Source organism: Megascapheus bottae, chromosome 21 (genome assembly GCF_031878675.1).
Source record: "Megascapheus bottae isolate mThoBot1 chromosome 21, mThoBot2.hap1, whole genome shotgun sequence".
Classification (NCBI taxonomy): domain Eukaryota; kingdom Metazoa; phylum Chordata; class Mammalia; order Rodentia; family Geomyidae; genus Megascapheus; species Megascapheus bottae.
Genome location: NC_143529.1, coordinates 29404821 through 29693178, shown reverse-complemented (window position 1 = coordinate 29693178; position 288358 = coordinate 29404821). Strand labels below are relative to the sequence as shown.

General features: G+C 38.7%; 1 protein-coding gene across 3 annotated transcripts; it reads left to right on the top strand.

The window, feature by feature from the left end:
- The first annotated feature begins 58642 nt into the window (after window positions 1–58642).
- On the top strand, window positions 58643–258289 carry Dock10 (dedicator of cytokinesis 10). 3 transcript variants are annotated; one of them, XM_090354915.1, is made up of 57 exons: window positions 58643–59231; window positions 109066–109185; window positions 122304–122393; window positions 138265–138347; window positions 152766–152838; window positions 153098–153220; window positions 153451–153585; window positions 160910–161093; window positions 163358–163443; window positions 163714–163797; window positions 163924–164079; window positions 172984–173205; window positions 173405–173527; window positions 174149–174231; window positions 179336–179458; window positions 181931–182010; window positions 184435–184622; window positions 185747–185812; window positions 187673–187765; window positions 188983–189106; window positions 189301–189422; window positions 190957–191043; window positions 192908–193000; window positions 196289–196407; window positions 197872–197941; window positions 201142–201255; window positions 202601–202672; window positions 203927–204073; window positions 209736–209819; window positions 211741–211837; window positions 214339–214383; window positions 215905–216080; window positions 216208–216324; window positions 217366–217477; window positions 218434–218555; window positions 218643–218757; window positions 218845–218911; window positions 219409–219456; window positions 220224–220325; window positions 222349–222473; window positions 223836–223948; window positions 227758–227895; window positions 228522–228704; window positions 229204–229314; window positions 230270–230485; window positions 233863–233920; window positions 234546–234644; window positions 236641–236747; window positions 238111–238233; window positions 238369–238482; window positions 246481–246627; window positions 249093–249303; window positions 250899–251089; window positions 253238–253338; window positions 253541–253679; window positions 254929–255004; window positions 257574–258289. In XM_090354915.1, the coding sequence occupies exons 1-57, from the start codon at window positions 59070–59072 to the stop codon at window positions 257633–257635; spliced, it is 6621 nt and encodes a 2206-aa protein (XP_090211041.1). In that variant the 5' UTR covers window positions 58643–59069; the 3' UTR covers window positions 257636–258289. The 3 variants fall into 3 exon arrangements, with proteins under 3 accessions (XP_090211041.1, XP_090211040.1, XP_090211042.1); XM_090354914.1 differs by lacking the exon at window positions 254929–255004; XM_090354916.1 differs by lacking the exons at window positions 58643–59231; window positions 254929–255004 and adding an exon at window positions 91209–91377.
- The last annotated feature ends 30069 nt before the right edge of the window (window positions 258290–288358 follow it).

Here is a 288358-nt window from a genome sequence, read left to right as displayed (position 1 = left end):
GCAACAAAACTGTTTTTCTAGTCACTGCCTTTTCCTTCTTTTCTCTTCCATTTTAAATTTTTAGTTATAATTATTTCCTTATTAACTTATCAGAAAATAAATTTGCCAAAAGGAACAAGATATAAAACTCTCTGAATTTTGAGATCTTGCCCTAGACTTTGGTCTAATTGGAATTCTTTTTTAAAACATAACCTAAAGCCAGGAGCCAGTGTCTCACACCTAAAATCCTAGCTACTCAGGAGGCTGAGATCGCAGGATTGTGGTTCAAAGCCAGTCCAGGCAGGAAAGTCTGTGGCTCAAAGTGACAGAGTACGAGACATGAGCAAAAGGAGATCATGGACAACATCCAAGCCCAGAGGTGAAGCCTCAGGACTGTCCAAAACACAAAAACAAAAACAAAAAAACAACATAATCTGATCCTGTACACCTCTTACAGTACACAATAACAATATTAGTAACAATAAAATGTATCACTATGCACATGCCCTAGGAAAGGATTTCCTTCTTGGGTGTAGATTGGCTCAATGATTGCTCTGACCAAACAACAAAAATAACGATAAAGGTTGCCTTCATGATTATGCAGGGCTATGGTGTGGATAAGTGTATTCCAATGGTCCCCACGTAAAAGGTATTCCAGGGTAGTGCTATTTGAAAAGGCTATGCATGTTCAGGCAAACTTCTGCAAGAGAAATGACAATAACTTGTCCACAGAGTCTCTAAGTCAGTTAATCAATTGGTGACAGTTGACTTCTTTTGCAGTGTTGATTCTCCTAATTCATAAACACCTCACATATTTCCAAACAGTGGATATTCAATAAAAGTTATATATTTCCCCCTTGATCACATAAAATTTTGATTAGATTTGCTCACAAGTACTTGAGGCTTTTTGTGTTTTTTAAATGATATATTTTAACAATTGTCTGTATGCCTCTGCTATTTGTTTTGTTTCATTTTGTTATTTTTATTAGTCATAGGGCTTGAACTCAGAGCCTGGGTACTGTCTCTGAGCTTTTTTGCTCAAAGCTAGTACATTATCACTTTGAGCCACATGGTCACTTCTGGTTTTCTGGTGGTGAATTGGTGATATGAGTCTCTCATGGTCCTCAGATCTCAGCCTCCTGGGTACCTAGGATTACAGGCATGAGCCACGAGAGCCCAGATTCTGTCAATTTTTATATAGGTTGTATGTATACCTGACAAAGTTACTAATCCCTCTTGTTAATTTTACTATTTTGCAAATTAATAATTAGCACATTATTTCAAGTATGTCCCCTGTCCGACTGCATACTTTGTCAATGATGGCAACCTGTATTTTGATGTTTCTATTTTTATGTCCTCTTATTGTGTTATTCCTATGCTTAGAAGGGTATTTTATTGCATTATGTTTGGTTGCTTGCTTTATTTTGTTACAGAAGATGGGCATCCAGCATGACATCAGTGAAACCAGTTTTGATTATGGTATTTATATATTTATTTAGAGATCCTATCTAATATAGTTTCCAAAATGTTATCGTTCTTAGTTACCTTTCTCTCCTTGTGTTATTACTTTCAAATAGTTGTACCAAGGGGTTTCAATGTAACCCTCAATGTAACCTGTCTATTCCTGAATAGAATATATGGTGGCCAGTGTGACCCTCTCCATCACTGTCCCCACACACCCCTTTACCCCTTCCTCCCCACCCCTGCATGACTCCTGGTCCACTTCCATGTGCCATGTGTGTATATTGAGTATGTCTCTACAGACATGTATTTCCTATTGCCTTCTCAGACTTTCTTCTACCCTGATGGGAAGGAGAAGTTAGTGCTACAGGTCTGTGCTGGTCCCCTTTTCTTTCATCCTATCAAAACCGGATGATGCTTTCAAAACCAAACTTGAAGGTGACCTTTCTAGACTCGTATTATGACTGAACAGACTTGTGACTTCTTTCCGAGTGTTTATGGATTGTTATCACATTCTTGTAATCTCTGATGTATCCCTTTCGGCTTAGACCTTCTGTCTCCCAGAAACTATGATAGTTATAGCACATACTGTATATTTAATGAATCTTTGCTGGATAAATGGATAAAGCTCATGGTACAGAATTTTAATGAGGAAAATGATGGATCTGCCCATAGCTAAAGTTTTTCTGTCTATATTAACTTCATTTTTTCCATTGAGTTTTGTCTCTTGTAGTTTTCCACATGAATTGTTTGGCGATACCTTTGTTCTGATCAAGCAGATTAGAACTTTCTTCCTAATTCCTTTGATCCATGCCTGTCCCATTTGGTTATCTGTGGTCCATACATGATACTTCTACCAGAAGACTGAGTCTTGATCCAGGTTGTTCTGACTTGCCTTGGTTCAGTAGCATGGAGTCCCAGGCCTAGATCTAAGAGACATAGCAGTTTCCATTTCCACTTTCTTGAAAACAAACTACAAACTTGCTGGTTGAAAATTAAACTCCTGAGAGGTGGAAAAGCCAGGAAGGATGAAAGGCTACCAGAACATGTATCATGGTAGGTAACACTACCTCCGACATTGTAACAGAACTCCCACCTAATATAGCCACTTAAGGGACCCCTGCTAACCACGTGAAATCCAAGAACTGCTAAGCTGATTCTAAGCCACCTCAAGAGCATGGTGAAAGATAAATCATTACTGTCTAGGTTTTCACAGGGAAAAACCTCTGTAATTTCTCTAATACTTAGAAGTTTAACAAAGCCATTAGAGAAAGAAAGAAGAGCTCCCCTTTAAGTGTGAGAGCTACAGAATGACTGAGTCCAAAAGGCAGCTCATAACTATGACCCAGATACCAGGAAACCTAAGTGGTTGCAATGACATTTCCCATCACAACAGTCTCTCAAACCTCAGTGCAGAAGAGAAAAAACTGGGTCTCAAGCCTGGCCTCTACAACTGTCCCTAAAACACACCTCTTTCCACTTTGATTTCTCAAAGTCCCCATACCTGGGCTGTGACTGTTACTGACCCACAGAATAGCTTTCCAATGTCAAAGCTAAGAAATGGAGTTGAGTGGATAATAAGGGAAATCTAGAAATTGCTCCCATAGTGACAGACCCTGAATCAATTCATTAAGACACACGAAAATGAGATTTGGAGCCTTATATATGCATGTTTTCATCTGGGCTCTATCATTTATGAGATGTATGATCCTAGGAAATATTCAGCCAGTATAAATTACAGTTTCCTTGTCTCAGACTTAATTTGAAGAGTTTAAAAGCACTCAATACACTTCTTAAAAAATCCCTGGTAAAATCTCATACATAATAGGTACTCATAGTTACATACATGAAAGTCAAAAAAATGAGCATAGAATCACAATTCACAAAGAGTACTATCTGAGCAGATAGGAGGAATATGTAACAAATTCGTATGATGAAACAACACCTAAGGAGCATAGGCTCTCACCTGAATCTTGAAATATAGAAAAGATCAGCACGTCCCCAAATGAAGGAAATTGGAAGTATGATGATCTCTCCCCAGTTCCCGCCATGATTCTAGTAGCTCTGCAGATCTCTGCAACATTCACACTGACTCGTTTGTATATGCGGGCCTTCATAGTATATTGTGATAAACACTACTCTAATATACTTGTGACATCATGCAGTCAACTAACTAGGAAATCAAATAAATAGTTGTTAGATCCTAGATTTTCTTTGATACTCACAGGGCTCGAAGTTAGGGGTCCTCACACTTAAGACTTCCTTGCTTATTGCTGGTACACTCCTACTTGAGTCTTGTCTCCAGCCTGGCTTTGTGCTGGTTCTGTTGGAGATGGAGTCTTCTGGACTTTTCTGCCTGGGATGGCTTCAAATTGTGACCCTCCAGGTCACTGCTTCCAGAGTTTCTCTGACTACAAGCATAAAGCCACCCATGCCCCACTTGGCTTAAATCATTTCTATGCCATTTCTTTTTTAAAAAGTGTTATCATATAGGTTATATGCAGAGGGTTTACAGTTACATAAGCCAGGTAATGAGTACATTTCTTTTTTTCATATAATTTTTATTGTAATTAATAGAAGGGTTACATTACATTCGCCAGATGGAAGGTGCATTACTTCGCATACACTGATACTCTTTCTCATGTCTTGGTCCCCATTTCCCTCCCCCCACCCCCACCCTCATCTTGTTTCCCCCCCCCTTTCCTGTCCAATTTCAAATAACCAAATACGCATATATCCAATTTGCTGTTCCTTGGTTATCTCGTATTGTTACAGTATATTTCTTTTTTAAAGTGTCACACTCCTCCCTCATTTTCTCCCAGCTTTTCCCTCACAAACCCCCTCCCCCACCAGCCCAACCCAGTGCGTTTAGTGAGTATCACTGCTGAATTAATTCACCCAGTTGTCTCACCATTTCTGGGCTCCCCCTACCCCTCCCCAAATCAGATAAACTTAGATATAAGACAAAAGGCAATTTGTATGCCATTTCCATCTTGGACAATCTCTGGCATATCTTGATTCTTTCATTCACAAGGATGGCTCCAGAATGTTTGAACCAGCAGAGTCACTATCTAAACATCATATATACCACCTTTTCCCAAAATGTGAATCCAACAACAACAACAACAAGTATCATTTCAAGGACCGGATTATATCCTATTAAACAGATCCACATGTGAATTACTTGGTCATTCCGTGAACTTGATCAAACTGATCCACATTGGTTGGATAAATGTGGATGCAAATACAACTTCAACAATGAGTCCTGTGCTTGGAAGCATGGCTCAAGGGGTAGAAAGTCTGGCAAGCACAAGTCCCTTAGTGCAAACTTCAGTACTCATAACAGCAACAATACAATAAGGCTGTGTACTTTTTAGTAAAAAAGATAAATCTTTGTGAGCAAAGGTTAGCTGGCAATGTCAGAAACATCTCTTGTTAATATTGAGCTTGGAGCTTCATGCATTTGATGATATTAATTGTCCTCTTTTAAAAACTACAAAAGGTACTTTGATTTTATTATAAATTTTAAACTATTTGCATAATGACTCCTATTGCTTTTAATACTTCTATAAAAATAGCTATTGGCTTCTTTTGTTGTCCCTCTACCAAATTAAAAAACAAGGAGAATGGGGACAATATTTGTGATTAGCTCAGAACACAGCACATTTTAAACCCTACACAAGAGAAACAGAAGATAAAAGCTATGAGAAACCCAATCTAGTTGTATTAATAAATTCTAATGATCATGTACGGAAGAACAAAGGCCCATTGGTTTTCATTTGAATAGACGTCATCAAGACCAGTCAACCTGCCAATTTGCTCTGGGTTTCTCCAGTGCATGCACTTTTCTGTGACTTTCCCTGCTCTGACTATTTCCTTTCAAAACACTGAACTCTGGACCATGCTGAGATAATTTCTATTTCACGTCTTCTTACCACAGCCAGAGCAGAAACAGGCAGAGAGTGTGTCCAGGAAATGGGTTAGCTCAAAGACAAACGTGCAACAAAACCACAGGCCAGAAAAAGGCCTGTCACAATGAACACTATTGTTTTTTAAAGAAAAAAATCCAGAAATATAAGCTCATTTACGTGAAATAGACAACGCTATATAATGTGTTCTCCATCTTTTCTATGCCTACATACTCAGAATGCGAAATTAATGCTTTCTAAAACTGTACACATGTTATAACTATTATAAAATTTATAGCACCAATCTAAAACTTAAGAAACATTTTGTTTCTTTCTGAGACTGCTAAGAAAGGAGCATGCTCTCTCTTGGAAAACAATTTCTTGATATTTGATAAATGTATGTTTGATGTGACAGTCTCTAAATTCTGTTAAGAAAACTATTAAAGATATTGTGATTTCTAATTAGTTAGTAATGTACAGTATTATAGACAAATTACTTATGCAAATATATTATACAAAGAACTTATATATAATATACATAAATTACAATTCCAAAATTAGAACGGGAAAGACTCTTATCCTTGTATCAACAACAACCAAGAAATAATAAAGCATAGTCTAACTAATAAATGTGAAACCAATGGCTTAAGTAAACTAATTAGGAAATAATCCCCTTGAAAACCCAACTGATGAGCTGAGAGAGGAAGTAAGATAATTCCAGATTAGACATGAGAAAAGTGATTTAGTCTAGATTGAGTAATAATGTTTAAAACCTTTAAAGTAAAAGGAACGCACTGTAAATGTCTACAGAAAGAAACTAAGACTTGGGACAATTGGCTTTTTTCTTGCCAATATGTCAATGTCATTATTAAAAAAAGAGAGAAAGAGGTAGTTTACATTGAAGAGATAAGGGATATATCCAAATCAATGCATCGTTATTGGTGAAACTCTACCATAAGGAAAGGGAATCTGGGAACAATTGGAGAAGTTTGAATGTGACCTGGTGACAAAAGATATCAAGGGGTTGTTAAATTCATATGCTAAATGATATTGCAATAATATTCTTGTTTTCAGAAGATAAATTCTGAACTCTTTAGAACTGGAAGTTCATGGTTTATATAATCTTTTTAAATTATGGGTATAAATTGCAATCGTTGGTACTCTTTTGACACATTTTAGACATGTTTAAACTATTTATAACAAAATGCAATAGAATACACGATAAAAAGAACAGATCATTTTATGCAGCATAAAATTCTAAGGCAAATACTTCTTACATTACTTGAAAAGGGGGTTCTATTCTTGGTAAGATATACATTATTAACAAATAAAAGAAAATGTAGTAATCTTGAACAAACCAATTATCATAGAAGGGATTTGAAAATGATTATAGATCTCCCATTAAAATACACCCAAACCAGATGGCTCCAGAGCTGGATTTCATCCAACTTCTACAGAACAAATATTCCTAATGTTATTTAAATTGTTGTAGCCATGGAACAAGGTAGAAATTTCCCCAGCCCTGTTTAGTAAGCCAGAAAATGATTCCTAGCAAAATGTAATAAGTTAATTCGAAAGAAGAAAAAAAGAACAACTTTGTTCTTTTATAAAGTGGCAAAATACTCACTGAAATACTATAAGATGAATTTATATTTTGCACTTTATTCTCATTGCAAACTATATATATAAAAAATAACTTTCTTAGGTACATAGCTATACAACTTTGAGAATGATAGATGTTAGGAATGATCAAGAGGTTGAAGAAAAAGAGGAGAATATTAGAATGTCCAGGTAAGTGACCTATAAGGGTTTACCTCTGCCAGGTGAGAAGCTAAAATGTCTCATTTGGTATTCACTAACCATTTTCTTCATCCTCTTATTAAGCCTATATCTTCTTCTGCACCTTTTACAGACAGAGAAAAAAAGTGGTAGATCATTAATTACCATGAGGTCAAACTATAGATTAATGTCCAAGTAGAATCCAGAAACTCACAGACTGGTTTCCAGTCAAAAATGTTCCTTTCTTTCAGTAATGGACCCCTCATTAAACCATGCCTCCAAGGATTCTGGTGGGCAAGTATGAAAGAATGTGGTACTACTTGGGTATAGGGTTAAAATTTCATACTCCTATCGTATTAAACTTTAAGAGTCATTCTCCACCAGTGGAGTGCTCTATCTTCTAAACACAATCATGAATATATAACACATTTGATATATAACACAGGTGCATGTGGCTTTGTCAGGTGGCTCCAGCTCTGGCAAGAACTAATGGATCTCTATTAATATGGTATCTTTTAAATTGTAGTATTTCCATTGTGAAGTGTTTGTACAATGTACCTTATGAAAATAAGTCCTAAACAAATGAAGGATCTCAAATTCAATTGATTCTTCTCCTAGCATTACAAAATAATCAAGAAGTCATAAGTGATCTGAGAAATCAAGTGAAATAAATGAGTGTGCTTTATAATTTACGTAACAGCAGACAGATTTGAAACTGCTAAGCCTTGACACATGCTGACACCAAAGTTAACTCCAAGATTCATTACATTGGTTATCATTTAGGAAATTGCCTCAGTGCAATGGCATTAGTGCAAGGAGCATTAACATGATGTTTCCACAATTGCTGAAGACCAAGGCTGAAACTTACAGTACAACTGAGATTTTGGAAATATATACACTTCACACTCTTATACTTACTTCCTGAAACTTTTTCTTTCTAACCTATAGGACCAAAGCTATCATCCCAGATAAAGTCTTATGGGACTACAAAAAGGAGGCTATTGATAATTTCTCTGGTTCCTCTTAACTTTGAACTCCACTGGGATAGAAAATGAGTGTTTTCTACAGCTTAAGAAAGGCACTGATACTTTCAGATACAGAAGAAGCATGTCTAAGTTTGAAGAAAGGAAGACTAGAGGTAAGGAATGTGGAAAGAAGTGAGGGAAGGAAGGAAGGAGGGAGGGTGTGTGGGAGGGAGAAGAAGAGAAACAAAGCTACAAACTGCACTTTATTAAAATGATCTCTCTATCTTACAGGAGTGTCATAATACAAAATATTAACACAGGTCCATATAAATCTTCATTCCTCAAATCATACCCACCATCTCTCAATCCATCACAACCACCAATAATAGTTTTAAGAGTCATTCTATATGAAGTTAAGCGTTTTTGGAGACAAGGATCATCTGCTTACTTCTGTTCTCCCTAGCACGGAGTACAAGAACCTGTCCACAATTAACATTTGCAAAACATCTGCTGAACTGGGTTAGTTCTCTGAGGTTGAGCAGCTTAGTACAAAGTTCTCTAAAGGACTGGAGCAAACTTCATGTCACCCTACACAGCCTTCGGATCGGAACAAATTTGTCAGGTGCTCCACAGTATGATAAGTCTCCAAAGATTCCCAGTTTCAGGAAAGCAGGAGCCAGGATGGACTTGCTTCTCCAATGGCATCCCTCAAAATGAAAGGATGATGATGTAGAATGCAGAACCAACCAAATATGGTGCTTTTGTGTAAAACAGGGGCAGGATAAAGTCCACAGGGAAACAAATCTGAGCCAAGAAACCAAGCATGCCATGACATTTTCAAAGATTCGCATTTACCAAGCACCAAGTCTCTTCAGTAAAGCTGTGAGCTAGAAGACCAGCAGAGTCAGAGACCACTAAATCAGCAGATCTGAAGCCTTGTTTCTGCAGCAGACACTAGGGGAGGGAGGGGTCTTTACTGTGGATTTCTATAGGATTGCTCCAGAAGGGGGCTTACCTAAAATATACCTGATTGTTAAATACTGAGGAGCTTCCGAGAGGAATATCAAAATAGAAATCTCTAATGAAGAAACATCCATTGTCATACCTATGCACAGACCTTCTTTGTGTTATGTCTGCTGCCACACCTATGTCCACTTTCCTTCTCAGAGTAATCTAGGGCATTAACATCATACAGATTATGTGCAGAGCAAATTGACATTAGTTTACCAGATTTTCTCACATCAGTGTCCTTGGTGCCCTCCTGAAGATAGAGTTAAATTAGCACTAACAGAAGAAATGCAAGTGATTTGCTGTCTCTGGGTATGGTTAAAGACTGGTTTGCAATGCTTACTCAGTGTTTGAATCATCCCATTGCCTTACTCAGGTCACAGTATGATGAGTTCTATTACCACAACATTTCTCTTTGCTCTGTCTGCCTGCTCTTTAGGCTCTTGGAAGACAGACATCAATCAGTATTAACTGAGTGCCAACTGGATGCCAGTGAGACTTCTGCAACCAGAGGCAATGTTTAGATATCCTTTATTAAACATCTCAAATTAGTTCAATGTGTCATTCAGGAGGCTGAGGTAGGAGGATTAGGAAATCAAGGTCAGCGCAAAAAAAAAAAAAACATAGTCTCAAAAAAATCCAAACAATAAAAAACAAAATATGATACCTCTATGAACACAGATCTAAAGAGATATTGAGAAGGAGGAGAGAGATAGAAATAGAGACATAGAGATATAGATGTGAGAGAGAGAGAGAGAGAGAGAGAGAGAGAGAGAGAGAGAGAGAGAGAGAGAGAGAGAGAGAGAGAGAGAGAGAGAGGGAGGGAGAGGAAGTGAGGAAGTGGAGGAGGCAGAGGGAGAAGAAAAGGGAGAGGAAGAAGGGGAGAGAAGGAGGAGGGGGAGGGGAGGGGCAAGGAGATAGAGGAAGGAGAGACACCCACATAGGTTTTGTTCAGAGGAACTGTTCCTGCAGAGACCTTCTCATGCTCCACATTGTAACACACATTGTTGAATAACAATGAGAAAGTACACAATGCAGACTCCAGTATAAGGTTATGTAAGTTTTCCTGAAAACAGATGCTGTTCCAAAGCTTCCCCCAGTCGTTCCTTGCTTCTCCCCATCTTGACTTCTACAGTATGCTAGAAAGCTTTGCTGCCACAGCAGCGTGGAATCCAGTATTTCTCTGGTTAATTGAATCTAAGGTAGCAGGTAACAAAGAGCTGGCCAAGCACATTTATGAAACGCTTTAAAATTTGTAAACCCCCAATGTGACCTTGTGGTAAAACCGTGTTATTGGTTTTAGAAAAATGTCAGAGTCATTAGGGAGCCCGGAATACTTAGAAGAGTGGGCAAAGAAAAACAGCCCAAGGCCCATCCTCCACTCTTGACCCATCCTACCCAGGAACCCGACAACTCAGTTCTGGACTAGTCACAAGAATACTGTTTTTCACACCCTGCTGTGTTATCTTAGTTCATAGTGTATCTGAACCCACTGGCTCATTTATTGCATTAATTGCACTGGGTAATTGCCTCCCATCTACACCTCCACCCTGTCCCACTCCCCCCCACCAAAAAAATATTATCAGTCCCACAAAGACTTAAGGTGGAGCTGGTACATTACCATCCCAATCTTCATTTTCCCTGACGGAAATGGTAACAACCAGTCCTACATGAGGGGCCACGTGGGGCTAAGCTTATAGGGCTGGTAAATAGCCCAAAGACTACTTCTGGTTGCAGGTGTGAGTAAAGGTGGCTGCTTCTTCCTAGGGTCTGAACAAGGATTCGGAGGCCAGTTTGCCAGGGTTCCAGCAGCCAGACTCTTAATAATCCTGTAACCCATTCTTAGCACTGGAAGAGGCCACCAAACAGGGTCCCTAAGCATTTCACATGCCCAGAGCGCAGGGACTGAACCTGCAAATTTGGCCAGAGTTGGAACCTGTTAGGCACACTCCTAAAAAGGATGCTGACCCTGGGCCGGCCGGGGTGGGTGTCCTGCCTGGGCCTTCCCGCGCCCTCCCCTGCAGCCTGTGGCTGGATGCCCCTGCCCTCGGTGGGTGGCAGACAGCTTGGGCGCGGGTGGGTGGCCGGGCTGGAGCCGCCCCGCGCCTGTCCAGTTGCGCGGCCGCGGCGGGCGGGAGTGGGGAGGGGGGCGCTGAGTTGGCCCCGCGCGCGCGCGTCTGGAGCCGCGGAGAGTTTGGAAAGTCGTCGTCGCGGAGCTGGAGCGGAGAGCAGGGGGTGGGAAGAGTGGGGGTGCGAGAGAGCAAAACCCGCCTCTTGTGAGTTGAGCGAGGAAGAGGGGGGGAGAAGGCTCCGAGTTCCGCTTCCTGAGCCGGCTGGAGCGGGCAGGACCGGCGGGACGCGCGCTTCGGGGCCGAGGCCGGGCCCGCGTCCGCGGCGGGGAGCAGCGCGCCCGGCGATGGCCAGCGAGCGGACCCGCAGGTTCACCCGGAGCCTGCTGCGACCTGGGCAGGCGGCCGAGCTCCGGCACAGCGCCGCGTCTGCCGCCGCCGTGGCCGCGAGCAGCCGGCAGCAGCAGCGGGTGAGTGCGGGGCGGCCCGGAGAGGTGCCGGGGGGGGGGGGGGGGGGGGGGACCCTGGAGGGGGGAGAGGACGCGATCCGGGACTCCCCAAAGCTCGGGCTCCCCTGCCCTGCGGCGGGCAGGTCCTTACCTCCGCGCTCCCTCTCCTACCGCCTCCGCGGGCGCCCCTTGGTGCCACCCGCGCCTGGCAGGGCAGCGCCACCAACGCGCGAGGACCCGGGGCGCCCTGGGGACAGGGTGAACGGCTGCGTGGGCAGCAGAAGTGCGGCGTGGGAGGGGACGCGTCTAGGTGTGAAGGAGGGGAGGGAACGAGAGAGTGGGAGTTTTTATTCACTCCAGGGCAAAGTCTGGGGGTGGCAGGGACCCTGGGAGCAGGAGGGATGGAAGATGGGAGAATCTAGGGGCTGAAATCCTTAGGTCCTACAGGTTTGCGCGCCCCTCTCACCCCTGTGAATTGGTGGGTGCTGTGGAGAGGTTGTGCTCTGTGCTCCCCACTAGGGAACATCCCTCCCCAATAGCTGTAGCTAGATAATAAATGCACTTCTCCTAGCCCTTCTGCGGCAAAGTGCAGGAGGGGCTGGGGGGGGGAGCGGGTTGCACAAACCAATTTATGGGTTGCAGAAAAGGCTGGAGGAAACAGGATGGAGGAGACATGGGTCATTTAATAAATACCCAGTGGTTGGTTTCTGGTATTTTTTTTCCCAAGATATTTCACGGGATTCTCCCAACAACAACAACAAAAAAATAGCGCTATGGTTACTTCCTTGTTGAAGTGCCTTCTAAATGCTGGGTGATTTCCGCGGGAAGTCCCTGGGGGAGCAGCCACCCTCAGATGCCCACATCATATCCCTACATCTCCAGATGTTCATAAATTCCAGTAGGTGTCACTCCTCAGGATGGGAGGAAATAAGAGGGCAGGGGGGAGGAAGAAGGGCGGGCATCAACTCTTGGTATGGAATGGAAGCTGCTTTCCAGCAAAGCCAGGGCTTAGCCACGGGAGATTTTTGGCCTGACTTTGGCTGGGCCAGAATCCCTGTTGTACGTTTCACTTTCCCCATTGCCAGTAAATATCATTAGGAATTAAACAGCTCCTTTTTTGAAAGTGTCAAAGAAAGTGGTAGCTCTTGCCAGTCACCAAGGAGGAGGAAGCCAAACTCTGGACAGAGCCAATTCCCACAGCCAGGACCATTTTCTTAAGCCAGAGGTCGGGAAGTTGAACAGAACGGAAGCAAATTGCCTGGCAGAGGAGAGATGAGGCTCAGATGCCCCCCCCCATCGATAGGGAGGGGCGATCCGGATGAGAAAGGAGCAGGGGACCAGGGTGCCTCCTCTTTCATTTTCCACCAGCTACAATTTGCAGTCACTGAGCAGATTCGACTGTGAGCCAACACCTTGGTGCTTGCAGCCCTGCCAGTGGTTCTCATTATCAATATGCACATTTTCAGGGCAGGCAGGACAAACTGTCAAAAGGGAGACTGGGAAAATACCCCTGGGAGAGATATTGAGAGAATCTTTCAAACATGCATAGAATCTACTTTGGGGTTTTGAAGGGTGACTTCATCTTTTTCCCCCTCTGTCACTCTGTTTATAATTGGTTGGTGGTGAATTCACTTTAGGACATCGTGGTAATGAACAGATTCAGCAGTGGTAGCCCTCGGAGGGAATACTCAGCACAGATACTTTTTGAGTTGTGCTTAGTGTTGGTGAATTCTAGAGCTTTTGTTATAGTGGATTTTTTGAAATGTATATTCCAGATACCTTCCTACACACACACACACACACACACACACACACACACACACACACACACTACTTTATCCGAAATTATGTCACATGGAATCCTACTGCGATCTTGTCACCATGAATGAGCTCATTGTCTTAAAGGGCGTTGGGGGAAGGGAGACAAATGGCAAAGGTGCCCTCGCCTCCTCCTTCCCCTCACTTCAGCACCTTGGCTAACACTCTGAAGCTTGCTTCTGCCAAGACCTTTCATGGGATCTCACACATCCAGGCAGACTGTGTTGGCAGCAATTTTATTGTCAACAACACATGAGCCCTCCTCTCCTCCCAATCATTTCTCCAAGAGAATCAGGAAGATAGTATAAGCAGTCTGAGTCACCACTCAACATAGTTAAGTTCCAAAGAGAAGAGCACTCTCTTGGAATATAAGACCTTCCCATTTCACTACATGGAAGAGACTAATCATAGTTTACAGGGATATAATTCCTCTGTTGTTTTTTTAAGTCTTCAATGCCTGGTTGTCAAGGGAAATAAAGAATAGATAATGTAGGAGGGTGTACAGTTATGGGTAGTTTACTTCTATTCAGGCTGGTAGAACAGCACGTGTGTGCTGGAGTAAGCTCTTAGGTATTGATATTGATGGATATCAGAAAGTTCTGCTGAGAAAAACTTATCTCATTGGTATATTTATATAGTGAAAGCTCAGATTCAGGAAGCTAATCCTCTGAAAGTTACAGTTTGTTGTATGGTTTGAGCTTTGTTTCAGCCAATAGAGTGAAATGAGGGTGTCAGATTAACCAAGTAGATTTGCACTATGAGAACAGGATGTGTGTGTGTGTGTGTGTGTGTGTGTGTGTGCGCGCGCGCGCGCGCAGAGAACAATATTTTTGGAGTATGGATAGTAGAGAAAGCAACTAGATGGGTCCTAAATTTGAAGGCTGATAAAAAAATAGGGTAGGAAAGTAGAGGGAGGGAATGGAATTGTATGAAAGGAAATATTGTACTCATTACCTGACTAATGTAATTGTAATCTCTCTGTATATAACCTTTATAATAACAATAAAGTAAAATTGTTTTGGACTAGAGTGGATGCCAAAACATATATTTCAGTTTAATTCATGCCATTGAAATAGGTTCATATTCATGAAAAATCTTGGTAAGATAAACTGTATGGTACATTTCTCCCAAGAACAATTATGAAGAAAAGATTTGTTAAGATAAATATATATTTCATTGGGTTATTGTCAGTTTTGGTTTAAAAATAAATAGTTAATAACTCAGGCAAGAAATAAGTCATAGGATTTTCCCCAAATCATGTTTCTGGATGTCTTAACAGAACAAGTTTCTCTAGTGTAGGATCTCAGCTCTAAGTTAATTAGAAACATTTCTCCCACTGAACATTTTTGAGTACTTTAATACTTTGGTTGAATATGTTACCTTCAAAGTGGTAAATTACATCTCTTTCTCTTTTTTTGCCAGTGCTGGGGCTTGAACTCAGGGCCTGAGCACTGTTCTTGGGCTTTCTGAAGACTAGAGCTGTACCACTTGAGCCACAGCACAATTTCCAGGCTTTTTTTTCTATGGATTTGGTACTGAGGAATCAAATCTGGGTCTCCGAGCATGCTAGGGAAGCACTCTACCACTAGGCCAAATTCCCAGCCCCCATCTCTTTCTTGATAAGTCAATTTTCTTCCAGAAGGATGAAGGATATATAGATATATATGTATATATATATTAATGTAATGTATATATATATATATACTTACTTTTGAGTCATCACCTTTAGCCAGATTTCTACATTACATTAAAATTTAAGCTCAAGAGATGTGCAATTTTCTGCCTGTGAGCCTGTTAACATTTCCACAGAGGAGCATGCATGAAGTCACACCATAAGATCTATTATTTTCAGAGAAATGGAGCTATGTTTATGGCATGTTTTAGGTGGCTTGCAGTAATGGTAAAAAGGGAAGTATGTATTCAATATAATACAATTGTACATTCCTGCTTGGATGTTTCTTAAGTCTTCTGACCCCTTGTAATGCTACTTTTGATGTTTAAGGGAATTCTGAAGACAGTAGAACCTTTGACCTACCAAAGAATTTCCATTGAGAAGAAATGAATATGTAAACATGTTTGCATGAGCAGTTCCTAGAAGGAGAAATGTCCTCTCTTCTGAACTTTTGACATGAAATAGTTGAGAGTGGGAGGAGTTTTTAAAAATTGAGTGGGGAGACTGGAATTTTTCAAAAAGACTTTCTACAAATTAATGAAAAGATGTATAAAGTGATAGGAAATGAAAGGGGGGGAAAAAGCTTGTTTAAGTCACAGTGTCCAGATTTGAAAGCAATCTGAAAAGTAAAGGCCTGCTTTTTTTGGCATTTGCATCACAATCTTTCTTTTGTCTATTTCTTCTTTCTTTTCTTCCTTTCTTCTTAGTCTTCTCTTCCCTCCTTACCTCCCTCTCTCCCTCCTTCCCTTTCCCTCTCCTTCCTTCCAGTCTCTTACCCTTCCCTTGACTCCCTTGACTATGGTAAGGTATTTATCCCTTAGCAGAAATCCATATATATATATATATATATATATATATATATATATATATATATCACACACATATATACATATATATGTATATATCCAGTCCTGGGCCTTGAACTCAGGGCCAGGGCACTGTCCTTGGATACTTTTTGTTCAAGGTTACCACTCTGCCATTTGAGCCACATTACCACTTCCAGCTTTTTCTGTATATGTGGTGCCAAGGAATTGAACCCAGGACTTCATGCATGCTAGGTGAGCACTGTACCACCAGGCCATACTCCCAGACCCCACATTTGTATTTTCAAATGAGAAAATTCCTTTGACTTCTTTGGGGAATTAGTCAACAAAAACTTAGTGTACAAGGTGAAATTTGAGTATTATTGAATGTATCAGCTCATGGTTTTTCATGTTCTCATAGGCACTGGGGGAAGAAACTTAAAAAACAAATGGTTTACAGTTACAGTAGCATCGGTGAAGTTCTAGGAAGCTTCTAGAAAGGTGCAAAAATGAAACAATGAGTCAGCCTAAAGGGGATTAAGCTGTTTATTCCTTCTGATTCATATTTCTCCAAAGACTGAGTGTAGAAAAATAAAATTCATAAATGAATTATGGTCAGGAACTTGTTGAAAACTTATGAAATGTACAATGTTAAAAGCTTTATTTAATTTTCAGAGCACTCCTGTAAGGAAATTATTACTGCAGGTTACAAAAGAGGCCAATGAGACTCATGGGGATAAGTACCTGGCTCAGTAACCAGTAACCACAGTGGTGGTGCTTATTTGCTTCTTGAATAGTAACTTCGCAGAGTAACCGTTCCAGGAAATCTCTAGCTGATGTACAGTTCCATAACTGCTTCTGGTAACATCTCTAAATTAGAGAGCTCACGATGCTGACCTTGGGTGCTTTGACTTTCTAACCTAAGATTCAACTCTACCTGATGAACAGGAAACTGTTCTTCCCACAAGAACTTCAGACTAGCCATTTGAATTCACTCCAGTGTTCCAGTGAGGTTTGTAACAGCGGTAGACTTGATTCCAGGTACCCTCATAATAACAGACTATTCAGAGAACTAGACACTCAGCTGCGAAATCCTTAACAATGCCAACTCACTCTGTCTTCTCCATCTTGCCTGATGACCAAAGCATGGTGTCAAAGGGGCTGGGTTTCCTTTTCAAGTTGACTTCAAGAGCTACTTCCTTCTTTCTTTTTTTTTCCCCTCACCCCACCATGTGTCTAAAATTTCTCAATGTTATGGGTGTGCTGAAACTTTCATTTCCATCAGTTTAGGTTGCATTTATATTTTTATTCAAAGAGATGATTCTCTAAGTGTCTTACAGAGATACATGTAAGAAACCAACCACAAATATGGTTAAGAAGGAGGGTAGAGAAAAAAATCAATTATACCAAAAGTAAGGAGTATTAGGAGAGTTTGAGAATCTGAGTCAGATATAGAACAATTCAATGGAATCAGTACATATAATGCATAACCTCTAACTTATAGACTGACTGAAGCTGCCTCCTTTCACCAAGTACAAAGGAAAATGCCATGAGATTTAAGAGGTCCATTAGATAAAAGGAAGTAAATTTTCCTGCACATACTCAACTTTAACATCTGCTGAGACTGGAGACAATTTATTAACTATTATTTTTCATGAAATACTACCTGGTCCAGTAATAGAACACTATCACTTAATTACAGAATGGGCAGCAATGGTATTTTTTTGTGGGCTAACTAGAAATGCAGAATCCCAGGACTTACACCAGACATACTGACTGTGACTTTAACAAGATCCTCTGGTGATTAACTACAGGAAAATTTGAGAACTGTGGCAAGAAACATCTTCAGCCATAGGTTTACAGTACAGAATCAAAGGTTTCTTGAAAGTAGGGATGAAGTTATTAATTACTAAATGTCTTTACAGAAAGACCTTGCCTATTGGTGTTATAGTTAATCTTTGTCCTGTGAACTTAATTCCGCTCTAGGTAAAGAAAAAAAGAATAAATCATGATGATATGGAGCAGGAACATTCTTAGCCTGGGTTACAGGGTGAGAGTTCACACTCAAAAATTTTTGAGATAGAGTGACCCAGTGTTATTTTTCATCACAGAGAACTTTAACAACTCTAGTACTGTGAAAAGAAATGAATGTGTCTTTCCAAAATTCATGTGTATATTATATTTCGGTTCAGAATTTTGTTTTTCTTTTTATGGTTGAAGTATTAGTCCTTCGTGTCATTATCTTTGGAGGCTAATTGATGCTAAATTAGGTCATGGCAATGGGACTTCCATGAAGGGAAGAGTGGCTTTAAAAAATCGAGGGAAATGTTGGGCATTGGTGGCCTCAAGCCTGCAATCCAAGCTACTCATTGGCTGAGATTCAAAGCCAGCCAGAGCAGGAAAATCTATGAGATTCTTATCTCCAATTAACCAACAAACAGCCAGAAGTGGGATTGTGGCTCAAGTGTAGAGCACTAGCTTTGAGGAAAAATAGCTCAGTGAAAGTGTCCAGACTCTAAGTTAAGCCCCAGGAAACACACAAACACACACACACACACACACACAAACACACAAACACACACACACACACACACACACACACACAGAAGGAAGATACTGCTTTCTCTGTCCTCTCTCCCTTTCTCTCTGTCTCTCTCTCTCATTGTCTTTCTCACTGCTATGTGAGGACATTGTGAGTAGACATATATTTACAAATCAGAAAATGTTATCAGGAACTTAACAGTGATGTCCCCCAAGACCTCTTATTTTCTGCCAGTCTCTGCTGTTTCAGCTACCTGTTGATTTCAGCAGCCTGACTAGGCTAATACAAAGTACAGTAAGGGTGATGGTTCCTTGTTACTTATTAAGGTCCACATTGAAACCCTTAGAGATTTGAGAATAATTGCCTATATAGAAAATCTCATGGTAAGAGTCAGGAAATCATAAAGATATTTATTCCTCCCATAATCATTTTGGGACTCTGTTAAAATTGTTTTCTGTTATTCAGCTCTGAATTCTTTAAGGATGAGATTCCATGAAGTTTGAAATGTTGATTTCTTTATATGCTGTTCTGTGGTCCAGCCTCCTTGAGTCTTGTCTTTCACCATCATCTAAGATACACATCTTTTTACTTAACATTTTAGAGTTTCAAAATCAATTTCTGAGGATTGGATCATATGGAATTCTGTGGTCAGTCCTGGAATTTTGGAATTCCAAACCCAGCTCTGAGATTCATTGTGAAGCCACTTTGCTCTTGTGAACCACTGATTCTCCATGAGTAAATGTAGATGATCACATGATCCTGTCCTTGCATCTGCCATTTTTCTGCCCTAGAGTTCTCACAGCTTCTCTCTATGTCCTCCTAGATGAACGAATGAACTATTCTTCCAGCTCAGTCTTGTACATCAACCCTTTCTACTCCATTGCTCTGCTTGCTTTTCTTCATGCTTCTCAGCACTGCCTAACATGATCCTTTGAACCTTATTTCTCTAAGCTGTTTACTACGTGACATGTTTAAGGGGGTGAAGTCGCTTCATTGTAAATGGAGTACGTAATAAGTCAAGACAGTGGATTGAGTGTTGCCTGATGAGAGATTAGAATGGAGGCAGGACTTGCTTTCTGTATTTCATAATGATTCTCCTAGATTCAACCTCTGCCTCTTCTATTAGCAAAGCTTGATAAGCTCAAACATGTAATCATACAGGAGAAACACCAGGCATTTTACCTGTAAAATGTAATTTCATTTTTACCACAATACTCTGTGATATGGATAGAGAAAGATGCCTAGAGATCAGGATCAAGCAAGATGCCCCAGATCAAGCAAGGCATACATGATGAATTGGAGACCCTTGCAAGCAGTCTAATATTATGGTCCTGGGGTCTCCTGACTCATCTCTAACTAGTAGACAGGAAGGACCTCCTTAAACACGAAGTTCACATCCATCCAAGAGATCAGAAGAAAGAAGGAGACCTCAGAGAGCCAGCCATAGGAAGAAGAAATTAAAAAAAACAAAACAAAACAAAAAACCAGAAGAGGTTTATAACAGAAGGCACAGTAGGATGAAATCTTTTCCTTTGCTGAACATTTTTTTTTCATCTGCAGCATCCTAGCAATATTTGAGATTGGCAGTGACACCCATTCTAGACAATATTTTGGTTCTCTGTCATTTTCCAAGGATGGGAATTAGGATAGAATATATTTAAGCTGTGCAAAGCCTCCTGTGATTGTGAAAGGGACATCATTTAATTCTTGTACAGCCATATATATTTTGGCAAAATAAGCATGGCCTATAATATTATATCTGTTACACTATCTCTTGTAGTCTTGGATCAATACTAAATGTTTACAAATAAGAGATTTTTCCCCATTGAAGTAATATTAGTTTGCTTCTTATCATTCATAATAATGTTAGTGGAGTGGAAGTAGATACTGATGTTTTCTGGACTCTTGACATGTTGACTTACATTTAGTGAGGCAAAAATAAGAAGTTTCAGCTACTCTGACTGAGTTAATAACAATAAAGACATTTGCCTTTGAGAATATTTATATTAATTAGATTGACTTGGATATGTCTGCCTCTGAAATTAGAATTATCAAACCCATGCCATGAAAAGTTCCTTTATTTTGCACTTTCAAAATGGAAAAATAGTCTGTGGTTGCACTTTCAAAATGGGAAAATATTCAGCGCTTCTGATTAAATTTCAACATATCTCTTCTAACACAAGATATAGGAAGCTAAGCAGCTCTTTAAGTTAAATGCCAAAATAGCAGAGTTTAACAAAAGGATGGGAAGAAAGTCAATTTGTAAAGATGACACCATTTATGATGAGCACAATGAGCTTTTCTTCATACAATGATTTGAATAATTATCAACTTAAATGACTAATTAAGACTGTCAAAATGACCAATGATTTTTGGCCTTTCTAGCCATACATCCTATTACAAAATAATAATACTGCTATGAACATTTAACTTTACAAATAAGCAAACAAAAAACTTAACGAAACTTACTATTCAACAAAATATGATAATTACATTATTCTTGAATACCCACTGTTTATTTGATAAGCTCTTCAAAGTATCTTTGTTCTAGAGCTTCAGAATGAGGGAAAAAATGAGAATTGAAGGAAGCTGAGAAATTGTCACAAAATAGACATAATGTTCAAGCTCAGAGACTTTTTGAAGAAGAAAATGTAAAAATGGAGAACTAATACTTAAAGTTATTTACTGCCTGTAATTTTTAACATTCCCTTTAAGACATGGGCATTTATTCAAAAGATTTTATTTTTGAGTGAGAAAAATGTATTAAAGTATGTTCAAAACTTATCTATATGGAGAGCTATACATTTAGCCTCTATCTGAAACTTCTAATAATAAAATTTATTACATACCAGCACACAGAGATAAGATTCGTTGTAGATCTTTCTGAATGTTGACAGGGAAAGTTTATTCATTAACTTAAAGTGTTTTTGAAGTCAAAATCCACTGTGTGGCTACTATCCAAGCTATAGGGGAAAAAAAATCCATCATTTTATGACTTGGAAGTAGAGATTTCCAGGCAGCTTCACCTTTTTCAAGTTAGCTGTTTCTAAAACAAGAAGATTGGACACAAAGACTCTGAACAATGCCTTTAAATCCTAATAAATCTAGGACTTACTACTATTTTCAGGATATTAAAACATTTCTTTTCATTGCAACCCTTACTGGTTAAAACACTTGATTTTAGCAACTAGAAGAATTCATTCAAATGATCTAAAATCACATTTGTATTTCAGTTTTTAAAGTGATTATGTAAAAGGCAATTGTTTGAAGATGTAAGAGTGCTGCATAGTTGGGCATGGTGGCTCACAGCTGTAATCCTAGCTGCTCACAAGGCTGAGATCTGAGGATCAAGGTTCAAAGCCAGCCTGGGAACAAAAGACTTTGAAACTCTTTTTCCAATTAATCACTAGAAAATGGGAAGTGGGGCTGTGGCTCCAGGGGTAGGGTGGTAACTTTGAGCTAAGCACCCAGGCCCAGAATTCAAGCCCCAAGACCCACCAAAAAGAAAAAAAAAAAGAGTGCTGCATGACCCCTTGGCTGTTTTGATGTGCCATGGAGAGAAAGGGTATGATGGGGACTAAACAATGGAGTGACCATGACAGCAGGCTTGTGCTCCTCAGATTCTGCCAAACTTTATAAAGCCTCAGAAGCAACCTCCCCAGTTCCTGTTTCTTATTGTAAATAAATAAATAAATAAATAAATAAATAAATAAATAAGGCTCTCTGAGAGCAGGCTTTCTAATTCTCAGGCTGTGTTAGTTTTGTTTTGTTTTGTTTTGTTTTTACTGCACTCTCCTGCTTTAAGATTCAAGCCTAATACCTGTTAGATTAGAGTGGGTTTATGGCCCAAAAGATAGAGCACCTGCTTGGCAAACTCAAGCTGACTTTAAACTCATTACTGAAAGAAGCCAACAACAAAAAAAAAGACTTCCCCTAACCAACATATGGGTTAGCATAGTGTAATTGTGAACCATACTTTCAGCTCTAGTTCTCTTGGCCACTGTAAAAGCAGCAAGAACCTTTATTTTCTGAGTTTAGTCTCTGAGGCTGGTCTTGGGCTGTTGGCCAACTTCTTCCAGTTCCCACTAATCACAATGGAGTTATAAGATCCATTTCTGGACCACTCTACATTTGGAATAACCTTGATTTGTTTTTGCTAAAATGGCATAGAAATGAGAAGTTCATATACCAGAGAAAATGTTACTTCATTTCACTGGTAGCCAGTCTGATCACTGGCAGAAACATTTGAATAGCCTCTGTCTGTCAACTATTTAAATTAGTTGTGTCTGTGGTTCGTTTCCTGGACACAGAGGATGAGGTGTTGATTTTCTTTGATCCTTCTAATACTCAGAAACATGTTCAAAGCTAGGATTGCAGTTATTGCTCTCATATTTTTTAGAGCAGTAAAATCTTGGTCCATGGCATGCTTACTCAATGCTTGTTAAATGGAAGAAAGAATGTCATGCTTGGAGCTGGTCCAATTACATACTAAACTATGGAACAGGAAACCTTAGTGCCTGGTTTTTAGAAAACAAATTCATGGGTATGATCGAGAAGAAGTACTTTGAAGTCCAGGTACTAACATGCAGTACCTACTCCACAGGAGCAAACTGAAGTAATGTTGAGGGATTCAAGGTTCTCACAATTCCAGATTCTCATAATAGATCAGTCAAAGATGATATAATATTGATCAGCATGCATTTGTGCAGTTACATAACACTGGACCAGGCAGGTGTTACAGTCTTTCCATTACCAGCACCTTCTATGGTGGGACACCTCACTGGTTAGCTAGGGATGTAGTAGTCTTTTCTTACAGAGGCCTTGAGCAGTCATAAGGCAAAGGATGAAGAAAACTGAGCAAGATGCAGAAAGTGACCAATTAAAATATAGAGAACATGGGCTACATAAAGTTATGATAGCCTCCTGGTCTCATGGAGAATGTTTCATACCATAAAACACAAACTCATACACACACACACACACACACACACACACACACACACACACAGTAAAAGAGAAAATTATCACCAGAGCTGTATGATATGCATTGTTTTTATCCATGATTGCAATAACTTTTTGGTTTATTCTGTGATCAGTTGCTTTCTTTCATCTGTGTTCTACCTTTTTAGCAATTGTCCTTTTGGGAGGGAAGGGGGCCTCTAAACATTGCTTCTAAACATGTGTGATTTATATTAGTAAATAAAAATTCTGAAAATGATAAGGATTAAAAATTAATCACAGCCCCCTTCCCCCAAATACTCGCTCTTAATAAAACATTGATATGGTTGTTTGAAGCATTTGTCTCTTCCCCAAAATGCCCTTTACCACACATTAAGCTAATATCGAATGCTTACATTTCTTTCTTTCTTTTTGTTTTTTTGCCAGTCCTGGGCATGAGCTCAGGGCCTGAGCCCTGTCCCTGGATTTTCTCAAGGCTAGCTCTCTACCACTTGAGCCACAGCACCACTTCTGGCTTTTTTCTATGTATGTGATACCGAGGAATCGAACCCAGGTCTCAGTGCGTGCTAGTCAAGCACTCTACCACTAGGCCAAACTCCTGGCGAATGCTTAAATTTTTATGAGTATCACATGATTTAAGGTCAATTCTTCTGAAAATTCTTTCTATATCAACACAATGTAAAATTTATGATGTGATTGAGGGAAAGGATATCGTGATACTTTTGTTGCTATGCTACAGTCGTGAACCTTTAGCTGCAAAGGAAAACTTTATCTAGATAAGACCAAGGAAGGTTTATGTAAATGTGGTGAGGGTCACAAGATAAACATGGACTATTTCCATTCCAGCATGGAGCTATCCCAATCCCAGGGGCTGAACTATCTCTAACCCTGGGCTGAGCTCTCTCACACTTTCCTTCTGCCTCTCCTTCCATTAAGAATTCACGGTTGGATGAAGCTACCTCAGGTAGGATACTGGATAATCTTTCAGCGTCCAGATGGTTAATTCTAATTTTATTCGCAACATCTCTTCTTCCATAGAAATGAGCATATTCATAGGTTCAGGGAAATAGGTATATGCATATCTGTGAGCCCAGCAGAAATACATACCCAGAAATTATTAAAAAGAATAAATCCTTCCCAAATATTGTTTTCTGATCCTAGCACAAGGCAGAAAAAAAAACTGTGTAGGAGCCCAGAGTTCAGTTCTTACACCTCTCTCTATTTGTGTGACTAATGAAACTTAGAGTTTTCTCCTTATGAAATGAGGAGGCACAGAACATTCAGTGATATTCATGTCACAGTTGTCACCTAACCAGGACTTGCTGCTCTAGTTGCCCCCGTGTTCTTGTGTCTAAGACTGAGCTTGTTGGCACATAGGCTCATGTCACTCATCTTTATGGGGACCCAAAACTGTCACGAAAAGTGAATGGAGGGGATCCTGGTTTGTGTGTTCAGGTAATCATGAACTCTGCCTAGGATGTTTGTAAGACTTCTCCCTGATGAGGCCTCATCTTACTTGAGAACAGCATTTGTCCATGGTAAATTTCAGAACATTTTTGTGTCTTCTTCAGCATCATTTCCTTAAGGAGGCTGGTGGACAGGACAAAATTTTGTGTATCCAGACTGGACAAGCTGCCTACCGCTTACATACATGGATCCAATGCCCTAGAATGTTAGAGACATTTCATTCAAAATAGCATCTTTGTTTAGTGATAGAACTCAGGAGTACAATCTTGATCACAGAAGGGTGAATTGTTATAATTCCATGTATGGAACACTTTGAGAGGAAAGGGACTCTTATACCATTGTGTTTCATATAGCATCTAGTCTCAGACCCTCTTTTCTCTGACATCCTCTCAGAAACTTGTTTGGGTGCTTTCATCCTATCCCAGAGCTACTTCCAATTCTAAGACCACCCTGAACTCTGAGGTCTCGCAGCTTCTTATAAAGCAACATGATTCATATCTATCTCATTTTCTTGCCCATAAAATCTGGTTTTCTTTTTCCTCAACTGGCTTTATATCTCACTTGGTACATTAGGTTCAAGCTGAAGCCATATTCTCTTCTTCCCATTCCCTGTTACCATGTGTGGGGTCATGTGTCGAGGATTAGCAATGCAACCTAAAATACTTCCTAGTTCTCTGACTTTGGTGGTTAAGTAAGGGGCTCAAGTGCTCTGTCTTTTGCAATGTCTTTGCAATGTCTTTGTGTTTCCCCTTCAGCCTTCTGACGGATTGCCTTCCTTTGCCTGATCTCACTTCACATGACAATTTATCTTCCACACCTTATCTTGTGGTCACACTGGTCTATCATGAGAAAGCCCTGTCTGAATGCTGTTATCTTCTTGGTTACTTCTCTCAAAGGAAGAAATTCTACCTAGATCCGACGCCATTTTTCAGACACTTCGTAGTAGGTTCTTTATCCTTCTGCATTTCATAGCGACTCTGGCTTCTGGTCTTTTCCCAATTGTGCCATGAACTATCCTGACACCAGCCACCTAGAGTGGCCCTCCCTTCTGTCTTTATGTTCAGCAGCTCCTTGCTTCAAGGCTCAATTCATCTTTTTCATCTTGTGTTACTTCTTCTGAATCCATAGACACATTTACTTTTATCTTGTGGTATGCCTAGAATATTTTTAAATACATTGATTACTTTTATTGTAAGTATTTAGTTATATCTCACTTCATCAGAGAATTACAGTTTTCTCCTGGCGTAATAAGATTTTTGGCTAGGTAGATGGCCAGATCTGTATGTGTCTGTATGGCTTTAATAAAATATTCGACCCATCGCATTTTATTTTCTAAAAGTAGAAGCTTTGTAAATATTGTAACATGGGAATCGGGATGGAATAGGTTTAGATACTTGTTTAAAAGGCTTCATTTTAATTAGTGCCTTTCTGTGAAATGATGTGCCTAAGGAAAAATGAACTTTAGGTCTGTGATTGCTTTAGTTTTTGGAGTGTACAACCTATCATTTCTAATTGTAATTTTTAGCACTAGAACATTTCTTTTCAAATTTTTTTCTAAGTGTGGTGACTCATCTTAAATTGATATCAGTTATTTTATGAATTCTCCCATTTGGAGGAAACTATAAGAACATATTAAAATTTCCCATTTTTTTCACCAAAAATCATTGATATAAGAGTTTCTCATGCCAACTTGCTTCCTGGATCCAAAACCCTAGAAGGCTTCTTTCACTTTGGTGCATCGTACTCAGAATTTCTTTTCATTGTCATCAAAAGCTTTTGAATTACAAAATATTTCCTTCTCACACAGATAGTTTAACCTTGGGAGATTTGACTTCATGTATCAACTGGGTCACACATAAATGACTCGATGGTGATTAGTAGAAGTTGTATTGTAGGAGGAAATTTATGAAATTATTCAAGTTGTATTTGGAAATTTTGTTAATATCTTCTCAAAACTATGTTAGTAATTAGAAGCAGCATCCTTCTATCATGACGTTATGGGCTTCATTACTCACTTCATAAGTGTCCCATAAAAAATTCTCACAATGAGAGTTGTACAGTAAACACATGCAAGTGCCTCTAGTTAAGAAAATCTTAAACATTTCAATGTTTAGCCAAACCTAAAGACAAAATGGCTGTTTCAGCCGCATAATTTTTTAGCCCCAAGCATTTCTTGGGTAACTGTTGCTTGGTTTAGATCCAGACTCAATTATACAGAACATCCCACAAACATCTAGTCTGAAAGACAGATTGTAATTTCAAAGCCTCCGAAATTATCCAAATAGGGACAGTTCTGGTGGTAGCATTTAGTTGTTATATACATATACATATATGTGTATATATATATTAGAAAGCTTCTTATTCTTATTTTTTGATGATTATTTTACATTAAATTTTATATTGGTTATGTGTGACATGGCCTTGCTTGTGTTTATTAATGCAAGTTTGCTAAAAATAAGCATGGGGTCTTATAGCTAATTGTGGGGTTCCACTGTATGGGTGATGAAACAAAACTTTCAAGGAAGAGGTGAAAGTGTAAATAGGATGGGCAGCTCAATGGCGATCAAGTAAGAGGAAAGGATGCAGATTAGTTATGTTACTGAACATGATGCCATTGTGAATGGTAAAGCAGTGATTTGAGTTTTGCGGCTCACTGTGTATGTGAGAGACAGACAGTAAGAGGGAAAGAGTAGCAGAGAGAGAGAGAGAGAGAGAGAGAGAGAGAGAGAGAGAGAGAGAGAGAGAGAGAGAGAGAGAGAGATTCTTGAGATTTTAAATCAGTTCCAATTTCTTACAAAGAGTAACTGCTCTAATGTACGCCAGAAATTTAGAGTTCTGAAAGTGGAAATTGTTCTAAGTCATGGCAAGTATTGCTTCATTTATCTCAATTTGAGAGGCTTGTATATAGTTTTAGACAATTGCATCATCTTATGATTGCCATAGAGTTGACAAATTGTCCCTTAGATTCTTAAAATAGCTTCTTCTACTCAGAAGAGAAATCCCTAGGAAATATCATGTGTTCTCCAAGATAATATAATCAGATACAACTATTTTTGAGAATGAACACAATAAACAAAATAAAGGGTAAAGTTGCTTATCGACATTAATAAGTTGCCAGCTAAGTTGTTTAGCAGAAAGCAGACTTACTTCATAGTTGCCTTATTGTTCCTCTACTCGTGGCCAATGTGCTCACTACATTTTATATGTGTCTTTGCTGAAGCAACTGGAGTCACCGACTCTGCTATAAAGGTTATATTGACAACAGAGGAGCCTTAATATGTGTGTCCTCCTCAAAAAAATGTCGAGGACACCTAGTAAAAATTGTTATGATTCCCTTTTTAAAATATTATACATTTTAATGTCTATATTAAGGCTCCTTGCTTACGAATCATTAATGTGAGTGCTTGAGAAGGGTAAAGAAAAATGGCATTAAAGTGTTAGAGGCTCCCAAGTTTTGAAAAAGTCATGGAAGTAAGTGTTCCATAGTAACAGGGGTATGTTGAGTCGATGTATCTGACTTTCTGGATTCCTGAGGAATTAAAGCTCAAGAACAACATATGGATGGTAAGTATGCTTGTCATTAATACTCACGTGCCAAAGAATTCACTCATTGGTTCAGCTTTCCAGTTGGTCACATAGCTGGACGGAAAGCATGGGATTTGCCTAGTTTGCACTCCAATTTGGGCTGCTACCTTAATGATCAGAAAATCACTGGACCATGCTCTGCAGAATAAAGACTGAAGATTAGAAAGGTTCAGTCTTTCTCTGCATCCTTGTAACCAACCTGTTTATCAAAGTCACAAAGAAAGGCAGAATTTCCAATGAGGAAGGAATGGACAGCATTTCCTAATAGAGGACAGGTGTCACAGCGTTTGACATGAACTAATGGACACTGAATGGCAACGACTCACTAGAACCCAGGAACAAACAGATGCTGAGAATATTTTTTTAATGGGTACAAAGAAGAGAATTAAGTAGAAGCATGAGACTTTGGAGTGGGATTGGCTTGAGGATTTGTCATTTAGCCAGGAAAATAAATTAAACCACACTCTTCTGAGCTTTGAAGTTACCCTCCCCTCAATTTACAGTTGTCTTCTTTTATTTAACCATGACAGTCTGTTTCAGATCTTGGAAACCCAGAGCCTGCATTCATTGGAGAGTGCGGCATTTATCCATATCTGCTCAAGGAACAGTCATATCATGTGGTCAGGGTTACAGCGTTTACTCTTTCAAAGTCCCACATGTAATTGCAGGGGTCCTGAAGATGTAAGAGGCTGTGTGCAGAGAGCCAGATGAGTGAATACTAGAGAACTGGTCGCCATGGTGGCCCAAGCCAGGAGGCTGTTTCTGCTCTTACTTAGTTGCTCAAGTGTTCTGAGTAATTCCCCAAAGAACGTACAGGCGTTCAAAAAAAATGGCTGCTCATGGGGAACAGAGCTGCACAGACATTATTGGACCTTGGAAAGATCTAGCATTTCTTCAATTCAAACTACAACTCACTGACCTCTTATGATATCTACTCGTGCTTCACCCTAAAGAGAGGATGAAGTTAACGCTGAGATGCCCAATGCTCCCTCATTCTCATTCAGTCCTGCAAGGAATGGCTGCTTATTCCACACTCACCCCACTGCTGGAAAACAGAGCTGACACTATTAGCTAATTCAGTCCTGGGGTTGGTACAACCTGCAGAGTAGACTAGAGACTAAATGCTTTGTGGCCAAGTGCGGGTAGCTCATGGCTGCAGTCCTAGCTACTCAAAAGCCAGAGCTCCAAAGATAGTGCTTAAAGTCATCCAGGAGAGGAACATCTATAAGCTTTTACTTTAAAAAAAAATCTCCAGTTCAAGACAATGTGGGGATTCGAGGGGCCACCTTGTCTTGACTGACTCCATGTAAGTCCGGCAGAGGAAGCAGTATCGAGGACAGGAGGTGGGTGGTGGCCAGCCAGACACCAGCCTTTGCTCTCTGTTGGCAGGAATAACACAGAGCAGATGTAATTACAAACAGAATTATAGCCCCAAACAGGATTACTCAGATAACCATGTGAACACAAGGTTTGTGGGATTGAATTTTCTAGGGGGTTTCATCAATGATTAACCTGACATCATTAATGGAGATCTAAAATGAAAGAGCTTAAATATATTTAAGCAGAAGCAACCCAGCATTTCCTTTTCCCCTAGTTTTGTATTTTTGATCGATGCATATATTTCCAGATATTAGCTTTTAGGCTAGAGAGTTATCCACTAGCAAAACAGTCATTAACAGACTGTTAACAGAAATCAAAAGAAAAGGAACCTGCTGGAGAAGTAGTCGTAGTGAATAATTAAATTACCCTTGATGGTTTACTCAAGTGGCAGACCAGGTCAATTGATTGATGAGTGTATGTTAGTCTTTCTCTTAGTCTCTGTCTTTCTCCTGGATGTCACCTTTACTTCCTTTTTATGAAACATATTATTCTTTATGTTGACTATAAATGTAAGCAATCTGAAGTAGGGGGTTTGTTCAATACTTCATTCAATCCTAATGGATATTTTTTTACTTACTGGTGGTGAATTTAGAAGACCCATTGCTACAATGACCAACTGTCTTCAATTCTTGCCATTTCCACAAGATAAAATTCTTGCTATATTCCCATTATTTTGCTTGGTTAAACCGTGAGGCAATCTTATTTGAGCATGAGCTTGAGAAACTTAAAAATTAAAGCAAAAGGATTTGCTCTTTGGGAAGGAATGTGCATTTAGGAAAGTATCACCCCATAAGTTTTGGTTTTGGGTGAGACAAGGATTTGAGCTCAGGCTTGTGAGGCTAGTTTTCTACCACTTGAGCCTTACCCACATTCTTCTTGATTGTTGCTTATTTTCATGTAGTCTTTGTCCTCACCTAGTGTGCACCTGAGCCACAGTGACCTATTTTAGGCTTCCTGTCATTACCAAGATCACAGGTGCTGTCACTGTGTTCCATCTTCCCTCCATGGAAATGGAGACTTTTCTGTCTATGGTCTGCAGTCTAGATCTTCCCCATCTTAGCCTCCCATGTAGCTTCACGAAACAGGAGATATCAGAAATTCCCAATGGCAAATGTGGGTTTGTGAAAATCCCCATCTGACTTGGGAAATTTTGAATCAGGAATGGGTATTTTCTGTCCAATGAATGTTTATTTAAAAAATAACATTGATATTCAGACTGACTTCTTGAAAATTGTGAGCCTTTAAATTGTGTCTCTTATCTTAAGTAGCAATGTACTAAAGTATACAGAAAAGAGAAATAAAATATGTGCTGTCCGTAAATGCTTGAAAAGTTCTGGATTTCTTGAAATAGTTATCAAACTTTCAAAACTTAGTGTCGTGTTCTAAGTCTGTCTCTGTCACACATATACACACATTTTCAGTAAGAGAAAGGAAGAGAAAAACATAAGGGAGTGAAGAAGGGGATGAGGGAAGGAGGGAAAGAAGGAAGGAAACAAAGGAAGGGAGAAAAAGAAAGAAAGCTCTTTCAAATTTTTTATAAGGAGTCATCATTTAACGTGTTCTTTAATGGGTACAGTGCATCTTGAATGTAGTTGGATTTTCACAAAGAAATACTCATACAAGTCTCTGTGATTTGAAGTAACTCAAAAGTATTGATGGAGCTGAAGTTTGATTTAACTCTGCTATATCTAATAAGGGAAAAAGAGATATAAGATTCCTAAGTATCATGATCTGAAAGTAAGGTGTAGGTAGATTGTAAACAATGAACTGTGTTCCGACAAGCTCAATTCTTTTTCCTCACACCTAGTTAGGAGAGCAGTTACACCTACTCTTGGCCAAAAAAAAAAAACAAATAAAAAAAGCACCCTTTTATGCAGATGAACTTCTTACCATATTACCAGTGCTCATGCTGGTTAGCCACTAGTCTTAATCATACTTTTGAGCATCACAGGGAATAATTTCCTGGTAAGCTGAAAGGCCTTGCCAATGCTAAGGAGCAGCACTTGCTTCCTGTTTCTTTATGCCTATCTGATGCAAACTTCTTTTGGCATCATAATTTTTTTCAAAAGCCAAGTGCTGTGCTGAGAACACAGATGTAATTAACCAAGAGGATGAAAGGATCTGGGAATGGTGTTTCGCTTCCGTCAAACATAAACTTAAAGCAGTGGAATTTTGTGTGAAATTATTCATGAAATACAATGAATTTAAGAGCATCATATGGATGATCTGTGTATTTTCCTGGCTAATTGTCCTGCATATTTTTTAATGCTTTCCAAGCCTCCCTACTTAATGAAGAAATAATTCAAAATAATTCTGTCCTTTTGTGCAAGTGAAGCGATTACGTCTGATTAGTGCCTGTTACAGTTTGGCCCATAAGAGTAATTGAGAAATCAGAGTTCAGAGTGCTTGACCACAGAGTCTCAGTGTATCCCATCGTAAGTCTCCATATCTAGGCATCAAGTTTACCATAATGCAATTACAGGGTAAAGTTTCCCCTTTGATATGAGGTTACTATTCAGAATGAATTCTTCATTTTGAGACATTCTAAGAAATCTAGACACATGTTCTACGTGATAGTGAATTGCTGCTGACAGTCATAGCATCTTCAAATTCCACCGGCGGGTTGTAGTTCCTACTGTATGGGTTGGGAAGGCTTTGCTATGCCCAGACAGGGCACACAGCTTCATTCAAGGCATGCCTTCAGTGACCCTACCCTACTGAGCTTTTCTCTGTGTTCTGATCATGGGCAACATGTCCCCCCAAGTTTTAAGTCTTCCTTTTGTTTTTGCTCATATGTCCCCAGCTCTGGACTTGCCTTTTTCACTTCTTTTTCTTTTGAAGTTTAGAGTCTTCTTTTTACTTTTTAAAGTGCAAGATTGAGGGTCTTCCATTACCATTTTAAAGGTTCTATGCACAATGGATCCTCCAATATAAATGCTTTATTCTAGGGAAAAAACCCCACATCATCCTGCAGTCCTTACTGTCAGACTCCGGTTAGTTTTGGGATGACGGTGGTATTGACTTCCATCTTCAGCACCCTTTAGGATTGAAGCTACTTTGATTTTTGTTTGTTCCAAACCTCTTTTTCTCTCTGGCTTATAAAAGGCAGTTACTTTTGAAGTTGGGACATCTACTGTAAATGCCTTTGTATGGTGAATATAAACTTTGGTTTCTCTGCCTCTCTCCTTTTCTCTCTCAGTCTCTGTCTCTCTGTTTCTGTTTCTCTCTCTCTGCAAACCCCCCCCCTCTCTCTCAGAGCAAGGAAGGAAAACATGACTCTTATCTTCTGACTTCTGTGTTAGGCAAATGCTACAATTTCACCTCCTTTTATAATTATCATTGTAATGGTCTTCATTTCAGGGAAATCGTTAAACCAATCGTCCTACAAGTCTTGTCTGCTTTGAAAGAACTTCAGTTCTGTCCATCTGCTGCAGTAGATACTATATCAATATTTTCCATCACTACTCATGGTTTGTCAGAAAACACATGCCCTGTGGTGAGTCAGAATGTGTCACACTAGGCTTGCTTCTAACACTTGAAGTATCTCGCTCTGTTTTCTACTGCAGTAATTAGCTCATTAATCTTTCTTATACTTCGTTTCATTTTGAATAATTGGGTGACCAAATCAGGACTTCCTTGCGGTGTCTTATTGCATGGAAGTAGTACATACAGGCTACATGCTTGTTTGTAAGAAAAGTGTTGCAGAATCTTGTGCTAGCAAAGTCCGATTTCTGGTCTCCTCTGTAACCTAGCTCTGTGGATGGCAAGGGTAAGAAAGTGGCACTAGGCACAAATATCACATCTTATCTGAAAAAATAAACTAAAAAAGAAAAAATAAAAGTGTTGGAGGTGGGCCGCAAGTGATAGAATGCTTGCTTAGCAGTACCATGTCCTTCAAACCTTAGTACATACCCCCCCAAAGAAACCCAATAAATATTTCTCATTCTGGAGTAGTTGATGTCTATCTCTTAATGAACTTCTGGTTTTACTAGATGACAGTGGTTCATGCCTATAATTCTAGTAAGTAGGGAAATTGAAATTTGAGGCTCCCAGTTCAAAGCAGCCAAGGCACAAAACACCATGGAAATCTTATGTCCAAATTACTGGATACCACAAAAACAGAAGTAGGGTTCAAGTAGTAGAATACCAGCTTTGAGCTAAATAGCTCAAGGAAAGCACCCAGGAGCTGCATTCAAGCCACCGTACTGATGCATACATCACACACACACACACACACACACACACACACACACAAACACCCCTTCAAGCACTCTTTTGTTTTCCACTCCCTGCTTCTTTAGAGACCCTGAGAGCTGCTGGCCAGCTCACAGCTGACTACAGATGCCTGAACAAATCTTCATCCAGTACAAGAACTGTCCAGCTCTCCTCTCAGCTCTTATTGATAAGAAAGGTGGTCTCACTCCTAAGTCATTGAGTGGGTTGAATAATTTATTACTCAGAAGCAGCTTACTGATACCCCCGCTGAAGGAATCTATGCCTCAGCTAAGCAGAAAGAGTGCAATTTCCATGATACACATAGTACTGGTAGAAATGGAAATGTGCAGCAGGTCTTTTGAATAGTCAGTTTCGATCCTTTCAAACAAAGACCAACTCCTTCTGGAGCTGTGTGTCTTTGCTCTGTGTTTCTGTGTGTCATCTCGGCAGACATCTGCTGACCCCACCCAGAGCTACCCAAGTGAAATAAGATTTACAGGGGACCCCAAGGAAGAGAAAATAAACCTTTTACATACTTTATAATTGCCCATAATGAAAATATTGATAAACTCTTGCATTTTGGAATCTGAAAGAAAATTCTCTATGTAGTTTTACTAAATTAGAAATTCAGCTGTGTGCATGTGAGCAATCAAACAGCTCTCATACTTGTTTTATTCCTATAAGATCTTTTTAATATTTTGACCTGGATCTGTTTTTTTACTCTTATGAGTAGAACAGTATAGCTTAGTGAAGACTTGGAAACTTTTTCTCTGAAAGACTGAAATGCAATCATTCTTGACCTTTACTTGTAAGTTGACCTCGTCGTTCCATCATATCTCTCTAGAGGGCGCTAAATCCTCACCTCATGATTGTCCTTTCAACAGTTGGCTGCTGGCCCCAAAGTATCATGCAAGGCTAGTTATTTAGATAAGATTGCAATAGTTTCATCGCTCAGCAAGAGTGCCTTGGTTCAAACTTAATCGGTGCAGAGCACACTACAAATATTTTGTATAAGCTATATAGCTAATGAGAAGTAATGAGAAGACACAGTGGTACATCACCTGGTCAGTTAGCTCAGTGCTAGTTCAGCTCTGTGCCACCACACGGCAACCTGTGGATATTATAAGCTGAGCACAAGGCAGTTGATGAAGCATGTACTCGATTGGTAAGTCACTCTTTTTCCTCTAGTTGGAAATGAGCTTTCTCATTTATAGGACTGTTTTCCTGGTGATCTCACTACATCTGTGACTCACCCACCATCTTTGGTATAAAGGAGAGAACATGATGCTATTGTGTTCCCAGCCACTGGTTCAAAAGAAATTTGGGTCGTTACCCAGGGAAAATTTGCTCCCTCCACAGAAGATATCGAATATTTTGAGGGGAGAGGAACTTAAAGGCTAATAAATATGCCTTGAGATATATTTATTCATTCATTCGTTTATTGCCAGTTCTGGGGCTTGAACTCAGGGCCTGAGTGAGCACTGTCCTTGGCCTTTCTCAAGGCGAGAGCTCAACCACTTGAGCCACAGCACCACTTCAGGCTATTTCTATGTATGTGATACTGAGGAATCAAACCCAGGTCTTCATGAATGCTAAACAAGCACTTACCACTAGGCTATGCTCCAGGCCCGATCCTTTTAAAACCATGAGTTTCCGTATAATGTTGCAGTAAATTGTTGATTTCATACCGGCTCAGGGCAAATTGTGCCAATAACACATAACAAAGAATCCTCACTTGAGGCTTGCTTATTGAATACATGGCAGGTGAATAGTGCCAGGGGATACAGCTTTAGTTTTGAGAATGTAGTAAATAAGAATTGACCACCATGAGCTTTCAACAACAGCTTTAACTTTACTCCTTTGGATTATTTTGAGCTACGTATAGAAAGGCCTTTCCCCACTTAAAAAAAAGTTAGATATTTGCAGTGTCTCTCAAAAAAAAAAACAGGGTAGGTATCACTGGCTGTCATCACAATTAGGCACAGTTCGTTTCACATGTCAGTGTTGAGTTTTTGAAAAATGATTGTCCTTGTTAATAAATGCTTATATTTTCAAAGATAACCATACTTCTTGTGAGCTTCCAAACAGTTCCTCAAGGCCATTGTTTCTGCACAGTAGGACTCAGCTTGCATCCTTCCTTCTCTGTTCACAACACCTGAATACATTATACTAAGTCATGGCATACTGCCTTCATTCTAAATACAATTCCACTGTTAACATCACTTAGCATTAGGTTTGTTTTTACCACATGCTGGTTTATAGTCAAATCTAAAAATCTTTCTGTCAATGAGCAGTTGAATCATATCCTTCCTTCATTACCTGAAACTTAAATCAGGATGTTCTCTGAAGCCTTCATTGAAGGATAAATTTTTACTTTGTTTTCAGGGTAGACTATGACCTGCTTGTGTCAACTCACTAATTCTACATCTGGTTTCATGTCTACAACAGGTCTTTGTTCCATGGCTGAATCCCAGGTTTTGTTCATGCATGTGTACAACAGTCATGCTCACTGTTAGATGGGGCTTTCAAAGGGACCGCCTGAAGTTCTTCTCAAACACCTCATAAAATGCAGATGCTCTGTCTCAGGCCAAAGAGAAAGGAAACAGAATTCTTCTCATCAGATTCGGTCTCAGTGATCTCTACTGGGGTTTGGTAACTCTATCTCCATTCTCAAGAGCTGCCAAACCATCCTGTTTGAGGTCCATTTTAGAAATTTGCAAGAGAAACAACAACCCAAAACCATAGAAACAATATAGCATCTCATAGAATCACCTCACATTCCTTTCATGGATTCTGTGAAGCATTTGTCCCTTGGTGGTGAGTGTTTTTTTGGCTTGTCCGCACACATCCTGACAGCCCCTGACTGCAGGCAAGTGAGTTTTCTCACTGCACTAGCTCTCTGGGGTTTGGAGTTTTCATCCTCAGTCTGCTCATGTCCTGTTCAAATGGGGGGTTTATTTGTCCTTCCTCAGCACAGATCGCTGCAGAGAAGAAGATATAAGGGCAATGGCAGTGGTAGTTACAAAATCAAAATTATTTGCACTCCTACAGATTGCAGGTTTGTTTTCGTGTGTTCCAATGGCAGCTGTGCCATGATGGAAAATTTTGTTTTGTGTAAAATAGGTCTTTTTTTAAATGAGGGGTCTCATTTCCCAATTCATTCCCAAATTGTCTGTTATATACCTAATGACATCTTTTCTAAAATTAGTTTCAGGAAGGGTTTGATTGATTCCTAACTCTTTTTTTTTGCCAGTCCTGGGCTTGAGCTCAGGGTCTGAGCACTGTCCTTGGACTTTCTCAAGTCTAGAGCTCTACCACTTGAGCCTCAGTACCACTTCCAGCTTTTTTCTATGTATGTGGTACCGAGGAGTTGAACCTGGATCTTCGTGCATGCTAGGCAAGCACTCTACCACTAAGCCAAACTCCCGGCCCATGATTTCTAACTCTTTGTACATTTAATATTCATTCCCCATTGTTATTACTGCCCAGCACGAGTAAAGCTGATCATACAAGGAGAGACACAAAGCCAGTCCTTTGGGGGCCAAGTCTGGAACTCTCTTGTCCCTGCTTTAGGAAGCCAGGCCACTTGTGAACCAAATTGCTGATGGCAGACACTAATCGGTCTGTTAATGTAAAACAATTGATTTTGGAATCAGGAAACTGCTAGAAAAGTCTCCAAAACTCTACATCAGCACATGCTCAGCAGTCTTGGTTCTGTTGTAAGAAAGCAGAGCCCTCCCGATGGGCGAGACAAGCTTGCATGTGTCTTTGGTGCTGGAATATCAAAGTGCTTAGCTCAACCATGACTCTTCCCTCTGTTAAGGCTAGCTGTGTGGCTCCAGGAAACTTCCCTGAGATTCAGGCTGATTGACTGTAAAATAAGAATATGTTCTGTCTCTAGGACTCCTGGGACACAGGTGCACAGATGACTTGCAATGGCAATTGACTTTCTGGTATACCAGAAACCACGTGTGCCCTGCCCTGCTTCTAGGTTCTAAGGGAGTATCCCTGTGCCTCTCTGTCTGCTAAGTCCACTAAATTTCTTGGGTTGTAGCTGCTTTAGTCCAGCCTGCCTCCATCTTCATGTGGCCTTCACTGATTCTCCTCCTCCTCCTCTCTGCATGTCTTCTGCTTCGTGATTGGATGTGGGATTATCCTAGATAATCCAAGATGACACACCTCCCCAATTAGGATCCTCAACTTAACTCTTCCAAATTATGTCACATTCTAGTAAGATAAAAACCCCTGGAAGGGCATGGGATCAGTTCTGTGGCTATCAAGAACCCAGAAACATCCTGGGAACCCAGAGACCTTTTCCCTGTGGGAGCTTTGGGTTACCTGAGAGCATCTATGCGTACGTCCATATAAAACCCACTGCCTGTCTAGATTAGCAATTCCTTATGCATGGTGACACTCTTGTTCCACCAATGTGTGGCTGTCATGGAGACTAGTACTAAACAAACATCAGTGAACATCATTAGTACTAAGTTTTTACAAGAGTGTGGCTAGTACTAAGTAAAACAAAATGTTTTACTCAACATTCCCATCAGCTAAAGAAAGCTTAATAGCTGACCAATTCCAGCTACCAAGGCATCAATATTAGTCAGTAAAAGACTGTAAAAATTATAAGCAATTTCCTTCCACTTAATCTTATGGAGAACATTTTCTTTCCATTATTGCAACTCTCAGTCTGTGTCTGCTTTTGCTCAATGTGCAACTCAAGAACTGAGAACTTGAGAGTGGGTAGGTAGCTTAGTCCTTCTTAAAGCCAAGCTCGGGGACACAAGTGTGTTTTCTCTCATATGCGGAAGGTAGATTTAAAACACGACTCTTAAGAGAGGAGCACACACACACACACACACACACACACACACACACACACACACACATACACACAAATCACGATGCCTCTTTCCCTCTGGTCATATAAAATAATGTTTCTCAAAATGAACTCCTGGAACTAGAAATGAGAGGGTTTTTTAGTATTCCTTTCTGTTCATCTTACTTATCTATTTTGGTGGATGTACAGAAATGGGGACACAAAGGGTAAATAAATGCAGCAGTGGTACTCACTAAACACTGTGTTGTTCGTGAACTACACAACTTGTGGGTGGGGACAGGAGGTGACAACTGGGAGAGAGCGAATAAGGAAGGAAGTGGCATTTCCCAGAAATAAATATAATCATTACCTGACTTACAAAGTGGTTACCCCTCTGTAGTTCACTGTATAAAAACGTATTTTTTTTGCTCTTTATCCCATGTCTTTGTTTGTCACATAAGAATGAACGGCTGGGGGCCTGGAGTTTGGCCTAGTGGTAGAGTGCTTGCCTAGCGTGCATGAAGACCTGGGTTCAATTCCTAGGTACCACATATATAGTAAAAAAGCCAGAAGTGGTGCTGAGGCTCAAGTGGTAGAGCTCTAGCCTTGAGAAAGTCCAAGGACAGTGCTCAGGCCCTGAGCTCAAATCCAGGACTGGCAAAAAAAAAAAAAAGAATGAATGCCTGGACTTGACATAAAGAACTCTTAAGGTTTGGGCTTGGGGATCTAAAAACTGCAGTTTCATTATCATATTCTTTTTTATTGCCGGTCCTGAGGCTTGAACTCTGGGCCTGGATGCTATCCCTCAGCTTCCTTTGCTCAAGGATAGTTAGTGCTCTACCACCTGAACCACAGCTCCACTTTCTGATTCGATGGAGACAAGAGTTTCTTAGACTTTACTGCCCAAGAGGGCTTCAAACCATGATCCTCAGTTCTCTGCCTCTTTAGTATCCAGGATTACAGTTATAACAACATTTTTTTAACACTAGTGAAAAAAAATGAGACAATGAAAAGGAAAGGGAGACTGAGAAGGAGACAGGTAGAGTGGGATTGGTAAGGTACATTACATGCATATAGGGAAATGTCACAGTGAAATTCCTCTTGTACCAAAATATGTGCTCATAGAAAATCTTAATTTAAAACAAAAAAAAAAATGAGCTTGTGCTTTTGAAGCCTCTTCTCACCCTGGACACCAGGGGGCGGTGCTTGTGTGAAAAGAATCAGCATCAGGTCAGGAAGTGGCACCAAGATCCTAAGTCACATGTCTTCCAGTGCTACAGGAGTCCTTTACATATATCGGTCTTCCTCACTTTTCTTCTCCATGGTCCCTCTTGACCTACACCAAAGAGTCCATAAAGAAAAGATACTTAAAGTCCTTGGCTGAATTAACTGTGCTTTCATAGCTACTATAGTTGTAGTGTTTGTGTTTCCTTCAAAATTTATGTGTCAAAACCCAAACCCAAGATGATGAAGTTGAGGGGAGAGGCAGTCTCCTTATTCATGGAATTAAGGTCTCGAAAGGATAGGTTCAAGGAAGCTCATTTGTTCATTTCTACCATGGGCACACACACCAGAGAGCAGAGACCTCACCAAACAGTCTGTTGGTGTCACAATCTTTTGCTTCTACTCCATGGAAATGTGTTTGTTAAAAAGTATTTCTACTGAGGATGGTTTACTCCATTTTTCTTTTTCTTTTTTTTTTTGCCAGTGTCCTTGGGCTTTTTCAAGGCTAGAGCTCTACCACTTGAGCCACAGCACCACTTTCAGCTTTTTTTTTTTTTAATGTATGTGGTACCAAGGAATTAAACCGGGTCTTTGTGCATGATAGGAAAGCACTTTTACAACTAGGCCAAACTCCTGGCCCCATTTTTGGTATTTTTCTATAGCAGCCTTTATGGAATAAAACAGAATATTTTTCCATAGTACTTTTAGTAAAATTCTCCTCTTGGAGCGCTGTTAAACCTTGCTATATACGCTATAAGAAAGATTAGTCTTCCTATTCATTATCTAACAAGTTCCCTAGCATGTCTTATTTATTCCATTACACGTGGTATTAACATAGAGATACTGTCTCAGGGCACTGGTCGCGCATGCCTGTAATCTTTTTAGCTATTCAGGAGGTGGGATTTGAGGATCATGGTTCAAAGCTAGCCTGGTAGGAAAATTCATGACACTAAACCAAAGAAGGAAATTAGCTTGTCAGTGAATGCCGGATTTGCCAAATTAACACAATATTTTTTATTAATGGGTTGACTTTCTAGTAAGAGATTTCTCTGAAGGAAAAACTCAGAAACCCTGGCTGGCCCATGAAGCCACCTTTGCAGTCCTTTGTGTCATCAAGACACAGTGTGTTGGAATTCTCCTGGTCTTCTGACAGGACTGAAATGATTGCTTTTCCATGAGCTGTAGCCAGGAAGTACTGAAAACACTATAGTTTCTTTTTCACTTACTAAAGCCCTTGCATTTCAGTTTTCTTCATGTGGAAAGCCCAATTTCACAAAGGATTATATAAGAAACAGAGTGCGCATTTCTACACACTAGGAGTTCCCCCAAAAGGTCTGGTTTTCTTCTTTTGTTTTTATAAACCAGCCACAAACAGAAAGTCCAATAGTGAAACTGAAGTTGGTTTTCTATGATTTTCAAGATGTATATATGCATGAGGGACATGAGTGATCTCAAAACTGTGTGTGGGTACACATGCACGTACTTCGTGTGTGTGTGTGTGTGTGTGTGTGTGTGTAGGTATTTTCCCAAGAGAGACTCATCTTTAAGTTGAACACAAGCTCCAAGGGGATCAAAGTCTCTGCATCTGTGATAGGCCACAGCATAGACCAGCATTCACAGAGTATTACTGAAGGAAAGAAAGAAGAGTGCCTAGGTCTGGATGTGGTGGCTCACACTTGTAATCCAAGCTACTCAGGAGGCTGAAATCAGAGGATCACAGCTTGAAGCCAGACTGGGAAGGAAAGTCCTTGAGACTACAAACAAATGCTAGAAAACTGAAATTAGCATTGTGGCTCAAGTAGTAGCAAATTATCCTTGATCACAATCACAAAAGCAAGGGGACAGTGCCTAGGCCTTGAGTTCAAACATCCACAACAGCAATAAATAAATAAATAGCACCTGGGATGGAAGGAGGGAGAAATGTGATAGAGTAATACCTCACAAGAACTCTGGTCACTGGAATAACAGTTCTGAAGGCATTTTAAGGAAGTAAATCACATGAATTTTTGTGTAAGAATGAGATGTCAAGACTAACATGCTTCTAAAGGAGTTGTTAAAAATGCATTAAGAACATCAGTTACCCATTTACCATAGGCAAATTGCCTTTCCAGGAGCTGATGGGTGAGGTTTGGATTGAAGGCATTGAATGTTTTAAATGCCTGCAGTGGACCCCTGCATTAAGAGTGAAGGGGTAAAGGGGATAGAAATAAGGACCATTCGATGAATCTGGACATTTGTTTGCCAATAAGAGAAGGCCAAAGAATATTAGAGCCATGGAAATATAAAGGTTGAATGTGATTGTACTGTTGCTTGTTTATTCTGTTTATGGGAGAAGTTTTATGCTGCTAAGGTGGAGGAGCCAGTCAAGGGGAGAATGCAGATACATAGGAGGCTAGGAGAGATGAGAGCCCCAAGTGGAGCTGAAAGGGGCACTGTCTTTCACATCTGCCTGAAAGGAGAATGTGGGAAGAATGTATATAAATATTTTAAAATACAAAAAGCACCAAGTGTTGAACCAAGAAAACTCAGATGCTTCATGTGCTGCTTGTGCAATCATTTCTATGCACCTTCCAGTGTTGACTCACACATGAGCCTGGACAGAGGCAAAATTTTAGGGAAGTCGATGAAAATCAGATTGTCATTGGCCTAATTCTAATTGGGAATAGATAATACCATATTTCAACTTATCTTCTATCTGCTGTCACCCCCGCCCCCCGCCCATGGCGCTGTAAGGTTAATGTCATGAAAGTAATCAGAACTGTCACAGGGATGGGAGTATCAGGAATAGAAATAGAGGAAATACTTCTGCTAGTAATGGGGAGATCCACAGGTGCAAAACATTGCAACTTTTGGAAACTCTGTTAGTGAAAACAGAGTGACAGAATGTGTTCATGCCTCTGTGCTCACTTACCCACGTCTGCCTCACCCTTCCCTTGCATTCTTCACTCAGTTTTGTTCTGTCAGTATTCCCTCTGGGATTCTATCTGCAGGTCTAACATCCTCAGTGGCTTTGGGTCATACCATGTGAGCCAGTGGCTCTCTCTCTCTGGATTCTATTCCTAGACCTCCTTCTTATTACTTCACATCTTATTCCTCAAATTCCTCAGCCCCAGTATCAGTTTGCATATATCCCCAGCTGCCCCAGTATCACAGTTTGCATACATTCCCAGCTGTGATTGCTCTCTCAGTGCTTCCCTCTATTCCTGATTAGCTGTTATGCACAGTCTGGGTTAACTGACAGCTGTACATGGATGGTGATGAAGAGGAATGCAGGTAGAAAATTGCCTTCCCTCATCTAAAATGGCCCAACTATTAGAAGTAGTTAGCAGGGCAAAACTGGTTAAAGAAACAACTCCAATAAGCATATTGATCTCAGCTGGACCACAATATCTGCACAGGAATATGATGCTAGGAATTTGAGGATGAGGGTACTTGTGGAAGCTAGAGATAAAGATGGGACAATGAGAAATGTAGAGCAAGTAAATTCTGAGGAAACCATGAGAACACTGACGCTGGTGTCACTTGTCTCTTTCTTTTCCTGGTACTAATCTGAAGCTGTAGAGCAAGTGGAGATTCTGGTCCAGTTCCAGATGCCCTCCCAGCTTCTTCCCACCCTGCAGCTTGACCCTGATCTGCTTCTTCCTGCTCTCCTCCCGACTGGGCTGGAAATTTGCCTGGATACTTCCCTTGACATCTGGTGTTGGCATCCATCCCCATCCACCCCAAAATACAAATTTCCTTGCAAGCTGCAAACCTCCAGTTCATGAGACAAGTTTGCAGTCTGCTTAGGGCTTCTCATTACTCTGGTACGTGACTGGATCTTGACTATGTGGCACCCTTTCTAGACAGTGTTCTGCCAAACACCTGGCTAAAGGATTTTTGTATGAATTGATTTTGCACAGCAGTTTTAAGACTTAGCTGTTATTGCCAAAGTGACTATTCATCCTGTTTTGCTCTATGAAGTCCCTATAACTTATTGTAATATTTAACAGTGTCCTCTCTTATTTCCAGGGCATTATGATTTATATAATCAATTATAATATTACCCAGACTAACACTATGCTTAGTTTCTTCATTTTATAGATGATACACCAAAAATCTTCCCTGTCCATTATCATTGTGCAATATATTGCTAAGTCACTGATTGAACACAGGCAGCTAAGCCCCACCCTTCCCACATTTCAAGGTTACTCACCCTGTACACATTTTGACAGATACCTGTCACCTAGCCTTCATTTCTGCTCCCATTGAAGATGTTTTGATTTTGATGCTTTGACCTGATGTTTCATATTACACCAGACACCATTCCTCTTTCAGCTCCTTTCCCGACTCTGGTGGGCACCAGAACCTACAATACCTGATCAGAGACACTGTTCCAAGATGAGCTGCAGTCCCACCTGGCTGTATCAGGGAGGAGAGATTAAGTGCTAGCTTTGATATTGACCTAAGGACGTTATTTGTAGAGACAAGACAGTTAAGCCGCTCCATTCTAAAGACCCAATGAGGTCTTTATTGAATAAAAGATGGTGAGGTCAAGTAAATTGCTGAGCCATTCATTTTGGACAGCTTACCAGTTGATTAAAATTGCACTACAAAAATTGATTACAATGAAACAAATAGTAACTCTTGAGTCAAAAACGAGGCAAAGGAAAATATGCCATTAGAACTTCACCTAAACACACTGGTAGTTTGCAAAAACTGAAGTGTCTTTTTCATACGAAAGAGGAACAAAGTTCAGCATCATAAGTGCGAGGATGACATATTCAGAATTCTTCACGATGAAAAAAATAATAAGATTTTTTTTCCAGCAACACCAAAAAGTAGAAAATGCAAGAATGCCCATTTCTTTTGAACCAAAAGAAAGCATGATTCATTTCCTTAGCTGTCCTTACTGAGATTCACACAATTAGCCATAATCATCAAGTCATCGGGGCTCACTCATTTCCTCTCCTAACTAAAATTAGCATGCCAACACTCTTATCCAGTCATGTATCATCCATTCCACAACATGCTCCAGTATGTAAGTCAGCCTTCAACTGCAAATAGGTAGAAATAAAAAGGTGTGGCTATCTATTGATAGCCTCATCTTTAGCAAGATTCCAAAATACCTGTTGACATATCACCTCTCAGTCCCACCCACGTCCTGTAATTCCTTGAGATTCGCCCAGTTAATGAGGCTTTTTAACCCACTAGCTGTAGCTGTTGCTGTGTCTTTGACTCACTGAATGATTCTCCTTGGCTCTTTACCATGAATAAATAGAAAGCAGCTATCTCAGATACTTTCTCTTTGCATCATTCTCTCAGTGCTAGAAAACTAGAAAGTTTCGTAAAGTTATCCTAATTGGTCGAGATTTAGAATGAATTAGGAGAGACCTTTCATTTACTTAACCTAGAAAATTGTTGCTTCTTCACAAATGTTTGTTGAATCAGAACCTTATTCAAGCTGTATTAAAATACTTTACATTCCCTTTGAGCAGTGTCCTGGGATTGTTTCTTGATCATATATGTATTTCTAAAGACATGCAGTAGATGTGGGGAGATGTTTTATGCATCCAAGTTTAAGTGATTTTTTTCAGGTAGAAGCAATACTGGCTTAGTGGCTGAATGGCCACTCAGCAGCTACAGCAAATCTGCATGTGAAGGGAGGTGTTACTTCCTAGTGCTTGACCCTGTGCTGTTGGAGGATGACAAAGTGAGCTTGGAGGTGGAAGGAAGGAAGTAGTTATTTTCCATTTCCTTTCCTTATAAAATATGAGGCTTCTTCCTACTCATTTCTACAACCTGAATAGAAAACAGGATAACAGTTGTTTGACCAAAGGCTAAATATGAACATGCGGCATCTATTTTGCATTCTTCTGCTCTAAAATGTTGGGAGTACAGTATCTTCTCTGATTTTCCATGAATTAGTGCCAGCCGGAAGTGGAAAGTGCAGTTAGCTCTTTTGGTAGGTGACTGGCCTCAGAGTTTGTAGAGTTTCTCTTTGATTCTTCTATCTTCATCTCTACTCCAAAGTCTAGATATGCCTCACTCATGCTCTCTGAATAAATTATTAGATTCTTAGTCAGACACCAGTGGCTCACACCCATAATCCTAGCAACTCAGAAGCCTGACATCTGAGGATTACAGTTCAAAGCCAGCCCATCAATTCCAGCTTTTCCCAGGTAATTTGTTGGAAATAAGAGTCTCATGGACTTTCTTTCCCTGGCTAGCTTTGAACCACAATCCCTAGATCTTAGTCTCTTGTGTAGCTAAGATTACAGGCATGAGCCAGGAAATAGATTGAATAGGTATAAAATCTTTCAAAGAAAATACATGGATTCTTAGTTGCTCCAGAGCTTTTAGCATAACACCTGGTATTGTGTATATATGGTTATTTGTTTATTTGAAATATGGAAGGGAAGGGGGAAAAAGAAGTTGATGGGGAAGAGGGAAAGGGGGGAAAATGAGAAGGGATATCAATATTTGAGAAGTAATATACCCACTACAGTGTAATTTTAACCCTTTTGTACATTACCCTGAAAATAAAATACAATGAAAAAGAAAGAAAGAAAGAAAAAAGAGAGAAAGAAAGAAAGAAAGTCCACATCATACAATTGAGGTTTTAAAGAAGTGAGCATTGCTGGGCGTGGTGGCTCACACCTATAATCTTAGCTACTCAGGAGGCTGAGATCTGAGGATCTCAGTTCAAAGCCAGCCCAGGCACTAAATAATGTGATACTCTTATCTCCATTTAATCATTAGAAAATGAGAACTGGGACTGTGGCTCAGGGGTAGGGTGGTACCCTTGAGCTAAAGAGCTCAGGGACAGTGCCTAGGCCCAGAGTTCAAGCCCCATGACCTACCAAAAAAATAAAAAAAAAGAGGTGAACATTGTCTTATGGAATTATCCCCTTAAATCTCACCCTGTTTCTTCTCCTGTAGGATTTAAACATTGGTCTGTTTCCCTTTTCAAATCCATGATTTGGGCCTCTGGGCCAGCCCTCCAACAATATGCTGGCTTCCTTCTTTGAATCTGGCAGCTGTCTATAAAGCTGAGATTGGCTAAGGATGACAGCCTGTTTTTTGTGAGCTTGATTTGAAAAGAACATTTGTAAATGACTTTAAAGACTGCCATTTTCATGTTTGGGAAGCAATTCGTGATTTTTCACAAACTACTCTTAAGTTGAGATGTTTAAGATGTGGGTGGTTAATTCCTGCCAACATTCAAAATCAGGAGAAATGAACAAGAGAAATAAAATTGTACAAGAACTGAAAGTACAGTTAATAGCTTACTTATTCAATGTCAGCTGAGAATATTTTTCCCATAGCTTTTAAAAAATAGAATAATATACTCAATTTTAATCAGAAACCTTTTCAAAATAATAGCAGTTGACAATAGAAATTTCATTTAGCATGGTTCACAGGATTTTCTCACCCTCAACTATAGCCAGTGGGTCATTTGGTGTTCCCTTTTGCATTTAGGTTATTGTTGTGCCTATTCTTATTGTGTAGAACTGTAATATTGTGTAATTCATATTGTCTATTCCCAAGGCTCTAGCATCCAACAAAGGTAAGTGCCAAATACTGTGGGTATTGATTTTTTCTATCGTTTTATTGATGTTGGATTGCCTGTCATTTGTTCCCTCTCTTGTTATACTCAGTCAGCTATACACCGGAGCCAATGGCCTGTTAAGAAGCCGTCAGTCTCTGCCCATTTCACCCTGGACTTTGCCTCTCATTCTAATACCAAGAGTCTGTTTTTGGTTTTTGAGCTGCTATTTAACACATGACTCTACTGGCTTTGCGTCTTGGTGCGCAGGACTATTAACTTCTCGTTTTTGGCACTTACTTAGAATAACAATGATGATAATAAAAATCATTGCATTAATAACAGTAGTAAAAGAATGACAAATAGCACCTATCACTGATGCCAGTATTTTATACTGTCTGTATCAACTCCAGAAAAGAGTTCTTCTTGCTCTCCTTGGATATGTACAGAAAACAAGGCCTAGAGAATTGAAGCAATGTGCCATGACAACACAGCTATGATTTACACTCACATCATGCATATGCAACTCCATGCATATGTATATTGCTCTGAATCATGACCTAGGAGCCTTTACTCCAGCCCTCAGCAGCACAGACTAACTAGTTAGTAAATCTCAGTGGTCTGGCTTGAGAGCTGGGGCTTCCTCAACCCCCTTGAAATTTTCAGCATACCTGCCTTCCACAGGGAGAGTCTTTCAGCACTCACTGGCTGATCTGTTTCCATGGGAACAGGATGTCAGAATTATATTGCATCTGATCACACGTTATTCCAAGTTTTGTTCTGTACACTCTTCAGAAGCCTGTATCAGGTGATGATGTAAACAATGGGCTTCTGAGAACCTCTTCTTCAAGCCACTTCCAGACACTTCATAGAATGAGTCATGTTCTGATTCTTTGTGGCTCTGCAAAAGTTGTTTCTGGCCTTTTCCTGAACTTGGCTGTGATCAGAATTCTTGTGGTTGGTGAAATGGGAGAGCTTGGGATAAGTGAGGTATTGTTATATTATTTCAAATGGTTGTTCATGGAAAATGACTGCAAGGCAGTTATGAGACTTGTGTCATGTTGCCTTGAGAAACTAGCTTCAAAGCAGAGGAGAGGTATGCCAAACCCTCCTTCCTGCCTTCGGAACATGGTGTGTCTCTAAGCAAGGAACCAACCCGAAATGTCTGAAAGTTCTTAGACCTTCTCTTCTCCAGGCATGACTAAATATACAGAATATTTACCTTGCAACTGGTACTGGGTTTAGCAGATAATATGGATATTAAGCCCTTATAAATACACATTTGTTTCCTAGATGAAGACACTGAGTAATGTGTGTGTGTGTGTGTGTGTGTGTGTGTGTACTTGCGTGCTCGCGAGTGTGTGTGTGTGTGTGTGTGTGAATACTAGGGCTTGTACTCAGAGCCTGCATTATGTTCCAAGGTCTGGTCTTAGCACTTGAGCCTCAGTTTCACTTCCAACTTTTGGTGGTTAATTGGAGATAAGAATCTCATGGACTTTCCTGCAAGGGTGATTTTTTTTTTGCTCAAGGTCATAAAGGTAATTATTGGCAACTTGCTTCCTAATTTTTTTGCTAACCCATTAAGAATAAGAGTGATGTATTACACACTGAGAAGAGCTTATTCAAACATAGGCACCTGAGAAATATAAGATATGATATTAATGGAAAAATTGAATTATCCACACTCAGCAGGAAGCTCACTTAGAGAGCAATGAAGGATAGTTTTCTGATGTAACTAAATGTACTGACAAGAGTAATCTACATTTTAGCTGCACCAGTACCAAAGGGAAAAGAATGAAGAACAGCTTAGTGAGTGTACCTGTATTTTGAATATGAAAGATTAGTGTGCTTATTTCCAAGATTATTAATTGTACAACTCAATAAATGTCAGCATGTGGGAAAGAAACCTAGGAGAAAAGGCTCCTATAATTAAGTGAAAATGAAGACACAGACATGGAAGAAAAGAGAAAATTACAAATTATATCTATGGAAAAAGAGGTCATGGATTCTTATTGAAATGAGACTTACACCCCCAAGTTCTCTTGTACAAGTAGCTGAAGAAGCATAAAAGCAAGTTGACTAAGAATAACTAGGTTTAAAGAGGATCACTTCAATGACTTGTGTTGTCCTCATTTCCATGGGAAATCTATAGCAAATTCCCTCCTGGACATTTCATACACAGATTTTGTTGTTGTTTATTTTTTCGTATATTTTTACTGTATTTAATAGAAGGGTTACATTATATTCACCAGATAGAAGGTGCATTACTTCATAAACATTGATACCCTTTCTCTTGTTTTGGACCCCATTTGCCTCCCCCCACCCCCGCCCCTTATCTTGTTTTCCTCCCTTCCCTATCCGACTTCAAATAACCAAATACACATATATACAATGTATCAGATAGCCAGGTGAAATACTGTAACAATATGAGATAACCAAGGTCAGCAAAAGAGATGAGAGATAACATAGTACATTGAGGACAACAGTCACTCATTATATATGGCTTTTGTTTCTATATCCCAGAGATCCTTTCATTTAGCATTGTTTCATATGGCCTTATGTATCTAGGTTTTATTCTATTGTAAATCTCTGCTAGGATAGCCCAAGGATTCTACTGATTATAACAAATGAGGGAAACCACTGAGAGCTATGTTCCTTTGAGTCTGGCTTACTTAACTTAATATGATTTTTTCTAAGTCTTTCCATTTCCTTACAAATGGGGAGCTGTCATTCTTTCTGACAACAGTATAGAATAACATTGTGTATAAATACCACATCTTTTTGATCCACTCATCAACTGAGGGGCATCTGGGTTGGTTCCATATCTTTGCTATGGTAAATAGTGCTGCAATGAACATCATTGTGTTAGTGGATTTAGTATGTCCTTATTTCTGGACAATTGCCAAGTAGTGGAATTGCTGGGTCATAGGGGAGCTCTATGTTTAGTCTTTTGAGGAACTGCCATACTGCTTTCCATAGTGGTTGAACGAGTTTGCACTCCCACCAACAGTGAAGTAGTGATCCCTCCTGGCCACATCCCCTCCAGCATCTGTTGTTATTAGATTTCTTGATCCTGGCCATTCTAACTGGAGTGAGGTGGAATCTTAGAGTTGTTTTGATTGGCATTTCTTTTATGACCAGAGATGTCGAGCATTTCTTCATATGTTCATAGGCCATTTTTGTTTCTTCTTCAGAGAAGACTCTAAGTCTTTGACCCATCTTTTAATGGGATGGTTGTTACTTTGGAGATTAGTTTTGGAGTATTCAATTTTTTGAGCTGTTGATATATTTTAGATATGAGGCCTTTGTGTGTTGTATGATTAGTGAAGATCTCCCACTCTGTAGGCTTTCTAGTTAATTTTTCACACACAGTTTTTATCTCAAGACACCATCAGGAAATGGTCAGGGAAAATTGAAATGACTCTCACTAATCCCTGCCCTGGAAGCTAGCCAAATCCCCTGACCTGATTTTACTTGACTTGAAGCAAAATCCTCCTTTGATTCTAATCTATGGAGTCTAAAAGAGCCCTTTTGCACCTCTTTACCTTGAGCACAGTTGCTGGGCCTCTGGGCAACTGATAGAGCAGCAGCATGTGATTAAGTGGGCAATGATAATGATGAGATGATGATGACTATGATGTTATGATGGTGACTCCTTTTTCTCTCTCATTCACCTTTCTTTTTCTTTCCTTTCCCCCTTCCTTCTCTCCCCCCCTTCCTCTCTTTGTGTGTGTGTGTGTGTGTGTGTGTGTGTGTGTGTGTGTGTGTGTGTATGCTTGTAATACGGCTGGAAATCAGGATCTTGTATTCTTGCTCAGCTCTTTTGTGGTGCCTGACACTACCACTTGGGCTATGCTTCTAGCCCAGCATTTTGTTAGTTAATAGAAGATAATGTCTCATGAACTTTTCTGCCCAGACTGGCTTCAGATTTCAATCCTCCAAGTTTAACCTTTTTTAGCTAGGAATAAAGGTATGAAGCACCTTTATCTGTTACTGTCTTGAGCTCCATGTAAAGGTTCTGCTACCACTTAAATAAATAATAAGATAGGGTTTCTGACCTGTCTCTTTGTCTTCAGTTTTTTCTTTCAGTTTTTTTACATATAGGTGTTGATAACTAATTAGTATGGTTGAGACATTCTTGATAGAGTACTTGCAATTTTTTTTGGTGGGGGGACAGTCCTACGGCTTGAACTCAGGGCCTAGGGGCTGTACCTGAGCTTCTCTTGCTTAAGGCTAGCACAATACCACTTGAACCACAACTCCACTTCTACTTGGAGATAATTAGTCTCACAGACTTTCTGGCCCAGGCTGACTTCGACCTTGGGATCATCCTGAATAGCTAGGATTACAAATGTGAGCCACTAGCAGCTAGCTGATAGAGAGCATTTTGAACAGTAAACCACACATTTAAAAATTAAACTCTTATCCAGTTGATTGCATTTGAAGTGATTTAAGTCACTGTCCAAATGCAATTGAAATCGTTACTTCAATGCAATCTTGAAGACTGCTAGTTTTCCTCTGGAACTGTGAGCAAAGGGAATGTTGCAAGCTTCCCTGAGGGACAGATAAAATCTCAAAGGCTGATTTCCAAGATTACTGCCCTATACCTTGCTGTACATCAGAGATTTGTTTTCCTAGTACAGAATTTGTCTTTGAAAGAGAGATGTTTTGACACATACGTCATATTTAAATTAAAATTTATTATAATCACAGATTCTAGATCCAAAAGGGTAGAATTCCACCTTGGCCTCTGCCTCTTGCATTAGCAGTGTTTCTGAAGGCCATGAATTAATTTCCCTGTGCCTCACTTTTCACAACAGTAAAATGGGGGCAGTGAGATCACTATCTGACAGGAGAGAGCAAATCACTTTGTATAAATATTAAGGTTGTGTGGAGCATGGAGTGTGGATTCTATAAGTGCTTGCTATTTTTGTATTATCATCACTGTTATTGTTATGTGTTAGGAACCAGCTACAAGTTGGTCTCAGGGTATATAGTGGCAAGGGCAGCGTAATATAAGAGGTAAATCAATCAGAATGCTACAGCTTGTGGATTCAGAAAGAAGATGATGGAATGCAGAGGCTCAATCTGAGAGGCAGGGCTGACAGGAATCCTTCCTTGGGGTAGTATCACTTTTAACCTGAGTCCAGAGACTAAGATAGCCGAGTCTGAACATCTACTGCTCCATTAATAGAGAAAAATCATTCCATTTGTCTACTCAGGGATTAATATGGCCCATTCAGGTATGCTTTCCACCAATGTACTACAAGTGTAAAAGACTTGAACCCTTTGTGAGTGTGTGTGTGTGTGCATGTGTGTGCGTGTGTGTGCATGTGTGTGCATGTATGTGTGTGCGTGTGTGCATGTGTGTGCATGTGTGTGTGTGTTTGTGTGCATGTGTGTGTGTGCATGTGTGTGTGTGTGTGTGTGTGTGTGTGTGTGTGTGTGTGTGTGTGCATGCTGGTTCAGGAGCTTGTACTCAGGGTGTGGGCACTGTCCCTGAGCTTTTGCTCAAGGCTAGTGCTCTACCACTTGAGCCACACACAGCTCCATGTCTGGCTTTTTCTATGATTAATTGGAGGTAAGAATTTCACAGACCTTCCTGCCCAGGTTGACTTCAAATTGCAATCTTCAGACCTCAGCCTCCTGAGTAGTTACGGTGAGAGGCATGGGCTACAGGCACCTGGCTTGGACTCGTGCCCTTTTAACACTGCTTTCCACTGGGGCTCAAGAGAAGGGAAGCCACTGGTTCAAGAACATACACTAAAAACATGAAAGAGCCTTTATTGAGAAATGAATCCATCTGCACTCCAGAGCTCATGGTGAGTTTTATGGTGCAATCCTCTGGCTGCCTATCCTTCTAGACCACTACAGAGAGAAACTTGTCCTTGGCTTGGAGCCCAAGTTCCCAGTATATATTAATTATATGCTCTACCCATTTCCTTACATAAATTAGTCAAAATATAAGGAGGGATCTCCTCAGTCAGGGTCACTGCCTCTAGAAACACAGAGAATGAGCATCAAGGGTCTGTCCTTTATTTGAGCACACAGACAATGGATAGAAAAGCTCTTGAGTGACCAGGGAGAGGATTGCAGTCTTGATTTTAGGATGCATAAGCTGGTTTGGCCAGCAGACTGCACACATGCCTTACCACACTAGCCAAAGCCAAGAGAATGAAGTGGTACCTATGAGGTACAGGTACCTTTGTGCTAGATATTCTGGAAGCTGTCCTCTTGAGCAGGCAGAGCTTGGGTCCTCTGATGTCTCTGCAAAGATGGACAGGAGGGCCACCCTCTACTTGCTTTCTCATTTCCAGCTCCTACTTCCTCCAACTGGAAGCCCCTCCCTCTGCAGAGAGTAACAGGCTCCTTACATGCTGGCCTCCTCCAGCATGTAAGTGTATGTCCATTTCATGGCAATCTTTTGTGCCTGAGTATTGAAAAGTGCCATCACACTCACTGTCTTTCCTTCAGAATAATCCCTGAGTTCTCATCAGCTGGAGAAGGCCTCCTCCAGGATGCATTCCCTCAGTTTTGTCATCAGTATACACCTTTTCTCTGCTGAGCTGTGGTCCTGTAAACAATGATGCCATGTTCACCACCTTAAACAGAAGTCAAGTCGTCAGACTCAGTGGAGGGCAAGGCTTTGTACAACTGGCTAGGAGCAGGCAGGCTCTGAGGAAGTCAGGTTCTTAAGTGACTAGTACTGTGGTTCCTTTGGGAGCAGGGAGGAAAGAGGGTGATTCAACTCGGGGTGGGGCATGAGAACTCTACTGGTTTGTAACAGAGTTTATATATACCTGTTATAAGAAAATAGCACAACCTCAATGATTTAAAGAACAGAGATTAGTTTTCTCATTGTTCTAGAGGATAGAAGTTCAAGGTTTTGTTTTGTATACAGTTGCCTTATTGTTGTCTCCCATGGCCTCTGTCTCTTCAAGTGCCGAGAGACAGAGACAGATAGACAGTCACAGAGAGACAAAGACAGAAAAAAACAAAGTCTTTTTTTTCTTATATGGGCCTGAATCATAGCAGAATAGATCCCAGTATTCTAACCACATTTAACCCCAAATTACTACTTCGAAGACCATATTTCCATATTTCCAAATATGACCATGTGGGGGTCAGGGAGTAAGCCTGTAAATTTTGGCGCCATACTATTCTTCCTATAATAGTCTTCTCTCCAAACTTCATTTTTTTGCATAAATTTCTCCTGGAAAGTAAAGTCTAATCCTGAGACTACTAGTCTTGAATAGATACTAGTAACTCATAAAATATAAAACTAAAGAAAGCAATATGCTATCCCAAGGCACAAAGACATTGTTTCTCAATTAAGGTATTTTATGTAGGGTCACCTTTGTACCTAGAAGACAAGTTTTCATCATTAATGTTAGCTTTTGCTATCAAAATAGAAGAAATTGCCACTCCACAAACTGGTCAGCATTATGCATCACGAGATGTCAGAAGGACCACATTTTTGGGGAGAAGATCCCAGGCTTTATCTCATCCTATTCAACCACAGTTTAGCTCAAGACAGCCAACATAGATTTAGATATATTGCAAGAGAGATTAGATGTATGGACTTAAATATACAGCTAGCTCTTACATAATTTAACAAAGCTGGAAATGCCAAACACTCTCAATAGGCATTATATATTTAAATGAAACGTGTTTCCTTGCCTATTGTAAGAAATTTTTGGATACATTTTCCTAACATTAGAAGTATCTACATCTAGAATTAAGCAATCCTCAGGCCAGGAAATTTTAGGCAATATCTCTAACATAGTCTCTAACAATGACATTCATTTGTCAGGATTTGTTTAAACAAGATGGGCAACCCATAGCCAGTGAGTAGTCCTGAAACAGTAGAGTCTTCCTCTCTTCAGGGGTATTTTGGAGATATATTTATTTTAATTACTTTATCATTCCCATCTTCTCTTTGCCCTCCCTTTACTCTCAGAAATTGCTTACTTTTAATTTTCTCCCTGATGTGCGTAACTGATCATTAGCATCTCCTTATAATCATCATTTCATTTGCTCTAAATTCAAGGATATTCAAATATTTCATATTTATAACATGTCCTCCTGTACTTTGAAGCATGAAAAGTTTTCACTGCACATGAATTTGAAATTTTGTAAGTGCTGAATGAATTTATAATATATATCTACACATAAATGAAATGATATATAATACAATGTATATTTAATAATCCAGAAAAGTTTCTGAACTTTAGAAAAGTTAGAATTTTAAATTGATAGTGGCAATACTTCCTCATCTAAACACACAAGTTGAAAATCTTGCCTCTGACATTGATATTTAATTAATGGTTTTTCTGAATCATGAAATAAGAACTACCTATGTGGAGAAGGCAAGTAAAAGCAAAAGAGAACATCTAAAAGTTAGTTATTGGTAGAACTGTAAATTCGACATTTGGAAGCTGAATTTATTGAAGCATGAATGAAAACATCAGACCCTTGATGAGGAGATTATGCCTCATTTTAAAATGATTTCCTGTCCTTCAATGTTTATCATGGTCTCTGGGTAGATTTCTACATTCTTAGCCAGACCATCCCCAACTTAATTCACTACGTAAACCTTGGGACTCAGAACCTAACTCCCCTTGAACCTTAGCTGCATATTTAAACTGTTTCAAGGGAAGACTTTGAAGAACCCGTCTTACTCTCTCTTATCCTGCCTTTCCTCCTTTGTGATTTCTTGTAAGTAACTGTGGTGAGTGCAAGGTAAAAAGAGAGAGTAATCTACAGACACTCCCTTAAAATGCAAGAGAGAGAGAGAGAGAGAGAGAGAGAGAGAGAGAGAGAGAGAGAGAGAGAGAGAGAGAGAGAGAGAGAGGAGATACTGAGAATCCCTTGATACCCCTCAACGATAATGGTGAATTCCTGAGAGGCAAGGAAAGGATCGATGAAAACAGTTCTCTAATAGCTAGAAAGCATCTCATTTGCTTCCCTAAAGACCTTGACATCTGCCCAAACATCTGACTCCTAAAGCAATCCCAGAGGCTTAGCCTGATTTAGAGTGAGATTAAGAAGGGAGTTGGGATGCACGGTGAACCTCCCCTGCCAGGCCCTTCCTATGTTGCCAAGGTGGGGGCATCTTCCCTCTCTAGTTTCTGGCTGCAGCTTGTCTGAGCATTTCCTGTCACCCCTTGTTGAGAGCCAGCCCTGTGGTCACCAGTGGATGATCAGAGCCTACAGCAGCAACTGGGGTCTGGGAGTGGGTAGAGGGGTGTTCTGACAGCCGGGAGAACAACTGTATTTGAAAAGGCACGTGGACTGGTGCTCTGTACTTTGTTCCTAGAGCAAATGATTAGGTATCGCTATTCAATACGCACAAGCCAGACAGACTAAATTGTAGCTTCTCTTCAGTAAATGCGCCAGTTGTGTGGAGTGAAAATGGTTTAGATTAGCATCCGGGCACACGGACAGAGGTCAAGGGAAGTGAAGGACTTGCCAGCACCATTAGCATTTTTTTTTCTGTTTCCAGCAGCAGTAAAAAAAATATGTTTGCTCAAGTAGATTGAGAAGAAAAACGACTGGTAGAGGTACTGTGTGTGTGTGTGTGTGTGTGTGTGTGTGTGTGTGTGTGTGTGTGTATGTGTGTGTGTGCGCACATGGGCCAGTACTGAGACTTGAACTCAAAGCCTTGTGTTCTTGCTTGGTGTTCTCTCTCTCTCTCTCTCTCTCTCTCTCTCTCTCTCTCTCTCTCTCTCTCTCTCTCTCTCTCTCTCTCTTTCCCCCCCCTCTCTGTCTCTGTCTCTGTCTCTCTCTCTCTCTCTCTCTCTCTCTCTGTCTCTGTCTGTCTGTCTGTCTCTGTCTCTCTCTGTCTCTCTCTCGCTCTCTCTCTTTCTCTCTCAGCCTCCAACTTGAATCAAATCTCTACTTCTACTTCTGGCATTTTGGTGATTAAGTAGAGTCTCAAGATGAGACAACATTGTGACAAATTCTTGACCAGTCAGTGTCTAATTGAGCATTATACTAGATGTTTCCTTCAGGGGACTTTACTAGGGCCTGGAGAGAGTCCCACCTCCACCTTACAACAAAAGCAACCTTTCCCAAGCACCTTCCATATTAGATTGTTGGGTTCTTTCCCCCCTTCCTTCCACTCTCTGTTACACTGACAGATTTAGCTTGGCAGCAGGATCCCAACATTGAAAACCCTCCTGGGGATTATACTTCCCTCATTTGTAAGCACAGTCCATTTTCCACAAGATATTTTTAGTATAAGTATCCTCCACTGTCCTATCCTCTTTCAATATACCATTAGATCTTGAGGCCATTCCAGACAGGTCACATGATTGCTGAGCATCTTCTCCAGTTCCCTCTTAAGTGACCGGTCCTGTAGAAGTCAAGGAAGACCAGACTTTTAACTACTGAAGACCTCCAAGTCCTTTCCACTGCCTTGAATCCTGACAGAGAGCATGTTAAAATGGTTTACAGCTGCTGGCTCTAAGAGGTCAGCTAGGCGGAGTACACTGAGTGACCTCAGCAACAGAGATATTTTCAGCCCTGCCAGTTGCCTATGTAAATATAAAAATGTATTAGGCTGCAGAACTGCATGTGTGGGAACAGAACAACTAACTGTTAGTGAAAGGAAATGGCACGGGGTGGGGGTGGATACTGGGTCTCTCACATGGGCTTGGGTGAATGTGTGCATACTTTGGGAGAAATCATCTGAATTCGGCAAACTCTACATTTCTTCTGAGCCAATTTCATTTCTGGAACTTAAGAGGTATGAAAAGTAAAATCTCAGACAGTTTAGAAAGATATCCAGCAAATTTTCCTTCAGGAATTGTTTTCATTTAAAAAGAGAGGAGTGGGGGGGGAGGGGGCAAGGGAGACAGGGAGGGAGAGAGACAGGGAGGGAGGGGTGAAAGAGAAGGAAAGGGCGAAGAAACAGGGAGAAAGAAAGGAAGGAAGGAAGGAAGGAAGGAAGGAAGGAAGGAAGGAAGGAAGGAAGGAAAGAAAGAAAGGAAGAAAGAAGGGAAGGAAGGGAGAGAGAAAGAAGAGAAAAGCATGTTCACATAAAGTCAAGTTTTCAGTTGTTTAATTTGAAGAAGAGTTACTTATTATTTGTGTGTCACAGTGGCAAGAGAGTATTTATCTGAGTCTCTGAAGCAGGAATACAAGAAAAGTCATTGTAATGAACCCAAAACAACAACAACAACAACAAAAACTATGCTCTCAAAATGAAGGGGGCCAAATGCTGTGATATTGTTGACAGTGTTTAGTTTCCATGGATCAAATCTTTCCCATCTCTGCATCCAGGCTGTTTGGCTGTGATCAGATGATCAGAGCGCAAGAAAGTGATTGGAGGGTGAGCTGGCTGCAGCTGCAGTGTAGGCTGTTCTCAGAGACAAGGAACCACTGTTTTTCAAACATAGCATATAGAAGTGACTCTGTAGGCTCCAGGATGCAGCGATGGGCTGCAGTGCCAGCATTGTTCTGCTTCAAGCTCTTCACTCTGTGGTCCAGAGGAGCTGTCCGCACATTTGTAGACGACGCCAGCAGGAACCATCCCACGAAACTGTGCCTCTGGAGAGTGAGGATGAAATGAGTAGACCCAGAACACTGATCATAATGGTACAGTATCCCTGGGAAAGCAGCTTCCTCTGGTTGGACTGCTATTACAGAAATGTTGCAGTTTAGTGGGGAAGTTGGCACTCAGCTTTCAGTCAAGATAAGTCGGGCTGTAGATATGACTACTTTGCTGTACTGTTTGGGGGAAAAATTTTTTTTCTGAACCCTTGCTGATATTTGTTTTCTCTTAGATCTGTCATGGAACTGTGCAGTTAATGTGTCTAGGAAGAATCTTCTGCCTAGCTTCTTCTGTATTGTTACTTTTGCTGCAGGGAAGAAAACTAGAAAAAATTGGAGTTTCATGAAGTAGATTTTATTTCCAAATTTTAGTTTGAAAGAAGAGGCCTGAATGTTTGCTTTTAAGTTGCATGTATCCAATCAAGTTTTGTAGATGATGGCTGTTGGATCTTTAACTTCAAGATTTGTAAGGTTTTTCCTGACTCGTGCCTTTCCAAAGTGTTTAGCTTCTTCCCCATATCAGGCTACATAGTGAGAGTTGTGCGGGATGTACTGATGTTTTAATTGGAAAGCTGTTTCCTGCCACTTGTCAAATTAGATTGTGTGTAGGTGCGTGTGTGTGTGTGCATGTGCATGTGCATGTGTATGCTCATGCGTGTGCATGTTTGCTCTGATCATAACAGTGGTGCTTTCTATTTGTGAATCTGATTTGTCAGTAAGACAAAATAAAGCACAGAAACTGACCTCACTTTCAGGTTAAGGACAGAGCTGCTTAGACACTGAAATCCCTTGTTAGGATATATGCAGACTGTAAACCTTGCCAACATGAGAAGAGTTGAAGTCCAGGTGGTTTTGGCACAACTGACCTTTTTCACTCAGATTTCAATGTTCACATTAGAAGACTGTTATACATAACAAATAAAAAATACTTGTTATAGTAACTGTTCTTACATGAAAGTCATTTGGCTTGGTCTATGACTCGAGTGACAAGATATCAAATAATGTACCTTCTAAGCCAACTTGTTCAGCAAATCAATATTCCATTTTTTTTTTGCCGGTCCTGGGCTTGAGCTCAGGGCCTGAGCACTGTCCTTGGACTTTCTCAAGGCTAGAGCTCTACCACTTGAGCCTCAGTACCACTTCCGGCTTTTTTCTACATGTGGTACCAAGGAATCGAACCCGGGTCTTCATGCATGCTAGGCAAGCACTTTAACCACTAGGCCAAACTCCCGGTCTCAATATTCCATTTTTTTAAAAAGCAATATCACTCTTGAATTTGGGGCAATGATCATCTCTAAATGACACTACTAAGTAGAATGAATTCCACACTCATTACCACTGTAAGTTGATACAAAATAAATTTAAAAGGGTTTAAGATATGTTGAAGGTTAAAATTACCTGTTTTCAAACTCATTAACATCAATAGCACATTCACATGCACACATACACATCTATATACACATGAATAGATGTGTGTGTATTATTATCTGGTTTATGAATAATAGTGCTATTACTTAGGTTATAAAATTGTACAGCTAGAATTTTATGTAGGCAATTTAAAAATAATTAAAGAACTTAAAAACTTACTGGTTAATACTGCTATTTTCCATAGACTATTTTGCTTTATACGGTTCCTTTATTGATGGTGGGTAGGATAATGAAGAACTTACTCTAGATCGTGATGACATTCCATATATTTCAAAGAAGCTGAAATAATTTGGAATGTTTCACGTAAATGATAAATACTTACGGACAGAGCTACGGCACCCTGATTTGGATGTTATGCTATATATATGTTGGAAACATTATGTGGCACACCATAGATGAGTATATTTTTTCTTTTTTTATTGTTGGGATAATGTATAGAGGGGTTATGGTTACATTCGTCAGGTAGTGGTACATTACTTTTCACACATTGATACCTCCTCTCGTGTTTTTGTCCCCATTTCCCTCACCCACCATCTTCCAATCATCTTATTTTGCCCTCTTCCTTTTGAATATAGTTTTCAAATATTAATTCAAAAGTTTACAAATGCTAAAAACATGCGATTGTGACCAAAACAATTTCAGAATGGTGGAATAGTTCTTTGACGTCACATCACTGCTAAGTCCCAACATGAGTCACACTTAGCTTAACAGTCTCCAAAGCTAGAGGGCTTCTCACTCTCTTCACACTTCTAAGGAAGCAATCATGAAACTGATCAACTGAGATGTGATAAGGGAAATGTGCTCCCGCAGAGTCATTTTGCACCTTGGCATTTTCCTCTGGTAAACTCCACAACTCATACATTCAACTGTTATTTCTCCCTTGCTCAAAGCACTACCCTAGATACTCAGAAGGCACTAAAGAAGAAAATCCTCAGCCTGTCAAGACTGGCCAGGTGTTAAACGGTGTGAGCACACTTTCTTAGAGGTTATGGAAATGGGCAGTGATATAGTATAGAAACTTCAGTCAATGGAAGTTGGCTGATGTTTCTCATTTCCCAACATGGTGCTTAAAAAGTTTTAATGAGTCTCAAAATTACCTAGAAGTTCTTCTTTTGGAAGATCCTTGAAATTCAGGTCCAAAAGACTACTCCTAAGGGCCAGACTGACTCTTGAATGTGTTCAGCAAGCAGACCTGGCTGAGTTTGAGGGAAGGGAATCTTGGATGGCACCTGGAGAAACACAACATAGCTTTGCAAGATGATATTTCAAGCACTGTATCTCTTTTCTTCTTCAACCTGGTTTCTTTGTGTTTGCTAATCACATCCTTTGTCTGTGACTTTCTTGCTGTCATTTGTCACCAAATTTTATATATTCACTTGGCATAGGGAAGGATTAATATCACAGACTCAAACTAGAGCACCTAGGTTGTAATCCTGACTTCATTATTAATTTGCTGTGTAACCTCAAGCATGCTGCTTATTTTCTGTCTCCTTTCACCATCTGCAAAGTGAAGAGACAATTTGTGTGGAGGTGTTGAAATATGTGCCAAAGACTTGGATCCGCACCTGGATATATTAGAAGTACAATGTGACCAGGGCAGTCCAGGGCATCCTGACATTTGAAGAAAGCTGGAGGAGGTTAGGGAACGAGCCATGTCATTTGCAGGAAAGGAATGCATATCTGAAATAGAAGACAGAGCCAGGTGGAAGGCCTGGAGTTGAGCAGCAGTCTAGACTGTCTGAGGGACAGGCAGGAAGTCTGTGGACAAAGTAAGCAAGGAGATTTTAACAGGAGGAGAGATCAGGAGGCACTGGCACAGATCGCATCAGACCTCACCTACTGTCACAAAATCATGGTGCTTTCTGAGTGGGGAAGGAGCTGTTGACACAGGAGGAACAATGGCTGGTTAGAGCCAGGGAGGTAGAGATTTTAAGTCAGATTTCAGTCCTGTCCTTGCCACTCAAGAGCTGTAATCTTTTGACAAATGACTCTGCTTTTGTGTATTGGTTTCTTTACTCAAAGAACACAAAGAAAAAAGTACCTACCAGGGGTGTTACTATAGTAACTTTGGTAACTTCAGACTGGAAAGGGCTTAACACTAGCTCCTGGAGAAGAGTAGATGCTCTGATAAGTGGGCATACATGAATTTAGAGCGTGTCATTATCTGTGGCTACAGAAAGCCCAAGTATCATGAAAGCGACTCATGTTAGGATGCTGTTGTAATGACCCCAGCAAAAAACATTTCATTTTACTCCTTCATTGTAAGGAATGATTAGATTCTGAATATATTTCAAAAATAGGACCCATAGGCTGTGAGTTAAATATGAAATATAAAGGTGGGAGAGTAAGTTTGACTGTGCCCTCCAGAAATATCAAGTTGTCCTTGAGATGGGAAGAGCACAGAAGCAGAAGCTTTGTATCAATGCTTCATTTAATAGATCTGTTCAGGAAATAGGAGCCAAGAGTCTCAAGGAAATGTACAAAGAGCAAAGTCAGCACCAATGTAAAAAACCAACACATGATTGATAAGTGAATAAATGATCACTCCCTTTGAATTCCTAACGATATAGTGTGTACAGAGCCATTCAACAGTTACTCTTGTGTTGCCTTCTAATGTGTCTTCAGTTATTTCAATGAACTTCGTTTGCTTTTTCATCTAACTGTTCATTTAGTTTTCTTCTTTTTTTGATAGCTAAGAAAGACATGAGAACTATGTCTGTTTTTTTTGCTGTAGTGGTTCCCAGCACAAGGTCTTTTACATGAGAGTCTGTTGAGTATTTGAAAATTTTATATAGATAACATGAATATGAAAAAAAACAAAAACCATGGATTAAGATAATTTTTTGACCCTTTGGAGGCCCTGGGGATTGAGCTCAGAGCCTTTTGTTTTTTTAGGCAGGTGCTCTAACCACTTGAGTCTCACCTCTAGGTCTGTTTTTAGTTGGTTATTTTTGAGGTGGTCACTCAGATCATTCCCTGGCCTCTCTTGACTGCAGTTCTCTTATACATGCCTTCTAATGTCTCTAGGAATGACAGCACAGGCCCTTTGTCAAGCCATTGTGCTTCTCCTTTAGCTGGGATGGCAGGAGCACAGCATTTTTAACTCTTACATGAAATTAGGGAATATCAGGGAGGGAGAACACTTCTGACATAAGCAGAAGGTTTAAATGTTGATGCATTTGAAAGGTTTTGGCACTCAGGTTGCCATTGTAGAAATAGGTATCAGAAAGTCTCATTTCAGTAGTCCAGGATCTAAGTATTCTCTAGCTTATTAATAAGATTAGGGATGGCATGATTGTAATTTAGTTGTGTGGTCTAAATTTGAGAAACTTACTAATAAAAATGAATTATTTTATGCATTTGGCATATGTACATACATATATATATATATATATGGAACATGTGAATTGTGCCATCTGAAACTATTATGATGACACTCAAGATGATCTAAGAAAAAATGAATGCATTTCTTCAAAGTCCTATTTTCTCTCTCGTGCAGAATTTTCTCTAATTGGAGAATTATAACAGATATCTTTTATATGAATTCTTCTTCCTCCCTTCTTTGAATACTTTGTTCTAAGACATTGTCTAACATAATTCTTGTAGATCTATCTGCTTTCCAGTCAGGGTCTCATATTATCATATCACCTACTCCAGAAGTTAGCTTGGTGGTCAAGGCTTTTTCCTATCCCCCCAAACAAAAGGAGTAGTTCAATGATTACACTTTGGATTGTAATGGTGATAGTAAAGGAGTATGAAAATAAATTGCCAAATGGGCTGCTGTTCTTACAGGAGCCATACAACAAATTCACACAACAGACTCACAAATTTCAACTCAAATATGACAAAAAAAAAACCTTGAAAGTCGGGGTGAGGATTTGGCCTAGTGGTAATAGAGTGCTTGCCTAGCATGCAGGAAGACCTGGGTTCGATTTCTTGGTACCATATACATAGAAAAAAGCTGGAAGTGGTGCTGAGGATCAAGTGGTAGAGCTCTAGCCTTGAGAAAGTCCCAGGAGGTTGCTTAGGCCCTGAGCTCAAGCCTAGGACTGGCAAAAAAACAAAAAAACAACAAAACTTGAAACTCATGAGCAATTTAAGGTGATTAAAATAGTAGAGACTACAGTGCTACAGTGTCCATAACAATACAAATATGTCTTTCATTTTGGTGAAATACAGAGGGAAATCAAAACAGTCTATGCTGGCAGCCAGTGGCTCACACCTATAATCCTAGCTACTTTATGAGGCTGAGATCTGAGGATCGAGATTCAAAGGCAGCCTGGGCAGGCAAGTCCAAGAGTCTCTTATCTCCAGTTAACCACCAGAAGTGGCACTGTGGCTCAAGGGTTAGAGCACCAGCCTTAAAGTGAAAAGCTCAGGGACAGTGCCTAGGCCCAGGATTGAAGCCCATGACTGACCAAAAAAATATTGCCTAAAGTTGTGGTGAGCTTAAAAGGTGAAGTCCAAAGTGTGCCCTATGTGACAAACCTTCCAGAGCAAGAGAATTTCAATTGTTGCCTCACCACTTGCATTACAAGTCATTCTCTGGGACTTTAGAATTTTCTACACTTGGTGTTCCTAATAAATCACATGGTGTGCATGGGGTGAAATTGTATCTGCAGCCTGTGGCCTATGAAATACATGTGACTTTCATAATTTTCAAGTAACATAAAACAAGACACAACAACTCCTGTCTGGTAAATGATATCTCCTCAAAAAATAAAAGAATGTATGCTTTTAATTTGAATTTCTAGAATGTTACTTGTGTTAATAGAAATCAGAGGAACCTAGATTTTTTTTCTCCTAGGTGCCTATTATTACCTAAGGGCAACCCCCCTCCCGAAAAAAAATCATGATTGAGTAATATATTCTACATCTGGAGTCAGGAGACCTGAAGTCAGAGTCTCCTCAATCACTTAAAAGACAGGATGAATATGTAACTATGACATACAAACCCTCAGTTTAATTTTAATTATGTTCTAAAATCTAAGTGCCAGTGATTATATATAGAGATTCCCTTCTTCAATACTTGTTTGTTAAACATGTCATTTGAAATATGATGTAAAAATCAATGTTAATAAATTCTTTAATAAAAAAATATCAAAAGAGAAAATAAGACATATTAAAAAAAAGACAGGATGAAGCCGGCATGGTGGCTCATGCCTGTAATCCTAGCTACTCAGGAGGCTGAGATCTGAGGATCAAGGTTCAAAGCCAGCCTGGGCACAGAAGTACCTGAGACTCTTATCTCCAATTAATTTCTAGAAAACGGGAAGTGGGCTCAAGGGCAAGGCGGCAGCCTTGAGCTGAAGAGTTCAGAGATAACTCTCAGGCCTCTGGGTAGGGTGGTAGCCTTGAGCTGAAGAGCTCAGGAACAGCACCAAGGCTGCCCCTCCCCCTCCCACACGCAAACAAAAGACAAGATGATAGAAAATGCAGGGCCATTTCTGAGTTTCCTAAATGGTAATTCTTATCTGTCCCATCTGTTAGAAGCAACAAGATGTTTATTTTTGTCAAATCAAAATGTAAACGTTTTAGTGTTATAGAGTGATGGAGAGTTATAAATTAACAGGCATCATTCACACCTACAGTCCACTGGGCCTCAGGGAGTTCATTTTCCACTGAAGAACTCACTTAGCACAATGAGGAGGCCATTATCAGTAGGGTTTATTCTATTTGTTCTAAATTCATCAAGCACGGTATGGTGTGTTCAAAAAGCCAAAAGTCCTGAAAATTCTACCTGAGTTATTTTTAGACCTTCAACAAATTTCCAGGTAGGTCTTCTTCCTGAAGGTAAGTACAAAGATCCTTTTCCCACAAGTGTCTTAAGTATTTGGGAGGATAAAAGGAACTATTGGCCAGAGTCGTAGATCACCTGTAGAACACTCACCCAACAAGTTCAAATTGCAGTACCACTAAATTGATGAATTATTAAAAATGAAAAGCAGAAACAAGCCCAATGATCCTTTAAAAAGCAATAAGGAAGGAAATGATTGTTTACAAACATAATAATTCTGTAACTGTAGAGCAAATTTCTTTTGCATATATCTAGTGTATAAAATCAGGACCAGGGAGAGAGATCCACTATGGAAGCTACTTCAAAGGAAATAATCTCTCCTCTTATCTTTAGAATAAATATTCTAACTGTAACAAAACTTCCATTCAAGGGGCTTGTCATTTGTTTTAACTAGGATCATCTTTTTGGATAACTGCTAAACTCTGTCAATCTTGTTTTCGAATTTCACTCTAGAAGAGATGACTGTTTAGCTTACTGATATGCTTTGGTCCTATAACAGAGAAGGCTTTTGAGTGGTCTCATTGTAACATGGAGCTTAAAGACAAATATTTGAGGCTCAGACTTAGAAAACTTCAATAACATCTGGTGTCATTTAATCCAAGTAATCCTGCATATTTCCAATTTGAAAATCATGAAGAACAAAGAAAAATTGTTTTAATTTTTAAAATAATGCCCAAGAAAAAAGAAATCAAATATCTGTGTGGGAGGGGACATATGTAGAAATGTAAACCAAATGCAACAGACAAAACTAGATGTAGATATAAATGAATATATAAAATATGCAAAATATTATACCTTATTGAATACAAATATTTTACAAGAAGCCATGTCTAAAGATTATAAAGATTATATTACCATATAGAAGCACGTGGCCATAGGATTAGAACTCACTGGCAATAAAAAATCCCATAAAATTTTAATTGCATTGTGTTTAAAATATAATGAGGTCTGGCTGTTTTCATTTCTTTATAGTATGAGTGGCTTTTAGGCTTGATCTTCAAGTCCTTTTCTTTTGACTTTCATTCTTCTAAATATTGAATATTAAAATTGGAAATAAGATGAGTCTTTTATGTGAATGACATATTTCTGACTTGCTTCGATATGGGTTTTCTGGAAAGTCATTTTTATTCTATCCATAGTTCCGATTTGCTTAGGCAGGGGGCTAAAGATTAGACTTTTGGAAATTCATGCTTTGATCTAGCATGACTCCCCAAACCTCATATCCTAAAAGCCTGGACCCCTTCCAGTGACACTCATGGAAAGTGGCGGGACTATTAATAGGTAGAACCTAGGGAGAGTAAATTGAATTATTTATCTGTACCTACAAAGAATGTTGACACGCCATTTTCTTTCAGTCCCCCTATTTTGTTTCCCTGCTGCCACATGCTGAAATTCATGCTGTATTCTCACCATGATACGTTCTGTTGACAGGCCCCAAAGCCACATCCCAATCACCCCCTAAGTGTAACCTCCAAACTCTGAGTCAAAAAGAAACTTTATTCTGCTGAGCATATTTTATTTTTTTTTAATAAGATCACGTCTAATAAGCTCAAAATGTTTCTAGGCACAGGTGGATTGTTGAAACACAAACAATTCAATAGAGAACTCAGAGACAGCTGCACCTTGCATTTAGCAGCAAACGGGGCATTGTCTCTCTGGCTCTCATGAAGCTTTCAAATTGGTAACTGATAAGAACTGTCATACTGAAATGTACTTCGGCGAGAGCTGTATTCTACTGTAAGAGTGTGTTCTTTGAACTCTCACCTTCATCAAAGCAATCAGAGAAGGTACTTCCTAAGGAAGTTGAAATAAAACTGGGATCTGGAGAAGTAAAGGAGGCTAAAAAAAAAAAAAAGAAGAGTCCATTGTACTTAGAAACCACATGAGAAAATGACATACGTGAGTCCTAGTTTTCATTGCTTTGCTGTAGGTTAAGGGCTAAAGTTCATGGTCTTAACTCCCTCACCAAAGCATTGACTGTCTGTGTGATCTCTGGTCAGTGAATTAAATTCTCAGTTTATTGGAGTCCTTGAATGTAAACTGGAATAAGACAGATCCTAGCCTGTATTCATATCCTATTATTGATGGAACATATTTCCACAAGGTACTTTAAAACAACACATAGAATATAATACAGTTACATAATCTACATTTATTATCTCATATTTTTGAAGAAGTCTGAAACTGATTTCACTAGGCTGACATTGTCAGAACTGTTTCATTCTGAAGACTTCTGAGAAGAATCTGTACTAGCTTGTAGAGGCTGTCCCAGAACTTGGTGTGTAGTCCTTTTTCATGTTCACAGTCAATATCATGGCATCTTCAAATAAACATCACCCTCCTACCTCCCTTTACTGTTTATTGGACTTTTGTAACCCTGCCAGGCCTGTGTAGAGAATCTGAAACCTTGGCCTCCAGGTCAGTGGCTTTGATTCCAGCAGCCTTTTTTTTTTCCTTGCTGTCTACATGACATATTTACAACTCTGGGGAATTGAGAGATATTTCTTAGTAGGATACTTTTTCTGCCTAGCATAAGATCCCACTGGGCTATTTTGCAGATTCAATAAGTGAATATAAGTAAAGGATCTATAATATGTACAGAAAATGATAAGAACTCACCAAGTTTCACCTACTTATATGATTTTTACTTCTTTGTTGTAATTAAGTACATAAAGGTGATTTGCTTTAAAGAATGGTTTTAGAAGAAATATAAATTGAACTACTAAAAATGAACCTGAATTTGTGCTTCCTGGACTCTGAAGGACCAAGAGTTCAGGATTAGCTTACTTGAACACTGTAATAATCATTGAGTAGTTTATTCGCCTGCAGATATTATTTAGAGAGACTATTACAAGAGGTGGCTAGAGTTTCTCTTAAGTGTTATTCACCAATAACCCTGTCTTTCATCATTTATCAAATACATATTGCATTATTTTAGTATTCAAACTACACAAAATTTAGAAGTTGTGGGACATGGAGACTGTTTCCATAACTTGGTTCTTGTGAATAGTGCAGCAATGAACATGAATGTGCAAATGTCTTTTTGGTGTCATGGCTTGTGATGTTCTCAGTAGATACTCAGGAGTGGTTATGACTGGATTGTAGGGAAGATATGTACTTAGGATTTGAGGAACCACCAGATTGCTACCCAGAGTGGTGGTATTTATTTACATTCCCACCAACACTGAAATAGGGTTCCATTTTCTCATATCCCTGCCAATATTTTTGGCTATTCAAAGTCACAATGTTTGCCAATCTTACTAGGATGAGACAGAATTTCTAGGTTTTTGATTTTCATTTTCTTTATGGCTACGGATGATAAGCATTACTTCTTGTAATTCTTTGCCATTCTTACATCTTCTGAGAAATCTCTGTTTAGCTCCCTTTCCCCATTTAGTGATTGGATTTTTAGCTTTGGGAAGGGTTGGTTTCTTGAGCTCCTTGAATATTTTGGATATTAGGCCTTAGTCTGATGTGTTGCTGGTAAATATCTTCTCCCAGTTTGTTGGCTGTCTTTCTAGCTTAATAATTATGTCCTTAGCTGTGCAGAAACTCATTTTAATGTAGTCCCACTTGTCAAATCACTCTTATCTGCTGTACCCCTGGGACTCTGTTCAAGAAGTTGCTACCTATAGCCATAAGTTCTAATGTTTCTCCTAATCCCTCTTGCAGTAATATCAGAGTTTGGAGTCTGATATTGATGTCTTGGATCCAGTTTGAACTGACTGGTATTAGTGCATGGTGACAAGCAGGGACCCCCTTTAGTAGACTGCATATGGACGTCCAGTTTTCCCAATACCAAATAATGAAAAGACTATTTTCCTCCACTGAATGTTGTTGGATCCCTGTCCAATATCAGATAACTCTGTTCAATTGATCTTCGGGTCTATTTTTGCACCAATATCAAGCTGGTTTTTTTTTTTTAAATAATAGCTCTGTAGTAGAGATTGAGGTGTGGGGTTGTGATGCTGCCCACATTTCTTTGTTTGCCAAGAATTGCTTTGTCTATCACCTGCCAATTCTTGAATGTCTCTTTGTTATGCTCTCAGTGTTTTATTTTTCCATTCCTTTGATTTTTTTGGTTCTACTTCCTCTATTTTATCCACAACTCCTTCTGCTTCACTTATTCTATTGCCTTTGCTTTCAACTGTGCTTTGTAATAGGGAGATAGAAACCTTCATGTTTCCTTGCTTTGTTGTCACTTCTCAACAAGTGTCATATAGCATTTGACACACATAGCATTTATGTCTTCTCCTTGCCTTCTTAGACAGCCTGTATTTTCTTGGTCGTTTTCTCCTTGTATTCTGTTTACTTTTGGATCTGCCATTTTATCTCATCAGCCAGTTCTCTCATCATTGCTTTAATTATTCTTTTGGTCTCCATGTCCTCTTCGCTCATGCTACAGCGGTTCCCTGGATTGTTGTTGAATTTTTAGAGTTGGATCTTGTCGTAATTGTTTGTGAATTTTGTGATCTTTCACTGTGGTTTACATAATTAGGTCCAGGTCCTCTAGGGGCCATTCAATTTATGTATTAATTTCAGTGGTGGTAGGATGTGGTTCACTGGATGGATTCCTGTCAGACTTTGTGTTTAACAGCTTTCAGCACAGGGTGGTAAAAAATAGTGTAAAGGATCCTGGCCAGAGAGTAGGACTCTGTGGTGGATTCTCACGGGGTAGATTCCCATGTGGTGAAGCAGGGCAGTCTAGTGACCTGGCCTAGGCTTGAACCTGGTGGTGGGTTCCTCCCTCTGTGCTAGGCACAGTAGTCTAGCATCCTGGCTGAAATTCAGGCCTGGAGTTGGGTTCCCACAAGGTGGGCAGGGAGGTTTATCCCATCCAAGTTGTGGCCAGATGGCTGCTTTTTGTAAGGCAGAATACTGGGTTCTAGCATCCAGACCCAAATTTGGACCCAAAGGAGGCACATTCCCACAAGACAGGGTGGAGAGGTCACCGTGGCACTCATTCTGGCCCAATGGTTGGTCACACAAGCACACAAGCACACAAGCAGAACACAGTGTTCCAGCATAGGAGCCATATTTGTGAAAATGAATAAAAATATGTACAACGTTAAAATTAGTAATGTATTTTATTTAATCCAGTATATCAGAAATAATACCATTTGGATACCCAGTCAGTATTGCTTTATTTAGCTGTTTCTCATTCTTTCCTTTATACCATGTCTTTAAAATACAGTGTTCACTTCTGCTTGTAATATGTTTCTATTTGGATGCTGCATTTTTGTCACAAATTTTGCTTAATGTTTAGATTTCTTTAAATTTGCAGCTGAAAAGGTAGATGAAAATGCTGAAAGAGATTCAAGAGTAAAATATTTTCTATAAGTTATGTAGAATAGTAGTCGCCAATGTTGAAAAGGAAACTAAGATTTTAATTCCTGTATGGTACTAACCACTTCCCAAGCACTTATGTGTAGTTTATATTACTGTATTAGACCATGTAGATCTTGAAACCAGAGATTTAGAGCCTAGACCTAAACTCCAGGACTTTCACATGTCAGCTCAGGCAACTTTTGTTGCATATTCTAATAAAGAGCCATGATGAAGAGCATAGCAAAGATATTTATTACATGCAGTGGTAAGAGGAAAGGTAGCATTTTTAATCTACCTTCTGCTCAGTAATCCTTTTTCCTGGGTTAAGTAGAGAGGATTGGGGGTGGAGGATAAGAGGGGTGGTGAACTGTTTGCTGCACAGCTGTGTTCTGGTGATCATTATTTCAGTCACTGTGTTGGAAGACATCTTTAGAAAAGTTATTATCACTTTTACCATTTGAAGAGGACAGTCTAGTTAAGAGAAGCAAGGAAGTGACTCCCGGCAGGTGGTGAGATCCTTTCTGAATTGTAAGATGGCAATAGAGTGAGTGCAGGAGAGAGTGGTTCAGGATGAGATGTCAGAGGGAGAATGGAGCACAAGCTTTTAGGCATTTATAGTTAATTTGTGGGCCCAAGGAAACAGTCTTTGCCCCTCAAGTATTTTTAACAATTTGTTACAATACAACACTTACTGAAATTGTCTACAGTCACTCATCTAGGAATAACTTGAACCCAGAGCTGCTGCTTGTAAACCATCATATTATACTCCCTCCCTCCAAATGCTTCAGAGCTATGTGTAGTTCAGGGTTCCCACTGGACTTAAACAGTGGTGAGCTCTCTCATCTTTCCTTTAAGTGTTTGTATCTTTGGTTTAAAGAACACTAGACATAACAACACAAACTCAGTTAACTTGTTTAAATCATACAGAGAAGAAACAGGACATCCTTTAATATGGGAATTTTGAATTAAAAGTTTATCATTGTAATCTTGACCCTCACATATTCCTCTGAAGTAAAAAAAAAAGACTCGTCAAATTAACAAGTTAAACACCAAGTCAGTATCAAAATAAAACAAAATAAATATTGATATGGAGGAAAGAATAGGCCCATTAAAGGCCATAGCAAAGTGTATTTGTCATATACCACCTTCCCGTAAGCCTGTCCATTCCTATTCCTTAGTTTTCCACGCACCTTCTATCTGGCAAATATCATGTAACCCTTTTATTAGTTACAATAAAAAATATATTTAAAAAATATGAGGGAAAAAAAGAAAATTTGAATATTTTTATATTTATTTATTTGTATTAAGTAGATATACAAAGAATTTCAATTCCAGAATTTTAGTTATTAGTACAATGCATCTTGTAGAATATTAATTTGGAACTCCTGGAGTAAATAAGAGACAGAGGTAAGGACAAAGGGGAATATGGGTATTGAATAGTAATGCACACTGGGAAGGAAAGGGGTGTGAAAACTCAGTGCCCATGCTTGTTCAAGGGTACTTTTGTAAATCTTATAATGCAGTCAGGCTGTTCTTGTACCTTTCTAAAACAGTGTCACATTTCATCTTGGATTATTCCTCCACTCTGATGTTTATTTCAAGAGGTCCCTTATTTAATGATGGCTGCCACCTTTTGTTAGAGTTTCTCTTCCATTGTTGAAGAATGTTGATGAATTGAGTTTTAAAGATTTCATGCACCCATTTCATTCTTTTGGCTCTGAAAATCGAGTGTTCACATAGCTAGTAAATTAATTAGGAAGCCTATAGAATGGGAGAAGATCTTCACTAACTATACAATGGACAAAGGCCTCATATCTAAAATTTATCAACAGCTCAAAAAATTGAATCACTCCAAAACTAATCTCCAAAGTAACAACCATCCCATTAAAAGATGGGCCAAAGACTTAAAGAGAGTCTTCTCTGAAGAAGAAACAAAAATGGCCTATAGACACATGAAGAAATGCTCGACATCTCTGGCCATAAAAGAAATGCAAATCAAAACAACTCTAAGATTCCACCTCACTACAGTTAGAATGGCCAGGATCAGGAAAACTAATAACAACAGATGCTGGAGGGGATGTGGCCAGGAGGGATAACTACAACACTGTTGGTGGTAGTGCAAACTCCTTCAACCACTATGGAAAGCAGTGTGTCAGTTCCTCAAAAGACTAAACAGAGCTCCCCTATGACCCAGCAATTCCACTACTTGGCATTTACCCAAACATCCAGAAACAAGGGCATACTAAATCCACTAGCACAATGATGTTCATTGCAGCACTATTTACCATAGTAAAGATATGAAACTAACCCAGATGTCCCTCAGTTGATGAATGGATCAACAAGATGTGGTATTTATACACAATGGAATGCTATGCTGCTGTCAGAAAGAACGACATCACCCCATTTGTAAGGAAATGGAAAGACTTAGAAAAAATCATATTAAGTGAAGTAGGGCAGACTCAAAGGAACATAGGCTCAATGGTTTCCCTCATTTGTCATAATCAGTAGAAATCTTGGGCTCTCCTAGCAGAGATTTATAATAGAACAAAATCTAGAGACATTAGGCCAAACAGTATGACACTGAATGTAAGAACCTCCAAGATAAGGAAACAAAAGCCATATAATGAGTGACTGTTGTCCTAATGTACTTTGTTATCTCTCATCTCTTTTTCCATCCCTTGGTTATCTCATATTGTTACAATTTTTTACCTTGTTATCTGATATATTTTATATGTGCTTAATTGGTTATTTGAAATTGGATAGGAAAGGGAGGAATCAAGATATGCGGGGGGGGGGGGAGGGGGGGAGGGAAATAGGGACCATATCACGAGAAAGGGTATCAATGTTTGTGAAGTTATGCACCTTCTATCTGGTGAATATAATGTAACCCTTCTATTAATCACAATAAAAAATGATTAAAAAAAGAAATACTTTAAAAATATCTTAAAAATACAGTTGATTGGGGAAAATATACAAAAGCAATATATGTTCAAACATGTAATATATGTAAGGCATAGCATAACTTTTATATATTATAATGCATAATTATAATAATACTATTAATAAATGTAGTGGCAATATTGAAAAAAAGAAACAATGGAGATCTGATGGTATCACATCTTCAGAAGCTGATATGATAGACTTGTAGACTATTGTTCTGACCTATAGCCTTATGAAAAAAAAAATGCTGTCTAGAGTTGAGGCTAGTTAAGGCTTGCCCTCCTAAGCAAAATGCTTTCTGGAAGACAAGCTATCTTGGCTCCAGCACCTGCTCTGCCTCGGATCATTCTGCACTGTTTTATATTCCTTGTGGTTTTATACATCAAAATCTTGAACCTTATTTGTTTCCCAGAAGTTATTTTTTGATTCTTACTGAAAAATACCATGTGGGAATTACTTCAGTGAGTACAAATCCTAACCAGTTTTATTAGCTTTCTTCATGCTATTTTTCAAATATGCTCGATTTCATAGCAAATGCTGCCTTTTATGTGCATAATTTATGGTCCTAATGTAATATTGTGTTGTTTCCACAGAGCTTGTCTGATTTCCCATTCAAAAATCCAGCTTTGGATATTTCAATTCAAACTTCATCCAATGATTCCCAAAATACAAAATCAACCACTGTCAGAAAACAGTATCTGTGAAAGTACAGCAAATCAAGACAGAAAAAAACCTCTTCGTTTTCTTTTCTATGTTTTATAAAGTATAAAGGGAGAATATCTTGTGTAGCAACACAACTACTAATAAGGTAAAAAGTGAAAATAATTGTGTCATTTTTTTCTAACTCCTTCCTCATGGTATCATACTCCTCTCCAATCCCTACAATGATTATTATATACACCTGCCTTGATGTCGTTTCTTTTTTCACAAAATGAATTTGAATGAGAGCATATGACTCAGATATGATCATTAAAAAGTATATTGGAAGCTGAGCCATTTCTTATGTTCCATTTCCTACTGTAATTTGGTAAGGAGGCATGTTGCAGTCACCTATGTAGTTTCTGGCATTGTCACTAAGTAGAGTAGCAACTTCTGATTTCTGACTATAAAATAAAGTTTGGGAACATGCTCTACACAATCAAGCTACAGAGAAAACATGGAAATATTTAATTTGGAGCTTATGTATCTATATGAACACATACTTCTCAACCCTGCATAAGACTGGGAGAAAGATAGAATGGTGTTTATTTACTCCCAGTGTTCTATGCCTGATGGACAGGTCATCCCATGAGCTCCTTATTAGTTACAACAAGATTTAGACCTAAGTGCTTTTCCAAAGATGTGGGAAACGTCTGCCTCTTTCATCATTTATATGGTTAAATAGGAGCTCCTCCTACTCCTCCTCCTCTTCTCCTCCTCTCCTTCGTAAAGATGAGTAGCTCCTTATGAATGTAAAAAGTTAAGTGGCACTGATGGGTATATACATGCTTATTCACAGCCTCAATAAAATATAATTTGCCATAAACCCAGAAAGTATTAAGGTTTGGTTCCAAGGAAACTATTATATAGCCCACACTTTGTCACACTTAGCATTCTCCTTCATCCTTAAAATGAGAACTATTGTTTCTGTCTCAGAGATACTGTGTGATAAATGTATAAATGTCATAAATAACTGCATCATCAGTTTTAAAAAATCGCTATCAAAAGCAGTAGTGTTACTGACTTTCAGAAGGTAGGATAAAACAAAATTTCTAGATAATAGAAAATTTTAAAGTCCCTCCTCCTCTTTTTTTTTCCTTCTGGGAATTGCATTCAAGCATTTATAGTTCAAGTAGACCAATTCAGGGATATGTAAATGTTAATAGTCCAAGAAGAGTTGGTGATTATTTTTTCTATGTTCAAAGCAGCATGTGCTATCAAGTGTGGCTTCCTCTTTATAATTGAGTAGAGCAAAGATGGCCTGAGGGAAATAATCAGCTACCCACACTTATAAATTACCTGTGTAGCTATTAGGTATCAGGAAAATGTAGGCCCTACCGAAATGGCTTTCAAAACATTTGGAGAGAAAGACAGAGCTGAGAATGGATGATGTATTGGCTGAACACTTGGAATTGTTTGCCAAATACCCCAAGGCGTCAGAGAGACTATTGTGCCCAGTTGTGTTTTATGGGATAATATTAATCAATTAGTTCATTTCTGCCATATCTAGATAGTAATTACATTCACTGGAAACCGCAAGAGTATATTAATAATGCATTCCAAATTTCACTTGGCACTTAAATATGGCTTTTTGAAAAGTTCTTTTTTTATATATGACTCGTGGTTGAAGTAAAATTTATTTCCCTAGAAATAATCCTGTAGAAAAAAAGACAAGACAGTTATGAAATACCTCTGACCCTTTGTGCGTAAATTAATACAGCTCACATTTCTTCTTGAAGTATTTTCAAATAAATTGTCAAGAAATCGTTTTAGCTTTCAAATGTAAATATACTATCAAGAAAGTTTTTGAGAAGCCAGTTAAATTCTTAACAATTACAACGCATCTGCTATATTGAGCTTCTGAAAATAAGTCTCTAAAGGATACCGAGATAATTACAGAACTAGATGTGTATCTAAGAAAAAAATCAAGAGCAATAGAATACATCTCTGGCATTGAGTGAATCTAAAGAAGAGGTGATTTCCACATAGAAGCACAAAACAAGGGCCAGGAGATTTCCTCAGAGGAAAGGAAGAGCTGAATCCATCTGGATTATGGAATTATATACAGAATCCTACTGAAATGAGAGTAGGAGAGTTAACTTCCCCATACATGGATGTCTAAGATGCCTTGTTATGGAGCATTCAATCAACAAACATTAACATAATGTTTCCTACATGCTGGGCGATGTGCTGTGGGCACATTACAGAACCTCCTTGAACTTTGCACACACTGTAATGTTAACATACTATTGCATTCTCTTAAAATGTTGAAGGAATATATTAAGGCTGAATATTATTGTTTTGTGAAACAAACTCTACTTATCATTCTGCAAGCAATCAACAAGTTGAGCTAGAAGAGTTCATTCCTTTTATGAGAACAGTTAATCTTTTATCTCGTCTTTTTTTTTCCATTCCTGGGCTTTAGCTCAGGGCCTAAGCACTGTCCTTAGATTTTCTCAAGGCTAAAACTCTACCACTTTAGCCTCAGCACCACTCCCGGCTTTTTTCTATTGTATGTGGTACCTAAGAATTGAACCTGGGTCTTTGTGCATGCTAAGCAAGCACTCTACCCCTAGGCCAAATTCCTGGCCTAATCTTTTATCTTATGTGGTGAAGCATTTTTGCTGTGAATATCTACACTAGAAGCAGATGGACACCTCGTTGTGTGTACTGTGAGTTCCCTATACCTCTCCCCTTAGCCATTCCAAATTCTTCCTTCTCCTAATCTTACATTCCTGAAGTAGGAATTCATTCAAATGTGCTTTGTGAAGCACACTGGCTAATGAGAGTAGAAAAAGGAAAGATGGTCTGTGTTAGTGAGGGCATGTGGCCAAATGGAACATTTTTAACTTTCTTTTGTTGATAATTCAAGACTATTAATAACTTTTTCTTAGCAGATTTTAAAGGGTGCAACTTTAGCCTATGGGAAATAATGATCTTATTGTTGGCTTCATGGTTTCTAGTCTTCCTTAGCCTTACTAAAAACTCTTGTCTATCAAGTGATAGCTGCTTTTTGAAGGTCAGAGCACTTTTAAAAAATATGAATTTTCAACTAGATGCCTGTGACTCACATCTGGAACCCTAGCTGCTCATAGACTGAGATCAAGATTCAGAGCTAAGCCATGCAGGAAAGTCTATGCAATTCTTGCCTCCAATTAACCACCAAAAAGCCAATAGCTAAATTGGTAATAGCTAAGTAGCTTAAATTGGTAGAGCACTAGTCTTGAATAAAAATGTCAAGTGAGATGGTAAGGTTCTGAGTTCAAGCCCTAATACTAGCAAAAAACAATGTTTCTTCTTTCAAAAATAAATTTCAGATAAAATTTTTAAAGTTTGATGAATTAAGCATAAATGGTGTTTGTATCATTAAGACTCATCTGGTTGGATGCCACCACAGCGCCTTCCTCCCTCTCTCCCTCTCTCTCCCTCTCTCTCTCTCTCTCTCTCTCTCTCTCTCTCTCTCTCTCTCTCTCTCTCTCTCTCTCTCTCTCTCTCTCTCTCCCTCCCCCTCCCGCACCCCTTCCCCCCCTCTCTCTCTCTCACACACACACACACACACACACGCACTCACACACACATACACATTTCTCTGATCAATTTTACTTTGCTTATCATGAAGTAATTATTACATTATGAGCCAACAATTATTCATATACTCTTCCTTGCATCCCAGGCATTTTGAATAAGTAGCATTTAGAAAAAGAAGAAATTCATGGGGCCCAAAGAGCTGAGCTTAATATTTCTTTCCTGAGCTAAATTCTGTAAGGGTGCCTTGTACTTCCTACATGTAAAGCTAAACTTATAAGGTTTTATACAAAGTGGGATAAAACCATTACTGAACTATAATTATTTATTCTTAGTGTCATACAAAAACAATGGAGAACCATGGACTTGAACCTGTCTTTGACTTTTTGTTACTGTGACAAATTTATAAAGGAAGGAAGATGTAATTCTGGCAGATGGTCTCAGAGGTCACTGCATTGGTTAGCTTGGTCTGTTGCTTTCAGGCCTGTGATGAACCAGACCATCATAAAGGAAGAACATGATGAAGATCTGCTTATCTCATGGTGACTAGAAAGCATAGAGCAAAAAGAAGGCACTTTGGTCCCCAGTGATCTCATTCTTCCAGCTAGTTAGTCCCTGCTTCTTAAAGTTTTCACCATCTCCCAAGAGAGTTCCACCAGTTGGGAAGACAACTCATCAGCATATATAGCTCTGGAGTACATTTCATAGTTTAACCATAACAAACCTACCATGGAGAATGTCAGTATGTCATAAATTCATTATATATAACTCTCTGGCTCTTCCCCCTTCCCATCTCTCTTAAAGCACTGTTGCTCCTGCAATATCTGGCATTGTTATTAAAATTAAAATGTACAATCTTGTAGTGGTAGTAACTCAGTGTTGTGCATCTACATGTCTCTCACAGTTTAAGAAAGCTTAGGCACAATTCTCATCCCAAGGACATTCTTCATGTGTTTCATGATTATGTAATTTTCATGCATTTTTTTCCTTACAAAGTATGAAATTTTCTATTCGGCCCAGCTGACTATTGAAACAGCAATGCTAAATTGCAAGCATTTGTTATTCAGTCCCAAATCCTTGGCATTATATGGGGATTTTAGTCCTAACTTAAAGTTGTGTGGCTTGGTGGTGAGAAGGAGGCTGGAAAGATACTTGCCTAGAATATTAGTTTGGCCTTTCGGTGGGTGATTCAGTGTCTAGCCTCTGCCATCCCAGCTTGAAAACCTTCATGTGGGCCAGGGAACAGCAATGACAGTGGCATTGGTGATTCAGTGAGAATTCCTCACATAATCCATTACTAATTATCTCTTTTGAGCCTATGGGACAATGCCTACATAATTTTGTAATTGTTAGACACTACAGCATTTAGCTATTGTTTTCAAGGTGTACAAGCAGAAAATGAAAAAGGCAACCATACTATATCTGAAATAGTCCTCTTCATTTTTTAATGTTCTTTTTGTTTTTTGCCAGCTGTGGGGCTTGAACTCAGGGCCTGAGCATTGTCCTTGGACTTTTCTCAAGGCTAGAGCTCTGTCACTTGAGCCTCAGCACCACTTCCAGCTTTTTGCTATGTATGTGGTATCAAGGTATCAAACCTGGGTCTTCATACATGCTAAGCAAGCATTCTACCACTAGACAAAACTGCAGGTCCAGTTCTCTTCATTTTTGTGGTCTTCCATAATGATTAGCATTTTATGTCCCAGACAAAGGTTCTGGATAAAGAAAGAATTCTCTCCCTCAGGTTTCTAAGATGAGAAGAAAACCATTCAATTGTATTTCATAGCCATGACTTTATAAGCTAATAGGATTGCAGAACCAAATATCATCCAGTTTACATATAAATCTTACTTTACCAAGTCAGGAAAATGAGCAACTCGAGTGCTAAGTTGTTTATCCTAATATGTGTATGCCATTTCCAAAGATATATGTGAGAATAATTTTGTTGTTATGGGCGAATTGCTTCATTATATCTTGAGTAGTGTAAAACTCTTTCACCAACATAAAATTACTACTTGAAAAAATGCTGCCTTCTGCTTTAGCAAGTATCTTTTTACTATTATTTAATGATAATGAAGAAATTAGTATCATGTTATGCTATCTATGGCTTCATCAATACATGATATATCCCCTGGCTCATACATTTAAGGATGGAATATTATGACTAGACCACTAGAGAAATAAACATAATTGTATTAATGCATTCAAAATATTGATACATTATTTTCATGTGGAGAACCCTTATAAAAATTACTATTGATTTGTCGTGGAGCTATACTACTGCAGACATATGAGTAGTAGAAATCTTAGATCTGTTGTTTGATGCAAGATTCAAGCCAGTTTTAGACTAGATTCCTAATTACAATTGTAATTCCAAAAGGAATAATTTTAAATATGATTTTAAGGCCTATCCAAACGATTAATGTTCGCTAGTCAGTTGGGCATTAGAGTGCATATCTCAAAGTGGGATCAATATTTTCAAATCATTAATATTTTAAGAGAATCTTATAACAAGGCCCTCGAGTTACAAAAAAATCTGAAATTTTAAATGCTGGCAATGAATTGATAAACTTAAAAATAATTTAAGAATAAAAAGTACAAGTGTGAGATCAAGGTGAGCCCTGAGGCGCTCGATTATTATTTTTAATGAATTGTTATTAGAGTTTTCTTTTAATTCAGTATTCCAATTTCAAGGGACCATTAAGACCTATACTGCTTACAACACATTCCAATTCCTTTAGCTGATGTGAGTGGGAAACAATTTTGATGTTGAGGTGCTGGACTAAGTATTATATGTTAACTTCTGGTCATGTCTACTCTGCTTCCTAATTCAGGTATAATGAAATAAAAACAAAAACAAGTCAGTATATGCTTTCTTGACTATCAAATAATGATAAAGGGAATGTGGACACAAATATCTAGCAATTTAATCGTCAGCCATGTAATGCTGACATGGCTGAAGTTAAGGGAGGAAATGTGGCTAATGCATCAAAAGCAATGAATTTTTGCAGAAATCTGTTTACAAATGTGATCACTGATAGCCAAAGAGTGTGGTGGAGAGTGGACTTAGCTGTTCGCTATTTTCACCTTAACTGGGCCATTAACCATTTTCTATGCTCACTTTCCTGCTCTATCTGACATCAAACTCTGGTTCTCAGATCTCAATCCTGAGTACCTAGGATTACAGGTATGAGTCACCAGCACCTGACTCAAAATTATTCTTAATGCTCTGTTTGCAAAACTTGTTCAGGGAAATATTGTATAATAACAAAGTTCAGCTATTTATTTTTTAAATGTAACCTACCACAGGAATGGGATAAGAAGCACTTAGCATTTTGGGGGGAACAACACCTCAAATAAGTGTGGAAAATAGGGCAGTTCTCTTCTTGGAAAATATCTTTCTTTTTCAATTGGCACTTGAGATTAAGAACTGGAAGCAAAAAAATTACTGTGTTTGTCCAGCCATTAATTTATTTTCTGAAAATAGATGATACAAGTTGTTTTATTTAAAAGCACTGAAACACAGAATATGAAAGATATAAAGGCTTTAGGACACTTGATCTCCAAATAGGTCGCTATTTTGCCTAAGGCTTTTCAGTCCATCAGTGAATGGAAGGACTCCACTACATTGACTTTCAGTGCTCCACCCACTGGTACACTCTGCCTAAAAGTCAATACCAGACTCTACTTGGTCGCCCTGGACACTGAAACATAAGAGCACAAATTCAGGGCTAGTTTCTGAAAATGCATCCCATAATGCCAACCACAGCAAGAAGGATGCCAATTTTAAATACTGCCAATGACTTTTTGATGAGACCTCAGTAGCAGATCTCCTTGTCGATCTGTGACATCCTTGTGAAAGAGAGGAAAGTCAGATTAAATGTCCCTTTGTCAGTATTTTAATACCTTTCAATAGCTTTGAAAATTTATGGAAAGGATCAAGGGGAAGACAGAGGAAAAAAAATGCATTGCCCTTTTCTCCTGCTCACAACATCAAAATGGTAATTACAATGTTGGTATTTGCCACATGCCAGTAGAAAACCCAGTACAGTGGAGACATAAAGACTGCACTGTTTATTGCTCTGGGAATTCACAGTCCTATTTAGGCAGAAAAGTAACCATGAAAAGATAAAACAGCATATGATATTGGTTAAAACATGGCTTCCTTAACTTCCTTGGCACTGGAGTCTTTGGGGTGGGGGTGAAGATTGTAAAACAAAAGGACCAGTGTTGTGAGATGCTTGAGCACAAAGAGACCAGCTGTACAGGGGGGTGAGCATGCAGGGAGGGGGTCTTTACCTCACTGCTCCACATCCTGACCAAATGGGTCTTCCGGCCACTCCCTTCATTTCTGGCAGGGCCTATCTCTTTCACTGCTACTTTCAACACGATTTGTGTGCCCTTGCTCCTCTTCCTTCTAATTCTCAGAGTATACACATCTAGGAGCATTCTATAAGTCCAAGCACACTTGTGTAGGCTCCTAGCTAAAGATTGACTTCTCAAAAGAATTTGCCTCAGAAGCTCAGAGCTAACCATATTGAATTTTTTCATTAGACTCTACACTCTGTAATAAGTGCTCTACAAATATTCATTTATCAAATTTCACAACATCTGACAGACTTACAGAATTACTTGTCTAGAGATACCATCCTCCCTGCTCCCCTAGCAAGTAAGTGAGAAGGCCAAGGATGAAATGCAATCTATCTCCAGGGGTGATTTTATAGCTGCCAAAACCACACTCCCAGTTATATGCTGCAAATATGAATCTTCTGCATTCCCAGGACTTTTACGTAGGTGTCCAGCTTGCCTCTTACAAAATATTCTAAGGTTACTGGAGATATATCGTGGCTTTATAGATTCCAGGTGAGTGATAGATGCACTGTCATAGATAAGCAGGAGCTTAGACTCAGGCTAATGCAGAGATGAAGGATCTTGAGCTACATGGAGAAGGCAACATTAACTACAAGGTCAAAAGTCAAGAGATTTTTCTCAAGAAAGTCATCTCAGTTTTCAAAAGGTGTTAAAGGAGGTCCAAAGAAACATCTGATATATGCCATATCCCTGGCCCAAAAACCATCATCAAAGAAACATTGTATTTAGTTGCCAAGGAAGGGAAGGGAGATCTGGGCCACTTCCTTCTTGGGTACCTTATGGGTGCAATGTGTAAAGAGGTTGTTGACTGTTACTGATGAGCTAGAACAGAGCTATTGCTATAGAGAAGGAGTTGGGGTTGCTACTGGCGTTTGTTGTAATATCCAGCCAGGGATGTCACTAAGCATTCAGCTTAGTAGAATTCTCCATCTGAAATGTCAGTGAAACAATTTCAGAAAATTTGATTCCATGGCAGAGTGAGAAACTCGGCGGGAGTGACTGGATTGATAAAGATCCAAGAAAAGAAATGGCCCAGGAAAAAATAAGTGAAGTGAAATCAGAAGTGGGTGGTATGGATTGAAGGGAAAGCTGTGAGAAGGCCTGACACTTCGACTTTCATCCATGGCTTTTACTCAAGAGATTCCCCCTAGGTCTCCAACATGTGCAGAGGACTCTGGCTTGATTGGGTGATTCCACCTGTTTGAATGTATATTAGGAAAATTGTTTGCTTTACATAAGTGCTTAGCCTGGCATAAATAAATAATTTTTATTGGGAGGTAATATCCCTACATATATATTATTTCATGGTTTCCCTTCCTAAGTAAACTATTAGGTTGTCAGCTTTTTAGTGTCACTCCTCAAGGTGTGGCCTGTGTCCCATATTTAATGACAATCACAAAGACCTTTACTATAAACCCAGATAATGTAGCCAAACAATCCATATTTTGATTTTAGTAATTTTCTATGCCATTTTTTTTGCCAGTCCTGGGCTTCAGCTCAGGGCCTGAGCACTCTCCTTGGACTTTCTCAAGGCTAGAGTTCTACCATTTGAGCCTCAGCACCACTTCTGGCATTTTTCTGTGTATATGGTACTGAGAAATTGAACCCAGGTCTTCGTGCATGCTAGGCAAGCATTCTACCACTAGGCCAAACTCCCAGCCCCTTCCATGCCATTTTTACATACACTGAAAAAGTTGTGCTTTGGACTCATCTTACAGTAATGACTTTAAAGTGTTTCCATGGTCCAGGCTCTAAGCTGTGTTGCAATGCCTGTAGAAAATAGTGCTTCACCTTGATTGACATAATGCTTTTTTCTGTTTTTGAATTCTGTGGCTTGTATTCTTCATTTGTGACTTACTTTCTGCATTTGTGCATTCTTGTGGGTGGCTTTATATGTTCCATTATCACCCTACATGGACAGTGAGCGGTGCTTCTTTACCCCTGACACAGGACAGGCCTACGAAACATTGGACAGAGCCCAGGACTCTGTGTTTGCTCTCTTCTCATAACCCAGACTAAACAGGTATGACACCCTTGATAGAACTACCCTTGTTTCTCTGTTATTTCCATATTTCTTATTACATGATAAGGGGCAGGACAGATTGCAAGAGGTTAATGTCTCCTTTTATTAGATACTTGAAACTACTACACATCAAAGAGTCAAGAATTCACCACAGCTAAATAAGGAAATTCCAACAATTATAGTGTTCTATAAAACACAAAGAAACTCTTGATTGAAAGCTAAGACCTAAGGTTATTCACTAATTTCTACAATGTGAGGCATTCATGCTTATATCAAATTATTGTGTTAGCTTTGCTGCTTTTTGGCACAGGCCTCAAAATACATTAGAATCATTGAAGAGATCATTTTGGGATACCACTAGGTTTCAGAGATTGTGCCTAAACTAATAGTCTAACTAACATGTAATTGTTGGTCTGAAAACATGGTAGCATGCATGCTGAGAATGTGGCACTCGATAACTTTCTTCTTCATTAAAATTGTGTTGGTAATATTGTTTTATTACTGTGTGTATAAAATTAACTGCTACTATAAAAGACCCCCACTGAATAACATAATGTTCATATTTTATCTATTGATATTCTATAAATGAATCAGTTTTTCTTTAGAATTTCCAGGCGTTCTGTCTCATAAAATATGTGTACAAAGTAATTTTTCCAGTGTAATTATTAAACAATAGATGATGTGCGTATTGAAAGCATGGTAATTAGCAGTAGGAAATGATGACAGGGGGCCAATTTTAGGGTTTTTTTCTACTTTAAAAGACATAAGTCTGTTGTTGTTTTTCATTGGCCAGCAATGAGAAAGTAGAGTGGAATTGAAGCCCCCAAGCTGAGAAGATACTGCCATCTCAATGGGAAAACACCATTAGACTATAATTTCTAAATTATAAAAGCTTACAGAGTCAATTCAGATATGGTCAGCCTCACAGAGCTAAAGCTGTATTTTGTGTCTTGATCCAATCATCAGTAGAAGAAATTATCTACTTCAAATCAACAAGAAGACTTTCTGTCTTCTTGAAAAGATGGAGGAATATTATGATTAAAAACATGCTGTTTGTGAATATTTTAAAAGGGAAAAAATTTCATTCTAGGTGAAGAATTAGTGGCATGCTTTTTGAATAGCTCTGGCAATCCAGATGTACATATTAGTATGATACGTAAACCTAGAAATATTGTTATAGCCATAGCACTTTTGTGTTTACAACTGTCATTGTCATGCCCTGGCCTCTGAGGATGTAAGCAAGGGACTGTGTCTTCAAGTATGGTCTTCATAAGAAGGAACAGGGGTCACTAAAAAAGTCTCATTCTCAATAACACCCAAGGCTGAAGCTGGAAATATTGAAGTATGCGTGATTTGTTGATGACATGTGATATCTATAGAACATCAGGGTAGAGATTCAGCTGTGCTCTGAGGCTGCCTTACCCTGTGTGACTACATTGTGTAAAAGCAAGTCTTGCTCAATTTTGGGCACAAATGTTGTGATAGAGTCTACATGTGCCTCATACAAGTAAACAGTCACCAGCTTTCCAGAACAATCCATGGAGGCAGACTGCTAATTCATTTCTGCAAATGAAATGGTATCACCTATGGACTCATCAAACGAATTCAGAAACATTGACACATGGGTATATTAAACCACTGTCAAGTTAAACAGGCCCATGAACTTACTGAACACACCAGACCACAGAATGATGCAAAGCCCCTCACCTGGATTATCTGAAAGGAGTGACTTCTAACACTGGGGAGGGAAAGCACAGTCTACCCCATCCCTAGACCATCTGGTGCATGGATCAGGCATCCTAGATGAAGAATTCCTAACTGTCCCAGGCATTCAGCTCAGCTGTACCCCCTGATTGGTGTGATCCATTCAGATTCACTACTCCTTTCCATAAGCTTCAAGTAGTCTGCACCTGGAACCAGTTATTGGGCCTTTCAGTAGTTTTGCTTTATCTTACCATCTATCCCATCAGTACTCTGACCAAGTTCCTCACTGGATACCTAAACACCTGCATCTATATCGCTTCTCTGCTATTGTCTTCATCCAGATTTCTTTAACCTTGTAGTACTTTAACCTTTCCTATAATCTATTAGCTTAAGATGGGATGTAAGATCTGAGGATTGGAAATAAACCTGTTGTTCCTTATCAGAGTATCAGAATGTACTGAATAATAATAAATTCACAAGCTGTCAATTTCACTGGCATTCATTTGTACTGATATCACTTGATAGTCATGAACCAGTGAAATTCTACTAATACACTTTATTATGTACAAATTATCTTTACAGCTTCTGACATATCTGGCAATCTGTGGATGAAATTTTTATTATAATGTTCACATTTATTGCAATGAAGAAATATATGCACGTGTATAGATCACAATAAACACATATCACACATTTCATACACGCACATTTAACTCACTACCTCTTTATGTCCCAAATAAACATATCACACACACACACACACACACACACACACACACACACAAATGAATTTTATCTCAGTTGTTGGTGTTTCCATCCTTCCTCAATGTGATCCACATTGCCCCCCTGCATATATATATATAATTATGTTTCTAAACATTTTATATTAAAATCAATACCAATTAAAATTTTGCTGACAGAAAAAAATGCATTCTATAAGACACTGCCCACTAAAAGCCCTGTGTTTAGAAGTATGAGGTTTTGTTGAGTCTGTTTGAATTCCTTCAGCAGTCTCTCCTCCTGTCAGAGGTCTGGAGCTGTGCTGCTGTGTTGACCTTTCTCACAGGAAGTAGTGAACCTGAGTGCTACTAACCTTACAAGTATTTCTGCCTGGGGCCCAGGCTCAGGAGAGACCACAAAGGAGGAGGAAGTGGCTACTGGCTTCCCCACAGCATGGTGGTGAGCGGAGCTGATCTGTCCTTTTCCCATGGAAGAGAGGCTGTACAGGAAATGCCCTGGCTGGCAAAGGGGAAAATTTAATTGAAATTGGAAGAGACAAAAAACAAAGATAAGGCATGGAATTTGGCTTAGTGGTGGAGTGCTTGCCTAGCATGCATGAAGACCTGGGTTCGATTCCTCGGTACCACATACATAGAAAAAAGTCGGGAGTGGTGCTGAGGCTCAAGTGGTAGAGCTCTAGCCTTGAGAAAGTCCAAGGACAGTGCTCAGGCCCTGAGCTCAAGCACAGGACTGGCAAAAAAAAAAACCAAAAAACAAAACAAAGATAAGTTTCTTAAACATTCAGGAAGTAACCACAACAGATGTTGAAAACATGAAAACAAATTGTCTTCCATAGCTTTCAGGTTACAGTAGATACTTGAGTGATGCTACAATGTACCAGGCCAGGCAATTAATTAGTATTTCTAAGTGTCACCTTGGTTATCCTCACACCAACTCTATCACATAGTGAGTATAGGATTCCTATTTGATAAGTAAGCCTTGAACAATTCACAAAAGGAAAAATAAGTCCCCATGCTTTTAACCATTCTTTCTTAATGTCTCATCCATGCTACATTTTCTCCCCTAGAAGATTTCTTCTTTGGGACTCACCTATTTGACATCTACCTTCCTTAGAACTACCCTTTCTATATAGAGCTCCCTCAGGATCATTTAATCTCTAGTAATCTCCTGTTCAAGTCACATCTGCTTAAAACTAGGACAGATATTATGTATTTCTCACAACAATGGAATAAGTCAATTCTCATCATTAATTTGTATAAACTTTCTTTTCTTCTGAACTTGTCAGTGATTCCTTGTGATTGAGGACTACTTTTATCTGATATATCTTTCTTACTCATTTCCCTAGTTACAATTCTGAACATACACATAAAAGAAAATTAGTTAGAATATCATGCTGAAGACACATATTTGGCTTAGAAACAGAATCTCAGTAGAGCTCTGACTACAAGAATGCTATCTCATGAAACACTCTGCTCGGCTACTTGGCTGTGTCCTTCTATGCAGGTGCCTCAAGTTTTGGACATATGTTGTCTGGTGTTGCTAGTTGGTAAGGGAGCTGTGATCAGTGACCAAGGGAATGTAGAAAGGAATCAACCTTCCCTCCCCCGCACTGCTATGGATTGACTTCTTAGCCCTGAGTATTCAAAACATACCACTGAGCTACATCATCAGCAAAATGAGTCAGTGTCATTTTGCAGAAGTTGAGGAATTGGAGGGGCTCCAGTATAAAGAATTATGGCACCTAAAGAGGAATAGGGGACAAAGTAAAGTCAAGAATTAGAAAAAGAGGAAATGTCCTAGGAGTTTCTCAAGATCATTGAGGGCTTGTTCTAAGGCACTGTGCGTGTCTTCTGAATCCAGAAGTCAGGGATTTCAGAGTCCATGTCCATGAAGTCCTCAAGTGGACCTTAGAGCTTTATGATCCCTGGCCACACATGTAATCTCTGAGTACTTACATTTTCCTGGTGAGTGGGTTGATAGTTTTTTGCAGAATTCTCAAATGAATCACTGATCTAGACACTGAAATTAAAAAAAAAATCTGACATCGGGAGATCAGGGGTCCCAGAGGCAGACATTCATGATTTCATACAAAGAAACAACAAACCAGATCTCAAAATTCTGTATGTCTTACCACAGCCATGCTCAAAGAACAGACACCACAGGGTTCAACCAAAGACACCAAGTAGAAATAAATGTCCAGTAATATAGATCAAAAGAACTTTTGCTCTGGGGAGTCCTCAGTTTCCAGATTATTAAACTGATGATGTACTTTACCCCCACTGCTGTCCTTTTACACACTGCAATGTTTCTGATTGTTTTTGAAACAAGCCACTTCCCGTTCCACATCCATGTTCAGCAAAGGCACAAGCAAAATGTCTGGCAACAAGAACTGCATGAAAAGATAGAGACCTACAAGTGGTTCTAGTCTATGTGTCAGTCAAATCCAGTGACTCTGGAGGAAAAGAGAATGTCCTAGTTTTTGGTCTCCAGGTATTTCTTACCTCACTCACCTATTGACAAACAAAACTCAACTCAATCCCCCTATGCTATATGTATTTATAAATCATATAGTATAGATATTAATTTCTGAAGCCAGTGAATAAGGCAGACAGATTACCATTCTTATATAGCGTGGAGACTGGTTTTTAAAAAATGGAAATAAAAGAAACGTGCAGATGAAAGGGTAGTATAGCATGCTTCTAACTGCTATACAAAAATAATACATAAAAGAGCATTCTGGTTCCAGTTTGGTTAGCTTGTTATGCAATATAAGTGAAATATCAGGTTTTTACCTCCTGTGCCCTTTTTATCATTAAAATTAACACAAAATGTGAAAAAAAAGAGCATTCAGGTGGTCTTGAGAGGAGAGTTGCACTTTTCAATAGCTCAGAGAAAGTGAGTGAAGACCTAAAAATAAAGTAATTAATTATTTCACTTCTTGTAGCCATTTGATATCAAGACTTACAGTCTATGGGCATAATATTATATATTATATGTAATTTCTTTTAGGTAGTCCATGTAAATATCACTGTAGTATCTTTTCTCTGGGGCCTAAGCAGTCATCTTTGGAGACTACTAAGGTAGTCTACTTGCATAAGCCAATGTTGCAAATAAGATACTTTCTTTTCAGTTCTATCATTACAGCTTACCTTGTGATTCAGGACTTAATTACAAAGTTTGGATGGTTCTTTCAGTGGCAGATATGAAGCCCTGTAGTAAATTACCTCTTTTGATTCAAGCCTGATTTTGTTCATGGGTAAGATTTTTCCACCATATGTTTTATGAAGCTATTTCATTTGGTGTGTGTTTTTTTCTTGTCTTGCTTTAAAACAGGTGTATGCAGTAGCAAAGGAACTGGTAATCAGCTCCTTACCGGAAGCTGTAACTTGATGGGTTTCCTTTCCTTTCAGTTGAGTTATATTAACGTAGCATGAGCATTTCCCTTTTTGATCAGAGAAGAGAAATTTGTTCAACGTGGTGGAGCTTCAGAAAACAAAGAAAGATCTCATGACAGTATTTTAAAAATTCTGTGTGACTCAAATGACAGCAGTACAATGAGCTTCCGAGGAAAGGAATTTTGGAAAAAAAGGCGGACAGTGAGGAGAGTGAATCCAGAAGAAATCCACAGGTTCAGTTCTGTAGGTATCTGAATACTGATGTTTTGCTTTCCATCCTTTCTTTGGGACTTTCTTTTTAAAAAAGGTTGGCTCTAAAGTGCTTTTCCTACTTAGGCAACTAGAGAAAGGAGACACAATACTGTACTTGGCTCAAAAATAACTTCTTTTACTTGAATCCTTATTTGGGGGATCAAGTTGCTTTCAAAACATGTGTAAGCTTGTGAAAAATATTGCTAGAAGAGTGAAGGTGTTAGAGCATTACTATATTTAGGATTTATCTAAAATTTTCTTCATCTTATAATACATCTTGTGATTTCTACAAGTTAATCTTTATTAAGTAAAAGAACACAGTTAATTTAAGAGCCAAGTTGATGACTTCTGTATGGGTATGTTGCTGCTCTATTTTTATCAACTACCATTAATTCACTTCAAAATTCTGAGAAAAAATAATCCAAACTAGAAAGGAAAAGCAAAATAATTGATCAAAAGAAGCAAGATTATACAAGTTGATATGGCCTAAAAAATGTAAAAGGACTCTTACTGTTAAAAAATGTTTCTGTGTTATTACTTAAGTGAAATGAGAGCTCTGGAAACATAGACTTGCTACAGAATTCTAGTTTTCTGTCTGTAGGATTTACTCACAGTTGAATAGCGGAGCCCATTGCTAAAGCTATTCAGTGACCAGCATATAATGGAAAAACCCACCTTATATGATAAATACCTGTAGAAATATTATTGGGTAGCTCATTTTAGAAGATTGTTTTAGAGTAGTCTGAGCTTTGTTTTATTTCTTCCTGGTACGCTTTCTCAACATCTACATAAATTCTTTCTGCATCATTGTAGCATACTCAGCAACATCCTTGGCCTCTGTTCACTAAATGCTGATTCCTCCCCTTCCTCAATGGTGACCTCCAAATATCTCCAATATTACCATAATGTTCTGAGCAGAGACAGTGGTTACCTGATTGAGAACCATTTCCCATGGGGTTAAAAAAGTAGTTGTTGATACACTGATAATCTAGAAACAGAAGTTGCTTTTTAAGAAGTGTGTGTGGGGGGTGTATGTGGGTGTGCATATACGTGTATTTAAGGACTATTTATGAACCATCATCTGTGACCATGAATAATCAAATAAATGAATACCCACTGAACTCCCTTAATGGGCCAACACCATGAAAAGTACACACTGTCTCCCAGTTCGTAGGCAGTCCCTTTGTTCTTATAACAATTTGATTTTGTAATTGAGTCAGACAGAATTTATTTGAGGTTTGGCTTGTTATGTTGGTACTCCGTTGTTGTTTGTTATGAGCCTCTAGTTCAGTAGTGGGTATTTTCTGTGTGAACACATAACTAAATGCTTAAATTTGTTCCTAAGAGATACAGCCTTGGTTGTCGGGTTTTTTTCTTAATGCTGAGGTTTTCTTTTATTTCCTAAAATGTATTGATATCAAGCAATAAACATTTAACATTCTGGAAAGCATCTCTATTAATGTCCTATATAATTTCCCACATGTTCATAATCTTATTTATTAAGTTACTATTTTCACAAATAAGGAAACAAACTTAACAGATTAAGAATCTTGAAAAAAATACACAAGTCATGAAGACTAGAATTGAGTTTGAAACGCTAGGCTTACTGAGCTCTCCAGCATCCTATTTTATGGTACCAGCTGCCCTGCAGTCCAGATCTTAAACATATACCGAAACAGAAATTCCTATCTAAAATATGTTATAAATAGAGCAATGGAAGTCATAATTCTTTAAGCAAATAAGAAAGGTATAAATGGATTGATTGCTTTTTTAGAAGTTGGCACCTGAGAGGAATTATTTCCTAAGTGAAATTTGGGGTAGCAACCTGTGTTAATGTAGTTCACCTGGAATTTTATTTGTTTGTATGTTTGTTCGCTTTTGCCACTCTAGGGGCTTGAACTCAGAGCCTAGCTGCTGTCTCTGAGCTTCTTTGTGCTCTCAAGGCCAACACTTTTCTGAATAGTTTATTGGAGATAAGGATCTCATGGACTTTCCTGCCTGGGCAGTCTTCAGACTGTAATCCTCATATCTCAGCCTCCTGAGTAGCAAGGATTTAAAGGCATGAGGCACTGGTGCCCCACTACTAGCCTGGGTTCTTATAATCATTTCATAAACAGGATATGCAGAGCCCTAGACCTAATTTTGCTCCCCAGTGGCTAGAAACATGAGCCTGGTTCAGTCTTTCTGACTGCTTCCTTAAAAGCTTTCGTCTGTCACTTACCTTCAGTCTGCTAAAGCGTGTAATTGTTTTACAAATCTATTTGACTTGAGATTATGTCAGCCTTTTACACATATCCAAAAATGCTTATTTCCCTGCTGTATCTCTCTCAATGGAAGATAGGAGAACTATGGTGTTCCATTATGACTTTTTGTGTCCGTGGAAAGAGGCAGCTCACAGGAGAAGGACACATCCATCTTTTGTACACCACACTACAGGGTATAATGGCTCACCAGATAATGAAACTAATTACTCTATGAAGGATCGTAATTGAATTTGAATATATTGTTGCTAAGAACTGTGGAAAAGGAGCCAGTGAGGAGCAAGTGTTTCCCAAAGCATTCCCTAGCAATGCATTCAAACTTAATTAAGTTCATTCATACAGTGATTAGCTTTCTTCCTTGGAAGGCACTGGGGATATTTCTGTTAGAGTTGCTTGCTTTTGGTCTGCCTGAGATAGGCATATCTCCTTAAACAGAGTGTCTCTTCACTGGACTGACGGTTCAATCCACCCTTAACTGTTTTCCCAATATGTGGTTTCCATTTTGGGAAACAGAATCCAAGAAAGGAATTGTGATCCCTGTTGGAAGCAGAATATTACATTTGAGCCTGTTGTCTCTGTGTCATTATACCTAACTTTGACCTACTGTCTATACACCAGGATGAAGGTTAATTAAATCTTATCACCTTCAAAGTTCTTCCTGGGTAAAAATGTTCAAAACCCCTATGCTGTTTTAAGATTACTGGTTTGAATTAGACTTAATACAATGTACTTTGGGCATGTTTTGAACAGTAGGAAAAGATTTTTTAAACATTTTATTTTTAGAAGCATTATGCAAACAAGTAAAGCAGTTCCATTTCCAAGGGCATAGGGTACAGGGACTACAATAATTAATGTACTTATTAATACTTAACACTCTAAACCTGAAGGTGATACTTTTATTGTGGCAGCTATTTTGGTAACAAAGTTCACTAGATGGATACACTTTCAGGTTGTATTAAGCATTGAACTCTAGGGTCTCAGATCCTGTATGGATTGTTGGTGTTTTTCTTCCTGCTGTAAAAATAGTTTAACTGAAACCCACCGAAAGCTAAATGGAACTTCTCATAGATCTCCACTTGCAGCTTCTAAACCCTAAACCAACATCCTGAGATGTTGATACATTAGAAACAACCCAAATAATAGATGACCATGACACCCAAAGTTATGGTAGAAGATAAAATATTTTTATTAAGGTTTAGATACATTCATATTTCATTGTGAAAAAAGAAATCCTAATGGGTTGGATATAATTATCATAGATGATCTATTTTTGTAGTGATTCCTCAGATTTTCTCAATTCAACCATTGTCATTTGATCTCATGCCAGCAAATTTAGAAAATATGTAATTTTATGGCAATCTAGAATGTTTATATGAGAACCCTGAAAATTCTTAAGGGTATGCAACCTAAATTTTATATTATTTTGACCCAGGTTGACAATTGTGTGTGTTCTGTATTCTTCAAATGCTCTTTGAAGCTGTGCAATTTACTCTGCCGACAATTTTAATTGTTTTGGAAGTTTCCCTATTGATCCAATTTTTTGAGTGTATTGACTGATATCTTCATTCTTTTTTTTTTTGCCAGTCCTTGGCTTGAGCTCAGGGCCTGAGCACTGTCCTTGGACTTTCTCAAGGCTAGAGCTCTACCACTTGAGCCTCAGCACCACTTCTGGCTTTTATCTATGTATGTGGTACTGAGGAATCGAACCCGGGTCTTCATGCATGCTAGGCAAGCACTTTAACCACTAGGCCAAACTCCTGGCCCTGATATCTTCATTCTTGTAACCAGTTTTTAGACAACATACAGTTTACAGAGTGCAGCAATGTCAGGAGAAAAGTTTGAGAAAGATGAAACTTGTTAAAGCTCACTAAGTAGAACCACTTCCTCTAAACTTTGAAAGAAGTTCCACAATAGATGGTTTACTCTGTAACTGACATTCTATGTTTATTTTTATTTATTTAGCCAGAATTTTCTAATATTAGCTCTGGTACATAGGAAGTCAGTTAAAAAAAGACAATTTCCTGCCTACATTTCATAACCTACTTTAGGATTAAGTACATGGTTAGCTTGAGTTATTTTATCAGTCATCCACACTTGAACAAAAGTGCAAAACTTTGGAAACTATTTGTGATTTGTTGTTTTAAAGTTATAACCAGCTTGTGGATCATTACTCTGCAGGATGTCCAAGTATTTGAAAAACTTTTGATATGCATAAAAGCTCACCCTCCTTAATAAGAGCCTACTTAAATAGGAAAATGAAAAGGATATCCAGAGAATCTGATGTGAGTGGCTTCAACATGTCTCCTGCGTACACCATTGTGTATTACAGTGTGCTGGGTTTTCTTCAAGTCAGGTTTTTCTTCATTACATTTCCCTCGTAATATAAACAATCTGCCTCCCTGCTTCTTTGGTGCTGCTCCTTGCTGTCCACCAACACTGAGACGAGTTGACTGTTGGAACGGTTGTGTCATGCACTAGCGAGCTGAAAGGAAGCACAGAATGGGCGCCCAGCCCTGGGGTGATGACTCCAAGAAGATGAAATGAAGCTGAATCAGAAGTGAAACACAACTGGATAAACAGGGATGAAAATTAGGAACTGAAATGGAAAGAAATAGAAATATCCAGAGGCTCTGAATTCAGTGCAGACCACAGAAAGGGAGAAGTATGTATTGAAACTTTATCCAGCCTAAAAAACAAGGGGAAGAGAGATCAGAGGACTCTGAGTTTGAGCTGGTAGTGTGAAGGAACAGCAAGGTCAGATGCCAGAAAGCCGCTCCCCAAATTGACTTGGATGGGGTGCCTGCCCAGTAACCAAGAATGACATCACTTTTCTCAGGGAGGGGAAAGAGCCAAGCCGGGAGACAGCCGGCTAGCTGAGCAAGGGTGGGTCATGTGTTAGAAAAAGAGTCACAGTGGACAGGAACTAAAACCATAGTCCTCACAACTTTGCTTCCTGCTGTCCAACAGTGGTCATTTCCAATATGAATGCTGACACAATCATTAATAATTTCCATTCTATGGTTACTAAATATACTTTTCATTTCCTTTCTTTCCACTTCTGTACCCTCTCATAAATATAGTCTCCTGTCCCTACCATTTTTTTCTTAGGGTGCTCAGAGACTTATTCCAGCACCTAACCGCCTATTGCTCTTCTCTGTGAAATTCACAGACTGTCAAAACTATAGCTATATTCTGGAATGCTCCCAAATTTAAAAAAATGTTTTATATTCTTGCAAAACCTATGTTTTGCCAGTAATTTAATGGAATGAATATTACAGTTCAAGCTGAGCTGGGTTGTTATATCAGTCCCTTCATCAATTTGCTTGCCATTTTGCATAAATCCTCAGAAGCTAAATGCCCTCATGTATTAATACAAAGCATCAGTGATCACCGCTCCTAGGATTATTATAAATATTCAATGAGAGGAGGCATTAAACAAGCATCTTGCCCTTGTTGTTATACAGCAGTAACGGTGGAAAAAATAGTTGTTCACAATTATGGATAAATTATTTTAAATAGTGAAGCCTGTGATTACTATTAGTACTGATTTATGTGACAATCTCATCTCTATGAGAAAACCTGCATGAAATTGTTTTAATATAGCAAATGTACCAAATGTAACTCGCACAATGAAAAACAACAGATGAAGAGAAAGGAACCTGGGATTTGGAATGGCTTACAGGTGTCTAGGCTGTTAGGTGCTGAAGGAATCTGCCATACAATGAGGAAGATCCTACAGAGGCCAAATTATAGCATGTGACATAGCCCTAAAGGCAGAGGTGATAATCAACTTGCTTTTTTAAAACTTTTGGATATTCTGGTATTGCAGGAAATTAAAGAATTGAATGAGTTCAGTGTGCCTCAAAGTTAGAAATCAGATCTTCAGTTTGTATAACAGCTCAGAAAGCTAAAAATGTATTTAAGTGACTGGTGTGATGTCTGCAAAATTAGATGGCCTTCAGATGTTTTAAGATTTAGTAAGGCACACATTTTACTTACTTACTTACTTACTTACTTACTTACTTACTTACTTATTTTTACTAGTAGGTGGAAACACTTTCAGGTTGTATTAAGCATTCAGTTTTTGTTTTTGTGGGTTTTGCCAGTCCTGGGGCTTGAACTCATGCCCTGAGCACTGTCCTTGGATTTTTTCAAGGCTAGCACTCTACCACTTGAGCCACAGCACCACTTCCAGTTTTTTCTATATATGTGGTATTGAGGATAGAACCTGGGTCTTCGTGCATCCTAGGCAAGCAGTCTACCACTAGGCCAAACTCCAGGCCCAAGGCACATACTTTAAATAGCTGCATTTCAAAGATGGTGTCATTAGGTACAAAGGTCCTATAAAACAACTCAATTGAACTGAGCTCTGGTGGCTCATATCTGTAATCCTAGCTAATCAAGAGGCTGAGATCTGAGGATCACAGATTAGAGCCTGCCTAGGATAATCTTATCGTTAATAAACTACTCATAAAAAGCCAGAAGTGGTGGTGCAGTTCAAGTGATAGTGTGCTAGCTTTGAACACAAAGAGGCTCAGAGTCTGCTCCCAGGCCCTGAGTTCAAACCTTAAGACCAGCAAAACCCCCACCCCCAACTCCAAGTAAATACAAATTGATAAATATTTGACTCTTATTGCAAGCGCTACTCACTATGTTATGGATTAGAATTCTCTAATCATAGACATTAGAAACCTATTAAGGTTAAGGAAAAAGGAAACAGAATGCAGGATGAAGAGACAAGTGAATTTACAGCCACTTGGCCATGGGAAATAAAGGTCACTGTGGTAGCTGGAAGCATGACATGGTGTTATGAGAGCACAGCTCCAGAAATGAACAGCTTCCAATCTTTTTCTCAATTTTGGCCTAGCTCCTCTCAAGAACTGGAGGAGAGGGTTGAATTATAACTTCATGGGGCAACATGCCTTTGACCACAGAAAAATCAGGCCCATATTTTGGTTTGGTTTTTGTTGGTGGGCCTGGTTATTGAGCCATGCCTCTACCCATTATTTTGTACTGATTATTTTGAGACAGAGCTTTGGGTAGGGTTTCCCCCCACACCCACAGCCCTGGTCTCGATCTTGGTGTTTTACACTTCTTGCCATACCTGGGATAACAGTTAAGATAGTCTTGCAAACTTTTGCCCAAGTTAGCTTAGAACCATGAACTTACTACCTATCTTAGTCTACCATGTAACTAGGATGACAGGTACATAACCAAGCTTGATTGAGAGGGTAAAACTTTCTACGTGGCTAGCTTGTTCTACCTCCTATCTCTGCCTTCAGTGGTTAAAATTATAGACATGAGCCACCACGCCTATAGAACCTTTTTGAACAATGGGATCTACTAAGACTGGGAAGCTCCCCACAGTGGAATTAAATGTGCTTACTAAAAGGAGATAGATCCAATGAGTATCACAGAGACTAAAAAGAAAAAGCATATAAAAATATCCATTATACATACTCAATTTCAAATAGCCACAAATAAGAAGGGGCATGGAAGATTTCTTAACAATTAGATATATTAATGTTGACACAAGTGTTTACATTTGTGTGCACATATGTGTACACACATACAAACACACAAACCATTTGACCTGAGAGTGAAAGTTTATGTAACAGTCAAATTACTGAATCTGTGCCCGAGGGCAAGCTGGTAGCTGCTCATATCATAGGCTCCATACCAATTAATCTAAAGTTCCCTGTAGTTTTGTTCTAAGGCATTAATTTCCCTGATGTCAGGAAACCTTGTAATTGGGTTGTGATGTATTTTTAATGATATTTATTATCTTTCAAGTGTTTCTAGAAAACTAAATGAGAATGTAATTTAATTTGCTTTAGACCTTCTTGGATATTTTTACTTTTTTCTATGTAGAATAAGAAAAGCAACTACTGTTTTATTGTTTTATTTTAATTTGTTATACAAAACTGTGGGCATTTGGATGGTTTCTAAGAGATATATAGAGTCAGATATACTTAAAAAGTAAACAAGAATTGGATTTGAAAGTACAGCTTACCTAGTAAATCCTGTAAGACTTGTGTTAATGTGCTAATGAAATTTTGTTTCAACTGTAATGTTTGGGTAAACATGAATAATTTTTCATTCATAATATATTCCAAGAGCATTGTCCTTACCGCATTTAACTTTTAAAACATGTTTTAGTGAAATAACTAATATGCAAAGAGTTACTGATTAGTTGCTTCAGCAATCCATATCCACCTTTGTTGACCAAACTCAGCATAATCTGAATTTTCCCAGCTGTATTAACTTTAATTAGCTAGTGTTTTCAAATACTTAGGAAACTCTGTGGCTCAAGACAGAGAGAAGGTTGAAGGGTCAGTGTAAAATGACTTAATCATTTCCTATCTTGTTAAGAAAAGCTAGTTTTGTTTTGTTTTGTTTTTTTGTTGTTTTCCGAAGCTCAGACTTTTTGAGCAGTAGTTCAGTGGAACTCCCCAATGAGAGAATGAATTAAATCTGTCATGCGACCAAAGCACAGAGCTATGTCTATGGATACAGCTGTGTGGACTCTCTGATCTTCTCATTTATTTTAAACACAAAGGAATTTATTCCTAATACATTAAGGCCAAAGGATCCTGGATTACTTAGGGTTTAAATAATGCTTGGATCATTGATATCTGGACAAAGAGAGGGGTGAGGGAAGAAAAATGTGCCCCCAGTAGCATTGCATGCATCCCAGGATGCATTGCATGTCGTTGGAAGAACACAGGCTTCCTTAAGAGAAGGAGAAACAGTCCTCATGGTGTTTCTGGAAAAGACCAGATTCTTTGAAAAGGAAAACCAACAATAATTAGTTCAGGTGGCCAGAATTAGAGTGCCCCTCATAAGGAGTCACAGAAGGCTCAGCTCCTTAATTACATAGACTATAGAGCTCAAACATGTATTCCCCAAATAGGAGGAATGTGGTATGGGGAATGTTTTCTCTTCCTAATTCCATCGACCTCTTTCCTCAAAAGGGCAAGAACATTGGTAATTGTGTAAGTCAGAGTTACAGAAAAGGATTCTCAATTTGGACAACATTGATTTTTCTCTATTCTTATTTGCAAAGCTGCATGAGTTTAATGCCAAACCAATCCTAAAGCTAGTTCTTTTCTTTGGATCTGCATGCAAATATTTTCCAGATAGTTTTTCAAGGTAAACCCAAGGGAAGATTTTCAAAACACTTTTCATTGCTGGTGTAGAGGATTTGTAGGTTGTCTTCCTTTTTCCTATGGGGATGAGGGTAGCTTGGCTTGAATTAGGAAATGCACAGAGGTAAAGTTACCTCTTATTTATTCCAGTACTTTTCCTTGTATAATCACCATCTTTAACTTTACCAAAATTATTTTATAACAATTTTAGTAAAATATATGCAAGTGTATACAAGCATATTAACTGAAATATGGTAGATTAAATGGAGATTTCAAATAGTGTAATTCCTTAGAAATCCAAATTCGAAGTTCAGCAAAATAAAAAAAAAAACCTAGGAAATAAATACTCGAAAGGGATAAGATGGGGTGCAGGGGGGAGACAGCAACTGAAGAGGAGAAAAGGGGATAATGCAGTAAAGAATACAATATGTAGCCTAGAAAATTAAGAAGAGGGGCTGGGAGTTTGGCCTAGTGGTAAAGTGCTTGCCGAGCATGTACAAAAATCCAGCACCGATTCCTTGGTACCACATACATGGAAAAATTCAAAGTGGTGCCATGGCTCAAGTGGTAGAGCACTAGCCTTGAGAAAGCCCAAGGACAGTGCTCAGGCCCTGAGCTGAAGTCCCAGTCTGTCAAAAAGAAAGAAAGAAAGAAAGAAAGAGAGAAAGAAAGAAAGAAAGAAAGAAAGAAAGAAAGAAAGAAAGAAAGAAAGAAAGAAAGAAGGAAGGAAGGAAAATTAGGAAGATTGAGGGAAGGAGTGGGTTGGGGAGGGATGAGTGAGAATTTCGAAAGGGGCGATATTGATCAAGATATATTGTATAAAAAAAGCACCAAATAAAAAGATGGATTTGTGCCCATTCAGACTTGATATGTTATGCCAGGATAAAAATTTTAATTAAAAATAGTGTTACCTGTTAAAAAAACAATATGTTGTATTCATAAACTGCTTTGTTAAATGGCAACTCCTTTCTACAACTACATAAAGATGATTATTGAAAGAAAACAAAGAAAAAAATTACCTAGATTTTAGGTGCTAAATATAAAAGCATGAAAGAACAATACTTCGTGGTACATGAAGAATTTAGTTTGTGGGATTATTTGCTAAATTGGACTTGCTTTTTAGTGCACATTTTTAAGTAGAACATTTTCAATTTTTTAAGCTATCTAAAAGGTATCTAATAATTTGTGGTTTACTTTCACTTTCAAGTACTTCATTGCCTTGATGTTTAAAACAACATGCCCCTAATCCACCAAGATTAACATAACTCAAATGATGCCAGGTCACATGACTCATGGTTAATTATGCTATACCTTCTATTAGAACAGAAAACTAATCTTAATGGTCAATGCAGGCAGATGTTTAAATAACACGCCAGATGTGTGTGACTCCTCACAAGGCAAAAAATAGTTATTTAATGGCTAATTGCAATTTGTTTTGCTGACACTAGATTATAGAACCACATTCCTAATCGGTAATTATTTTTCTTCATCCACTGTCTCCGGTGGTTTGTGTATTATTTTATTAATTGCTTGAATCTGTTAGTGGTTGAATTTCTGTGTGACGTCCCACTGTGATGTTTCTAGGTTCCCTCTCTGGTGGGTTTTCAAAGGGTAAACAATTTTCAAATCAAGTAATTCCCTAGTGCTGCCATAAAGGCATTCTAGTTTTAAGAAATAAGTTCATTTTCACACCAGGATGAAAGCAGTATTTTCCATGGGAAAAAACTTTGAAGATTGTAGAAGAATCAAAATGGAAAAAAATTAAAACTTAAAGATTGTAGAACTACCCAAGTACAATGATTCTCAATACTTGAATCTTCGTTTCTTTTTCTTTTTGCCAGTCCTGGGGCTTGAACTCAGGATCTGAGCACTGTCCTTGGGCTTTCTCAAGGCTAGAGCTCTACCATTTGAGCCATAGCACCACTTCCTGCTTTTTCTATGTATGTAGTACCAAGGAATTGAACCTAGGTCTTCGTACATGCTAGGCAAGCACTCTACCATTAGGCCAAACTCCCAGCCCTTGGATATTTGTCTCTAAATTACATTCTTGTCCAATATTCTGCTATATAATATTCATTTTAAATTTTTACTAAGCAATAGTTTATAAGCAATATAAGCACGCTTCCTTTTATAAATTTTGAAAAGCCCAGATTTCTATTGTTTGATTGTTTGTTTGTTTTGAGACCTGGTCAAGGGATATAGCTCAGGCTAGTCTAAAACTTGTGAGCCTCCTGCTTCAGACTCCAGAGTGAGTACTGAGATTATAGGCATGCAACACCATGCCTATCTTAAATAAACAAAAACAAAAACAAAACCCCACTTTAATGGATTTTCATTGCTTCATAGACTTGATGTACCATAATTTCTTAATGATCCTTTATCCTTATCATTACCTCATACTTTTTCAATCTGTCTATACCTTCAGGCACACCAGCCTTTTGCAGTCTAAGCATTCTGTATCTTAACTGTAATGTCATAATGAGTGTGAATCTGGAACCATGATCAAGATGACCTTGAGCTTCTTGCCCTTTAAGTTAGCGCCTTTCCTTTGTCTTTCTCTTTGTAACAGGGCTTGCTATTTTGAATGCTCACAGACCTCTCACCTTCCTTAGATTTTTACACGAAAACCCAATTGAATGCAAACATTTCAAGTTAACTACATTTCAAGTTAAACATTTCAAGTTGACCACAGTGAAGAGTTCAGTGGATACTGCACAATTACTCACGGATTCACTCCAGCTCATCTCCTAGTCTTAATGCCCTTAGCAAGGCTCCTCTCAGCATTAAGATTTCTCCACTCTATCACTTTCCTTCTTTTAGGGAAGCAAAATGTTTGTTAGCTCAATCAGTAGTCTCTTAACATTTTGCTTTTTTTGTAAAGAGACTATTATCATCTATAAACTATAGGAAGGGGTTTCATTCTGAAATTGCCATATATGCATGTAATGCACTCAGATCAGATTCGCCCTCTGTATTACCCTTCCTTGGCCCTCCTTCCTAGCTTCCTGTCCTTTATTTAGTCTGTTATACTATTTTCATTCATACATACATACATGATTACTAGTCTGATATTTTCACTAGTTGGGTATTGACTTGCCTCTCTCAGATCAAGGTGAAAATGTTTGTTTTTTATTTTGTTGTTGTTTGTATGCATCTCGCATTGGCTGTGTGTTTGTTGCAAGGAAGAATCCTGATCTGCAAAAAAGATATAAAGTTAATGATGCCAAATGTCTTCGAGTGCCTGTTTGCTCTTCGTACATATTGAAAGTGCATCGGAGGTGTTTTCAGTCTATGTCTAGAGAAAGTTCCACTGCCTTTGTACATGGAGCACTTAGACAATGACTTCTTTAGATTTGGTATTTGGTTGTGAATTACTACCTGATTTAATCCAAGAGGATGCATCTAATAAGCCATTTTATCCATATGGAAACTGAGGCTCAGCAATGTTGCTTAGCATGCCCCAGGTTATGCAGCCCATCGTGACCATGCCAGACCTGGGGGCCAGGCATTCTGGATCTTTCTAAAGGTTATATTTCCTGTTACATCTCAACATAGAAAACATATAGCCACATTCTTTCATCCCTGTGGGTTTCCTAAAGCATAGCTGGATAATTTAAATTATTTTGTTAGCTTATCTGTGCTTTTATTCTGTTTAAATTATCAGTCTAGACTGATAATTCAATCATTTGATTTTCTTTTTCTTGTCAGTCATGGCAGGAACTCAGGGCCTGGGTACTGTCTTTAGGTTTTTGGTCTCAAGGGCCAGTGCTCTACCACTTGGATCCTCAGTACTACTTCTGATTTTCTGGTGGTTAGTTGGAGATTAGAATCTCCCAGACTTTCCTTCCTGGGCTGGCTTTAAGCCACAATCCTCAGATCTCAGCCTCCTGAGTAGCTACCTGACACACAGTTAAATCATGTAAATTTTAAAGATTATATCCTGCAAGGTATATTCTCTTACATTATTTTTTCACCCATTTGATTTTGAGATACAATGATAAAAATAATTAAGATCTCAGTGATGACACATCACTGAGTTCTTAGAGTTAGAACCCTCAGCTAAGGAAGGACCATCTGCTTGCTTCAAACCAATGTAACAGCCCTGGTACCCTGGACTATTACCAAGAGGGCAACTTTAACACTCCAAGGCTTAGACATCATGTTGGCATAACACAAGAAATTGTGAAATAATTACAGGGGAAGTAAATAATTGTTTCTGTGACAGGAGTCCATTCTTTAGCAGTGAAGTTGATTTGGAAGCACATCAGGGATAGAGGGAACGAGATCAAACAAGTCTCTTAATACTATCTGAGAAGAATGGGGCCCATTAGCACTGTGGTGTAACATCACCCCGCTCCATAGTAACAGGTACTGCTGGTGCCTTCTCCCATTCAGAGCCACTCCAGAATGGCTAATGAAACTCATTACTCACTGGAGAGACAGGAAGACTAAAGAGCACTATAAAAATCCAATTCAATTCAGGGTAATCTTGGCACATACCTTATCCCAGTTGGTGCCTTTCCAAAAGAAACAGGCACATTAAATTCAGAAGGGACAACCCAACCCTTGTTAAGGCTGTACATCAATGCTGCTCAGTTCCCAGTCTCTCAGTGTCTCTGTAAGGAGAAGGACTGAGAAACAAACTGCTCCCACCATGCAGTCTTACGCAGGTCTGTCTCTTTGCCCAAAATTCTGAGCCCATATCTCCCATACTGCAGAGAGAACTACTGTTTGATATACCAGATCCTGACCCTGCAAGATATATCAAGCTTTTGTGGCCAAGCTTTGTCAAATCTTAAGTCCCAGGTGCCAATAAACATATTAATGCTATTCTCTTGCTAATCTCTGTCCTATCAACCAATTAACAAATGCCACTTTTAGCCTTTCCTGTTTCATGTATGACCCTGTTATTTTGACATGGATATCCCAAATAGCATATCTGTTGTAAGTGTTTTGTATCTGAGAGGATAAGTTAGCCAAATGCTGTCTTCCAAACCATATTTGTTAATCAATGTCTTACCAATAACCTTTGACTTGGGATCCTTGATTGCTTTATTGGAGTAAATTGAATGATTGATTTTAGAGAACATTCAGGTCCCAGAAAAAAGTTCTTCTTTTGAAAGATCTTCTTGCCTCAAAGCTCTTCCTGAATACCTGAGTTTGGGCCTAATGCGAGATAAAAATGAGATTTTGATTGTAGAAGTCTATTAAAAATACCCCTGTTATTTCCATTTAAATCTATTAGTTGTAACACACACTAGAGTCATTCTATCCTTCTCTAATTGGTATAAAGAAATGGGTGGAGGTGGGGAGACTTCATGGGCTGTTATAATGAAGACCCATAGCTATCAGAAACTTTACACAGGCAAAGGGACATGAGTGAATAAAAATTGTTCTCCAGCTGACAAAGACTGGTTAGGCATTTCGTTTTATTTGCTACAGTTCGTGTGTACACAATAGTGTTAGAACAAAGCAACAGTTTCAGAATAAATGAAGTACTTGGACTTAAAGTACCATAAGGGCAGTTTGATAATATAAATGTGGGGCATTGAAGGACAAAAGTGATCAATAAGACCGTGGAGGTCTATGGGTGAACTAGAGGGAAATACCACCACTTAAAGAACTTCATAGCCAACATAAAACAAAACAAAACAATTCTTGGCAACACATCAGACATCAGCTCCATCTGTGTGGAGCTTTGGAATTATTAGTTTGTGATCTTTTAAATGATCTTTTGCCTTGGGGAAGTCAGGAACTGGAATTTAAAATAAGTCTACAGTCAAACTGTAAGAACTCTAGAAAAAGATTGAGTCAAGTGTTGGTGTCTAGGGTCTATAAATCTATCTAATCAGGAAGCTGAAATCTGAGGATTGCCATTTGAAGCCAGACTGAGCAGGAAACAATCTGTGAAACTTACATTTCCAATTGACCAGCAAAAAGCCAGAAGTGGAACTATAGGTCCAGGGATAGAATGCCAGCTTTAAGTGAGTGAAAAAGTTCAGGAACAACTGCAGGCCTTAAGTACTAGCACACACACAAACATACACACACACACACACACACACACACACACACACACACTTTGCTTTTTAGTTACAAGAGCAATTCTATATTTTCTACCTTAAAATACTCAGTGTTTCACAGCACATGCACTAAACAGATTGTGCTGGGCATTTAAGTCTTTTCTTCAAGTATTCTGTGGGGCACTGCATTTTTATGTGTTAAATATAGCCACTTTACTTGAAGGACTTTTCCAGGAGAACATTCACCTTATGCTGCCCTCCATTTACTTAAGCATTTAAGATTTATTTTTAATGCAGAAAGTGCAAGGAGATCTTCATTACTAGCTCACTAGGTCACATTTTGCTTTGTTTTGCTTTATATTTGGAAAATTAGTAAATATTGACTGCTACTTGATTCCATTAGCAATTTTTAAAATGTCAAAGAAAGTTGAGGGGTGGGCTTTACCAGTAGAAATATTCCAAAGAAGACGATAAAATCAAAGCTAAAATTTCTGTACTTTGCAAAGTGGGTAGATAGCTTCTAGGTTGGGACCTGAGGTTGGATGGAGAATTCATTGATAAAAAAATGTCAAGCCCAATTGGCTCAGGCCTGTATTCCTTGATACTCTGGAGACTGAGATATGAGGATCATAGCTTGAAACCAACAGAGGAAGGAATGTCCAGGGGAGTCTTATCTCTAATTAATAACTAGAAGTGGAACTGTGGCTCAATTTGTGAAGTTCTAGTCTTGACCCCCAAAACAAAATCATATTAATTGAAGTAAGCCAGACTCAAAGGAACATAGGCTCAATGGTTTCCCTCATTTGTCACAATCAGTAGAAACCTTGGCTCTCCTAGCAGAGATTCACAATAGAACAAAACCTAGATGCATAAGACCATATAGGATGACTCTAAAAAAGACATATAATGAGTGATTGTTGTCCTTAATGTACTATGTTATCTCTCATCTCTTTTGCTGACCTTGGTTATCTCACATTGTTACAGTATTTTACCTTGTTATCTGATATATATGCATATTTGGTTATTTGAAATAGGAAAGGGAAGGGGGAGGGAAACAAGATGAGTGGGGGGAAATGGGGACCAAGACCTGAGAAAGGGTATCAATGTTTGTGAATAATGCACCTTCTATCTGGTGAACATAATGTAACTCTTCTATTAATTATAATTTAAAAATATATGGGGGGGAAAAAAGGGCCTAGAACCTGGCCTAGTGGTAGAATGCTTGCCTGGTATGCACAAAGCCCTGGGTTCAATTCCTTGGTATCACATACACAGAAATAGCCGGAAGTGGTGCGGTAGCTTAAGTGGTAGAGCACTAGCCTTGAGCACAGAGAGGCTCAGAGACAGTGCCCAGGTCTGGAGTTCCAGCTCAAGGACTGGCACAAAGAAATAAACCTCATGGATAGAACCCAGATCCTGAGTTCTAACCAGGCTTTGAGTTCAAGAAATAAAAAGGAAGAAACGAATAATATTTTCACTTACAAGATTTGTTTAACATCCAAATTATATGGTGCCACGTCATGCTTGTTTCTAAAAGTCTTCTTCCACAAAAGAGCCCTCAAAAGTTCATTCTTTGCATTTGGTTTAGATATACCCATCATCAAAGGACTCAGGTTATATCCTGGGTTTTCTGTTGTGTAATATTCTGTTTCTAGGGCTCACTCTGTGAAGGATAGACAATCTGGAAGAAACATAGCAACCCTGTAGAAGTCTAGTCCCTTTTATCTCTGGTTTTGATTTGGCACTACAGCAACCTTCTCTGAAGGGAGTTGGGTCTTTAAGGTTTCCAGATTCATCTGTTTTCCCCATAGTGTATCCCTCATCACTGTGTTCAACTCTATCCGAGATTGGCTCTGCTTCTCTCTGTAGAGACAAAGAAGCTCAGAGGCAGGCAATTAATCCTGACACAGGATCCATGCTTCAGTGACACCCAAGACTACCTGGGATACTTTGGTTGCTAGTAGGGTGTTGTGAGGTTGAGAGGGACACCAGCAGCTTGGAAGCTGCAGAACAAACTGTGAATGGCTGGAGAGTGATATCTGGTCTTTCTGGATCTCGTCTCATTACTTCAGCTCTGGGGAAATTCATCGTGTAGACTTGGTCTCAAATGCTCAGCCTGTCTGTAATTGCTTCAGAAGGAGTGTGTTATCAAGCCCTAGAGACCACTGGCAATTGACCTTGAGGTAATATAGAGAAGTGAGGTGTTATGGGCAAGTGACTAACATCACACTTCTTCTTTTTCCATAGCAGGAAAAGCCTAGACTCCTTGAGCCTTTGGATTATGAAGCTGTCATTGAAGAACTTGAAAAGACCTATGGGAATGATCCCCTTCAGGATCTCCTGTTCTTCCCCAAGGATGATTTCTCAGTAAGTGTCCTTTACTCATTTGTAGGAGAGACCTGCAAATCGGGGCACCATCTTTCTTCACGACTTCTTTGCGCTCAATCCCTCTGTGGCTAGCCTACATTCCCCTTCTGCCCTTCTGCAGCAGCCATCGGTTTCAGGTTGTGTTTTATTCCAAGCCTCCCCAAGTTGGGAGAGGCAAGGATTAAGGAGATCGCAGCCACAGGGTCATGTTCCTGCCTGAGTCCTTGTTGCTAAGCTCTCTCTTCCCTGGATGCACAAAGCACTTCCTTCCAAAGCCCATTTCTTAACCTAAACTATCTTTGTTTTGTCAGTCCCGAGGCTTGAACTCAGGGCCTGAGCATTATATGTGGGCTTTCCTAGGGCTAGCACTCTACCACTTAAGCCACAGCCCCACTTCCAGATTTTTTTCTACATATGTGGTACCGAGGAATCAATCCCAGTCTTTGTGCATGAGAGGCAAGTACTCTACTACTAGGCCAAACTCCCAGCCTTAACCTTAACTTCTAAGCAACTCAAACCAACCAGTGGCAAAGACAGCAACCTATTATTAGCACAAATGAGATTTTAAAAATCACTCTGAATCGCAGTTGGCTTTTAGTAACAAAATGCTTACTTGAGAGCAAAGGAATGTAGACAGATTATCTCTATGGGATGATTTATGGTCTGATATATATCTAGTTGAAGACAATACACACTACTACCTAGAAAGATCCTGAAGGTAATAGGATGAATAGAAAGGAAATGCATTTTGGAAAAAAACCAATAGCATTATAGATGATGAAAACTGACGTGTCCCAACCATCCCATACTATAATCTGTAGTGATCTGAAACATTTTAAAAGGATTAGAAAATAACTATGCAGACATCACCATAAGCAGTTGACAATCTTTCTTGTTTTCTCCTAAACAGAAGGTAGTCTCGGCCATCCATCCTTTCTTCTTAATGTAGTTCCAACAGCAACTGAAGGCTGACCCATCAAATCAGTAGTTTGACAGGGAACTGGCACTTAGAACTGACATTTTACTCAAACAAACTCAAACTTCCAGTGGCTTTTTTGTAAAGGTCTTCTACCTTATGTTGGCATATATTGAAAACAATGTATCTCATACAAAAATTTCATTTCTGTGGGTGGATTAGGTCACTGGGGTTGAGTTGCAGGTACAAAGTCAAACCAGATTTTTGAAAAATCCACATCCTTATTTTCATTCTTCAGACAGAAGCTAAGCCTACCAAATGGACTTTCTGTAAAATGGCAGCAAAATGGGTGAACTTGGGAGAACTTTTTCTCATACCTCTGTCATTCAGAAATATGACAAATGAGGGCCGGGAGTTTGGCCTAGTGGTAAAGTGCTTTGCCTAGCATGCACGAAGGCTCAGGTGCAATTCCTTGGTACCACATACATAGAAAAAAGCCAGGCGTGGTGGTGTGGCTCAAGTGATAGAACTCTAGCCTTAAGAAAGCTCAAGGACAGTGCTCAGGCCCTGAGTTCAAGCTCCAGGACTGGAAATAAAAGAAATATGACAAATGATACTAACAAACCCCCCTTTCTAGCTCAGAAAGGAAATGGAGAATTGCTATATAAATATCGATACAAAAATTGAATTCAGATTTTGGTATCTACCAGGCTCATTGAACTTAAGTATCATCTTTGATTTTTGGCCTTCACTATTTTTATTGTTTTAATCATAAAAAACATTCTTTCTCTTTTTTTTTCAACTTGATCATTCTAATAAGCACAAAACACATTGAACCCTTTTATCTTGTGCCTACTTAAAACCCTTCTGTGGCTTCTACTAGCTTGAAAATGAAGTGAAAATGCCTTAGCATAACCTAAGACCTTCCCCAAGTCCTACTCCTTGCTCATTGCTTAAGGCTGTAGTTCTCTTCACCTGAAAGTTCCCAGCTCATTTTCCACAGGCCCCTTTACCCTCCTATGGAACAAAATGCTAGCTTGACACACCAATCTGTAATACACTCACCCCAATTTCCTTACTTTATTCATTCAGTCAGAATGTAATATACAACACTGAATGTTAGCAGTGTTCTAAGCTTGGAGATCTAATAGTGATTAGCTAATAAATTGCTTTGTTTGAAGCGCTCTGCCACTTAAATCTCAGCACTACTTCTGTCTTTTACTCTTTATGAGGCTCTGAGGAATCAAATCCAGGGCTTCATTCATGCTAGGCTAGCGCTCTACTACTCCCCCAAGTTTACCTTTTCATTGGAAGATTAAACAAATGAGTTGATATATTAATTCAAAAGGCCAGCTCTATGGAGAAAAATACCAATGTGATGAAAAATAAATATGCCTAAATGGTCACAGACACATCTCACCGGGTAACCATCACATTTGAAATTATCAACAAAGAGCAGCTTTGCTAAAGACTGGTAAAAAATAAAATTAAAAAAAACCGGGTGAGAATGAGGAACTTCATTCACATACTAAGTACAGCATAGGGACTGAGTCCCCGTCTTGGGCTTTCTCTTCTATTCCATGGCTCATCTTGGTTGAGTCATTTGAACTGAAGCAACTATCGGCATGTTTCTGAGAAGAACACCTCCCCCAGTGGAGGGAAAAGAAGCAGTTTTGAATACTTATCCTAAGGAGCTGGAAGCCTGAAAAGTCATAATCATTACTACAAAATCCTCTACTGGATTTTGATTATTGGAATCTTCAGGTTTAGGAAATGGCCTCCTTCTTCCTCTTTCCCTCTCTTTCTCCACACTTAAAATAGCTGGCATCAGAGGGAATGCTAAAAATAGCTTGAAAAATCACCATCAAAGCTCTTCATCTGGAAACTAAAACTGTAGCTCAAAAACACTTTTATTAGTAACCACAATAAAGAAGGAAAGAAGGAAAGGAAGGAAGGATGGAAGGAAGGAAGAAAGGAAGGAAGGAAGGAAGGAAGGAAGGAAGGAAGGAAGGAAGGAAGGAAGGAAGGAGAGGAAAGGAGGGAGGGAGGGAGGGAGGGGGGGAGAGAGAGAGACAGAACTGGTAAAGATCTCCTCCGAGCTGTTGGTAAACTGTCCCAGAACACTTTTAAACTGACAAATTAAAGAGAGTATTGACTTATATAAAATGTCGATTTGTTGGTTATATCTACCCCCCTTGTTCTTTCTTTTTCCTGCCTGTCCTACACTCTTTGGTCTGGCAAAGTAGGACCTAAGGTTAGCATGCTGCTGTTTTTGTGTGTCCCATGAGATACAGATTCTTTAAACGTGTTTAAGTAGTTGAAGAAAAAAATTCATAATAAGGGGGACTGATCTAGAATTCCAAGTTTAGCATCCAGAAGCAAAGTTATATCTATTTATTTTCCTGTTTCCTATGATGAAGAAACAGACCTGTAACAAGTCCTAGCATTTAAGAGGGAGATACCAGGTTTTTTTTTTGCCAGTCCTGGGCTTGAGCTCAAGGCCTGAGCACTGTCCTTGGACTTTCTCAAGGCTAGAGCTCTACCACTTGAGCCTCAGCACCACTTCTGGCTTTTTTCTATATATGTGGTACCGAGGAATCGAACCCGGGTCTTCGTGCATGCTAGGCAAGAACTCAACCACTAGGCCAAACTCCCAGCCCCGAGATACCAGTTTTTAAATACTTATTCTCTGATTCTGTTCAGGAAAAGCTGGCTAATCGCACAGTAGAGCTGTATTTATAGAGGGAAGGTGTGGGATTTGTTTCACCATCTTTGTGAATTATAAGATACTGCTCTAACTTTTCTAACATTAAATGCTGTCAGAGCTTAGAGGTAGCTTACCCAAAGCAACCTGCCTGCTATGCACTCAGCACATATATACTTTCCTTGGTTCCTGCATCACTCAGGCAGGGGAAGTGACATCAGAATGACCAGGACTATCCTAAGAACCTTCAGGAGTTAAAAGAACTTCCCTACACTTGCCACCAGTGGGAATCCAGCTTCTGCTCTCCAGATTGGAGGATCCAGCCCACTGCCATGTTTCCATAATTCCAAGCACCCACATGTACTGCAGAAATGATTCATTACTTCGTTTGTTTAATCAATATTTATTCAGCACCCACAAGGTTCTGAATATAGAACAGCACTTCTTAGACAAGTAAAAGAATGAGGCTGAGGAGGAAATGGAGAGAGCCTTGCACTTCAGAGGCTTGTGCCCTAATATGGATGAGGAGTACAGTTGAGGAAGTTGCTGTGGTTAAGAGACACCAAGGAACAAGAGCTGTATCTGCCAATCAGTGCACCCAAAAGGAGATGCCTATTTGCCAAGGTAGTATTCTCCTACTACATATATTAGAAATTCACTCTACCCACTTGGCTAGTCCATTCTCCCATGACCATTTCTTGCCTAGACTTCCCCAGCTTTCTCTCTGGTCTTCCAGCTTTCTCCTTTGTTCTGCTTTGATTCAGTCCACCAAAGAAGCTTTTAGAAACACAGATCAAATAATGTAATGCTTCTGGTTAAAACCTTTAGGGGTCAAATCCAGGCTCTTCACTATTGTCCTGCTGTATCACATAGCATACCTGCAGTGTTCTGTTCCTGCACTTGCCAAACTTGTCGCCTTTGTAGGGCCTATTCTCACATGTCCAGTTCCTGGGCTCCATACATGACTCAGTTCAGATGTCATCTCTTCAAAGAAGCAGTCCTGTCTTCTAAACTGCTCATTTCCACCCTGAGTTATTACTGCCTCACTCCGAATGCATTTTATTTTTTGCCAGTCCTGAGGCTTGAACTCAAGGCTGTGGCACTGACCTTGAGTTTTCTCAAGGCTAGTATTCTGCCACTTGAGACACAGTACCACCTCCAGCTTTTTCTGTGTGTGTGGCTTTGTGCTTATTAGGCAGCCACTCTACCTCTAGGCCATGCTCCAAGCCTCCTGAGTGATCTCTTGATACCACTGGTTACTTGTGGAAAGACCTGTTTGTTTTTTCACTCAGGTATCACTGTGGGACATTTTTGTTCTTTGGATTTTTTTTTTAATTTTTAACACTAGATTATCTCCTCCATCAAGATTGAGATGTCATCAGGTTGATCATTGTTAGATGGCAGTATCTAATGTATTACTTGGCACAAAGCAGATACAAAATTAGTATTTACTTGGTGAATTTTCTTTTTGAAACCCAAAGGTTATAATTTTCAGACATGACTTTGTGCACCTTGATGAAGCAAAGATCATTCTGAAATGTAATTCATGAGGAAAAAAACAAGAATGAAATAATTGGCTTTGCTTGGAGCTAAGAAACTCATTATCTGTGATTGTGCTGGTACAATTCATCTTATAAGGTAAAAATAAAACAGCATTAAGAACCCCATCCCTTCTTCCAAATGCTCATTTTATCTAGTAGAGTACCTAGCACATTGCTGATATCAATCAGGGTTACCTTCCCTCCACTGACATTAATGTATAGCTTTCATTTATTTGCTTTCTGTTACTTGTTTTCTTTCGTTACTTTTCAGTAATTAGGCAAAGGAGAGTACAATCCATATGTGAATATCATGAGCATTCAATGGAGATTGGCAAACATTGAATATAGAATATCTTCTTAGTTAAAGACCTGATAGAGTGTTTTCCTTTTTCTTGATATTCCAGGTGGAGACTCTTGCATTGTACTGATTTTAACAAATGTGCATGTATTAACTTGTGCAATCCAGAAACGATCATATTTGCTACTCTTGTTCTCATCTTTTCTATTTGGAAGCTGGTAGTGAGGGAAATGGACCAGAAAATAAAGCAATGAGTCATCACCATGTGACTCAGTCAGTGAGGAAGGTTAGGAAGAATAAGAGCTGAGGGAACAGTTTCAAGGACACAATGAATCACATTCTTAAATAATTCACCTTAAGAACAAGCTAGTAAAAAAAGATAGCAGAACACAATGTGAGAAAGGCAGAACTGCATTTCTTGATAAGCCAGAGATTCAAAGAGTCTGAGTTAGAATCATTTCTGAAAGTTACAAAACCTTCAATAGGAAAGTTCACAGGTCTGAATGCCGAGAATACCAAGAGTACTGTTTTGCAGTACCACCCACACTACATTGAATTTTTAAAAATTTATAATTTTTAATTGTGATTAATAGAAGGGTTACATTATATTCACCAGATAGAAGGTGCATTACTTCACAAGCATTGATACCCTTTCTCATGACATGGTCCCCATTTCCCTCCCACCCTCCCCCGGCTCATCTTGATTTCCCCCTTTCCTATCCAATTTCAAATAATCAATTAAGCACACATAAAATATATCAGATAATAAGGTGAAATATTGTAATAATATGACATAACCAAGGGATGGCAAAAGAGATGAGCGATAACATCATACATTAAGGACAACAGTCACTCATTATATGGCTTTTGTTTCCTTATCCTGGAGGTCCTTACATTTAGTGTCATACTATTTGGCCTAATGTATCTAGGTTTTGTTCTATTGTAAAGCTCTGCTAGGAGAGCCCAAGGTTTCTACTGATTATGACAAATGAGGGAAACCATTGAGCCTATGTTCCTTTGAGTCTGGCTTACTTCGCTTAATATGACTTTTTCTAAGTCTTTCCATTTCCTTACAAATGGGGTGATGTCATTCTTTCTGACAGCAGCATAGAATTCCATTGTGTATAAATACCACATCTTGTTGATCCACTCAACTGAGGGAAAAAAATAATTCTTTTATTTGAGTATAGCCTCATGAATCATCTTTGGTGAGCTACACATCTTTATCAAGATACCTATATATAATATACACCAGTAAAAACATAATGCTTATAGCTCAACAGCTGAACTATCAACACTGAGCAAGACATTTTAAAGTCAGACCTCTGAAAGAGCCTGTCAAGGGAGCTACATTCTCCTTAAGAGCAATCTTCCTAGCAAACCAGCACAAAGGACTCTCACATTCATCCTCCCATTGTCACTGGCTGACTCATTCAATCTGAGTGAATGGCAGATTTCATAGGAAACCAAGGGCTTGCTCTTTTCCTAGTAGATTTTCAGCTATTAAAAGTAACAGGCGTTAGGGGACTTCCAGATTCAACCGCATGGCTCACTGGAGGAGAGGAAGCAGAATGGTTAGCATGTTTGAAGTGTTAAAGCCATGAGTTTTTGATGTTTGTTTGAGCCATAGCTTCACATTGTATTGGAATTTCCATTCTTTTACATCTGTGGATTTGAGTCTGGAAAGCAAACTTTCAACAGCTCATAATGTTTATGCAAGATCACTGTAATTGCAATTCAAAAGCTAAGTAATAGTCATTAAAAATTAAATTCCAAGTCATAATAATTCTCTCATTTGCAAACAAATAAAGCAAAGATGTAGACAGGTTCTTGGCCAAGGAACACCTGTGAGGATGAAAAGCAAACACAAATACCTTGAATCTGACTCCTCATTTCTTTCTCAACAGCAGGGTGTGGACTAGAGGCTTCATAGAAAAATAAGGGCACTACTTAGAGGTAGTGTCAACTCCTCTGGGTCCCACAGTAAGTGATGGTTTTGGGTAGTGCAGCAAAGCAGTTCTAGTTGCTTGTTTCACTTCAGTGCAAAGATGTGGAGGTTATTTAGAGCTTGATACACTAAAGTGTGTGCCCAGACAAAGACTTGGGCATGGAATTCACCCAAGCATAGGTCTAAAAGGTCCATCACCTGATAAATAGATAACCAAAATATGGTGCATACATGTATGGCACAGATATTGTTATTCCATCATAAAAAGGAATGAATTATTCCATATAGGCTTCAACTTGGCTAAACCTTAAATATATTATGCTAGGTGAAAGAAGCCAGTTAAATATAGTTTGATTCTACTTGTAGGAAATGTCCAGAATAGGAAATCTATAGAGACAGAAAGCAGTGTTTGCTTGGGGCAGAGGAGAAAGGGGGGAAATGCTTTAGTGAACACAAGTGGACATGGAGTTTCTTTGATGGCTGATAGGAAAGTATTACAAATTAAATAGTGATGAGGATTCCACAACTGTGACTATGCTGGAAACACATTGAAATGTGTACTTTAAACTAGTGTCTTTTATTCTGGTTCTATTTCAAAATTCTATGTTTTTAAGTTTTCATTTTAAATAAGGTGGTTTATCAAGAGCTATGTCAGTACTCAAGGACTTCTTTACAAAAATTAAAACATACCAAAGGAACCATAAGGAATATGGCAAAACTTGCTTTATGAATTTTATATTTTATTTCCAAAACAGATTTCTTGTAGTTTGCTCATACAGAACAAAAACCTCATAGAAAAGTAGTCAGCAGCATAGCTTTGGAATCTAAAATGTTCTATGGCTAAACTCTTATATTCATATATATGACAGGGAGTAAATGTAGAAAAAAAGAAATGCAAATGGCATAAACCAAAGCTTTTGAAAAGGAACAGACGCTAAGGTGCTGGTAGCTCACAAGTCTAGTCCTAGCTACACTGAAGGCTCAGATCGGAGGCAGGAAAGTCTATGAGAATATTATCTCCAGTTAATCATAGAAAAAGCCAGAAGTGAATCTTAGGGAAAGCACATAGGCCCAGAGTTCGAGCCCAGGACCAGCAAAAAAGAAAAAAGAAAAGAAAAGATAAAAATAAGTCAAAAGAGCAAATACCTAAGTGAAACCTGAGCTGTGAAGAAAAGGAAGGGATTGTCCGAAAGGTGTGGGAGAAAGAGCCTTGGCAGGCCTAGGCTTAAGGTAAAAAGGGGAATGTGGCCAGGCATATTGAAAGAGCCAAAGGGTCCTGTATGATGGACAAGGCCATTGTCTTAGCTCCATCTCCACAGGTGTCACTCTCCAGATAGGCCCCTTCCGTTGACCTTTCCAGTGCTCAAACCACAGCTCTGAGTTCTTACCAAGGACCCATACTAGTATATCTTTGTTTCTGTGCATGCTCACCGTTTTATGTATGTAGACAGTACAGTGGTCACATGTTAATCAAAAAATTAATGTTTAAAGAAATAGAAATGCTAAAACCCTGATGTCTATGTACTTCATCCTTATATCACATTATCCTACTATACCTTATAAATTTTTATAGTTAAAACAACTACTAATTTTTTGTGACAAGAGAATATCTCCTTTAGAGATGTTGATATATATCTTGGAGCCTAGAAAGTGAGTCAAAAAATTAGAGGTAGTTCACTGGTCTAAGCATTAAAAAAAAAAAACCTTTGAACTTCTTCCTTAAGTATGTAAATACTTGTTCTATACTGAAATATTATCACAGCTAAGTCTCTTGCTTGACTTGGCTCAGTTATGGACAACAGCTGGTTCTATATTTTCCTTTCTTTTCAGTAAAATAAGAAGGGACATTATAGGAGAATGAAGATGTTCAAGATATTCTCACCTAGTCAAAACACCGCGGTATTCCTCTTCTGAATGTGACCATAGGAATGCTTTTCTGAGCAACTGACATAATGGGTCCTTTCTAAACAAATAAGCATCAGGGTCAATGAACATCACGCTTTAGATAAATGTGTAGGCCAGAATTTATCACGGAGTATGTAGTAAGCTCCCCATGTGAGGATGTTGACTTTTCAGACCTCATTGATAACCCAGAAAGTCATGATTTCTGACTTGGGTTTTGAACAGCTAGACCCATAATACTGCCAGAGGAAGCTTTCTCAGCCTCTATGAAAGGGAAAAAAAAACATCTCAGACTTTGACAGTGGCCTTTGACCAATTGAGAGATGGCCTTAGAAGTGCTTAGATGGAAGCCTTCTGTTGTCGTTGGATCCAGCAGAATGGTTGCTACGGCAAACCCGACTACCCAGTGAGACATAGAGGGAACCAGAAAGTGACAGGACTGCAGCTGAAGGTGTCTGAATATCTATCAAACAGCAGCCTGCAGGCATCAATTCGTGAAGGTTTTTGTTTGCAAACACCCAAATCTTTGCACAATAAGCTCCTTATAAAACTTTCCACCAAAAGAGAAGTTTGATCAACTGCCAGTAGAGTCTCAGATCCGTTTCATGCTAGTGAACTGTACTCATGGTTGAGCTGAGGTTTATAAAAGAGAACAGGAAGTCTGTTGTGGCCAAGACAATTTGTAGTGGGCTGAAAGCATCTATTTCTCAGAAAAGAAATTCTTCGTAACCATATTAATAACCTTTACGAATGTGATTCTTTATGCTAATTATTTGATCAGTTTATTTTTGCTTCCCCACAGAGAGATGCCAAAGAAAACAGAAATAAGCAGAAAAGTACCACAGGTTTTAAAGCTGTAACTTTATAAAAATCTTTTGTTTTTTTAAAAAAAACAAATGTTCCATTAACATAAAAAAATCATGACTGAAATAAGTAACATATGATAGGCATGCATACCATAAAAGAAGCAACTTGAAGGAAGAAATTCAGAAAAACTTGGAAAGACTCAACAAAATTTAACTGAGCTCCATCATGCTAATGTTCAGGATAAAGCCACATTTCAGTCCATCTAAGTGTCACACACTTGTTCCCTATGTCTGTCCTTAGTTTGGAATCTTTCAAACCCTCCTCTTCCACTGCCATGAAATACTGGGGAGTGCTCAGCAACACAGAGAGCTTGGCACAGCTGGTTTAAGGCTGAGCACTCATCTTTCTACTCGTTGCATCCATAGCCCAGTTTTCTCATTGTTTTTTAGTCTCTAACCGTGTTAGTCACAGGACAGTCTTCCTCTTTCATAAAGTGAACCCAGCACTTCCCAAAATGTCTATGCATGCATATACACACGTGATGCACATTCATGTATCACATGCTTTCAGACATATCTACATGTTAATACACATGTCACATGCCTGGATGATTTAGACTGCACACATAGACACATAGACATGCATACACACACTTATGTAGGATCACACACTCAACCCAAACACACACCTAAAACACATGGGCATTTATAACATTACGCTTTCTCACACATGCGCACTCAGTCATACTGGCCCTCTTACATACCACGAACAAACATGTTCACATAGTTGCACAGTCTCACACTAACCACATATATGTATACTCATACATACCAAAAAAACACTTCAAAAGAAAATCAGTTAAGCACCCAACATGGCACTGAGCTTCTAACAAGGACAACTGACCAAGATGTGTGCTGTCATAGAGTTTGTATGAGGAGGAAAGGACAGAAAAATACAAGTTTGGGGTTGGAAGTGATGGAATGCCAATTGCCACGTGACTCGTGGTAGAGCTGTAGGCAACAGGTGTGAAATCAGAAGCCGAAAATCCCTTCACCTATACCATACCCATTTCCAAAGTGCACAATGGGCCTTGAGATTCTCTTCTGTTCCACCCATTAATCTTTATTAACTGTAACTGGACTCATTTAAAAGAACCTTGTCTTGAGCTTTCTGAAGGTTTTGTGATGTGGGCTTATGATGGGTATTCTGAATGTTATGCAGATTTTGGGATGCTGATGGCTGGTGATGCAAACTCACTGCTTTAGGCAAAAGCAAACTTCATTCTAGCTTGATGGAACTGAAGACACATAAAGAGGAAAGAAACACAGTCAAGGATATAGGAGAATGATGAACCCTTATATCTACTCTTGTGGAAGTATATCTCAGTGGAACCATTATCTTAGCCTGCAGCTCAGATATCTACACAGCTGTGTTTATTATGGCATAATTCAAAATAAACATCTTACAGGATTACCTTAAGAGCCACCAACTAATAGATGGATTTAAGCACAATATGAGGTATTAGTCAGCCCTAAAAGAGAATTAAACTACATCATTTGCAGAGAAATGGGTAGAACTGGAAATCTTCATGTTAAATAAAAGACAAATAATGTTGTCTCATATTCAGTATCTTTAAAAACAAAATGTAATTATGAAAGGGTGACTACTCAGGAAGTTATAAGCAAGCAAGGAAACGGTAATGGGAGCCTGTGAATATGAGTGATGTGTATTGTATGACATCTATGATGTATGAAAACCTCACACAAAAACCCATTATGTTTATTTTTTGCTTAGATCAACCTATAACATGATTACATTGGACCTGTATTCTACCACTAGAGCCACATTGTCAGTCTTTTATTTTGTATCTTGTTAACTTTGTCAGCCAGGCCAGCTTCTGACATTCCTTCTGTGTCCACCTCTCAAGTAGCTGAGATTCCAGTTATATGCTACCACAATAGTTTCATTTTGTACAATTAAAGAAAAAAAAAGATTGGAGATGTAGCTTTAGTGATAGAGTACTTGCCTAGCAAATGTGAGGCCTTACACTTAAACCCCAAATAACCATGTGAAGTATTAATAAATCACTAATTAATTTTTAAAAGAAAGAACCAACAAAATTGTATTCTACAGATCTCAAGAGGTACTTTATACATCCCTTTATGTTCATCTAGGAGAATGTTATTGGGAAAACAGTTTGCTTATTTCAGGAAAACTAGCATTAAAAATGAGTTATGAGTTATGCTGTTAGGGTCCCAATTTATTGAACATTTTTTTATCCCCAACTGTGACCACACACACACACACACACACACACACACACACACACACACACACACACCTTGATAAGGAGATACTGACAATCAGATCAACTAACATTACTTTTGTTATGTTGGCCCTCATTTCACATTTAGCTTAGCAAGAATAGCAGCATTGATTTTAATAAAGGATTCCAGGTCCTAATCATATGAAAATACTCATATGAGAAAATGGAACCAGATAATTTGAGGGGATGGATAGGATCGGGAGAGATCGGGAAAGATGCTTAAAAAGGGGTGAGAATGATCAAGTTACACTGTACTCACAAATCGACATTACCAGCAGCCCTGATAAGACAGTTGTAACTACAAATAAAGCTAGTAGTGTGCATGGAAAGGTATCCTCCAATCTTGTTTGTAAAGATTAAATCAGTAAGAATAAAAATTTCCCTATCTTGTATGTGTATAGGCCAATTCATGGCCTTGCACTGTTATGTGGCGTTTTTGCTCAAGAATGGTGCTCTACTACTTGAGCCACAGCTCCACTTCCAACTGAAGGTAAATATCTCACAAACTTCTGCCTGGGCTGGTTTCAAAACTGAGATCCTCAGACTTCAGCCTTCTGAGTAGCTAGGATGACAGACATGAGCCACAAGATTGAAGACAGCTACCTCTTGCTTTTTTAGTATACTAGTGTGCTCTGTACTTTTCAGTCATCTTAATGCTTCCCATTTTTCCTCTCAGACAGCCACAGTTTCTTGGGATATCCGAACATTGTACTCCACAGTCCCTGAAGACGCAGAGCAGAGAGCAGAAAACTTGCTGGTGAAAGAGGTTAGTGAAATGTTAGCTTGTAAAATATTTGCTTTTCCCCAGGCCTCCAAGTAGAATTTGCTGCTATTATTGTCCCCCATCTCATGATGAAATTCTAGGGCTCTGAGGCATTATTGTCCCTCAGCCTTCATCACTGTAGGTGACTTTCCAACAGCCTGTCAGTCACTCTTCACTATAACGTCACTCTTCTATAACTGGTCATGTTTGAGATTTTGCAGAGTTTTTTACTTGGGCTGCCATTCAGTCCTCCAAGTTTCTTTTCTTTCTTTATTTCCATTATATATATGTATATATTTTTTTATAAAGGTGATGTCACATAAGTCAGATAATGAGTATATTTCTTTTTGGACACTTCATCTCTGTCCTCATTTTCTCCCAGTTTTTCCCCCATGATTCTCCTCCTCTACAAGTTTTCAACATAGTGTCTAGTGAATAAAAATGTAGATTTTTAAAACAAGTTATATAAATTGAACGGAAACTTTTTAAACCAATTTTATTGAGATGTTGTGCAAAGGAACTACCATCTCATGAGATAGGTAATGAGTATGTTTCATTTTTTGGACAATGCCACACTTTCCTTTGCTTATCCCCATGTTTCCCCTCCCCTCCATGTCCACAAGGTAGATCATTATTCCACACAGTGAATGCCATGCCTGCATTTGTTCATCCTTCTTCCCTCCCTTTCTGCATCATTTTAACTCCATAAATGAAAAGAAAAAAAAACAGGAAAAATGAACACTACCATCATCACAAATAGCAGTAACAACAATGATAACAACAAAAGACATAGTTCAATTTCCTGGGGTTCATTTCAATAAACAGCATTTTAAATGTTCAGAGAAGTTACACCTTTTTGTCTCTCCCCATAGGGTAACCTCCTTTAATCTGACTCTGTGTGTGTGTGTGTGTGTGTGTGTGTGTGTGTGTGTGTGTGTGTGTGTATGCCTTCGAGTCCTGTAGAGGTTATCTCTTCCAGTTGTATAGTTGTATTTAGTCCCAGCATCCACACATCGGAGAAAATATGGTCTGTTTGTCTCTCTGAGCTTGGCTGACCTTAGCATGATTTGTTCTAGGTCCATCCTTTTGAAGGGAAACATTTTTAAGGGCAATGTTGGTGGGATAGGGAATGGGGCAGATTTAACCAAGTAAAACTTTTAATTGGATAGGCATCTCAAAACAAGGAAATGGAACTAGAAAAGAGTCAAACACTAGTAGGCATGGAAATAAAATGTAAACAGAAGTAATTCTCTTTAAGCCTGGTGCCAGTTGCTCCTATCTGTAGTCCTAGCTATTCTAGAAGCTTGGATCAAAGGATGGTAGTTTAAACCCAGTACTAGCAGAAAAGTCTGCCAGACTCCATCTCCAGTTAGCCATTGAAAAGCTGGACTGGAGGCATGGTTTTACACATGTAAACTAATTTCCAACACGAGTAACATCTCTGTAAGGAATACTTCTCTCAATATTTTCCCTAACCACTATAATGCTATTTCGGCCCACATGATTCTAATACAGTCAGGTGATTGATTTTTGAAACCAGACTAATTCAGCACTGAAATGAATTCCTAGATCTTTATAAGGTTTTTGTGGAAATACAGTCGCTTCACCATAGCTGCAGTGATAAACAACGCTTCTGGTTCACCCTGTGCTAAATTGTCCAGTGGCTTCATGCAGGACAAATATCTTGGCTGGTAGGCAACACATTGGAAAGAACCTAGTTTAAACATGCCCAATGTGCTAAGAATTTTGAGCTTGTTGTGACATCACTCAACACTGAGGTCTACTCAACATTGAAGTCCCCTTTTGCCTTGAATGGCAGTAGACATACTCTTCTTTGGAAATTTGCACTTGAAGACTTCTTATGTTTTAATGAGCATTATTAAAGACTAGGAGAAATGCTAGGGCTCCTTGGCTCATCAAAACTTTCTTAATAAAGAATCAGAATCACAACAAATTTTTTAAAAACTTGACAAATGGGATTGCATTAAACAGCAGATTTTCTGCATGGCAAAGAACATAGCTAGCAAGATAAATAGGAAGCCCACCGATTGGGAGAAGATTTTCACTAACTATACAATGGACAAGCACCCCACACCTAAAATGTTCTTGGAATCTCCCAAATCCTCAAAAAAGCAACCACCCAATTCCTAAGTGAACTAAAAACTTAAAGAGACTTCTCTGAAGAGAAAATGAGAAAGGCCAATAGACATGAGGAAATGTTCAACGTATCTGGCCATATAAGAAATGCAAATAAAAACAACTTTGAGATTCCACCTCACCCAGTTAGAATGGCCATGATCAAGAAATCTAATAACAGCAGATGCTGGCAGGGATGTGGCCAGGAGGGATCACTACCACACTGTTGGTAAGAATGAAAAGTGGTCAACCACTCTAGAAAGCAGTATGGAGATTCCTCAAAAGACTAAACATAGAGCTCCCCTATGACCCAGAAATCCCACTTCTGAACTTTGTAACATTTACCCAAATGATCACAAACAAGACCATACTAATGCTACCAGCATAACTATCTTCATTGCAGCATTATTTACCATAAGGTATAGAACCAATGCAGATTCCCCTCAGTAGATGAATGGATCAAGATGTGATATTGATATATAGATATATAGATATATGTATATATAGTGGTATTCTATGCTTCCATCAGGAATAATGGCTTTGCTCCATCCATAAAGAAATTGAAAGGCTTGGAAAAAATCATATTAAGTGAGTAAGCCATACCCAAAGACACATAGGCTCCATAGTTTCCCTCATTTCTAATAATTAGTGCATGTCTAACATAGTCCTAGATGATTACAATAGCTCAATAGCTGTGTACACAGGACCATAGAAGATGATGCTGATCGAAATGAACTCCAAGATATGGATACAAGAGATTTTTCTTTGTTATTTTTAATGTACTGTGTGAAGTTACTTCTTGCTTTCAATTTTTTCTCCCTTGATTTATCTCCTGCTTTCACTGTACTTAATTGTGATACCCTGTGTCTTGTCTATACATTTATCTGATTTGGGGAAGGGAAGGGGAACAACAAAATGTTGAGACAAAGGGCAGAGCGTGAACCAATGCAACAGCCATACTCACAGGACATTATGTTGAAAATTAACTATATAACTTGTGGGGGGGCTTAGAAGGCAGGGACAGTGGGAGATAAACAAGGGAGGGGATAACAATGTTCAAGGACAAATGTACTCATTACCTTATGTGTGTAACTTTAATCCCTCTGTATATCAGCATGACAATAAAATTACATTAAAAAATAAAGCTTCCGTTTTGTAATCTACCTTTTGTTCACTCTCACCCCGGTTTGCAGCATGGATGGTTAAGTACTGTCTGTCCTTATTCTAAATCTATCAGACCACCTCATGGTTATGTCAGTATCAGGCTTTGGCTAAACAATATTGTACATATGAGAATATTTTTGAGCAGCCTGTAATATGGGTTCTCCTACCCCATTCTACAGCCTAGAAAACAGTCCTTGAATAATTGACAGACTTCCTCAATTTCCCAGAGAGTCAAAATCAAACTTCTGATCTCCATGACCTAACCTCTATGTCTGTACCTACTCAATTATCTCTGTTCATTTCAGAGATTCCTTTAAAGTGCATTTAGTGGCCAGATTTGAGAGTATTTCCAATTCTCATAAAGGAAAGAAGAAATATCTTTAATTTTAAGAAACTATTAGCTTTCCTGCCTCAGTTTCTCCAGCTTTGTATAGGACTATTGATGCAGATTCTGAAAATAAAATCATCAATAGTATGAAAAGACTTGGAAAATGAGAACCTGAGAGCATTGCCTTAGCATTGCCTTTATCCGGTCCTCATCAGTGGCTTACCATCTATAATCATTTAAAACATGAAATGAGGCAATTCTGGGATAAAACAAGTATTTCTCCCCACAGGGGAGAGAGCCATTCAAGGATCTATAAATAGGATGCCAGCATTCTGAGCAAAACCTCTATAGCAAAATTTCCTTTTTAATATACACAAAGGGACAACATGAAGCTGGAAGCTCAACCCACTAATTAAAACTAAGCCCTTGGTTTAGTCTCTCTTACCAAAGGAAAATGAGGAAGCAGAGAAGTGAGACATTGCAGGAGCTCAAGAGGCAACAGAGACCAAGGGACCACTTCAGCTGAATGGCTGATGAAATACCATCTCCATGCTAAGGTAGCAAGTTGCTCTGACAACAAAGTCCTTCTAGTTAATGGAAAACAGGCCCACTACAAGAGTAGCAATGTGAAGTGGGGAAAAAATAATGAATTCAGGGATTCAAACCTTGCTTTTATCCATGGCACAAAACACTTGTGAACTAAAGAGGTTTGAAAGCATTTTAAAGCTGAGGCAACTATCCGTCCATATCTACATATGAGCATACGCACATAGACACAACAGAGAGTATGTACTAGCTCTACACATACCATGGCAGATTAATGGATCAAGAAAAGTTCAGATTTTAATAAGAAATACTGGGATGGTATGGTTGGAATGTCAGGTTGAAACAAGACTTAAGACTGAATAGAAAACTTAAAAAACCCAGGTCTGTGGGTTATGTTTCACATAGGCAATTTATATTCACTGAGACAACTTTAAACTTTAAAAATGAATATGATACAAAATATTTCAAATATTTATTTAGTCATGGGTAAATAGTATCTATGTTTTCAAGTATGTGGAGAAAGCGTATTGAGAAGCCCTGTGGAGAAATGCTGGTGAGAGTCTGAACCAAGGAATTCACTGAGAGCTTAGGGCATGATATAGTTTAAGTAAAATAGAATGGTCAGTTAGGTGAATCTTAACATTTGTTTATTTCTGGCATATGCTATTAAAGAAAAAGAGAACATTGAAACCTTACCCCCCCCCAAAAAAAACCCCAAAGATCCAATTCAGAAGAAAGAAAGAAGGAAGGAAGGAAAGAAGGAAGGAAGGAAGGAAGGAAAGAATCACTAAAGAATGAAATCATTGTAATAATGAAAGCTATTCTGGAAGTAAGAGTCACAGAATTCAGGAACTGAAAACAAAGTAAGGCAGCAGTATGGTTGTAGATGACTCTTTTGCTATGCTTAGACTACTGTACCATCAACTTAAGGGACCAGAAGAAAATAAAGTGAGAAGGGCCGGTAGGTGCACTCTCTGGATTTCAATTACTTTGAGCTTAGAAGAGCTTTTCCAAAATATCATGAATGTTAGGTTGTAGGTATGGTGACAGATTTCTGAGCTACACTCCTATTTAAGGGCTGGTTAGGAGAACCATGCAGAGAGAGCAGGAACAGAAAGAGAATGGTGTAGGAAGAGAGCAAGGAGAAATCAGAATCATAAGATTAACCATAAGAGTACACCAGTGGTATATGTGACAAAGAAGGATCAAGACAGGTTCACTGGGTCAGGTCATTCAGGGGTTTGTTATTCAGTTTTATTTATTGTGATAGTACTAGAACTTGAACTAAGAGATTCTCAATCTCACTTGGCTTTTTTATACACACATATAAAATATATAATATGTATGTTTTATCTAATATATAATAGTAGGTATTACATGTATGTGTGTATATATGGATATATATATACATATATATATTCCTAGTTATATGTATGAGCCACCAATGCCCAACTCATGGGGGAGATATATATGTCTTTAATAGTAACAATTAAGAAGTTGTGATCACAAACTAATAATAGTGGGTTGAAGTCTGAAGAGATGTGGGATGTGTTATCTTATCAAGAAAGCCATTACTATACTCTTGTCCCATTATCTACAAGGTATTTCAAAAGTAAACACAATGACAATATTAGATTTCAGCCCGGTACCCCAGTAATCCTAGCTACAAAGGAGGCTGAGATCTGAGGATCTCGGTTCAAAGCCAGCCATGGCACAAAAGACTGTGAGACTCCTTTCTCTATTTAAATACTAGAAAACCAGAAGTGGCGTTGTGGTTCAAGGGGTAGAGCAGTATTCTTGAGCTGAAGAGCTCAGGGACAGCGCCCAGACGGAGTTCAAGCCCATAAAAAAAAAGATATTAGAATTCTTCAGTCATAATATCATAATATCACATGCCAGTAAAGTTAAAAATTGTTGAGAGGCTCATATTGATCTTTAAATGATGCACAAAAGCATTGTTTAATTCATTAAAAAAGCAAAATTTTGTGATCTGGAAAATGATATAATGAAATTGGTATTTTTTTCTCATGCCACCATGCAGATATTTTGGATGCAGTTAAAAGCTATTCAGCAACCAAATGTGATACCTTATACCTGTAATCTCAGTACTAGCAAGACTGAGGCAGAAAGACTTATTTTAATTCTAGTCTTATCTACAGAGTGATTTCAAGGCCATATAATGATTTCCCACTTGAGACAGTGAGGGAAAGAAAGAGAGAAAGGGAGAGGGGTAGAGAGAGGTAACAGGGAAGGGGTGAGAGAGAGCAAGAAGTAAGGGAAGGAGGGAGAAATGGAGGGAAAATAAAGGGAAGGATGATTAATTCAGAAGAAAGGTGTGAGTAAGAGAAAGAGAGAGGGAGAGAGGAAAGGAGAGGAATGGGAGAGCAAGGATAGGTAGGAGAAGGAAAAATATCCAACTTACCAGATGAAAAGCATGAATATCTAAGGCGAAGCACCATTACACATCATGGGACTTCATGGAAATAAAGAAACTAGGAAGCATTGTGAGTCCTGAAAATAGTGAAGAACATTGTAGAGGAGTTGTCCATAATTTAAAGTAAATTTCATGCTGCCTATTTTAGCTGATGAGAGGAAATAGATCTACACAGAAAGAACTTTACCTTGTCATGAAGAAACACAGAATTTCTTTTCTTATTTTTACAGTTAAAACCTTTTAATTGCTTTCGGTTTAATTCAGAACTCTGTGTCATATACATTGATAAAGCAGTCATTCTTTAGCCAAATCCTTTTGTTTAGTGTACTTCATATATTTTTTAAAGATGTATGTGAAATCATATGAGGTGTGTGCATAAGAATGTCTTTCAATAGGCAATTTGAGGGTGTAGGCTATGTTTATTAAAAAAATTAAGTAAAAATGAATGCTGTTTCCTGGTTGTAAAACACTGGGTAGCCAATGAATGATACTGATGCATTCATGAACATTAGACCAGAGTATAAGGCGCATGCTGTTTCTTACTGTAGCACTAAGTTCTATGATCTATGATAAGAGCCGTAGGAACAACTGAAATTCCTGGAGAATGCCGACAAAAGCACAACTACTGGGGCCAGGAATTTGGCCTAGTGGTAGAGTGCTTGCTTAGCATGCACAAAGACCCAGGTTCAATTCCACATATATAGAAAAAAAGCTGCAAGTGGTACTGTGGCTCAAGTAGTATTGCTCTAGCATTGAGAGAGCCCAAGGATGGCTCTCAGGCTCTAAATTCAAGCTCTAGGACTGGCAAAAAAAAAATGCAACTACAAAACTGCTGTAGGCTGGGTGCGGTAGCTAATTTCTGTAATCTCAGATACTCTGGAGACATAGAAGAATCACAGTTTGAGGCTGGTCAGTGGAAAAGCTTCAACCCTATCTGAAAAATAACCAATGCAAAAAGTGCCTGGAAACATGGCTCAGTGGTTGAGCTTCTGCCTAAAACTCTAATTCCCAAGATCAAACCATAGCACTACCAAAGATGAAAAGAAGAATAAAAGACCCTCAAATTAAACAAAAGTAGAAATCATATTACTTATTAATAAATTTAGTATAGACTAAAAGATGTGTGTGTGTGTGTGTGTGTGTGTGTGTGTGTGTAGCTTCTTTTGCAGGGAGAAAGGCTTTTCTTATAACAAAAAGCAATGAGGCTCTCATTTCATCAAATATAGCTTTTATTGGAAGCAAAGTGATGTTTCATTTTGTGTATAATTTTTGACAGTGAACTTATTAATAAAGTTATATTTATTTTGTGACCTTGAAATCTCACATGAAAAAATGTGATATCAAAATCGGATGGTTTTCCATATATTGTTTCATCTTATTGATATATGATAGAAATATTTCTATCATCGCCAGAACCAAATATTTTAATTCCCCCATGTTTTCTGCAATAGCTGTTTAACACTAATTGTCATAAACCCATAAATATTATCATAATATGTTCAAGTACAGTTAGTGCTTATTGGCATTAGGATAAAATATACCTGGAAAAAAACTGTTGAAAACATAATGGTTCTGTATTTTCCACTAACAATCCAGAGGCAATTTCTGCTCTATTCACTAAAAGCTCCTGGAATAACAGTTGTGTTTCCAAATAGGAACAGCAGCTCCAGTTCTAAATTGGCTTATTCTCAGGAACAAAAAAATCATCCTAAAATGTTCAACAATGCATGCAAACACAGATGTACAATTTAAAGACCTTGGATTCTAAGAACAACAACAAATAAAAGGAATCCGTATTTTTTAAGATTAAATTGAAAATGTTTAGTTGCATTAAATTGCAACCTGATTTTAGGTTTCTCTCAGGAGCACTGATTAGATTCTATTCCCAAAGGATGCTGGGAGTAGGATATTCCCGCCATTACGCACATCTTAACAGATGACTTAGCAAATAACTGGTAAGAACTCACTACGAAATTAGAGTGTATGTTCCTAGGTTTGTCACTGTTGTCATTTATGAGTATTTTCTTCATTCCCTCAACAGCATTGGGAAACAAGAAACCAAACATTTTGGCTTATTTTCAATTTGTAATCTGCCAAGATCCTGAATGACACTAATTCTACTTCAAAGTTCCAAGTAGCAGACATTTTTTTTTGCCAGTCCTGGGGCTGAACTCAGGGCCTGAGCATTGTCCTTGGGCTTTCTCAAGGTTAGAACTCCACCACTTGAGCTACAGCACCACTTCCAGCTTTTTTCTATGTATGTGGTACTGAGGAATTGAACCCAGGTCTTCGTACCTGCTAGGCAAACACTCTACCACTAGACCAAACTCCTGACCATTAGGAAGAATTTTTTAATTATTTTCATTTATGAGGAGATCATGATATCCCATTCTATTTTACATATAATGCTACTTAATATATGATATAAAAATAGAAAATAAAAATAAAAATATTTAATGGTAAATACTATTTTGCTATGGTATCTGAAACTGAGATATGCCTATACTTACAAAGTATACAGTTTCCAAATTCATCTTTCTTACTTCTTTACCAAAGGTCTAGTAATGAACTCATTAACTACTGGTTGCTGGTAGCTTTTACCTATAAGTTTAGCTACTCAGGAGGCTGATCATGGTTCAAAGCCAACCCTGGCAGGAAAATTGAGGAGACTCTAATCTCCAATTGACTACCAAAACTAGAAGTCAAGCTGGGGTTCAAGTGGTAGACTATTAGACTTGAGCAAATAATCACATGCATAACCTAGCCTTGAGTTCAAGCCCTAGTTCAACCCACCTCATTAATTGGTAAACTTGCTTTTATGCTCCACATGATTACTGCAATTTATAGGAACATGTAACATGTTCCAAATGAAATGAAAAAAATTTCCTAGAGCATTTTCCCTTTTTTTCTACAATATTCATTGTCCTGGTTCTCTGGCTGGGTCTGAAGTTTTCACATAGCCTTAGCTACTGGTGTCTACTTTCCCTGTGAAAAGTTACTATGTATAAAAAATTATTCAACCTTACCCATATTGTATAATTTACTTAAATTTATTCAATTTCAGAATGCTTCATTTTTAATATTTATACAATAGCTATAATCATTCCCAAGCTTCATAAAGAATGGCATGCATATGAAAATTATGACCATTATTTTACATATGCAGAATTATTCCCAGTGGAGGCTAAAGGTCCAAATAAGCACCCTTTGTAGTTGCATTAATCTTCTTGCAAGAAACTAGTTGTGTAATTTAATAAACTTCCATAGCCAGAAAGAAGAAATATTTCTGCATCTAAAAAGCCATCTGTTACCTGCTTATTATACTGTAGCCAGAATCTAATAAGCAGCCTGTTAAAGTAGTGGATAAATTATATTGCCAAACTCAATTGTTGTTTGAGATATGTAACAGGGTTTGAATCGATTCAGCAAATAAGGAGAAAAGAAAATATGTTACAGTACTTTATGATTTCTTTTATTAGTTACTTGTTCTTTTCTAAATTATTTAGATTTCTAGGACTGTCAAAGGGTCATCATTAGTTTTATTTTAAAAAATTTAATTCTCCTAGATGATTTTACTCAGCATGTCAGTTTATGAATGCACTGTGTCTTGGTCATTGTCACTGCTTCAATTAGTCTGCTCCCCCATGCTTAGTTATTTTTAAAGGAAAAAGCAGATAGGAGGTTATCACTGCAGCAAATATATGCTGGAAATGAAAGCTCATTCTGGACTACATGTTTCCTTCACAAGGAGGTGTCTGAGCCATAAATCTCTACCTTGGAAGCCAAGGCCCAAAAGCTCTTGCTTCATAGAGTGGCAAGGATCAAGCCACATGTTCACTCAGGCAGAATGAGGGGTTCCGCTGGTGACAGGGTTGCTCTTTGTTGCCTCCCTCAGAATCATTTGTGGGGCTTCTTACCATGGAGATGACTGACCTCCATACCCTATGAAGGTCTGACTCAGTGGATTGCATGTAGGACTTAGGGATCTAATTTTAATGACCAACACTAGGAAATTCATGCACACTGGGTCATTTTCATATCCTAATAAGACAAAAGCCTTTGGTCTTGTTGATTCTAACTAGATTGGATCTAAACATAGGCAGGAAGAGATGACAAGCCTGTAAGCTCATCAAACAAACACAATGAAATGGCATTATGTTTAATAAAACTAACTAGTATGGCAAACCCTTGTGAATGTTCAGAATCTTCATCTCTGAAGTTGGCTGTTGCAGACTCCCTTTGACAAGAGATGAGGAGCTGGTATTTTGAAATAGGAGGGATGGACTGGGGAGGTCCTTTAGGGAAAACCAAAGTCGCTGCTTTATTGTAACAAGTGGAGCTGAAGTCTGTGAATCTGAATTCACGACAGATCATTTTTACTTTGTGGACAAAGAGGAGCTGTAGTCATAATTATAATAGCTTTTAATGATCTTCTTAGAGTGACTGTGTGGGCTTCAACAAAGAATAGAGAACAATTTTCTATGCATAACATTTCCAAAATGCCATAACTCTGTAGAAGAAATAGTTATGTGTTTGGAGTATGAACTAGTGTTTCCAGCACCCCTAGAAAATACAGATTTAGAAGGATTCTTAAAAGCCATTTAGTCCAGCCTTGCTTTTTTATCTACCTACCACCACACACAAAACTTAGCAAGTAAACCAGATATGATTTGGTTAAAATAGCACTCTTGATAACTAGACATTTATATTTCTCCACAACTCTACTTTTATAAATTAAGGCAAGCTACCCTGTCACCAGTGGAACCCCTCATTCTGCCGGAGTAAACATCTGGCTTGATCCTTGCCACTCTATGAAGCAAGAGCTTTTGGGCCTTGGCTTCCAAGCTGGAGACTTATGGCTCAGACACCTCCTTGTAAAGGAAAGTGTGATTGAATCACACTTTCAGAGTAAAACAGATTGTTAAGCAAATATTTTTTTAAATTTTTATTTATTTTTTATATATTTTATTGTAACTAATAGAAGGGTTACATTATATTCACCAGATAGAAGGTGCGTTACTTCACAAACATTGATACCCTTTCTCATGTCTTGGTCCCCATTTCCCTCCCCCCAACCCCACCCCTCATCTTGTTTTCCTCCCTTCCCTATCAGACTTCAAATAACCAAATAAGCATATATACAATATATCAGATAACTTAAGCAAATATTTTTGAGTGTGTGTTCAACATAGGTGCTTTGTTGAAATTATCTGATTTAATTTTAGTGAAATCAGAATTATTTAGACGAAGAAATTTAGAGAGTGTCGGGTTGATAACACTTGGGAAGTAGAAATAAGAAGGATCGTGGTTTGGAGCCAGTTGGAGCACAAAAGTTAGCTAAACACGTGTAGTAGCAATGTCTGTGATACCATCCATGAGGGAGACCGAGACCACAAGATCAGAGTCTAGTCAAAACTATGAGACCACCTTGGAAAAACAGGCTAGGGGCATGGCTTGATAGGAGAGTGCTGGCTAGGCAAGTCTTAGTTCTGAGGAAGGCTGGAAGGAGGCAGAAAGGCAGGATGGCAAGAAGGTAGGAAGGAGACTGAGAGAGAAAAGGGGAGAGAGAGGGAGAGAGAGAAAGGAAGAGGGAGATGGAGGGGGAGAGAGAAAGGGAGGGAGGGAGGGGTGGAAAAGGAAAGAGAGAGAAAAGGAAAAAAGAAGTTACTCAGTTGAAATATAATGGCAAATAAACGACATAACCAAAATTTAAAACCAAGGCTGTCAGACTCTAGGACTGGTGAAAAACAAAAATTAAAGCCACCATCAAACATCCAGAATGATGATCCAAATGTGTTAAAGTAAAAAAAATCTGTAATAATCAAACAATTCATAAATTAGTTGAATAGGACATTTAGTATTAGACAAATACAATACAATTCAAAGCCTTTTTTTCTACATTTGTCATCAAAGTAAACCATGGAACCACTCCTCATACCTCTGTCAGATGGGACTAATGAAATGTCATCAAGTGCTTCACAAAGTTGATATGTAAAGTGCCTAACAAACACTTGCTACTGGGGGAGGATGGAAAGGAAAAGAGAGGGAAGAGGGGAGAGGGGACTGAGTGAATTTGAAGACAGATCTTGGATTCATTTCAGTTTGTGGTGTATTCTGAATGGTGTCAAGAATGTACATGAACGTGCATATCTATCATATTTAAAAGGAAAAGCTACCCACAACAAGAAAAGACATTGGCCCATCAATCAATGAATCTGTGTCCCACTAAAACCTCAAGTCAGACAGAAGTTTCTGAGCCAGTCCTGTGTTCTGAGTGCTTCATAGCTAAGTCTGAGATCCACATAAATAACATGATTTGCCCAAGATCATATGAGGAATTAGGATTAGAGTTGGGATAAAAACAGCACCTTCTGACTTGAGTTCAGGATTCATGTGCATTTTGCTTTATAAAGGATATGCACTAGTTTGGCAATTTATTCATGAAAGTTATTTAAAGCATACTACCTGAAGGAAATTATATAAAATAGGTGAAATCTTGGAGAGGATTAAGATATAATCTGGGCATTTTTTTTCTGCAACGGCACAAATTATTTTGTCGTCTTAAATTCTTGATCTCCTTTTCTCTAAGACCTCTTATTTCTCACAAAATTCTTTCTTACATGCTAAGAATCTTATTTACAGTGATTCCCTTTCCACAAATAGTCCTCTACCTCTGCTTTATTTTTTATGATACCATTATCACATATTCCTTACTTTTGTGCTTGTTGACCAGCCCTTCACAATAATAGAGATGGACAAGGATGGGGATTTTTGCCTCTTGCTCATTGCTGAATTCCCATCATTTAGAATATTTTTGAGTATAGTTAAGGTTCAGTCTTGTTTATTAAGTGAATTCATAGAGACTAGGCTAATGAAGTATGATATAATAGGTAATCCTAGTCATTGAAAATAAAATAAAACTTAGAAAATGAATGTTATGATCTTTTGCTAAGTTTAAGCACTTGCTAAAATGAATTTTGTTTGTCTCTTTTTTTTTTGCCAGTCCTGGGCTGGAACTCAGGGCCTGAGCACTGTCCTTGGACTTTCTCAAGGCTAGAGCTCTACCACTTGAGCCTCAGCACCACTTCCGGCTTTTTTCTATGTATGTGGTACTGAGGAATCGAACCTGGGTCTTCGTGCATGCTAGGCAAGTGCTCTACCACTAGGCCAACTCCCGGGCCCTATTTGTCTCTTTTAATTCATGTTCCTGGCCAGGCCCTGGTAGCTCACAACTATAATCTCAGCTACTCAAGAGGGTGAGAGCTGAGGCTCGTGGTTCGAAGCCAGCCTTTGTACCATGCACTTCCTTCCCTCCCCATTACTCCCAGACTCTGAGATGCTCCCTTCTACTCCCAGCTTCCGGTCAACTTTGTTTTACCCTCCATTTGCCCTGGTACCCAGACTACCCTCTTCTTACCCCTACCTCTGTCCCACTCTTAACTTACTTGGTCCTCAGTCCCCATTGTGTATTGTGGGCATTTTCCTGGACAAATAAAGCTATGGTGCAGAGAGAATTCAAGACTAGCAAACCACAGAGCCAGCATCCTCACTCCGTGTCTGTCTTGTGCGTCTGTAATCACATGCCCAGGATGTGTGTTCTCAGTCCAGCCATCTGTGATGCCCAAGAGACCACCCCTTCCTCTTGATTTAGCAAAAGCAATGTCCTTGATCTTCCAGCTGTACAGATCTACCCCTTATCTATCTCTCCTTGGTTACAAAGACAGCCACAACATTGTATTCTTGACACAAGCTCATTGCTCTTTATTTTCTCCACTACTGAACGAGGACAAGGTCTTCTTATAATCCTAGCGGACAGCTGTATAATCTCAAGAATCATGTGATGTTAGTGTGGAGATGACTCTGAAAAGCCATCTAGAGAAATCATTATTACAAGCTTATGGTCTAAATGCATGGTATTTGAAAATATTTTCTGTTAATAAACACCATAAATCCTGCCATCATGTACCATGATATGAATGATTTGAGGGTGGTAGCTTTGGTTTTAAAACTGTTTTCAGCTTTACATCTGTTTATCTAACCTGTTTTCATCAAGGAGAAGCTTTAGAAGGCCTAAAATGAAAGTGAAAAGTCGGTGTGCTAAAGCAAAGAAAATGACATAAAAACAAAATAGATGAGTTAAGCACCTGTGACTAGTGTCTATCTATAATATTAGTTACTTGGGTATCTTTGGTTTAGAGGATAACAATTCAAGGCCAATAAGGAGAGAAAACTCAGAAATAATTCATCTCCAAAAATACCTTAGCAAAAATCATGGCTGGAGGCATGTCTCAAATGGTAAAACTCCAATGTAGCAAGCAAGCTGAGCAAGCCTGAGGTCCTGAGTTCAAATCTCAAGTCTAGCAAAAAATAGAGGAGAAAAAGAAAAATCAAAGCCAGAACAAGAACAAATGTGATATAATAATTACAAGAGTGTAACAGTTCCTTAAGAACTGTCAGATGTTGGAAGAGGTTGCCAGGAAAAACTGAAGAATAATGGTTTCTGTGGTTAGCAATAGATCGGGTATGATTCAGTGATTGCTGATTACATTAGGATTTCCTTGATGGAGTAAAGAAGAACAAACATGTTAAATGGTTCCTCTTCCGTGAGTCTGGAAAAGGGTTGTATTTCTATGTCACTAAAAAAAATGTGAAAACTGTTTAAAAAGCAATACCTGGGGCTGGGAGTTTGGCTTAGTGGTAGAGTGCTTGCCTAGCATGCCCAAAGACCGGGGTTCGATTCCTCAGTACTACATACATAGAAAAAACCAGAAGTGGTGTTGTGGCTCAAGTGGACAAGCTCTAGCCCAAGGACAGGGCTCAGGCCCCGAGTTCGAGGCCCAATACTGGCAAAAAAAAAGAAAAAAAAGCAACACCCTTTTCTACCTCAAAACGGCTGGTGGAGCCATCTTAACAACTAGTAGAAGGTGATGAGAACCGTTATTCAAAGTCCAAAAATTCAATGACACAGCTGGGGTATTTTTTGTTGGTTGTAAGACTTGAATTCAGGATCTGGGTGTTGTCCCTGAGCCTCTTTGTTCTCAAGGCTAGCTCTCTACCATTTGTGCCACAGAGCCACTTCCAGTTTTGAGTAGTTAATTGGACATAAGAGTCTCATAAGGACTTTTCTGCCTGGGTTGATTTCAACTTGTGAACCACAGATCTCAGCCTCCTACGTAGTAAGGACAACAGGCGTGAGCTGTCGACATCCACCTTAATTTTTTAAATGAAAATTTTTTCTTCTAATCATTGTCTGTGTTTTCTTTCAGGCTTGTAAATTTTATAGTTCCCAGTGGTATGTGGTAAACTACAAATATGAGCGATATTCGGGAGACATTCGACACCTACCCCGGTAAGAAACTGTGATTGGTATTGTTTGGGATTTTGTAGAATGTGTACTCTGCTCTATCTCTGACATCATTTATGAGACTGGGTACAGAATTCTCATGTCAAGGTATGTTTTTCAAAATTCGTTACTGAGTCAAGATAGAGGGCATTTTGTACAGCAATGTATGCTTTTTACATTTGGAGTTTCGTGCAGGTTACTAATAGTCCCTGATTTTTTTCATATATTTTTTATTGTAATTAATAGAATGGTTACATGATATTTGCCAGATAGAAGGTGCATTAATTCACATACATTGATACCCTTTCACATGTCTTGGTACCCATTTCCCTCCCCCCCCTCCCACTCCCACTCCTCCTCTTGTTTTCCCCGCTTCCCTATCCAATTTACAAAGGTAAGTTTGGGGTGGGATTTTTGGTTGTTTTCTTTTGGTTTTGTTTTTACTTTAGGTTTTGTGTTTATGTCCAGGTCCTGAAAACTGTCCCATTGCTTTTTGTTCAAGTCTGGTGCTCTTCCACTTGAACCTAAAGCTTCATTTCCAGCTTTTCAATGTCTAATCTGAGATAAGAGTTTCAAGGACTCTCCTACCTGGGCTGGCTTCAAACTGCACCCCTCAGATCTTGGCCTCCCGAGTAGCTAGAATAACAAGCCTAAGCCATTGGTGTCCAGCTTTGAATCAAGTTTGCAAGTTAGTCCATCATTAGCTCATTCTGTGGGGAGCTGCCTTTTTATTTTTTTCATATATTTTTATTGTAATTAATAGAAGGGTTACATGATACTTGCCAGATAGAAGGTGCATTAATTCACATACATTGATACCCTTCCACCTGTCTTGGTCCCCATTTCCCTCCCCCCAACCCCACCCCTTATCTTGTTTTCCCCCTTTCCCTATCCAATTTCAAATAACCAAATACAAATATATCCGATATATCAGGTAACAAAGTGAGATACTGTAACAATATGAGATAACCAAGGGACAGCAAAAGAGATGAGAGATAACATAGTACCTAAGGACAACAATCATTCATTATATGGTTTATGTTTCTATATCCTAGAGACCCTTTCATTTATCGTCCTACTATATGGCCTTTTGTATCAAGGTTTTGCTCTATTGCAAATCTCTGCTAGTAGAGCCCAAGGTTTCTACTGATTATGACAAATGAGGGAAACCATTGAGCCCAAGTTCCTTTGAGTCTGGCTTACTTCACTTAATATGATTTTTTCTAAGTCTTTCCATTTCCTAACAAATGGGGCGATGTCGTTCTTTCTGAGAGCAGCATAGAATTCCATTGTGTACAAATATCACATCTTGTTGATCCATTCATCAACTGAGGGACATCTAGGTTGATTCCATATCTTTGATATGGTAAATAGTGCTGCAATGAACATTGTTGTGCTGGTGGACTTAGTATGTCCTTGTTTCTGGATGATTGGGTAAATGCCAAGTAGTGGAATTTCTGGGTCATAGGGGAGCTCTATGTTTAGTCTTTTGAGGAACTGCCATACTGCTTTCCATAGTGGTTAAAAGAGTTTGCACTCCCACCAACAGTGTAGTAGTGATCCCTCCTGGCCACATCCCCTCCAGCATCTTCTTTGTCACCATGCACTAGAATTAACTCCAAATGGATCAAAGACCTAGAGATAAAAGACACACTGAAAACTTTACAAGAAGGAATAGGAGATACACTAGGCCTCCTTGGCACAGGTCGAAACTTTCTCAATAAGGACCAAGAATCACAACAAATCAGAGAAAGGCTCGATAAGTGGGACTGCATTAAACTGCACAGCTTTTGTATGGCAAAGGACATAGCTAGTAAATTAATTAGGAAGCCTACAGAGTGGGAGAAGATCTTCACCAACCATACAATGGACAAAGGCCTCATAGCTAAAATATATGAACAGCTCAAAAAATTGAATCACTCCAAAACTAATCTCCAAAGTAACAACCATCCCATTAAAAGATGGGCCAAAGACTTAAAGACAGTCTTCTCTGAAGAAGAAACAAAAATGGCCTATAGACACATGAAGAAATGCTCAACATCTCTGGTCATAAAAGAAATGCAAATCAAAACAACTCTAAGATTCCACCTCACTCCAGTTAGAATGGCCAGGATCAAGAAAACTAATAACAACAGATGCTGGAGGGGAGCTGCCTTTTTAATCCAGTGCAGATGGATTAGGGAAGGCCTCAGGCCCTGAGCATTTTCTGTACATTCTATATTTCCTCTGGTGTTAAATATTTTCTCCCCGCAATGCCAAAGGTCATGAAGTGAAATATAAAAGTTAGCAAAAGGAAAACAAACACTTCACTTTTCCCTTGATCCCTGGGAACCTAAATCCTTGAGGAAAGTGACTTGGTTCTCCTTCTCTTCAAGCATAACCTTCATAGAGTGGGGTCATATTACTCTCAGTCTCCCCTACCACAGTGAAAATCCCCAAAGAACTGGGGCTATGCCGAAGAATCCTCTGGGGCTCCAGGGGAGTTCCTGATGAAGAGGAGATATGCATTAATGATTTGATGATGCATTGACTGAATGTAGTATATAAATAGCAATTTTCTTTCTTTTGGGTGGTACTAGAGTTTGAATTCAGGGCCTGGATTATGATTCGCCTATTTTGGAATCGCTAGGATGGCAGGCATATACCACCCACACATCCAGCTTTTCTTTTGAGATGAAGACTCATGGGTTTTTCTTCTCTGGGCTATCCTGGATCTGTTACCGTTCCTATTTCAACCTCCCACATAATTTAGGATGGCGGGCATGGGCCACTATACCCAGCTATGGGTTGAAAAGAGTTCTTCCCAGACTGGTCTTGAGCTATGTTCCGCTTTTCTTATCCTCCTAGCCTTTCCCAGGCCCAAGGCACTGGAATCTGACTGCACAGTAAGTCATGGAGCACAGGATTCCTGTTCCTAAATGAGAATTTGAACGGGTACCAACCCATCTATTGACTCATCAAATTGAGGTGATAGAAGTAATTCAGAAGAACACAGAAAATGACTCAAAGTCAAGCGTTTACATCGAGATGGCGCATACCAATTTGGATTTGTGCAGGATACAAAATTTGGCTCCACATGCATGCTGTCCTGTGTTCCCAGCAACCTCTTCTGGAGACTGAGCACTGCTGTAACTTTTTGAACGTAGAACTGGAAGGAGGGATGCTGGCATGGCTCTGAGTTGTCGTTAGAGCTGGGTCCAAATGGACAGTAGCTGCTAATGCTACCATAGGTTCATGGCAGATGCAGCAAGAGCAAAGAACCTGTAGTGAGACAATCAAGTGGTCATTGGAACTGAATGACAAGAAGGACAGAGCTAAGGCCCAGAGAAAGGCTTAGCAAGACGAATCAAAGACCTAAGACCTAGTGGACCCCTCTCCACCCCCAGAACAAGCTTATTAGCTTTTTGCTTTACAGCAACAGAAGTTTGGGGAAATTGCAACAGGGATGGGACATACGATTTACCTCATCAAAGAATTGATTGGGCCCAGACAGCAGCTCCCACCTATAGTTCAAAGAAAAGGTCAGCAAGAGTGTATCTCAATCAAGATGCTAGGTGTGGTGAGCTGCACCTGTGCTCTCAGCCACACAGGATGCTGCAGGCAGGATTACAGTGTCAAGTCCTCCTTGGGGAAGAAAGTAAGGCTCTACCTGAACAAGAACTGGAAAGCAAACCTGTCTAGCAAGTGAGAGTGTGAGTTCAAACCCTAGTACTCTCCTCTGCCAAAGATCAAGGAATACTTTAGAAAGGTTGGATTGAAGGGATGAACACAGGAGAGAGAGGAGGGGGGAGGGCGGGAGAGAGAGAGAGATAGAGAGAGAGAGAGAGAGAGAGAGAGAGAGAGAGAGAGAGAGAAGCCATAGGTTTTGAAGTTGCCTTGCTGACAAATTATGTAAACCAATGTTTTTCCAAATATTCAGTCTTGTTGTAAAAGCCCTATTTATTCACTTCCACAAAATTTCAGAACAATGTTTTCAGCATGCTTCATCATGACATCCAATACGTCTAGGAACTGATGGCATATTTTTGTAGATGCAGCTGAAAAGCAAAGCTTTTTTGTTTTTCTTTTCATTTATAGTCTGAATGTTTCTTCTTTTTCTTTCTTTTATTTTACCAGTCCTGGGCTTAAGGTCAGGGCCTGAGCACTGTCCTTAGATTTTTCTCAAGGCTAGAGCTCTACCACTTGAGCCTCAGCACCACTTCTGGTTTTTTTCTATGTATGTGGTACCAAGGAATTGAACCTGGGTCTTTATGCATGCTAGGCAAGCACTCTACCACTAGGCCAAACTCCTGGGCCTGGTTTCCTCTTTTTGAGAAGGGTTTCGGGATGTCACTGTCACTTGAAGGCCCTGTCCAGCCCTTGGTAGACTGGGTACTGAGTGAGAAAAAGGGCAGAGAGGAAGGCATTTGGTTCTGATTGAAGTAAACAGTTCCCACTGTCTTACATCTGTGGAGCTCTTATGTTCCAGTACTCTTGAGATCTTCTCCACCATTTGTGACACCAAATGAAAAGCATATATAACGACCTTCCTTCATAATATTATTCTTTTATTGGGATGATAGAAAAAGCACACACACTAGCAGCAGGCCTTAAACATCATGGCTTAGGTTCTCAGCGTGTGCATAGGTTCAAGAGCAGGAATGAGAAAGTAACTGGAATATCCTCGAGAAGCTCCCATACTTTAAAGGAAGTGAAAGTTGACACTACAGAGAGGAAAATTAAGATCACCCCAGAGTATAATGAACTACATACATTCAACGTGAAAAGAAGAAGTTCTAGAATAGAACTAGCTAGCTTTTACCCCAGAATAAAGAAGACCAACATTGAAGAATTGGATTTTGTTTCTTCTTGCAAAGCTAAGCACTCCCCCTAAAGACCATACTTATCTAGGTCAGTAGTAGAAACAGACTAATCTACTTGGGCCTTCTGAGACCATTAGAAGTAAATCATTTTCATGCCTTCTAGATTAGAAGAATTCTCGTATGTCTGTGAACAATTTAAATTGATCATTTCTTTTTATAGGGGGCTGAGCTTGCAAATTTTTTCCTTTAAAATTGCAGTTATGAAAAAGTGAAAAAAGAGGTTAAATACATTCTTTAAATTGAAGAATGTGTTATTTTTGACTTATAAGAACCCTGCTTTCTTTTAAAATTATGTGGTCATGGGACAGGAGTATAACCTAGTGGTAGAGTGCTTACCTAGCATGCATGAAGCCCTAGATTCGATTCCTTGGAATCGAAAAGGAAAAGCCAGAACTGGTGCTGTGGCTCAAGTTGTAGAGCAACTAGCCTTGAGCACAGAAAGGCTCAGGGACTGTGCCCAGGCCCTGAGTTCAAGCCCAAGGACTGGCAAAAAAAAAACAAAACCCGTGCGCGCGCATGTGTGTGTGTGTGTGTGTGTGTGTGTGTGTGTGTGTGTGTGTGTGTGTGTATTCATAAGAAGATAAGGGAGGGACACTTTATTCCCACTAGAAAAATGAAGTGTAAGCCTTCACACCTCGGGAATAAAAGTCAACACTGAACTTTGAAGAGCTTAGGAGGACAGCATACCTTAAACATGCGTAATGCCACTGATCTCATCAAACCGCTGAGTAAAATACAGAGATATGAGATAGATTACATGTTTTTAACTATAGTTGATTTGATAGAAGGTATAAAAAAGAAAAACTTCAAAGATTGTATGTATTTTGGCTGAAGATCAAATAGATCATGCCCAAGATTATTTGAACTAAAGGTTTATCCTTCCCTCCCCTTCTATTTCCATATTATGTGTGTATACATATATATAATATTACAAATATATATATAGCTAAATTAAGATCATATCCTTTTTTCTTTCATGTCTGGAGTGATTCAGGATATGCCAGAATATCCCAAGCTGCACACACATCTCTCATTTAATACCTATAACTCCATGGACTTCTGAAAATTTTGTCTTATTTTATTTAGAAAGTGTGTGCACTAAGAAGTACTTTGTCGCAAATCTCACTGCTAATAACAGAAGCTTCACACTCCAGTATGCCTCTCTCCCCTTCTGTGGGTGGGGAGGGAATTGGAGTATAGCTATGAAAAGAGTTATCCTGTGATTTAAACCCACCTTGCCTTCTACCTGGAACATGAGGTGATCCCTGGTTCTGTTTTTTATTTTGGGATTTCCAGTGGTATGTAGAGAACTCTCAAAGCTGGTGGAATGTTCAGTTCAACAGCCAGAGGTAACTCCTTCACATCATTTTTATTCTTTATTTTTGCACGATCGAGACTGGAACTCCATACCTGATGCTTTGCTCATTGGATAGCAATGTACAAACTGAATCATTATTCCAGCCTTTTCTTTTTGTGTGTGTGCCCATTGTGGGTCTTTAACTCTGGACCTCGGCACTGTCCTTGGGCCTTCTCAAGGTTAGCACTCTACCACTTGAACCATAACAACATATCCAGCCTTTTCTATATACTTGTTACTGAGGAATCAAACCCAAGGGCTTCCTGCATACTAGGCAAGCATTCTACCACTAGGCCATGCTCCCAGCGCACTTCCAATCTTTTTATTGTCATTAAAAGAAACAAAAGCCATTGTATAATATCCTCCAGCTATTATTAAAGGCCTGAAAGTTGAGTCCTAGGGATTAGGAACCAAACTGAAAAGAGTCCTCACCCTGGAGCCTCCATGATGGTCTGGCCTTGTCTGCAATCCCTACTAAAGACTACTTAGGAGCCTGTGTCTCTGGGGTCACCTCTTAACCTCCATGTCCAGGTCTCTTCCCCCTCCCTTCTTCCCTCCTTTCCCACTCTCTTTCCTTCCCCCTTCCCTTCCCTCCTCCCCTCATAACCTTTTTTTTTGCTCTGATAGGTCTCACTTCCAGAATGCTGTTTCCTCATATTATCACCACTGCTTTGCTCCCTGAAGAAAGACCCTCCACAGCCATCCAGTCAAAACCTAGCCTCTGCCATCCACATCCAGATCCCTTTCTCCTCTTTGATTGTTTATTTGGTTTCTGGTTTGGTTTGTTTTCTTATAAGTGGCAGGTGACATTCTATGTTTTCCTTTTTGGCAGCATGAAAAGATTGTGAAAAGCTCAGACCTAGGTAATTAATGTATGCTCCGCCTCACACCACCTCCATATCTGTAGAGAGAGCGCATGCTTGCCGTGTCTCCCTTTACAAATGCCGAGACTATAACATGTGCTCAATAACTGTAGTCGTCTGGAAGTCAAACAGATCTCTTGAAACTGTTTTTCCTAGCAACCATTTTCAACCAGAGAAATTATGCTCAGTTTGTTTGTTTGTTTAATAGATCCTCCCTCCTGCAGAATGTAAGCTGCCTTGATTCACAGCTTGTTTTCTGATATGTGGTTGGTATTGCAGTTCATCTATCTACCAGGTGCTACTTGGAAACTCGATCACTGAGTAGCAAAAAGAAGGGTCTTGAGCCCAGTACTGGTGCTTCACACCTTTTAGACTAGCTACACACAGAAGGCTAAGATCTAAGGAATCTGGTTTGAAGCCACTTGGGCAGAAAAAAAACATCTTAATTAACTGAAGCAGAAGTAAAGCAGTGGCTGTAGTGGTAGTGCACCATCGTTGAACCCAAAAAACCAAGCGAGAACTAGAGGTCCTTGCTCAATCACAGTGCACAGTACACACACACACACACACACACACACACACACACACACACACACACACACACACCAGAAGGAAGAGAAGGAAGCAAGCAAGGAAGGAAGAAAGGGAGGGAGGGAGGGAGGAAGGAAGGAAGGAAGGAAGGGAGGGAGAGAAGGCAAGCTTCCAAAAAATATGACCTCTCTCAATTCACTTTACCTTTCATTACACAAACAGAATTAGGAAAAGACAACAATGAAATGAAAGGACATGTGCACACTCAGTCCTGTCCAGCTCCACACATGCTTTTATCCGCAGATATTCTTAACTCAAAATGAGGTCAGCAGGAATGCAGTCAGGGACTTCCAGAATTGGTTGAGTTTTCATATCTACTTCATTGGTATATCTTCTTATACCTTCTTAGTTATTTTTGAATCATAAGGTTTAATGAGAATTTAAAAAGCAAGTTGAAAGAGAAATTTTCTTTCATGAAAGATTATGGAGATGTAAGTTGTTATACAGCCTAATGTCATAACTTTCCAAATTATTAAAAATAATGTTTAGGAAATTCTTAAGAACTTCCTGGCATTTGTATGAATTTATGATTATTCTTTGAAAAAAAAATGAGTTCTGATTTTTTGATTTTTGGTTACTCTTCAGAAAAGGTTATGCAAATTTTCTGACAGAAAAAAAGCCTTTAATGAACTGAATACTTCCTCTATTCAGATCTCCGGGGAACAGGGGGAATATATATGTTTTTTCCCTGATCCTAGGCCTTGAACTCAGGGTCAAGACACTGACCATGGACTTCTTTGGCTCAAGGCTGGCTAGTATTCTACTACTTGAGCTACAGTAACTCCTCCAGCATTTTCCATGATTGGTTGGAAAAAAGAGACCCCCCCATAGACTATCATTGAACTGAGATCCTCAGATGTCTGCCTCCTGAGTAGCTAGGATTACAGATATCAGCCATTGGAAAATATTTTTTCTACGATTGTTTTTATTACCACATTAACTGCCTGACTAAAATATGGCATCTCTCAGTGCCATATTTTTTTCTTCCTGGCAGAGTAAGTTTAAAATGTCAAACACAGTCTCTTAAACACCTTAAAATGCTTCCCATTATATAAAGATTCATTTGTTTATAATCTAGTGTAGGGTATATAAAGTGAATTTTATATTACAAATCATATGTGAACCACTTAATGACACTTGTACATGACTTTACCTGAACAGCTTCCATCTGCATTGAGAACTTTATGAACGCAGAGTTTACTGCACCTTCTCCTGCTCCAGTCCTTATCTACAACCTCCACCAAAGTTAGCCTTTACTTAGGTTTCCATATGATAAGAATCACACCCTGTATATTCTTGCGCTGCCAGTGTCTTATCCTCAGCATCAGGCTTTCCAAGATGCCCATGTTGTATATGGTGTATTTCTGTAATGAGATTCTGTAATGAGTAACTCTTCTTTGTGTGGAAATCAACTGTAGTTTATTTAGTCATTCTCTGTTTCTGGACATTCCCTTCACCTTTGAATTGGGTTGTTCATTAATTCATTTAAATGCATAAGCTGGTGAAATTTGGCTCTGATTTATAGGCTATCTCAGTCATCATTTCCACCTTTCAGATGAGAGGTCTGGGAGAAAAAAATAACAATGAGACTTTAGTCTGACCCACTGAAATTCATATAAACCTTCCTTTGGCCCTTTTGTGTATTTCTCCATTACTAGTTAAGAAAGGTGTTTCCTCTCTCCTTGTAAATATGCTGTGGGAGTCAGTGTTAATGGGGAAGTTGGGCTGTGAAATTAGCCAATACTGCAATCCACAAATAGTAATTAAAAAATGCCAGGTGCCAAGGGCTCACACCTAAGTATCTCGATCATCGAAAGGCTGAGATATGAGGATCATGGGGGGTTTGAAGCCAAGCCAAGAAGAAAATAAATCATCATGGAAACTCTTATCTCCATTTAATTACCAGAAATAAATAGAATTGTGGCTTAAGTGGTAAAGCACAAGCCTTGAGGGAAAGAACAAAAACAACAACAACAAAAAAAAAAACTCCAGGGACAGTTTCTAGGCTCTTACTTCAAGTCCTAGGATGCACATGAAAGAAAAGGGAGGGAGGTAGGGAAGGAAGGAGGGAGGGAGAGAGAGAAATATTGGAGGAAGGAAGGAAGGAAGGAAGGAAGGAAGGAAGGAAGGAAGGAAGGAGATGGAAATGTGGAATCTGATGACAAGCTCTGACAAGTGCATACAGTGATTTTTTTTAGGAAGAGGAAGTAGTACACTATGCCAGGAAAGAGGGAAGAATAAGTAGTTCCAAAGTGAATAGTGTACTCAGAGTAAAAGGAGACTATGGACAGTGACTAGTAGAGAGCCAAATATGGATGTCTGCCATTCAAGCTTGTCTTTGCTTTTCTTCCTGAGTTTTCTCTACTCTTTCCCCTTCCTTTCACAGGTATTTTTCCCTCAATCTCTATATTACTGTGTCCCTATTTTTAAAAATTCAAGAACACTCCTGTCCCATTCTCTTCAGAGAACATACTTGAAGGAATCGATCTAAAATTGAGCATTAGAACTCACCCACACTGAATCACAGGGAACTTATTTCCTCTCCCTGGATGGTGAAAGAGGATAGAGTATGTTCAAATGCTTTTAATTTGTCATACAAACAAAATGGTAAAAGAAGGTGCTTTTTGTTCAAATGTCAGATGACATTAAGAAGAAAAAAGAATGTTTTGATGGAGTGAGGATAATTTACCAGTCATCTTAAAATAAAATTGGTCTCCACATGTTCAACCCTCATGACCCTGACCAAAAGAACAGGGCAAGTTAACATCCGTGACAATTGAAGCAGATAAACTAAACAATCGCTCATGGTTTATATACAGAATACTCTGTTGAGGTTGATCCTCGGCTAGTGGCACTAGCTTGGGAGAGTCCAAAATATTTAGGAAGTGGGCTTTGTTGGAGGAATGAAGCCACTGGGGACATACCAATGTAGATCATATCCTAGTCTCTCTCTACATCTGCTTCCTGTCCACCATGAGGAGAATAGCTCTCCTCTGGTACATGTTCTGCAGCCATGATGTTCTGCTGAGGTACATGGGACCAAGAAACATGGCCCCCCGGAGTCAAAATAAATCCTTCTTCATTAAAACTTTATGTCGAGTTTTTAGGTGATTGCAATGCAAAAGTAAACTAATACAATCTTTAAGGCTCTGCAGGAAAGAAAAATAGCTACAGCTACACCAGAATCCTTTGGATGAGATAAAATGTCTGCACTCTTACCTAGCATGCTTATTCAAGGTAGCTCAAGATCATCTTTTTGAGTATAACAGTAGTTCAGAGAGATGTTTAGTCTCATCCACTGTGTGTTTCTATGTGTCAATAAGAAAACTCATTTTAATTTTTGCAAAATGATAAGATTAGACAGTAATATAAAGCTTCAGTATTCCATACAAGTGTTTGATTGTACACACCCATAATTACATAAAAATCAGTGTGCTCCTTAATATACATTTAAACTTTTAACTTCTTTGGATTTCCAAATAAGTAACAGATGATAATATGTGTTAATATTTTGGAAATGTGAACTACTACATATCTATACATGTAAGCTGTACATCTATCAAGATATGTTTATTGAGTGCCAGGCTTGCAGTAGAAATAGCCTTGGAAAACGTATTTCCTACTCCTCTTCTTTTAGGCCTCTGCTGTTAAATGTTAAATTTGTAAATGCTGTCTTTCTGTTCAAGATTTTAGAAAGACCACAGCCAAAACAAGAAAGAAAGAAGAAAATGGTAGTAGAGAGGATTCATGATTTCACAATCATCCTTAACACTCAATCCCAAGAACTTCATTGTTCAGAATACCTCTACTGTTGTCAGTTTCTAACTTGAAGCATGTACATCTCATTTATTCAAATATGTAAGATAAAAATCATGGCAGCAAAATACTTTTTAAAAAAAGTAACTCACTTTTGATCACCAAAAATTACATAGCTAAAAAGATCATTAATAAGATATCTGCCAAAAATCCGTTTGAAATTCTGTCCTTTCACATCAGTGATATTCCTTCTTGTTTTTCCTTTTCAGTAATTCACACAGTAAATAGAGATTGAAAATCCACAGTAACAAAAGGGAAAGGGCTGATTAAGTTACAAACGGAAATTCCTACAAGTCCTTGCTGCTAAGAGCTGCTAAGAAATGTAGACTATATCCAGTTATGGTGGTATACACTTACAACTCCATCTCTTTAGTATGACGAAGAGAATGAAGCCAGTGTAGGCAAAGTTATCAAGCCTAATCTCAAAAGCACATCCCATAATCAAAAGATTCAGAAGCATGGCTCAAATGGTAGAGTGCTTCCCTACCCAGCACTAAGCCCTGAGTTCACTCACTCCCCAAATATACAAAACAGAAGAAAAGGAGAAAAGGGATGAAGGAAGGGAGGAGAGGAGAGCAGACGAGAGGAGAGGAGAGAAAAGGAGAAGAGGGGAGAGGCGAGGCGAAAGGGGGAAGAGGGAAAAGGGAAAGAGGGAGGAACAATGAAGGACTAAAACTGCACATAGAGACAGAAAACAACACAGCTCACAAAGTCTCCAAGATGAAACTAAATCTCTTTAATTTTGTGCAAAAATAGTTCATGGAAATAATTTTAGGTCACATGCTTAGGGATCATCTTAACACATGCTACCCCATGATGAACCTTAAAGGCATTAAACTAAACAGAATAAACCAGATTTATAAAAATGTATATGACTCCACTAAGCCTAACAAAATCCATAGAGACCAAAAGTAGAGCAGTGGTGACAAGTGGGTACAGAGAAAGAGGGAAATGGAGAATTACTTTAGTTTTGTTTAGTTTTGATTTGTTTGCCAGTCTTGGAATTTGACCTCAGGGCTTGGACACTATTATTCACCACTTTTTCTCAAGGTTAGCACTCTGCCACTTGAGTCACAGTGCTGCTTCTGGCTTTTTCTGTGTATGTGGTACCAAGAAATGGAACCCAAGGCTTCGTATGCTCTACGACTAGACCATACTCCCAACCCCAGAGAATTATTTTCTAATGGCCATGATTTCAGGATGAGATGGTAGAAAAGTTTAAACATAGGTGATGTGATGACACAATAATCTAAATACAGTTAGTTCCTTTGAATGCTACAATTCTAAATGCTATAAGTGTCTTAATACAATTTAGGGGAGGAATGTCTGAATAGAAATGGAAAATGATTGATTGATTTCTTTTTTTTTTTTTGCCAGTCCTGGGCCTTGAGCTCTGTCCGTGGGCTTTCTCAAGGCTAGAACTCTATCACTTGAGCCACAGTACTACTTCTGGCTTTCTTTCTATGTATGTGGTACCAAGGAATCAAACTCAGCTCTTCATGCATGCTAGGCAAGCACTCTACCACTAAGCCAAACTCCCGGCGAAAATGAGTGATTTCTATGTGTATGTGCTCTAACTTTTTCTGTCATAAACTGGGAATGGTTACATCTCTCGCAGGGAGGTTAAAAACACATAAACCCCACTTCGCCCCTTGTGCAAATGTACACTGGGAAGAACTGATGTCTTTGGTCACTTCTCTTCCTCTTCAGAATGCTATCAACACGGGAATCAATTTATAAGGGGAAGACTAAATTTACCTCAGATCTTTTTTCACCCTGAGAGGTTGTTTCTACACAAAACAAATCATTTTGAAGAAAATACAATTCTATGCAACTTCTATCTGTGGGATTTTATTCACAGGAACAAGTCTGAATCTCAGATATATAATCTAGAGTCCACTGAGCATTCACTATGATGTAGAATCAAGCAAGGAAAGCTAAAATTTGACTTTTTATGGTATATAAAAACTTCTGCCTCCTCCAGGGTGGTCAAAGAGGCCATGTCTGAAGCAGGTGCTTCTATTCTGCCAAAGGAAAGGGTGGAGTCAACAGAACTGGCACTAGATCCTGTCAAGTGGCCTTTTGAGGAGCCACAGTTAGGGGATTGTCATTGGCTGGTGTCCATAGCACAGGCTCGCTCTCAGAAACCATATTTTTTAGAGCTGACGCTCTTCAGATAGGTATCCTGTAGCCTCGAGCATGTCAAGTACAGATTACTCAGGAAAGGTAATACATCCGCTACTTAACATTCTAGTTGAGACTGAAGACAGAAGTACCCAATCTTTAAATACATCAAGCTTACATTCACCTAGCCCAAAAGGATGCATATCAGTTGATGCAAATGATAACTTCATAGTTTAAAATGTTTGCTTACTTATGGGAGATAAGATATAAGTTTGGGGTATCAAGGAGTGATAAGTAATGCACCTACTACCTGACAAATGTAACCGTAAAACCTCTCTATACATCATTCCAACAAGAAAAATTTTTTAAATGTAAGTTTGGGGAGAAGTTAATACTTCCAGAGGAAATAATAGAACCTTCACAGTTTTGCTGTTATTATTTTTTTAGAGGGGGGCGATGAGATGCATGAACTCAAGGTCAGGCACTGTCCCTTAGCTTTATCCCTCAAGGCTGGCACACTACCTCTTGAGCCACACGTCCTTTAACTCTTGGTAGTTAATTGGGCCTAAGAGCCATATAGATTTACCTACTCAGGCTGGATTTGAACTGAGATCCTCAGATTCCAGCTTCCTGCACATGTAGGAGCCACTGACATGCAGTATATCACAGTTTTTAAGATGATAAAGCTTAAACAACTTACAAGAGCTAAATTAGCATAACGGTTGTCACCCTGGGAACAATTGAAATGCAGCCGTGATTACAATGACAAACCAGAATGTTTCATTTTTTTTTTCTTCTTTTTAAATACCAGAGCAGAATACAAAGCAGAGAAACTTCCTTCCCATTCCTTTGAGGTTGACCATGAAGATGCTGATAAGGATGAAGTAAGTGGGTTGTTGAGTGCAAAATGTTTAAACATGAGGCTCCTCGGCTCCTGTCTTGAGCTCTTTCCACTCTTCCCAGTTCCTCCTCAGCAGCAAGGCCCTATTCAGTTGGGGCTTTTAAGCAAAGTTAATCCTGTTTGTTGTGACATTGAACATGATTATTGCAGATGAGTCAGAGGCAAGGAAGGATTTTAAGCGTAGAGTGTAGACTCTGCGATGTGTGGTATTGACGGTTCTACTGATGATGCCTTTTGCACAGGATACCACTTCCCACTCATCCTCTAAGGGAGGTGGCGGAGCTGGAGGAACGGGCGTGTTCAAGTCTGGCTGGCTCTACAAGGGGAATTTTAACAGCACAGTGAACAATACCGTCACTGTCCGGGTAAGGACACCTCAAGACTAATCATCTTCCCCGAGTCTTTCTTCCTGTCACAGCACAAAGAAGAGTCATTTGTATTGAGCATATGTCGTAGTTTATTTGTGAAGAACTATGAATGTTCTTTCCCCTGAACAATGCCTTGCTAAAGGAATTAGCAGAATATTAATATTCCTGAGTAACCAGCATACTGCAATTTGAACATCTCCCTTCTATTGTCTTTTCCTTTATTGTAGTCATTCAAAAAGCGCTATTTCCAGCTGACTCAGTTACCAGACAACTCCTACATTATGAACTTTTACAAAGATGAAAAAATATCCAAAGAACCAAAAGGCTGCATCTTTTTGGATTCCTGCACAGGTGTGGTGCAGGTGAGTGCAAATCCTTTTTCCCCTGGACTTTTTCCATTTCAAAGTGCATTCAGCAAATATTTATGAGCAATCTTCATAATTCAAGGAGTATTATAGATTGTGGGAACTCAGCAAAGAACATGCACCCCTGATATATTTATTGAAGAAAGAAAACGACCACTGTGTGTTTACTATGTACAAATCCACTAAGCTATGGAAATTCAGAAAGGTTTTGTGCACTTCACATAGTTCAAGGTTTGCACTTTATAAATGTGGTCTTCATAACTAGGTAATAAGAAGGTGTAATGTCACAGTGGACATACCTATCACCTTTCTTCTAAGAGAGGGTCTTTTGCAAAGAGGAGTTTTATCTTGATTCCTGAAAGTTTCATATCACAAATGGACATAGTACTTTTAATAGCCAATGCTGTTCTGGAAGTTCTTCATAGTTTAACAGTTATCCTAACTGCTGAGGCAAAGGGAAGCAGAAACATTCCACATTCCTCATCCTCTGCATAGTCATTGGACACATGTGCTTCCATTCAAAATAGTTATTCTTTTGATACTGATGGCACTCCTTTGTTGTTTCTTATTGTGTACATACTGAAGCAAGGAGCAATCTCATCATATTTCACAAAACTCTGGCTCCTTGAAGGTAAGTAACTTGTTTCAGCCACAAGAGTTGTCTGTATTTGCTATGATCAACAAGCCTTGGGGGCTCAACAGTTTGTTATGTCCTATCTGGGTTGACATCTTGAACTTATTATTGGGGGCCCTTCGATACATGCATGAAAAACTGAGTTCTCTCCATTCTCCTAGTCCTATTTCTGGGCAGTTCATCTGTTAAAATCTGAGATGCCTCCAGAAAGTAATAAGGCTGAACTTTAAAAGGAAAGGATTAATTATGTGTTGTTGAGTAGTCTGCTAGAAGCAAAAGCTAATTGCTTTTTAATGCAGACTCTAGCTCTGCATATGGAAAAGGGCAATAAAGATCTTAGTGGAGAGTTAAGATAGTTGCCTGTTGCTGATCACAAGGAGAAGTAAGTCAGTGTTTGGCAGTAGTTTTGAGAACAATAACTGCATGTTGTAGACATTAGGCTGAAATTTTAAAATATTTTCTTTCCCAGGTGTACTTGAAAAGTGTGCTCTGGAAAGCAAGTGGACATTTTAAAAATAAAAGTGTCATTGCATTTTTTTGTGTTGTATTAAGTTTACAGACATATAGTCTATTATATGTAATATCATTCCTCCTCTAAAGGTCATAGAACTCAGTGTTGTACCCACAACTTAGGTCTTTCATCTGCCTTTCCACTGCAGGCATCTCTTCTCCATCACATCGTATCTAGACTGTGTTATTTTCCCTGTGTTAAAAAGCGTCCTGTTAGGGGAAGCACAAGCTTACAAGGTAGCCATGTAGGTCAGTGTGAAAGCCATAGTTTGACCAGTAGCTACGTGAAGGCACTGATCTCAGATCTCATCCATAAAGTCAAAATAAATGTGAACACATTTCCAAAATATCTGGGGGATACAATGCTTTCCACCTTTCTTTTCTAGTGGTTACATTATTCACAAAGTCTACAACTTTGGAGGAAACACATTCCAATGAGTGAAAGCCTCTTAGTAAACATTGATTTATCTTGCTGAAATTTCTACCTAACGATGTTGACTAGTCAATTTCTTTATTTGTTCATCAATTAAGGCATCTATTCAACAGATTTATTTAGTGTCTGTGATATGCTAGGAGTACTGCTTATGCACAGGGCATTCAATTCCCCGTTAAGTCACACTCAGGGAGGATCATGATAACCACAAGCTCACTTTTGCTCAGTATCATAAGAGCAATAATGGATATACGAATGGAAGAATCCATGGGATGTTCTAGAAGTATAAGACAGTGAACTCTTCTAGGTCAGGCTGCAAGTCTTCACAGCAAAGCTGGGTCTATAGGATTAACCAAGACGGATTTTTGCCCAGATGTCTTTAAAAGAAGGTTCCAATAAATAGCTCTACATTTATGTTCCTAGTTATGTTCATTTATCACCTTATGTGTGGGTTCCAGTTTTTATAGTATAACAGCTTTTTGGGCTTATAAATGTTTATAGCTGGCAAGATTTCAAGTGAGAGATAGTGGAAGGCTTAATCATGGCATTAGGACATTCTCAGCACACACTGTGCCCAGGGATGAGTCATAGACACACAAAAGCACAGAACAAATGAATAACCAGAATGAATCAGATCTCTTTAGTCAGGAATCATTGCAAGTCTCCCTTGAATTAAACAAGAAGAAGGAGGAGGAGGAGGAGGAGGAGGAGGAGGAGGAGGAGGAGGAGAAGGAGGAGGAAGGGGGAACAAGAGGGGGAGGGGGAGGAGAGGGGGAGGGGGAAGAGAAGGGGAGGGGGAGGAGAGGGGGGGAGAGGGGGAGGGGAAGGGGAGGAAATCTTTCTTTGGATAGTCTTAGGGAGTTCAAGGGAGTTCAAGTTCATAGCAATCGTAAATAAATATACCATTTTAGTTTGCTTTCTTCAGACTCATTGTATTTTCCCAATAACAATTTGAATTATTTTTTTTTGCCAGTCCTGGGGCTTGTACTCAGGGCCTCAGTACTGTCCTGGGGCTTTTTCTTCAAGGGTAGCACTCTGCCACTTGAGCCACAGCACCATTTCTGGCTTTTTCTATGTATGTGGTACTGAGGAACTGAACCTAGGTCTTCATGCATGCTAGGCAAGCACTCTACCACTAGGCCAAACTCCTGGCCCAATTCTTTAACTATATGTTACAAGGGGGACCTGAAGCAGAGAGAAACCCCAGCTTCACTTTCTCAAAGATGTTGTGATTTCTGATTAGCTTGGATTGTTAATAATAATAATAATATACAAAAACCCTAATTCCGGCTTTCTACTTCTTTTTGGAATATTATCAAACAGAATTAGACCTAGCTTGCAGCCTGGCAGGCTCCATCTAGAGCAGATTCCTCTTAATTTCACCACTTCAGTTTTTGCCCTGAGACTAAGGAATATTTACCTCTGTGTGACCTCTTGTTCCTTCAGAGTTTTAATTTATTCGTTCATTTATTTGTCCATTCCTTTACTCATCCATCCATGCTTGCATATCAAATCCTTGTCCTGAAGAACAGAACAAATGGCCCCCAGATCTCATCCATACACAGTCTCTGCCTCTATAATAATAATGGTTTATTTTTAGGTGTTGAATCTGCCACCTTGTAGCTATTGGGTCCATTAAAAGGACCTCATGAGTCTAATCAGAAGCTAAAAATTGGAGGTCCAGTGTGAACTGGGCCCAGATGTGAGATACAGGCTGACCTTGCATTGCTCCTTCCTAAAGAGAGTCACCCAAGGGAAGGAGCAGTGAAACATTGAAAGAAAATGAATCTAAAAACCATGGCTGAAGTTTTCTGGCTCCATAACAACTAGAATAATACTTGAAACTTTCTTTGTCTAATGAATCATCTGACAACAGTTGATATATGTATTACTATTCTCCATGTTTATTAAAATAAAATGCAGACAGATAACATGGTTTTAGTAATTCACAAAGATAATAAACAAAAAAATTAGATTTGAGATAGAGAAATGTCTGGAAGTACAAAAAGATACCTGCAGAGATGTGCCCTTTATCGCAGACAAGGTGACCCTGGCCGTATAAATTTACATTTATCCTACATAAGTTATGTGAACATAAACACTACCATGTGTATGGCAATGAGCATTAGAAACAGCATTCATGTGAGCAAGTATACATTGGGAAAGCTAGTACATGCACAACACTGTGGAAAAGCCAAATATGAAGATAGGTTAACTCCTGTCTTAAAAGAGTTCCCATTCTATGGAAAGGATACCCAGGCTAAAATAACAACCAAAAAAGCTGTGTGTGCAAATGAGAGATGAGTGGCATATTTCAAAGAGTAAGTCCTGATAAACCATGCAAGAATAAGATTATGTTTACCATTGCCTGATGCCATATTTATTACAGTACATTATTTATTTTATATTAGTTACATTATTGTATTCTACACATACCATTTACATAGGTTATGACCCTTTATGGAATTAAAATGTAAATTGAACCATGGAAAGCTTTTCTTTTATTCCTGCAAAAAAATTAAATGATGCTAGCAGAATCATAGACATAATAGAATATTTTGTCTGGGTGACTTTGGTGTTCAGTCTCCTGGATTATTAGTTTTCTTGGAGTGTGTATAATTTGAGATGTTTCCAGATGAGCAGAACATTGTAGAAGCATATCTGTTTGCTACAGTACATTAAATTCTTTATAGAACAGGAGAACATTTTCAGTTTTCGCTTATTTATGGAATCACACAGATGGCCTTGGTAATCACAGAAATAACCTTGGTGAGCTTCATTGACCAGAGTAGTAACATGGTCTTCAAAGAACTCACATTTAAGGAAAAATATGAAGGAAAATGTGAAGAAAATGTAATCATTCATGATTAGTCCTTGTTTACCATTCCAGCAACATCCCCTTGCTTTTCTACTGCCACTTTTTCTTTCTTTTTTTGTTGTTCCCTATGCTATGATCATTGGGATTACAAAGACTGAGACAGAAAAGCTCTCATGCATCCTAATCACTACCAGCATAAGCTTTTCAACACTGAAAGTGATTCATTTTCTCTAGAAGAAATGGAAAATACTTCAGCTTGGAGAATTGCAAGTCAGATATCTATTTCATCTCTAAATGTCCTGTTTTGAGAAACAAGAGCTTCTTATACACTGCTCAAGGTTTTAGAAGTATTTTAATAATGCCCTCAAAGTTGGAAATCATGTTTAAATCATCTGAAGTACACAATACAATTCAGAAAATCAATTTTTATTTACATACCAGAGTGGTTCATTTCTACTTGGCATCTGTCTTTGAGACCAAGTTGCATCTTGACCTATTTTTAATGTCAGCCCATTGGAAACAAATTGCAGAACTTTCCATCTGCTTCTCCACATTATTTACAACCTCAGATTAGTTGAATATAGTCCTTCATATTTATTCTGAAGACAACACTAACGGTTCGCTTTCATTATGCTGCACTAAGATGCTTGGCAATATCCTAGTAGGTCCATTTCTGGTTGTCTTTTGAGTATCTACTTCTATTCCTATTGTTTTGTGAAGAACTAGCACCTTAATATAAATCCCTTAGACTCAGTCTATCAGTGAGTGTCATGGGCAATTTTATAGACTACCATCATCAGTATCTTCCAAAATGAAATATGAGAGTATATACAGAGGGAATCTGCCCCACTCTTCCTGAGAGGTGGGTACCTAGTTATTTTCCTTTTAAAACTAGCTGCCTACATACTCTCTTTGCACAGTAAGTAACAGGCTACCCTTTTTGTTTCCCCTCACCTCTATTTTCACTGAAGCCAAAATGATCTGTTCAAAGTGCAAATCTGACTTTCCCCTTAGCTTTATCCCAGTCATTCTTTCTTATGCTCTCAGAGGCCAATGTTCTCATTTAAATATGCATATACAGTGTAAGTACATTTATTTTCCAATTTTTATTTGTGGGATTCTTTGGATAATGCCTGTCTCCCTTATTCTGTGAGGGTAGAAATTGAATGTATTTCTGCCCACTACAAAGCACTAACTTGGCAGGCCCCTCTTTAATGGGTGACAGACCCCTCTTTTATGGGTGAGTACAATCACCAGAGTAAGCATTGGGGATAAATGTTATCTTCTGCCAATATCATACTTGTGAACTCTATGAATGAGTCATTATAAAGCAAAGAAACAGCAGCTAATACTAGAAAATTCTTGGAAGTCTCTACACTGTGATGTTTGGCCTATGATGTTTCACAGCAAAAATTATAATCAACTTTTCCACTGACTAATTTTTCATTCTGCTTCACTTTCTGATATTTTTCCTTTTTTTCCTTTTTGCCATGCATACATACAACCTCTTTCCCTTCCCCCATCCCCTGCCACCCTTGCCCTTTTAAATCTTTAAATGGTCTACTCCTTTCTACAGATTTCAACTTAAACCTTCACCTGTGGGAAAGGCCTACCTGACCACTAAAGTATCCGCTTATGCCATCAATCCTTTTAATCCAACACAGGGCCAAGAATTTCTATTTTTCAATTATGTGTTTGACCATGCTTTTGACCATATATTTATCCACTTTTCCCTATTAGAAAAACATACTCTCTTACACTCAAAAGTATGACTATTTTCAATCTTGTTGATTAGATCTTCTGTATATTAGTTCTATTATGAGATCCAATAGTGAACAAAACTGGCCCAAGCCTCAGGGACAGATGTGAAGGAGACATGTATTTATCAAAGCAAACAAAGAAAAGTGAATAGTGTATAATTCCATATCATATTACATGTTCTGAGGATAAGAACCTATGTCCTCATGTTCTAGGCTAGGGATTAACAAAGATTTTTTTCAGCTGTGGTTTGAAGAATAAATACAAGTGTATAAGGTCTGTAACCTCTATGCTTGGGAGAATATGCAGAGAATGAAGGGCACCCATTTTAGGGTTGTGGCAGCAAGAAAGATGACAGGGAACTAGAGCAAGAGCTCTTGGGTTGGTTACCAAATGCGAGGAAGAAAAGTCACATGAGAAGAATCTAAAGGTTGTTAGAGAAGCCAGAGCTACAGCTGATATTGGGATAGTATTGCATCTGAATGCCCTTTCAAGCCACAGAACAAAATGAGAAAGAAAGGAGTCTAAGATAGAGACAGAATTATTGTCAGAAGGCCTCAAGTGAAGGAAGGAAAAGCCACTAGTGGAGACAGAAAAGTGGTAAAATCAATTGATGGGGGGAAAAAACCACTAGAATAGACGATGGTAATTCAGGCTAGGGAGATAAAAGCTTCAAGAAGCTTGCCCCCCATATTCATTCTGAGGAAACAGAGAAGGAAATATCCTTTGGATACTAAAACAGCAGAGAGCCTAGTAGTGCTATGGACAGGTACTGCCTCTGGAGCAACAGGTCTCAGAAGCCTGACTGTAGAGAACCACGGGCTGAACGATAGGTGAGAAGAGGAAGGCACAGTCTCTAACCAATTATTTGAAAAACACTGGAATATACTCACATTTCTGCCTGAAGATGAACTTTGTAAGCCAGTACACCCATCTAATCAACAAAATGCCGACATAAAGTATTTCTTAGGGCAAACTGTTGAAAGAAACCAAACACCATGATTTCTTCTTGTGTAAAATTTTGTCCTCTTCTGGAAAGTTTCCTTTATTCTTTATGTTGCCTGTTTATTTGACTTCCTACAATCCCAATCCCACATAAAATGTCTCTTATTCGCTGAGATTTACCGTTGGTTTTCCTTCCTTTCTTTTTGTTTTTGCTATGCCACAGAATAACAGATTAAGAAAGTACGCCTTTGAATTGAAAATGAATGACCTGACTTACTTTGTGCTGGCAGCTGAGACAGAGTCAGACATGGACGAGTGGATCCACACCCTGAATCGTATCCTGCAGATCAGTCCTGAAGGGCCTCTCCAGGGGAGAAGAAGCACAGAGCTGGCGGATCTGGGGCTGGGTGAGAGTTCAGGGAGCCACTGGGGCTTTTCCATGTGTGACCTATGCTTTTGGTTCATTGAAGCTGCAGGAATTGTACTCACTGATGTGCACAGCTCACACATCCTTGACCAGTGCTTTCAGTGAAGAATAGTGGATTAGTGTGACTTTGGTATGATTGTGAGTTAACAGAGTATGATACAAGATTGCGATTCTGAAAATGATGTTGGACATCTCCAACATGTAGCCACCTTTAATGGGAAGTAAGTTACCTTACAGTGATAGTGTGTGGACTTTTGCCTTTAATTACATTTCTTTTATCTTTGTCTTGATTTGACCTATTTCATTTTATTTTTTAAACAGAGTGGTACTGTCTTAATTCTTCTACTTTTAAAAATTATCTACAGGTACTTGCACAAAGGGCTTTAATTTGCTCTGTCAGTTTATGAATATAATGCATCTCAATCAGTATCATCCCTTTCATCATTCTCACCTCTCTCAATCCCACCATTCCCTCAGTTTTCATAGTTTGAGTGTCATATACATATATCGACTATTTTGACTGCATTCTCCCACCCTTCTCTTCATTCATCTATCTCCCTCCCCTGGGACTCACTCCTCCCCCTGAGTCATTACATTTAATGAATGGATCATAGACTATAAAGGAGAATTCACATTGCTTCCTCTTAGTTACAAAGGTGCCTTACACTTGTTCTTTTGGGTCATCTTGAGACCTGCTTCTTTGTGAAGGTTTCTGGAGTATATATGATATATGTAGAGATTTTCTTTTTTTTTTGCCAGTCCTGGGCTTGAGCTCAGGGCCTGAGCACTGTCCTTGGACTTTCTCAAGGCTAGGGCTCTACCACTTGAGCCTCAGCACCACTTCTGGCTTTTATCTATGTATGTGGTACCGAGGAATCGAACCCGGGTCTTCATGCATGATAGGCAAGCACTTTAACCACTAGGCCAAACTCCCGGCCCCTGTAGAGATTTTCTTAAGATTATTTTATAAAGATTGTTTTTCAGCCTGACACCAGTGGCTCATGCCTGTAATCCTAGCTACTCAGGAGGCCGAGATCTGAGGATCATGGTTCAAAGCCAGCCCAGGCACAAAAGTCCATGAGAGTCTAATCTCCACTTAACCACTAGAAAACAGGAAGTGGCACTATGGCTCAAGTGGTACAGTTCTAGCCTTGAGCTGAAGAGCTCAGGGACAGCACCCAGTCCCAGAGTTCAAGCCCAATAACTGGGGGGGAAAAAAAAGGTTGTTTTTCTATTCAGTTGCCTCCTGAGATTCTAGTTCATTCCAGCAAAGAAAATGGGGCAAGAAAAAGGGAAGGAAGGGCGATAGGCTTCCATCCCATTCACTGCTCTGTGAAGGCCAAGTTCTCTGGCCACAGAATCCAGCACCACTGCCAAGGGAAAAGCTACTTCAGACATTTTTCACATGGCACTCCATGGCAGGGTGCAGCATTAGGAACCCCAGTATACTGACGTTGTAGTGTTCTAAGGACTGTGTGCTGCAAAGTAGGATAACAAGGAAGAAAACTGTTGTGGATTCTGATATGACTATTTGCCATGGCCAGCATTTCTCATTCATCTATTATTTACTAAGCAATAATCACCTAGCACATGAATCTTTTCACGGTCCTACAAAGTTTTAGTCAATGAAGCTAGATAATAGGTTTGGAACAGACATTGTGACAGTTATCACACATATTTATATATTTTTGAGAGCTCTACTATGTGTGATTGAACAGAGTCAAGACAACTCTTAAGTGTATGTGTAGTGTGGTAAGGAGGCAATGCTCTTGTCACCGTGAGATGATATCATGGTAAAGATCAAATGCTTTCCAAGAGGTGTTATTTCCCTAGGAGAGAGAACAAGAAGGTTTAGTATCAATGTTCTGAGCTCTTGAGTCTACCCTATTTGATATTCTCAGAGGCTAGAAAAGTCTCTGAACAAATCTGGGCAGAGTGAAGCATGCTTGTGATTCTACCTACTTGGGAGGCAAAGGTCGGGAGTATCACAGTTTGAAGCCGGCCTGGGCAAAAACATGAGGGAGTTCCTCATCTCAACCAATAAGCCAGAATCTGTAATCTCAGCTGGGCAGGAGGCAGAGGCGGGAGAGCAATCTGAGGCTACCCCAGGCAAAAATTAGACTTTGAAACAACTTGGCTTAATTAGAAGAATACTTGTCTAGCAAGCTTGAGTCACTGTGTTCAAATCCCAGTACTACAAAACACAGCAGAACTTAATTACCTGTCTTGATCTATATTTTCAAGATCCACTGGATAATTCTGTGACTTGTGAATGCACGCTGGAAGAGACCGATTCTTCAGAGAACAGCCTTCACCCAGACTTTGCCAAAGTAATGAAGTTGAGATTCTATTGCAAAGAAATTGGAGCTATTTATTACTTACTACTGTCAGGGAGAAGATGGAATGCTTTCATTTCAGAAATAGATTAATGTAATTCAGAATTTTTCATTAACCAATGCACAAAGCATTGGAAAGTTACAGCATGTATTTCCAAGATTTTCCAGATGTTAATTGATGAGATTTAATTGGTAGAGAGCCTGCTTCTTGGTGATGTGGAAAGGGCTGGGTACAGACTTAGACTAATCTGGCTTTGTCTGTAGTACCTCACAGAAACAGAAGATAGTGTTAAGACAACGCGAAACATGGAGAGGCTGAATCTTTTCCTGCTGGATCCAGACATAGATGTAAGTCAGAATTCTTTCTGAGTAGATGTACACTTGGCCCCTTACAACCAAGGTTTCCCATATAAAATTCCTTTTCCATCATGAGTATTTTGATGACTAAAACTTTGAAACATTTGTTTTTTTAAGACCTTGAAACTTCAGAAAAAGGATGTTTTAGAACCTGAGTTCATAATCAGACCCTTTGAAGAGAAAGCAGCCAAGCGAATTATGATCATTTGTAGAGCTCTCAACTTTAATCTTCAGGGATGTGTTACGGAGAATGAAAGTGATCCAATAACAAATGTAAGTTTCTCTTTTGATCACACCTACACAGACAGCTCCTTATCTCACCATCCTCTTCAAAACCTTTTCTATGCAAGCTGGCACAGGTGCTTCATGCCTGACTGTAATCCTAGCTACTCGGGAGCTGAGATCTGGGGATCATGGCTTAAAGCTAGCCCAAGCAGAAAAGTTTGTGAGACTCTTCTCTCCAAATAAACACAAAAGTTCAGAAGTAGAACTGGATCAAGTGGTAGAGTGCCAGTCTTGAACACAAAAGCTCAGGGTACAGTGTGCAGGTCTTGAATTCAAGCTCCAAGAAAAGAAAACCACAAAATAATCTTTTCTGTTACTTCTCTTTCCAAATGTACCAGGAAATGTACTTAGCTGCATTTTTTCCCACATTGCTGAAGCCCACAATTTCTTAACTAGATCTGTCTACATATAACCAGAAAAGTCTCAGTAAAAGAGTGTTGTGATCCTTGTGCTGGGGCACACACCTGCAATCCTTGCTACTCACGAGGCTGAGATCTGAGGATTGCTGTTCAATGCCAGCTCAGGCACAAAAGTCTGTGAGACTTATCTCCAATTAACCACCAGAAAACGAGAAGTGTCACTGTGGCATAAGTGGTAGTGTGCTAGCCTTGAGCTGAAGAGCTCATGGACAGTTCCCAGGCTCAGAGTTCAAGTCTTACAAACAAACAAAAAAGAGGACGGTTGTTTGAATTCTCTTCATGCCATTAGGACAGTTAACTCAGTATTCAAAGTGGCATTTTTTCATGCCAGCCATGGGACCTGAATTCAGGGCCTGGCACTTTCCCTGAGGTTTTAATTTTTCCTCAAGTTAATTCTCTACCACTTGAACTTCAGCTTCATTCTTAGCTTCTGTTTTTGAGTGATTAATTGGAGATAAGATTTCATCTACTTTTCTGCCCAGGCTGACTTTGAACTGCCATTCTCAGATCTCAGTCTCCTGAGTAGCTAGGACTACAGGCATGAGCCACCTGTGCCTGGCTCAAAATGCCTTTTAAACTGACTTGGTTTTGCACTACTAAGGATCCATCTCAGGGACTTTGATGTTCTAGGCTTCCAAACTATATCTCCAGCATGTGACATTTTTATTTAAAGGTTAATTAAATTTTGTTTTGTGCATGGTAAGGATAAATCGAAATGAACAAATTAACCCAATGAGTCCATAGAATAATGACTGAAGACAAAGCTGAGTAGTGAATAAATATTAGCTAAATATTAAATAAATCGTAGTGCAGATGGCATTTTCTAGTGACAGTTGTTACTAAGTGAGTTCAGAACATTTGGAAACACCTCACTAAATCCACACATGTTTCCTGTTCCCACAAAGTGAATTCTCCTGTGAATTTTTTCTTGGTACTCTAGTGGACAATTCTTGACTAATTGTAAATATCTGTATGGAAAGGGAACATATTTTTGTTGAATTATTAGTGAGAAAGATAAAATCATGTATAATCCTTCCATCAGTATGTCACAGTTAACATTTTGGTGTTTCCTTTCATTCTTTTTCCTTAAATTTAATTTTGCTGTCAAGATAATGTACATAGGGATTACAGCTACATACATAAGATAGTGGGGGCACCGAGAGTGTGGCCCAGTGGTAGAGTGCTTGCCTGGCATGCAGGAAGCCCTGCATTCAATCCTGCAGTACCACATTCACAGAAAAAAGCCAGAAATGGTGCTGTGGCTACAGTGGTAGAGTGCTAGCCTTGAGAAAGTCCAAGGACAATGCCCAGGCCCTGAGTTTATAGCCCCACGACTGGCACAAAAAAAAGGGAGTACATTTCTTCCAAAACATTGTTTTCCCCTCACACATATCTTATCAGTCATTGTTCAGTTATCATGCTACATTACAAAGAAGAAAAGTTATTTTCAGATCCTTAAGCACAAGCCACAGTGGCTTAACTCAGTTGTACATGCAATCCCATGCCTGCTTTCCTGTTAATGGTGGGTGAATCTAGCTTAATTCATTGAGACACGACAGTGATCAGCAAAAGGAAGTAAAAATAAAAGTTGGAAGTAGTGCTGAGGCTCAAGTGATAGAGCTCTAGCCTTGTGAAAGTCCAAGGACAGTGCTCAGGCCTTGAGCTCAAGCTCAGAACTGGCAAAAAAAAAGTGATCAAAGAAAACTAACAATGATATAGATAAACCAAGGGAAAAAAATGGATCATGAAACCAAGAGAAAACAGTTTCAAATGGTTTAAGGGCTGTGTAACATGAAATCAAAGAGTCAATAGAGAATTATAGCTCCAAGAGTCATTTCCATTCAGTGAAACTCATTAGAATCATCTGATTATCCTTTCGTGCAAGAATTTAAAACAAAAAGAGAACATTAATTCTTGAAACTATCTCAAAATTTCAAGAACATATAGACCAACTAGTCATATCCTTTACTGACCATGTTATATTTCCAAAAAAAAAGAAAGAAACAGAAAAGATTGCTTTGATTTAGCACATCTTTTAAGTGTAATTAAAAATTCCAAGACCAAAGATCACATCTGTAACGCTAACTTCTCAGGAGGCTGAGATCTGTGGAAAGCCATGCAAAGCCAGCCCAGGCAAGAAAGTCCATTAAACTCTTTATTTTCAATAAATTACTCAGAAAAGGTTCAGTGATAGGACACTACCCTTGGCACAAAGAGGCTCAGGGACAAAGCCCAGTCTCTGAGTTCAACCGCCAGGCGGGCCTAAGAAAAGGAAGGGAAAAAAGGTGAGAGAGAAAGAGAGAAGGGGGAAGGGAGAAATGAATGAGATTTTCTTTTCAGCACCAATGAGACATGATTCCTGACCCATGGACCATTTTCTTTTTGTTAAGTCTGTTTAGTACTATTTAACAAAGTGAATATCCAGAAACTCAGAAACAAAAGTGTTGCCCAGGAGGAAGGGAGAGGCCACAGACAAAGGGAGAGAGAGAGACAAGTCATAATACTCAATGTACAGATGTGAACATGGAACAAGGTAAAATGAGAGGATAGTGGGGGGTGGGAAAGATGGGGAGAGCAATGAAATGCAGGGTGACATTGATTAAGATGTTTTGTACTCACAAACTGACATGCTGAACTAAAACCCTTCTTTCAACCACATAAAGATAAGTTAAAACTAAGTTTCTTAAAATATATAGTCTGTGCAGACGCTGAGTTTTTGTATTTGAGTAGTTCTCACATTTTAAGGAATAGGCTCAGAAAACACAGAAAAACATTTTTCATTTATTTGACAGTACATTAAAAATAATTTCATTGCACTTACAAAAATATTACAAAAGTTCATGAATTTCACCTTAACAACCAGTCATCATTTAATAATACACTTTTTAAACCTTTGCACATTTGTTCAGTGACATTCTTTGGATAATATAATTTTTAGCTCCATGCTCATAATTTAATGAGCATAATTGAACTTTTTCCAAGTTACTGAAGACCAAACTACTATGTTTAATAAATGAGCATAGGAGCGTGGCCTAGTGGTAGCATGCTCGCCTACCATTCACAAAACCCTGGGTTCGATACCCCAGAACCACATATGTAGAAAAAAAACAGAGGTGGCATTGTAGCTCAAGTGGCAGAGTCGTAGCCCTTGAGCAAAAAGTGTCCAAAGGCAGTGCTCAGGCCCTGAGTTCAAGCCCCAGGACTGGCAAAAATAAATAAACATCTAAAGACATCCCGGAAAAAACATTCCAGGATGAAAAATAGCCATTGACAGCATGTAATTTTTTTAGTCTGCACATTGAAGACCAAATTCAAGTTGATGTGCTTCCAGTATAAAATACTTCTTTGAAAATAAGAATTGATTTAAATAATCTGTACTAATAAAAGTGCCTCTTGGTAAAACTACATTTCGATTTTTATGTTCTTAAATTTTTAAAAAATACAGAATTCTAAACCTAAGAAGTGAAGGTTTTATTTGTAAGCTTTTGAAAGAGTTTTGTTAAGTATTGAAAAGGTAGCAATTCAAGAAGTAACAGTTGACATTTAAATTGAAAAGATGTATTTGGGGAAAATAAGTGAATCACCACATGAGCTTTAATTTCTGATGGATTATCAAATCAGTAATTTATTTCCATCCACTAAACTGAAAGGAAAAAAATACAACAATTCAGGAAAACAAAGCTAAAAATTTCATTATTAGACCTTCAAAGTGTTTTGAGTTCCTGAGTTACTTTCTTTTTTACTTTTTTTTCACTTTTCAACTTTTAGCTGATCACAGCTACCACAAACCAGAGATTTTCTTAAAGGAAACTGATAAAATATAAAACTTTTGCTTTATAATTACCATATTAAAATAATTTATTACATGAACACATGCCCATGATTAACAGTACATGTCTGTAATCCTAGCTACTGGCAGGCCAGAGCAGGAAGCTCAAGGTTCCAGGTTAGACTGGACTGAAGACTTCAGGAAACCATTTCCCAACCTATAGTTGTATGTGATGGTATCCACCTGTCATCCAGACTTGAAGGAGAACTGAGAATGGCAGGATCGTGGATCCAGGACAGTCTGGGCAGGAAAGCCAAACCTATATCAATAGAAGTTATTAGGCATAGCAGCACATGTCTGTCATTCTAGCTACTACAGGAAACCTAAACTAAGTGGATTGCTTTCCATGCACAGACCTGGGCAGGAAGTGAGACTCTATCTCAAAAACAACTAGAAAAGTAAGGAGCTGAAGAGTGACTGGTAGAGCACTTGCTCAGCAAGCACAGAGTTCTGAGTCCAAACACCATTACTACCAAATAATTTTTTGAGTTTTATTTTACATGTGGAATTTTAAGAATGAGAGAATGGGTATTTCTATTATTAAGGAATAGAACTTGTACCTGTTGCCAGCGAGTCACATTTCTACATTCCAAAGGTTAGAAATCATTCCTTTAGCATTTAATAAAAGTCTCAACATGAGTTATAACAATGTGTAGCAATAAACCACATTACAGTCTAGGTTTTGTGTAAAACCTACTTTCTGACAGAACACTGGCATCCATTCAGATTTAAATGACATAAAATAGCACAGTTAGTTAATTACATAGCTATGTAATTACATATAGGTTTATATATAGGCTTATATGTTTATATATATTTCATAATTAATATGTATAATTTATTTCCATTTTCATCTAATTTAATCCCCAGTGTATTTAGCAGGTTTTTTTCTTTTTGATATTTTTTATTATCTTTAAGTAGTTGTAGAAAGGAATCACCATCCAACAAAGCGATTTTATGAATATAATTTGTCTTGATCAATTTCACCCCTTTCAACGTTCTCACCCATCCATCCCATCCCATTCCTTCCTTCATTTTTCTAAATTCTTTTAGGATATACAGTGAATATTTTATTGCATTCCCCAGTTTTTGGTCTGCACTGGTCTCTCTCTCTCCTTGACCATGCCCCACCCCTTTCAGGTTCCCATTTCCTGGTGCATATTTTGTTGAACTATAATTTAACCTTTCTAAGGAATTACATTGTTTGGGTTCTTCCCTAAATCCAGTGTATGTCATTTAATACATGGGTGTATACTTGCATACCACCACGTGTTTACTCATATATTTTTGTAAACTAATTCTGGATTCCACATATGAAAGAAAACATGCAACCTTTGTCTCTCCGAGCCCTAACATAATTTTTCCCATGTCTTTCCATTTCTTTACAAATAATGCAATATCATTCTTTCCAATGGCTGCATAAAACTCCACTGTGTATATTGAACCTTCTTGCCTGTGACAACTCTGGAAACATTTAATTCTTTTTATTGATTTACAATGCTGCAAGAAATCTAAATATTATTAAAGTCACTAATAATAAGTATCTCTCCACTTCTTAATCTCCTTTTTCTTATTGTATTTTAAAATGTTTTTATGTTTGTCATCAATAATAAGTATCTCTCCACTTCTTAATTACCTTTTTTCTGATTTTATTTTAAAATGTTTTTATGTTTCTTAATGCCTCTTCTACTTTTTTGCCCGTCTTGGGGCTTGAATTCAGAGCCTGGGCACTGTTCTTGGACACTCTTTGCTCAAAAGTAGTGTTCTTTCACTTGAGCCACAGTTCCACTTCCAGCTTTTTCTGTGTATGTGGCACCCAGGCATCAAACTCAGGGTCTTAGACATGTTCAGCAAACATTCTACCACTAGGCTATGTTCCTGGCCACTTACTTTTTTTTATTGTAAAGGTGATATAAAGAGGTGTTACAGTTCCATAGATCAAGTAATGAGTGCATTTTTTGTTGAACAGCATCACCTCTGCCTTTGTTTCATCCCAGTTTTTCTCTTCTGACCTCCCTCCACCACTATCTATATAGGTCATTTTCTACATAGTGTCTTGTGAGTATCACTGCTGCATTAGTTCTCCTAATCTCTTTAGTAAGTGCTTTTCCCTGGTGCACTATATGTGTGTTAATGCTACCTAAGACTTCTTAGTCTGATGATCTTTGTGTCATGACTTTAACAAAATTCCCAGGTCTAGGTCTATAGCCTAAATTCCTTGACAAGACTCAAAACTCATGTGTCTGCTACTACTAGGATTTTTACAGATGACTTGAAGGTCCCATTCCAAATTGTTCTTTGAATCTTTATTTCCTATATCCATAGATGATATCATTCTCAGTTTAGGTCCATATAGTCACAACATTCCCCTTTTTTTGCAGTGACTCTACACATGCACACGCACACACACACACACACACACACACACACACACACACACACACACACACACACACACACAGTGGATTTCAACCCCCATGGTTGTACTTTCTTAATATTTCTCAACAGACTAACCACAATTTTCTATACTGTAATCTCACTCTAGTATTCTTTTCCATATTAGTTCCTTTCCATAGGTCTCTCATCCTAGAAAGTTCTTTTTTTTAACTCTACTCAATTCCTACTTCTTTAAAACTCAATCAAGAATTTTCAGTCAGAATAGCCACATCAAGCATTTGTAAGGACTAAGTAAATGGAAACATTTTAAATAGAAGGTGTAATTTTGTAGAAAGGCTGAGTGTTATTACCCTTAGTTTGTATGAGTTCCAAACCAGAGGATTTTTAAATAGATTACAGAAGAGCCTCTTCTCTTCCACCTCTAATACATACTTTGTTGATGATTGTGTGTTTTCAAGATAAATAAGAGAGAGAAACAAAGAAAAAAAAGAATTTCCTGTTTCTTTTCCTCATTACTTTCACCAATTTTCTTTATTTTCTATCTTCTACTTTGTCCTGGAATCTAGGCAAGAGTTTAAATGACTTTTTGTCCTGGACTTTGGCAAAAATTCAAGAACTCTAGATGGTAAGGAGAAAGACTTTGCACACAGGCAGAGATGGCCTGGGCCTAGACCTGTGCAGATAGGTATACAGGGTGGGACAGAGAAGGTAGTTGACAAAAGAATGGCTACTTTGAACCAGTGGGTGAATTAATTAAACAAATAAGTTAATACATTAATGATAATGAAATCCAGATTCCTCACTGTCAAAGTACATCCTTTCCAATGGGAAAAACGGAAAGATGAGAAGAAATATTTCAGTATCTAGCTTAGAAACGAAGAATTAGCATGAACTCACTAATTTTTTAGTAAACATTCAAATATAGAGATCAAGAGATAATTGTAGGTGTATTTTAGTATTGTGTGTGTTTGTGTGAAAGAGAAAGAGATGAGAAACCACAAACGGTAACAGCGATCACAGAATCAAGATTTTATTTCCTAAATGTCATCTTCAGCAAAATGAATCAGCGCTTCTTCAAGAGCTACCTGGTGAATGGGAACTATAAAGTGAACTTCAAATGTATTGTTAGATAAAGAAAATGAGAGGATCTCCCCAAACCACTTATAAGCTACTTTGAAAGAGTGTCTCAGATCTAGGACAATTTGATCATCACCACAAATAAGAAATTGGTATTTCTCCATATATAATCTAAAGTGGATGACATGTATTTAACAGTGAGGGCCTTCTATGTATAAACAGATAAATACAAAATGAATAAATGGAGCAGTGGAATGCTCATCTTTACACTGAAATATTAATTAATCTATGTAGTGATGGAGAAAAGGAATATTAGTTACCAATGTAATGGTTGTTGGTTCTAGTGGATGTTTTGCACTGTGTTGGATGAGTAGCAAGACATGGAACGTCATTTCAGAATATATTTTCATAAATTCTGATTAATTATCAAAGTGAAAAATGATAGGCTTGCCATCAAGAAAACTGTAGACACCAATATGACCATATGAAGGTTACCATCAGAAGGGTTCAGAGTTGAGAATTTGTGCTCTTGACTCAGTGTACTTCAAAATCATTTGAAAGTAAAGAAAAAAATGTATATGTGTTTAGAAAGTCAATAAAGCATCAACTCTTCTTAAGAAACTTCCTACCCACTTTGACTTTCTACAACACTTGATGCCCACTAATACATTCATATGTACCTTGTTTACATAAGTGTATTAAAAATGTAATATAGGCACAAAGTAAATGCTCAATAAATGTTGGCTATTATTAGCCCATTAAGTTATGATAATTTTCAAATGCAGAAATTATTGAGCAAGTAAAGTATTTCTCAGTGCAGTCTAGAAATTTCTAGAATTGCATTCTCAACTTCCCAGAGTCTAGGGGAGAATGAGGTAGCAGGCATTTTCTCAGAGCATCAAGGAAATAACTAATACATTGTTAAAACAAACTATGGATGAGAATACTTTGATATAAAAGTAATGATGAAGTAAATGAAATACTGCCATCAGGTATGAGATGTTTGCTGAAGGAAAAAGATTTTGGTTCTGTTCACTGAGTCCAGGGGAGCTTGCTTTCAGTGTATATTTCTTCCAGTGCTTTGAGAAATGATATACAGAAAAAAAGCTGTAGATGGGATAATGACTTTCTGTGAAAACCATCTGTCTATTGGTTTTGTTTTTCACCTAGATTGAGCCATTTTTTGTGAGTGTGGCACTTTATGACCTGAGAGATGGTAGGAAGATTTCTGCTGATTTTCATGTGGATCTAAACCACACAGCAGTCCGGCAGATGCTGTTGGGGCCTTCTGTGGCTTTGGAAAATGGAACCATTGACACCGTCACCCCAAGGCAGTCAGAAGAACCGCACATCAAGGGACTTCCAGAGGAATGGCTCAAGTTTCCAAAGCAGGTGGCACTTTTGTTTACTTGTGATGGGACAGAAAATTCTTGTTGCACTGATTGTTCCCAACATTAATTCACACACAATGGGCAATTTCCAAGCAAAAATGTTTATAGGTATCTTTTTTTATAACAAGAGAAATGGAACATTTGTAAATGTCTTTAGTGTGGTTTCTTGTATGCGTAATACCTGTTTTCTTTGTGCATAGGCTATATTTTCTGTAAGTGATCCACATTCTGAAATTGTTTTGGTGGCCAAAATTGAAAAGGTCTTGATGGGAAACATTGCAAGCGGTGCTGAACCTTATATCAAAAACCCAGACTCCAACAAGGTAGTGTGTGTATTTTCTTATAAATAATTTGGCTCACTTTCAAGAAATTAAGTACAAGGCTGATCTGTTAAGTTTGATAAATTTATCATTTTAAACATTTACTTATTAGTGAAATAAACATATACCAAGAAAATTAATATATATGTATATGATACATACATACACATATATATTGGTTTATGGGGTTTTTTTTTAGCTTAGCAGTTTCTGACCTCTGAGAATCTATTCAAGGAAAAAAATTTTAATACTGATAAAGTTTTAATCCCAAGAGTTAATGTGTAGTGAAAAGTTAGATATTATCTGAGTAATAGATCAGCAATGAAAATGATAAACTAAATCAAAAAGTAAGATAGATAATTATGTCCCTAGTGCCAACGAAAAAGGGAATACTGGAAGGGCCTTGAATGATAGAAACAGAGGTAATGTCATCTGCTTTTACTGTACTTTTAAATGATGAAATTATACATTGTCATTGTTTCTGAATAAATATAAAATATATTTATTTTCCATGGCAAAATAATACATTAAGAAAGTAGCTCATAAAAATTAAATTTGGATATGTGTATAAATCTAGAGTAACAGTGTTCCTAAAGAATATTTTTTTTTAATTTTTTCCTTTAGTTTGCACAAAAGATACTGAAATCCAACAGACAATTCTGTAGCAAGTTAGGGAAATACCGCATGCCATTTGCTTGGGCAGTGAGGTAAGTTTACTCCCACAACCAACAGAATAGATGCACAGTATTTATAGAGTACGTTGAAAGCTTGAATTTTTTATGTACCAGTACTGAGGCTTAAACTTGGGGCCTGAGAGTGTTTCTTAGAATTTTCCATTTTGAACCCCTTTGTCTTACATATGTTTGTGTTTATGTTTGTGTATATGTGTGTGTGTGTGTGCATGAGTCTGTGTGTGTGTGCTTTGAACTGCTTTGTTCAAGGGTGGTGCTCTACCACTTGTGCCACAGGCCCACTTCTGGTGTTTTGCAGTTAACCAAACATAAGAGTCTGCATGCTTTCCTGCCTGTGTTGGATTCAAACCATGATCCTCAGATCTCAACTTCCTGAATAGCTAGGATTCCAGGTGTGAGCCACTAGCACCCAGAATTACTTATTATTTTTAATGGACCATATCTGGAGACATGCATCTATTTCATTAGATAACTTAGCAAGAGACGTTATGCTTGAAGGTCCTGGTTACATAGTGTGGTTATGACCATGTATGCTGTGGGTTCCTTGTATAGACCAAATCAAAATCATAACTTGTTTACTATGCATGTTTGATTTAACAAACCATTGACATTATGCTAATACTGAAAATCTGATTTGCGAAAAAAAATTCTGATGAATGCACTCTGATGTCCTATATAGGTGTATGCTCTCACCTTTGCATAGAGGTTGGGTCTGTAGGTGGATGTCTAACTGAAGTCATCAGATTGATTGTTAAAATTTCAAATTAACATAACCGAATTTTCCCATATCAGTGACTATGACATAAGTGCTGAGTTCTCTGGGCACTTAAAATGGGTCAATCACTTGGACATACAAGAACAGAATTTGCTCTTTGTGTCTGCTTAATCATCAACTACATTTGTCTTTCTCAGTCTTTTTCATTGGTGTGAGAAGAGGTACAGGACTTTCTTGAAGGAAGAAGAGATCACACAGTTGTTCATGATGGGGACATTCAGACCAAACTTGACAATGTTAGTTACAGTTTTGAAGTCATATTTAAGGCTGAGGACAAGCAGATACAGGAAAAAGAAATGTGGAAATTTGGGCATCTGAAAACCCAAGACCTACTCCTGTGTCTCCAGCAACTAGTTCACCCTCAGGGAGCCCTGTATAGCAAAGGATAAAGAAGCCACGTCCAGAACCCAACCAGTAGTCTAGAGGAGAACTACTTGAGCTGGATTCTTTCTCCAAGTCTCAGGGTTTCTATCTATACCTTGGAAAAGATAACATCTGCCTCCCAGATAGTATGTAATGTCAGGTGCAGAACTCATTTGGCATAAAGCACTTCACGACTACCCACATACCTCCACAATGGCTTATGTCTCCAGCCCTAGCTCTCCAGAAGCTGAGCTCTGAGAATAACAATAGGAAGCCATCCCAAGCAAGGCAGTGTATAAAATTACAATTTCCAGTTAACCAGTCTGGAAATACACATATAGCAGAAATGGCAAAGTGGAAATAGCCTTAAATGAAACAGCCAAAAGACAGTACCCAGACCTTGAGTGTAAGCCCTAGTATGAGCACAAGAAAGAAAAAGGACATAATGAATATTATTGTATTTTTATTCTCTGTCTTTCCTACACAACAATAGCCAATGCTACAACATTTCACATTTAACAAAATGCTGTTTATACATATTTAATCATTTACATTTGACTGCTTGTATTTCTGATAAATGTCAATAGGAAGGATAACTAGCTGTAACTTAACAAATCAAGCATTTTCATATTACTTACTAAATATTCTCAGATCTCACTAGAAAAGTTGATGGGGCAAGTAGAGGCAAGCTGTTCCTTGTAAAAGTAAAATAATCCAGTATTGCAATAGTATAGTACAGCTATAAAACACATTTTCACTGTAAGGATCCAGCATTGTTCTGAAATTTTAAAAGTAGGTATTTCAAAGTGAGAGGCAGATCTGAGTCAAAATTCTAAGGCTTCTTCTGTACAAATCAAGAAAAAATCAGGCAAGTCACTAGTCTTCATTTACTTCCATTTTTTTAATCTACAAAAGAGAATACTCATCCACTCCAATTGATTGGATAGAGATATGTTCCCAATTAAAGAGGATAAGTCTTACTTTAGTATTATAATTAAAAGTCACTGTGGAGACCACATTTAGCTCTGTAAGTAAGTTACATTTCTGGCAAATTTGGTTCATTGAAGAATAACATGGAAAATGAAAGCTTAAAGAATGACCTATTCTTCGAAGAACCTGAGATATAATAAGAACAACATCTTTTGAACATACAACAGACTTTGAAATTGTGTCATAAAATAAGCTGTAAAGAAGACAGATGAATTTTCTAGAAAGCTGACATTATTATTATTATCATCATCATCATCATCATCATCATCATCATCATCATCATCATCATTATTTTCTGGAACATGGGGCTTGAGCTCAGCCTGGGCACTGTCCCTACCCTTGAGCCAAGCCTCACTTCCCATTTTCTAGAGGTTAATTAGAGATAAGATTCTCAGGACCTTTGGTGCCCTGGCTGGCTTTGAACCTTGATCCTCAGATCTCAGCCTCCTGAGTAGCTAGGATTACAGGCGTGACCCACAGTGCCCTGGAAGGAGCTGACATTATTAACAGCTCTTAAGGTAATTATTTCTAAGAAAGGAAATCCAACAGAACCACAAACTCGTGCTATAATCATGCCAGATTAGTGGTTTGGTTTTTGGTTAGGAAACGATAGAGCTCCTCAATTTGTGTATAAAAATGCAGTTTGCACTTACATAACTTGTCTGACAAATGAAAAAGAAAATGACAAGAAGCACAGTCCCTCAGAGAGCTAACCTCGAAAAAGTGGACAATCCCATCAAAGATTTTCATTTCACCTTCACAACATAAAGACTGCGTCAAGAAAATACTAGCAGGATAAGCAGAAGGTGTTCACTTTTTGATCATTTTGACAAGAAATAGCTTCCAGATTTACTTTAATGCCTTGTTGATTCTGCCAACCAACTCTCTGGTTGCCTTTCTTCCTATTGTACCTTTGAGCTGCCTTTGTGTTTCACAGAATAATTCGGAGTGTACCTTAAACATTCTGGTCCTTATGAACCAACTGTCATTAAAATCGCAATATCAATAATAATGCTTATGACCATGTTTATGCCAGATGTAACCATCCCACGTACTGTAGCACACAGATGCTTGGCATTGTGGGTAGAATTTTGTTTGCTGTTAATCTGAGAGTTATTGTTCTATTTGGAGAGAGATAGAGACAGCCAGAGACAGAAGCAGAGATAAAAGAAAAAAAAAAGAAAGGGAAATAAACAGAAACTACAAATGTGATTTTTTTTCTCTCTATCCCCTTTATTTGTGCTGCTTCTGAGTGCACCCATCAAGACTAAGCCCACTCTCTCTCCAATCCTACCTCAAATGCCAGGGTTCTGGGATCTTCATAATAAACTAATCATTGCTCAATTGTGTCAGTTGGAACAGTGCGCCATGTCCCAGCCATCCTGAAACTGTCAGTACAATGAGTCAGCTCTTTGGTCCCTTGCCAACTAATATATTTGCTGATTATCAGGACAGGTGGTTTGGCCCTGTGTGAAAACTTTTCCCAGGGAGCTGTGTACTACATCCCTGTTATGATAACTGTCTAATCTAAAGCTGTGAATATGAGAGAAACAGGCAACACAACTCACACATATTAATGTATTTGAAGTCACCAGCTCATTTAAACTTTACTATTCAAGCTCAGATGAACTTCCTCTCAAGTTGAGAAATCGATTCATTTCAACATGGCACATGCTTGAACAAAAGACCTGTAAAAGACGTTAGTCACAGCCATTTCAAGCCCAGTGTTTCATTCTGTCTTTCCAATGTTACTTGATAGAAGGACTTTGTATTTTCCTTCAGTCAGTACTTAACAAGGAAAATGAGGAGATAGCTTAAAGTCTACAAACTCTGGGCCTATTTTCTGTGTTATAGTATAGTAAAGCCCTAAGATATTATATCCTTTTCTATGACCATTTCAGTCTAATTACTGCAATATTTTCTTTATTTAAATAATGATAAAAATTATTCAGAAGAAATTTAAACATTCAGCATTTCTTCAACATTGAAGAAAAAGAAATATATATGATCTAGTTTTTCTTTGGCAGATATGTATAATAAATTTTGGGAGTTGGATTACCTAAATTCTAAGTGTAAGTAGGTAGGTGGGGGGGCGGAGAGAGGTGGATAGACATGTACATAACTACATGTAAATAGCAGGCACTACTATATTATTTGGACAAAGACAATTTATGTATTTTAACTATGTCATAAAGTACACTGAAATGGATCAAAGAAAAAATGGCTCAGCTCATAATATTATCCCTATTTCATGAAAATATATAAAACTCATTTGTCATTATCTCTTTACTGAAAGCCATAACATGGACTTACAGCCACAAAAATGTCTCATGATTGTCACCGTGACTCTCTGCTCACATAAACATCCTTACCTCTCTCTACTCTTTGTAAGTCTTAATGGTGTCACCCACAGTGAATGAATGGTCCTGTCTTTCCCAGTTAGGCTATATTAAGGCTCTTGCCTATAATCCTAGATTCCCAGGAGGCTGAGATCTGAGATTCAGTTCTAAGCCAGACTGGGTAGGAAAGACTTCAAGACTCTTATCTCCAATTAACCAGCAAAAAGCTGTGGCTAAACTTGTAGACACTGATCCTGATCAAAAGAAGCTTAGATACAGTATCTAGACCTTGAATTTAAGCCCCAGAACTAGCACGCGCGTGCGCGTGCGCACACACACATATACACACACACACACACAAATTTCTGTTTTTCTCCATTTCCCTTTAACCAAAGTTTTGATATGTTACTATAGGTAAATGGTCATGAAACAAAACCAAAGTTGTAATATGAACTGCTGCCACTTTAGATATATAAAGTTGCAAATAAATAAAATTTTTTGTTCAAAAACTTTTCTTGATGTTTATTTTTCATAAACTTTCTAGAGTTCCTTCCACTATAAAGAGGAAATTTCACTAGTTCAGTCACATTAAAAACCCAACTTCATAAATAGTATTCAAATACTAGCTTGAAGAAATGTTATTTTCTTTCAGATCAGTATTTAAGGACAACCAGGGAAATGTGGACAGAGACTCAAGATTTTCACCATTGTATAGACAAGAAAGCAGCAAGATTTCAACTGAGGACCTCCTTAAACTAGTGTCAGATTACAGGAGGTATGTTTGGGTGAAGGGAAGGGATGCTCCTTAAATTCATGTAGGTCAATAGTGATGTCAGTGTTGATTTATTCACTCCGTATAACAATAGCTCATGACTTTAGTTTCAGATGTCCAGACTTCTCCTGGAACTGATGTTTCTCTGGTGATTGCACACACAACTCCAAATAGTGCTTTATGAGCTGAGTAGAGTGGTACTCACCTGTAATCCCAATTACTCAGTATGCAGACACAGAAAGATTTCAAGTTCAAAGCCATTGTGTAGGCCAAGTTCTTAATGATACCTTGTCTCAAATATACAAAATAAAAAGAGCGGGTGGGGGGATGACTCAAGTGGTAGATTGCCTGGGTTTAATTCCCTGTACTGAAAAATCAAGGTGACTTTACTAAAAGTATATGGAACACTATCATATCACATTGGACTGCATCAGTTACCATAGATGTGTAGCGAACCACCAAAAAAGTTAGCAGTTTGGAGCGGCATCCCTTATTCCACAGTCGCAGCTTGACTCTCCACTCAGGGCAGGCTGGGGAGATCATCTCAGGCCAGAAGACCCACTCACAAGAGAGCTCACTTAGAGAATGTCAGCTGGTGATGACCAGTGATTGCTGGGACCATAGATTGTCCTGGGTACTGTGGCTCTTACCACTTCTCCATCATATTATATTGTTGTGAATTTAGTCGATCATCATAGTTACATCTTACAACTACTTTCAGAAAAGAACAGGGATTATAGCTAAGTGAAAGAAATATACAACTGCCACTCTTTTAAACGAATCACAATCCAACCTTGATAATGATAAAAAAAAAAAAAAGAAATCACTGGTTAAACTCCACTCTGACAGATCTGATATCCTTGTACCCTAAGTAGAACATTTCTACCTTTCCACCTATGAATCAGCCATCTCCTTTTCAAGACAAAAGCAATACAGTGTTTATAAACCAAGTATGATTAATATTTCTGCAGCACCAGTATTCTGTAGGCTTCTATTTAACTGGAAGCAAGGTTTCCGCACTGTTCTTTTTATTCTGGAGGATTTTAAAAAGGCAAAGTTAAAATTCTGAATCAATCTGACTTCTCTGTGGTCCAGTATAAATCCTTTTACCACAAAGAGACCTTCCTTGCCTTTCTTCATCACTGATTATGGCCTAAATCCGCCCAAAGGATCTTTGCAAGGCTACCCAATACACCATGAGGAAATAAGGGCTTTTTTTGCCAATGTAATGAAGTATGAGCAGTTGGAATACTGAGCAGATGGGAGTAGGCAACAAATTTGGAGTGAACTGATATAAAGAGAAGAAACAAAACCCTTAGTACCAATGAATAGCAAAGGAACTGATCACAGTAACAGTTGAGCAGCGTCTAGAATACACAGTGCGTTGCAGACACTAACTTCTCTTGTGGAATGTTCACACTGCTAAGTGTCTAACAATTCTCTGGGTGGAAAAAAATTAGATTATATTAATGACCAATTTCTGTCTTGTAAATCCTCCTATGTTGCTGATTTCATGCTACTAGTAGGTTTTACCTGAACCACAGGGCTAGGAAAGGATATGGTCAGCAATTCAATTGTATTTCCATCACAGTTCTGGCATAGATAATCTTATCGTGTTATAAAAGAATTAGGAAGTGATGAACATTGAGTACTTATTAGCTTTATCATTTGCTTCATGTTAAGTTGGTATAATTTAATTTCTCATACTAGCTGTGTTCAACACTGGCAGCCAAATGCCTGAAAATTTTAGCATTAAGCTTTCCAAGACTGAGAGGAGCTGACTCGGAAGGCCTTCTGTACATTTTCCATCAAAGTGAATTTCCTAAGGGATGTGATAGCTCAGCAGCTTCCATGCTGTTATAGAAGAAGACGGGTAAGGGGCATAGGGAAGGAGGAAGAGAGTATGAGGACTCAGACTTAGGGAGAAAATGTGGGGAAAGAGAAGTGATAGACACAATCTGCCCACCTGCACACATGCACTGGAGGGCTGAGAGGAACACTTCTGCCCTTGCTTTTTGATGAAGAGGACAAATACAGACTCTTAGTATCTATACCAAAGAATCCTTGCTTACAAAGCTTGATGCTCACTGTGAACTCAAATTGCCTCAATTGAGCACCTTTTAACAAAACTAAATACTTGGCTCTTACACTCGGTTGCCATTCGTGTAAGTGAAGTAAGAAATAATAAAATTAAAGTATTCTTTGGAATGTCTCTAAGTTGGTTCCTCCTTGTTTTTTTAATCATACTCACAGTGGCACCTCAAATTTAGTTCACAAAAATTAAGCTAGCAAAGACAACGAATGCATCACAGATTATTTGAGGTCTAATATGAGGTCTAATATGTGCCCTTCTCAAAGCAGAGAATTACAGTAGATTGATTTTTGTTGAAAATAATTGTGTGTGTGTGTGTGTGCGCGTGTGTGTGCGCGCGCGCGTGAGCACAAGTGTTCATGTGTGCTTGTGTACTTTCACAGGGCTGACCGGATAAGCAAAATGCAGACAATACCTGGAAGCCTGGATATTGCTGTGGACAACATTCCTTTGGAACACCCAAGTATGATGATGCCATCACAGTTTACTTCTAGCATTTTGAATATATACTGGGTTATTTTTATTTGTTTTTGTTTTCTTTTAGGGTTAAATAACGGTTGGTTATAAGACAAGGAAGAGGTTGTTTGTATTCAAAATGGATATGGAATTCATTATACTTCAGAAATTTCAGAATTCTTGTTTCTTCTTTAAGACAAAGAATGAGTATTGTCATCTAAGAGAGAATTCTGGGTAGCATAACAATGAGTTGGTGTGCAAATCTGGATTTAATTTAAATTTAAAAATCCTTAAAACCCTGAGGAAACATGGTCTGATGATAGAGGCCTGTAATCCTAGTTATTTTTTGGGGTGAAGAAAGGAAGATCATGAAATAAAAGCTATCCTGGGCAAAATTAGAAAGAACCTACCTCTCAAAAACAAAATGGAAAACAAAAAGAAGCAGAGATAAATCAAGTGGTAGAGTGCTCAAGGCCCTACATTCGATCTCCAGTACCCCAACAACAAACAAAACCAAGAATAGCAACCAAACTCCATGGAGGAAATAGAATAAGATCAGGATAAAAATAAGAGGAGTCAGGCTTATATAGATGGATAGCTCATAATGGAAGAATGTATATTCTATTCAATTCCTGTGACTCAAAACAGAGAATGTTTCTATCCCACTGTGCTGTGTAGGGCGGCACGAAACATGTAATCACTCCAGGACCATGCAAGTGCTTGCAACTGAAATAGTCTCAGGCTCACCAATTTTGTTAAAGAGACCTAGTTTTGTAGAATGGAGTAGAAAAACTGCCTAGGTTGGTGAAAATCAAAATTTCAGAGGCTGTGATTAACCTACAAATGAGGGTTTCACAATTTAGAATGAATTAAAGCTTCCTATGTAGCATGACAATCATAGAAAGGGCTATTAGCACAGGATATTTGGATAACCATTAGCACTATTAAGTTTTTCCATTCTTGTCATTTCCCACAAATCATTTTAATAAGAAATATAATGTGTACTTTAACTTAAGCCCTGATGCCAAATCATTTTTATATTGATTGGTGTGAGAAAAAAAACACTAAGGATATTATTTGCTATTTCCTCTACCTGATTTGGGAGAATAGGGCTTTTATTAATTATGGAAAAGAAACACAAGGAAAGAGTTAGCTAAATGTTCACTCTGAAATCATTGTAACACATTAGAGAAATTTGAGCAGATAATGAAAATATTATAACTGATATTTGAAAAAGTAGATATCTGATGCACAGATACACTTAGGTAATCATCTTGTTTTATCTGAGTGCAGGAAGCTTCTGGATGAGGTGAGGGCAGGTTGGAGGCCTTGATCACTTTTTAGCCTTCCAACTGTTTAGTTATGTTGATTTTGATTTACAGCTTCCTGATGGTTTTTCCTCCCTTCCTTTCTTTCCTCCTTTTTCTCTTTTTCTTTCATTCTTCCTTTCTTTCCTTTTTAACAATGTTTAGCCAAAGGACTGTTCCTATGAAGTTAGGTTTTAAAAGTTTGAAAAATTCAACAGAAAATAAAATATACCAAATCATAGAAAAAGACATTGAGGCCCTCACTTGGAAATCATTCCATAGAGAAAATTAGCTATGAATCTATCTGATATGACCAGTATAGGCCCATTGGACACTTTCTAACATCTATAATCTTTTTGTACTATCATTATTACTATTGTTATTATTATTATATTGGTACTGGAGCTTGAGCTTAGAGTCTTGAACTTTTGCTTGCATACAGCAAACATTGTATCACTTATGCCATACTGACAGACCAACATTTTTCTGATTAATCGAAGATGAAGTCTCACAGATTTTTTTTTTGCCCAGGCTGGCTTCAAACCACTGTCTTTCAGGTCTCAGTCTCCTGAGTAGCAAGGATTTCAGATGTGATCCATCCATCTTTCTACAGTTGTGTAGCAAAAGTCAGTGGTTTATTCCTTTTCTCATAAAATCTAGTCTGTGTATTCAGATGGTTATTACTTTGTAACTGAGCACAGATAATCAAGAAGCTGAAGTATCCAAGTCATGAGCTTGAGACCAGCCTAAGATATATAGTTTAAGATAAGCTTGATCTATACAAATGAGACCTTGTTAACAAGCAACAACCACAACAAAAGGAAATTTGAAATTTTTACTTTTAGAGAATGGGAAAGAGTAACTTTAGACATAGAAAAGGGCTCTAAGTCTATCTAAAAGATTTACCAAATGTTAGTCATGAATCTTTATATGAAGTAGATAACTCAACTATCTATAATGCCAACATCCTACAAAGTTTTCCTACTAGCATCCCATAGCATTAGTTGTTATTCAAGGATGGAGTTTTGATTTTGAGTGGTGGATTCATCTTAAAATATGTTAAGTATTGTTCATTTTAAAAGAATCCTATTAAATGACAAACTCTTATTTTCTGATTTTTTAAGACTGTGTAACATCGTCCTTTATCCCTGTCAAGCCTTTCGACCTGATGGCTCAATCTGAACCAACGGTGGAAGTAGAAGAATTCATCTATGACTCAACAAAGCACTGTCGTCCTTATAGAGTATATAAAAATCAAATTTACATTTACCCCAGACACCTCAAGTATGACAGCCAGAAATGTTTCAATAAGGTAGGCCATGAGTTTCCGAGACTTTATCTTTACCCCAATTAGATCACACAAGGAGAATTGGTGAATAGGCACTGCAAATAACAGTAACTGGGAACTACACTTGCAATAGAAAATCATGCAGAAAAAATGCTTATCAAGAGGTGGGTTCATCTTAGACTTCATTTTAACATTTCAGATGCAGCAGGGTACTGGTAGATCATGCCTACAATCCTTCTTACTCAAGAGGCTGAGATCTGGGGATCTAGGTTTGAAGCCAGCTCCCAGGCAAAGACACCCATGAAATTCTTTTTTTGCATATATTTTTATTGTAATTAATAGAAGGGTTACATTATAGAAGATAGAAGGTGCATTACTTCACATACATTAATACCCTTTCTCATGTCTTGTTCCCATTTCCCTCCCCACACCCCAGCCCCTCATCTTGTTTTCCCCCCTTCCCTATCTGATTTCAATTAACCAAAAACACATATATACAATATATCAGATAAGAAGGTGAAATACTGTAACAATATGAGATAACCAAGGGGGGACACCAAAAGAGATAAGAGATAACATAGTACATTAAGGACAACAATCACTCATTATATGGCTTTTGTTTCTATATCCTGGAGGTCCTTTCATTTAGCTCTTATGTCCAGCCTACCAGCTGAAAGTAGGAGTATGATTCAAAAGTGGTAGAGTGCCAGCCATGAGCAAAACAGCTGAAGAAGAGCAAAGGCACCCCCAGTTCAAGAAGAATTTATAAAAGATTAACAGTTTAGTATTTAGCATGATCTTACACAGCTGCCGATGATTTGTCTTAGAATTGTTCATCTTCAACTTTTTCAACACATTTATAATTCTTTCTGAAATAAACCCTAAATAAATGATCCAGACCATTTTTTTCATTGCCTTTAATACTCTCAAAATAGCATGCCTTCCCCTTTCAATGTAATTTCTTTCTTTTAAATCTCTCCAAATCCTTTTACTATTTCTGAAAACTGTAGATAATGTCCCAAGAAAATGCTGGTTATTCTGTGTTTTTCAGACTTAATTAGAGGTGACTTATTTTAGGCGCATAGATTATGTTGCAGCATCTTTTAAAAGGAAATTATAACTTGCACGTTCCCTCACTATAATTTCAGGCACGAAACATTACCGTGTGCATTGAATTCAAAAACTCTGATGAAGAAGGAGCCAAGCCCGTGAAGGTGAGCAAGTCAGCAAGGGGCAGGAAATAAAGATGGGGAGGCAGTTGCCCTGTCCTCATCCACGCTCGGGGGAGAGGTGTTATCCATTGATTTGTGGGAGAAAAGGAAGGCACCTAATACATTCCTTTTAGAATCTGGTGCCTGTGGCTTATATGTGTAATCCTAGCTACTCAAAAGGCTGAGCTCTGATGACTGAGATTCCAGTCAGCCCTGGCAGAAAAGTCTATGAGAGTCTTATTTCTAGTTCACCAGCCTGAAGTGGAATTGTGGTTCAATTAGTAGAGCACCAGCCTTGAGCGAAAGGCTAAGGAAGCCCTGAAGTACACACACACACACACACACACACACACACACACACACACACACACACACACACACACACACACAGGTTGTTTGAGATTTCCCACAATTTGCCTGATTTAACAAAGACCGTTCGAATTAAGTCTACAGCTTTCCTGTAAACTGTTCGTGATTTGGTAGAGTTAGGGAGAAGCCATTCTAATGTAAAATAAGTACAAAGTTTGCATCTGGAGAATTCTGAGCTTTCCACTTCCCACCTCAACACACTCATTTAGAGCTGCACATCCCAGTTAGCCATGAGGTTAACAGCAGAAGACTGCTATAATGTCCTGGTATCTAACACACAGAGCCCAAGAATGCCTAGCACACACTGGTGCAGGGTGCTGTGGTCACATGCCCAAGGTTTGGAAAATAGCTAAGAGAAATAAGTACCTGGTTGCAGATTCCAGGAATTAATAAAACTGTGATGTTTGAATCTGTGTTCCTTTAACTTCTAAAAGTACAACTGTTTAGACTTGTTTTCATTTTAGAGTATTCAAACAATGAAGTAACCTATGAAAATAGAAGGGAAAGTTATTTTTAGTGGGCCAACACCCAGCTCTTAGCTATCTGTTTCACAGATAGCTAGATTGTAAAGGACAAAGCCAATTTCTGTCAAACTACACCATCCAACCACTTGGTCAGGCATAAGTCCAATGCTCTGATTTGTACTACCAAGAAAATCTGTAGCCTTATTCAGTTTGAGAATGATAATGCATCTTGCAGTTTTTCAGAATAACCATGAGCCACCATCTGTATTCATAGGCATCAAGCTCCACAAAAGTGCTAGTGCAGGAGGGAAAACATTGCATGAAATACGGTTAGTTGTTAAGCAACACAGTGACCAGACAGCAAACATGCCAAGTCTGTTAGAGCAATATTCTGTGGGAAAAAGTGACAGAAGAGAAGAATCATCACAGGTGTGTGATTCCTGTAGTTCATTATATCTTACATGCCACCCAAAGATACAGTCCCATTGTGAGGCTCTGGAGGTGCCTCTACGCTGAGAAGCCTGTAAAGTGAATGACTTGAAGAAGCCATATCTCATCCTGTGGCCTGAGTGGGGATGAGGGAAGATAGCATTCAATATGAGGACCCTACGATACTAGCTCAGCTTTTGTGGTTGGATGCTGACACGCCTGGGGTTGAGATCCAGCTGAACCCAAGACCTGATTTTAGACCTGAGCTGGTTTCATGGTCCCTTCAAGAAATCATGCTGCAGACATCCACCTTGAACAAACTAGTGCATATCTCGTGGTAATAAAAATTCAGATTGCAAAGGTATCCAAGTATTTTCCTCTGCTGTTAAAACGCATCAGATGAATGCTAAAAGCTTTTTGATCTTTTCATTATCCCAATAGACAATAAATACAGAACACCAACAAGGTTGAATGCTGACTACACTTCTCGGCCTAACTGATTATCACTCAGTGTGTCATGGTCCTGGGATTCGTAACTGACCTTTTTCCACTTGGGGATGTTTCCAGATCCTCATAATTGTTGGACTTTAATTTTTAACAGTGTATTTATGGAAAACCAGGGGAACCTCTCTTCATATCAGCTGCCTACACAGCCGTTCTACATCATTCCCAGAATCCAGATTTCTCTGACGAGGTAAGGACCAGGCCTCTGATGCTCAGAGACTACTAAAAAGGATGATGATCAGGTCAGACACTCTCCCAGGCATATTTCAGACTAAGGACACCTACCAGTATTTATCAACTAGATCAACTGGTGTAAGATGTTGCAAATTCAAATGTATCTTGTTGTGCCAAACACAAGCCTCCTTTATGCCAGGCAGCAGGCTCTATTTCAAAGCATGTATCATTTTATTTCATTTCTATAGCTATTATTACCTTCCTACTTTATGGATGAGGAAACTGAGCCTCAGATAGGTAAAGTAACTTTGAGTAAAGTAACTTTGCCAAGATGTCCAAATTAGTAAGTGACAAATTCAAACCAGATTGCATGAATCTAGAGGTAGACGTTTCACTACTCTGTTACAGTATATATTTTTTTAAAAATCATTGGTTGATGTAGTAGCACAACATGTAATTCCATCACTTGAAGGATGAGACTGGGGAATGTAGAGTTCAAGGCCACCCTGAATTACATAACAAGTTACAAGCTGGCCTAGACTAGCTAACAAGACCCATACTTAAAGAAAAAAATATCCAATGATAACCACAACAAGAATCACTAAGACAATAGTTAATTATTATGTGCATAATAGTTTGTGTGATAACAACAGCGATTAAATTTAATTTCTAATAGTAAAGGTCAGAACGAATTCAACAAGGCTACCTGGCTTTAGAAGGGTCTACATAGGGGACTCTGTTTCCTTACCAGTTCTAGAGATAGCATTCTTGGTTTGCAATTTCTTTCCCACATTCTCAGCACTTTGACCTACTTTTGTTTTCAAATCTCCTCTGACTCCTGACTCTCCTGCCTTCCTTTTTATAAGGACCTTTATGATTATAATGTGTTCCCTTGGCAAACCTGGAATAAATTCCCCATTGCGTGGTCATTAATTCAACCACACCTACAAAGTCCCTTTTGCCATGTGAGATATTCACAGGTTCTGAGAATTTGAACAGAAAGGTCAACTTTGGTAGTGGAGGAGGTGGGAGTTGAGGCATTTTTCTGTTCACTCCACTTTGCTGCATATAAATTATTTAAAAATTAATTAATGAACCAGCCTGGTAACATCATCTTCCAGCTCAATATCCATTTAAGGCACCTAATTTTTCTCCACAAACTCAACATCCAAGATGAAAGAAAATGAAGGGAAAGAATTGTTGTCACATTGTAGAATATTCACTGTATTGCAGGTGAAGATTGAGCTACCAACACAGCTCCATGAGAAACACCATATTTTATTTTCTTTCTATCATGTCACATGTGACATCAATGCCAAAGCCAATGCCAAAAAGAAGGAGGCACTGGAAACTTCAGGTACTGACGTGGGAAGCTATCTGAAGTACTGTTGCTTCTGTGTATCTGTTTGACTTGAGTTGGAGAACATTTGAAGAAGTTCTGATTTATTGCTTATAGTGCATGTGGTGTTTATACGTGACGGATATGTGTGTTTCCTCTCTTACCATAGATGGTTGTGCTCAAAAGTTTCCTCTTTGTTGTTCTTTGCACAGTGGGGTATGCTTGGCTTCCTCTGATGAAACATGATCAGATAGCTTCTCAAGAGCACTGTGTCCCAGTAGCAACGACTCTGCCACCTCATTACTTAAGCATCCAAGATCCTGCAAATGGAAAGGTATTCATTAAAGGGAAAATAAAAACACATCAGCTAAATGGCGCAGCATTTTTTTTTACTCTGCTAAGTATATATCAAGACCAGTGTGTGTGTGTGTGTGTGTGTGTGTGTGTGTGTGTTGCAACTATAACCATCCAAACTCTTTTTTTTTCAGCAGGTTAACATTTTTTTTTAATTTTTTATTGTAATTAGTAAAAGGGTTACATGATATTTGCCAGATAGAAGGTGCATTAATTCACATACATTGATACCCTTTCACGTGTCTTGGTACCCATTACCCTACCCCCCGCCCCTCCACCCATCTTGGTTTTCCCCCCTTCCCTATCAAATTTCAAATAACCAAGTACAACTAAATTCAATATATCAGATAACAAAGTGAGATACTGTAACAATATGAGATGATCAAGTGACAGCAAAGGAGATGAGAGACAACATAGTACATTAAGGACAACAATCATTCATTATATGGCTTTTGTTTCACTATCCTGGAAGTCCTTTCAATTAGCTTCACATTATATGGCCTTATGTATCAGGATTTTGCTCTATTGCAGATCTCTGCTAGTAGAGCCCAGGGTTTCTACTGATTATGACAAATGAGGGAAACCATTGAGCCTAAATTCCTTTGAGTCTGGCTTACTTCACTAAATATGATTTTTTCTAAGTCTTTCCATTTCCTAACAAATGGGGCAATGTCATTCTTTCTGATAGCAGCATAGAATTCCATTGTGTACAAATACCACAACTTGTTGATCCACTCTTCAATAGAGGGACATCTAGGTTGGTTCCATATCTTTGCTATGGTGAATAGTGCTGCGATGAACATTGTTGTGCTAGTGGATTTAGTATGCCCTTGTTTCTGGATGGTTGGGTAAATGCCAAGTAGTGGAATTGCTGGGTCATATGGGAGTTGTATGTTTAGCCTTTTAAGGCACTGCCACACTGCTTTCCATAGTGGTTGAACGAGTTTGCACTCCCACCAACAGTGTAGTAGTGATCCCTCCTGGCCACATTCCCTCCAGCATCTGTTATTATTCGTTTTCCTGATCCTGGCCATTCTAACTGGAGTGAGGTGGAATCTTGGAGTTGTTTTGATTTGCATTTCTTTTATGACCAGAGATGTTGAGCATTTCTTCATGTGTCTATAGGCCATTTTTGTTTCTTCTTCAGAGAAGACTCTCTTTAAGTCTTTGGCCCATTTTTTAATGGGATGGTTGTTTACTTTGGAGATTAGTTTTGGAGTGATTCAATTTTTTGAGTTGTTGATATATTTTAGATATGAACCATCCAAACTCTTTGTTTAGCTTATGGTTACTAGGAATGACTAATATATATATAATTCATATATAAATATATATATATATCCCTTGCTGTCATATTGATCTTATTTCCCATACTTCCCAAAGCACTGAAGTCTTTTCTTTTCCATCTCCATGGTAATGTTCATCGTATAGGATAGCAAATAATCACAAACTCACCTGTTTCATTTTCTTCCCCTCAACGTCTCGCACTGCTAATGCCAAACTCTTTTTCGCAGCATGGCGGGAATGATGTTAAGTGGGTTGATGGTGGCAAACCCCTCTTCAAAGTGTCAACCTTTGTGGTGTCGACCGTAAATACTCAGGTGAGCCAATGTCATGAGAATGTCCTCTGCCACACAAGTCCTAAGGTCACTCCATAAACCCACACGCCATAAAGCTTCAGACCAAAATACTACAGGTATATTTCACAGAAAAAAATACATACTTTACAGCATGGTCCCTTCTACTTTTAAATGTTAGAAAAAAAACATTCTGGACATTTACCCAAAACTAGCCCTTAATTTTTCATGTCATCTCAGGGCCATGAAGTTGGCAGAAACTCATTGGAGAATCATAGTAGCAAGTGTTGCTTAGTCAATAGGTCATTGTACCACCAGCCCCCTACTCTACAGCTCACAGTACTTACATTCCCTTCAGAAAAATTGTTTCAATAAAATAGCTCTACTTAAAGTTTTGATAAGGATCAAAATGAAAAAATGTATATACAAAATATTTCTTGAGCTTAAAATGATTTCTGTACATAATTAGTTATGATTAAATTACCCCAGGTCCCACTTTTTGCAGCAAGGAATCCTGATTTTCCATTTTTGCTTTATGTTGCTATATTTCTGGTTCATGTTTGTCTCCTGGGAACAGTGAAATAATCCTGTTACCATTAATATATTATATATACTAAATGTATAATGGGTATGTATCTGTTGCATATATATACATATATACATACACATGTGATCAAGCAATTAAATTTTATCCCCATAATTCCAGTGCTCCAAGACAGATTTGATCCTCACCCCTAGTCCCGAAATCACAGTTGTTTTTAAACCCATCTTACATCAGTTTCTAAGTACCTAAGGCTCTGTCATCACCTATTCTTTCAAACCACACCACATCACTTCCCTCAAGATAGCTTTGACATTGGTTCCCCATCAACCAAGAAGGCATCTCTCCCTCTCTCTTTTCCCTCTTGTCTCTTCTCACTGTCTGGTTGAGTCACACCCATCTTTCAGGTCTTTAGTCAGCTGTCACTTCCTCCCTCGCTGTTCTCTGATGGGACAGCCTAAAGTATGTTGTCTTGTCACCTGCCCAAATGGCGTCACTCTTTCTGATGGAAATTTTCAAACTTACCAATAAGTAGGTGCATGTGTGGAAGTTGTGACATGATGCTGGCCTCCCCACCATGACAGAAGGTTCATTCGTAGAAGAAGGAATCCTGACCACCTTGCTGTATAGTCTGCCTTGAGTTCTTGTCAGAGGCCTGGCACACAGTCAGCTTTTCATACATAAGGACTAGCAAGGCAAATCAATGAAGGGACATTTCAGAAGAAAAAGACATCTGTCTTTGGTTTGAAAAAGCACATCAAGGAAGCACCATCATATTTCCAACTTCAGGGAAATCCATGGCCTGATATCCCTCTAAAATCACTGAATACTGGAGAAACAAGAAAAGTTCACCCAAATTCTCTCTCATTTCCTGAGTCCACAACTCAGTATAGAATAGAATTTAGTCAAAGTCTAAATAGCTTTTAAGGGTAATAGTTAGTTTTATCTAATTATCTCGTAATTTTATCTTATTATCTTCCTAATATCAGACTGACAGGGCATTCTAAACCTAAAACTATCTCTGTGTGTATTTAAAAGTATGATCTTTCCTATGTATTAAGGAATCTATAAAATATGTTGGCAGAAATTGATAAATTAAGAATAGTACAGCCAAACAAAACAACACAACTTTTAAGATTTAAGTAAGAAGAAGTGGGCTTTGCAGTTTTGATGGAGCCTTTGTTGGGCTAAATTTCCAGTGGAAATGGAAGTTCTGTCAGCCTTAGGCTACATAAACTCGTGTCTGTGGACACACCCACCCAGAAGTAGTACCCATCTCCCAGCACAACACTGCTTGTCATACTGCTGAGCCTTTATCATTAAGAAATACTTCTTTTGCTATTGCAGGATCCACATGTGAATGCATTTTTCCAGCAGTGTCAAAAGAGAGAAAAGGACATGTCTCAGTCACCTACCTCAAGCTTCGTGCGCTCTTGTAAGGTAACATAACATGAAAGTAACCTCAGTGGTTTCCCAGGTAAACATCATTTACTTTCCACTGAAGAGCAACTGAAGATTTCAGAACAACTTACCCAGAGTAAAGGATTTCATTTCACAATTTCTACAGAGTTCTGTCTGTTGACTTAAAAAAAGGCAAAATTTAGGAGATTTATATTAAAAATGAATTGAATTGAAAATAAGAACCTATTTATTATAACTCATTAAGTGGAGCATCCTATTAACACCTTCCTAAAAATAATAAAGAGGGAAGCAAGATAACAGGGCACTGTGGAACTACAGTTTCATACCCATGTTCTGATAATCACCTATGCACTATTGTTATTTCCTTATTTATTGAGTTGACAAATAAAATTTATGTAAGTATGATCATGCGCAAAACATGATGATTTGAAATATGAATATACTGTACAATCTCTAGATCAAAGTAATTCATATGTATATTACCTCACATATTACCAGTTTTGTGGCCAGAATATTTAAAATCTGCCATCAAAGATTTGTTTAAAAATGCAATCGTTAAAAACCATTGTTGCCATGTTGTTTAGTACGTCCTTCAACTTATTCATCCCGACTGAAATTTTGTACCCATGGGCCGACATCCTCCCAACATTCTTCTCCCCAGCTTCTTACAACTACCATTATACTTCTATGAATTCAGCTCATTTAGATTCCACATATGAATAAGATCAGGTGGTGTGTGTCATTCTGTGTCTGGTCTACTTAATTTAGTATTATGTTTTCCAAGTTCAAAGATACCAAAATGAGTTTCTTTTTCCTTAAGGCAGAAAGCTATTGTATTGTGTAGGTGCACCATAGTTTCTTGATCCATTCATCTGTTGTTAGAAACTTGGGTTTACTCCTTATATTTTATGGAATGCATTCTATATTTTATTTTATGGAATATCTATATCTATTATGACTAACATATAAGAAAGAGCAAATCAGATCCTGTTGATGAATACTGAGTAGAAAGATTGCTGAAGAATGAAGCAGTTCTTTTAAAAAATTTTACAGGACTATTTCTTTTTTATTATGGTCGTCTAATTTACATTCCTATCAACAGTGTGCGTGGCTCCCTTCTCTCTACATCATGAATAGCATTTGGTATCTTTTGTCTGTTTGATTACAGCCATTCTGACAAGGTTAGCTGACACCTTATGTGATTAAATTTGCATTTTTCTCTGAGTATTAGTGATTTTGAGTGTTTTTCTATGTACCTGTCAATAGTTTAGAGATCTTTAGAAAAATTTCTTTACAGATCTTTGGCTACATTTTAAATTGTTATTTATTTACTTACGATTGAGGGTTAGCCTTTTTTCTCCAAATTCCTAATACAGTTTAGATATTTACCTGTCATCAGATACATGGTTCTAAATAATTTCTACCCAGTCCATAGATTGCCTTATCACTCTGTCAGTTGTTTCTTAGGCTTTGAGAAAAGATTTCTGGTTTGATAAAATCCTATTTGTCTGTTTACCTGTATTTCTGAAGACATTTTGAAATATATATAACATAATATATCATATATAAGTAGATATGATTATACTATATATGCTATATAGTATATAATATAAAAATGCATATATGCATTACATGTGTTACATATTTACATACATGTTATATAAAATTGCGCACATATAGTATGTAATTATACATATATAATTATATGTACACTGTATAATTATGAATTATATATTATATAGATTGCATGCTATCTGATATATAATATAGTAAATATAATATATTGATATATATTATGTTACATATAATATATAACATATACAATATAATAACTATAATATATTATATCTATGCAATTATATGTGTTATGTATTATATTTTACATATAATATATTATATATTATATCTATGTTCCAGGTACCAGTAGCTCATGCCTGTAACCCTACCTTCTTTGGGTGCTGACTATGGGAAGCTCACAATTCAAGGATAGCTTAGGAAGAACCATACACAAGACCCCTTCTCAGCCCCTAGCTTGGCTCAGTGGTGCATACCTACCATCCTAAGCTGTGTGACAGGAACTTGTTTGGGACAATCATAAGCCAGGCCAGCCTGGGAGGGAAAAAAAAGTCCCATGATTCTTTTGCAAGCCTCCATGGAAGAAAAGCTGCATGCAGTGCATGCACCTGTGATCCTGTCCAGGGTAGATTCCTAGAGTCTGCAGATCATGATTCGGAAGCATGCATGGGTAGAAAGAAAGATCATATCACAAAAATGTCAGTAATACTTCTTCCGACCATAATGCATTTGGGCTATTCCCATAATTTGTCTATGGCAAACTGTCCAGCAGTTAACATGGGTACGTGCAGGTGGCTTTATGGTATCCTGACTTGCAGTCTTTTGGAGAAATACCCAAGAGTGCTATTGCTGTATCATAGGATAGTTCCAGTTTTAGTTTTTGAGGAAGCTCCCATCCTTCCTTCTATAAAGGTTGCATTAATTTGCATTTCCACCAACACTATAATGAGACTCCTTTTTTCACACACATCCTCAATGCATTTGTTGTTCATATTCTTAATGATGGCCATTCTGACTGGAGTGAGATGAATTTGGAAAATTACATTGAGTGAAATTAGTATAAAGTCAACAAAGGGCACATGTTTTTTCACACATGTGGAAGGTATGTGTAAATGTATATGAACACACAAGATCACTTCCAAGACCAAACCGACTAAGAGTGTGTTACAGGAAGGAGTGCCCACTCATAGTGTAACTCCCCTGGACAACTAATAGTTCTGAATGGATACCAGGAAGCTGCAACATACCTTGCCTGAAAAGGGTGAGGCTTAGGGGAAGGAAATGCATAAGTGATAAATAGAAGGACCAATGGTGGATGAATACAATCATGCTACTACTAAATTACACTTGTGAAGATGGAACTGAGAAACCTGACGGGATAGGAGGTGGGCTGAGAGTGGTCAAAAGGCACATTGTACCCGTAAAGTGGCCTGTTGAATTGTAACATACTACTACTTAAAGATAATAAAATGAGATAGAAATAAATAAATATGCATGTGGTAAAATAAAATGACCAGTGAAAAACAGGCTAAAGACATGGCTCAGTAGCATTATTTCAGCAAAGCAAGCCTGAGGCCTTCGTTTCAAACCCCTAGTTCTTCCTCAATCAATATCAAAGCTCTAAGTTTTCAAGACAAGTTTGAGAGTTCAGAAGTATCTGAACATTGAAGTCTTTCATCTGAAACATTCTTTTCATTTAATTGGTATCTTTTTTCTGCCAATTTATGACAGAATCTGTTAAATGTGGAAAAGATTCATGCAATCATGAGTTTCCTGCCTATCATCTTGAATCAGCTCTTCAAGGTTCTGTTACAGAATGAGGAGGATGAAATAAGCAGCACAGTCACCAGGTAACAGCACCACGCCTGGGGAGAAGAGGCTGCCATCTTGGGTCTCACAAAACCTTGATTATTTGCTTTTAACTGTGATGCTAACAATTTCATTTGAACATGTCTCAGATTTAAGTATTTCTTGCTCTTGAATCTTTTTCTTCTGATACCCTATCATTATCATTTAGTCATGAAGCAATCATAATTTCTCATTTATAACTGTTAGTGTTTTAAATTAAAGATTTAATCACATATTCATTACTCGTTTTTTAAAATTAGTTTTAGTGTTCTGAATTAAAAACTAATTAAAATGTTTACAGGATCTGCCAAGCCACTGGCGGCTCATGTATTCTATAATCCTAGCCACCTAGGAAGCTGAAATCTGAGGAAGGAGGGTCGAAGCAGAAAATTCCACTTGACATTTTTGTTCAGTTAACCACCAAAACACCAGAAGTGGATGTATGGCTCCAGTAGTAGATCTTCAGCCTTGAGTGAAACAGATAAGGATCAGTGCCTAAGTCTTAAGTTTAAGTCTTAGTTCTAGCCCCCCAAAATAAAAAAATACATATTTACACTGTCTTTCTTACTTGCAAGCATATTAGTTATCTTTTCAGAATAAAGTATTTTAGCTAGTAAAGCTCTGAAGATCTAGTAAATGGAACTATTTGTAATGGTTCCACCGCTAGCCTGTTTTGAACCCAGATTTGAAGTTACTAACTACGCCTAAAACTAATGTTGTTTTCAGCTGAGCAGATTTGTCTATGTGAATATTTTTATTAAATAATTTTTATTGTGATTAATAGAAGGGTTACATTATATTCACCAGATAGAAGATGCATAACTTCACAAACATTGATACCCTTTCTCATGACATGGTCTTTTTTAAATATGAAAGCTAACAGGTTTTTGAAATCCTGGTATATTCCTAAGCACGCAAGTCACAGAGTAAGCAGTAGTTACTAACATGAAATCATCAACGTATACTGTCATTGCTACCTGAAATCTTAGCTCAGCTAAGGGAAAATAAATCAAAGCCGAAAACTTACTGCTAGATCTCAACATAATCGTTTTTGACAGGGTATATATTCTACCTGTCTGTTATACGGCAATCCCTTTGCAAATAGACTATGTTAATTAGTCCAAGATTAAAAGTCTTCCCTTTCAATTCCATCCTTAAAAAATGATGTCTTATCCAAGAATACAGTGTCAGCAAATGTGTTTGTCATAGATAGTGCACTAAAGTGGGGTAGAAATTTCCAATATGTTCTTACAACCATGAGACACTATCTATGCCTTTTTGTTCAGACACAGCAATATTGAAAATATCTCACTGAGGATAATTAATGCCCAGTATTAGGGAATAAGAAAGGCAGGAAAAGAGTGTGGCCTTGGTTCACTCATTCATTCTTCAATACGAATTTACCTCGTGTGCTAATGACAAAGTGATACTTCGAGGAGGGCTGCTGAACAGCTTTGCTCTTCCAGGGTTCTCACCGATATTGTGGCCAAGTGCCATGAGGAGCAGCTCGACCATTCCGTCCAGTCATACATTAAGGTAGGAAATTGCCACGTGTTCACTCCTCATCTTCCTCTGCTGTGCGGCTTGCCTCATTTCCTGTCACAAGAAAAGGAAAGTTCTTACCCTTTAGCTACAGGTGTACACAGTGGCACCATTAAGAATTCCATTTCTCCCCAGTGATGGGCTAGATGTATTGTTTAAATGTATAAATGTCTGAAAAGTGTGTACATGTACAATTGAATCTGTATGTAAAGGAGAGAGGAAAAAAGAGAAAAATTGAAGTGTTGTTCTTTGGAAGTTGGCAGGACAAATAGGTGAACTTCCTATGCTAATAGAAGGAAGACGTTTTTGTATGGATTTGTGGCTCTGTGCTTTTTCTGTAATGTTTTCTTAGCTCTTTTTATTGTTTTCTCAGGCATTATTTCATTTTCCCAGTTACTGTATATTTGTACCTGCTTCTGGTATGTTAAGTCCTTTATCTTCTGGCATGAACCACTTGCCCATCTCATTTGTACGCACAGCTTTCTCAGTGTTGTCAAGTATTCACCCAGAGACATTTTTATGCTCATTTCCAGTTGGCCTGTCAATCAATGCCAGTGAACTTGTGATGATGTTTGCACCCTCATAGCTACAACCTAAATGTCCTTTTCTTGAATAAAAAAGAAAGAACCCACCCAGAGGCAAAAATACAAATAACTTACTTTTTAAGATGTAGAGGACCCACTTTTTTGCTTTTCTATGCCTCAGTTAAACCTTTCTTGCGACATTGATGTTTTTAAACTAAGACAATATATACTCTTATATGTGGACATGTAACTAGTCAAGAATTTAAGTGTACTGTGCTGGAAATAATGTTTTTATAATAGTAATAATAATAACAGCGCTGATTATTGTAGTGTCCCCATGAAAGGGAGTAACCATAAACTACATTCTGGAATAAACCTTTCCGAGATACCTTATGTAAGGGTTTTTTGAAATTGCAGCTATATATCTACAATATCCACATTATATATAATTTCCATTCGTGAGAAACTGTTGACAGCTCCCCAGAATACAAAAGCATGAATTATGCCCTTCCTTAAAGTGGGCTGTGTCAAAAAAAGTGTCTATTGCTTCACAGAAACTCCCTTGAAATATAATTTCATCTGATAAGACCCACATTTCAATTGGATAAGGCCAGTTACACCTACAAACTTCTTTGATCTCTGTTTAAGAGAAGGCTTGAGCTTATTTTTTAATAGGATATTTATGAGTTTCTCTGGAGAACTCTTTTCCTATCAATATTTACTCCAACTTACCATTTCAACCTCCAAAGGTACTGAGAAGAAAATATAATTATTGGACTCATGATATACATGGAAAGTGCTGTTTTCTGGGTTTTAATTGAATTAATCAAAGTTACACCATAAACAACATGATCACCAGGTGACTTCTTAATAGTACTTCAACTGTCAGGCTCTCGTGCTTTGGAGAGATGCATCACAGATAAAATTGTGATGGTCTTAATTTTCAATTAGAACACACAAAATATTCTGAAAAGCCATTTCACTTTGAATGCAGGAAATGAACTGCTTATTTACTTGGTTTTGAAGTGTTTCACATCTAGAAATTAGTATGTGAGGAATTTCACTGTGATGATACGATTCTAAAAAGATAATTTGGAATGTGTTTTCAAATATTGAAAAACAAGTACTTCCCATAAATATAATCATCTTACATTTTCCTCTGGAGAGGTCACTGAATAGCAAGCAAAGAACTACAGTTGAATGGTTGACTTTGAGTATTCAAAGTCAGGCTACCAAACTGCTTTTCCCCTGTGATGAAAAATGAGATGGAATAAATGACCATTCAGCAGGGGTTCTATTTGTCACATGGCAGAGATGACAGTCCCAACTGTATTTTCCACAGTGGGAAAATTTATTTTTTAACATGCATTACATGTTAAGCTTCTGATAACAGAACCAGTGAAAATGGGTGGGCTGTCTCCATGCATCCTTGGATGTCTTTTAAAAATATCATATTTGTTTATTTAGAAGAAAGAAAACACCATTTCAAGTTCAGTGGCGCTTAATGCTTCTAATTCACTCCATCCTACAATATCCAGACTGCACACAAACACCATACCACTGTCTTCTTCAAAGATGTGTGTCCGAAGTCCATCTAGTTCCATGCCATGGTTTACAGTGATTTGTAGCAATGGCAGGACCTAATGACAAGAGTATTAATAGCATGACTATTTCCATGTTAAATTTTTATTTACTTGGACCCTTCAGCCTAGACAGCTTCATGGGATTGGACAGTTGATGATGATATCACGCTCACATGACATGTAACTGTCAAAGGAAATGTAGTGCTCTTGATAATAGCTAGTTTGAGACATCCACTAGCTTTGTCTTCTCCTTTGTAATGAGCTTGCAAAACTCAGACCCTGCCATGGTGCTAATTGGTGACATAGGTCAAGGAAATGGTTCTAGATTCAAAAGTGAATATGCCAGTCTCCTGCTTCCCTTTCTTTTCAATTGTGAACAACTATGAAGAAATGCTATTCCTTAAGCCACTCCCAGCTCATCAGTAACATACTATAATTGGGTAATAAGCATTTGATATTTGAAATAGGGGTCTTGCATAAAATTGGTAGGGATATTCTTAAAAATCTATGGAAAGCATTGAAAACTAGCCACAGACAAGTCTTCTGTGAAGAAAAGTAAAATAAGCAGCATTTGCTATCTTACGAATGGCTAACATTTATGAACCTCTGGATAAATGCTGCTAAGCATGGGGTGGTAGACCCTGGCCTTGTGGGGAACCCACCTACTGGCCTCTGGCAGTCACCCACTTCCCCACTGGGCTATTTGAGTGGGTGCTCTACCCTTTCAGGATGAAGAATTTCTACCATGCCACCTGTTACCTGTGGAAGGAAGAAGGGGAATGTGCACTCAGTAGGTGGGTCAAAGCCCTCCATGTTTCCTTGAACCTGCTAAATAGCCCTCTGACTCTTTCTCTTGATATCCACAAAAAGTTGCAGAGAGCTTAGGTGAGCAAGGTTCTACTTGAGCAGAGACCTACGTAAGACCCTCATGAGGTGTGTATTGCTATCATTGGGCCTCCATTAATGTCATGACAAAAATCGAGCATGAGCAGATAATTCTGAGAAAAGAGTCATTTCCCGTGGCATCATTTTGATGCATTTCCCTAAAACAAAATCATTAACTCTGGCCACATTTTTTTTTCTTCAGTTTGTGTTCAAGACCAGGGCCTACAAAGAGAGAACAATACATGAAGAACTGGCTAAAAATGTGATTGGTCTGTTGAAGTCAAATGACTCAACCACAGTGAAACATGTCCTAAAGGTAAATGATTTTAAGACAGTTAATTGCTGACTGCTGGTAGAGATAGCTTGTTCTTTCTCCTCAAAGAAACAGGGACTTAATGAATTTCACAGGTCATTTCTCTTCTCATTTCTACCATAAGCTGCATATTGAAATTGAAATACGTAAAATACTAAGCAGGAAAGAACTATGCCAATAAAATATGAAAAAGTAGATTCGATTTGGATTAATTGCTTTAACCTGAAGCCAGAGTCTACATACAGAGGAAAGGAAAAATGCCAAGGAAAAAACTAAGGATGTTGTGTTCATAAGTATGACAAGAAAAAGGAAATGGAACAGGTCGCTCTTTTGTCTCAAAAGCTGAAACATGTTACTGGGAGTTTGGCCTAGAGGTAGAGTGCTTAACTAGCCTGTGGGAAGGTCCAGGTTTAAGTTTTCGGTACCACATACATAGAAAGAGCTGTAAGTGGTTCTGTGGCTCAAGGGTAGAGCTCTAGCCTTGAGAAAGCCCAAGGACAGTGCTCAGGCACTCATTTCAAGCCCCAGGACTGGCAAAAAAAAATTGAAACACATATCGGAACACAAAGAACTGATGGTAAAAGCTTATGCAATAACTCCTATGGAATCCTGAATGAATAGACAAGCTCAATTTAATTATTTATCATGATTGGGCAGATAAATGATTAAGTAATAGCTGGAAAGAAGGCTGGGAATCAATAAGAATCAACTTGAGTTCATTAAACTCTAATTATCCTAAGTCAAGTAATTCATTTGTTTGAGTCATCCTCATCAGTATATTTAACAAATTCCACCCAAGGACCTCCTCCAAACCAACCATGCCACAGACTCAGCCAGAAGCAAGGGAGCATCTAGAGCCTTATTCTATCCATGTTTTCTCGCATTCTGAGGCAGTAGGCCCCAGGACTTTGAAGTTACATCACTGTACGTAACACTGCCCAGCTTAACCTTCTAGATATTTAAATAAATTATCTTTTTCTTTTACTCTTATGCATAGGCCTGGAAGCATTAGAGATGCTTTGAAGACTCTGCTAGCTTTGTTAAGGAGTAAAACAAAAAGAATATCGCACAGACTGTTTTATTGAGCAATCATGTTGTTTTAGCTTAAGAAATTTGGGTGACTTTTGAGAAGCTGTAATATATGTCATATATTAACTTTACCATTATGACTTCAATAAAAATCATCCAAACATAATGAGAATATATTTATGATCTGCTTCATTTAGTGCCAAAGAACTCACTATAAGATTCAAACACTGTAATATATTCTGTGTTGCAAGAAACCAAATTATCATCATTTAGCTTAGGGTAACAAATTCTTAATTATCTTTTCATTTTGCTCCAACAGCATTCCTGGTTCTTCTTTGCAATTATCCTAAAGTCAATGGCACAGCACTTAATTGACACAAACAAAATTCAGGTAAGATCACATGTAATACAGTAATGTAATATCTAGCAATTACACTGATGAGTGTATGCTTGTTATTTCCATTTATATTTGCTTTATAAGCCTTAACAATTGATGGCAATTACTTTTTAAGTAGAAGAAATAGTTGTGTGTGTCAGTGTAGGTCCACTGAGCAGGCTTCTGAATAGCTAGAATTACGGGTATAAGCAATTACCTCCTAGATTTTAACCATGAATCAATCTTATCTGTATTATATAAAACTGTTTGGTTAAATTCAAGAGGTTGAGAGAACTTAGTCATCTCAAACTGCCTCCTTATATGTAAAAATCCTAACAGGGTTAATAAAGTTTTATTAAATATATGCTGTATAATCAGGACATACTCTTCAGCCTATGAGGTCACAGTCTCTTGTGGCATGTTCTAGGATCCCAGAGTTGAGACTGACTGGAATTCAACACTTACTAATGAATATTTCAAGCCAATATCTGTTCTCATCCAATTGTTTATTCACCAGTTTCTTCTAGCTATGTATTAAGGGGTTTAGTTTCCATTTTAAATTTGTTTTTAAATTCAATTAGTTGGAATTCTATTTCCAAAACTCTTTAAAACTAATTGTCTTTAATAGTTTGTGGTTTAAACTCAGGCTTTCACACTTTTTAGGCTGGCATTCTGTCACTTGAATATTGAGAAAATACTCCTGTAGATTTGTTGGTTTAAATGTTCTGTATTTGTTGGAAATTTTAGTGTTTTTCTTGGCATTCATTTATGCAAAGGTTGCTGATAACAGTGCATAAATTATGTCTCACATGGGGGCGTTATTTTTTGCTGGTTGTTTTGAGATAGTCTCACGAACTTCTCAACCCAAACTAGATCTGAACTACAGTCCTTCCACTCTCACTTAGTTCTTGAGCAACTAGCATTACAGATACTACCCCAGGTCATTAAATTGTAATAATACTTATTTTCTGGAAGGCAAAAGAAGAAAATTAAGAAGTGAAAGGTCATAAAGAGATTTGTTCATATTTTATTTCATACATTGCTATATTGTGTAAATAGTTTGCAATATAAGTAAGCTGTTTAATGAAAATGTATTGGCCAAACCACAAAGGATGTGATAGGATCCATGGCCTAAGAAATCTTAGCAGCTTCTATTTTGTTGCTGCTTTCGAAAATAACTTTTTATTTAATAATCTCTAAAGTGTTTCAGTCCTTTCCATTCTGGCTTAGTTCACATGCCACATTATAAATAATACATTCTTTCCTCAGCTTTCCCGGGCTCAAAGGTTTCCTGAATCTTACCAAAATGAACTGGACAGTCTTGTGATGCTTGTCTGTGACCATGTGATTTGGAAATACAGAGATGCACTTGAAGAAACAAAGAGAGCAAATCAAAGTGTTGCCCGATTTCTTAAGGTAAGATTCCATGCTTTCACCTCCCAACCTCGCCCTTGCAATGGTGGCTTCAAGGTAATCTAAATGCTAGTTAACTGATTTCTCTTTTGACAATGCAATGTCTAAACTAACACAGTAAGGTAAGTATTTCCATTTCACCTCTCTCCTGATTGAAATACTTAAGGGTATTTTTCCTACTTGTACCTCACTGAAGAAGCAAGGCTATATAAAAGCATCCATTTGAGTGTTGTCAAATCATATTACTTCTAGCATTTTAGGAGAAAAATACAGTGACTACAGGAGAAACTATACTGCAGTAATAGTATTTCTCTACATTATTCCAGTTGTAGACAAGTATAACCTTGATGCTCACTTTACCTGTTTCTTTACTTAAGAAACAAACACACACTGAGTGGGTGTGAGAATTTATAAATACACACCAATCATATAAAATTGAGTATACTGAAGTACATAAATAGATTTTAAAAATTAACCTAAGTTGTTTTGGGGGAGTTTTAATACAAATTTCTTCATTTGCTTTATTTTTATTTTTGGTACCAATATATACTTGACAGAATAGAAAGTTCAGAGAAAACTTATGTACAGTCCAGTTTGTAATGAAAGCATGTTTGCTGAAGCATCTGAAATATTCTTCCCTAAACTGAAAAAAAAACCTGAATAAGAAAATCTCTGAAAAGGAGAAAATACTCTTTTCTACTTTGGGTGTGGCGGGGGGTTAAACTCAGAGCCTGGGCACTGTCCCTTAGCATTTTTACAGGTGTGAGCCACCTGGCCCAGCTCTTCTTGGCTTGAATGCTCTACATTTATTGGGAGGAAATGGAATGTTTTTCTTAGAGCTCATTTATGCAAAGGTCACTCCTGGCAGTGCATAAATTAATGTTTCCCATGGGAGGAAATTAAAAGCATTCAAGATGGAAGAGAAATACAAGTGTTTTGTGGAATCTGTAAGTTAAAAGCACAGAATGACAACTCACAAACATAGTCCATAAAATGTACAACACGTGGACGCTGAATGAAAATTAATGCATATATGAGAAATTTCTGAATAGAAAGATGAGTTCAATATATTCTTTATCACAAGAGTCGATTTTCCAGTTGGTAGTTCATAGTTTTAATGGACTTTATTTACATTGAATAGTTTAAAACCTTTCCTGAAAAGTTTACTAGAGGAGCCGGGCGCGGTGGCTCATACTTATAATCCTAGCTAATCAGGAGGCTGAGATCTGAGGAACATGGGTCAAAGCCAGCCTGACACTAAAGACCCTGAGACTCCTAACTTCAATTAACAACTAGAAAACTGGAAATGGCACTGTGGCTTTAGGGGTAGGGCGGTAGCCTTGAGCTAACGAGCTCAGAGACAGCGCCCAGGCCCAGAGTCCAAGCCCCAAAATAAACAAACAAAAAAAAAGGAGACATTTGAACGAGGAGCATGAGAAGGATAGATTCAGAAAGTGACTTTTGACAAGGTAAAATTATGTCATCATTTGTTACAATTCCAAAAAAGGTAAAATCTGAACTTTCGGCTTTCAACTGCTTAACATGGCCTACACTCTATGTTGACAGTATAAATCTCTGATATCCCAGCAATCTGGTAAGAGTTATTTGTTCAAGTGGGTTTCAAGTGACTTTTACCTCTTTTGTGTTTGATGAATTCTTCATTAGAGTATTCAAATATGTGGCTTAGTCATTAGAATCTAACAATCAAAATTTTGTTGTAAGTTCATAGTTGTACCAAGATTGTTTGCCAAGAAACCATGAAAGCAGAGTCTATAGACTCTAGTAGGTAAGCACAAATACCTAGAGTAAAAAGGTATCCTGCCTCCTAGGACATGATCAGAAAGTAGTGTTTTCACAGAAATTATGTCATCATCCTTGTACTTTATTTTTTTACTGTTTTCTCCTCAAAGTGCATAGGACTTAAGTGGATCTGTGCCAACTTCATAGCTGTTGTTAATTTTCCTCATTATTACCAAACCGAGTCATGAGGTCATGAGGCAGCTTGCCTAAGCACACTTATTTAAGTAGGTCATGGAGTTTCAACGGGTCTGGGTGTTGTCTCTGAGCTCTTCAGCTCAAGACTGCTGCCCTGCCCTTGACCAAGCACCACTTCTGCTAGAGGTTAACTGGAGATAAGAGTCTCAGGTTCTTTTGTGCCCAGGCTGGCTTTGAACCTTGATCCTCACATCTCAGTCTCCTGAGTAGCTAGGATTATAGTCCTGAGCCGCCATACCCAGCTTAAATCACGATACCAGGGTGGATGAAAAGGCTGGTTCATTCTGATTTTTATTTTCCTGTGCCATATCTTGTGTGCCCACTCACCTAAATAACCCTTGCTTTTATTTCACCTTTGTCTTGGGCACCATTTGAAAACCATCTACAATAAGAGACAAGTACATTTAAAGCAGTGCCAGTGCTATTTTTTGCTAAATAACCAAAAGTGGAGTGGGGGGAAAAAATGAATCTCCACAAGGAGAAAGTTTTCCCAACTCTTCTGCTTTGAAAATAGTCTATAAATTGAGAATAAATGGAAGTTCTCCCCAGAGATGTCACTGCCATTGTTGCTGCCAGTGGCTGTAGGCTGACACTCAACAAGAGAGCAAAGAAGGACAAAGAAAATGGTATAGGCATCTATATAATATGCAAGCAAAGGACAAGGATGTTCACAGTTTCTTTTTGTATTTCAGAGTCCTATAATTCATCTAGGAACCAATGAGAGAATAAATATTTCCTGGGTCTCACACCTGGTGAAAAAAAAAAAAACGTAGCTCATTCCCACACTATTTTTTTTTTTGACTAGCTCTTAAAATTGAGAAAATATCGATAGGGTGTCAGTTACCATCTAAAGCAGGACTCCGCAAACATTTTCTCTAAAAAGCCAAAAAGCTAAATATTTTCAGCCTTATCTATATAACTCAACTCTGCTCTAAATAGCACAGAAATAGGCACAGACAATCCACCATCAATATGTGGAATTGATTGAGCGTGCCCGGGTACCAATAAAATACTGCTTAAAAAACAAGTCATAAGCCAGATTTCCTCCCATGGGCCATAGCTTACCAAAGCCTGCTATATTTTTCTATTGATCTAAAGATTAATGTAGACTACCCTAAAAATAAAAGCTAAAAGGCCCCTGCAGGCCTAGTGATAGGCAGGGGAGCTACGACACCCGTGGTCGAGAATATGCCAGAACAGAGCAGATGCTGGGACTCATGGCAGGAAAGAGACACTTGAAGGTTAGCCTACGGAAAGACTTTCTCAGGAAGACAGTTGATTCCTGCCACCTAGGAATGAAGCCCTATGTCTCTCCTTGCCCATTGGAAAGAGGAGGGCCACTTTAACATAGAGAAGGGTTTGTTTCAAAATCATGAAACTCTTAGCGTTTCTGGCTTCCCAGTTCAGCCTTCTCCCCATCATCCCTAATGATGGGTGCTGGAATCAGATCCCCTTCAAATGCTCACAGGCTTTCTCCTGCAGAGTACTTGCTGGATCGCCTGCGAACTGACACTGGACAAGTTCAGGAATCACAGCTCTAACATCTTCGCCAGTGATATTGCCAAGGCCTTCAGCCACCTATTCTTCTGTAGGCAGTTTCTGGAGCTCACAGATGTCCTGAGAGCTCTCTGTGTAAGGTGACATCAGGACTCCTTCCTGCCAAAGGGAAATAGCACAGCTTTGGGAAAGAAAGTTCCATGTTGAACGTAATCCAGGAGTGGCCAGGTTGACCCCCCTTCTGCAGATGGGGATCCGGGGATGACTGGACATGCCTGCTGGAAGTCAGCCCAGTGCAAAAGGCACAGGGGCCCCTTTTCTTCTCATGCCTCTCCTTGGCGTTCTAGGTCTATTTCTGAGCAGGTACTTGTTCTATAGCATTTCCTTCATCCACTATTCTATTGGGAAATACCCTAAAGAGGACCTGTTTGCTTTTTACTGGAATGCAGAGTTATTAAAGGAGCTAAAGTTAATATTAAAAATGAAAATATATAATGAAGAAATATGTTAATTCAGCCGTGAATAGGTGCATTATGAAACTCTGAAGAAAACTTGAAAGGCAAAATAAATATACAGAGGACTTCACAAATTGAAGGACTTAATTAGAGCTAATTAGGGAACTAGAGAAAATCACTCTTGCTCATACATGCATACATACATACACTTTCCTAAGAGCTGAGTACTGTATTTGAACTCAATGCCTCATACTTGCAAGGCAGGTGATCTACCATCGATCCATGCCCCCAGCCTATAATAGGAACCTTATACTTTTGTATGACCTACAGAAAGATTGTACGTCCAAATCTTTCTAGGAACAAAAGATGAGCCATGAGCCAGGCACTGGGAGCTCACACCTGTAATCCTAATAACTCAGGAGACTGAGATGATGGTCCAAAGCTATACATGGGAGTAAAGTTCACATGACTCATATCCCCAATTAACATACAAAAGAAGCCAGAAGTGGAGTTGTGGCCCAGATTGTAGAGTACTAGCTTTGAATGAAAAAGCACATGGACATCACCTAGGCCCTGAGTTCAAGCCCCAGGACCAGCACACACAAAAACTGTAAAAAATAAAATAAAATATTTATGAGTAAAATTGGAGAACCAAGAAATATAAGCCACTGTAATGGGCCAGTTTGGATTATATGGACAAGAAACACTGTAGATGACGTATTTTAGCAGCTGCAAAAATTTTCCAGATAATGTGTATGTGTTCACGTGTGGGGCAGAGATAGAATAAAACATGTACCACGAGAAAGACACCAAATGGCATTCAATTATGGTATCTCCCCACAGTAATCTTTGGATACTGTATTTTGGATACCAGTAACATGCCATTAGTATTTTAGAAAGTCAACAACTGTTCCTCAAGATATACCTACTCTCTCAAACTCCCTTTTCTCAAAAGAAATTGACCAGAGAGACACAGGGAAACCCAATAAGAGAAATCTCAACCTATCTTCCCTTATTCTTACAATTTAAGTTTCTTTAACTAAAAGAAGAAAACTATAAGTTGATGGAGGCCAATGAGATTCAACTTTCCCAACCATCTTTACCACTACCTATTCTTACTTAATATCGTACAACAAACAATCTCTAGTTAACCAAGTGTGGATTCCAATTACAAATAATAATATTAATAAAAAGCCAAGAGACTAAAAGGCAGACTATGAAAAATCAAATCTTACTGTATGAAAAAGAAAAAAACTATCCTATTTTATCCAATTCCAAAAGTTGTTTTATACAATTGATAAACATAGGTTTATAATTCAATTTATGTCCTAAGTGAAGATTTTATGTAGTTGCTATCGCTAGATTAGAACTTAAACATATTTTGAAGAAAATACTTTGGGCTGGGGATGTGGCCTAGTGATAGAGTGCTCACCGAGCATGCACAAAGCCCTGAGTTGAATTCCTCAGTACCACATAGTACCACATGCACAGAAAAAGGAGGAAGTGGTGCTGTGGCTTAAGTGATAGAATGCTAACTTTGAGTAAAAGAAGCTCAGGGACAGTGCCCAGGCTCTGACTGACAAAAAAAAAAAAGAAAATACTTAGATAATAATATCTTGTCAATATTATTTATATCTGCATATGTAATCCATTTTTCTAAAATCTCTGATGTTCCCTCAAATGAAAATTTTGACTTTAGAATTTATTTTCCCTTGTAGCGCTGCTTCACATTTATGGACCGAGGGTTTGTGTTCAGGATGGTTAACAATTACGTTAGCATGTTCTCTTCTGGAGATCTCAAGGTAAGAGCATAGGCTGGAGAATGGGTTTGAAAAACTCTTGCATCATCAATAAGTAAACTGATCTCCAAGTATAAAATTTGGACCAAAGACATTATTCCTTTTCTGTATCAAAAAATAATAACTATACTCAGAAGATGTAGCCACAGCCTTTCAAATGCTCCATTTACTGAGTCAGTCTCTCAAGTACTTCCCTAATGGTGAATAAAGAAGGAAGTGCTTACATTTCACGTCTAGCCCCTGCAGTGAAAGGGAATGCTCTGTCATCTATGGTTCCTGCAGTTCTTGCAATTCTGGAGGCCCACGCAGATTCGGTTTCTGTACCCGGTGTCTACTTCCCTGGAAACCACTTAAGTCCTGAGCAAAATGGATGGCCCTTCTGGGTTGACTATCCTACCCACTCTGAATTATTATACAGAAGGAACTTTAGAGTTTTCTATGTGTAGTTCTAAGACCACTAGGCAGCTTGAGAAGTGCTCCTATATGCATTTTACTGAGACTTTCAGATGATTCTTTATGCAGTTCATGAGTTTGAGAAGCACAGAGCCACAGCACAATACAAGCTGGCAAAAGAAAGATCAGAAGTGGGCCAGATCAGCACAGTCGTATCCATGAAGGCTTCTTGGGTTGCAAGCAACAGAAATGGAGTCTAACTGGAATGGTTCTAGGAGATGATTTCAATGACAAAACATCTAGAAAAGCGGATTTTGAAAGGGGCCACACCCTTTGAGCAAGCAGAGACATGGGGTGTGCCATTTGGCCAGATTCCTGCTAGTACTGCTAACTAGTTAATCAACTGGAGCCATTTGTCTTTTCGCAACATTTGATTTCAGATTTACCTTGCATACAGGAAGTATGTGCTCAACCACAGGAAGTATGTGGATCCTACGCCCACTTCTTAAAGAAAGAAGACAGAGCACCTGAATTCATAATTGTTCATTAACCTTTCCTCATTGGAAAGGAGGGAATTCCCAAGGGAAATTATTTCACTATTGGGAAAGAACAGCTATTTTTTAAAAAGGTCAACAGTAGAAACAAATGACATTTTCAAGTCTTTTTTGTCATTTGTAGGTCTTTCAGCATTATTTTAAATAATATGTACTTTTGACAACTAGAGTTATATGATTACATGTCATTGAAAGTCTAATTCTCTATTTCTAGAAAGGATATATTTCTATGTGCTCCTATGATACAAAATACCATTTCAATATAGCAGCAGATTGAAACTATATGTCTTTCTAAAGATCAAATCAACTGCTATCCATGAAGAAATTACCACACACAGTTTGCTTCCGCTCCTGTTCACTTTGATGTACAAAAGGTTAGGACACACCCTGTCTTTGTTTGAAATGGTAGCATTTTACATTATCAAGTACATTCAACGTAATTCCAAAGTATCTGAGGAAACAGAGGTATCACTTTTTCCCAGGGACACACACAACTCACACACTTGTGTTAAATCATCTCAGATCAGATATGGACTCCATTTTTCACTGTCTAACTCCAGACATTATTGAAGCAACAGACCATGGTACATGGGTCAGGACAAGAGTGGAATTCAATAAAATTGTTGAAGATCAAGTGGCTTGATTAGTTTCACTCAGCTTTACATCATCTACAGCATTCTTTCTCTTAACTCCACACATGTAACTTTCTGCCTGTTTGCTTTGTGTCATTGTTGAAAGAGTTCTGTACATGTAATATAGAATACTTTTTTCACCACTAATGAATAACTAATTTCCTAAGACTTGGGGCCTGACTGCAGTATTACTTTAGACAGGGCAGATTCCTTTAGACTAGCTATTATTTGGTGTTCACACAAAAGTAATTGCTCTTGAGAGTTAATATTCAAGTGCAGATCCTGTGGGTTTTATCCACTTTCTTGATATGTAAGTACTAGTCACTCTGTCGGACTCTCTTTCAGACCCTATGCCAGTATAAATTTGACTTCCTTCAAGAAGTGTGCCAACACGAGCATTTTATTCCTCTGTGTCTCCCCATAAGATCAGCATACATTCCAGGTAATGTTCCCTAACCCAACACTTTCATCCATGATTGCTTTCTTTCCTCATCCTTTGTTTTATCCAAAGAGCCAGGTAATCTGGTTAAAGTGAAAAAGAAACTGTTGGCATACCGTTTATAAAAATAACTCTATTCTTCTAAGTTATTATATTTTCCTCCCTTTCCATTGAAGAAAAAATTAACAGAATTTCAAACTTACAGACTGTAAATCAAAGACTTTTAACTTAGAGGTGTGCTTGTCTTTCACTTACTAGGTTGGAAAAATAGCTCTCTACTGCAAATTACAGGGAGAATAAAAACAATACTTTGTGCATAGAATGTCATTTAACATGATCAATGTGTGTAGTTATGTTAAGATAAAGTTTTACAGAGAAAATTAGTGTATTGGAAACAAGGGGAAATGAAGCATTATAAAGACTTGACAGTACTAGGCCTGAGAAAGGAAGAGATTGAGGGGCCGGGAGTTTGGCCTAGTGGTAGAGTGCTTGCCTAGCATGCATGAAGACCTGGGTTCGATTCCTAGGTACTACATACTTAGAAAAAGCCAGAAGTGGTGCTGAGGCTCAAGTGGTAGAGTTCTAGCCTTTAGAAAAGCCCAAGGATAGTGCTCAGTCCCTGAGCTTAAGCCCAGGACTGACCAACTCCCCCCCCCCAAAAAAAAACCCCAAGGAAGAGATTGGAAGAACAGAGCTTGCATTTGCTTAGTCTATGGGGGGGCGGGAATTTGATCTACTGGTAGAGTGCTTAACTAGCATGTACAAAGACACAGATTTGATTCCTCAGTACCACATCCATAGAAAAAGCCAGAAGTGCTGCTGCTCAAGAGATAGAGCTCTATCCTCGAGAAAGCCCAAGGCTCTGAGTTCCTGCTCCGGGACTGGCAGAAAACAAAAAGAATCTATGGGAAACATTCTAATTTTCCCAGCTGAAAGAATTTCTGCATGTGCATAGTATGTGTGCTATATCTGCGTGATGTGAACTTCATGGGTTGTTTATGGTGTGTGTGTGTGTGTGTGTGTGTGTGTGTGTGTGTGTGTGTGTGTGGCATGTGTAATATATGTTTGGTGTGTGTGGTTGTGTGCTGTGTGTAGTAGGTGGTATGTGAGTATAGTGTGTGGCAAGTATGTAATGTGTACATGTGTATGTGTGTATGTGTGTGTATGTATAAAATCATGATAGGAAATGAGCACATCCATTAAAATACCAAACAATCAAACATGAAGACACAAGAGAATCTTGTGACTGAGGAATTTGTAATGCTTTGCTTCTCAGCAGCAAGTAAACTACTCCCAACATACAGTGCAGATAGTTACCAAGCACAGCACAGGGTGATAAAGAGTCTGCTGAAACCCCGCAGCTTCACTGATATTGTAGAAGGAAAATTACATTATCAAGACTATAAATGTTTTGGCACATAAATTATAAAAAAAATAATCGATACACATTAGGTCATTCTTTTTCTAATAATACAAAGTTCCATAGAGCAGTAAAAGGATAGAAACGATAGCATTTTTTAGGCTTTCCGTAATGTTTTCATTTCGTTCCCCTCATACTGAGATTTGAACTTAGTGCCTCATGTTTATCAGGCAGGTGTTCTCCCACTTGATCCAATTCCCCCAGCTCTTTTTTCTTCCATTATGAGGACTCATTTTTTTTGCCTGGGACCACATTCCTCCTAGGGATTTCTTTCTCATAACCAGGATGAGGAGCATCCTTCCTCTTGGTTGGGATCTCACTGCTCTGTTGTCCAGGCTGATAACAACCTCCATATCCCGAGCAGTTTGCACTGGTGAACCCAAATTGTGTATCATTGGTAGAGCATTAAATTTTAGTTTCCATATACATTTTATTGTAATTAATAGAGGGTTACATTATATTCACCAGATAAAGGTGCATTACTTCACAAACATTGATACCCTTTCTCATGTCTTGGTCCCAATTCCCCTCATCTTGTTTTCCACCCTTCCCTATCCTATTTCAAATAACCAAATAAGCATATATACAATATATCAGATAAGAACAGGAAATACTGTAAAAATATGAGATAACCAAGGGACAGCAAAAGAAATGAGAGATAAGATAGTACATGAAGGACAGCAATCACTCATTATATGGCTTTTGTTTCTCTTCATTTTATACAGCCAAGTTATAACTGGTTCACTAACCTGGCTACGATGTTCAAAGACATTTGGGAGGGGCAACCCCCCTCTTATTAATTGTGATACTGTAAACAGGGAGCATAAAAATGTTTCAAAAAAAGATGAGAAAATGGGCACTTAAATAGAAGACCAGCAATTCATATAATTCTATTCATAGCATGAAATTAGCAACCTTACATGTTCTTGAAAAAGCTGAATTGAAATGACTCACTTGTAATTTTTTAAATGTGCTTAATTTTTCAAGATATATTATACATAGCTAATATATGCATATTCCTCTATATACATATGTATCTGACTGTGTACATATCTGAAATCTTATTTATTTATATTATATCTAGATCCTGTGACACCGTCAGAATCAATTCAGGAGTTACATGCCTCAGGTATTTATGTTATCTCAAAAGCACCAATAAGGCTGGCTCAGTGGTAAAGCACCTGTCTAGTAAGCAGGAGGCCCAGAGTTCAAATCCCCTTACCACCCCAAAATAAAAAATGCACCAATAATCAGCTCATCCAATATCAATTAGTATGAATTATACAGATTTCTAGCTTCCAAGTGGTAATAAAAGCGTATTATTAATGTTGTCTAAGTAAGGCTATTCAAAAAGTTGTTTGGACTTTTCTATTGTTATGGATAATTTGATCATTTTCTAACTTTAATTCTTTCACATTTTATACTCCATAGGTCATTTTTTTCATTTTCCCAGTCCATCTGTCTTAGTGTTTATTATTAATAATATATGCATAGTTACACTGAACAAGCATGTATATGTTATATATATATATATTAGGGCTTTATATGGCATTTTGCACTACGTTATTAGTATGGTGGCTATGCCATGCATTGATCTCCATAATTTGTCCACCTTATTATTGCAAGTTTGCGCCCTTCACCAAAATCCCATTGCTGTCAGACACACCCCCCACACAAAGGACAGCTTCTTTTCTATACTCTGCTTGTATGAGCTCAACCTTTGTAGAATTCCACATACATGAGAGACAGCATGCAAAAAGTGTTTTTCTGTCTTCATATAGCATGTCCTCTGGTTTGATTCATGTTCTTGCAAATAGCTGACTTGCCTTTTTTCTAATGATTGAATAATACTGCCGTGTATGTTCTTCATCCATTCATCTGTGGAGGGGTTATTTTCATGGCTTATCTACTGTAATTAAATCTCCCACAGACATGGAACACAGATGTTTCTACCCTGCATTCACTGCCTCAGTTGCTCTTTCATGTATCTGTACTTCCAAATCTTTAGCTTCCTTGAAGACTTCACCCAGTGTTTCCTTTCCTGTAATATTCACTGCTTCTTTTTCTTTATTGTGAGTCATGGGGCTTGAACTTGGCCCAGACAGTGTCCTTGAGCTGTTCAGTTCAAGGCTACCACCTTACCTCTAAGGCCTGGGTGTTGTCCCCAAGCTCTTCAACTCAAGGCTACCACTGTACCCTTGAGCCAAGCCCCACTTCCCATTTTCTAGAGGTTAGTTGGAGATAAGAGTCTCAGGTCTTTTTGTGCCCAGGCTGGCTTTGAACCTTGATCCTCAGATCTCAGCCTCTAGGGTTACAGGCGTGAGCCACCATGCCTGGCTATTTACTGCTTCTTATAGACAAGAATTGTGGGGTTTTTTTTTCTTCCAACCCCTGTGATGCTGTAAACATGGTCGTTTCAGCAACATGTATATATAGTTTGTATTCATACTTGTGTTTCCTGATACAAAATGTTCCCCTGTTATTAAACATAACCAAAGGTGACAACACGGTCTCTACTCTGTACCAAGACTGTGTTCTTGAATCACTCTTTCTGGGTGGGAAGGGCTGATAGTCGTTGGCTGATTTTCCTGTTACAATTCTAAAATGAGTATTTCATTCATCTGGGGATATGTAATTCCTTTTTGCAAAGATATGCCTGAATATTCAGTCACCAATGAATTTTGCCGCAAACACTTCTTAATTGGAATTCTGCTCCGAGAAGTTGGCTTTGCCCTGCAGGAAGACCAAGACATCAGGCACTTAGCTTTGGCTGTCCTCAAAAATCTGATGGCTAAGCATTCGTTTGATGATCGATACAGAGAACCAGTAAGTGGTTTTCATTTCTCCCTTCCCTAAACACTGTTCAATGGCTCACTGCAGTAAATGCAAATAAACCCAACAAGCCTATTGATTTTCACATGAATCATTTCTTTTGGCTACCTTGTTCGTGTAGAGAAAACAGGCCCAGATTGCAAGTCTGTACATGCCTCTGTATGGCATGCTTCTCGACAACATGCCCAGGATTTACCTAAAGGAACTGTATCCTTTTACAGTCAACACGTCCAACCAGGTATGTGGACATCGCATATTGAAATCTCGGTTCTAATAAAGAATGTATCTCTTTTCTTTATATTTGTGCCCTGGATAGCCATGTCTCCTCATCTGTAAGCCAGCTCACAGCTCAGGGTACATATTTTCTCTGCCTCTCTCCAGGTTGTCTTTATACCTTGAGGATTCAGGGTAGCTAAGTGCCCTATTTATAGACACAGTCCAAGTGGTATGTCATCACCCGCTCCTTCTGAGCAACTCCATAGCATCCCATTAAAGAGCCATCTGCCCATGAGGCAAACACACTGATAAATCTGGGGACAGTCTAAATGGAACCACCTAGAATTCAGGGCTAGAATTGGGAATTTTTCTCTTTTTTTCCATAGGACACCTTGTTTAGCTTCCAGTAATATAAATATTAAGGTACTCAATCCCTCTGTTTATTTATAAAATGGGATATGCAAATGCCAACATCACAAAGTTTATATGAGGATAAAGTTGCACATATTTATTATAGAGCCTATCATGTAATAAGTAATTAAAATGCAGTTTCTGGTAACAACCACATTCATAAGGTAGCCTATGATCATGTATAGGAAATAATCCTTGTCATTCCAGCCATTTAGACCTCATGTAAAAGACTGATTCTACTATATTGATAAAAAAAATTGCAGGGCCAGGAGTTTGGACCAATGGTAGAGTGCTTGTCTAACATTCATGAAGACCCATGTTTGATTCCTCCCTACCACATACATAGAAAAAGCCAGAAATGTTGCTGTGGCTCAAGTGGCAGAGTGCTAGCCTTGAGGAAAAAACCAAGGACAGTGCTCAGGCCCTGAGTTCAAGCCCCAGGACTGGCAAATAAAATTTATTAATTGCATAAGAAAATCAAACATTAACTACATTCATTTTTACTGCCTATTTTGCCAGAAAACCTTAGCAAGAAAATAAAAGATCTGACTTAAAATATCACCAGACTAAATGTGTAACAAGCAAGGCCCAGGTGGGCATACAAGGCTGAAATATCCTAACCCCCATTTACCTCTTCTATACTTGAATGCAGGGCTCTAGAGATGACCTAAGTACGAATGGAGGCTTTCAAACCCAGACATCTATGAAGCACGCAACATCTGTGGATACATCATTTTCTAAAGATGTCTTAAATTCAATAGCAGGTACCCAAGACCTTTGGAGAACACTTGTCTTTCACACTCATCCATGTTATGTTAAATGTCAATGTACTTTCCACACAATCCATACAAAACTCAAGTGAATAATATATCTGCCAAAGTATACTACAGTTAAACAACTGCCATCTTTTATATACATATATACATATATATATATATATATTTGAATGCCATCCAATGACTTTTAGTAAGGGTTTATTTCTACTTGGCTTAAGCCAAACAGTCTGCTCAGATGTTATCAAATTACTTCGTCCTACAAACAGTCTTTTAATTTTGATTGCATCCAGCCTTTTAAAATATAATAGCTCAACCACTTCAAAGATTATTTTTAAGAACCATTTGGAAAGTTTCATTTTAGTTTCTCAAGAACTGTCAAAAAATTGAACAATCCCTTCTCAAAATTACCTTGATAAGCTTCTATTAAAGCATTTTAAAACACGAGAGCTCTCTTTGTATTTACAAAAGTTTTTCACAGATCAAAGCAATATGCCTTATTTCGTTTATTTACATTTCTAGCTGTTTTGAAGTTTTCTCCATTTTTGATGAGCTCTATAATACCTAAAATGTTCCATAGCTTTTGGGTTTTGTTATCAGTGTTGTACTGTGGTTTAAATTCAAGGCTTATGGTCTCACTTGGCATTTTTGCACAAGCCTGGCACATGAGCCTTTAAGCCACAGTTCTATTGCCAGCTTTTGGCTGATTAATTAAGATAAAACTCATGGGCTTTTCTATCTGGGCTGGCTTCATCCCGTGATCCTCAGATCTCAGCCTCCTGTGTAGCTAGGAATGTTTCATGGTTTTACTGCCAATCGCAAACAATGTTTCAAAACACTACACCCACTTCAACACTCAACATCTTTTTGGTTCATCATAGTAGCTTGTTTGGTTTTGGTTCCCATCCATCTCATTGTCATTCGTGTGCTGTGACTTGTGTTTGCAGCGTTTTCATCCATAGCTATTTCTACAGTAAACCACGCAGATTCCAGAGCATCTTTAGCAAGTCTTGAGTCCAACCCAAGCACCAATGAGAAGAGCAGTGACAAGACGGATAACTGTGAAAAGGTACTGATTCTCTGCCAAGCCTACCCCAGTGCCACCAGCCAGACATCCCCCACCTCACTCAGTCTTCATGGGCTCTCTAATTCTCAGATCCCCAGGCCTTTGTCTCTGATTGGGTCGACACTTCGATTTGACAAGTTAGATCAAGCAGAAACCAGGAGTCTTCTTATGTGTTTTCTCCACATTATGAAAACGATTTCAGATGGTAATGAGAACTGTCACAAATTCAAGTTATAATGAAAGAATTTAGTGAATTTCCAACTTCCTCATGCTATATGTTACTCCCTTCTAGAGACGCTGGTTGCATACTGGCAGAGAGCACCCAGTTCAGAGGTGTCAGACTTCTTCAGCATCTTAGAGTAAGTTTGGCAGCACTCACTTACAACTTTCCAAATAGATTTTATCCATCATTCATTCAGAAATCTTTACGGCAGTGTGCAGTAGTGGTCATATGTAATACTAGCCATTCAGAAATCTGAGGTCTAAGGATTAATGGTTGAAGTTACTCTGGGCAGAAACATCCATGAGACTTATCTCCAATGAGCCACCAAAAAGCTGAAAGTAAAACAAGGGTAGAGCATCAGCCTTGAGCAAAAAAGCCAAGTAAAATGGAGAAGCCCTGTGTTCAAACTTCAGTACCAGCATAAACAGAAAAAGGAGAATCTCTATGGCGAATGGTCTATCAGCAATAGTACACAGGAAATGTAAAGAGAAATGACAAAATAGTGATTTAATAATACATAAGATATGCAAAAAGATTTTAATTTAATTTTTTATTTCAATATACTGGGATAAACAGTTATGTTTTTAAAAGAAATGTGAATAACTAGAACACAATGTTTTCTTTCCTTTCTAGTGTTTGTCTTCAAAATTTCAGATACCTAGGAAAACGCAACATAATAAGGTATTGTTTTATATTCTAAAAAATTAACATGGTCTTTTTAAAAACACTATAAAAGACAGGCACTAGTGGGCTATGCTTACAATTTTAGCTACTCAGCAAATCATGGTCTGAAGAATTGAGATTCAAAATCAAGTAAGTCAGAAAGTCAGAGAGTCTCTATATCCAGTCAATCAGCAAAATGCCAGACTGGAGGTGTAGCTCATGTGGTGGAAACTAACCAAGCAAGTCCGAGGCACTGAGCTTAAAGCATTATGACATATACAAATGGGTCAGAAATATCTACTACAAGTAACAGTATGTAATGAGGATTGTTAGGTTATTATCTATGTGAGACATACAGATAGAAGTTGGAAGGTTGCCCAGTATTCACAGAATTTTCATGCTCAATAGAGTCTTGAGTGTGCATAGAATAAAAGCAGCAAAACATACTTTTTAAAGAAGGAATTGCATTTCATGTGTTTTCTGAACTATGACACATGGTTAGTTATACAACTGTGACTAGGAAAATTCCTACTTAAGAAAATATTTCCTATACAATAAAAACAAAAATTAATGTGAAATAATATGCTGTCATTTTCCCACAAAGACAAGAAGGTTCATAGCACCCCAACCTTTTATTTCCAGAAGAAACTGAAATTTGACTTCTCACTAAATCATAGCCTATGAAATATTTCATCCTTCAGGAATCCATTTGCCAGTTGACAATGTCGTTTTAGCTATAAATGATAAATGCTGAGTTATGACTACAGCTTCAGTTTTCCTTGCAGGAAAATTGCTGCTGCATTTAAATTTGTGCAGTCAACCCAGAATAATGGGACTCTGAAAGGATCCAATCCTTCCTGTCAGACATCAGGTCTCTTGTCACAATGGTAAGGGATATTTCTTGGTATTAAATTGTGTGTGTGTGTGTGTGTGTGTGTGTGTGTGTGTGTGTGTGTGTGTAGTGTGTATTCAGGTATAGTATATATGAGATGTGAAGAGTGGACATGCACATTTCTCCTCTCTCCTCCTCCTCCCCATTGCCTTCCTCCCTGTCTCCCCCTCTTTGTCTATTTCTCTTTCCTCTCTCTCGCTCTCCTTCCCCTTCTCTTTCTTTCTCTTTCCTTTTCTCTTTCTTTCTCCCTGTTTCATATACACATTAAAATTGCAAGTAGCTTCTGAACAGACCTAAGATTTAGATACTTCACTAGTTCCCCCACTAGCTTATAAAACCCAAAATCCAGGAATTGTGTATTATTTCTATGTATGTAGAGCACAATGCCTTGCATAGAAGAAACAGTAGTAAGTATTTTGATTTAACGGAAGCTGAAAGGTACACATAAATGCTTCTCCTAATACTTAGTAATCTCCTAGCAACAAACCAAAATTTGAGCTCATGTCTCTATATTCTTTTCAGTAATTATCGTATTTTCTGAATAACCTAGAAGTTAAATTTGTTTCTTCCAGGACCAAAAGTAATGGGGAAATTCTCTGCAACGTTCCTAGCCATTAGGCCTGCATCCATCCTTCACTAGCCCATTCTCTGGGAAACATTGGCCCTGGAGTTTTCACTCTAAGCTCTCCTGGGACTAATAAATAAGAATTGTTTGCTCAGATTTTCCCCAGTTTGATTTATTCTTCCCATTATAATCGTATACAATACAAATCGTCTAGGCTCAAGAAAAATATCCACATGGCAGACAGTCAATAAATTACAGGATAAATTTTACCCCCATCCATGGTGAACCCTTTGACGTTGCACTCTAATGAGGAAGTAATATTTTTTTAATCAGGTGGGTGTTTTAATCAGGTGGGACAGTTTAAAAATCTGCTTTTCATGTGTGAGAGTAATAGCCATCCACCTACAGTCACTGTAGGCCCAATATTTGGTGGACTCCATTACAGGCTCCTCTAAAATGGCTGGAGGCATCTTTTCCCTGCAGTCCCCCACCTCCTAGAAATCTGATTTTTTCCTCCATGAGTTCAAGCTGACAAAAATTCAGAAACTTGGAGAAGTAAAAAAGAGTTCCCAAAATCAGTCCCAAAAACCAGAAGTGGTATTGCTTGTAGTTTAAGAAACAGCACAAACTTGCTGGGCTACTGAAAGCTAAAGTCAGATTTCCTAGGCCTCTCCAGATGCTTTGATGTAAGCAGAACAAAAGAGCCTTAAATAACCTGACAGAAAGAAAACTGTCGCCTCTTTTTCAGATTTGATTTTTGAGAGCAGCAGCAGCAGCTGTATGCCAGCACATACACTCAAAATCACAAGGCTGTGCTTGATGGAGTAGCACCCAAGAATTCCTTATTCCATAAAGACATGGGCTGATTTTCCATCATGAAGCATGGAAGGAAGGCATTGTGGGCCATTATCCATATCCTTGGAGATAGTCAGTTAGGGGGACAGAGGATACCCTAATCCCTACCTTTGTCACAAGATCACACATCCACCCCCTTGGGCTTGGTCCCAAAGATGATAATTTCCATGCAATTTCCATGCAATTTCCAAGACAAGTCAGAGGGACACAAGGTTGTTGTAAGCCAGATTTTGCATTTCACCTTTTTAAAAACAATTTGAATGTCCACCAATTGCCTTTCTGATAGGCCAATAGCTAAGCACTCAACATCAATGAAATACTGTGATTCATTTTATAATAATGACTTGTGAACAGATTTAATTTGAATGACTGCTTCTGTTACTACCCTTCTGAATGTTACTATACTAGCATTAGATAGTATTAAGTAAATTTCTCCAAGTATTTGAAAATATCTTTCATTGTATTACCTTTAGTTAATATTTTTAATTAAAAGGTCTGTGAAATTCTTTTGTATTTGATTCAACCTATAATATTTGCATGAATGGTTGATCCAAGTATCTTCAAATAACATTAACCTTAATTTTCCTTTTATTTTCAGGATGCATACCACATCGGGTCATGAAGGGCACAAACAGCACAGATCACAAACTTTACCTATAATCCGAGGCAAAAATGCACTTTCCAACCCCAAACTCTTACAGATGTTAGACAATACAATGACCAGTAAGTAAACCAAACATAGCAAGAACATGATGGTTACTTATGGTTCTCTAGGTATGGGCAGGATATAAAATTATAATGTATCATTAATAGAAGGAAGGCAGCCCTGGTGCTTCAGGCCTGTAATCCTAGTTACTCAGGGCACTGGGATCTGAGCATCCTCATTCAATGCCAGCCCAGGCACTAAAGAACAAGAGACTCTTACCTCCAATTACCCACTAGAAAATGAGAAGTGGGGTTGTGGCTCCAGGGGTAGGGTGGTAATCTTAAGCTGAAGAGCTCAGGAACAGAGAGCCCAGGCCCAGAGTTCAAGCCTCATGACCCACAAAAAAAAAAAAGAAGGGCTGGGAGTCAGTGGTAGAGTGCTTGCTAAGCATGCACAAAGATCTGGGTTCGATTCCTCAGTACCACATACATAGAAAAAAGTAGGAAGTGGTGCTGAGGCTCAAGTGGTAGAGCTCTAGCCTTGAGAAAACCCAAGGACAAAGCTCAGACCCTGAGCCCACGCCCTGGACTGGCAAAAAAAAAAGAAAAAAGAAAAAGAAAAATAGAAGGTATATGGGAGCAGAAAAGACATTGTTTTAAAGTTTGTTGCAGCCCTGGAAATGTTTCTTGAAAAGGACACAATCTCCAGGGATAATTAGGGGAAATGTAGAGCCCTCATAAGGAAAGAAGGGGGAAAGGAAAAGCTGTCCATGCAATGAACTCAGTAGATCTCTTGAAAGAAGTGAGTTGGTACTGTGAGGGAGTACAGGCCTGACTCTGATTCAACCAAGTTACCATCACTCATTCTGGGAGAAAAGAATGATTCCATATCCCAGAATCAGAAAGTCTGGCATTGAATCCAGAGATGTTCACATTCCAGCTTGTCAATGGGGAAGAAACAGAACCTTTCACTATGTAGCTTGTCAATGTCAGCAACCATACATATGTGGCCCCAACTGCTTGTTAAAAGCTATGAGCCCTAATAGATAAATGTGTGGTGTGCCTTTCTGAAGGGAGAGCTTGTATAGACCATCCACTGAAATGGTACATTGGCCTGTACACCTAGAAGCATAAACCTTTAAATAGCCTGAATACAGCAGAAATATAACTCTGTGAATAGCTGAATTAATGAAAAAGAGCCATAATATAATGGAAGTGCTGCGGGTCGCTGACATACACAAAGTAGCTACCTGCTGAATACTTTGGTATTTTTTGTCATTCTGCCGACAAGGAAATTAAACAAATAAAAGCATTTTGTTTTAATAAATGATTAATCAAACTATCAGTACACATAGAATATATTGTAATAGGCTAAAATCATGTATAAGGTGCCAGAAAATCACTTGGCATCTACATCTTGTTTTATTCTTTATTTAATAGGCAACTCCAATGAAATTGACATTGTGCACCACGTAGACACCGAGGCCAATATTGCCACTGAAGTTTGCCTTACAATCCTAGACCTGCTCGCCCTCTTCACTCAGGTCCAGCAGGTGAGTATGAGCTGCACCTTTTCTGGGAAATGACGGGATCAGACCATGAGATCAAGCTTTGAAATCCAAGCATATGTTTAAGATGATTTATGAAATCAATCAGCCTTAAATAGATGAATTCACGTGTGTAGGGGAAACAATTTGAAGATGAAATTTCAGATTTTACTATAAGTTGACTAATACTTGTTTAATGACATCAAAGAATATTTTTCCTGCTGTGCGCTGCCTGCTAGACTTGTAAGACTGTCTACCCAGGAGGCTGAGATCTGAGGATTGAATTTCAAAGCTAGCCCAGGAAAGTCTGTGAGAGGCTTATCTCTATTAACTAACAAAAAAGGATAAAAGTAGAGAATGGCCCAAACGATAAGAGTGAAATCTTGAGCAAAAACTCAAATAGAGTACCCAAGCCCTGACTTCAAGCCCCAAAACTGATACAAAGAAAAATCAAATTTACTAACTTTGAGCAATTTTATAGGCTTATTTGTATGTACATACCTTTGAAGAAGTGATTTCATTACCTACCTGTTAAAATAACTACTATTGAAGACTGAAGAGAAACCAAAATTCTCAAAATGGGAATCCAAAATGGTAGACAATTTTGGAAACAATAATGAAATTTCTTAGGAAGTTGATCATATACATGTCATTCCTGTGCTCAATACTGACCCACGAGAAAGGAAAGCACATGTCCACCGAAAGACTTGTACACATATTTGCATAGCAGGTTCATATTTAGCAGAAAAATACTGGAAACAACCTAAATATACATTGACATACATGGATTAAAATTGTGACACATTCATATGATAGAATACTACTCAGTAAAAAGAAATAAACTGCTGATACAACCAACTAAAAAGAGAGTCTATACTTCATCATTCCCTTTCTATGAGATTTTTTATTGTAATTAATAGAAGAGTTGCATTATATTCGCCAGATAGAAAGTACATTTCTTAACAATCATTGCTACCCCTTCTCATGTTTTTGTCCCCATTTCCTTCCCCTATCCTCTCCCCTCATCTTTTTTTCGCCCTTCCCTATCCTATTTCAAAAAAACAAATAACCATATATAAAATATATCAGGTATCTATAAGATTTTTTTCATGTTTTTATTGTAATTAATAGAAGGATTACATTATATTCACCAGATAGAAGGTGCATTGCTTCACAAACATTGATACCCTTTTTCATGTCTTGGTCCCCATTTCCCTCTCCCCCATCCCTACCCCTAGTCTTGTTTTCCCCCTTCCCTATCCTATTTCAAATAATCCAGTATAACAGATGAAAAGGTAAAATACTGTAACCATATGAGATAACCAAGGTACAGCAAAAGACAACAATCACTCATTATATGGCTCTTGTTTCTATATCCTGGATGTCCTTTCATTTAGCGTCATACTATATGGCCTTATGTATCTAGGTTTTGTTCTATTGTAAATCTCTGCTAGGAGAGCCCAAGGTTTCTATTGATTATGACAAATGAGGGAAACCATTGAGCCTATGTTCCTTTGAGTCTGGCTTGCTTCACTTAATATGATTTTTTCTAAGTCTTTCCATTTTCTTACAAATGGGGCGATGCCATTCTTTCTGACAGCAGCATAGAATTCCATTGTGTATAAATACCACATCTTGTTGATCCACTCATCAACTGAGGGACATCTGGTTTGGTTCCATATCTTTGCTATGGTGAATAGTGCTGCAATGAACATTGTTGTGCTAGTGGGCTTAGTATGTCCTTATTTCTAGATGATTGGGTAAATGCCAAGGAGTGGAATTTCTGGGTCATAGGAGAGCACTATATTTAGTCTTTTGAGGCACTGCCATACTGCTTTCCATAGTGGTTGAATGAGCTTACACTCCCACCACAGTATAGTAGTGATCCCTCCTGGCCACATCCCCTCCAGCATCTGTTGTTATTAGATTTCTTGATCATGGCCATTCTAACAGGAGTGAGGTGGAATCTTAGAGTTGTTTTGATTTGCATTGCTTTTATGGCCAGAGATGTCGAGCATTTCTTCATGTATCTACAGGCCATTCTTATTTCTTCTTCAGAGAAGACTCTCTTTTTTCATATATTTTTATTGTAATTACTAGAAGGGTTACATGATATTTGCCAGATAGAGAGTGCATTAATTCACATACATTGATACCCTTCCACCTGTCTTGGTCCCCATTTCCCTCCCCCCACCCCCACCCCTCATCTTGTTTTCCCCCCTTCCCTATCCAATTTCAAATAACCAAATACAGATATATCCGATAAATCAGATAACGAAGTGCAGAGAAGACTCTCTTTAAGTCTTGGTCCATCTTTTAATCAGATGCTCGTTTCCTTGGAGATTAGTTTTAGAGTGATTCACTTTTTTGAGCTGTTGATATATTTTAGATATGAGGCCTTTGTCCATTGTATGGTTAGTGAAGATCTTCTCCCACTCTGTACTCTTTCTACTTAATTTGCTAGCTATGTCCTTTGTCATACAGAAGCTCTGCAGTTTAATGCAGTCCCACTTATCCAGATTTTCTTTGATTTGTTGTGTTTCTGGGTCCTTATTAAGAAAGTTTTGACCTGTGCCAAGGAGACCTAGTGTATCTCCTACTCCTTCTTGTAAAGTTTTCAGTGTATCTGCTTTCACCTTGAGGTCTTTGATCCATTTGGAGTTAATCCTGGTGCATAGTGACAAAGAAGGACCCAACTTTAGTTTTCTGCAGATGCTTAACCAGTTCTGCCAGCGCCACTTGTTTGAAGAAGATGTCTTTCTTCCATTCTATTTTTTTTTTTGCTCACTTATCAAGGATTAGGTGGCCATAGGTCTGTGGTTTAATATCTGGGTCCTCAGTTCTATTCCATTGGTCTTCAAGCCTGTTCTTGTGCCAGTACCAAGCTGTTTTGTTCACTATAGCTCTGTAATAGAGTCTAACGTTTGGTATTGAAATTCCTCCTGTACTGTTCTTTCTGATAAGAAGTGTTTTTGCTATACGGGGTCTTTTATTATTCCATGTGAAATTTTGGATTGCCTCTTCTATTTCTTTAAAGAATGACATTGGGATATTGATGGGTATTGCGTTGAATTTGTAGATAGCCCTTGGCAAGATTGCCATTTTCATGATGTTAATTCTTCCAATCCAGGAGCATGGGATGTTTTTCCATTTCCTCAGTTCTGCTTTAATTTTCTTTTTCAGGGTTTTAAAGTTTTCACCAAAAAATATCCTTACCTTCTTAGTTAAGTTAATTCCTAGGTACTTTATTTTCTTTGAGGCTATTGCAAAGAGTTGCTTTCCTGATTGTTGCCTGTTCCTCTCACTGTTGGCATATAGGAAGGCAGTTGATTTTTGAGGATTAATTTTATACCATGCTACTTTGCCAAAGATTCGAATCAGCTCAAGTAACTTGGGAGTGGAGTCTATAAGGTTCTTTAAATACAGAATCATATCATCTGCAAAGATGTAAAGTTTCACTTCCTCTTTCCCTATTTGAATCCCCTTTATGCTTGCTTCTTGCCTTATTGCACTGGCTAGGAATTCTAATACTATGTTAAAGAGGAGTGGAGAGAGTGGGCATCCTTGTCTCATTCCTGATTTTAGAGGGAATGGCTTTAGCTCTTCACCATTAAGTATAATGCTAGCTGTGGGTTTGTCATACACAGCCTTTATTATACTGAGAAATGTTCCATGGATTACTAGTTTCTCCAGAGCTTTTAGCATAAAGGGGTGTTTCTATGATATTTTTTACAAATGAAAACTAGAAAGAAAATTTTGGAGGAAATATAAGTATTATTTCACTTGTTCTAAATAACACAAATGCTGATTTCCAGAGACAACTCCAACAATCTGACTGTCAAAATTCGCTTATGAAAAGGGTCTTCGATACCTACATGCTCTTTTTCCAAGTCAGCCAGTCAGCTGCTGCACTGAAGCACGTGTTTGCCTCTTTGAGACTATTTGTATGCAAGGTAAGGAACCACCTGTTCCAATGAAAATGCAGTTAAAAATGATAGTCACCATTTAGCAGTGGTTGCATCTCTCAATTAAGCAATAAACTAGGTCTGACTGGGTGGCAAGGGGTTGGTGTGGGGAGGGGTTGTGCTTTTGGTTTTAGTAGATGTTCCTTAGTGTCAAAATGAATTGACTTTCTGACTCTGTAGATACCAAAAAGTAAGAAACTTAGAATCTGATCACCAGTTCTCAGCTTTTGTAGTGTGAAATTTAGATAAAAATTTGTACTTTCAGATCTACTCACATCAAGCTTAAGGTTCTACATTGTTGTATGCATATCTGCCACCTTTGAAGACAAACTGTAAATAACACTTTTAATGATGACAGATGAATAGTGAACATCCCAAAGCCCTCGCTTAGCAATTTTTGTATCATCATCGTTAATGATAAAAGGTATAGTTGCAAGGTAGAGAACAATTGTTTCTAGGAAGGAAAAAGAATACTAAATCTACACTTTAACTTTTTAAAGTACATCTTCCTCCCTTGCAAGTGGAGAAATGTGTAATTTTTAGAAACAGTAACTTTGTGCTAAACAGAGCAAAATGAGGAAACATTCACCCTACTCATGCCTACATTTCTCCAGTTTCCTTCAGCTTTCTTCCAAGGCCCTGCTGACCTCTGTGGATCTTTCTGCTATGAAGTCCTAAAGTGCTGTAACCACAGGTCACGCTCAACTCAGACCGAAGCTTCAGCCCTTTTGTATTTCTTCATGAGGAAGAATTTTGAATTTAACAAACAGAAGTCAATTGTCAGGTCCCATTTACAAGTAAGTACTACCAAGGTTCATTCATGCTAGCGTTGAAACTGCTGGTCTAGTTCAGCAGTGATTAAAGCGTCGGGTTCACCAGGCAACCAGATACCAGCTCCTCTACCAGACTCCTCACACTCACTGCCCAATTACAGGAGCCTATGGCTGGGCACAGATAATCAGAGAGCACCATATCTGCACTTGTAATTTCTTTCCTTCTTCCAGGAAATAAAAATCTCACAGAACAGACAATTCAAGCCAAATATGCCTAGCCCTAGGGGTTCAGGTTCCACCATGTTCCAAAAGCACACATCACTTTCTCCACGTTGGCCAGATGTTTACAGATGAGGTGATCCCTGAATTGCATGGCCTCATAGGGACCTAGTGGGTTAAGAGGCCACCCCCTTGGCTCTCCATGGAGGAATTGATGGCACATCAATGAAACCCAGTGAATTTCTTTGGAAATATTATTTGTCCCTGTTGTTTTAAGAAGTTCATTTCTGGTTTTCTTTTTCAGCTCATCAAAGCAGTAAGCCAATTAATAGCTGATGCTGGGATTGGAGGCTCCCGATTTCAACATTCCCTAGCAATTACCAATAATTTTGCCAATGGAGACAAGCAGATGAAAGTAAGAAAGGCTTTGTGTTCGCTCTAAAGAATCAGGAAAAACTGAAGTGGATTCTTCCTGTGAGATCAAGAAAAATGTGAAAATGTTTGTTCTTACTGAGATTTGAAGCACTCAGACTAGATTTGCTTATTGACGTTCATACTCAGAGGATTCTCACTTTGATCAGATATCCTTCAAGTAAAATTTTCCAAGAATGTAGTTGAGTCATATCTAAGCAAATTTACCAGAAATATCCAGGATTATATTGACTTGCTCATTCTTTCTCATTCTTCTCTTTCTTTTAGCAATTTCTGAAGACATTCCCTTTTTAGGTATCATATTTGCCAATCTAGAAGTAGAGCAGACCTTCTATCATCACTGAGATTAAAACAATGCTTTCAGATCCCCTCCCTGTAGTATCTCCCTCTGTTCATCAAATCAGCTTTCCTTTTTTATTTACTTTCATTTCTTCATGGGGTTACTCCAAGGAATTATGAAGATGCTGAGAATATCTAAACAGTTACGTGTTAAGAATAAATGTGCATTAAATTTTGGTAAAAAAAATCCCATTAAATAATACCAATGGAAGTCTCAGGACTCAGTTCCTTTGATCAACCTATATAACATATGCCCATCGCAAGCCAATCGTTAAGGATCAAGAAATGAATGTATATAACTGGTCCATTAGCTATATGCTACTTGAGATTCCCATGAATGAAGTCAGTCCTGAAATCTGATGAAGTGGAGTCAGGGAGCGAAGGAGTCCAAGGTCAGTGAGGCTGCTATTACTAGAGAAGGTAGGCTTGATGACAGAACAAGAGCAGCTACTGTGATTCTTAACACCAGACATGTTTACATGATCATAATCATATGTTTACATCTGTGAACAATATGTAGGGCACAGTAAATTGATTCCTCTAACAGTGACCAAATGAAGTGGAAATCCATAATGACCCAAGTCTTCTCTTTCCCAAAGAACAGCAATTTCCCAGCAGAGGTGAAAGACCTCACTAAACGCATAAGAACTGTTTTGATGGCCACGGCTCAGATGAAAGAGCATGAGAAGGACCCCGAGATGCTTGTCGATCTCCAATACAGCCTGGCAAACTCTTATGCAAGCACCCCTGAACTGCGGAGGACCTGGCTGGAAAGCATGGCCAAAATTCATGCACGTAATGGAGACCTATCAGAGGTGACTGACAAAGGCCTTCCCATTCAGCACTTCTATTGCCCTCTTGGTCGGGAGGATGAGATTTTCACCTGGAATATGAATGCCTTTTCTAACTAATATAGAGATGACCCTCTAGATCATATCCTGTAAGTTTGCATAACCTTGATGTCTGACTCCAATTAAATGACAAAATAAGAAGCAGACCCAGTGCAGGCAAGAGCACTTATATTAATGCAACTCAGAGATAAATGCTAGAAATAACAGCTAGCCCATCACTGGTGGCCCACGCTTGTAATCCTAGCTACGTAGAAGCCTAATGCTGAGGATCATGTTTAGAAGCCATCCCAGATAGGAAAGTCCTTGAGACTTGTATCTCCAATTAATTACCAAAAAGCTACAAGTGGAGCTGTGGTTCAAGAAGAAGGGTACCATACTTGAGTGGCAAAGCTAAATAACAGCACACGAGCCCTGAGTTCAAGCCCCAGACCCACCACTACCACACTCCAAATAAAAAAAACAAAAAGGTAAAGCAGTTAGTGGCAAGGGTTATGTAATGTTCCCTACTTTCATATTTCTTCCCTGTAATTCTGAAATTGAGTGAGGAAGCTTGCTACATGAATAAGCTAAGCTCGGGAACAGATGATCGCAAGGTTTAATTGGAGAAATTAACATACTTCATTGCCATATAAGAAGAACCCACTAAGTGAAGACTGAACATCAGTAGCTAAATTTTCTATGTCAGTTTTAACACTGGGTAGAAGTATAGGCATCCATTAATAGCACCAGAGGCTTCTGGAGTCCACATGGGGCAATTCTGCCCATTGTTCTTTGTGGAGCCAGGTCCCCTTTCAGTAGGAGAGTAGGGACTCTAGGATAGTGTTAAAATTTGAAGCTCTTCTGATCATCAAGGATACTAAACAAAAACGGGAAGCCTGACTGGGTCAGCAATTGGGAGAGGGCAAGAATCCTCCAAAAACCTCTAAAGTTACTTGAAACAGTCAATGAGTCACCTCTTAAAAATGTGTTTAGCAAAGTTCAAGGCTTTGGAGTAGATATTAGTGAAAAGTAAAGTAGCACTGATAGAATATGGTGTGGGAAACAAGCAACTATTACACCAGTTCACACAACTTAACAAGTGCTGACCTGTGGGGAAACCATTTTACCTTTTTTGTTTTTCATCTCTAAATCATTGTACAAAAGGGTTCCAGTTCAACTGGTCAGTTGATAAATACAGTACATTTTGGTCATTCCTTCCATCATTCCCCCCATCTTCTCATCGACCCATCCGTTCAGCTTTCATAGTTGCATTTTCACAAATGTCCATTGAAAATAATAACTGTGCTGTCCAACCCATTGTCTCTTTATTCATCAATCCCTCCTCTTCACCTCACTACTACCTGACGCCTCCAGTTCCAGCTCCAGGGTAGTCATTTTTTATACTCTAAGTTAATTGTTCAAAGGAATTACACCATCGGCATTCTGCTCTGTATGTACCTTATTTGGAGTTGATTGTGTACTATGCATATGAACCTGTATATATGTATATATAGTTAGTTAGCTAGTTAGTAAGTTAGAAATTAGGTGCAATGTCCACATCTGAGAGAAAACTTGCAAGACAACCAATTTTTTCTGTGTTCAACCAGAGGTGTACTTTATTTATTATTATAATTAATAGAAGGGTTAGTTATATTCGCCAGATACAGAGTGCATTACTTCACACACATTCTCATGTTTTTGTCCCCGTTTCCCTTCCCCTCATCTTGTTTTCCCCCTTACCTTTCCTATTTCAAATAAACATATATACAATATACCAGATAACAAGGTAAGATACTGTAACAATATGAGAATAACCAAGAGACAGCAAAAAAGATGAGAAATAATATAATATATTAAGTACAACAACCACACCTTATATAGCTCTTGTTTCCATATCCAGGAGGTCCTTTCATTTACCCTCAGCATATATGGCCTTGTGAATCTAGGTTTTGAGCTATTGTAATCCTCTGCTAGGAGAGTCCAAGGTTTGTACTAATTATTACAAATGAGGTAAACCATTGAGCCCATGTTCCTTTAGAAGGCAACCATTTTTAAAAGTGTGTTAATTTCTCCAATTAAAATTTTCAATCATCTGTTCCTGGGTTGGTTCCATATCTTTGCTATGGTAAATAGTGCTGCAATGAACATTGTTGTGCTAGTGAATTTAGTATGTTCTTATTTCTGGACAATTGGGTAAACACCAAGGAGTGGAATTGCTGGGTCATAGGGGAACGCTATGTTTAGCCTTTTGAGGAACCAACATACTGCTTTCCATAGTGGTTGAATGAGTTTGCACTCCCACCAACAGTGTAGTAGTGATCCCTCCCGGCCACATCCCCTCCAGCATCTGTTGTTATTAGATTTCTTGATCATGGCCATTCTAACAGGAGTGAGGTGGAATCTCAGAGTTGTTTTGATTTGCATTGCTTTTATGGCCAAAGATGTCAAACATTTCTTCATGTGTCTATAGGCCATTCTTTTTTCTTCTTCAGAGAAGACTCTCTTTAAGTCTTTGGCCCATCTTTTAATGGGATGGTTGTTTCTTTGGAGATTAGTTTTGGAGTGATTCAATTTTTTGAGCTGTTGATATATTTTAGAGATGAGGCCTTTGTCCGTTGTATGGTTAGTGAAGACCTACTCCCACTCTGTAGGCTTTCTAGTTAATTTGCTATCTATATCCTTTGCCATACAGAACCTCTGCAGTTTAATGCAGTCCCACTTATCCAAACTTTCACTGATTTGTTGTGTTTCTGGGTCCTTATTAAGAAAGTTTCATCCTGTGCCAAGGAGACCTAGTGTGTCTCCTCTTCCTTCTTGTAAATTTTTTAAGTGTATCTGCTTTTACCTCGAGGTCTTTGATCCATTTGGAGTTAATCCTGGTGCAGAGTGACAAAGAAGGATCCAACTTTAGTTTTCTGCAGGTGCTTAACCAGTTCTGCCAGCACCACTTGTTGAAGAGGCTGTCTTTCTTCCATTCTATTTTGTTGACTTCCTTATTAAAGATTAGGCGGCCATAGGTCTGTGGTTTAATATCTGGGTCCTCAGTTCTATTCCATTGGTCTTCAGGCCTGTTCTTGTGCCAGTACCAAGCTGTTTTGTTCACTATAGCTCTGTAATAAAGTCTTAACTTTGGTATTGAAATTCCTCCTGTGCTGTTCTTTCTGCTAAGAATTGTTTTTGCTATACTGGGTCTTTTATTATTCCATCTCATTCTGTTCTTGATGGTGGATTTTTTTTAATTCAATTACTTTATATCTTGCATTCTGTCATTACAAAGAATTATTTTAAATAACATATTCTTCCTTTTGGAAGATTAGTTGTGACTACATAGAGTTTAGTCTCTGTTTTCTGTCTTATTTCAGGCTGCCATGTGCTACATCCATATAGCTGCCCTCATTGCTGAGTACCTGAAAAGAAAAGGTAAGCAGAACATGGGCTGGGGTGGAGGGGAATCCAGAAATCAATCTGATTAATTTGTTAATTAATATAAATTTATTTCTGATTAATTTATTAATTTTTCATTTCATTAATGTCAGTTATTTTTATTGAGTAACATTCCCTTTCACGGGTCTTTTCTTATAAGTGGGAAAAATGCTCTATAGTCCCAGCTACTCAAGAGGCAGAGCTCAGGAGAATTTCAATTCAAAGCGGGATAAGGTGGAAAGAAAAAGTGTATGAGACCTCCTCTCTCCACTAATTAAAGATAAGTAAAGCTGGGCATAGCAGCATGCACCTGTCATTGCACTAAATAGTAAGCATGCATCAGCGGATTACCGTCCCAGGACAGCCCAGACATACAGGAGAGACCCTACACAAAATAACAGAAGCAAAATGAGTTAGAGGCCTGGCTCAAGTTGTGGAGCACCTGTCTGTCCAAATCCTGTATTTAAACTTCATTACCACCCAGAAATATTTTAAATATCATACCATATGCATATTTGCTTTTTGTACATCCAAATGAGACTACCTCGGAGATTCATCATTTGTACTCTCATAAGCTTTTATTAACCAGAACATATCCTAACCTCATCTTACACTACCATAGGTTACTGGAAAATGGAAACGAGTGGCTCATCATCCCTGGTCCTGGAGGATACCCATCCCTGTGATAACCACTCATTACTAACAACCCCGTGTGGAGGAAGTGAGTGATCTGAGTGGGCTGCTTCACCCCTGGTGGAGAGGGGTCAGGCGACTGCTTACAGAGTGCCTCAACGAAACCTTAAGGATACTCTTAGAAGACAGACTAAAACTCCCGTTGCAAAGAGGGGGGGAAAAAGCCACTTGAACCTCCCATCCAATACTTAGAACCTGTGGACCTGTGAGAATTTCTTATCAAATAGAATGGCACTAATATTCAGGATTATGAGCTATGGCCATTATTTGGCTATCCATCTGTGTGTCAGGCTACTGTTGGGATTTTGGTATAAAATTGATGCATTGTCTAAAATTGCAAATGGAATCCAGGCCTCGGCGGCTTACCTGTAATCCTAGCTACTCAGAAAGCTAAGATCTGAGGACTGCATTTCAAAACCAGCCGAGGTGGCAAAGTCAATGAGAATCTTACCTCCATGTAACTACCTCAAAGCTGGCACTGGAGTTGTGGCTTAAGTGATAGAGAGTTTTGTGTAAAAAAAAGCTCAGGGACAGAATATAGGCCATGAATTTAAGCCCCAAGACAGGCACAAGAACATAAAAATAAAATTACAAAGGGAATCTATTTTAATTTTTAAGTATAATAAAACTGTTAAAAATAAGAGAAGTACAGGGGCCAGGAGCTTGACCTAGTAGTAGAGTGCTTGCCTAGCATGCATGAAGCCCTGGGTTCAATTCCTCAGTACCATATTTGCAAAAAAAGCCATAAGCGGTGCTGTGGCTAAAGTCGCAGAGCACTAGCCTTGAGGAAAAAAAACTGTTCAAGAACAGTGCCCAGGCCCTGAGTTCAAGCCCCAGGACTGGCTAAATAAATAAATAAACAAATAAGAGAATATGGGCTGAGGGTGGAGCTCAGTGATAGAGTGCTTGCTTAGCAGGTGTGGGGATCTGGGATTCATTCCCCAGCACAATACACACACACATACATGCATGCACAAACAATGACCAAATATCGACCTGTCACTGGAAGTTATGGTTGATTTGTGCTGGAGCCAATATTCAGATTTGTCACTGCAACCTGGGACCCTGTTTACTCACCCCTACCATTCACACCCTATCCATCTCCTCTGGGGGTACTGCCTGCTTTTAATTTTAATATCTAAGATAGATAGATTGATAGATGATAGATAGATAGATGATAGATAGATAGATAGATAGATAGATAGATAGATAGATAGATAGATAGATAGGAACAATTAAAGAAAGAAGGGAGGGTGGAAGGAAAGAAAGAAAGGAAAGAAATTGAATATATATTTGAAGCTAGGCACAGTGGCTCATGCTGGTAATCCTAGCTCCTCAGGAGTCTGAGATCTGAGAATCTAGGTTCAAAGCCAGCCAGTACCTGAGACCCTTATCACCAGTTAACCTCTAGAAAATGGGAAGTGTGACTTGGCTCAAGGGTGGGGTGGTAGCCTTGAGCTGAAGAGCTCAGGGACAATGCCCAGTCCCAAGGGTAGGGCAGCAGCCCTCTGCTGAAGAGATCCAGGACAGGGCCCAGACCAAGTTCAAGCCCCATGACCCACAAAAAAACTATCAGGTGTTTCATTTTGATGATAATCACAAAACTAATACCATTTGAGGTTTCTAGATATGGCAGAGGATGAAAAGCAGTGAGTCCTGATATAAACACTGACTACACCAAATGTTTGCTCAAATATTAATGTTCTAAATATTTTCAACATCACTTGAGATTCATATTCATGTCTCCAATTTAACAATTAAGGCAACAATCACTCAACGGTATGGTGTCAACCCACCAATCCTGTGATCTACCTATAATACTAGATTCTTCATAGAAAATATACTACCTCAAAATGATTCAAAATTATATAAGGAAGGATTGGGGGCTGGAAGAGAAAATTATTAGCATTCATACTCTAACCATCTTGTTGCATGTATATTATAGTTTACCACTTACAACATCATGAAGTGGTTTGTTATAATCCAAACAATAATAATATTTGACTTTGCTTGACCCATGCAAGGTATGTTCTCTATGGGATGGCCAGCTTTTGTGAGCATTACACCAAATATTAAAGAAGAAGGAGCAATGAAAGAGGATTCAGGAATGCAAGATACACCATACAATGAGGTAAGGCTAGATGATCTAATGTTTGATCATTAAGTAAAACAATATGCAATGTCCTTTTGTATTGTGTTTGTTCAGAAGTTAGATAAAGTCTCTCTATCTTATGACTTCATTAAAATGGAACTAAGACAAAAGTGAAGCCAAGATTAATAAATACCAGAAAGCAACAAATTCTAAATTAATCTTTATGTGCTCCTTAAAAACAATCCTTTTTACACCACTTGTATAATATTAATGTTAAAAATTATTTTATAAAATGTTTTTATTCCTTCAAAGAAGGGGTCCCATCTGGCCGATTAGATTAGATTCCTCAAAACTATAAATCAAGACCTCTTTTGCAGTTGTGATTATTTTATGGAAGTGTTTGCAAGTTGGATGAGTGGGCCTCATTTTGCACTGAATCTTGCTATTTAGTAGGGCTTAAAGGTGTAAAATGAGTAAAGAAGGTTCTTACATTAATAGCAACAGCACAGGGAAAAGCATGACAAACAGAAAGTATTCCAAGAATGAAGAGTCTGGTGTAGCCAGAGGCATGTTGGTAGAGCTCTAATCAATAAGCAAAAGATACAGGTACCAAGTTGGAGTCCCAGTCTCTGATCTTAAAAAAAAAAAAAAAGTACAAAGTCAGTATCAGATACTAATAAGGAGGTTTGGTACCTGAGAGTGGGGGCTCTGAATGCTAGGCTAGAGTCAGATAGCAGTGCACAGACTTGACCTTCCACTTCTAAAGATGGAGATCTCACAGTCAGATTGACATTCTAACAAGAAAGAGAACAGTAATTGGAAAGAGAACACGATTTGCTAAGAAACTATCTGTGTGGACTTGAGAAGAAAGCATAGAAAAAATAGAAAGAACTAGAACCATTGGAAGGCATTTCATAACTTTGAATTAGCACATCTACAGCTGGGTATCAGTGGCTCACACCTGTAATTTTAATCACACAGAAGTCAGTGAGCAGATGATCATTGTTCAAAGCCAGCCCAGGCAAGGAAGTCCATGAAACTCTCATCTCCAGATAACTGCAAAAAGTCAGAAGTAGAGGTGTGGCTCAAGTGGTAGAGTGCTAGCCTTGAGTAAAAAAGTGAGAGTGCAAAACCCAGGTCCCGAGTCTGAGCCCCAGTACTGGCACATATAAAAATTAAAATAAGTACTTACACATCTGAAGCAGTAATGTGGTGATGATTGGTCATGGAGAGGGCATATTATAAAATGCTGCTGTGATTCCTTGCTGGATTATAAATTCCAGCCACAGATAGGAAATTCCCCTAAGGAAACCGTTATTAATGTACTAGCTTAGAGCTCAAGCTTGAGCAATGAGCTACAGCTTGCGTCCTGGGAGAGCTCACATTGCCTGGTGCATTTCAGAACATCCTGGTGGAGCAGCTGTACATGTGTGTGGAGTTTCTGTGGAAGTCCGAGCGCTACGAACTCATCGCTGATGTCAACAAACCCATCATTGCTGTCTTCGAGAAGCAACGGGACTTCAAGGTATGCTTTCACCAGGCAGAGAATCTGATGAAAATATCCTCCTTTATGTTGGCCAACTATTAAGGGTTTTCAAATCGAGAAACTCCCTGTATGTCTGCATCTTTGTCATGAGAACCCTTTGGTTTATGGTTGCAGAAACTGTCAGATCTGTACTATGACATCCACCGGTCCTATCTAAAAGTGGCAGAAGTGGTGAACTCAGAGAAGCGGCTGTTTGGTCGCTACTATCGTGTGGCATTTTATGGGCAGGTAAGTTCACAAGAAGTAAGGGGACCGGTACCTTCCGTTGAGCCGTTGTCTTTTGTTCTTCAGAAGACCTCAAACTGCATGTGCCAGGGGATGAAGGGTGATGAATGGCTTAACATCCTTGTGTTTCTCTGCATGTGAGATTCTCCATGTTTGCCCACTGAAATGCACTAAATTGAGGTAGATGTGGGTCTGAGTGCCAGTGGACTCATACCTGCAATCTTAACTGCTAGGGAGATTGAGAGCCAAGAATCCCCCTTCAAAGGCAGCCTGGGTAGATAGGTAGAGAAGACTAAGAGACTCTTAGCTCCAAATAACCACCCACCAAAAAAATCCAGAAATACATGTATGACTCAAATGGTAGAGAAAATCTTTGAATAACATAGCTAAGCAAGAGCATAAAGCCTTAAGTTCAAGCCCCATTTACCAGTAAAGAGGGAAGGAAGGGAGAAGAGAGGGAATAAAGAAATCCATAACACTCGATATAAGCTTAGCCAAAAAAAATTATTTCTTACTTCTCAGAAGTATGAATACTTCTTTTTCTGTATTCCTGGTAGTTCACCATTTTAAACCAAACTTTGCAATCAGGCAGTTACTTTTTCCTACTTTCTATTTACCGCTGTTTCTATGCAGAACATTATGTGGAAATATTCTGTTTCCTATGTTTCAAGTCAATGTAATTTTTAAATTATCTTGCTCAGTTTACTGCATTAGCAGTGAACAAGAATGAAAATCTGCTAGCCATGGAAAGTGGCTTGTTGTATATCAATGATGGGTATCTTCTCGTAGCTGAGTTTGAGTTGGCATAAATACAGGAACCATCTTGTTTCTCTTCAGCAAGGCCTGTATTTCTGTAGAAAGGCTATTCTTCTGTGAATAATCCTGGATGATTCTCAGATCTGTCACTTTATTTTTCTCCTTCCTATTAAGTGCTATCACCAGAGTCTATCTTAGAATCTGAAAGCTACACCATAAGTCAAATCCACCATTATCAATTTAGATCACTTCCCACTTCACTCTTCTAAAAGACATAGATTACTCTGGTCCTCAAATGCAGCTTAAATACAAGCTTTTAAATATGGTAGCCAACTTAATCCCACCTGGATTTTTCCCACTTCACAGCAGCCTCAGAGTGAAGCACAGTGAGAAAGGTTGTGGTGTGAGAACAGTCCACAGGGCAAAGCTAAATTGCGCTATTTGGTGGGGGGAAGTGTGGGAAAGAATTTAAACTGTCTGTCGTGTGAGTGATCATTGAAGAAAGGAGAATTGTGTAGAAGGCTTCAGGAGAGGAGAGGAAGTCATAACTGGATCCGTGACCTTGGCAAAGCATTAGCAAGCAAGAAAAAAAGACAGAACATCTCATCAAAAGAGGCTTGTAGAAATTGGACCTCTAAAGGGAAAAACAAGGCTTCAAGGGAGAGTCAAGATGTGAGTTTAATGAGGAAGAATATGCCCACAACGGTTGAGGTGATCTTAATAAAAGAATAATGAACTCTCGTCACTCATGCTTTGGTCATGATAACCAGTGAGCTACCTCTTAAATGATCAGATATTAAACAGGGTAGAGACAAACCTCATTGCTTTCCAACTCGGTTTTAATGCAAATGTTTACTCTTTTTTTTTTTTGGTCTTGATTGTTCCAGGCTGTGGTAAGTTCACTCTCTCCTCTCTCCATTTGCATGCTCTAATAATCCTCACACCTCCCTCCATAAGGTTTTATTGAAACTTAACATTTTTTGTAGAGACCTTTACATTTGTTTTACAAGGTGAGATAATCCTGCTTCCATTCCTTTTGGAGCCATCCTGCCATTTCTGGAACTAAACTGTTTATTCCAGCGATCCGAATTACAAAAATGTATCTTGTTTCGTATGCATTGCTTCTTTGCAGAGGTAGAAGATATATTCTGAAAACTTTGCGCACACACACACACACACACACACACACACACACACACACAGAGTAATATAGAAATCCTATCTTTTTAATAGTTATAAAGTAGATTTGACATAGGAGATTGCTTGCTTATTTCAGGCATATTAGCATATTAGTAAGATGAGTTGAGTCTGAATTTCAAACACTAGAGAGCTAGCTGGTGACGGGGTCCTTTTCAGAATCCTGCAAAGACTTTTCCTCTTGCCAAGGAGTATCTTGAAGAAATGGCGTTCTCTGTGAGGGCCTCTGAGTATTCTCAGTGATAATGATAATAATTCCCAAGGCAAAATACAAACAAGAATAAATCTTTATCTGGGAGATAACAGCTCCAGAAATTCAGAAAGTAGCAAGATAAGAAATTTAGAAAATAAGCCAAGGTAAAAATGACCTCTCAAACTGAGAAGAAACTTTTGAACCACATACAATAGCCTATCTTTACCCATTTTTGCCTACATAAAATGGCAACTTCCTGTAGTTTTGTATAATTACTGCCCATGAACTTCTTTCACTATGCAAGCTTTATTCCTCTCAGCTTTCATTGTCTGCTGAGTACATACTTTGTGTAATTCTTTTAATTTCTTCATGCCTCTGTACTACATAAATATTTTATTTATAAATTTGGGTTCATAAATCCTTAACTCACCTACTAAAAGAATACTTGAAAAAAAAATCCTGTACTAAAAAGACCGGTGGGGAAGGAGTATGTGCCACAGGGAATGACCAGGAGAAATACTTTCCAATGACCCAACTTTGTTGTTGTTGTTTTTTCAGATTCTCTATAAAGCATTCTGATAGCAAACCTAACATTTTTTTTCTTTTTTAATGATGCTAGGCTTCTCAGTGGTCCTTGATTTTTAAAATTAGCTTGAGATTAAAGGACAACATATTCATAAATATGCCATCCACACAGTTTACCTAAGCATGGCTTTCTACAAACTCAACCCTCAGCTCCCTGTGAGCAAGGAAACACATAGAATTTGTCCAGATAACCAGCAAATTAGAGCCTCAGGAGCAAAGTGCTAATTGTTTTTAGTGCCTGTCCCAGGGCACAAAATGGCAAGTGTGAACTCAACAAGAGCAGGCAATTAACTCCATCCTTTCACACCAGTAGATGATGAATAAATGCAAAATAGATTTGCACATCTTCCCAAACTGAACATGTTCAGAATGAATGTTCCAGAGACCTAACATGAATTTTTGACTGCATGATTAGCATAATCCTCTTGGTCAGAAATAATGGTGTTTTATTCATAATGGTGCTTTATGTCCCTATAAAATTCACCTTTTTAACATCTCTTGCAATCATGTTAAAAGAACTATAGGAATATAATGTTCAATAGGCTTTTGTCCTCAATAAAGACCTTTGCCTACCTGTTTTAATATCTTGTGTAACTAGTGCTTGCATTTTATTGCATCGGCTAACAGATTTACTACTAATAGTGTTTACAATGAACAAAAAAATAAGTTGAGAACTTTTCTACCACATCATTTGACTTTTTAAAAATGCAAGTCTTACCCAGAAAAATCTTATATAGTACCTGATATCATTGCTTATGGAAATTTTATATATACCCTAGGTAAGGCACCCTCCCTCAAATTTCCTGAAAAATTCATGTCCAGAGTAATCAAACAGCAATACAAATGAGCCATAAGTTATAAGCAATGAAACCCTAATCCTTGATGGTTTGCGCGAAAATAAGCAAGTGAGGGTCCATTGCCTAACTTCAAAGACCAAATGCCCCTAGAATTTCCTAGCTGAAAGACCTGGTGGAATGTAGGTTATGCATCAGAGGATAGAGACTCCGTGACTGTGTGGACACATCTTAGAAGCTGATTGAAAAGAACTCCAAAGGAGGAGGGCAGGCATATTGTAGAAAAAATTCTATCATTTCTACTTGAACCTGTGATATATATCCTTGCAGTTCCTCACCGATAAGAATTTACTAATCTTGACCATAAATTGCTGATTATATATATATAGTCAACATCATAATCAAGTTCATATTTACCTAGAACCATTTCTCTGTATTTTTGAAGCTTCTTTTCTTGAAGCCTTGGCCTATTATGACATTTTGCCAACCTCTCCTCTGTGCATTGGAATGCATGGAAATGCATTCTTGAAATGCTTTCTTTTGTTTGTGCAGATCCATGGACTATGTTAGCACATTTATGTTTGACATTTTAAGATTCTAGTAGCTAGGAGAGCATCTAAGGAGCCAGTGATTAGTTTCTTATGCATTTTTATCCTGACTTATTGACTTGAAGTCCTATAATCTATGTATGTTAATGACCCAGATTCAAAGACCTGGTAAGTTAGAAGGCATTTGTTGGATTGCCAAGTGGACAGGGCATACAGAGGCTCTATTTTCCATTGCCTTGAAATGCAGTCAGTTCTTAATTCTAGAGCTCTAGCAAAGAGAAAACTACCTCTCCCTGACTTTCTAACACATGTGTCCCATTCATAAACCACTCATTATATACAGAATTAGAACAGACACTGTCCTTCAGAGAGTACCCTATAGCTTAGTGGTTTATGCTTTGATGGGTTTGTTTGTTTGTTTGTTTTGTTTTTTTGGTACAAGGTAAAAATATTTTTTCACAGATGCCGTTTGGGTCCAGAGGACTTTATATAAACCATGGCAGACAGTGGGTTAAATTCTGTCTTCTCCCCTCCTCACTCTTTCATACTCATCTTGTAAAAAAAAGAAAAAACTTAGTACGATTTCTTTCCATAGTCATAGAAGTACAAGTTCTTATCAAAATACTGAAATGATCAGCAAGCCACTTTTTTTTAAGTAAGGAAAACCTCAATTCTAATGCAAGGAAAACAAAAGGTATGTATCCCTGAGCACTTGAAACTACATTAAGAGCCAGACAACCGTGGCTCACACCTGGAATCCTAGCAGCTCAGGAGGCTCAGATCTGACGGTTGTGGGTCAAATTTTGTCTGTGCAGGAATGTTCATGAGATTCTTATCTCAAATTAAACTACAAAAAGTGGATGTATGGCTCACTGGTAGATCACCAACTTTGGGCAAAAAAGGGATAAGGGAAAATGCCAGGCCCTGAATTTAGGCCTCAGTATTGGCAGAAGAAAAGTAAAACTGATTGTATTAAATTGTTTACCTGCCTATGTCTTAGAACTCAGATTGCTATAGAAAGGGCCATTTTGTGTTGTTGCTACTAGCATCATCATAGCTAAGACTGGCCACACAGCCTTCCAGCAGGTTGCTGGCTCTATACCTTTTCTGTCCTGTAGACTCAAGAGTAGTTATAAAAGGTCAAGATTGTAACCAAGTCCTCCCAGGGCGTGATGATAACTGTAAAAACCCTGCTTCCTTCCACTCACTTTTGGCTAACTCTGAATTTGGAAATTAGTCAGGGGAAATACTCTCTCGGGTCTCTTCATACTAATTTTCATGCCATGGTGGAAAAAAGTCTTTTTTCTGAAACTCAAAGGCATATTTTCTTTTGCCTCATTGAAACTGAAGTTGTAAATGTTGCTTTAGCAGAGGCCCAGTGAGGATTCTATGTGATGGCTTTAGAAGTCAGATCTCTCTGATGTGTCAACTTGTCAATTTTTGCCACTAACTTCTGACCTTGAATCAGACAAATCTCCACAAAGACAGCCGCCCCATGAAAACACAGCCGGCAGGAAGTCACGTGGGAAGGGGGTCAGATCTGCTCCACTCTGTTCCATTTAAGGGAAGATGGGGCTTTAAAGCTTTCGCCATCAGATATCACTTTCTAGCAGTTCAGGATCTGTTATTTGGGGTCTCGAACATTTGTTCTTCAAAGAAATTATTCAAAAACAAAACTCTCTAACCAGGATCCAGTGGCTCATAACTATCATCTTAGCTATTTAAGAAGTTGAGGTCTCTGAAGATACTTCATGGGTGAAAGCCAACCAACCATTGTGAATAAATCTGAGAAACATCTACCTTCAATTAACTAGCAAAAAAAAATAAAAACAAAAACAAAAAAACTGGAAATAGAAATGTGGCTCAAATGATAGAGCTCCCCAGCCATTAACAAGTAAAACTAAGTGAGAGTGCAAGACCCTGAGTTCAGTGCCCAGCACAAGCACAAAATTAGCAAAAAATATCATAACAAATCCATCTTTACTAAAAACTGCATGAGATCTCTTCTAGCTATATCTAGAGCAAATATACCTTTTGTGTGTATGTGTATATATATGTATATATATACATGCGTACATACATGTATATGTATATTTGTATACATGTCATCTGCAAACAGTTTTTTGTTCATCTATTCACTTATTCAACAATTAAGTAACCTTCTCCTATAGACCAGACAGCATCAAGGCCAGACACAGAATATGCACTGTTGAATCAGACATGTTTCCTGAGAGCCCAAAGTCAATTAGGAAGATAAACAATATGACACACAATTTGTGGCTTGACAAGAATTGTTCTGGGATGCTGTTCTGTCTGGATGCTGGTGGCAGAGATCAAGGATGTGTAGTTCAAGGCCAGCCCAGGCATGAAAGTCAAAAAGTCCACGAGACTCAGCCAATAGCTGGGCGATGCTTGGTGGCTGGAGACAATGGCCCACACGTGTCATCCCCAGTGACACTGGAAGTATAAATAGGAGGATTGCGGTCTAAGCCAGCCTGAGCATAAAATCCAGGCCCTATCTCAAAAGTAATCAACGTGAAAAGGCTCATGAGAAGGCTCAAATGGTAAGAATGCTTGCCTGGCAAGTGCAATGCCCTGAAGTCAATCCCCAGTAGTCATACAGCAAAAGGAACAGGTGTTGGACATGTACCTTGTGCTTTGGCTTTTGCAATGCACTATCATCTTATGATACACAGCTCCATATAAACAGTGATGACATTTAATTGTGTACACGTGTTTTCAGTGACACAACACCAAACAGATTCCAGTTTAATCAGTGTGGTTGGATTGCTTCATATCCACCATAAAGTAAAAAAGTGCAGAGCATGAAGGCAGTGTGTCCAGGGTGCTTTCATAAGAAGTAAATATTTTCAGCCCAAAATGATCATTTTTTTGTTTGTTTGTTTTTTCTTTTTTTTAATTTTTTAATATTTTTATTGTAATTAATAAAAATATAACTAAAGTTTCTTTTTTGACCTCTTTACCCAGCTTCAAAGTCCATCTCTTTGCAGGTAAACTGCAGTCAGAAGAAACCACATAAAATCATTTTTTCTCCTCTCAAATTCATTAGTATTCTGAGGCCATATGTACTCCACAGGAAAAACACGCTGTCTCTTCAAAGAGAATGAATTATAAAGACTTTCTCAGTTATCTTCAGATAATGGAATCTTTTCCTTTCCTGGCTTCAAACCAGACAGATTCATAGAGGCTAAATCTTCCTTGCCCTTTTAGAATAAAAATGATGGCATGGTTGCTATTTTTAATCCTGTACGATTTAGATTTTCTAGAGGGCAAAAGATATATTATCAAAGTACATTGGGTAATTATGTTACATATAACTAAACATTATCAGGTGCCTGAATTCATTGTTATTAATGTAAAGCTATTTTTAATTGCAGTAATTGGGAATACACCCAGTATAACTTCTGTCGCGACAATATAAAATGTCATGAGTTTTCATCCAAAATGGTGTGAGATGAATGCAAACCCATTTCAATAACTTTACATACCACATACTGTTCTATGATAGTTTCAAAGATCTGTAGAATACTATATTTTAAATGATATCGAATACTTTGAATAATGCCAAACATTAGTCTAGATTGTATATTCTACTGAATTCTGCCAGCAGAGGGCACTCCTCTTCCAAAATATCTGTGAGAAGATATTGCCATTGATTTCTACACAGAAAAAAAATATGAGTAGGACAATTCAAGTTCTTTGACTAGGTTTTTGGGAAGTTTGCCTTTGTTTTCTTCCTTTTTTCTTCTTTTCTGACTTGGAATTTTACAATATGCTAATCAATGACTTGGCTGAAAACCCAAAAACTAAATATGTCTTTTGAAAAAATGAGTTTATTATAATTGGCTTCTGGTGTACAATCAGTGCTCTGTAATAATGTCAGTGGTTCGTTGTGTATCTTCCATAGGGTTTTTTTGAAGAAGAAGAAGGTAAAGAGTACATCTATAAAGAGCCCAAGCTAACAGGGCTTTCTGAGATTTCTCAAAGGTTACTCAAACTCTATGCAGATAAATTCGGAGCAGACAATGTAAAGATAATCCAGGACTCCAATAAGGTAAGGGATACTCAGTGTTATGCAAGTACTATCATGTGACTTAGCATTTTTGTTTGTTGTCTTCTTACTGTGGTTATTATTTAAATATTTTGCCTAATTGGGCAATTACCTACTAATAGTATGTTGAGTGTTTTGCAGCCAGTTGTTTTTTTTTTTCTTTTATGGTCAAAAACACTGATTTTTTTTCTGAGAAGTCCTCTTAGAAACATTTCACCAAATCCACTACTTCTTCCATAGATAATTTATATTTGAATAATAATTAAAATGTTAATATGATTGGTTCTAAAGGCAGACTTAGAGAAAATAACCAAGTTGAAAATACTTATTCAATAAGGGAGTTGTTGGTGGAGCTGTGACTCAAGTGGTAGAGCACTAGCCTTAAGTCATAAATTTAAGCTAAGGGATAGTGCCCCAACCCTGGGTTCAAGCACCTATACAAATGGAAAAAAAAGTATTTGTCTCTGGGCCACATACCACTTTTGTGAGCTATTTTCTACACTAGACTAAACCAGTCTTGTCATGAAAACAGTTTCACAATTGGCTCCATAAAACAAATGTTTACACCTCATGAAATTACTTTGAATCTTCTTGTATGTTCTCCATCACTTAACCAGCCTTTGGTAGCACCATGATATGGCAGACCCAAAAACAAAGAGCACAGAATTTATTCCTCTCAGACATTCTGGTCACATGGAGATAGGAAGAGAAGCCTTTGTGAAATTAGTCCATTCAGTAGAATGCAATGGTCCCCCATTGCCAAGCAGTCCACGAATAAACAGAACACATGACTCTCTATAAACTGATTCTGTAGTGCTACCCAGAGCAAGTGACCTTTGAGTTGGGATGGTAGGGTGAAAAGACATTCTGTGAAGCCCAGAACATGCAATGACAGGAAAGCAAAAGCAGATGTACTTAGAAAATCGCAATATGGATTCTTCCAATGAAAGCTCCTAGCCTTGAAAATGGATTCTGTCTTTGAGAGACAGGTTTGATAGGGAATATTAAAAAAAAAAAAGGAACAGAAAAGACTGCTAAGTATACAATGGTATATTTTTGTTCCTCTCTTCTTTTACAAAACTGGCATTTGAAGGTGTCTAAGCAGGAGACTGGAGATGATATTGTATAAACATGATCCTCATTCTCTGTTGGAAGGGTTCAGTCTCATTCTCTGTACAGGCAGACAGAACTACTGTGATACAGTTGTTGGTAAGAGGAGGAAAATGGCATATCTGACATTAGTGTAACATGGATTTATATTCTTCCACATGACCATTTACCAGCTAGTGATCTTGGTAAAAGCTAGGCCTCTCTGAATCCCTATTCTTAATCTGATTAGTTTATAATAACATTACAAAGAGAAAGGTGAATGGGGTTCCTCAAATCTATGGAAATGAATGGCCTTGCTTGGGCAGAAAGAAACTTGGAGAAAGGTTTTTAAAAGATTCCTCAAGATGTTATTAGAAGAGAGGCTGAAAAGCATCCTCTTTAAATTCAAAGGCGAGTCAAAATAATTTCTTTAGATATGGTCAGGACACTCTCCCTGTCTTCCTTCAGTTGTCCAGCCAATACAGTTAGCAATAGGCTACGGTGGCTTAAGTCTATAACCCTGCATAATTAGGAAGTAGAACCCAGGAGAGCACTGTTTAAGTCCAGCCTGGGCATACAAGTTCACAAAACCCCATTTCTACCTATGGTTGGGCATGATGTATCATGCCTATGATCTCAGCTACAGGGGAAGCCCAATGTCTGGGGGCACTGGTTTGTTCCTTTCATCCCCAGAGACATGAAGAACAAGAGCGAGGATCACTCAGCCTAGGTCAGCTCAAGCCTAAAGCAGGACCCTACCTTGAAAAGGAACAGTGTGAATGGGGTTGAAAATGTGGCTCAAGGGGTATCATGCCTACCTAGCTAGCCCCAGGTCCTAAGTACAATTCCCTGTACTGCCCAATGGGATGAGATGATTTGTTGCTGATAAGAAAATAAATTTGGATTCAGAAAACACAAAACTTAGCCATTATAAAACAGGCTAACTCAGTTGATCTGGCAAAAAGACAGATAATTTCCCTCCCCATTACAAACCCAAAGCCAAGGGCACCAGTCTGAATACATGGCTACATCCGAGAGGGATAAGGAGAAATTGGTTTCCAGTTTCATGAGGCTTCATTCCACACAGAAGCAAATTTGGGGCCATCATTATAGGAGAAAAAATAAATGGAAGATTAAATAATCTTTCCTAGCCAGGCTCTTAAACATTGCAAAGACCTTCAGCACTTGTCAGGCTGGCTCCAGCTCTGCTGCTGGGTTGCTTGATGGCTGTCAACCACGTTTTCGGTGGCCCTTCCACTTTGACAGGATGCCATCACCCGCTTTCCACTAGGATGCCATCCAGGGAAACCAGAGCTTCCCTCCTGTCCTTCAAAATCACATTGGCTCCCTGCTGCTGCACTGATCATGTGTTCTCACAGGTAAACCCCAAGGAATTAGACCCCAAGTACGCCTACATCCAGGTTACCTACGTCACACCATTCTTTGAAGAAAAGGAAATCGAGGACCGGAAGACAGATTTTGAAATGCATCACAACATCAACCGCTTTGTGTTTGAGACACCCTTCACGCTGTCCGGCAAGAAGCACGGGGGCGTGGCGGAGCAGTGCAAGCGAAGGACCATCCTCACAAGTAAGTACAGAGCCCAGGTGGCCACACACCCAAGGGCGCCAGGCCAGTACACGCCTGTCGTTAGTTTAGGGTCCTCAGATCTCAGCCTCCTGAGTCACTAGGATGACAGGTATGAGCTACCAGTGCCCAGTTTAAGGTTCCTGGAGAAGGAAACTAGAGCAGAGTCTATCAATGGAGTTATGTCCCAGCCCTTCCTCTTCCCTTTAAACTGGATATTCACCAAGGTCATGATGTCCTGGAAAAAGCACAGATGCTGAACATTTCCCTCTGTCCCCAGTCTGTCAGGAGAATAGCTATCTGCATGTGTTTGGGGGCAAGATTGTACTCACTGAAATGCACATTCTTTATCTCTAAAATCAATGCAGACATTGGCCTGTAACGTCACACCCTTTGCCACTGACATCTGTTCTACGATTTTCTCATCCTGTTACTGAACAGACGATGCAGGAGTGTGTAGACGGTATAGGGGATTGTTCCAAATCCTGGCCATTCAAACTTTAAAAAAAAATAATAATAAAAACATGATTCTCAAGCACCTTGTACCTATAATCCAAGCTACTTAGGAAGCTGACATCTGACAATTGCAGTTCAAAGTCAGTCCGTATAGGCAAGTTCATGAGATGCTTCCCTCCACTTGGGCACAGCATAAAACAAGAACAAGGTACCCACAGAAGGGTCTGTGTGAAAGAAGGTGAAAACAGTCAGCAAGAATGGACATAAAGTGTTTCACAATTCACTGTCCTCTATTATTCAGCAGACACTGGCTGACTTCTCAATCATTAGAGGTCACCTTCATGAAATTGATCCAGAGATCATGTGATTTAAAAAAGGAAAACAATCAAACAATCAGGTGTTGGTGGCTCACACCTGTAATCCTAGCTTCTGACAATGAAACTCTTATCTTCAGTGAGGTAGCAGAAAGCGGGAAATGGAACTGTGGCTCAAGCTTTTGCTTAAGGACAGTGCCTAGAACCTGAGTTCAAGCCCCAGATGTGGCAAAAAAAAAAAAACCAAAGGACTGGGAGCATGAATGAAGCAAGAGAGTGACTGTTTAGCAACCATAAGACCTTGAGTTCAACCTCCCCAAAAAAATAAAATCAGAAAACAAGTGACCATATACTATTCAATGTGTTATTTCTTCAATCTTTAATGTGGGCTAGTGGAGATTTTGAGTTCCAGATTCCAAGGAAACTTGTAATCTACAATCTTTTTGCTGTTTGACTACTCTTAATATCCTGATCTCAATCAGGAGAGTCTCAGACTTGAAGAAGAAAAAAAAATAAGAAAAAGAGAGGTGAGATAACAAGGCCTTGAGTTCCAGCCCAACAACTAGCACAATAAAATAAGAACCTTCCTCCAGTCCTGAGGGGGAGCTCGTGTTAGGTAGCAAAGAAGAGGAAAGAAGCCAGGGCCAAAGCTAAGAAACATGAGAGAAGGCAGCCCCTGGGGGAAAAGTAACTCAGACTCCTCACACAAAAAAAACCACACAGATGGCATGCATGTGCCATGAAGGAAGATCAAGATCCTCTAGAGAGTTTCAGGGCAAACCGGGCTCCTCACTAACCCTTCAACCCCCTTCGTGTGGCCCTGTGCAGCAAGCCATCTGTTCCCCTACGTGAAGAAGAGGATCCAGGTCATCAGCCAGTCGAGCACCGAACTGAATCCCATCGAGGTGGCTATTGATGAAATGTCCAGGAAGGTTTCTGAGCTTAACCAACTCTGCACGATGGACGAGGTGGACATGATCCGACTGCAGCTCAAGCTGCAGGGAAGCGTCAGCGTCAAGGTTAGTGGCGCCTCTGGGTAAGGAGACATCTCCATGTCAGTCACTGGGAGTGATCCTAGCAGAGCAGTGTTGGCATGCGCGTTAGGGAGTATCCAGCCCCACTGCTGTGGTGCACACAGCACCCTGGGAATTTTTTACTTACAATGGATGGAAGAAACATTTGTGCTGTTTATGTTACCATCTCAAAGTTTCCTCTGAGGTCTGAACATTCTGTGCAGTTGAAATGCACATGGACAGTGCCAAGGACCCACAGAAACACCTTGTTTAGCTAAAATAAAATCTCCTTGCATCTCCACCTCTTCCTCCCATCCTAGCTTCTCTGGATATACCATATACCATATCTGCCTCCTAGTGACTGAATGGACCAGTGAGTAAGCATGGCATTCCCATTTCGGTCTGTCATGATGAGCCTTATAAAATTATTCTAAACCAAATTTAAAATTAATGCTTACTAATTCATAAAATGTATATTAGTGTTTATCAGGGTGGTGATAGGCAGCAGATGGAGAAGATATCAGATAGAGGAGAATCAACTCAATAAACTATTTGCCCAAGTGAGAAGAGCACTGAAGAAAGCCAGCCAGGCTGGTGCAGGGGCTATCCACGCTCCAGGGAAATAGCCAGACCATACCTGAACACACCAAGGGGCCAGGGCAGGGTGGAGCCAGGGCAGGCAGGGTCCCTGACAAGGAAGACACTTCAGCTCTTGCCTCAACTAGGGGCTGCAGGGAGCTGAGTAGGACCCTGATTGGTCTGGCCTAAGGAGAAGGCAGCGAAGCACAAAACTGAATCAGTAATCAAGACAGCAGTATATCTAACTGCATTGTTTCTAAATGTCTAAATTAATGCCCCTTCAAACCTAAGTACTGGTGTCTCCCTCCTGTAATCCTAGCTATGTAAGAGACTGAGATCTAAGGACTAAGGTTCGAAGCTGCCCAGGCAGAAAAATCTATGAGACTCTTATCTCCTGTTGACCACCAAAAAAATAGAATTGCCAGCATGGCCCAAGTAGCAGAGAGTCAACCATGACCCTATGTTCAAGACTGGGCACTGGCAAAAAATAAAAAGAACTTAATGTCCCAAATCTACAATGCATGAAGTATTGCACGTTTTTAACAGAGATAGGTCAGTGACTATACCTGGGAAAGCTGGAGTAGAGCCTGAGACAAAAGGAAAACTCAGAGAGGCTGGCTCTGAAACAGCACCCTTCATTCTTCCTGTCTGTGCTCCACCACTGGCTACCTCAAAAATAAAAATCTACCAGACAAGGTATACCTTACTCTTCTCTACACAAGTCAGTTTCATTGGCACATGGCTGAGTAGAAGATGGAGCTGGAAAAGAAAAGGAAAACAGCCAGAATCCATTGCTGCATCTTCACTGATAGGCCCAGAGCCCTGGAGTCTACTCAGATAAATACATTAGTACATTCCCTCTTTCACCCTATTCTTTCCTACCTCACAAAGCCAAGGGAAATAAACTCCTCTGCTGATGTGAGCTCACTCATGCATATAAGTGAAAATAGAAGCTGGTATTAGGGCTAGGTGAATGTAAGTGATACAGCACTCACATACTGGGTCCTAGGTTCGATGCCCAGCACTGAATACAAATACGGATGGTGTTGTGCATTCATTTAGCAAATCTGAAAAATACCTCCTTGGGCCAAAATTGAGGATTGGCTGTCAAATAGCACATAGTAACATGGATTCTCTGGCTGATACAGATACCACAACTCTATGGGATGGCTTTTCAAAATAGTTACATGTTTATTTTAATGTTACTGGAAGAGAAAGCCAACCTAGCACAAAATGGGAATTTAAAATCCAATTGAGTGTACTTCAGGATTGAGTTTCAAAGCTAGCCTGGGCAAAAAAATCCATGAGACTCTTACTTGGCAAAGCCATCAAGTAAAGAGGAGTTCAAGTAGCAGTGTGCAGACATGACACATGAGAAAGATCTGGAAAGGGAGAGGTGACAGGGAAGTCCAGAGGTCGGTCTGTCCCATTAGTGCATTAGTCCCAATTAGTCCCATTGTGTGCCCAACAGTCATGGTCCCTCGTGGTGACAGCATCAGCTGATATGCAGATGGTACAGTTGCCTGTAATTCCAGAAAGGAGACAGGTTGGCCTCATTCATTCTCTCCTCACTAGGTCAACGCTGGGCCAATGGCCTATGCACGAGCGTTCCTTGAAGAAACAAATGCCAAAAAATACCCTGACAACCAAGTCAAGCTCTTGAAGGAGATCTTCAGGTAAGAGTCTCTTTGTTTGTTAGACTAGTCTTCTCAAACTCCTTCACAGAGAGCAGCAAAATTATCCAGAAAACCACTCAACTGACTCTCTTCAAGGTGGTGGAGTTTGTCCATAGTCCACCTTGGACCTCAGAGTGACTAAACTGAACACAATGCCTCTGCCCATGACAAGTTGTAAATCTGTTTCCTATTATTGCTAAAGGCAATTTGCAGACGCATGTGGGCAGGCTCTGGATGTGAACGAGCGCCTCATCAAGGAGGACCAGCTGGAGTACCAGGAAGAACTGCGGTCCCATTACAAGGACATGCTCAGTGAACTCTCAGCAATCATGAATGAGCAGGTGAGCCACCTTCCTGACTGGACAGAGTTGGGGCAGGGAGGATATAGAAAGCACCTACCCAGAGCTGAAGGGCAGCGAGAGTCTCTGCTTACTGTAGAAATCACTGTCCCTTCATCTGCATGATGTTAATGAGTCATTCTGTCCTCCAACCAAGAAGAGATCAGATTAGAGAAAAGTCAACAGAAGAGAATATGACAATCCAGACACTCTGTAGTTGTTGACATGTGACTAGATGTTAGTTACAGAAGGATTAAGGAACAGAGCTTGAACTAGTTTAGGAGGCACTCCTAAGATACACTAGTCTCAGATACACTAGTCAGCCAGGCCATCTGGCCTGTTGATTTGCGTAAATATTTGGGAATATCATGAATATGAAAAGGCGTCAGGAACACCACGTTTTGCTGGAACACCTAGAGATTGCAGCCAAGTGACCACAGGACCCCACAAGTCTACAATATGTGATATGGAATTCTACCTATCTACCACTAGGGATCTCTGCAAAGCACTCAGAAAGAGCCTCATGAGTAGTCCTGGCTTTTGCCTACTGTCCTCTTGCACATGGAATTAAAACCCAACCCCTACCCTACCTTCAAGGAAGCCATGAACATGGGCCTGAATCCACCATGGCTTGCACTAAGTATGGCCATTCACATTGTTGGAGGGGAGCATTGCTAAAAATCACATCAGTGAAAGCCAAGAGTTACTTCCTTAACAAATCAGATGCACTCATACTCTACCTGGCCCTTCAGTCATCCAGGATCCGCTCCAGGAATTATACGTGTCCTTTACAGCACAGCTGAAAGGCAAATCTTGAACTAGTGTAGTAGTATTCCTACACACTACTCACTTACTAAAGGTTATCTGCCCTAACATAGCTCACCGTACTCACAGAACGTAACAAGTATTGAATCTGTTACTCTAACTGTATGCCCCCTGTGTTTGGCTTTCCTTCTTCTTTTCTACCTTCTTCCATCTGTACCTTTAAAAACTCCATAGTAGCTAGGGAAAGAAATATTTGGAGAGAATGAAATCCCACCAATGGCATTTCTCATAGAGGTAATGCTGGTTTGGGATCATTGAGGCATAATGGGAGGCATGGAGGAAATCATAAATCAGGGGATAAAACAAAGGGAACAGTGGCTATAATAAGTGGCAATGAACCATGGTGAAGTGATGCTTGTTTCCAGCTGTAATCATTTCTGCCCTTGAACCTTCTGGCAAATATGCTTTTCTCTTTTTTTCCTGGCAGCTCTGTCAAGGTCCGTGTTTATACAGCTTCTGTTCCTCTGTGTCTAGCATGTCCCTCAGTACTGTGAGCAAGAGTGGTATGTTTTTCTCTTCTTATGTGTCCTCTGTCTTCCATGGCCTTCTGTCCACGCCTCTCTTCCCAGCATTTCATGTCCTCCATCACCTTTGTATTACGCAGCTCATGCTCTGTAAGCTTGTATTCAATTATGAAACATGATGTCCATTTTAAGATAGGCAATGGAAATGGAAAAGCCTAATGATTAAAGCTAAACTTAAGAGCATAATTTTGTTTAATTCATACTCTACCAGCTTCTAACATGTTTTGGAACTCAATTTATTTCTAAAGCTATATTTCAAAGTCCTAAAGCAACAAAAAAATATAAAGGCCTAAACAGGAGAGAAAAATAATATTCCAGAACACTTACTCTAGATAAGTAAACATAGTAGTTCTGTTTCCTGGAAATTGACTTGAAGAGAAGAATCTAGTGCATTGCACAGCCTTATTAGCCAGGTGCTGGTGGCTTACCCCTGTAATCCTAACTTCTCAAGAGGCTAAGATCTGAAGATCATGGTTTGAGGCCAGCCCAGGCAAGAAGGTCCCTAAAATTCTTATCTCCAATTAATGGCCAAAAGGGCAGAAGCAGCAGTGTGACTCAATTGGTAGAGTTCTATCCTGAGTAGAAAGTTCAGAGACAGTGCTTACAGCCTGAGTTCAAGGCTCGGGATTTATAAAAATTGAAAATAGATCTGGTGGCAGAAATAATCAGCATGCATGAAGACCCGGGTTCGATTCCTCGGTACCACATACATAGAAAAAAGCCGGAAGTGGTGCTGAGGCTCAAGTGGTAGAGCTCTAGCCTTGAGAAAGTCCAAGGACATTGCTCAGGCCCTAAGCTCAAGTCCAGGACTGGCAAAAAAAAAAAAAAAAGAAATAATCAAACTTCTCTTGGTCCTGTGCTTGAGTAAGGATTTGTTATATAACTGATCATATAAAAGAACTCCTTCCCCTTCCTAAATATTCATGGAGTCATGACACAGCATGACAAAAGCATGGACTCAGGACACAACTACATAGAGAAAAAATGGAGCAAGAACTTCTCCAGAAGACTTTACAAAGCAGAAACTACTGAAATTGATAGACGGAAAAATAGAAAAGTAAAAATAGAACCATAGACTTCATTATGCGATTCACTCCAAGAGTTTCCAGAAAAATCTTAGCCAGAAGTGTGCTCTGCCACCACCTTTTGTGGCAAAAAAAAAAAAATTCTTCAGAAGAAGGGATGAGAATGGAATGGGATAAACACTGGGAAATGAAGGTGCAGATACCAAGTCATTTGATTGGCGAAAGGCAGTAGAGACAATCAAAAATGTTAAACAGATGAGGCTTCCTTTGTCTAAGGCCAAAATAATGCATGCAACTCTGGAGCATGAACACAAATGCCACTTTGTCAGTGATCACTGCACAGAGCAGCCTCAGGAAGTTAGCTAGGAAACACTGAGTATCTAATTTAAAATCTACACAAAGGAGCAGAAGTGTTCCCATCGGAGCAAGAGTGTGAGGTGTGGGATTAGAGCCTTGGAGACTCCGGAGAGCATTCTCATCGGGGAAATATTTGTGCTGAGCCTGTGACATTGATCACAAAATGTGTCACTAGCCTTTCATGCATGTGCTAACCACTGTGTCTGTGGATAGAGTTTCCCCTGGAAGAAGACGCTAATGGCTGTCACACAGCATGGTAATATGGGAAGGTGTAGGAAAATCTTCATACCCAGAACCTTAACTAGTCACTAAATATCTCCATTACTGTACCTGTGTTTGTGTATCATTATCTCATTAACTCTAAAGAAAAAATGTCATTTGACATAATATTTTTGCAGTCAAATCAGGTCAAGATTCGTTTTTGTTCCCTGTATATTTCCACTGATGCGAACATGTAAACAAGGTTTTCAGTTTCCTCTTTTTTTAACATTTTTTTCCACTAAATGAATGGTCATAAATATGTACACTAGAATGAATCCTAGGATTACCCAGACACATTTATAAGTAACATTCAGACATTTATAAAAATTAAGCTAAAGATTGCCATAATAACTATCATACGGCTTGGGAAAAGTCTTCTGATCTACTTTGACAAATGTGTTGTTATAAATGTATTTGAAATACCTGCTGGGGATGAGATATTACTGTTCCAGCCTGGTGCCCATGGCCACGCCCATAATCCTGGCTACTCAGGAGGCTGTGTTCTGAGGATTTCAGTTCAAAGTCAACCAGAGCAGAAAAGTCTGTGAGACACTTATCTCCAATTAGCCAGCAAGAGAGAGAGAGAGAGAGAGAGAGAGAGAGAGAGAGAGAGAGAGAGAGAGAGAGAGAGAGACAGACAGACAAAGAGAGAGAGATACAGCTGAAGTGCTTGAACAACAGTCTTAATTGTAAATGTCAAGCAGGAGCATAAGGCCCTGAGTTCAAACCTCAATACTGAGTTGGTGCCTCAATACTGGCACACACACACACACACACACACACACACACACACACACACACACACGCATGCACACACACATTTATCGAAATTAGTGTTCTGAGTTGTGATAGCTCTCTAGTTTCTCATTAACTCTTTGTCACCATGTGATTTGTGTTGTCTAAAGATTACGGGCAGGGACGACCTAGCAAAGCGCGGAGCGGAGCGACCCTGCACTCGTGTAATTAGCAAGGCCACACCAGCTGCACCCACAGTGTCCATCTCCCCCAGCACTGAAGTGTGAGCTCAGCCCTGCAGAAGGAGACACAGCTCTCAAGGAATTCTCTCAGCTGGCAACTTGTCCTGGGGAAGAGACACAGACATTTAATTTATTTGAAGTTTTTCTGGTGTGAATATTTTTGTTTACCTCGCTAGCTTGAGAATTTTGCAAGCCTATGAATTTGCACATTTTCCGTATGTCTTCTTTTATCGTTTTGTTTTCTTGAGCACTGTTGATCAAGTGAAGCTGAATATCTGCCATGAAATGCCAATGAATGTTCAGCTCAAAAGCAAATCCCAAGTTTTGCTGTTGGATATAATAGGTTCAAGACCCATTCCATATACACATATTTTAAAGGTCAAAGTAAATGTTTTTGTAACATTTTAAGGATATTTCCGATGTAAATACAAGATTGTAAAATATATGGTTTTTACCAAATTTAAAAGAATGTTTTTAGTTATTACTTTCAACAGTACTAAAATCATATGAATAACATTTCAGATACCACTATATTGAAATATTTGTGTATGTGTAAAAAACGTGTTGATAAATACTAATCTTCAAAGTTGGTGAAGTTCTTTTATTTGTAATATATGTGCTTTTAAATGCAATGGGATGTGAAATTATAGAGATATTTTGTTGTTGTTAATAGCAAGTAAAAATACAGTTACTTTGCATTTGGTTTCTTCCTATTTATTTATTTATTTATGGTTTTGAAATAGCCGAGGCTATCCTTGAACTCGCGATCCTCTTGCTTCCCCTACCCCATACACACACTTGCCACAAGTGCTAGTATTACATGCATGTCCTACCACGCTGGTATGATACCAAAAATGGGTGAGTTAATGTTACAAGCGGCTGGTTACAGGGCTTTTGAAGGCAATTCTACACTCAGCATTCAAGAAACCTTACCAAGAAGTCAGAGAACCTCCCATGGATGGACTAAACTGATCAGGGGTTCCCAAGCTAGAATAGCATTAGAATGACTTGGGGAAAACATGATGGACAAGAATGCTCTGGTTGTGGGTCATATGGATCATATGGTTACAAGCACTGTTTACAATTCTTCCATTTTCTTCACTCTACAAGCTCCTGCTAGGACTGCCTTTTTCTGCCTCTTTGGAGTTAGCATGACCCTATGACTTGGTAAAGCAACTGAATTATGAAGTAGAGACCAGTGGCCATGACACTTTTCGATTAACTTCAAAAACAGCCAGGAGGTGGTAAGCCGTCTTCCTCCCAAAGCACAGGAAATGGAGCCTAACTGAGCCTCAGTCCACTAGCATCTACCGTGAGGGACCTGCACTTACCCAGCTTCCTGATAATCTCACAGATCATAGCTTCTCAGTGACTAATTCTGCTCTGTGCTGTAGTGGTCCCAAGACATGAGAGCTGACCACTGCCACATTATTAGCTTAAAATAAAGCACACCTTTGGTACATTGTGCTTTCTGGCTGGCCTCAGTCAACACTATGCTCTAACCATCTTATACCCAGTAAGCTTTTCTCCATCCTGGAGCCCAGAGGCTTGGGTGATCAGCTAAAGGTCCAATACATATTTTCTATCACCATCAAACCATTGGGAATGGACTATCATGGCAGTGGAGCCCAGTGTGCAGGCCTTCATGACTCTGAGTCAGGAGATGGCACTGAGTCCCAGACTAATTCATTACCTTCTGCACAATAGTATAATGCAGTGATCTGATTTTGAATTACCATGACAAATGTACTATATGCTCTTTTTCATTGATCTAAAGATGAAAAGAGGGTAAAAAAACATAAAATGAAGACATATAAAAATTTTCCTTGAAATATCCCTCAAATTAGCTCAGTTGAAAAAAAAACTAGTAGTTAATCCCCCAGAAAGATGGGAACTAATCCTTAGATAACCAATGTAGCAAAAGTAGCTGTAGGATGCATGCTGTCAGTGTGGGAAGTAAACACATGGTGACAGTGTGTGGTGTCATTTGCCCTCGCTCTGTCTCCTCGTCCTGTAATGACCCTACTCCACAGCCACCACTTTCCATCCTCATTTCAAAGTGGCCAGATTGTTAAGGAAATAAACTTGTTTCTTCTGTTGTGTTACCAGCAACCTCATCCCTGTCAGCTCTCAGAACACCTCTCTACTTCATATTCACGCTATGAATGGAGCAGTCAGCATGTCACCTTGTGATCGTGCATAGCTCTCAGTGGGATTCAGCTGGGAAAACACACAGAGCATCCTACTGGGATGCTGTTTGGCTACGTTACTGTAGGAAGATTTCACCATATCCATGCTTTGACTGTTTATTGCCTCATGATAGTAGCTGGAGTGCAGACACCCTCCCCAGTGTATAAAAACCTGATGTTCTTATGAGTATCCAAAATGAAAAATGTTGGATTGCAAACATGACAAAATGATCTTAAGGCAAATAATCTCTCAGGTGTCAAGTGGTTCCTATACCACTATAACCATACCAGTGAAAATTTATATATGATGTATGATATGTCATGTGGTCTGTAGCTATCATCTGTGATAGTTTGGAAAATTATGCAACAGAGGCATAATTAGCATTCAGGATCCCTCAGGAAGCTCATTTCCTGTCTCATAAGACTGTTTGCCTATGTGTGTGCCCTGCCCTGGAGATGTGCCATTTGTCAGAAAGACAAATGTTGCAATTTTTACTCATAGGCAGAATCAAGACTTTAAACAATAGTTCATGATTGTAACGGGGGAATTGTTTGGGGGGGAAACTCGTGTAACGATGGAAAGAAAAACAAGGAAGTAATGAGGAGAACGTATTTATGTATAAAAATGCTATAATGAAAGCCACCTAAACTAAATGGAGAGGAAGAGAGAAAGAACAGTTAAGACTGATTTGCTCGAAGTCTAATATATGCATGTATGGACAGATCACAGTAAAGTCCTATGTGCAATTGATTTGTGTGAATATTTTTTAAAATTACATACACCTCTAGCTTTTTCTCATAAAGGAAAGACCCATTTTCCTTTCCCCAAATCACATCAGTCTGATTTATACCCATCAGAACTGGCTTGATCCTTGTGTGACAGGTGCTGGAATGGCACAGCAGTGTCACCCTCAGAACCCAGGCTTCATTCCTCAGGCTGCAGGTCTCCTGGTGGTTGGTGACTCTTGGTTGATACCTTGCTCCCAAGATTTTATCACCAGACAGGAAGAAGCTCATTCCATGATGGATGGAGAGGAAGAAGCAATCTTAGCTATATATAGCTCTTCATTGAGTCCTTCTTTCCAAAGTCAGGAATTCAAATTGCATTAAATTAATTAATTAGTTGTTAGAATTAACAAGGGAGCTATATGGGTTTTTTAGGATGGTGTCTTTACATGTCATGTATTAGTCATAAACTGATCAGATCCAATCAGAAATCCTAGACACTCATTGTCTTCCCACATCAAAAGGTGTCAGCCTCACATCAGAGAACAGATTCTGGGACCACTGAGAGCTGCATGTGATTAATCCTATAAAAATAGTTAGAAAGCATAGCAAAGTTAATGTAAGATCCTGGTCTTTTTGTCAAGTGGGAGCGTGAGGAATGTCAAAGCTGACATATGAGTGACATGTAGAAGACATGCCAGTCCTCTACACCTCTACCCTCATGGGGGACTGAGCCAAAACTGGATGATCCATGTTCCACTGAGAAAACACAGTCCTCTCCTGGCCAGGAAGGAGTTCATTTGCACAGCATGAGATGATACAGTTGGTTCTCCTTGGGCACATGGGTAGATCTACTACCCAATAGAAGGCAGAGAAGCAGCATTGGGTTCTGAGCACTGGGAATTAAAGTTGTCCTGTGAATTATGAAGGTGCCTGCAAAGAGCTCCTCATGAATTCTTTGATGTCTTTTGCCTTCCCCTTGCCCCTTGGAGAAACGAGATGTGTGCATGTATCAGTAGGTTAGAGGAATAATAACTTGATGAAGATTTTAAACCACCGTGAATGCTTAGGCTTGATCCTACAGTAATATGGATCAGAGGGATCAAAGCATTCCCATATGAAACTCATAGTCTCATATAGAGAAAGAATGGCTTTAGAGGTAACATTCATTGCAAAAGATAGTTTCAGATAACACTAATGTAGAGAATTTATGATCCACTTACATTACTGTGCATCGTTTATTAGTAAAGCTGTACCTATAACACTATTCTTTCTTGGATATATTTCTAATATATGAAGGATATTTATTAGTGAAGCTGATAACTTTTCTTATATCTCCTCAAAGGTAGAACAAATATTAGTACCAACCCTACAGTAAGTGAGATTTTTATTTGGTTTTGATTGTCACAAAGAAAGTGTTGTTTGCATCAAAACATTTTGCAGAATGGCCAATGGACTGAGAAGGCTTGTTTCAAATATTGACACACTGGTTCATGAGTTCTCCATTTCTGAGAGGCCAGCCCCGTCCCACACATGTAATCCTAGCTATTAAGGAAGCTGAAATATGGAGGATAACAGTTTCAGGCCAGACAGGGCAAGTAGTTTGTGAGACCCCAGTCCTACAAGAACAACAAAATAAAAAGGTGGTGTCCTGTGCCTGACAGCCCAACTACATCAGGAAACATAAATAGGAATATTGAAGTCTATGGCAATCCTGTGAAAAATTAATAGCCTATCTCAAAAACAGCCAAAAGGCTGTAAGTGATAAAACTCCTGTATATAAGTGCAAAAACCTTAACCTGAATTCAAACTGCAGTATTACTAAAAGAAAGACAGAGAGGAGGGGTAGGAAGGGAGGAAGGGAGGGAGGGGGAGAGAGGAGAGAGAGAGAGAGAGAGAGAGAGAGAGAGAGAGAGAGAGAGAGAGAGAGAGAGAGAAGGAGAGAGAAAGAGAGAGAATATGAAAGGATTGTAGCTGTGGACTTCCCCTTAGGATAAGCAATTCTTTAAAGAAATAGGGATTAGTAGAGAAGTTTTAGAGATAAATTTAAATCATAAAATTAGATGATTTTTTTACATTTTGAAGTCAGAAGTAAAGATGGAAACTTCACCTAAAAGGCTCTAAATGATCGTCTGGAAATATTTCCAAGTAGTAACTCCAGGCTATCGGTGGGGCTTTTGGTATATCAACTAAAAAAGGAAGTGCCATCCAGGTAGGCATTGCATTGGGATATTGGTTTTACAGCTTCCCTCCTGATTAGTGAAGCCAAAAGCCATTTATTCCCTTAAAGTTCATCCAAGTCCCTATTCCTAACTAAAGAGTTTAGGAAATTCATGGCCCTTTGCAAAATCTGGGAGAAAAAAAAATGTAAAGAGTCATTTTCAGACATAAAGTATTTCCATTCGAATTTTAAGCTCACAAGATGTGGCTGATACTGTGAAACCACCATCATTATCCACCCTTTAAAGGACGCAGGTTCAGCTATCACAGCTTTATTGTGACCGAATGGCTAACCCTGAGCTATTAGAGCTCATGGTAAACAAGCATTTACTGCCTTCTATAAACTAACTTGGCTGTGCTGAATCTTAACACTGCTTTTTCCCTCACTATCTTATCTCTAGCCTGCTTGGAATGAGTCAGAACACAAACGGGAATAGATAGGTACCACACCCCAGAAATGAAGGTTTCCTAACATCATACATTTGGCAAGAATAACAGGGAGAGGTTTCAGAGGGCATAAAATACAAATGGATCTATCCCAGCAAAGTCTCCAGGGAATATGTCCAGCCCCTGAGGACTCTGAGGGGGCTGAGGTCTCTCATAGGCAAAGGCTCCTCCACAGTGACATAGCCCTTTGTTTCCGGAGGATGTCATGGCAACATTATCTTACACCTCTGCTGATTTCCTCTGTTTGGCTTAATTCACGTGTATTTTGTTAAAGTTGGATTTTCAAGTCATGTTGTCAATGAAATAATGGGATGCTTTAAGTTTGAATCATAGATTTCAACACTGCTTCTAGTTACTATCAGTTTCTCTGCCCTCATTAAGTGAGGCTCTTTCAGTCTTTTCAATATAACAGAGGAAAGACAAAAGGAGAGGAAAGGAGAGGGGTGGGGGTGAGAGAGAAGGAGACAGACAGACAGACAGACAGACAGACAGACAGATCGTAAACCATCAGCCTAAGTTAGCATGAACATTTTTCTTGACAGAATCATCTCTTCATGTTCTCTATAATATGTTAACTTGCCTAAGACTGCAGTTGAAATCAGATTTGCAAGACTACCTCTTGCTAAGTGTGGAGAAGCCAGCCCCTTTTCTGGGTCTCACATAGAGAAGAAATTACACGGCACATTCTAATGAAAAAAAGAAATTGACAGAGGGATGCTGTAAACAAACAACTGCATTCAAGCCAGCCACCCTCAGGTATCATTTGCCTTTGTGTTTGAGGCCTTACACAGTGGTGTAGGAGGAAAGTTTCAGTCCACACTTGATAGGTCGTTGAATGAAAGAATTAACAAGGGAATCAAAATGGCACTAAAGTTAGACTCCTTTAGCCAATGATGCTAACCAATGACTCTTCTCCCTACTCCAGTAGAAAGCAGGCAATGAGAATGGCTCTGGTTGTGGATGGCCAGGTTCACTGCGAATTGCCTGCATGATCTCCAGTGAGGACTCCTCCCTGAGCTTTACTCACATCACCTGCGAACTGAGAATAACAAATATAAAGAATTTACAAGACTGGTAAATGGATTAAATGAGATAAAAGACCATAAAGCCCTTAGTATCAGGCCTCACCACAGCAGACACCCAATATCTATAAGCTATGATTAGTGAGATGGTGTAGATTAGAAGCCTAGTGAAGAGTTTGAAGTTATAAACTTTAAATTGTTTTAACATGTATCAAGATAATGATAAAATAAATGAATAATGGTGGGGGGTTGGGAAGGGAAATGGGGACCAAAACATGAGAAAGGGTATCACTGTTTGTGCAGTAATGCACCTTCTATCTAGTAAATATAATGTAACCCTTCTATTAATTACAATAAACATTATATGAAAAAATGAATAATGGATGCATGCAAAAGTCTAAGGAAAAGATAACTCATGTCATCTCCTTACATAGTCACTGATAAACATGCTCTGCAAACTAGAAGGCCCAGGTATGAGAGCAAGAAAAACCATTTCAGATACTGCTGACATAGTGAATACCATATTGTAGTTACTTTGAGGATGTTACTCCAAGAACACAATGTTACTGATTAGCTCCCTAAAGAAAGTTGCTACCTTATTGGTCTGACTTTGACAAGAGGTTCTGAAATCCCTCATAATATGATAAAAGTAAAGCTATAATAGTCACTGAGAGAGATCATAAATCTAGACAGGTGTGCTTTCTAAGTAACTGTGTTATTTGTACAAAAATATTCCTTTTCTTTTCCTTTTTTATTTTTTTTGTATCAGTAATAAGGCATGAACTCAGGGCCTGGGTATTGTCTCTTAGCTTTTTTTATTCAAGACTGCCATTCTGCTATATGAGCCACAGTTCCAATTCCAACATTTTTACTATAGGTCAAATGTGCAAAAAGAAAAGAAATAACATAGCAGAGGCTTTGTCATACATGTTACTAGGTTAATTCAATTTTCCTTAGGGACAAAAAAATTAGGAATATGTAGAAAGGTGATTAATGAGGAAGATTTGATCATATTAATTTTGACTAAAGATCAAATCTTATATTACAAGAAACAGAAAATAGTAGAAAGAAATGAACAGAAAAAAGCAATTTATTCATATCTACTACATTATATACTTTGGATTTAAGATTTTAAAAATGGGAATGAATAAACAAATACTTTTGATTCTACACACTCTCACGGAGTTTGGTGCCTGGGTTGGCTTTGAACCATGATCCTCAGATCTCAGCCTCCTGAGTAGCTAGGATTACAGGCGTGAGCCTGTAAGGACTAAGCATGCCCTTATTAACTCACAAGTTTCCCTGTAAATAGGGATCCTTGTCTTCATTTCACAAATGGGGAAACACAGTGATCTATAAAATGAAGACATTGTCTCAACATATTACTGTAGTCAAAGGTGCCTGTCTACCACTTTTCTGTCTCTTTCCAATGGCTGAACTTGCATAAATCTAGGCTAAAATCCTAAGGGTGTCTTCAGGGCCCCCTTACACTCACCTCATGAAGCCATCATCACAGCACATCAGCTCATTTGTGTCCCTTCCTGAAAGTGTGTCCTCTGACTCTTGAAGGATGACATGTGGACGACACCCATGTGAGAATAAGCACAAGTGTTAGAGAATAAAAAAAGGCATCTCTGTAATCTCAAATGTTTGCTCACATGTATTCCACAGCACTATTACAGGTGAGAGGGAGTCGACCTCACCAAGAAGCCTGTGTAAGATGATTGGAGTCCAACACATCAGGAACAAATGTCTGGTGCTGGGGGCCGAGTAATGCCATTCTAATAACTTTCTGCTGAGACCTGCAGTAGGGGTAAACAAGTGGACCTCTTTATCCTGCCCACCTGTTGTGCTGATAGGCTCTCGTACCCAATATAAGGAGAGAGAGGAGAGGGGAGAGAGGAGAGAGAGGGGAGAGAGAGGGGAGAGAGAGGGGAGAGAGAGGGGAGAGAGAGGGGAGAGAGAGGGGAGAGAGAGAGGAGAGAGAGAGGATTCCTGCCTTGATGAAGCTGCGTGGCGTTTCTGTTCGTGCTCCGGAGAAGCAAGGCTGAGTGCAGGAGGACAGTGGGCCCTCTCCTCTCGCGGCTTGGACTGGTTGGGGTGTGCTTTTTCACCATCCCTCCTCAAGAGGGACTGGGGACAAAGGACCCTGACATACTGGCGCCCAACGTGGGGCACGAAAGAGCCAACGTAGGGCAGGAAATGGGGCATGAAAGGGGCACGACTGTGAGTTGAGCCAAGTGAGAGATACATGGAGGAAAGACTGAAAAACCAGAGAAAACCTGAAAGACACAAAAAGACTGAACAACCAGGGAAACCTGAAGGGAAAACGCAGGCTGAAGTCGCTCACAGGGAAAAAGAAAAAGACAGGGAGACAAGGAGAAAGAGAGGGACAAAGAGAAAGAGAAAGACACAGGGAGAAAGACAAAGAAACTCCTCAAAGACTGAAAAACTAGCAAATGTGTGTGAATGTGTGTGAAAGAGATTTTAATCATTCCCAGATCACCTCCGAAGCGCGGGTCACTTCGGGAGGAACCTCGCGGAGGGCGAGGCAATGTCCCAGGAAGGGAGGAACCTCGTGGGAGTCTCTGGCCAGAGCAGTAGGGCGAGGCCTGTTTTCTAATGGTTACCTCGCGGAGGGCGAGGCCTATTTTCTATTTTTCAAGAGATTTTAGAATAGAACCGAATGGGTTCAGACTGGAACGACCGCGAATGTGTGTGTGAATGGTAAATGTAAATCTAAGTCTATACGGGAGTAAACAGTTTAAGAACAGGTGAAAAGTGCAGACTTGAGAAAGAGAATTAAGTGGTAGTGATCTAGAAAGCCTGTGCTCAGGTTCAGAATAGTTGAAAACAGGCTAAAGCTTTTTAAAGTCCCTGACAAAATACAGAGAAGACGCCCCTGAGTCAGCTTGAAGAAGTTACAGAAAATGGATCTTCGCCCATAACCCCCTAAAAATGAAGGGACCAGAGTCATTTTTAAAACAAAAAGGAGGGACTGGAAGACTCCTCTAACTCTTCCATTGCCCTGCTATTCCCTATGGCTTGTGTGAATATTTTCTCTGTTGTAGTTAGAGCCACTCAGTATATACTAGTGCCTGTACAGGAGGAGGAGAATGCTTTTCCGCTCATCAGTAAAAGACTTTGGTGTTTTCCTGCCCTTACTGCTGCGAGTATTGTCCTTGCCACTGCAGTTTCTACAGAAAATGATTTGAATACTGTGTTGTAGATCTTAGAAGCCATTAATCAGCATGTGAGGACTGGAATTGTTATGTGCACAATTGTTACAATATTCTAACTTTGGGTGATTGGTTATCTTGACACTATTTTGGGATTGATCAGTTTGGAATTGTTTTTATGCACTATAATTGTAATATGTCTATTGCTTGCCTACAAAGTCAACACAGAAAGTGAATGCTAATGCGACAGGCATCTGCTCCCATGGAAATAGATGCATCCCCTCAAGTCTGATTTGCTTAGACGGCTGGTAGTCAAAGACGGGAAAGTCCCAGCTATTAGCCTATCAACTTAAGACAGGAGCCAAGTACCTATCAACCTAGCCAAGTAAAAAGGACTTGGTGATCCCATGACGAGTAAGAAGACTAATGAGCTTGGAGACATCTAAGACAGGCACAGCTGATCTAATATGGTGGTAGCCCCACATATCCTAAGTTTTGTCTTTTTTAAGATAAAAACGGAGATGTTGGGGGCCGAGTAATGCCATTCTAATAACTTTCTGCTGAGACCTGTAGTAGGGGTTAAACAAGTGAACCTCTTTATCCTGCCCACCTGTTGTGCTGATAGGCTCCCGCACCCAATATAAGGAGGGGAGTTTTAGAGAGAGAGATTCCTGCCTTGAAGAAGCTGAGTGGCGTCTCTGTTCATGCTCCGGAGAAGGAAGGCTGAGTGCGGGAGGACAGTGGGCCCTCTCCTCTCGCGGCTTGGACTGGTTGGGGTGTGCTTTTTCACCATCCCTCCTCAAGAGGGACTGGGGATGAAGGACCCCGACAGTCTGGAAAGATAGTTAATCAAAGCTGAGTCTGTTGAAACACGTTTGGATCAGTTGTATTGGAAAAGAAAATTTATGTTCCCTCTTAATGGTGCACCTTTCTCTAAATTGAATTATTCACCTTTGCCTTACGTGTTCCAAGAACTGCATTAAACTCTAGGGAAAGATCTCTTCTCTGAGTTTCTTTTCCTTTCTTATTAACCATCCTGATGTCTATTCTCAACCCATCCAACCCTACATGTGTTTCCTTGCTCTCTTTTGGGATATAGGTACACTCATTTCTGAAAATGTTTTGGTTTTTCCATGTGGATCTTTGGTTTTATGCTTATTTCCTTACTTTATTCTAAAATTTACCTTTGTAGCCAGTTGCTATCTCCAAATCCATTTTCTTATTCTTTCTTCATAGCACAGGTATAATTTTAGGCAAGAAGTGAAGGTGGTAACACAAAAGATCAAACTTCTCAGCCAAACTCATTAATGAAGATCTACCCAGTTGTGTGTAAGTAGAATGCACTGACAAACACTCCACAAAGGACCAGAACACAGCCAGCCTGAGATCCTTTTGTTTTCTCCTTCCTGCCTTGTATAAGCGTGAGTCCTGGTAGCCATTTTTCACTAGATAGAGATCATCATCTCTACGTGAGTGATGGCAACACAGAAGGATGGATCCAGATCTCCCAGGACAAAGGGCTGACATGACAGTCTTGGAATACCTACTTTCTTAGAGGAGAAAGAAGAACTTATCTCAGTTAAGCCAGTGTTGCTTCTGGTGTTATTAATGTACTTATACGATTTGCAGATAGCACCACTTTTCAGTACTTCCTCTTAAACTTCCAGCGACACTAAGTATTTGATTTTTTTCTAATCCTTCAGGATATGACCAAGTGATATATTTTAGGGTGTCTTAAATCTTTGATAAAATACAAATTCTATTATAATAAAAGTAACTTTGAATCAAATTTCTACATTGTAAATATATATGATATGCAAAAGTTTGTAAAAGATTGTAAAAGTTGGCGAATAAACATTAATATAGAAACTCAAATACACCATTTGTTGGAATTTCTATTTTATCAAATAGATGAAAACCTATAGACTAAAAAATAACCATTAAATTAAATATTTGCTCATGGCTATGTAGGTAAGGACTTTGGTTTACAAGAACTATTTTCAGAAAACAGAAGTATTGGTTTACTATTTTAAAAAAAAGAAGTTCAATGGTCGATCTGTTGACAGTGCTGCTTTGCAAAGAATCTGTCTGTCTTTACTTTTCAGTTGAGATTTTTCTTCCTTGGATTTCTAAGGCAAATATGCTCTATGTGGCAATAAAGTCAAACACTGACAAAATCTCAGATTATTTCTAGTTTAAACAAAGAGTGAGAAGAAAGTACTTTCCCCTGGATGTGATATGTTAGATCATCATTCAATAAATACTAATTATTTCCCCTTTAACTTCTATAAGAGCTTTTGATGTTGGTTTTGGCCAAGTAGTTAGCTTGAGTTGAGAGAAGACCAGTAGATAATGACATGAGTCATGGCTGAAGGAATTTCACACGGAGAAGAGATTTAATCCTTTACACTCTCCTTTCCCCAGTAGAAGACTGCTGTTTGATTTGAGTCAACATGGGCCTACAAAGAATGAAAGATGCATGGTAAGAACTGGAGCCAAGCCCAGCCAAACCTAGATTTGTACAGGCAAATCCCTGCTAATATGTAAAAGAGAAATATTGTTTATACAACAGATATTTTGAGTGATTTTTCATGTCTCATTGGGAAGCAAGAGCTACATGAGATGTGCAGAGTTCCAAGGAGACCCTCAGGCTTTGATACTATTGGCTTAGGTCGTTGTTTTTCTAGGTAGAGATGTGGAAGCTAAAGCCAGGCCTTTCTCCCCCATAGCTTCTGAAGGGCCTTGGGCCTGGGCTTCCCTAGGCATTTATCTATGTAACATTGAATCATATACACATGTGCTACCTTAAGCAACCCTGCACATAGATTTGAGGTGGGGTGAGTATGTCTGGCCTTGGGTAACCATATTTAGACAAATGTGTCTTCTATCTAAAGAGGGGATAAACCATCACCATTAAAGAACAGGGAAAAGCAATGGGGAGATGCCACCATTGAACAGTGAGCTGCCCCTGGAGTACAGAATGGAATGACGTGGTGCTGCTGCTGGGGACAGAGTAGAGATAGACTGATGGGCAAAATGTGAACCCCTGAACAGAACAAAGCTAGTGCGGCTGTACTGAGTCTGTGAATCGATGCTGTGATGGGCCAGTGAGCAGTGTGCTGTTATGCTATGGGCTGCTGACGTTGTCATGCAGAGATATAGCTATGGTCGGGGAGCTTTGAATAAACATCACCTCCATCCCTCTCTTGCCTGATATCTTTCTGTGGCCTGCCAGAATCCAAGGAAAATGAGAAGAACAGAACCTAGAAGCACAAGATGTAAGCATTACCTAGGAGCCACAGCAGCGTGGCCAGGACCGGTTAGGAATGATAAGTCCCAGCTCAGAGCTAGGATCCTAGCTGCTCTAACAGCTGAGATCTGAGGATGGCAGTTCCCAGCCAGCCTGAACTGGAAAGTCTATGAAACTCTTATTTCCAATTAACCAACAAAAAGCTACAAGTGGAGCTGTGACTCAAGTTGTAGAAAGCTAGCTTTGATGGGGAAAAAATGCTCAGGGTTAGTTCCCAGACCCTGGGTTCAGGCCCCAGTACTGGTACAATTAAAAGGAAAAGAAAAGAAAGAAAGAAAGAGAAAAAGAAAGAAAGAAAGAAAGAAAGAAAGAGGGGAGGGAGGGAGGGAGACAGGGAGGGAGGGAGGGGAGGAAGGGAAGAAAGGAAAAAAATTCTAGCCCTGCTCTACATTTATAGAACCATAAGCCATGAAAGAAAAGACTAACAATTTTTATCTTAAAATCTTCCCAAGTTAATCTGATTCCATGTAAGTCCGTTTCTTTTTTCTTTATTTTTAATGTGTTTTATTATCTTTAAGTACTTGTACAAAGGAGTTGCTGCTTATCAGAGCAGTTTATGAATACTATACATCTTGATCAACGTCCCACTTTGACACTCTCCCCAATTCTTCCCAACCCCACAATCACAAATTATTTTACCTTATATGACCCTTAAAAACACCTTAGGAAGTCAGTGCAGGAATAAGTTGGTTAAAAGTACCAAAGTATCCTTTTCTAACAAGGTCCCATTGAGATGCCACTAGACTGAGAACCAGCTTTGTGTCCGGATGAGAAATCAGCAGTCAGTTAAGAAAAGAAAAAGGATGCCAGGCAGGGAGCAAAAGTCAATCACAGCTACATTCTCATTTAAACAGGAGTGTTCTAATGGAAGAAAGCAGATCAGCTCTGGTGTTCTTCAACAGTTCTGCCAGGAAAAAGAAATATGGATCAAAAACTGAAGTCTCATTTGTTGTGCAGTTTGTGAAATTGATTGAGAGAAGAACTGATTCTTTATGTCTTTTGAATTGTGCTGAAATTCAATACAGATCTGAGAAATACAATGCAAGACAGCAGTTTTGCAACAGAGAGCCATGTATCATTTTCAAATGTGATATGAGTTGTCACACAAATCTTCCTTAGTACATTTCACCAAAGATAAATATAGTGCTTAAGGAGACAGTGTCTGTGAGTTGAACAATTGTGTCATTTTAATCCAAGACAGACTCCTATAGTTTTGAATAATCCAAAAATAGAATCCTAGATCCTGAAAAATGAGATTGTTTTTAATCTATTCTTGATAGTTGGAAAGCAAAGAATTTTAGAACACTGAGCGTCTTAGAGTGCATCTTGTCTAGATATTTCGTAGCATCTCATTTCACTCCAAAATATATCTTATTTGTCCTGCATACCAGTGGGGTTTTTTTCCTTATAGTTAAGATTATCTTCATATTTTAGCTGGGCACCAGTGGCTCACATCTATAATCAGGATTTGAAATCAGCCTAGACAAGAGAGTCTGAAAGGCTCCTTTCCTGATCTGTAATTGGATGCAGTGAACACATCTGCCATCCCAATGGGGGATGTCATTGAAAGGATCCCAGTACCAGGCCAGCCCATGACGGAAAACTCCAAAGACTCCAACTTCACTGAAGGGTGAAGGTATTTCCTTGTGATCCCAGGGGCCACAGGAAGCCTAACGTGGAGGATCATAGCTCAGGCATGCATCTGAGTGTGAAGAAAGACCCTATCCTAAAAACAACCAGTAAAACAAATGAGAGATGAAGGTATATCTCAGTGATAAAGTGCCATCCAAAAAGGATGAGAGAATGAGGTCCTGAGTTCAGACCTCTAGTACTGCATTATATATTTATGCCTATATAATATATCTATGCATCATATGTGTGCATCATAACTATGGGTTGTGTATAATGCACATGTCACCATACTTTCTGATGATATATGGTGATACATGCATTAAGCATATACATACTTGTTAATTTTTTCACCATTTCCTGAGGAATTTGAAGGCCTAGCAACATAAAACATGGCAGAGGTCATGTTCTTTCACAGGCAGTAAGTCAGAGGTGAAAGCTGGTTTCCTTTGAGGCAGGTAACTCTTCTGACCCAGTCTGACAGGGACACAGGCACTTCATTTCTCATCTCTCATTTCCAGTGTCCACTGTGTCCTGTAGACATCAGAGGGCCATTAAATCGTGCCCTCTTGTTGACCAAATCCTTCATTTTATCAAAGAGATTCCTGAGGTCCCTGGTGATGATTCATTTATCTCAGTTGGGTTGACCAACTTTGCATTGTCAGTCTTCACAGTTTCAAATGGAGTTTCTCTACTGACATTTATCTGTTGATAATGAAATTTGTAAATTTTACCATTTGAATTCTGCTCAGTCAATAGGAAGGTAGGTGGTAACAGCTTATGGCTAATTTCATTTCATAAAGCTAAAGAGAAAACCCATGAGTGATATGAGAAATGACAACTCAAGTTTAATATAAAATTCATCTTATTTAACTTATGTATCTTATATTCAGCCAAAGAATTTTCAACTCCTTTGGCTAGAAAGCAATGACTATTTTCCATTGAAAGAATTTCTTATATCTTATTCTCAGTGTGATGAACACTATTTCAAAGTAGAAAAGAAAAAATACCAGAACGGATGTAGAGATATTGGAATTGTCACACACTATTACTGGGAATGTAAAACAGTCCATCTACTGTACAAAAAAATAGCAGCTCTTTAAAAAATCAAATTACCACAACACCTAGCAATTCTGCTTCCAAGAATATGGACAAAAAAAATTGAGAGCAGCATCCCAGATACATGCATGTTCAGGCTCAGGGCGGCAGTATTCATAATACTCAAGATATGGAAAAAAACTAAACATCCATTAACAGACTGCCAAATTAATGTGTGTGTCTGTGTGTCTGCATCTGTGTATGGGGGGCTGTATGTAAGAATATTATTCCGCTTTAAAAAGTATTGAAGGGGATTTTGATACATTATAATCATGATTACATCATGTCACATGACATAAGAGTCATAAAAATATATGTACTAGATGCTTCTATTTTTATGAAGTATTTAGAGTAGTCAGATTTATAAAAGCAGAAAGTAAAATGGATGTTATCAGGGGCTGGGAAAGCAGTTGTTTAATGGGTAGCGTTTGCATTTGCCAGATGAAACTTTTCTGGATGTTGAGATGAGTTGTGTCACAGTGCAAATAAACTGAACATTACTAAACCATACAGTTATATATGAGTAGTAGGGCAAAGGTTTATATTTTTGTGTAATTCTTACCATAATAAATAAAATAGCGTAAGGAAAGGAATTTTTCAGTCAAGTCTACTAGATTTGGGGAGGTCTAGTATAATCATTTCAAAGATCAGAATTGTGAGATCCAAAGATAAAATAGAAACATATGTGTTGTGTCCCTCAGAGGCCCATCAAAGACTCGGGATGCCTCTGGGGGAGGATATCTCTCATCCACAGGAACAAGTTCAAAGACAAAGTCAGCTCTGGAAAGCCCCTCTCAGAATGATACAAAGTGGAATGCTCTCTCCAGCTGGAACTGATACGTTTTTAGATTAGAATTTTATCTTATTCCTAAAATGGCAACATATTTTTTGCAGTTAATAATTTCAATTTAGGGGCCGGGAGTTTGTCCTAGTGGTCGAGTGCTTGCCTTGCATGCACAAAGACCGGGGTTCGATTCCTCGATACCACATACATAGAAAAAAGCCGGAAATGGTGCTGAGGCTCAAGTGGTAGAGCTCTAGCTTTGAGAAAGTCCAAGGACAGTGCTCAGGCCCTGAGCTCAAGCCCAGGACTGGCAAAAAATAATAATAATTTCAACTTATTCTTTAAAAATGTGTTTTTAAAAAGCAAGATATTTGAATGCTATAATTAAATGTAGATCCAATGTGGAGAGAAAAGGAAATAATAATTTATAAAACTTCATCCTCATCTTTGAGATTACAAAAAGACATCTAGATTTTAGACTTTAGTACCCTGAGGATATACTGATTACATCTGCTCACAAATCCAAACACTGTTCCCAAAATTAACAATTCATGTTGTAAGCCCAGGACAATCCAGGGAAAGGCAAAAACGGCATTTCAGTTGTCCATAAGTTAGCAATACAGTTTGTGATAGATTTGTCATTTCTGACCTATGTTAGTACACTGTTGGATGAAGATATCTCTGGGTTAGATAACCTCCTCTCTAGCCAGCTTTCCACATTATCTTGGTGTCTCTGAAGAATATGACAGGGAAAAAATCACTCTGCCATTGCTCCAAATTCAATAGGCTGAATTTGTTCACTGGAGAAATTTTATTTGGTAATTCTCAAGCAAGGCTTCACATGGCCTCTTTTCTCCCTGGATAGGATAGAACTAGACCCAAAGATGCATAGGGTGCATGGTTTCCCTCATTTGTCATAACTAGTATGTGCCTATAAATCTAAAAGTAAACACACTGGATGGTAAAAGGCAAAATATGACACTGGGATATGATAAATTATACGGGTCTCTAGACATTCACAGAGTGAATATGCTACTCTGAAGGAGGATATCCTTAGGAGAGGATCACAAAGCCTCAATAGCTATATGCATAGGATCATATAAATAATATTTATTGAAATGAAGTACAAGAAACAGATACAAGTAGTTTTGTTGCTTTGGTTTGTTACTCTTTTATTGACGCTTATTTTTCCTTGTACCTCTTGCCTTGTTTGTAAATTTTTCTGTTTCGGGGAGGGTAAAGAGGAGCACAGGAATGGCAGAATAAAGGGTGAACAAATGAAGCAGTAATACACTCTGGACACAATGTTGAAAATGAGCTGTACCACCTGGAGGGGATGGGAAGAAAAACTTGGGAGACAGCAGTGGAAGAGATGGCATTGTTCAAATTAACTAATGTAACTGTGACCCCTGTGTACATCATTTCTATAATAACAATTTTTAAAATGAAAAAGTGCATGCCTAGGAAATGGACATTGGCATTTAACCAGGAAAGAAATTATGCTAGTACTCTAAGCTGAACCATACCTGAAATATAAACTACAGAGTCTTTTAAACATTATGAGGGAGCCACAGAGGCTATCTGATTCCAAGTTTAATTGCATCAACAAACATTACCACAAGGTAAACAACCTCATTCTTGTTAAAAGTGGTGGAGAGAAGAAATTAAAAGCAATGAGAGGGCTGGGAGTTTGGCCTAGCATGCACAAAGACCCGGGTTCGATTCCTTGGTACCACATACATAGAAAAAAGCCAGAAGTGGTGCTGAGGCTCGTGTGGTAGAGCTCTAGCCTTGAGAAAGTCCAAGGACAGTGCTTAGGCCCTGAGCTCAAGGCCAGGAGTGGCAAAAAAATTATTACTGCACACGCATGTTCATTGCTACACCATTCACCATAGCCAAGTTATAGAAAGAGCCCAGATGCCCTATTCCAGATGAGTGGATCAAAACAACACAATGGAATTATACTCGTCCACTAGAAAGAATAGCATGTCAATTGCAGGGAAAAGGGTGGACCTAGAAAATGATCTTAAGTGAAGTAAGTCAAGCTCAACAAGACACCACATTTTTTTCTCTCATATGTGGAAGCTCAATCAAAAATACAAATATGCATGGAAGTGCATAGATAGATAGATAGATAGATAGATAGATAGATAGATAGATAGATAGATAGATAGATAGGGCTCTGCATATGCACACAACCAAACTGATGAAAGGAGGCTATACTTAGGGATGAGTACAAAGGTGTATCTTCTCTGAATAAAGTTAATTAACTTACTGATTATCAAAATGAATACCAGGAAACTGAAAGAGGTTTCGCACGAGAAGAGGACACACAAATGGAGCGAGGAAGAGTGAGCAACCGTAGTCACTACAGCCAATGTACATTATATAAAAATTGAAGTGTTTAACTTGAGGGTAAAGATGAAAGGGAGGAAAATGGGGGAGAAAGAATAGGTAACGTTGATTAAGAAACAATGTACTCATAATTTGACTTATAGAATTGTAACCTATTTGTGTAACTACTTAATAATGCAAAAATTTAAAGAAGTTTCTTAGTCAAGGATATAACAGCTATAAAATACAGGACAGCACACAATCAAGTTTCAAATGTTGTGGTGTCTGCTGTTTTAAAAAAAAATCGGAGGAGGAAAAGAAAGTGTTATAGAGTGCTGAGAAAGGTTTTGAGGAGAAAAAGAATTGAGGTGTTACAGAGTACTGAGAAAGATTTTGATTGGATTATCAGTATACATAGTCAAAAAAAAGAAGTGGAATTTGTTTGAAAAAATAATTGGAGTATGAACTATCCATAAATTCCAGTCTAGAGTCTACACTAAACATCCTCTGTATTTACCTCATCATACTCTCTTCATTTGCTGTCTAGACACTTCTGAAACAGACATCAATCCATTTTATTTTTAATATGTTAAGGTAAATTGCTGACATTAGGTTTACACATGCCTAAAAAATTCAACACAAATGTCATTAACTAGTTTTGAGGGATAAAAAATTAGATGAAGGGAAATGTATACAAATGTTAAATATATGCCTTAGTAAGTTGTAACATGTTGTAACATGCATGCCTCTTTCAAGATGTACAGTATTCTGCTAGGTGCTCATGGCTCACGCCTCTAATCCTAGCTTCATAGAAGGCTGAGATCTGAAGATTACAGTTTGAAGCCAGCATAAGTAAAAAGTCTGTGAAACTCTTATCTCTAATGAACTACTCAGAAAAAGCTGGAAGTGGCACTGTGGCTTAAGTGGCAGAGCACTAGCCTTGAACATAAAGAAGCTCAGGGAGAGCACCCAGTCTCTGAGTTCATGACCAGCCAAGACCAGCCAAGAAAGACATTCAGTGTTATCTTCATCTCTAGAAGATTCACTCTTGCTCCCTGCCAGAATATCCACCTCTAATCCCATTGAGGCAACCATTGGAGAGCCTCGGTGTCTCTATAGATCAAGATAGCCTCAAGCTTATGATCCTCCTGCCTTAGCTTCTCAAGTCCTACGGTGATGAATATGAGATTACAACCATACCTGGTTTCAATTTTCTTTATCTACATCGTATGTAGCTGATATCATATAGAACCATTAGAATAGGATAAGACTTCTTTCAATTAATGTTTTTGACATGCATTCAAGCTTTTGTATGAATCAGTAGTTAATTCCTTTTAAATGCTGGGTGATGTTCCACTGTGTGTCTATATTTTGTTTATCTCTTCTGTTGGTAATCACCTACTGCATGTGTATACAAATTTTTTTAATTTCATTTACATAAACATCTAGAAGCAGAATTGCTGGGTTAAATGGGAGATTATGCCATCCATCTTAGTTTTATAACACACTGCCAGGCTTTTTTCTGAACTGATTTTTTTCCTTTTTTATTATCACCAACAATGAAGGAGAATTGTTTCATGACTTCACCAATATTGGGATCTGGTAGATTTCTTTTGTTGTTTTTTTTTCTCAAAGATGTGAACTTCTGGGACCAAAAATGAAAAGAAGGGAAAAACAAGTTGATTTATAGCTTATACTACTACCATACTTGCAACAAAAGACGGAGTAAAACTGGAGGATAGGCTATATAAAGTCCTAAAATGTTTTCCCCACAAATTTTTCATAGCTATATATTATATTTATATAATCCAAATAATTTTTGAAAAAGGTTTGTTTACAGAATTGCAGCTCATCACAGAGTAGTGGAAGATAGGAGAGTCAGCCACTAACAGTCATTATTTTCATACTCACTCATCTTGTATGCCATCATTTCCAAAGTTCTAGTATTTCAGCAAAATTAATTATCCGATTTAGCTATTTTTTTTATCATTTGTGAGGCTTAAACTCTAGGCCTGGGCATTGACCTCAAGCTCTTCAGCCTATCCCTTGAGCCACAGTACCACTTCCATTTTCCAATGGTTAACTGGTAATAAGAGTTTCATGGTCTTCAGAAATAACATCAATTAAAGAAAGTTTGGACAAATGGGACTGCATTAAACTGCACCGCTTCTGTATGGCAAAGGACATAGCTAGCAAGTTAAATAGCCCACAGAGTGGGAGAAGATCTTCACTAACCATACAACAGACAAAGGCCTCATATCTAAAATATATCAACAGCTCAAAAAATTGAATCTCTCCAAAACAAATCTCCTAAGAAACAACCATCCCATTAGAATATGGGCCAAAGACTTAAAGAGAGACATCTTTGAAGAAGAAATAAGAATGGCATGTAGACACATGAAGAAATGTTTGACATCTTTGGCCATAAAAGAAAAGCAAATCAAAACAACGTTGAGATTCCATCTCACTCCAGTTAAAATGACCATGATCAAGAAATATAATAACAACAGATGCTAGAGGGGATGTGGCCAGGAGGGATCACTACTACACTGTTGGTGGGAGTGCAAACTTGTTCAACCACTATGGAAAGCAGTATGGCAGTTCCTCAAAAGACTAAACCTAGAGCGCCCCTATGACCCAGCAATTCCACTCCTTGGCATTTCCCCAAATGTACAGAAAGAATGGCATTACTTCATTTGTAAGGAAATGGAAAGACTTGGGAAAAAAATCTTAAGTGATGTAAGCCAGACCTGAAGGAACATAAGCTCAATGGTTTTCCTCATTGGTAATAATCAGTACACAGCTAGGACTCTCCTAGCAGAGGATTACAATAGCTCAAAACCTAGAGACATAATAAGGTCATGTAGGATGAGGCTAAATGAAAGGACCTCCAGGATATGAAAACAAGAGATTTATTATGTATGATTGTTGTTCTTAATGTACTGTTATTTCTCTTCACTTTTGTTGCCCTTCGGTTATTCTCATATTGTTACTGTATCTGATTTTGTTACTTGGCATATTGTCTATATGTCTATTTGTTTATTTGAACTAGGAAAGGTAAGGGGGAAAATAAGATGATGGGGTGGGGGTGGCAGAAGGGAAATGGGGACAAAAACATGAGAAAGGTATCAATGTATGAGAAGTAATGCACCTATTATCTGTCAAATACAACTGTAAACCCACTATACATTACAATTAAAAAAAAAGTTTCACGGTCTTTAGTGTCTGAGCTGGGTTTCTACCTCCTTCCTCAGATTTCAGCCTCCTGAGTAGCTAGGATTACAGGCCTGAGCCACTGAACCCAGCTCTAATTTTTCTTTTTTGATCAAAATTAAAGTAAAAATGAGTGGGAACTATCTTTGTGCTCTGTGCAAATAGTCTTTTATTCATTCATCGTAGGTAAATGAGGCATTATCTCTAATTATGCTGAGATAGTCTTTAAGAAATGGCTCCCAGTGTCTTATTTAGTATTTTTTTTTATTGTCAGGGTGAAGTACAGAGGGGTTACAGTTACATTCATCAGGTAGCAGTTACCTCTTCCCATGTTTTTCTCCCACTTTCTCCCCTCCACCCCTTCCCACACATTTTGGTTTTTCCACCTCCCTTCCCCATTTTAAGTAAACAAATAAACATATATACAATATACCAAGTACCTTCTAAGACACCTTTAGCTTCAGTAACAGATATAGTGTCTCTGCTGTGATAGACACACAGATCACTCAAAGGGATCACCCCCATCCTTGTGTGATGAGAGTTCTCAAGTTTGATGTATGATGACACAGACGCGCTTATTGAAGTGTACCTCCCCCCCCTCCTCAGTACACTGATTCTGTAATGATGACATGAGACCCCTGAAACCATCTGTCTTGTTTCCAAATCATTGTCTCACCTTAATTCTGTACTACAGAGAACCTTTCGGGGATGGAAGTAGCATATTTGGACTTGGTCCATTGCACCTCCTTTCAGCTCTCACCCTGGAACTAAGTCATTGCTTCCCCTTGCAGGATTTCCTTCACTCATTTGTAAGCAACAAAAGCCTTAGTGTCATAAACCTAAGTCTGATCTTTCCATCTTTCCACTACCACCAAAACCTCCAACAGCTTTACAACATCCTTCCATAGAGCAAGCAGCTTTCTCACAGGCACCCAGGATAGGTCCTGGGACACTCTCTGTCTCTCATTATCATTTATCCCCCATCCACTATGGGGAAGCCATGTTGTCCTTCTGCTTCTCCCACACAACCGAAGTCACTGCTCAGTCAAGACTTCTGCATTCATTCTCTGTTTGTCTAGAAAGCTCTTTCTTCAGGTACCTGTGACATTGACCAAGACATATTGTATTCATAAGCTGCTCTACTGAATGGCAACTCCTTTGTACAACTACTTAAAGATAATAGACAGAGAGGAGAGAGGGGAAAGGGGGAAGGGTAGGGAGTGAAAAAGGAGGGAAGGGAAAAGAGAGAGAAAGTGACAGGAGGGGAAGAGAAGGGAAGGATTGCAGTTTACTGGGGGTCATGGGAGGAAGGCAGGAGAAGTGGCTGCGTTGCATACGGGGTAATGAAATGCTCTAGAGCCAAATCAGGTGATGGTTGCAAAATCTCGTGAACAAATCTGTCAGGACCAGAGAGGCCATTGCCCATTCTTTGTGCAATTTCTTAATCCTTTCACGAAAAACCTCTTGTAATAATTAACTTTATGTGTCCAGTCCATCATTCGCTAGGGTGCCTGGGTTAAACAGTGTTTCTGAGTGGATCTGTGAGGTTACTTCCAGGGAAGATGAGTATTAGAACTGGTTGGCTTAGTAAAGCAGTCAGCACTTTTTTTTCAATTGATGAGAGCTCAAGCAAATCCAGAGAGTAAGGGAGGGAAGTAGTGAATGGATTTGCCGCTTTGGCTTTGGGCCTTAACCTGTATGAACCAGGACATTGACTGTGATTGAAATGACCTGTATTCCATCATATTCCCCGGTTCTCAGGCCGCCATAATCACCTGCTTTCCTCTGCAGATGGTAGATCATGGGCTTTCTCTGCCTCTATAACTGCATGATATTTATCATGAGACCATGATACATTTCCTGCTAAATCTCAGTCAATGACATACATATATCCTATTAGTTTTCTCCTACATTATACATATATACACATATATGTTTATATTTTTGTATATATATGTATATATACATATATATGCTCTATTAGTTCTATTTCAATAGGAAACCCTGAAAAATACCCATAAAATAGTCAAATAACCCTAAGAATAGTTAGAAACAGGGATGGTAGAGGGGAAAATGACAGTAGCTCTTCAAAAATTAAGTAACAGCAGAGCTATTCTTTATATATATATATATATAGTAATTAATAAAAGGGTTACATGATATTTGCCAGATAGAAGATGCACTAATTCACATATATTGATACACTTTCACATGTCTTGGTCCTCATTACCCTCCCCTCCACCCCCCCATCTTGGTTTTCCCCCCTTCCCTATCCAATTTCAAATAACCAAATACAAATATATCCAATATATCAGATAACAAAGTGAGATACTGTAACAATATGAGATAACCAAGGGACAGCAAAAGAGATGAGAGATAACATAGTACATTAAGAACAGCAATCACTCATTATATGGCTTTTGTTTCTATATCCTGGAGGTCCTTTTATTTAGTCATACAATATAGCCTTATGTATCTAGGTTTTGCTCTATTACAAATCTCTACTAGGAGAGCCCAAGGTTTCTACTGATTATGACAAATGAGGGAAACCATTGAGCCTAAGTTCCTTTGAGTCTGGCTTACTTCACTTAATATGATTTTTTCTAAGTCTTTCCATTTCCTAACAAATGGGGCGATGTCGTTTTTCCTGACAGCAGCATAGAATTCCATTGTGTACGAATACCACAACTTGTTGATCCACTCATCAACTGAGGGACATCTAGGTTGGTTCCATATTTTTGCTATGGTGAATAATGCTGCAATGAACATTGCTGTGGTAGTGGATTTAGTATGCCCTAGTTTCTGGATGGTTGGGTAAATGCCAAGTAGTGGAATTGCTGGGTCATAGGGGAGCTCTATGTTTAGCCTTTTGAGGCTAGCAGAGCTATTCTTGATGGTTAGAAAAATCACACCCTTTTGGAAGGTTGCTATCCATGATCTATTTAAATTTATAATTATACCTAAATATGTCTCAGCACTCAATTATTTTCTGCATTTATTTTTTCTAAAAAATAGTAAATAATAATATCGTATAAAGAGTCTGTTTTGATGGCACTTCTTCATGGTCCAACATCAAGCATTTTATCTGAGTTAAACTTTTAGAAAATGAAGATAATGCTTTACTGTCAAGAATGTTTTTACAAGTGATGAATGAAGGATCCACAAGCACAATTCTGAAATGGAAAGTGATTTATTATTTATATCAGAATAAGCGAATCTTCACAGAAAAGTATCATCAATAATGGCAACATAAATATAAGAATTTTAATTTTCAAAATTTGTTGATATCCACTAGTCTTTCTGATGATTTTTTAACCAATCTCATATATTGCCATAGAAACATACCAAAAAGCAAAGCTGGTGGCTGGATCTCTAAATAATAATAACCTATTTTCCTGCTTTAATCACAGAAGTCTGGGGCTGAGAATGATCTCAGCCCTGCTTCAACGGATAAATGATTATCTACAAAAGAAAAAGATGTCCATGTACTTAAAGTATAAGCATTCCTAGAGACCAAGCAGTGGACTTGAACATGAGAGTAAATTACTAAATGTTTGATGGACAATATTTTAGTATATCACAAATGCAAAGCCTGACATATTTTGTTAACTTCAGCTTCTACTTCAATGCTTATTAACAAACTTTCCTATCATCTCACAGAATGACAACTTCAAGAAATTTCAGAAAAGGATAGGCAAGAAGTCAATCAAAAGCCAGCCCATATTTACTGAGTTGTAACCCTAACACCTCCACATGTATATGGATAGCTTTAGGTCAGATGATTCTACTGATGATGCCATGACAGTGAACTGTGAATCAGTTACATATCAGTCGACCAGCATGAAAATCGAGTGGAGGAGTAGAAGAGGAATGCAAACTCTTTTAGGACCTCCAGCCCAGCCACTTCACAGGGACCATATACCAATAATCACAGTATATGAATGTTTGACTCTTTAGTGAAGGTAGCCCTGAAAAGTGAAATAGTCCCATCATTTGCAGGATTGATGGAAGAGACAGACACGGAACTAATTTATAAGAATGCTAATCATCTCTTTGAAGAAATAAATGAGTAGGCATTTCTAATTTTTGTTTCACTGTCAAGGGTATCTGCTATTTATTCCTTAAATATGCAAATAAAACTGTTATTCATTTCTTCCTTACACAAGCACACCAGCAGCAGTGAGAACAAAGAATGTTCTTTATTCTAATGCAACAGCAGTGATCAAACAATAGAGTTAGTTTTAAGCAATCTAGTAGAAACTAATAAAAGAACAAACAACAATAGCTCATCTCTTTGGATTAAGAATTAGACATGGCAATATTCTGAAATCAGACAAGAACAATGCTCTTGGGGATGTGGAGAAAGAGGAACCCTACTGCACTGCTGGTGGGAACATAAAATGGTACAGCCAGTCTGGAAGGCAGTGTGGAAGTTCCTCAAGAAAACTAAAAATAGATCTTCCCTAAAATCCAGCCATACCATTCCTCGGCATGTACCCTGAACATCATAACCCAGGATATGACAAGGACACCTGCTCATCCATGTTCATCACTGCACTATTCACAATAGTCAAGTGATAAAAACAACCCAGATGTCCCACTATAGATGAATGGATACAAAAAAAATGTGATACATATATACAATGGAATTCTACGTTGTCACAAGACAAAATAAAATAATGGCATTCACTGGAAAGTGGATGGAACTAGAACAAAGCATGTTGAAAGAGATAAGCCAAGACCAAAGGAACAAAAGGTGCATGGTCTCCCTGATATGTGGATATTAGATCCAAACTGTACAAGAGGGATGATTCAATACTCAGGTACTCAAGGTCATTGACATGAACTTGGAGATATAAATATAACTAAATAGACATATAAATCTATGATGAGATATATATTATATAGGTAGATTGATACATAATATAACTCAATATGTATCTATGATATACAAAGTCTCAGCTCAATTTTAATTTTTTCTTAAATTTATGTGCCAGTGATTGCATATAGAGATTCAGTTCTTGAATACTTGTTTTTTTTAACTTGACGTTTGAAATATGATGTAAAAAAAAATCAGTGTTAATAAAAAGTAAATAAAAAGAGTTCCACACCACTGCAGTTTAATCACAAATTTTAATCTCAGATAATTCATTATCAAATAAATCATAAGAGATGGCTAAAAATATTTTTTGAAAATAAAATGTTTTGAGCCAGATATCAATAGCTCATATGGTAATCCTAGCTACTCAAGAGAATGGAATTATGAGTGGATCAACAAGTTGTGGTATTTGTACACAATGGAATTCTATGCTGCTGTCAGAAAAAATGACATCGACCCATTTGTTAGGAAATGGAAAGACTTAGAAAAAATCATATTAAGTGAAGTAAGCCAGAGTCAAAGGAACTTAGGCTCAATTGTTTCCCTCATTCGTCATAATCAGTAGAAACCTTGGGCTCTATAGCAGAGATCTGCAATAGAGCAAAATCTTGATACATAAGGCCATATAGTATGAAGCTAATTGAAAGGACCTCCAGGATATTGAAACAAAAGCCATATAACGAATGATTGTTGTCCTTAATGTACTATATTGTCTCTCATCTCCTTTGCTGTCCCTTGGTTATCTCATATTGTTACAGTATCTCACTTTGTTATCTGATATATTGAATTTATTTGTATTTGGTTATTTGAAATTTGATAGGGAAGGGGGGAAAACCAAGACAGGTGGGGGGTGTGGGGGGGAGGGTAATGGGTACCAAAACATGTGAAAGGGTATCAATGTATGTGAATTAATGCACCTTCTATCTGGCAAATACCATGTAACCCTTTTACTAATTACAATAAAAAAAGAGAATGGAATTTGGAGGATTGTGATTTGAAGCCAGCCTAGGCTGTGCATGAAATTCTATCTCCAAAAATAACAGAAAAAAATCAGGGCTGAGGGTATGGCTTATATGGTAGAGCTGAGCATTCTAGTCAAGAAAGTTCAAGCACTGGCACCTCCAAAATATGCATTTTTTTTCCAATCACAAACGATGCAGTCATCTAAGGAGCAGTATCCTTATCATAAATCACTGCTTTCAGGTCTGTGATTAAGGACTCATTCAGCAAAACATCATCAGTAGGAGAAATTCTTTACATGATATTATGCATTAATGGATTGCAAACATGCACTACAGCAGCCTGCTTCCTCACATCTATTGCCAGCTATGACTTGCCTATTCTCCACTCTACAACCCAAAGAATCTTTGCTAAAACTTAAGAATTTGCTGGGCATGGTGGCTCACACATTTAATCCTAGCTACTCAGGAGGCTGAGATTTGAAGATCAAGGTTCAAAGCCAGGCGAGGCACAAAAGAATCTGAGACTCATCTCCAATTAACCTCCAGAAAAATTAAACCAAAGGAGTAAATAGGATATTTACTATCCAATACCTTATGTTTGATAGTGAAGTTCCTTCTAAGGCATTGAACACAACACTGAATGTGGGGAGCCTGAGTGTTCTGGATTCCATTCTACAAATCTGGCTCAATCATGGAGTGCCTGGGGTCTTTGTATTAGTCTGATTAGTCAGCTATAATTAAATACCACAAATTGTTCAATGACTTCGCGATTCATGTGTTGAATTTTTAATTTCTGGTGTGGGCTCTCTTCTTGGCCCATGGATGGCAATCTTTTGGATGTTTCTGCACCTGGCCCTTCCTCTGCCTGTGCACAGAAACAGGGAGCTGAGGGTCCCTGGTGTCTCTTCTCACAAGGATGCTAGGCCAATCAGATCAGGGCTCCACCACCATAGCCTCCTTCAAGCTTCCTTACTTCCATAGAGGTCTCATCTCCAAATACAAATACAATAGAGGCTAGGGCTTCAATATGCAAATTTTGAGACCTTTCAGTCCATAACAGCACTATACCAAAAGAAGAAAAATGGTATTTCTAGGTGTCAGAAGTAGTTAGATGTGAAGTCCCTTCACTGTCCATCTTGGAACAAAAGGAGTATACAATAGAACAAGAGGCTCTGAGGACAAAAGAAAGGCAATGCCTGTAAAAAAAAATACTTTGTGATATAAATGTATTGTACAGGTGTCAGACAGCATTAGTATTCACAGGAACACTGCTGTTCCCTGTGACTCAAAAACCTTCCTAATCACTGAAGTTTCAGTTCATTGCCATCTATGGATGTTAATAAGTGTCAGAATATGAGTAAGAAGACATCTAATCTTACAGAAGCAAAGACTAGAATAAATGGCTGCATAGAGGAATGCAGTTGAGGTGAATAATCCTAATGTTCTAAGACACAGCAGGATAACTAACTGTTGTTGACTACAATCACTGTATAATTCAAACCAGTGAAAAGAAAGGACTCTCAGGAATGATAAATGTCCAAAGTTACAGCCATGTCAATTGTCCCAATCATTATAGATTATATGTGCTTATTGAAATGTCACACCAAATCCTACACAAATATAAACAAATATTATGACAATTAAAAATTTAAGTAAAATAATGATCTTTTAGAGAAATTCGAGTTTAAAAAATCAACACAAAAATAACTGGGTAAAAACTACGGAACATTACATGGCTATAAAAAGCAATTCTGATTGGATTAATCAGCTTAAAAAACAGCATCAGTCTGGCAATCCAACCAATAATCACTTTATTATAATTTTAATAATAAAAAGTTTATTTCTGCCTTCTCTATATTTTCCTATTCTGATTTAAATATAATTCTGTCCAAGGTGCCAACAAGTATGCATACTGGTGGCACTTAAAGGACCTACAGATCATATGTAGTTTAGCATTAATTAAAGGAAATAATTAAAGCAACAGATTAGAATGAATGATTCTCCAAAGACTGAAGTTATCTCCTGCATACCTCTAGTGCAAGGAAGTCTTTCTCTCCTAAAGGTGTCTGATCATATCAAGGCATGGTTAAGATTTCAATATGTCAGTAGGGAGATACAGGAGTGCATTCCACCAGCGACATTTCTCATGGGAAAAAAAAAATGTAAGAGCAACCTGCAATTCTTCCAGGCTTGAAAGCCAAAGACACAATTCTCCTAACATTCTTTCACTGGACTTGAACTGTATAACATTTGTTTGAATTGATTGCCTTTGGACAAAATATATGGAGATCTCATGAAATCTGGGGTTCCAGTTTCCCTGGGGGTAGGAGAAAGTATAAAGAACTAAAACACAAGAACTGCATTCTGTCACACTAATAAATCATGGAACATCAGCATTCCCAATTATTTTGCTTGTTGAAGATGTTTGATATATAAATTTTACAATGTGTATATTTTCTGACCCACACTTAATAGTAAGTCAGTAAATAGAACAGAAGCTGGACCTTCAATCTTTCATCCTTTATATCATTTCAATATTTTTTTGCACATAGGCAAGTTTTAGGGGGCCACTGAAATTCTTATTCTCATACTAAACTCTCCACCACCTATCAAATGATGATGTTCCTTCCTTTACCTCACTCCAAGGAAGTCTTAAAACACCCAGAGCCAGCCAAGCAAGGATCATCTTACACTTGACTACACAAGAGTAGGCTAATCTCC

What these genes read in the sequence shown, in the direction of transcription:
- Dock10 (XM_090354915.1), top strand. Translation starts at nt 59,070, where the DNA reads ATGGGCTGCAGTGCCAGCATTGTTCTGCTTCAAGCTCTTCACTCTGTG. An exon ending in TCTCTTCTGGAGATCTCAAG is followed by an intron (nt 209,820 to 211,740) that starts GTAAGAGCATAG and finishes ACTCTCTTTCAG; the next exon opens with ACCCTATGCCAGTATAAATT. An exon ending in AACAACCCCGTGTGGAGGAA is followed by an intron (nt 234,645 to 236,640) that starts GTGAGTGATCTG and finishes GACCCATGCAAG; the next exon opens with GTATGTTCTCTATGGGATGG.